The 288,358-nt window shown below is 37.9% G+C and overlaps 1 protein-coding gene across 1 annotated transcript; it reads left to right on the forward strand.

Annotated features, from left to right (window-relative positions):
* Positions 1-62,902: 62,902 nt before the first annotated feature.
* PRR16 (proline rich 16) lies at positions 62,903-228,350 on the forward strand. The gene is given in 4 exon segments (XM_005234957.4): positions 62,903-63,361; positions 171,166-171,378; positions 171,380-172,059; positions 226,481-228,350. Coding segments are annotated over 3 exon segments (921 nt in total). The 5' UTR covers positions 62,903-63,199; the 3' UTR covers positions 171,926-172,059; positions 226,481-228,350.
* Positions 228,351-288,358: the final 60,008 nt, after the last annotated feature.

Below are 288,358 nucleotides of genomic sequence, written 5' to 3' on the forward strand. Positions count from 1 at the left end.
ATGGAAAGAGTCTGCACGACTGCAGCCTACACCTAATGGTATGAGTTGTGTCTTGATATATGATTATAGTTTTACAGTCCTCCTCAGGGATAGCGTGCATGTCTGCTTGACGATATAAATTCTGGCCTCTCTTTAGCTGCCTCAGTAGGATAAGGAGAAATGAAAAAGCAGAAATGAACACAAAAGCAAAGAGTAAATTCAACACTACTTCAAATCTTTAAGTCAGGATTGGCTTTTTCCAAAGGAGATACTCCATTTTAACCATGTCGTTTAAACTCAATAGGGGTTTTGTTTTGTTTTGGTTTTGTTTTGTTTTGTTTTGTTTTGTTTTTTTTGTTTTGTTTTGTTTGTTTTGGTTTGGTTTGTTTTGGTTTGTTTTGGTTTGGTTTGGTTTGGTTTGGTTTGGTTTGGTTTTGGTTTGGTTTGGTTTGGTTTGGTTTGGTTTGGTTTGGTTTGGTTTGGTTTGGTTTGGTTTGGTTTGGTTTGGTTTGGTTTGGTTTGGTTTGGTTTGGTTTGGTTTGGTTTGTGTAACTCAGGAGCAATTCATTTAATGAAAAAAAAAAAAAAAAGCTGGATACAATAATATGTGTGCTTCCGTAGTGGCCCAGGAGTAAACACATGACTTCCAGAAGTTTAGTGTTGTAAAATCATTTTGTGCCATCGTTGTGGTAACTGATTTTTTTCTTTCTTTAGAATCCCCTCCTATTTTAGGGATTGAAAACTTAAACTCTTTGGTGCAAACTTAATCTTAGCATATACACTTCAAGCCTGGAAAAATTGGCTCTTTTCATTTTTTCCCCCAAATTAGGAAAAGCAATACTTATACATTCAGAAACAAAGATTTTCATAGCATAAGTGTTTATTTTCTTTCTTTTCCTTGAAATATATAGGTGAGGTTATATGACACTATTACTTCCATTTTGTTCCTTAGCTGCACGAACCAAGTCACTTATCATTTTTAAAACTATAAACCACATTTGCTGAAATCAATGAAATTACTTGCTGGCAAAACTTCATGCCAGCACAAAGAAAAAAGGTCTCCCAGAAAATGTGCATGTTCCTCTGTTTCAGTTAGCTCATGATGGCCCTATCCAAGTCACATTGTTAAATAAGGCATTAAGAATTATTTGCCTAGCTTTATTTGTCTCTGTCTTTTTCTTGATATCACACCTGTGGTCACGCAGCAAACCCATGTAAAATTTAAACAATGATGTGTCCTGTTTCTGTGCAGAGCCCTATTACAAGGCAACAAGACTGAAGACACCTGCTTTTCTCAAGGAGAAACATAACTATGTATTTGGTGTTTTTTTTTCACAGCCTGTAATGTAGTCTGTTGATTTCCTAGATTTCTTAGAAAGTTTCTGAGATGAGCAAACATGAAGTTTTCAGAAACTGCCTCAGGATATATCATCAGCATACAAGGATGTATTTTTTTTTTTTTTTTAGAGAACTTGCTTGGTTAATTAATTTCATCCAGCAACTCTCTTTCCTCCTTCTGACTCTAGGACTATAATATAGAGATAAGACAAAGTAAAAACAGTAGGTTCAAACATCAGAACAGATTATAACCCAGACATTGTATCTGTATCTCATGTCTACTATAATTATGCATTCCACTCCCATAAGAGAACTCTGGCAAGAAAACAGCTGACAACATGCAAAAGCAGTCCTTATGGGATGGGTTTTTTTAAGTTGTGAACTCTTATAGGACCATCCCTATCGCAAGTCAGACTATTTGAAGAGGTCGTTTTTAGTTTACAGCTGATTACAGCTTCTAAATTGCCATATCAACGATATGGTAATGTAGAGCAGTCTTGGTGAACAGGACAAATCTCGCTCATATAATTATTCCTTAGTGGAGTTTTTTCTAAGAGATAATCCTTACACTAAAATATTGCTTAACTCTGTGCCTTTTTTTCCCCTATACTACTACACAAGACAATCTTACACAATGGTTTTTTTCTGTATTTAAAATTCTTATTTTTTTACTGCATAAATGAAAATCGTATACCTTATAAAATCTGCTAATCACACATTCTAATGGTAATGCTGAGGATGGGTGATACTTGAGTGTATTTGATGTTTCGTGTTACATAATCAAGAGTTCAATGTTGGTCATTAGACTGTGTTAGCACAACAAACAATTCAAACAAAATGAAATTATGTTTATGTATTATATATTATATATATATTATTAATTATATTTATTTAAAATTTGTTCTATTCTTCTCTGATAGAAGTCAAACAACTTCTGCTTTCTGGTCTTGATCTTGGCAATTTTCAAAAATAAACATACGAGTTCCAGATGTTCACTAAAACTACAGAAAATGACCGTCAATTCTGTTTGTACCATTGCTGTGTGAGAGCTCTTTTTCTCCTTGGAGACCTCTCCTTTTCCAAGGATTTACAGCATGGTCATAAAATGTTGTTTCAAGCTACATTTTGCCATATAAATGTCATCTCAGGAACACAATGTTTTTCGCAAAATATAGGACTCTTTGGATTATGTTGCTATCCGTTTAAAAGCTTAACTTTAGGGTAAATCTTTACTACTTTTTCTTTCCTGAAACAGAAGATAATTTTTCGGAAATACCTAAGTGACTTGTGCCTTTCAAGCAGCAACTTCTTTTCATTTAAATATTTAGACAGTCTTAAAAGTGGCAACTTCAAAATTCTTTTTCTACTTGAAATCAACAGTTACAGAGTATCTAGACTGCTGACCATACACAAACAGCAGCAGCTAGTACAATTAACTCGCAAACAGACAACTTCAGCTAATCTCCACAGGTAGGAATTTTTGCATTTTACTTCAGCCATGGAAACGTGTAAGTCTTTCAGGCTAGTTGCCTATATCACTGTAAAGTTAACAGAGCCGAAGAAAGGATGGAGAAAGAGGAGAAGAGCAAAAGGGGGAGGGAGGGAGGGAAAGAAATCATTCTATCCTAACAGAAACAGAGTGGATATCATGAATTTCCTGGTGAAGGTGTCTTTATCTTCACACTGGCTACAGAAGCAGTCTATTATTTTAATTGTTTGGAACATACGTGTCTTCCACGTTTCTCGTGTCTGGTGGAACAGTGCCTTCTCAACCACAAAATGAGAAATCACATTTTTTGGGAATAAAATCAATGTGAATGTGAAATATCTCAGCTACATTTTCTAAGTGGTAGAAATGAACATTATTAAAAATAGGTGGGGGCTGACTGAAATGATTTTCACAAATCATAATTTATCAATAGGCTTCCGCCCCTCCCCCTCCACTCCTGCCCCCCACTCTTATTCTTTTCTAATCACAGAACAGAAAATATTTTTTCCAGAAGATCTAGTTTCTAGTTAGAAACACATTTCATCCAGGAAATGCAGGCATTCACAATCCATTTAGTTCCCATTTGCACAGCATTAGCAGTCAGAAGGAAGAATTTTCCTTCAAGCCCCAGAGGCTCAGACTAAGAATCCTTTAATCTGAAAATAACTGTCTCTGGTCATATAAGCATTCCTGGGCTATAGGCACCATGGGCTGGCTACTTTGGGAGTTCCTCATGATAAAAAATAAATGGAGGCTCTAAATTGGTCATATGAGTTTGGCTGATCATGCAGCATTTGAAATACATCTTATGCTTCTGGCAAGTAACTATTCACCCTGCAGACACATTTTTAAAATATATCTGATTCTCTTCCGTTAGGTAATGAGGTCAAACCTCTGCCTGTTTCCACATCCCTACGTTTAAGCAGCTCGCAGCTTGCACTTGTATTATTAAACCTCTTAAATATCAAAAGAAAATTCTATTTCTTCTTCTCCTCTGTAATTTCAGAGGAAATAAATTTTTGTGTCCAAACACAGAGTTCACTTTAAAAATGCACAGCAAAACGTGTAGATCCTCCCTCTTAACTCTTTCAAAAATAGGTACCTACTAATAATGCCTGCATATAATTTAAGGTGTACAAAACATGGCTTGACATGCAAAGCCCTTGTGAATGAACATTCACCTACTGAGGAATTTCCACTTTTAGGCTACACAGCTGAATGGTCTGTCTTTGAACACAAATGGGTTTCCTTTGTAGCTCAATTGGGAAAACTATTGCAATGAATGAGTTAAAAGAGTCCTCTTTTTCAGTTTACACCACTTTTTAAGATAACATTTTTCATTTCCTTTTACAAAATATTTTCTGTTAGCTATTTTAGCAGATGCAATAATTTCAGAGAGCTGTTGTTACATCAGCTTGTTATCACTATAATAGCAGTGGCCCCATTTTAGCTTTATTGCACAGAAGCTGATCAAGATGAGTCATCTCATTTACAATTAGTGCCCTTATGGTCAAGCATGTGAATGACAGTCTAATTCTACATGACACCATAATGTCACAGCTAGAAGATAGACCCTGTAGCTGGGACTTCCTAGTGAAAGGAAGTAGTGACACTGAAGTTCTCCCTCCTTCCTGTGCCTGTGCACAAGGTTAAGTGTAGCGTTGAGGTATTTTGTGATACTGCACATTGCACAGTTACAATATATAAATGAAATTGCCTAACTCACCCTATGTAAAGAAGAGATTATTAGGGTAGAAATAATTTATACTAGGCACATTCAATCTCCTGTAAACATTAATAAAGAGGAATAAAGGAACCTTGCTTTTAGGTGACAGTGACTGGAGGCAGCAGCTCCTTCTTGGTTGGTGCGTGTAACTGGGAGAGTGGTGCTACCTACTTCCATTGGTACTTGCCAGAGCCATGATGAACCAAAGAAGTCATAGAATAAGATTAGAAGAATAAGTATTACAAAAAAAAGGTCACTCAGCTGTTCAGTTTAACTGGCCAAACTGCCATTTTCTGTCACTTTTAACAATTTTGCTTAATGTTTTAAAATGCATTCTCCAGTTTTGAAACACTAAAAAATAGCAGTTTTTCTACAGAGAACTCTTTATTTTCCATTATTTTTGATAAGTTTGAGTTTTCTGTCATGCATTCCTAAATCTTTTTTAATGACCTTTGTTGGTATTTTGGGGGTTTGGCGGATTTTGTTGTTTTGTTTTGGCTTGGTTTTTTTTTTTTTCTCCTACTTTGCTGTTTTGGATGTCAATATAAGCTATGTTGGGCTAGGATAAAATTCAGGATACCTTTGTATACTCATCATATATCAAACATAACCATTTGAAAGAAAAATCTTCTGATTCAGGTACATATTTCTGGCTTCATTTATTGCGTAATTGATACTGGGTCCTCATGCTTCTTGAGATTTGTATTCAGAATAAGTGGGAAACCAGTCCAATGGGATATGCTAAACTTAGACAGTACTCTACAATTCTATGTTGTATCACCTAATTTTTTTTTAACACCTTCCCACACACAAGGTTCTGAGGCTCCGAGTGACTTGCCTAAACTCTCATTATTGTATAGTATTCTAGGATAGAGACTTGAATTTTCAGTTGTAACTTCCTCCTCTGTTAATTAATGTTCCTAGGCTTTTCTAGTTTCATGAGTTTTAAGGAATAACAGAATAATTGTCATGAACAATGAAATATTAGACTAAAGAAAGAGATGGCATAAGAATAACCACAAGGCTCACAGGCAGAAAACCAGTTAAAAATTGCCACTATATCCCTGTAGCAGCCCCTAAGTGCATAGGTGTTTCGTATAAAATGAAATATTTCTGAAAGGAACAGCTAAGAGACCAGTCTCTTAGAAGGCGGGAGAAGTGGATTCAATGGTCTTTAGTAGACAGAAGATCTGCTTTGAACTTTGGTCTTTCTTTTCAATCTTAGGTGGTTATCTTAACCATGATTCTATCGAAAAAATGTGGGGGAAACACTCTAGGTTTATAGATGGGTGATATATAAAGAGTACACTGCATTAATGAACTGAAGAAAAATACTGAACACTGAACACTTCATCAACATTATTTGATCTTGGGTACCTAACTGATATCAACATGCACAGGTCTCTGAGAAAGCCCCCAAGCTGACATGCAGGTGCTTGGGTAACTTTACCAGCAGAATTTAGATATTTAGGATCTTAAGGTATCGGAAAGGAAACAAAAGTAGCAGTATTGTGGATTTGCCTACAGACTTTTCAAAACCTGCTGTTTGTACTCCATGATAGGGAAGAAAAAAAAAAAGTCTTTTCTGAGCAAACTTCATCTGGAAAATAATCAATATCATATGATATTAACTTGCTCATTCTTTCAGAGCATTTCACACTAGTGTGAAAGGATCTATTGCCAAGAGGCATAAAACTGGTTTTTGTTACCCAGACAACCATTGTAAAGGAAAATTAAGTTAGTCTTCCAGTCACTGTTAAACTGTCTGAAAAGATTAAAAGTGATTTGTCAAACACATATCTCTGACATATCTATTAAAGGAGATTTTAAAATATGATAATTGCCTGTAATATCTCATATTCTGCATAGAAATACCTGTCTTTTTACTTTATTTTTCATACCAACAACAATAACAAAATATCCTACTACTGCTGCAATGTGTTTTACTGGATGTTTTCTGGATCTCCCCCATAAAGGGCATATGCTAAAACAAGATAACATGCAAGGCAAACATTGATTCTATATGAAAATCCCATTATTTTTAGCCAATGCATAGGCAAATACAACTCCAAATTTGTTATTCAAGTTCATTTGGCAAATCCTTTAGATTGTAAGTGTGTCATGGTAGACAGGACTTTTCATTATAGGAGTGATTTAGCTAAGAATCTGTCTCAATGGGTTTTTTTTCCTCTTTTGGTCACAAACATGCACCTGAGAATGCCATGTGTCCAGCTTAAAAAAACCCAACAAACAAACAAATATAACCAAAATAGCACCAATCATTCCAGAGAGATGAGTAGTTTCTTCCTGTCTCTTCTTACTTTTAATGTTCCTTCTCATATGTTCCCACAATAACCCTGACAGTGATATTCCAGAAAATCCACATGCCCTGAGAGTGCAATTGCAGAATAAAAGACTAGAAAGAGTGGACTTAGAAATTAAATAGGTCCAATGGGATTCTCTTCTTTATAATCTGTGAATTCTTGATTGAAAACCTGTTAGTTTGTGAAAACTCCTGAAGTTACTAATGAATAGCCCTGGCAGCCCAGCTTTTATAGCTCTTGGTTTTGCTGTATTTAATACTTCTAGTTGTAAGAGGAAGGTTGTGTAAAGTTGATAAGAGGAATTTTAAAATAAGTCTTATTTTTAGACCTTGAGTCTTTTTCTTTTTGAAACCAGATTGGAACACAGAGGAAACAAAACATATTTAGCAGGTTCTGACCAACACAAACTCCTGCTGCTGTCGCTGTAGGTGACACTGATTTAACATTCAGTGACTGTTCTACACATACCAATCAAAACTCTTCCAGATAAGGCTTTATTCTTCCACTTTTTACTTCATTTCAGTCCTTATATATTGAAACTATGTCCATGAAACTGTTACAGACTGTCATTGCTGGCCTACCATTCTCTTTAAAGTGAAAGTGTTACCTTCTGTTTTTCTGCTTGAGTAAAAATGGATAAAAACTTGGAAAAGTTTTATAACTTAACTGGTTGCAATGGAACATCAATTTTCTAGAACTTCCAGAGTATTTCTGTTGGACTTGATGATCTTAAAGGTCTTTTCCAATCTAAATGATTCTACATTTCTATGGTTAGAACTACTTGATAAGTTTGTGGAGGAACTATATTAGATATATCATGCTATAAAGTGGTATGCTTATTTCTGGGCAGCTAGATCTTTAGACTGTGAACCCAGTAACCCACAGGCTGCAGTTTTACCAGTACTATGCTATTTTATACAGTCAATATTATAAGCAGTCAAACTGACTGAGCACAAACAAGAAAGAGAGACAGTTCCAGGAGTTCAGGGGCCAAAAACATGAGACCCTAGCCAGGGAGATAAATATATATTCTTTTTTTTTTTTCCTCCCTTATATAGAAACCAATGGCAAGTAGCAATTTGTTTTTTATAAACCAGTTTTAATATATGGTAACAATAGCAACTTCTGCTTAATGTTGGATTAAGAACAACTTAGTAGGTAACTAGTTACATGCTCCAAGATTCGTAGATTAATATAATAATTTGGTTTGGAAGGGACCTTAAAGACCATCTGGTTCCAAACTTCTGCCATGGGCACGGACACCTTCCACTAGACCAGGTTGCTCAAAGCCCCATCCAACCTGGCCTTGAACACTTCCAGGGATGGGCCATCCACAAATTCTCTAGGCAACCTGCTCGAGCGTCTCACCATCCTCATAGTGAAGAATTTATTCCCAATACCCAATCTAAATCTACCTTCTTTCGGTTTAAAGCCATTACCTCTTGTCTGATCACTACATGCCTTTGTAAAAAGCTTTCTTTAGGCTGCCTTTAGGTACTGGAAGGCTGCAATAAGGTCTCCCCAAAGCCTTCTCTTCTCCAGGCTGAACCCCAGCTCTCTCAGCCTGTCTTCATAGGAGAGGTGTTCCAGTGCTCTGATCATCTTCATGGCCCACCTGTGGACTTGCTTCAACAGGTCCATGTCCTTCTGACGTTGGGGGCCCCAGACCTGAATGCAGTGCTCCAGGTGAGGTCTCATGAGAGTGGAATAGAGAGGGAGAATCACCTCACTCAACCTGCTAGTCAATCTTCTTTCAGTGTAGCCTAGGATTTAGCTTTCTGGTGTACAAGTGCACATTGCTGGATCATGTTGAGCTTCTCATGCACCAACACCCCCATGTCTTTCTCCTCAGGGCTGCTCTCAATCCATTCTCCACTCAGCCTGTATTTGTGCTTGGGATAGCTCTGACCCGCACGCAGGACCTTGCATTTGGCCTTGTTGAACTTCATGAGGTTCGCATGGGCCCACCTCTCAAGCCTGTCACAGTCCTTTGGATGGTATCCCAGAAGCTGGAAGTTCCCAAGGTTGTAAGCCGACAAAGACAAAGTAAGTCTCCCTTTCATTAGTAATCTTTCTTTTCTCCTTGATATCTTTTCTGGATGTGGAAGAGTGTAATTGAAATCAGCTCAGAGCCAATTTTTAAATACCGTTTCTTAGACACATCTGTACAATGTGAACATTGAAGTGAAATTCTGTGAGTTGACTGAGAGTCAAAACCACCCCCCTGTGCTAGCCTAGTGCACAGTGACAGCTGTGTGGCGATGAAGTCTGGTATCTAATAGCAATGGCTAGCAATTTGTGCTGGTCTTTCTTTTCAGGGCACTCGTTGCAGGATCTAGCACAAAATCTGGAAATTAATCTGGAGCACTGAGTAGTAGCACGTCACTATTTTACATCAGCCCAAATAGTACAGGGCTTAGATCTCCTCTGAAGAATAGATGATGACATCAATTCCTATTACAATCCAAAGGTCTATGTGTGTTGCCCAATTGTCTTGTCTTTTCTGCACTTTTATTTGTATGTAATGAATTGCATAGTAGAAGCTTTGGACAGAACTGCAATACCTAAATATTCCTGTCTTTAATCTTTTCTGGTTCATTTCTTTTACTTTGTGTGTTTAATTCTATTCTTGAATCCATAAAGGTAAACAAGTGTCACTGAACCTGTCATGGTAATATAGACTACAAAACTGGAGAGGCATTTGTTAAAAATCTCCCACTTTGGTAGCATATAGCTTTCCTTTCATGTGTCAAATATTGGTGTTATTTTCCCAGAAATATCTTGATGTCAATGCTTATGCTACTGTGAGTAAAGGATTTGAAAATTTTTTACCCTAGAGGGCCTGCCTTATTAGCTTTCACATGCAGCCAAGAATTTGTTGCATCTCCATAGTAACAATCTTGCATACATAGTTGTTAATAAGACCAAGATGTATAGGTGGGTTGGCAGAATTTATAAAGAGTAATGAAAAATAATAGTCAAATTTTAAAGATAAATGCTTTTTTTTTTTTTTTTTTTTTTTTTTAATGGCTGCAACAGATGGGGGAGGGAAATTGTGGCAGTTCAGTTAAGGGTGGGAAGGATAGGATAACTTTACTTGTATCAAGGAGCAACAGTTACAGAAATCAATCAAAGAAACAAACTTAGCAAATGTAGGATTGCTGGACTGGAGAAAGCCTCCTCAGCTGCTAAACTCTTCCAAAGGTTGCAAATGCTTCAGACAAACAAGCACTGGGAGAAAAGCTGGGGGAAGTAGGGAAGAGCAAAGGACTTTTATAACCCCTTTATTTTCAATGAGGTTCCTTATGCAAAGTCTAAAAACCAAATGGGTTTGCAAAAAATACTTATAAACATTGAAAACACATTTCCATAGTGTGGATTCATTTTTCACAAACCTTACATTAGAAGTAATTGCTCGATTTCCATAGTTTAGGAATAAAATTTGCCTAGAGTAAAAATGTCACCACAATTTGGCAAAGTCATAAATAAGTGCCAGGTTCTGGGCCATCTAAACATAAGGTAGGAGTAAGAGTCAACACTTACACATCCTGTATAAGGGGGCAAAGAAATATGCCTTTCTTTACAGGATTGTTTAGGAAATATAAAAATTTTAGCTTTACATTCCCCCCCCAACCCCCCCGAGCCCCCCACCCTCCACCCTCCATCTCTTTTCAACTGAAGCACAGAATTGTCTCTTGAGGTGGACTACAAGAGACCTGGCAAACATTATTTAGCCACTCAGAAGTGAAAAGGAGGTAGGACTTCTTGCCAGTGCTAGCAAAAGTGCAAGTAAAGAATAGATTTGTAACCATGCAGTTGTTCCAACATGATTAATTCTGGGTCAGCTTTAAGCTTTCTAGAATCATCAGTTCACTGCACCATAAAATAAGGCACTTACAAGACCGGTTCCTAATGTACTATCAGTTTAACAGACCATAATATAAGAACAACTTCCTCTCCAAAAATAATACTTTGTAATTACTAAGATAACATTGAATATGGCTGGAAATTAATTTTACCACCATTAAGAGGATATTCCCATGGAGGTTTTTTTAATTAATTTACTATTCTTTCTGCTGATCCCTGAGTCTGTGTTGTCAATTAGGACATACATTATAAAGGCACAAACCAGTTAGGATTAAACTTTGGCAACATTCAATGAAAAAAGAATGCTGCTTTGCATGCATAACCTGACCAAAAATGGTAATAAAAATAATGCCACTTTGCATCATTTTTATTCCTTTACATTAATCAAAAGAAACCCACAATCATATAGCCTACAAAACTATAGGAAGGATCAAAATTGTTTGGAGATTTTGAAATTGGTTGGTGTTTTTGTAGTTATTGTACAAGACTACTCTGTAGGTACAATGTTTTTCTGTTTCTGTTAAAAAAGCAATTAAGAATTGAGGGGGATTGTTTGGTCTTGTTTCTTCTTTTTTTTGATACTTCATTAAATATACTATGACAGAATCACAACAGCAAAGTTAATCCTGAAATTAGTATCCAAATGGCAATTTTTCTCCTTGTTAAAAAATGCAAAAGACTCTGAATGATGAGATGCCTACTTGCTAATGGACAAGACAGAAGTAACTCATGGGAGCTTCTTTTATGAGATAGTGAGTGAGATGCTTTAGCATGTTACAATACCTCATTGTTAGTGATTACTAAGAAATATCTATCATTTCATGCCATATGAATCATAATAAACTTGGTTGCAACAGAAAAAAAGTCTGCCATACCCTACTGTTTCCTCTTTTTTTCAGTTATCTGGGAGTAAATAATCAAATTGCATGCTTTGGAATGTGGGTTACTGAGTGTACAAGTGTTAGCAACATAAGATTGTGGATTTGGGCATGTACCAATATCTCATCGTTTATTGTACTAGTACATTGTACTAGTTTCAGAATTCAGTTTTTATTACAAAATTGAGAACCTCTTTAATGAAACCGTTAAGAAAAATTATGCTGAATACAGTTTATGTGCCTTTTAACCATTTTATATTTTCAAGGATAGCTTATTTTCTTCTGCTGAACTTCTGGAAACAGGACTAGTTCCAAGCATTATTGATGTGGCTTGTCACAATCTTGAATCTTTGCCACAATAGTGAAAGGATATAAAATCCTGGCCCTCAGTTTGCTTTCACATTATTTGAACACCACTTTCCACTTCTGCTTTCAGTGGTATGTCAGGCCAATCAGTCCCAGTGTGGAATTAAACATTTCTGAATGAGGATACCTTTTCACACATACCCTTGCATGTGCCTTTTCTGATATATCAGTGATCCATCTGACTTTTGTCAGATATAATGCATTTGCAATTCTGCCACCCTCAATGTTAGGTTGTTTGTTAGAAAATAATCTGCAAAGACAACAAAGCATCACAAATTTCTCCCAGCCTGAAGGCTAATAGCTCATGCTGAATGATATGGGAAGATTCTGACTGCTTAATTCTAAAGCAGTAAGGAGAAGTAGGCTGAGGAAGAACTTTTATTTAGCTTGTTATTGCAAACTCTGCCATTCAAGGTTTTCTCAGGATAATCAATACATACCCACACGTATTTTTTTAATTATGTATATTTAATTTTTTCATTTCATTATAAACATGCACACAGTACATTCACCCCACCTTTTGTTTTTGTAGTAAGGCACAAAAAAGAATTTAGTAGCTATAATAACCAAACAATCAGTCTATTGAAAAGATATTTTTAGTCATGTAAAAAATCAAATTATTCACATGTACAGTATCATTCAGCTAACTTAATAATAACTTTAAGATAAAACAGTCGCTGAAAATTATAATGAAATACGACTGTATGTCTGAATATTGTTTTTTGATCTGCTGCCTTTACATTTGTACAATGATCAGTTATTTTATTATATATTTAGAAACTTTCTTTCTAAAAAAAGATAATAAAGTTTTCTAACATGAGAACCTCAGAAGTGTTCTTTGTCACCTCCAAAGCTTTTCATTTTCTTCCTTTGCATGTTAGACAAGCTCAAGTACATCCCTGATGAATCTGTCTGGTCAGTTGCTCTGGCTTTTAGTATCAATTTGTATGGTTGCTTAAAGAAGCAGCTTGAAATGTTTTTATACTGTTTACAAGAATACAAATAAAATGACTACAAAATTATAAACAGATCTTTGGAGCTTAAGAAGAGGTTAATATTGCATAAACTCCTGTGATCTAATAGAGGACAGGAACACTTAGAACCTTTTTAAAGCTATAATGCTGACATTTCTGTAACCCTCTGCATTTAGGACAATAAAGACCTTGCTTTCCATTCAGTAGGTGGCATATCTGCCACTATCTTTACGGTGTTTACATATACCTTACTCATCAGACTAAACCAATTGATATAACTGCCAGGCATACTTTATAACAAATCAGTGTAGAGAATTATTATGTGACCAAACTTGTCCTTCCGTTTTTGTTGTTGTTGGTGGTGGTTTTTTTTGTTTTGTTTGGTTGGGTTTTTTTGGGGGGTGTGTGTGGAGGGGAGGGGGAGGGGAGAACTAAAAAAGAACATTCTAATATTTTTTACTATCTAGTATGAATATGAAGTGATTTGACAAGGCCTGGTGGTCACTTAGATACGATACAAGTAGAGGAATACTTCTGTCACACGGTACATGTTTTTCTTACACAGTCATGATGCTACTGTTGAGAAGGATTTACAAGTGACATGAACAGGAAATATGCATACAAATATAATAGATATAATACAGACATAAGCTACAGATACATAAAAAATTTGCAGCACATATGCATAATTCTGTGTATATACAGTTTTTCTATTCTGCCATATTTTGAATGACACACCTCTGGTATTACCAAGCCTGCTCTCTCTGACTTTTTGGAATCTTTGAGGACTGTCAGATCTTACAGATTTCAAAAAAGCCTGGACCATGTTCTGTTCCTAGTTAGAACTTGCGCAAATCTGCTGAAGTCAATTTGCGAGGCAAACATTTTGACTTTTTGACCTTTTCCATATGAGTGTCACCTGATCTTTCTATTTTTCCTACTTACTCTGATTTGTAGTAATAGAAGGCTGCTTCAGTTTTGAATTTTCAAGGAATGAAATGATTTTCTATTAAACTTTTTCCCCTGCTTAGATGGTGTTTAAAACCCCAAAACAAAACATCATCTTTTTTTCCCTCTTTTTTTTAATCTTTGTGGATAACGTGCTGTCTTTGAGTTCTGCAAGAGAAAGTCTTAAGTTGAATTAGCTGTCATGTCATTAAGAAGAAAAAAAAAAAAAGTAGTTTACTGCGTTACAATAAATAAAGAGCTGAATTCTGTGTGGTAGGTGTACGCAGTATTCTGTGGGTAAATAACCACAGTAAGTATACTAAAACTGACAATTTTATTCAGGCTCTTATTAGTGTAGCTGACAATAGAATTTAGCCCACAGCAGCAAAGGAAAAGTTACGAATAGTATTTGTGTATGACTCTTCATTTTGGCTTTGAATAACTACTATTTTATTGCTATGCTTTATACCCATAAGAGGCTTTTAGAAAAGAAAGCTACATACATTGAACAGACATTTTCACAGTAGGCATATTCTGTAACTATTTATGTAAATGCAGAATAAAGTTAGATAGCTGTCTCTTGAATTGGCCCCAAGGGTTTGGTTTTTTTCATCAGAACCCTGATCATTTGCAAACAGTTCATAGCAGCTGCATTAGGAATAAAGTAAAAAATACAGCTGACTGTGGTTTGTAAAGGGTGCACACAAGAAAGCACTTGGCTTTACAATTTCATTCAGTTTAGGATTTGATTCCACATCAGTGACCATTAGCTGGGCACACAGTTCCATTTAAATTGAGCAATGATGTAAAGTAAATTATAACAGTGCCTCATATCTATTCTGGTACCAAGTTATGATAGCCTGACCTGTGAACAAAAGGAAGACAGTAATATAAGACCTTCCATTTTGATTCATACCAAAAATTTGCCTAGCCAAGAATTCTGTCTTTGACAGTCACTTATGCCTTAGGATAGAATATAAAAACTGGGAATATTTAGTGTGATATTTCCCCTATCACATGCTTTTAGTATCCAGCAGTCTCAGGACTTCCTGAGCCATTCATACATTCATCTCATCAAGGTGAGACTCTTCAGAAATTCCTCCCTGGAAATCTATATGTTCCTTCTACTGTCTTAACTATTAGCCAGACTGTTCCATTTCTCTTCTATCCTCTCTTTTTTTGTAGAATGTATCTTTCTGGCTGTCCCTTTGATGGCTGTAATTATGCGGCTACTGGCAGCGCTTCTTCTGGAGACATAATCTTGTCTATGTTTATTTTTGAGTTAGAGTGGATAGTAGCATGCAGCCAGCAAGATGCATCCTCAGAGGCGAACACTGTGGAGAGCAGAAAAGATTGTTTCCTCTATATTGTGAAGGTAAATCACAGCCCCTGATGTAAGATGCAACATAAATTCATAGCTTTTACTTGCTGGAACAAGATCCAAACAAGGATTCAAAGGATCTGTGTTTCAAGGTGTCAGGTTTAACTAATGACCCAAGAATGTTACAGCTAGCCATCAATTCCAAACACCTTAGACAGTGTTTTGCACTTTCTTTCCATGTTGGGAAATCAAACAGTATAGCTTTTCCAAACAAACATTGCAGTGAGTGGGAGGTTGGGTCAAAGGAAAGCAAGGTCAAGCTGTAGCCTCCTCCAATCCTAACTTACTTTGTCATTGACAAATTTAGTCAAGTGATTCTTTCTTCATGAGATAGAAAATTCTAGCTCTTAGAAAGAGCAAATCAGTCCAAGGTATGTGGAAGGAGAAAAAAACCAACAAATAGTTTCCCAGAAAAAAGTGATGGGATACAAGTGATCCTTTGCAGTAGTCAAAAGCCACAGCGAGAAGCTGATTTATTCTGAATCTATGTAGTCAGAATCAAAAGAATCTTGTTCAGATATCCTTATGTACATGTACCCACTGTTCATGAAAATTATTTTTTCTGCTGTGTGGGAAAGAAGACACCCTTGGCACTGCCTGTCCGGTTCCTCACACAATGAATTGGTAGTCTGCAGGGTTATGTAAAACACTGACATGACCGATGAATTCTTCATGTTCACTAGCTGATTCTCTGTACTGAATCAATATAGTCCAGTTATGATTTTAGCATTGGACCACACTCTTGAAAATCTTCTGTGTACCTTGCATTGTAAGTCTTCATGGCCATTTGAAAAAAACAGAACTGCCAACCAATCTATTTCATTCTTTCCTTTCCTCCTTATTTAATATTCTTTTTCTCCGTTTTTGCAGTATCTTCAAATAATTTGTTTCCAGTGGTGTTCAAGACTGTTTCTGTCAAATATTTTAACATTCCTGATTGGTACATCAGAATCTAGATGACAAGAATGTAGGTGACTAAAAACTGAAGCTCACAGAAATTACATTATCTTCTCACTAAACTAACTACATTAAGTCACCAAAAGCTGTGTTTAAAACAGTAGAGAAGCCTGTATGATACTACCTCTCTATCCATCAAAGCAACAGGGTCAAATTTATGAATGACAAATTGAAAATTCTTCATCACTCAGGACCAGACCCTGTCACACAACTTCACAAGATGAATAGATGAAGTAGTGGGAATGTCCTTGGTGTAAGGGAGTGCTGGGGCTCTAACATTAGACCAGTGTCTCTTATGTAATACTATTTCATACTAAATTTTCATTGCTGGTAAATTTAATATATCTGTGTAAACCAATCTTTTTTATTTTATGGAACACAAAAAATGAGAACTGTTCAAGTGTGGTTTTCCTAAGCCAATACACAAAGAGAAACGATGCAAATCGGTAGACGATTGTTGCATGTGACTACATAACTACACAGTGCTCCAAACCTTGTTTGATTGCAAGCAAAGTAATAAAAGAGCTTCTATGCATTTAATTGAACATGAGACCATGATATTTACTGTCCAGAACCACATTAATGTAATGTCCTGGACACATTAAGTACCCACCAAATTTGGTACTTTAAAAATTCAGGCTTCATCCTTACGAATATTTCTAAGTATTCCCTCAAGAGAAGAATAGAAGGGGTCTGATTTGGAAACTAAAATTTATTTGGTCATCATCTGGTAGCTGGTTCCACGTAGCAGAGGGTGGTGGTGAAACTGATTTTATATATATATATATATATACACACTAGAAAAAATTAAAGACTCCATTGCAATTTCTTTACAGGTACAGGATTGTGTTCCAGTCCACTGGCAAACCCACCAAGTCTTGGGAAAAGATTGGCATTCTTGATGCTTGACTTTTGTTCAGTTAGTTCATTTGTCCTGCAAACCTGCTATTCTTGCAGCTTATATTACACTCTCCTATTTCAATGTGCTCCTTCTCTTTTAGAACTGTGATTTCTCTTGAGGAAAAAACAGTGTTGATATGTTTTAAGTTTTATGTAAAAGTATTAAAAAATTATATTCTTGATGCTTCTTGGCCATAAGCACAGCAGTATTATCACAATAAACATGCTAATTATTAAGACCTGTGCACTAAAATGGAAAACAGATTATAACTCAAACCAATTTGCATTAGTTAACATCTAATAATTGTGCTATTTATTTAGATTTTGGCTGTTTTCTCTTGCTCCTTCATATACAAATCTATGCAGCAATTATGCCAGTTCCTCTCCGACCAGTGCAATAATCTGCTTGTTGACATGGTAGTTCTGCATGGGTTCTGAAACCTGTTACCTTCAACTGCAACACTGGAGGATCTTAGATGTGCATGAAAAGTTATATAACAAGGCAATAGTATCGATATAGTTCTTTTTACCCTAAAATCTCCTTGGTGAAACGGTAAAGAAATAATACAAGCCAAGCAGATTCTGTCAGAATTCAGTTAGAAAACAGAAGACAAAAATAAGTGCTAGCTAAATTGCTGTTCATTATTTTGGTCACTCCAAGCTTTATCCAGAGCAGTTAATGTATATTTTAAAATGGAATGGCCCACTGAAGACAAACGCCTTCTGTAATTAAGGCCAGAACTGGAACAGGAATATAACGTGTGTAGAAACAATAAATTTAGCAAGGTAGCAAAACTTTCAGCCCTTTAATGTTGATAAGTATCCTAGTAAATTCATGAACGACACCTGTTTTCAGCTATTTGGAAGGAACACTTTGCACCGCTGTACATCAAGGTGGGCTTAACATTTCAGCTCTGAGAGTTATTCTAGTTTTTGAGTGTCAGGACTTTAAGTTAGTTCTTATTAGGGGTTCTGCAACAATGTAATTACCTTTCTCTTTATTTTGTCTTCTTTGTTTGAAATGGTCTCTAATGCTACAGCAAAATAAAGCAAAGACAGAGTATGAATTAGATCTTTTCTGGAGACACAAAACTCTCTAGCAGGGATGTATGTTGGGACAAACACGTAGCAGAACTTTGTGAGAATGAGGTATACTAACATGCTGACCTCCTCATGCAATAGAAATTGCATTATTAGAGTCCTTGTGAAATGCAGTCTTAGCTAGTTATCCATTACTAAAATCTTCATATTTCCTCCCTTTATTGCAGTTGTTACTGCACAACTTAGGAAAGTGGTTTCATTTTTTAATTAGGGCACTGGCCCTAATTACCAGCAAAATAGTCTGAGTGAAATGCTCTGTTTTTATACTACAACTGATGCTGTTGTACTTGTGGAGGAAGAATTAGTGCTGCTGTGTGTCAGCTGGCAGGTTCCTGTTATTTTTGCTTAGACTGGTGGTACAATCATTCAGAGATTATAATAAATCTCGGTGTAAACCCAGCTGATGAACCTGGCAGATCAAGCAGATCCTCAGAAAACATCCCCTGTCAAATGACTCATTGAAGGATGTGTAGCTCTGTGTAATGTGGCAGCAGAATTTACAGCAGAATTTCCCTCTGATGCTTCCTGTAAATCAATGTTCTTGGCAAGGAGATGGACTTGGCTTCAATATAGTTCAATATGGAGGAGACGAGCAGTGCTGAATTTACCACAGTCCATTGGAGATCAACATGGGCAAAGCTGGGCATATTTTTGAAAAAGTGGTGAGCTACACAGCTTTGTAATTCAAGGCAATGCATTGCCAATGGCCACTGCACACTCTTTTTAAGTGGTCGGTACAGATGTTCTCTTTCCACCTACTCTTTGTATTTGTATTTCTTCGAGGGTCTCCCACAAAAGGGTGTTTTATGGTTTTCTTGTTTTCTTGCAAATTTCAACAGAAGTTGTAATTCTTATCCTAAAGATACTGAAGTTATTAGTAAATGTTACACTGCCTTTTACCTGAGACTCCATAAAAGTAATTTCATATTTGTTAGGAATCAACACAGATCCCAGGTAAATCTATTTTTATAACAAAGCAGCTTTCATTCTATCTTGTAATGACATCCTGATTGTATGTCTTCCAGTCATCTACCTATTCAAGGTTCTGAAACAAAGATTTAAGTTTAGAACTAAGCACTTTCTTCCCCTTTAAAATGGACAGAAAATATTTCTCTGAATGCATGTTGCTTCTGTTGTCAGCCAGGAATCATCACTGAGACTAATTAAGAAAATACAATTGTATGAAACCAACTGATAAGCGGGTAACATTTACAATTCTGTCTTATGACTAATTCTTCTAGTAAATTTTAAACACAATTAAAATTAAATTTTACAGTGTGTGTTGAAAATTATTGCCCCACATAAATCTTGAATTATAGTCAGAAAAAATTAGAATATGCTTTCTTTATATGTGGAGATTAATGTAAATCTTACCAATCATAGCTACATTTAGTAAGTCCTGAGTGACAGCAAACTATGCTTCATGATTTTCTACCTCTTATTTGGAACAATTAACACAGCATTAAATTCTAATGGCTGACTTGGAAAAATTACTGACAGTTGAATAGATATGTATTTTTACAGTAATATTCTACTGAAAGGGGAGGAGAAAATAAATACACTTCATATAAGTGTACCTTTAAGTTCATGATTATGTAGAGTTATTAAATACTAAAAGTGGTAGGAGTCTGTGCTTTGCTGCTGAAGGTTTGGAGTCAAACCAAGACAACGGATGTAGGCAAAGATTGACACTTACACAATCTCTTCTTCATTATGTATTTGTATAGTAAATATAACCTCTTATAACTATTCATGGTATTAAATATAAAAAAGTCAAAACTATGTGTACTATCTAGCGTCACTTTTTCTCCCACTGTAATTTTTTCTTTCTTCTGCACATATATATCATGAAACTGTCATTAGTTACATCACTGCATAGTCTTATTTTCCTAAGGGACTTCTACACCATTCACAGTACAACCTTGATGTGTAACGGCAAAATGAAAGTTGCACCAGCATTTTTGCATTAGGAAATAATGTACTTGCTTTGATTTATTTTAATTATTTGACTTTGCAGCCTAAATTATTTTTTTTACATAATTATGTTAATGTAGTTGAAGTCAGAGTTTTGTAATAGTAGTTTAGTATTTATTTCTTTGATATGCTCAGCGTGGAATTTAAATAAACTGGAATCCCCATTTTTTCATTAAATTTTCAGAGAGTTACACACCTGATGATATGAATGTTATTCTCCATTGGAAAAGGTGTTTCAAGAAGTCTTCAGTGAGTTCTTGAAAGTCAAGAAAGTTCTTGAACCATCTTTAGATGTTGCCATGTATGTCTTTGGGAATAAAAATGTAATATTTCTACAATTAATAAGCAAATGAAGAGTTGTTTAAACACCCAGATAGTTAATTAAAATAACAGATTGCACAATTGAGGGGGGAAAATTAAAGATAGCGTGAATTAAGTTTCAGAATTTCTGTGAATGAATCCACTGGTAGGTTTTTTACATACAACATGAATGATAGAATAAAACTTTTATAATGGTATCCAGTCCAAAAATAGTTTACATTCCACATCCTTCACATTTTCTTGCCAATCAATCAGTTTAAACTTATTTTTGATGTCAATGTTTATTTCTTCTAGAACACAGGAAGAAGTCTGTGTATATATCACAAATTCACATAGGGTGACAAAATTTTTGAGGCTGGAAGAGACCTATTGAGATCATCTTGTCTAACCCACCTGCTCAAACAGACTCAGCCACAGCTCAGGGTCATGTCCAGACAGATTTTGAATATCTCCACAGATGGAGTCTCTGTAAGCTCCCTAGTTAACCTGTTCAGTGTTCAACTACCCTCACAGTAAAAAAAGTTTTTTCTTACTTTTGAAAAGAATTTCTTGTATTTCAGTTTGTGCCTACTGCTTCTTGTCCTGTCACTGGGCACCACTAAGAAGAGTCTGTCTTCATCTTTACTTCTCTGCACCAGCTACCTATACACACTGGTAAGATCTCCCTGAGCCTTCTCTTCTCCATGCTGAACATCCCAGCTCTCTCTGCCTCTAAGACATCTGTCCTTGCTTGAAGCCCTTAATTATCTTCATGATCCTTTGTTGGTCTTGCTCCAGAATGTCCATGTATGTCACTTTGTTGAACTTTGTCAGACAACCGCTTGCTCATATTTCCAACTTGTCAGGTTCCCTCTGAATGGCAGCACAACCACAAAGTGTGTCAATGACTCTTCACAGCTTTATATCACCTGCAGACTTGCTGAGGGTGCATACTGTCCCACAATCAAGATCGTTAATGAACATGTTAAACACTGTTGGCCCCAGTAGGAACCCCTGGCCTATACTACCCTTCTCATTTAGGAACCTTGGATTCCCAAAGGTTGGTCTTACCAGGAGAGATCAAGGCAAAGAAAGTATCAAGGACCTCTTCCACATCCTTTGTCACCAAGATGATGTAAAATTGCTGTTTCGCCACAGCTGATCAGCTAATTTTTTTAACAGTAGCACCTCTGGAAAATTTTGGAGGTGAAAAAACACATAGGAGGAAAGAAAATTATCAGTTAAAAGAATTATCAAATAAATCTATTGGAATCAAATGGAGATTCGCCCCCCCCCCCCCTTACCCCCCCCCCCCCTTAGTACAACTGTGTAATGATTACAATTTTAAATGAAGTTCCCTATGGATTTCCACTCTAAACACTTTCCTAAATATTGCCTTCTGTTATTTGATCTTTGCCTGTCACTGATTTTTAGAAGTGTAAGAAAGTACATTTAGAGTATTACTGAGAGTAAGTGGGGGAAAACAATAAGACCTTTGCAATATAAAAAACTGACCTATTTTTGAACACTTCTCTGAAAAAGCTGAGTCTTGCAAGTGGAAATCTGACACAAGAATGGCACTTTTTACAAGAAAAAGTCTTATGGTGGAAGTAATTGGTTTGGTTTGGATGAGTTACGACTATTTAAATCACATATTGAATTGTGAATCGCTCTCTCCACAGGCTGATTGCACCAGCAGAAAGTGCTGCAGCATCCACCCATGTATGTATTATATATGGGTTAAGTTTGCCTGTTTTAGCAGTATCAGAAAGGAAAATATCTGCAAAACTGGTTCATGTTTTGGCTGGGAAACAGCAAGAGCAGGGGCTGATGCCTGAGAGGGCAGGGAGCTGAGGACCTGTGTGAGGCCAGCAGGGCAGACCTGGAGGTGGTGGTCAGATCCAACCAGGAGTCCAGATCACAATGCAGCACAACAGCACGATGGTCATGAAGCAGGCATAGGTCAAGCTGGGGAGTCAGTTTATAGCAGCAAGGCTAGGACAAGATTCAGTGATGGCTGGGCAGGGCCATGGTGACTGGGTTGGATGGGATGTCAGCTTGCAGGTGGGGAGTCCCCAGGCCCAGTGAGGGGAACCAGGATCAGACACAGCTTCTGATGGCCAAGCAGGGACATGGAGGCAGGGAGGCCAAGACTGTGCCAGGACAGGGTGCTGATGCCTGTGGGTTGGTACTGGCTCAGCAGGGCCCATGGCTGGGTAGGACAAGGCTGTGCAGGGCTGGAGACTGGCCCAGCTGTGGCAGCACTGAGGCATGGACCAAGAGGACTGGGACCGGGTGCAGAGAGGAGGTTCTGGGCCACAGGCAGGGACAAGTGATGCCACTGGGAAGCCGGCAGGGCTGGTAAAGTCTGTTTGTGCTCTCCGGGCCTTGACAGTTTTTCCATATTTTGGATGATTGTAAGACTTCTGATATGCAATATTGCCCAGCATCTTCATTAATGATGCACCCTAAGCAAGTTCACAGACAATAAGAAATTGGGATGACAGATCTGATGGTCATTCTGCTGTTCAGAGGAACCTCAGCAGGCTGGAGAAGGCATCAGACAGGAGTCTAAAGAAGTTCAACAAAACCCTGTCCCCAGGGAGGAATAGTCCTGAGGACCAGAAACAGGTTTTTACTGAGCTTAGGCATTCCTACTGCTAGGCAGTGGCTAAGTGAAACTTCAGTAGACAGCTACATTTTGGGTAAAGTCCTAAAGTGCACCTCTGAGGCTCCAAGCAATCTCTAAACATTGGTTCTGCACCAAATAATTTTAATCTTCAGCCAGAAAAGGTTACTTCCCCACAGGAACTGTGTAATGAAACATCTTGTTAGTCAAAGCCTGCCTAGGTGCCTTGTCAAGTTTTATTACTGATTGGAATCACAGAGTCAATTCAATCAGTTCCACAGCAGCAAAATTATTATGGAATGCATATTTTAAAAGATGTTTAGGTGCCCAGAGATGTAACAAGCCTCCAAGTACCTTCAAAAGCGTAGGCTTTGTCTTACTAACAATACTTTCTGGATCAACTAGTGCTTACGTGATACATAGGACAATGTGAGTGGCATCCCAGTTGCCATGTGTGACATCTAATTGTAATAGCTTGTTTGCTGTAAAGAACAGAATTTATTATATGACATGAAGAATATGTCCATAAATTTAGAGTTTATTAACCATTCTCAGGGTATCGCTGTAATTTATATTTTTAATGGAAACCCAGTTTCAGTAACTCCCGTGAAGTATATTCTTTTCAAATTGGCAAAGAAGCAAAATTTGAACCATGAGGTATATTTTGCTTGATTTATGTTTGTAAATAGTTGAGATTCATTCTTGGCATAAAAAATAATCAGCAAGAGCCTACATTTTCATCTGAATTATTCTGATCGTTTTCCTTTCAAAAGAGTGTTATTTTTCTTCTTTAAGCTACCAATGCATTATGCATTTTACAAACCTGGAAGATTCAAAAGTGATGGTGTAATAAGTAACATATGAATATTCCCAGAAGTTTATCATAAAATTACCAGATATTTATACTAAATAGAGCCAGTGAATGTATGCGGCCTATTGTCACTGAATGTTGCTTAGGTAATTTCTAGAACTACAGCAAAAATTTAGTGTAACTAGCATCAAAGCACATGTGAACTGCTGGAAGTATGACATACTGCATTGTGTCAAAGCCAGCAGATGGTAAGTGATGGGAAGAGGACAACTATAATTTACGACTTGGCTTCATACTTTGGGAAAGTGAGGCTATGATGTAACAAGTAGTAAGGACAGTGTGTATAAAAGTGAAATTTTAAAGAGATGGTAGCAACATCCAAGCAGATCCAAAATATAGTCACATAAATGAGATAAACATCTGGTGCAATCCACACAGCACCACACATACTAAACTATTCTTTATGCCCAAACCCAGAAGCCAAGTGGATACATGTTATCTGTTTAAACCTGGGACTTGGTTTCCAGTGAGACAAATGTTTTGCACCACTTTATTCAAATGTGCTGTAACCTATTGAAGAGAATCTCCTAAAAAATTCTAGAGGACTCCTAAAGCATACAGATTAGTGACAGGTTACTAGCTTTCCTCTCCGTAACCATACTCCCACTCCGACTCTTCCCTGTTGAACTGAACTGAAGCAGTGCTGCTGGATTCACAAATTGGTCCAGATGGCATTTGTTTTAAAATTCAGAAAGCTGTAAATCTTTCCTCCTTTCACTCATGCATTTCTACAGACCTCTAAAGCACTGCCAAGCCCTCACATGCACAATACCAGAAGCAGGGACAGTGTTCTATGTGATTTAATGCTCTGTGTAATTTAGAAGATTTAAACATATAAAAATTTTTTTTAAGCATTTTAAACTATATCACTTCATACAACAATGTATTAGTTCCTTTCATGTCTTCTTTTTATATGTACAATGTTTTTAAGGAAATAAAGTACTTTACTTAAGGAAATAAAATACTTTACTTAAATAAAGTATACTTTATTTAAAGCCTTTAGCAGTTTAGGTTGAGTGCAACCCCTAATATCCGCTTAAGAATTTTTAGCATAAACTTACAGATATCAAGAGTGAAAGTTTTGTTTTCTACATAATTTTAAAATCAAATTATAGGTTTTAAGTGTAGATAAGCATGTAAAAAAGTACAATATTAGTAAAGTTTATGGCCTAATTTATGGTCTTGGCCATCATTATTTCCAAATCACTGGAAAAGAAGATTGTGCTGATCTATGATCAACAGTAAGGTAAGGAGGAATAAATGGGAAATTCCTTAAACTAGTGTTGAAAATGTGTCCTGCTGGAAAAACAAAGAAGCCAAACTAAACCAGATAGAAATATATTGCAAAAGGATGAGTAAAAAAGGGTAAGTACAAAACCTAACAGAAAACAACCCATATCTGAGTTTCTTCATTGGTTAGGATTCAAAATCTTTCAGGAATGATTACTTCTATTTCTGTTTACTAAGTGAACTGTGTAATAAAGTAATCAGAAATTACATGGCAGTCTATTTCTAAGTAGTGTTGATGATCACATTTTTATGTGATAAGAGCTGTGGAATGACTTTGTAACAGAAGGTGAGCCTAACAAAGGCCTGTTCTGCTAGTGTCATTTTGAAGACTCCCACCATAAACAAAAACACTAGAAATCAAGCCAAGAGGAAAAAGAGAGAGTTCATAAAAGATGAGTCAGGTTATGCTAATGTTGGTGTTAATCAGAGATGCTAAAGGATTCGGTATGGGTATTTTTGATACCATGTCAGAAAGAAAAGGCATTGAAGTTGTGTAGAAAGTCCAGCTAGCACTACAAAAATCTGTCAGATTGTTCATTTCAGTGATACAATGTTTGCATATGTTTAATTTGATAAGAGTGTTCTCTCTAAGGAAACTGTTTAAAGATGAATATATTATCAATGTGCCCCTCTGGGTATGATTCAGCTAGCCAGTGGCAGTGGGAGATGCTCTTTAATAAGACCCCCAGGCCATTTTCTGTCATCTATAGTACTCACACCTGCCAATGTCTACAGCTGTTGCATTATGAATGTTGGAAGGTTCCTACCTGCCTATGTCTTATGAACTTAATTTCCACGAGCTTGCCTAATGACTACTTGAATCAGGTGATACTTCCTCTACAACTTTATTTAGGAATAAACTCCAGAAGTTAGATACTGTTTAAAAAACTACTTTCCTTCAACTGTTTAAACTAATTTGCTTCTAGTTTCAATGACTGAATATCAGTTATTGTAGAATTCAGTGAATGTTACTCACCTTACCTGCTTCCATAATTTTGTAAACCTTGATCATATTCCACATCCTACTTCTTCCTAAATGAAAAATTCCAATATTTTCAGTCTCAACTCACAAGGCAGTTTTTCCATTCTGCTGACCATTTTAGTTTTCTCTCTGTACATTTTGAATTGTCCTATGTCCTCCTTGAGATGCAGAAATCAGAATTGCACAGAGTACTTATGATGTTGGTGCAGCAAGGTCTTCTACAGGACAAAATGATGTGCTCTGCCTTGTTCTCCTTTTCTCCTTACCCTTCCTAGCGATGCACAATACCTTCGGTGTAGCTTTTTTGTTTGTTTGTTTGTTTGGGTTTTTTTGTCTGCTGCTGAACATGGAGCCAAATATTTAAGAGATGTGTCAACATATAAGTCCATGGCAATGATTGTCCTTGTACATTTAATTCAGGTAGGTTATTAAGAATCCATTGTCAAGGGAATACCACACATGATTGGGAACTGTCAGGTTTCTAGGTTTAGAATCAGTCAGTGACTTTTACCTGGAGTATTGGATAGGATTACATAACAATTATATCCTGACTTTTTCTCTTACATTGTACCAGTTTTTGATATCACTGACTTTGAAACTAATGGGATTTTTTTCCTTCTGATTACACTGCTCTCAAAATATTCCAAGATTATAATAGTCTGCAAAAAAAGTTACGTAGTACAATTGTACAGGTAAAATAGACATTATGTCCTTATTTTTTCCACTTAATTCATTCATTTCACCTGTGATAGTGTCATACCAAATGTTTTTACAACTCTAAGTGCTCAGACACAGTAGCATATTTTTAGTGGTAGCTATGATATATGATACTTACAAGCTTGAAGTCTTCTGAAAAGGAACCTCATTGCTTATATTAACAGTTTTGTACAAATAATATACAACAATAGCCCATTTACCTTACTTCTTTCTCATTTTCATCTACCAGCTAATTTAAAACTCTTGCTGATATCTTTGTCAAGTTTCCTACCTCCACTTTAGAACTTTTAAGTTTAGCTCTGGGTTTTTTTGAGTTCTCTTGACTTGATTTTTACTAAGACTCTTTCTCTTTGACATGTATCAAAATTACTGTTAATCTTCATCCAAAATCATCTGTGTTCTTCCTTGTAAAATCTTGTCCTTAATTGGCTTACAGTATCGTGTCATCTACTGATTCATCTCCAGTCTGTATAGCTGTTCCTTGCACCTGTGCAGCATCAAAAGGCAATTCAATGGTTCTTCATGCAATTCCTGTAATTTTTCTCTGTAAATTTGATCTAATCTATAAGCCTGAAGTTAGTGAATATCTCTATGACAACAACTTGCAGATCAGCTTCTCTTCTCCTCTCCCATTTTACCTAATCTAAAAACTCTATTTGTCTCTTTCACTTTTTCTATTTCTTGATTGGCATTGACAGTACTACCATCCGCCTTATCACTCAAATCTGTAATGCGGTTGTGACATTCCTGTTTAATTTCTAAATTTTCAAATCTGGTATGTGCTTAAAATCCTGATGCTTTTGTAAGTATAATAACTTAATATGTGGGTGTTATGGTATTTCTTTCCCAAGTAGCCATATGGCTAAAACTCTCCTCCAGACTTTTATCATACTATGTTTCAGTTTCTGCAGTGCCCTTTGCTGTGGCTTTGCTTATATGAGTCAGAATTCTGCTACAAGAAGTAATTCCTTAGCTTTTTATTTTCACCTTGTAATCTATGCCTAATTCACTAGCGTTATCTGCTTTTTGCAATTTTTGAGCCCCAGAATCTGTAATTCCCATTTTCCCTTTCCATTTTCATCCGCTGTCACTTTCATGGACTCTTGCTTCCACTTGGCTTACAGCATCCCTTCCTATCATTCCTCTTTCAAGCATACTTCTGCTTTCTCCCATGTTCAAATGCACCCTTTTGAAACATACTTAATGCAAAAAAAACATTCAGTTGACCCCTTCTAACATTGTGCTTTGTTGTGATAGTCATAAAATTGCCAAACAGTTGAAAAATCTACAGCACTACCCCAATATAAAAAGTATTTGCAACAACAGTATCCTTTAAAATAATTCTATGAGGATTGGTTTTGTAAGAATGAGCATTTCCCTCTGTAAATAAATAAATTAATTTTCTTTTTTTTTTTCTAATAATTACCTGTTATGAGGGGGAAAAGATATTCTTTCTCTTTAGCTGGTTGTTATTTATGTAAATGAACACCTCCTGATTCACTATGCACATTAATTCCCACTTCAAATTAACAGGTTACGCTGACACAGACGAGGGAAAAATGAGTTCAGGAACACCTGAATATTCATGAGTTAAAAGCACAACACTTGTAATATGGCACCTTGTTTCGCTTTCCCCCCATTATTCATTTCTAAGAATGTTACATTACTGATACTTCTGTCTTCACTTTGAAGCATTTGCAAGTGGAAGAATGTATTTCACTACACCATTCTGACACTATGATGACAAAGAATCAAACTGTATTTGTAGAGCAGTGCAGTTAAAAATATGTGCGTGGCAAGTCAAAAACAAGAACTCTAAAAAGAAATCTGTGCAGCCTGGAGGCAAGTGTCTGAAAACATGATGGTACAAAATAAAATAGCCTTACTCTATATGCTAGTTCCCAGTCATTTGTACCTCAGCCTACAGCAAGACCCCAGAAAAAGTCACATATTTTCTTCCAGTGTTTCAGGGAAATGTTTGTGTTTCATTATGGTATTCCTCAGGGGTCATTATTGGGACTGGCACTATTTAACACCTTTGTTGGCAGCATGGACACTGGGATTGAAATCACCCTCAGCATCTTGCTGTCAACACCAAGCTGTGTGGTCAGTTGACATGCTGGAGGAAGGGGTACTATCCAGAGGGACCGTGACAGGCTTGAGAGCTGGGCCCATGCGAACCTCATGAAGTTCAACAAGGCCAAATGCAAAGTCCTGCGTGTGGGTCGGAGCAATCCCAAGCACAAATACAGGCTGGGTGGAGAATGGATTGAGAGCAGCCCTGAGGAGAAAGACATGGGGGTGTTGGTGCATGAGAAGCTCAACATGATCCAGCAATGTGCACTTGTACACCGGAAAGCTAAATCCTAGGCTACACTGAAAGAAGATTGACTAGCAGGTTGAGTGAGGTGATTCTCCCTCTCTATTCCACTCTCATGAGACCTCACCTGGAGCACTGCATTCAGGTCTGGGGCCCCCAACGTCAGAAGGACATGGACCTGTTGAAGCAAGTCCACAGGTGGGCCATGAAGATGATCAGAGCACTGGAACACCTCTCCTATGAAGACAGGCTGAGAGAGCTGGGGTTCAGCCTGGAGAAGAGAAGGCTTTGGGGAGACCTTATTGCAGCCTTCCAGTACCTAAAGGCAGCCTAAAGAAAGCTTTTTACAAAGGCATGTAGTGATCAGACAAGAGGTAATGGCTTTAAACTGAAAGAAGGTAGATTTAGATTGGGTATTGGGAATAAATTCTTCACTATGAGGATGGTGAGACGCTCGAGCAGGTTGCCTAGAGAATTTGTGGGTGGCCCATCCCTGGAAGTGTTCAAGGCCAGGTTGGATGGGGCTTTGAGCAACCTGGTCTAGTGGAAGGTGTCCGTGCCCATGGCAGAAGTTTGGAACCAGATGGTCTTTAAGGTCCCTTCCAAACCAAACCATTCTATAATTTCTCTGTACAAACATGTGCAGTGTGGGGGTAAGGAGGGTTATAGTCTTAACTTCATCTGAGAATTTTTAAGAATGGGCCTAATTAGTTTTTCCAGATGTATGTAAAACTGCCATATGAAGTCTTTGCTTATTCATTTTACTTTTATTGTTGACAGTATGGTTTATCTTTTCATTTATCTAGGTAACAAAGAATTTTGGGTTTGTGTTCAATTTTTACTCTGCAGGGCTGCCTGCCTGCTTGCCACTAGAAGAGCATGTGTTCTCTGGAAAATGGGATAGGAACATTCCTATCTAGACATTGATTTCTGATCTGCTGAACCATTATGTCACTTGGAGAGAATATGGAATCCTTGCAGAGTACCAGAAAGCTGGTCAGAAACCTTCCCTTTTCCCTGAAAATTCACATACACAATCCTATACAGGCCATGAGTTTGTTATCATCAATAACCACAGTACTTAGGTTTGTATATATTGTCTTGAAATCGAGCAATTCATTCAAGATTTTTTTTTTTTAATGGGACTTGTTACCCTTTGCATTACAGCACTTCAAACTTGACCCAGTTTATGGGGATTTGAAGTTAGCTTTTTCTGGTTTTGTTTAGCTATGAGCATTTTTTTCTGGCACACAAGCAATTTGAAAGTTTTATACATTTCAGACTTCTGACTATCCCAGAAGCTAACCAATTAACTAAAGAGTAAAATTTCATAAAGCAGCTTAAAGATGCAATCTTTGAGAATATTTTCAAAGATTGGAAAAGTATTCCCACTCCTATATTTACTTTCTGGAAGATACTGTAACAACAAGGAATCTAGAAATCTGAAGTCTGCATTAGATAAAACTTTGCTAAACAGTTTTGAATTAAGATTTGATTTAGAGTCTTGACAAGCTAACAGGAAAAGTAACAACCTACTCTGTCTTATGCAACTACCCTACCAATTGCTAAGTTTTGCCCTAATGCAAATTTGTTCTGAAATGGAAGTTGTGAAATCCTATGTGTAACCTTCACTTTTCTAGTCACTGGCATTTGATCATAACTAGCTATGGTAATTCAACAATGTCCATCACTGAAAATTTAACCCCTGGTTGGTTTTACTTCATCTTGGAATAAAACCCACTGGATGAATCCTCAGGTGGACCTACTCTAACTTTAGTGCCTAAGTGATACTTATAAGACTTATCTTAATCTGGGATTTATTTACTTAGGTCTGATATAACAGGTGTACAGAGTTTGGAGTTGCAGGAGATTATATAAGCATTCTTATCTATCCTTTTTGAAGCAAACAGAAGAGGAAAGAGGGGAAATATCCTAATGAGGTCACATCTCTTCTGATAGTAGTTCGCACTCTTAAATTATTTCCACAGTTTTCTAAGCTCCAAATCTACTTCTCAAGAGCTTTGAGAACACAAATTAATTACTAGAGCAAACAGTTTTCTGAGTGATTATTCTAAGAGTAATGCACAGTTCCCTTACAGCTACTCAAACCTGGCCTTTGATGTGCATAATACTGCTGCTCATGGGGTTTATTTTCTATCTTCTTTCTCTTCCAGATTCCTAGCATGGGACAAGACTGACGCCATGGCTGTTGTGAGTTGTACTAAAGATTGTGTGGTTTTCCTTCTAAACTGCCTGGTGAGTGCTCTGACTATTTAATGAGCAGGGTGATCCAGCACACTGAGTAGACAACAGAGAACAACAGGCTTCATTAACAGTTAAATCTTTTAAGGAAACTTTTCCAGTTCACTGATCTGATTCCATATGAAGGCAATCTTATGTTCTTTGAAGAAAATTAAATTTATAAATAATTCTTCATGCACACAGAAACATCTCTTTCCTAATCTGGATGTTTTATTAATATTTTTATTCTGTTCTTCTCTGTTAACTGCCTCATTTACATAAAACTTCTGAAAAAAAAATGAAAGCTGATTCTTTGGTTTTCACTTGTGTTCATGAGGGAAAAAGATATATGTAGCTTTTTACATACAAATTTACATCTTCTTCTTTGTTTTCATCCAGATATCGAGATTATATTAATGACAGCATGGTAATCTACCCCAGGGTGAAATCTTGATAATGCAAAATGGAAGTGATATTTGAGTAAAATGGGAGGATTGTGGCATTTTTGGATCTTTTTTTGATATTTGTTTGTTGTAGTTAATCTCATCTAAACCCTGCTGTTGATAACACACACATCTACATGCCCCTCTTAGTTTTGGCCCCCAACAGGAGGCCTAGGCACAGTATCACTGTCATTGAGCAGAGAGCAGAGGACTTTCAGCTAGTCTGAAAGTCTGCAAACAGCAGATGTTCATGCATCAGACCTGGAGAATTTTGTTTCTGTTCATAATGACATGTTTTATTGCTGTAATTTTGGAGGATAGAAATCTGGCCGACTATGTGGATCAGTTGGAGAGAACTAAAGCACATTTTTGCAAATTAAGGATTATGGTCATTTCTGACAGCTCCCTTAATGAAAAATTAGTTGTTTAGAACCAAGTGGATTGCTGAGCTCTTCAATCCTGACAAGTTTAATGAGACAGGGCAATGAGTTTTGATCAAGAGGAAACTGCCCCTATCTGAAAACTTTTCTTCATCCCCTCAGCTTTTTTTGCTGTTTGGGAGAGTCACTCCCTGAGGAATATTATTTTACAAGCCTTTTAGTCAATGACTGAGAGATTTATTTTTCAAACAGATGACATTTTTTCCCCTGAATATATGCCAAAGCTGTCTGAAAGAGGATGTTTCAGAGGTGTTCCAACTAGGTGTTGACAGCTAGGTATGAAAATGTTTGTCAGTTTGTTGTTATTCCACAATAGTGTGCTAATTTGTACATCAGGAGTAGGGTCCACATGTTACAGTGTCACAGATGTCACTGATACTAATGTTAATCTGATGCTATGAGGTGATGAATCTATGACATCTGTACTATTCTCAAAACACATGCAGATACTTTTATTTGTAGAGAGAGTATATAATCCCGTGAATTTCTTCCACGATTATTTTTTCCCTGAAGATTTAGGACCCTATCGTTACGTGATAAGTGTCACTCTCCAACTCCGCTTCATTGGCTTGTCTCTTTCCATGTAAGGATACTTGCTGACCTGCTTCTTCCCCCCACCCCCCCCACCCCCCACCCCCACCCCGCCTTTTTTCTTTTTACTAAAGAGAGGTGGAACTTCCTTTTATTTTTAAATTAGTGCCTTGCCCTACAATAGAGTCTACTTAATTTTCACAACTAGCATCTTTGTTTCATTATTTATCGCAATAGAAGAAAGTACTGAAGGCACTGAAAGGCTGGAGAAGCACCAATTTATTGCTGGAGTTCCAATTAATCCTCGATTTTAATCTGAAACATTTCATTCAGAAAAAGGGATTAAGTTTTGCTTCTGGAACTGAATTTATCCAAATACCAGTCCATGACATTCACAAAAAACATCATGCATAGTAATGTGTTTAAGTTGTTGTCTGAATACATGTAAGTGGTTCTGGCTTATCAGGTAAAATGTAATACACATTTATTTGGTTTTTTGTAACACTATTGCTCCAAACCAAGCAAAACCATTGAAATTATTGCAGTTGTTGTTTCAAATAAAGGAAACCAAATATACATAGTAAACTTTCTACCACTGTGCATCTGAACAGGAGTATCTACTTGTTAAAGATGGACTTTTATTAATACAATAATTCAGGCTTTATCATACGAATGCATCCACCTGGCACAGAACTATAGTATATTTATCATATACATGAATTTATTTTTCCATCGGAGCTGCTTCTTTCAGAATGTCATCTCAGAATATCTCACAGATGTAATCTCACAGTAGCTGATTTTTATTTCCTAGTATTAGTGATGTGTTTACACATGGAGGGTGTACTCAGAGTTTCTTGGTTTTCTGGTTTTGAGTTTGGGAAAGTGGCCATGGAAGTGTCTATACATACTTGCTGCTCTTTCCCACTTTCTTAACGAATGCTATGGAATAATTCTGCCTATGCTTACCTTTTAGAAACATCAGGAAATCTAGCTTTTTGTAGGATTACTACAAGAAACATTGAAGTTTACATCAGTTACAGTGTTACAGTGATGATGCCTGCTCCACAGGACTACTAAAAGTATTTGCTGATGTTGTCCAGCAATAAACTGAGCTGGAAGATTTAAATTTCCCAAACCCTCTCTGTAAGGCAATAATGACAAAGCAATATGGGGGCAGTGGTCTCTCTTTGGCCTCTGAACTGAACTGAACTAACTGAAACAAAATAGGAAGCAGGGTGCTCTGTGATAATCATATCTTATCTAAATAATTTACTTGAGCTTTAAAATATCCCAAAAATGATGACTCAAATTTTAATTAAAAATTAAACCTATTATTTTGTTTACAACAACCCCTAAGTTGTACTTAGTCAGCAACTAAGTACAACATGGCCACTTACGTGCCTCCAGTGGGATGGGGACAAGAACTGGAATTGGAAAAGGTAAAACTCTGGGGTTGAGATAAGAACAGTTTAATAATTGAAATATTGTAATAAAACAATAATAAATAATAATTATAATAATAATGACAATAAGAATAAGAGTAATGAAAAGGAGAGAGAGGGTGGAATAAAACTCAAGGAAGAATAAAACCAAGCAATGCACAATACAATTGCTCACCACTGTCTGATCAATGTCCAGCCTGTTCCTGAGCAGTGATTAGTGGTTCTGGCCAACTTCCCCCAGTTTATATGCTGAGCATGATGTCATATGGTATGGAACATCCGTTTGGCTAGTTTCTTGTGCACCTGCTTACTGGCAGAGCATGGCAAACTGAAAAATCCTTGATTTAGATAAGCATTACTGAGCAGAACTAAAATATCAGTGTGTTATCAACATTATTCTCATACTAAATCCAAAACACAGAACTGTACCAGCTACTGAGAAGAAAACGAACTCTATTGCAGTCAAAACCAGGACATATTTATATTAAATAAATGTCAAAAATTAGTAACATGAACTATAGCATCCAAAAAATCCCTGAATCCCCCTACAAATTAAGGTCAAACAACTGCTTTCACAGCACACATCCATACAAAGAACAGGGAAGTGAGAAAAACGTAACAGTAATAAGAATTCTTGCACAGGTGTTCATTTTAAATAAGATACAGAATGTGTGACAAATATACCGAATTCATCAGGAAACTAAACCTATTTTTCTTTTGATCCTTACAATATAACATCTTCCACATTTGGGCGTTTAAGCCTCAGAACCTGAAATGGGTAAAATATGTGTCAAAAAAGTTTTACTAAGCTAAAAGCTAAGAAAATGTTCTGACTACATGTATCATAGGATCATAGAATCATAGAACCATTTAGGTTGGAAAGGAACATCAACTCCGACTGGTAACCCAGCACTGCCAATTCCACCATTAAAACAGGTCCCCAGGCACTGCACTGCATCTATGCATTTTTTAAACACCTCCAGGGATGGTGATTCCACCACCTCCCTGGGCAGCCTGTTCCAATGCTTGACCACCCTTTCAGTGAAGAAATTTTTCCTAACATCCAATCTAAACCTCCCCTGGTGCAACTCAAGGCTGTTTCCTCTTGTCCTGTCACTTTTTAACTGAGAGACAAGACTGACCCCCACCTACCTACAGCTTCTTGTCATGCAGCTGTAGGGAGCGATAAGGTCCCCCCTGAGTCTCCTTTTCTCTGGGAGAAACACCCCCAGTCGCCTAAGCCGCTCCTCATCAGCCCTGTGCCCCAGCCCCTTCCCCAGCCCCGCTGCCCGTCTCTGGACACGCTGCAGCCCCTCAATGTCCCTCTTGCAGAGAGGGGCCCAGACCTGAACACAGGGTTCGAGGGGCGGCCTCAGCAGTGCCCAGTGCAGGGGGACGGTCACTGCCCTGGTCCTGCTGGCCACACTGCTGGGGACACAGGCCAGGGTGCTGCTGGCCGCCTGGGCCCCCTGGGCACACTGCTGGCTCCTGCCCAGCCGGCCGTCACCCAGCACCCCCAGGCCCTTTCCCACCAGGCCCTTTCCAGCCGCTCTGCCCCAGCCTGTAGCGCTGCGTGGGGCTGGTGTGACCCAAGGGCAGGACCCGGCACTGAGCCCTGCTGAACCTCACACAACTGGCCTGGGCCCATCGCTCCAGCCTGCCCAGGTCCCTCTGCAGAGCCTCCTGCCCTCAGGTGGGTCAACACTGCAAACCAAGTTCATGTCATCTGCGCACTCACTGAGGGTGCACTCGATCCCCTGACCCAGCTATGAGGAGCTAGTGAGAATATTCTGGTAATTACCTGCCCCAGAGAGTAAGAGACCACCACTAACTCCACAGCTGGAACTTGCAGAAAGCATATATTACCCACACAGCCTTGGCAGGTTGCCATCATGAAGAAGCCCCTTAAATATTTTCCTCTTTTCATTTATTTAAGTAATGTTTAACTATACATACACACAGACACAGACAGATTTCAGAGGAAGAAAGACAGTGCAAACAAAAAATACATTTTAAGAATTGTAATAGTGATATTGAATTTATTAAATTTTTTACAGTTGAGGACAATTGAAAAGTGTTTATTATGGTAATAATTTCACTATTACCAATAGAAATAAGTATGTTATTCAGGGTTTTTTGTTTAGATACATTTTTCAGTTTCTTGAATGATACCAGGTTTGGATTCTTCTGATCCCAATAAATAATCTAAAATAATTTATTGAATTTGAGTTCTATGAGCATGTATTAGATGTCACGGCCAGAATGTTCATGACAGATACACATAAGATAATATAGATTCATAACATTGAAGATATACTAGTGGAAATTGAAAAAAAAAGAAATTAATTAAAAAAAAGATGTATTTCATGCCAAGAATACTAACCATTAAATCTTTTAATGTCTGTGAAGTCACCACCAAAACACTGGAAAATACAGAAATACTTTTGTAGAAGTTATAATAGAAATTCATTCTTTCAGACTTAAACAGGAAATGTACAAACAGAGGCCAATGTGATTAAAGGATATAAAAAGTCAGTATAAGCAATAAGCAGAAGGCTTTTAAGTAACACAAACAATCTGGAAAGGGAGAACACTGAGAGCCATAAAAAAGTTAAAAGACAGAAGACCAAAAGGAAGCAGTGAGTGCAGAATTACAGGGGATATTTCAACCATCTATAAAGATTTCTTTGAATTAAGTATATTTTCAGTGAGCAGAAGGAAAGTAAAACAGGCAGGAAAATAATAATAAAAAAAAAAGATTACAAGGAAATTAGGTATGAAAATTCAGCAGAAGAGACAAAGAAATGGCAGATTTCTTAATGTAAATTTTTTCACAGATGAAAGGATAAAGCAATAAGATTATTTTAAATTAGGATTGTTCGATCAGTACAGTTAGTGTATTGGGTAATGGGGATGCCAAAGAAAGCATTTTACAGCATTAAAACTTAAGCTATAGAATTTTTATTATGGAAAAAAAAAAAAATCTTCTCAAATCTCTCAATTAGATATTAGTGGATTTCTCTTTGGTCAGTGCTTGTGGTATCTAAAACACTGCCTGCCTCTAAAGATTGCACCAGAGAAGACAGTAGAAAATTCCTGGCAAACTCTCACACTTGAGGAGCAGTAGGAACCATTCTCAGTACAGAGCAAGACATTTTGCTGATCCTGTAAAATCAGGGAATGGAAATATATATTTCTGGTTCCCATTCATTGGGCAATTATTTGTTAAATACTTGCATATATACAAAGAGCTTGACTAAAGCAGAATATCACAAAAATCCACTTTTCATCATGTGATCTGGCAATACTGGACTTACTAAACATGCTGTGACACACATGAGGACTTCTGGCAACGCTAAAGCTGCAGACAGCTTGTGCTGTGTGACTTCTTCTTCCTTTCAGATTAAGTAATCTGTTAAAAACAATTTGCATAATTTAATTTTGTGCCTACAGATTGTAGTCCAGAAATATTATACACTCAAGCAGTTAATGAGGCTTTCTTAGGGAGATCACTCCAGTTCTGAATACTTTGCTATTCAGACATTGTGCCCCTTACCAGTTTGTGTTTTCCAGATTTTATCTCCCCATGTTTTCAGTTTTCAAGTTTCTCCAGTATGACCATCCCAGTATATTCTGAATATGCTCTGGACTGAAATGATTGTTTATTCTTAAGTGGTTCACTGTCAAATCCCAGAAGCCGATTTTTTTGTTTGCTTCTTTGTTTTTAACAACTTCTATGACCAATGATACTGATGTACGTATCTTTCACATGCACCTTTCAGACCTACACATGTGAGAGATTTTACAATGTACTTCAGAAAAACTCAGTGGAGTCTAGACATTTTTAGGGAAACCAGACAGGAGTATGTTTACCTACCAATTGCCATTGCAGCTGACCAAATTTTGGATTACAAAAGCATGAAACTGGTTATCATGTTATCGATTTGTTAATAAGTTAAGATTGATTGACTTTATTTGATTGATTAATTGATTTTGTAAAGTCATTTTATAAAATTGAAAAATAGAAGGATAAGAAATATTTTTATTGAAACTTATAGTTGCACAGTAGAAGTTGTTATGAGATCTTCTGTACGTCTTGTACCAAGGCTAGAAGAAGGGCCTGGAACTATTGTTAAAACGTAGGTAATAACTCTAGGGTTGAAAGGTTCGTTTGTATTTAACCAGTCTTCTGTATGCAGAGGTGTATTGAAATGTCAGAATATGAGATTAATGGGAACTGGGGAGAGGCGACTGGAACAGTTTGTAGGTGCCTGCCAAGAAACCGTGAACTTTAGTAAAAGGTAATTCTGGCAGGGGGAGATCGCGACCACCGACTCATATACCACCTACCCAAATCGTACCCCAGACCCATTTCTAGACCTTTCTAAGCTTTACTGCGCAGAATCGGATATAGGAGGAGAGTATGTAAATGATTTACGGGAAATATCATGATTATGCATGAATACTTAATGAATATGTATGAATAAGTTCTATATATGGTGTCTGATTTTGAGACCTGGTGTGCGTTGATCGTGAGAGGACTCGCTCACGCACCCGGCCATTAATAAAGAAGTGTCTGCTTATCTACATCACATTGGTGTCGATAAATTCTTCATTCCGAGATTTCGGTAACAATCATGTCATGTGTAATTCTATGCAGAGCACCAAGCTTTTAGATTTCAAAGTTTTCCTACTATGACAAACTGTTGCTTCATATCTGGACATTCCCTTTGGTTAGATTTACAGGGAGAACTATATCTCCTTTCTTTCCCTGTAAACATCCTCCAGGAAGGCAAATAAAAGCTTTAATATGCAAGAATCGCAATCCCTTCAAATCTATCAGACTTTTTCCAAACAAATAAACTTAGAGGTGTATCTTGTCTAAGTCTACTAAACTGTGAGATATGTTACATTACTGCTAGAAGAGATATTCACCCTAAGACTTCCATCTCCTGATTTATAAAAGACAATTAATTCCATATAGTTTCATGGACCAAATATTATTTTACTTAAAAGATTTATTTTTTTTTTTTGGAACTATTAAATAAGTACAATATTTTTTTTTTTGCAACATGGATCTTGTGATAAAATGAAAAAAAATCTAGTCAGTAAAGTAATCTGATTGATAAGAAATCTGTATCTTCCTAAAATCCTCAAACACATCACTTTAAGTGGTAATCATTTCATATGCAGAGCAGAAGAATTATATTTAACTGCTAGAAAAATATTTTTTGCTTCTCACAGGGCGATTTGAAAGACTTTTGTACTAGGAGTAGAAGGCGCAGATAATTCCCAAAGTACTTCAAAATGTTTTTTCCTCTGTGGTATTCTTGTGCTTGATCCCAAGGCTTAGCCAAGGTTGGTTTACATACATTCTGAAAAGCATAGCAATGAGGTTGTGACCTGTCATGAAAGGGGCTTCATGTTCAGTGAACACCCTAGAAACACAGGCTCCCAGAAGGGAGCTGAAGCTCACAGGGCAGAGGCCAGCAGGGCAGGGACCAGCAGAGCCAGTCTGTGCCCTGGATCAGAATTCTGTGTTGTGTACTCTTCTCCCTTGCAGCCTGGAAGGGGCATTAATAACATGTGGTGAGCACAGTGGGTTATGAGCATTCACATGGCCTAATGTGCAGATGCTGTAAATGTCTGATTTATTTTTTGTGTGTGTGTGTGTGTGTGTAGCGTTCACAGAACTGGAGGCTCACTCCAAATCTGACTTGAAATGTTTAAAAGGAAAGATTAGCTGTCGCGACGGAGGGAAGACACAGTCACTCAATATGAGTGATCAGCAGACTTCGTTTATTGTCTCTTACAGTCACCTTTTATGCCTTCTTATAATTAGCTCATACATATTACAAAAGTTAAGCTCATTATTGGTTAGTTGCCTAAATACCAAGCCCGCCCCTAGTTTCTCTTCTGTAGTTTTCTGTTCCCACCTGCAACATTCTTTTCCCACCAAAATCTTCCTGTTATTGTGTAACAAGGACAGCCAAAGACAGTTTATTTTGCTTTACTTCAGATAAGCTGAGAGCGATGTGCATTTTTGTCCAGCCAGCTGGTCTATGTGACCCTTTTCAGCTAGTCAGTTATCCACAATTAGCTTTCTGGCCCCGAGTCTGGCTCCAGTGCAGTGGCCTTTACTACACACTAGCGCAAAGCAGGTGCCTGGAGCATACACTTGCAACATATTGACTTCTGCAAGGTTAAACATGATGTGTGAAGGGATGGAGCTAAACTTGTTAGATTACAGCTGTTTAGATGCCTGCTTGATGTAGCAGTAGACAGTAAAGTGGATTTCCCGGGATGTGGATTCCTGTGACTTCTGCCAGGGATTACATGAAACCAGTTGCATTGAATATTACATGCTAAAGTGAGTAAAACACAACAATTCTATTGAAAACTGATGTATTTATAAGTATGGCTGGCTTTTAAAGTCTCTGATTCCCTGGTTTCTTGTGTTGAGATCTGTTGGGCCTGGGATGAATACCCACTGTGCTATTGTAAACACAACATTTGCACTGAAATATTCAAATTAAGGCAAAATACATTCAGAATAATTTAGAAATAGGGATCCTGAGCAATCTGTCCTTGTGCTGAAAGACTTCCCTCTTGTGTCTTGGAGTGCAAGAACTTTGGTAATGTCACTACATGTTTTCACCCATAGCACAGTGTGTTCCCAGTCTTGACTCATATCTTTGAGGCTGAAGTGGAACAATTTGTTACTAAGAGCTGAAATATTACGTCTTTGCTTTTCCTTGAATATCTTCACTGCCATGTAAAGACAAATTGCATGTGTGACCTGAGGGAAACTACCACAAAGACTTTCATCATCTCTTTCTCTTTATCAGCCTTCTCTAATAGATGGTCTGACTATCCCTAAAATCATGTATTTTAAGGTAAGTCAGGGGACTTTTCTGCCTCAGATGGTCAATTACTAACCTTTTGGCAGCAGTTTCATATAACATTAGGAAAAGTCACATATCCAATATGTGATCCAGTGTTGTTCCTGGCAAAAACATTATTTTCAACTAATCCAGCATTATCCACTAGAAAAAAAAAATAATCACAGGAGATCTTCTGATGTTTTCTGGAAGACAGTGCCAGGTGCTTTCTCTAATAAGAGCATTGCAGTTTGCATAAAACCTTCATCAGTCTATCAGTTGGGATAACATCTTTACCCTATAACTGTTTGTTAGTTTTATTCAATCCATCAAAGAAACATTTGTATGCTACATGGTGCTGCTTGCAATAACTCAATCATATAACTGAAATATATCATCAAAGTGATGAAAACAGGTGCTGGATCTGATTCATAACCCTGATAAATCTTTTTTTAAACATTGCAGTGCTGCAATATTTCATATTTCCATAGCACTTGCCATGCTGTGTGCTGCAAAGGCTAAAATTTCCCATCCAGGAAGGCAGAAACACAAGCTAAATGAAGAATCAGAGATTAAGTTTTCTCTAAAGCAGTTTCCTTTTAATTTGAAGAAGACCGGTTACTTTTTTGCATATGTATTTCAAAAAAAGTCACTGGATGATAGCCTAATTACAATTTTTATCACTTTTATACGTAAACTTTCACTAGTCTTGGTGACAGTGGAATCTGGATCATTATGTGTTGAAAGGTACAATTTCCTGTAAAATATTGCTTGATTTGAGAAAGTTTGGAAAGCAGCTTTGGGTTGGGGTTTTTTTGTATTCTTACATAATAAAACAAAATCTTGTTTAGTTTTACAGCTTTTTTCTGCTTTCTGTTAATATGTGGAAAGTTGTCAATCATCTCCAGAAGCTTAGAAATAAAATTCTGAATTTTACTCTGCTCCAGATTTACCTCTTTCCAGTGTCTCCAGAAAAATGTACCCATTTTACTCCGGGTAACTGCAGCTGTCTGTCCAAAATAACCTTCTTCTCTATCTTCTCTCTCTACTTTTTTTATTGTTCTATCTGGAAAGAAAATAGTTAACAAAAACTATATACAAGCAAGTAGTGTACTACCATGTCTACTATAAGGTTTTAATTCCTCTGCAGAATATTTATTTTATTTAATTTGGTGCATGTCTATTATTTGACTAAGATGCTAAATTTTTTAGCTCCCCACAAGGTGATTATAATGAACTGAGCTTCTTCTGTCCCAATGCTCAGTCAGAAGTGACTTGTGGTTTATCATCCATTTCAGCAACACGTGCCTAAGCACTCTCTTAGATAAGCAGAGCTTTCTGGCTAGAAGCCAATAGTATATTCAAGTATTCTACAACAAAGAAAGAAAAAAAAAATAAAAAAAGAAGAGAATTCAGAGCCCACTTTGAAAAATATGAAAGCCCAGTCCTCTCTCTGCAATTTCAACAATTTAATGCATTTTTTTTTTGCAGAAAAGCCCCACCTAAACACTCTACACAAATGTCCCCCACTGACATTTTCCATTTAAAATGGAATTTAAATCTGCATTAAGACACATTTCCTATTACGTTTCAATGTATATTTCAACAAGTCTAATAGCATGTAATAAAAGGTTGTCTGACTACTGGGTCAACATAATTGCATGATAACTTTAAAGTATTTTGTATTTGAGGTGGATAGAATCTACCACAGCTCTAAGCATTTCCATGTGACATTTCTGTCAAAACTAGAAAGAAATATTTCTGTTTACTGATGTTAGTTTATTATTCACCTAGGCAGACATCTGGAGTGTTAGTACCACATCACGTTTCCACCTCTTTTCAACCCTAAATCTCAAAGACAGATATTACACAAGGTGAAAGGACCAACATCCTTCAGATCAGTGAAACCTCCTCTCTAATGGACCTAGCATTTAATGCACTGCTGAAGTTTACCTAGCTTATATGCAAAGACAGCATGCTAATATGCTGTCTCTTAGGTCAGCATCAAGTACAAAGTATCAGACTTGGAAAGATTAAAATTTTCCCAGCCTAGTCAATATGTGCATATGATTCTGGGGCAATAGAACAACCAGTTTATTCTTGAACTGTACAAACAATCCTTATTACTGCAATTATTCACTAATTCTACCAGACTACTTGTTAAGTAATCATTAGTGTCCTGCCAAAGATTCACAAGCTTGAAACACATATGCAGCTGAGTATAAATACTTCCTCAGAAAAGTTCATCTTTCTAATCAGCCCCACTACTTGGAACACTTGCAGCAACATGAGTAGCTGTATTAAGAAAAATAATGATGGCAGAAAGATTATACAGCCTGCTGACATGTAAATAACCTTATTTTTCTTCCTCATTCTATAAATTCCCTACTACTCAGGCTCAAGAATAAATGACCACTGATTTCCATTTGACATCATCTCTTCCCTAACAGACTGCTGCTGTTTACCTTTTTCACACCCAGTAATTGAAGCAGAGTGTGTTTTTCTACTCCAAAGCAGAAACAGAGAAACAAATACTTCATTTGGAGTCACATAGATTCCTTAAAGACAAAATAATGGGCATTCTTTTGAAAGCACAGCTGCTTCTGAGAATGTGACAAATCAAACTTTATCCTGAAAATTGGTAGTGGTGGGTGGTTTTGGTGGGGTCTTTTTTTTTTACATTGTAAGAATATTTCTCCTGAGCCTTTTCCTTTCAGATTAAATTTAATCTTGCCAGTGCTCTCCATTGCTTAAGTTCTAATATAATTCCTTCTCTCCAGAGGCTATAAAAATCAAAGTAACCTTCCAGCTTCAGAAAGATTTTTTTAATGGAATTTAAAGGGCAGAAGAAAGGAAGGAACAATATGACAGCCTCTCCTCAGCACAGAAGTGTTCGATTTTAAAGACTGTGCTGATGGGAAAAAAGCAATACTACAGATTTGATAACTGTAATATTTGTTTGAGCAAAGACATATGTAACTAAGACAGAGGCAAGAGCCTCTATTTCACTCCATCTGTGATTAAAACTCACTGCTGATTTGAGGACTCTGCAAAAACCCTTCACTTTTTTTTTTTTTTTTTGTCAGTATCTATGGCACAAAGGATCATAAAAGCTTCAGTTTCTAATAAAAAAGGAGGGGAGGAAGACTGGTTTTGTTATTGATATTTTGATATTCCTAATTATTTTTTTTCTGTTTTATTTCAAGTGTGAGGTCTCTTACGAATGACTGATACCTATGGCTCCAGATTGTAGACTTTAGTGTAATGTTTTGTATTCTCATAGACTTTACTGTATTATTTTGTATTCTCAGGCTCAGGAAAAAAATCAAAGTATGGATTACAATAAGCATTTGTATTATATGTTTTTGAATGTGCAAAACCTGAAGTTCGGGGCCAAAATTAAGCTATATAAATTCCCAGAGCATTAAATTTTCCACCATCCAGGCATAGAAGAAGCAACTTCTATTTGAATGGTAATTTGTTGTCAAATTCTAGCCAGTCCCAAGAAAGCTTTCACTCTTTTTTTTTTTTTTTTTTTTTTTTTTCCATTTACAGGGAGAGGAGGGAAATTGTTTCTGGTAAGGAAGCATGGAGAATTTTATTCTTAGTAATAAGCAAGTCTTTGCTTTCTCCCAGCTCTCACTCTGCCTACCTGACTAATTGGTGTGACACTGAAAAGGTCTTAAGACAAACGGGTTGTGAACCTACTTCAAAGATACTAAAATGGAAAGGGAAAAGGGAACAGAATCTGCTTTTGATTTCTGGTACTAAAGGAAGAGTTCAAGAAAACAACAAAGAAATTAATGGCTTTGTATTCTCTTGAGTTAGTGGGTATTTTTTATAACGAAACTTCTGATGGGAAGAAATTTCGATTTTTCATTCATCTCCAGCATTCAAATACTTACTGAGATTCTAAAAGATACCTGCATCTCTAACTTTTATTTCCTGCAATGTTAATTAGTTTTCTTAATGTATATGAACAACTCTTGAGACATTAATTTGTTTTTTAAATATCTAAATAACTTTCAAAACTGGTCCAGTAATACATATTACTGTGTATTATTAAAATGCTTCGAGGTACATCCATTATTTGGATGCCTGTTCATCAATGTAATTAAACTTTCATATTATGCTCATATTATTAGATATCTGAAGAACACAAAGCACTGTGAAAACAAACACAAAATTTTGCATGTGATGCCACGGATGTGACAGTGTGTTTGAAGGGATCCATCCTGACAGAAGCCATTAATAATGGTCTGGGAAAGTTGGAGCTGCAACTGCTGAAAAATTAGCTAGGGAAAGGTATCCCCTCAGTCTGTGCAAAAGCAAGGAAAATATAAATGTATTTTTCTTGTTCCTAAGTTGAGTCAAATAAAATTAATATTCTATAGTTACTTTAAAAGAGGAGGGAGAGCTATAATGGAAGATGTAAATCTAAATGGGTCTATACCAAGAAGCAGAGCTCTGTGGTATGGCCTTATTAATGCTGACAATATGGAAAGTAACCTGAAACAGGAACACATGAGATGGAGCATTTGTATAAAGATTAGTGAGTGAGCTTGTGGGTTAAGAAAATTAAGTTTGGCAAGCTCTTAAATTCTTTGCTAGGTGAGTTGCTGGCTAGTGAGGAACCTGAGTGCAGAGAGCCTGTAGGTCAGAGCCTGGATTCAGAGCTGAAAGGAGAAACCTGCCTGGGGACATCACCAGAAGTTGAGTAAATTACTTTCATTTGAATTCTGAATTTTCATTTGAATTGCTGAGTGTCACTGCTGATGGTTGTTATGCCATGCTGTTTCCACCAACCTTCCTTCCATAATGTGTTGGAAGGACTTCTGAGGAACACTGTTGTAGCTAAAGTGCTGAGTGGAAAATCTCATGATGGAAGAGCCAAGGCAGTGGATGCATGTTTTCCCTTTGTTCTCTGTGGTGCCACTCTGAGATATGTAGCATAGCTTAAACTATATTTAGTAATTACAGTTTACTGAGGATGAAATACATTGCAGAAAACAAATTTGCAGTTCTCCCCTTAAGAAAACACGTATGTGTGTTCACACAGAGGGACGTGTTACTGGAGTTGAGGATTTTTTTTTTCCTGGAATTGTTAAACTCTTCAGGAATTTTAAAACACTTGCTGTCTTCTTTCCACTCCCAGTCCTTTCACTCCCTCTCTGACTTCTGTGGTTGCAACAATGCCTTTATGCTAGTTTCCAGTAAGTATGACAAACCATTCTAATTAAGTCATTTAAAACAACAGTTTTATTGCAAACATATGTGAAACCAAATGTGTTCTTAAATTAATTTTCCACTGCTCTTTTGTGCAAATTAGATGGCTTCAATCATTGTAAATGTGATTTCCAAAAGCTGGAGTTGTTGGAACCCACTGTTTTGTGACAAGAGAATGCATTCCTTGTTTATTGAAATATATGTGCTGGTAATATGTGTTTACAAGGAGTATATTCAGTTTGTTGAAGTTTAATTCAACTGACATAAATATTTTACATAATACTGCTTAAAATATTTTAACCTAAGGAAGTAGATAATCTGTGACTTTCAAATGTAAAAGACCTTGCCTTGTTAACTCAAGAATTTAAAAGATTTATTCAACTGGCATTTTTAGCATGACACAGCTATGTAAGTGTTACTGTAAAGACCTAGTAATGCTTTCAGCATTATTTTTTTAACATGTTTTAAATGTAACTGTTCAAATTTGAGATAATCTGTTTATGTCTGCTTAGTAAATATTTCTCTAAGTACAATGTTTGGTGATATAGCTGTCTGGAATCAAGATTCTAGACATAAAAAGCCAGCTTTTATCTAAACAAAAGCTTGTTTAAATATGAAATGGAAGCTCAGGAGTAGGTCTGCAAGAATGGTTTAAACTCAGCATGGCAAAAATTAACAGAAGGCTCCTAGCTTTGGTGTAGAAACTGCTGGTTTGGGTTCAGTGTTCAAACTCCCTATTCAATATTTAGGGACAGATAAGCATTTGTGAGGCTGGTCCTCAATAATTTATGCGCTTAATTGGAAGGTATTTAGTCTTAATCTCTACTTCTCTCTATGAATTCAGTTATTTGCTCCAACCACACTTCTTTCAAATAGGAATTCAAAATGTACTCTTTTGGAAGAAAGGCATACATGCAAGATGCTTACCCCACTGTCATTCACCTAGAGATATGAGAAGCCTCTTTCATTAGAACTGTCTCTCTGCCTGAGGATACTTAAACCCAGTCTGCCCTTCTGGGGCAGGCGTTACAAGCCAGGTCTTTCAATTTCTTGTGTGAATGACTGTTGTGCTGGCTTTTAAAAGAGTTTACAACAGTTATGTTCTCAAATGCCCAGCTGAAATAGGTCTAATTTTCTATGGTATAAACAATGGAGGCAGAAAACCTTCTCTAAAATCAGTAATGAACAGCGGACAGTGACAGGAAAGAGGGAGCACCTTATTTGCTATGTATTCTCACTTTAAAGTGATCCACAGCCCTAGCACTTGCAGCTCCATAAATGGCAGTGTTTGCTTTCCCAAAGCTACTCTATTATAGCCCATAACAAAGCCCTCTTCCCTCCGCTCCTCAGCACTCATATTACAGCCTGCTGCATCCTCTCCTCATTCAAGACCCAAAGTGCCGAAGTACCCTGACACATCTCCATCGGAAGCCCCCAGGGTTTACTTGCAACTTTCCAGCTGCTGTTTGCTGAAACACAGAATGAGGATCCAGTACTTGCTTTCAGATCCTCTCATGTAGGTTGCAAGCATGCTCCCTGGCTGCTGGCACTAATTGCCACTTTACCCTTGGCCACTGAGGTCAACTAGGTCAGCTTTTTAACCTGCAACATCATGTCCTTACTCGCTGTCACCACAACAACAAAATTCTACTTCCTTTTCCTGACAAAAGTAATTAAAAAACCCTAAACCATACACCAGCTTTACCTGTTAAAAATTTGTCAGGGGGCAGACAACAAGGACATGTCTAAAAAGAAAAATCTACCAAGTTAAGAAGAACTATAATATTCTTGTACTTGATGAAAATCATAATGTCTTTAGAAAGGTTGAGATACACTAATAATTCAAGTGTATCTTCACTTCTGTCTTTTTGTAATACACATTACTCAATGCAAATATACTATATGTAACACATTGGCAAAATAATTGTTAACTTACCTCTGAACTCAGTTTTCTTAGGTTTTGTGTCTTTAAATCCTGGGTATGGATTAAATATAGTTGTTAAAATCATTTGTGTGTAACTTAACACTTACACACAGTAAAAGAAAAGATATGTTAAGTCCTGGCTGGCTAAGAATAGTATTTCTAAGATTAGAAATGAGTGGTGGCAGCTTCTTTGCAAATAAATACTTTGATCATCACATATGTGTGACTCTCAGTTCTGGATTTTCTCTCTAGATAACAAATATAATTATTCTAAGTGTTCAAACAGTTTTAACATAAAAGACTGAAAGCACAGTATGATTTCCACAAGTTTCAAAGATCAGTGGTATGCAGGGTCCACCTGCACAAAAGTATATACAATTTGTTGTGCCATTCCTGTGTGGGCAAGGAGTAACTGCAGCTGGAAGAACTCTTTTGGCAGCAGCAGGTCACCTCTAGCTGCTTTCTTTCCTGGAGACTATGGGTCTATCCCTCCACCCATTGATGCAACTCACACCTTGTGCCTGTTGTGCTTTGCCAGAGCTATGTTGGGATGCTCAAAACATGAACCAAACTAGGTACCATAACACTGATAGTTGTCTTACAGAAGAATAGGCCAACAAAGTTAAAAGGATGGTACAACCTTTACAGTCCTGACAAAAAGAGAGCAAGGGACATACGATTATTTAATACTTGCTATTAATTGTTGTTTGTAACAGAGCAGTAGTATGTGAACATCAATACTAGAGTGCAGGTACAATCTAACTGACATTATTACAATCATTAATAGCACACAAAAACAGTGTGGGAAAGGATTCATGAAACCTACAACAAGATGGCAGATAAGAACGAGGTACCAGAAGCAGAACATTTTCTCTGATTTGTGGCCTGTCTATAGCTCACATCTATGAAAAGAAGAGACTAAGAATGAGTAGCCTTAGTTCTTCTGTCTATACCAGACTATTACTGAGGATCTTTGCCATGTGCATGGATTTACCAAAGGAAGTAAATGCTTGTATCAGGTTGATTGAGAAGTGTGGAATATATTTCATGTGCAGTGCATCATTGATTGTTTATGTGCAGTACACTTGACCTATATCCTCAGGGCATAAGGTTTAATGTCTATTTGGCCCACAAATTTATCCATGAGAGATTCTGTGGCTTGAAATGGAAGAAGGCTTGTGAACCACTGCCACTGACATCCTTGATTAAGGAATACTTCACAAAGATACAGATTCAGGTCTTCTCATACATCAATATCATATCAGAAATCTCCACGTATGTCCAACAGTGGAGTGTCTATTTAATTTTAACATTAGGAAGTCAGACAAATGTGCAACAATAGCTGCTCTTTGAAAGCCTTTTGCTAATCTAACAGTAGATCTGAAACTTGACCTGTGCATGACAGCCAACAGCTTGTATCACCTTAATGAGGTTTCACCTCTATGGAATTTAAGGCAACTTTGCTCCATCAAGACAAATTCCTGATCTCTTCTCATTTGAGTACCCTTTAATATGGGTAGTGAGCAGTGCACAGGTCAGAAAACTGTTCTGGTAATGGTTGTTTGTCCTCAGCTTCTGCCTTTCTCTGTTGTGACAGAATAGGACAGTGTTGCTAGACATATGTCTAACTCCTAAGACAAATTTGAAGAAATACAAGTTTGAGTGTTTTGAATCAACTCCAAGGTATATGACCTGTGGAAGGGAGACCAGAAGCCACTGTGATTTGCAGGGAGCCACTTCCATGCTTCACAGAGAAAAAACACATAACCATGCTGCCAGAAGAACAGCTTAGGGGTAACCAAAAGGAAATAGTAAGGACAGGGCTATATCCCATAAGAATAACCAACAGGAACTCCCACCTGCTGAAGAACCACTTAAGAAGGTATGCCATTGTTTCTGTCTTTCCAAAAGCAATGCAGACTATTAGGATTTAAAACATTGTTAGACATGGGGAACTGTTGCACATTTTGGCTATGAATGATCAGAGAATTCACTCAAGATGTTGAAGACCATAAAATCTTCCTGACTAAATTAAAATGTACAACTCTTGCCTCATATGGAAATATCCTATGGTATCAGAGAAGAAAAGTGTGACACTGAGCAGAAAAAAAATCAGGATTCTTGATGCCCTAAGGAGGAGATGATAATATGTTTTGACAGCCTGAGGAGCATGGCAATGACCTGCTCCTCATTGTCAAAGGACTGCTCTGTATATTATTCAATATTTAATATAATATATTCATAGATTGCCAATAATTTTGATTTAAAGTATATGCTTTGATTCAATACAGCTGTTGAAGACTATAGCTTAGTCACTGTGGTTGTATAAATACAATCTTTAGTGTACACTAAAATTTATACCTGTGATCAATCAAATTTTTTCTTGGTATGTTACCTCAGATCAACCAAAGATAGTGTACACCAAAAGTCTCAAAAAATGACAATATGGACACACACAACCTCAAGGTTTATTATTCTTCTCAAGGATTGAAAATTCAATCTGAGTGAGAAGCAAGTCAAATGCAACAAAAACAGCCAAATAAAATAATTTTTGGAGATAGTAGTACTGTCATAAGAAGTGAAAAAAAAAAGTCTGTGTCTGACGCTAGAAAACCTTATACATTTAGTGAAGTAAACCTTTTCAGGTCTTGACTGTGGCAGGAGTACATTGCATGCCAGCTGGAATAAAACACGATTACTTTGGAAATCTTCCAAAGAAGTACATGCCAGGATACTTAAAGTTCCAAGTACCCCATCTTGCCACACAGCTGAGCCAACACTTTTCCCCCTCAATCACTGTTTTGTATCTAAAAGGAACAGAAGTGAGTCTGGTCTTAGGCAAAAGTGAATGAGTGATGTCTATTTGTTTATGTCCTCATATGGTTCCTATCACTTAGTATTAAGAGTGTTAACCAAATATTTAAAAATACTGATTGCACTGACAGACTTTCTTCTCACTTTAGGGACTATTCCTCCCAACTTTCGAACCTATTAGAGTGTGGCAATAGTGTCTGCAATGTTTGAAAAATGACAAAAATACAGACTATCTGTTTAGTCTCATAAGCTCCTTTTCTTATTATAAAGTTTTAAGAATGAAACATTTTTTTGAAAGATGTTTCCTTCTTGCATTAATTTAAAACCAGCCAGGTTTTTAAAAGACAAATTCTCCAGCTGCTGGATTCTTCCCACTGATAGGGTATGTGAGTTGGGTTAGACCATCATTACAGTACTGATGTGTTGTTGCAAAACAGATTTTGAGCTTTTGCATAGGTTGCAAATTTTAAATCCAATGTTTCAGAAATTTAAGCCACCAAAGCTAAGGGAAAAGAGATCAACAAGTATGTAAATATTAACTTCTACCCATTTCCACACTCAGACCTTTTGGCAGGTGCCAGCTTGATGCGAATCTGTTGTATCTCCAAGGTCTGTACCTGAAAAATCTAGGAATCAAAGTATCTATTCTTAAGGATGCTCAGAAGCCTCACTCCAGAAGGTGAAATTGGTATCATTAGGTGCCTACTTCCTGCTCAGGCTCTGCCTTCAAGTACAGTGCACCTCCTGGGGCCAGGGTAGATGTAGCAACAGAAGACTATGTCCCTTCTTTTCTCTGGTGGCCTAAGACAGCCTTAGGCCTCAGTGAGAGCTAAAGCTGATCCTCTTTGTCTCTGAATTCAGTACATGGCTTCTGTGCGACAAGACCTATTCTCAAGCCCAGAGGACAATTTTCAATAGATTGGGGGACTGAGGATTTTTTGAGCTGTCTTGAAACTTTAGAAATACAGTTTCTAGTTTGTAAACATCAGTTAAACAGGTAGTCAGAGCTGGTGTGAGTTTGATCTATAAATCAGAATTTCTTGCTAGGAGTGCAAAATATGGGCTCTAGTCCCTCCTCTGGTGCCTAATTGCTACAGGAACAGGGAGTAGTCCAATAGTTAAAACACAGTTATGATAGTAAGTATTTTAACAAGTACTAAGTAAAAGCAACAGAAATATAAGAACTCAAAACTCTGATTCTTATGGCTTATCATGCATTTCTTTTGTAAGATAAAATGTAAACAGAAACTAAATTACTGAACCCTCTATTGCCTGATTTGGCAGTGCTGCAGAAAAACAGAGCTCGGTCACCTTACTTCAAATGATACATAAGAGAGCCATGGCAGCTAATTCTGTAGACCCTTTTGGCACCATGATTTGAGATTCCTGCCTTTGTATCTATATGTGTATGAAGTCCTGCCAAAGGTAATGCCAAATCAGAGATAACTTTTCATATTTACCTCTGATTACTGTAAAGTTTATACTCCTCTTCCACTCCTTAGCTTGGTGAGTGCAAAGACTTAGAATCAGTTACATGCAAAAACCATTTCAGCTATAATAAACTGCTGCGCTACAACAACAGTAATCAGAAAGTCTACCAGCTTCAGAAGGCATCACATGAAAGCTGAGGTTTGATAAAAATTTCAGCACTTAAGAATAAATGATCATTGGAAAGCATCCTGGAAATAGGAAAGCATTTCCCCCCACTTCTTCAATAAACATCCACAGTAATTATATACTTCGTGTTGCAGAAAACAGAAGTGAATGTCAAAAATCTTAAATGGAGCAAAAGTTACAAGCTTCTGTTCCTCTCTCTACTGATTGAAAATATGTGACTGAATTAACTCCCTTACACAACCTGCACAACAGTAAAAGGACTTCTGTCTTGACTTGGGTCTGCTCTGTGAGAACAGAGGAGTATCTATGTATGCCCCTTCTATAAATCTGGAGAAAGAGCATTTCATCTGATGGACCTTGAGACCTCAGGTCACACTTCGGCTCCTAAACAGACAGGATTGAGCATATAAACCAAACCTTTTTAAAGGAATCTCTCTTTTGTACTTAGATTACTTGCTTTGTGCAGTAGCAAATGATTAAGATACCACTAAATGTTTGGAACCCAAATCACAAGTGCAAGTAATCAGTCCAGCAGTTTCTGTAGAACTTGGATTTACATGTGAATTTAAGAGAAGGCAGAATCACATGGAAATTTAGGAATGGGATTATAGATTCCAGTGTCTGTCAAAGCAAGAAAACAACTATCTTGAACTTCACAGTAAAAGATATGGTCTCAGCAGCAGGATAAGTAAGGCAGGCCAACTAGCTATAAACTGGCTCAACCGTTGGCTTGATTAGCCATTTTATCAGATTACACAGGTTTAGGATTGTATTTGCTTTCAGTGCCTCTGGTTTAACCAACTTCCAAAGCAGAAGGTCAGTGCCACAAAATATTTATGGAAACTTTAATCAACACTCCAAACAATTTGCAAAATTAAGTGGTTTGAAGAGGTTTCTAGAATCCTCTGTAGCTCTTCCTTTGTTGTTTGTTTGTTTGATTGATTGATTGTTTTTTAATTCAAATACTGACAAGGTTGTTGAAGCCTCAAATTTACAAAGGTAAATTATACTAAACGGGGCTTATTGGGTTTGTCAGGCGCAGTACTGATGCATTATTTTTCAAGTGCAGAAAAAAGAATGGAAATTATCAGAGACACAAATGAACATGATTAAGCCTTCTGATCTTTACTATTTTATCTCTAGGTGAAATCTGAGTTGCTGTAAGAAACTTCAAAATGGCGTTAATGATACAAATAAGGTACCTTCAAACGTTAAGTGCCTGAGCAATAGCAAGAGCCAAAGAAAATTCGGATTGTTCTTCCTTTACTAATATTTAGATATTAGATGAGCCTAGGTTTGCTGTTCCTATGCAAACTAATGTATATTTTAATGCAAGGGACAAAACTCGGGATTTTCCCCACCTTTCAGACTGTAAAAGATATGTGGGAATTTCTTTTCTTTTACTGTGCTAATGTGTTTTAAAGTTCTTTTCATAGTAGTGTTATTCTATGTAAGATCTTCTAAAGCAAGAATATTCAACTCTAATTACATTTAGCATTTTTCAATGCTAAAAAGAATATCAATATAGGAGATTTATAAGGCAATTTACTAAATAGGGTACTTTGCACCTGTACCAAATGTCATTTAGTTATATTATTGGCTAGATAGAAATATTAAGCAATATAGTACTAAACTGACTTGAGTATGAATTGAGACCTCAGGAACAGAAGCATATGTGTATTGGGTAAGAAATAAGGTCCTTTTAGCCCAGTAACCTGCGCCTGGTATTGAATTACTGCAGAACCAAATGACAGTAGCATAAAAACAGAGCATATCCCAGCAAAACTAAAATAGATTCTTCTTGTGAGCTGACTTTCTTAGACAGAAATTATATCTTTCTGCTAAAAGAACACATTGGACATGCTGAGCAGGTGTCACAATAATTTTACAGATGTTTAGATCAAACTGTCTCACTTTTTAAAGGAAGCTTGTAGTCTGTAGGTCAGGCCTTCAGGTAATATAAGTCAAGCATATTAGCTATAAGTTTAATTTTGGCAGCTTTTCTGAAAGTTGGGGTTTTTTTCTGAAAAAAAAAAACCAAACAAAAACCCCACCAAAACCTTTTCTGAAAAAACTGGTCTTGTTTTCTCTCTACATGTTACCTACTAATCAAGTGTTTAATGGCTTGGCTTGTCAAACAACCAGCCTGTATTTGAATGGAAATATTCAGTCTGGTCTGGATTACCTTCCTATCCCAAGCTTTTGCAACATTACATCCTGTTCAAGAAAAAAATATAAATCATAAAACTAAGGTAAAATGGCCTTTTTCTGTCACCTGAGTGCTACTAATTTTTCCTTATGCTTGCTAGAAGGATCAGAAAGTATTCTACTGTTTTGAAAGAAAGATATTCAAGGTCATGAAAAAGTTAAAGCTCTATCACTGTGTTGGTTTTGTACTTTTCAGCTGGGATTACAGTCCAGAGTGCATAGGCTCTAGAGCTCCTTTTTCTCAACCAGTAGCTAAAAATGGACCGGTAGTAATTATCAAGGAAGCAAATGGCATGCACTTGATTCTGAAGATTTTGATAAGTAATAGTTCTTACCTAAGGAGATGGGGAGTTGTGAGTCTTCCCAGCACAGCTGCAGAGAATTGCACATTCTCCAGAACAAATACAAAGCTGAGGTAAGCAAGAACAGCCACTTTGTTTGAGTGACTGGTGGATGAGACATTCAGATGGCCACTGAAAATATTACTTCCTTGAAAATAGCTGACATTACTTATCAAAGAAGCATTCAACAAAATGTACATGCCAGTATGTATTACTGTGCAATTGACATTTTAAAGAGAACTCACAGGTCCTGAGAGACTGCTAGAAACAATGAGATTGATTCCAGGTACATTGATTGTCTAAATCTGCAAATAAATTTGTTTAATAGAAAATACTGTTTAAAATTAAAAAAGAATAGTGGAAATGAATTAATGTACAAATTTATAAAAGATGACATTAATAATCTGTTAACACTGAATAAAGGAAAGATCACATAATCTTAATTGTAATTGTAATTATCTGCATTTAGGAGTGGAATATGGGAACATTTTCCTATAGTTTGGAAGATGCTGGCTGGTGCCCCTGGGTGCTTGGGTCTGTAACATTATGGGCCCAGTTCAGCGAGGCGTGGACATAACCAGCATGTTCTCATGCCACCACTTGGAGAACAGACAGTACCTCAAGGGACTACTTGGCACTCACACAGTCCAGTCATATGTTCAGCAGTGAGTAATGGATCTTTCCTATTTATGTTTCTGGCTTCTTACTCTTAGTTTGTATCACGGCTTTTAACATAATTTGAATCTGGGGAGTAGGGGAGAAAGTGGCAGAGATTCATTGTCTGTCGATAGATAATTCATCAGGCTAAAACCAAAGCCTTGAACGTGTGAACGTTCACCTTTGCTTTAAAGTGTATGACACAGAAAAAATCATTTTTTAATTGCTGTAGCTGGAGTGGGCTTTGAGATAGAGGCTGAAAAAATCCACTGTAGGCCTGTAGTTGAAAGAACTGCATTTTTTACCTTTGCATTCTTGCTACTGTACTCTAGTAATTTTCCATGTCTGGGTTACTCATTTAATCTGGCATTTCTTTTGCTCGGATTGTTCTGATTGAGGTGTTTTAGGAAAGAATCCAGACAGTGCTTGTGTGCTCCAGATGTTTGCAATAATGTACTACTGAAGTAAATGCCAGCGGTAAAGGGATATTCCTCCACAGGAAATACTTTGCAACTGACACCAAGCAACAGCTCCTTAGGGGAAAAAAGGCACCAATTTGTTAGCTGACAGTTAACCAACAAACAAAAACCCAATCTTGGTAGATTTAGATTAAGCATATAACTTCCAGTAACTGAGTTTGAAAAATAAGCATAAGAAATGACTAATATAAACTACTGCTTCAGGATTACTGCAGAAACATATTCAGCCACTGTTCTCCTTTCAGTCTTACCACCTGTCTGCATTTCAATTTTGAAATGAAAAAAAAAGAAACTTCTACTTTAGTAGAAACTACTTCTACTAAAAAAAAGAAACTTTCTGACCAATTATATAGAATGTATTCAAGAGAAAAAAATGTATTCATTATTCCTATACTTTAAAACCATTTTGATGGGTATTTGCAGGAGAGATGCAGTAAGCATACTATAATCATGTTCATTCCTTCCCTGACCCATTTCCTATTTATTGTCTGTCATATGTAATATTCTGATTGCACATGTCTCAATTACTTGTATTGACAGCCATTTTTGTTAATTCTTTCCACCAAGAGTGGACATTGAACTGAATATTTACTGTGAGAGCAAATGCATTTCTGCATCTTTCAAGGATGTGTATGCATATAGTTGCTTTCTTATTCTCCCACATTAAAATAAGAGGGGTTTTTGCTTTGTTTTGGTTTGGTTTTTTTGGCTTGCCTATCTAGCAGGTCATTGCCAACACAAAGCATTGCACAGAGAATTATTTACAAAATGTTAGAAGCCATTGCATAATATGAATGGACAAAGTTCACATAGCTTGGACAAAGTTCCTAATATCACATCATCTTTAGGTAGTTGTATTCTGATTGAATTTGGTTTTATTATCCTCTTACTGAATCCATAGCCTGTACTATGTTGAATTTTACACTGAAACCAGAGTATTTGTTGAATTAAAACAAGTCACAGAAAAAACTGGTACTCTTATTTTTTAGTAAGATGCTCCATTTCTTTATCTAGGTACTGAGGAACTAGTTTGCAGAAAATAAATCACTTAAATTCTTTCTCTTGTGTACTTTACAGAGCTTTTGACATTTTTGGAGAAATACCACTAGTTAAAATTTGACAGAAAAAAGTCCACTGCAATTTAGTGCCTAGGGAATATCCCAGATGGAGGATGGTTCATTTGCTATGGTTGTTTTACAGCTCACCAATGAAGCCTGCTGGAATACAAGTGGTTCAAAGAGGACTTGGTTTCAGCAAGTTTATCTTCCAGATAGGTAGTATTTCTTATTTCCATGTGAAGCAGTAATAAATCTTGGGAGCTGGCATTCTAATACAGAGACATTATACAGATTTTTCTTTGAACTGTGTTAACTACTGTGACATTCCATTCTGAGCAGACTGATGGAATTGAACGTGAGTTATACATGGGAGTAATTTTATTCTTATTTAATAGAGAAATTATTGCAGATATTTTTAAAGTGAGGCCAAAATAACTGAGTAATTTTTTTACACACTGTCACTCAACAAAGGATTTGCCAGATAAGAAAGGTAACTTTTATTGCCACCCTGATTACACACATCACAAACAACATGCAATGAAAATAGACTTGGATTCCATAAAACTCTGCTCTACTTTTACTTTTAAAGGAGGGAGGATAATGTACTCTAAGCTGTCTGTTCAGTTTCTTAAAATCTTAGCTCCACACTTACAGTTGTGCTTTACAAATAATCAGCCCTGTACCATCTTTACCAATATGTAAATCCTTACAAGAAATATGTGTGGATTGTGCACTTGACTGAAAGCATGATATGACTAGTTTTATCCTATACATATATTTCTGGTTTTAAATAAATATCAAGAAGAAAAATGTTGGAGAAGTAAGACAAGAACTTGTTGCAAAGGGTGATTTTGCCATAATCTTGACATCTGTTATGTTTGCTAGTTACTGTTTGGAAATGAGCCAACTTAATTCAGAAGTGTGTTGTTTAATTTGTGACATCCTGAGTTTCTTTTCAAGGGAATAACTTGCTGTTTTTAAAGAAATGAAATAACATAATGACATTTAATTATACCACAGTTCAGAAAGTGCTTTTAATGTTTTCCTTTAACTGAAGAGTCTTTCAGCCTCTATACAAATGAATTACAACTCTATAGTTTGGAGCACAAATAGCCAGTGTGACTTCCTCAGCCTAATTGTTAAAGAATTGTTTAATAACTAAGAAAAGAACACCATATTCATTAAATATAGGAGCATTTAGGAAAGAGATTAGACCACTGTTCTTTTAGGACAGAGAAGAGAAGAGAAAAGAAATTGTGGATGGCCCATCCCTGGAAGCGTTCAAGGCCAGGCTGGATGGGGCTTTGAGCAACCTGGTCTTGTGGAAGATGTCCCTGCCCATGGCAGGGGATTGGAACTAGATGATCTTTAAGGTCCCTTCCAACCCAAGTCATTCTATGATTCTATGAGATGTTTCTATGATAAAACCTGTGTTTAACAATTGTCTGGAATGTAAATTAGTGGCATTGTACTGTAGCTTAACCCATTGTTTTAACTTAACTCATGATTAATTCTGAAGATTTTAATGAATACTTTAATTAGCACGTGTCTTATATGCAAGTCTACAGCAATTTAATCAAGCTTTCTTCCCCAGTTTTATTTGGGATGACAAAGACAGGTTTACTGTTTCAGTGCTTCCCTGCCTTGTATGTGGATTATTTCCTTCAGGGACAAATTCAAAAGAGCGATAGAAAATATATTAAGGTTTTGTTTTATCATTCCCAAAATTAGCTCAGCTAGGTATCTTTTTGCTTTGTAAATTCTTCAATGTTGCTTGGAAAGTTTGAAGATATTTAGAATAAATCCAAACATTCCAGTTAAAAATGTTTTATTTGACCTAAGAAGACTTTGTTAAACCTTTATCTTTGATAAAATATCACAATTCCCAAACAAAATACTTTCAACAGTCAATAGGAAATTAATTTTTAATTAATCTATCTGAAATACCAATGACTTGGGGAAAGTGGTATGTACCTATATGTACAAAGTATGCACAAAGTTCTACATATACAATTTATAAAGTGCTCACTTGTTTTCTATGCTCATACAAGAATAATCATGAAAGTATTATGGTACTATATCAGCCCCTCTCAAGTAGGTAAGCATCTGGGGCTTTTTTTTGTATTATTTTTGGTTCTTTTTTAATAAGAGAGCAGTAATTAAATTTAAAAGTGATTACATTTCTTTATTTCTGTTATGACTGATCTGGCTGATTCTCATGAAAAATTATTACTGTGATTCTTGTATATTTTACAATTACTCATGATTTCCTGAACAGTTTCCAACTCTTTGTGCCTCCACATATAAAATAAATAGCATAAATAAAACAGCATGATAAAATCGCTGCTTTGTGTGTGTGTTCAGTTCATGCTATTTGTAACACTGGGGTGAGATATAGGATATTTTTTTGCAGAAGGAAAAGTGCCATCTACTGAATCACAAAACCAAAATTTTGCAGCATCTTGAGAGGTTTTCCTGAGAGATGATGTGCTTTCCAATTACTGATCAGGCCAAGCCTTACTCAACTTGTGAGCTTTAATGAGATCACTGCTGGCAATTGTATGGTTGAGTGCCACAATTACTTCACTGAGGATTCATTTAATGTGTGTTTTGGTTTTGTTTGGGTGCTTTTTTTTTTCTGGATTAAAAAAGTGTTAGTGGATGATCAGTGAGATGCACTTTGAAGATCTTAAGCTGTTACTTTCGAAGTAACTTTCTCCTCCAAGATTTCGGGGGGGGGGGGGGGGGGGGGTGGTGGTGTAGGGGGCGGGCTTTTTGTGCATGCTCTGCATCATCTGAATGGCCTACAGAGGTCAGACTTCCAGTAAGGAGTTACTCTTTTCCCTGATTAGCCACTTCAGGTTTGGTGAAGGTGTGGACAGAAAGACTTCAAAAAGAATAAACTGATAACACACTGATAAATAACGTTTACTTGCAGTGAGAGAAGCAGAAGAAATAGAACTAGTAGATAACTTTTCTATGGGACGCTATCTATTAGTTAACTGAGACATGGCTTGGCAAGGTATACCACTTTTTTTAATAGCATAAAACTGCTTTGAAGACCAACAGGACAATGAACTTCACTCAGGACTTTGAAGAGCTGTCATTTTTTTTTCAAGTATAAGCATCAGATACTAGGATGAATACAAAAGATCAGTGCTAAATTATATATATATATAAAATATAATCCTGCACAGCTCTTTCAAGAATGTCACTACAAAAATAGAGGGATTATTGAAGTGGACATTATTTATACCTTCAAAAGTTTGGGAAATCTCCAAACATGGTCACAGGGTTGAGGAAAATGGATAACCAAAGGATTACGGGTAAAGTCTTGTCATGACTTAAAACTAATTGATGAGACAGAACAGGGATTAATATTGTCATCTTAAGGTAAAAATATTAGTAGTGAGAGGTGCCAAGGCTTTATACAGAGACAATAAAAAAGTAAGCAGTTGTGTAGGAAAAATACGTCTAATTATGAATGCTCACATAGGCTAGACAAAATTTAGAGTGTCTATAGCAAATTTGATAGTAATTTTGTGACAATGTTGATGATTTCTACAGAAATGTAGTAGAAACTGTCCCTTACCTAAGGAGTCATGTTATGTACAGGTATGTACAGTATACTATTATACAGTAAACTTCTGTCAGAAAACACAGTTTTTTCACTCATTATGAACTAGATATGTGCTGGTTTCTGCATGGATAATTTCACTGATAACTTCTTATAAATGTGGGGTTTTGTTTTTGTTTTTGTTTTTGGTTTTTTTGTATTCATACAATGCCTTTGAGGAATAGTATTTGAACATATTAATTGAAACTTAAAAACTTGTGGGTTGCTTTCTTCCTAATTTAGTGTTGACTGCAGTGTGGAAATTCAGACTATTACTTAGCTAGATTCAGAAATCATATGATGTTGTTGCTCATACAGAAACAGTTAAGTAAAAATAACCAGCAGGAATGCTTTTAAAAGTCAGTGTTGGAACAGCTTTTGCTTTGGTAACCTGAAAAAAATCTACCATGAGACTTGAGGAAAGCCAAGAGGAAAGACATGGGCTCTTCTTGAACATGGCCTCCTTGAAGTTGTTTAAAAGGTCTGTGAAATAATTGAAGGAAAAAATATTACAATATATGCTCACTAACAAATGATTTCAGCCAAACACTTTATAGCACTCATATGTAGAAAGGTAGTTACACCAAACCCATGCCAGTAAAAAGTGGTCTCAGCCCCTGTCTGTGTGTACCCCAGTCCCACAGCCTTCCCAGAGATGCACTGTTTGTCACCAACTGAGATTGTTACCATGCGCAGACACATGGCTCTGGGCAAGGTTTCTGCTTTTCCCCTCCTGCTTTAGCTAGGTTAAAACATCTCAGGCTGCCAAAACTCTGGGCAGCATTTGCAGCATCAAAGTTGCAGCTCTACAGGGTGATCCTCGAAGTGGGGCTTGGCTGCGTGCCCTCTCTTTGCTGTTCATGCCCAGTGGGGTGACAGAAATACCTAGACCAATTCCTTTTACCTGAACGTGCCACCTTTTTGCAGTGAGACAGAACACCACCAGAGGTGAGTGGTACCTAGCAATCTCTTTGGCCTCACAGATCGATCTCTGAGTAATTCTAGGGGAAGTCTGTGTTGAAAAGCAGTGCTGGCCTCTACCTCAAAGAGCCGGGTACCAGATTCATAGAAGCTACTCTGGCTAACATGCGTTGTCTGATGAGATGCACAGCAGTTACTTCCCAGCCAGAACAGGGTCGGTCTACCGATCCCCCGTGTTTGCTCAGTACACGGTGGCGGGCAGGCACGCAAGTGTCTTTTACCGGCTCGGTGGCATTCACAAGGCACCATCCTTCCCACAGCAGCAAAGTCCCCAGGGAGCGTGGTGCACCCCAGCGCGGCCAGAACTGTTACTTTGCAGCGCAGAGGTGTGTGTGTCACCTCCCAGTTACGACCTTTCCACCAGAAACGGGCACTGCTGTTGTCTCCTTCGACAGGGATTTTGCCATGAGCCTGCCACGGAAAAGTGCCCCCTTTCCTGGGGGCTGTTCTGGCGACTAAATATTTCCTCCGGCGGAGCTGGTTTCACCAGCCCCCGTGCCCGGGGACCAGGGCGGGGGCCCCGGGATGCTGCAGCGCCGCTCCCTCGCCCCCGCGGGCCCCCGGCCAGGCACCGGGGGCACAGCGACTCTTCCGGAGCAGTCGCCCTGCCTCCCCCGCCCCCCGGGGCGCGCGGGCGGGGGCGATGCAGCGGGCGGCGGGTGCTCCTCCCCCGGCCCCTCTGCCTGGCTGGAGCCGGAGCCGGAGCCGGAGCCGGAGCGGGCGGGGCGAGGCGCAGGCGCGGCGCACGGCGGGCTGCAGCCGGGCCCCCGCGCCGCTCCCGGGAGCCGATGGCAGCTGCACAGCGCGGCCGCCCGGCGGAGCGCGGCGCGGCTCGGCGCCCCCGGCGCGGGATGCGCGGGCGGGCAGGAGGCGGCGGCGGCAGCGGCTGCGGCAGCTAGGGGAGCCGGAGGGACGGGGTCGGGCGGCCGGCGGCCGCCGCGCTAACCTGACCTACGTGCCCCCCTGGCCGCGCCGGGCTGCCCCGAAGGATGTCCGCCCAGTCCAAGGGGACCGCATCCTCCTCCTCGTCGCCGTCCGAGGGGCCGCCGGCAGCCTCCAAAGCCAAGGTGAAGGAGCAGATCAAGATCATCGTGGAAGATCTGGAATTAGTCCTGGGGGACCTGAAAGACGTGGCCAAGGAACTTAAGGAGGTGAGAAGCAGAGGGCTGCGCGGGCGGACCCCCGGTCTGCCCCGTGGGGGGCGAGCACCTCTCGCCCGTAGGTCGGGGGGCCCTGCGCACCCGGGGCTCCGCTGCCGTCCCCGGGCTCTTTTCACCACTTCTTCACCGCGGGTCGAGCAACTGGTGTCCAGGCCGGGCGCGGGGCGGCCCCCAGCCGTGCCCCGGGGCGGGCAGCTGTGCCCCTCTGCGGCCGCCCGGCGATCCGGAACGCGACGGGGCAGCGCGGCTGGAGACCCGTGTCCCGGGTGCGGTGCGCCCCCTTGGCTGGCCGTGCGCCCCTCGGCTGCGAGGCAGTTTTTCCCGGGGACTTCCCGGCTCGGCGCACCCCGCGGAGTGTTTTTTGTGTTTGTTTTTTGTTCCCCGGGAGGCCGGGCTGCCTCTCCTGCGGGGTCCCCGCTGGGCCAGGAGGGTGTGTGGGGGAGCTGCGGGACCCGCAGCCCAGCCCGATACGGGGCTGCGCCGGGCCGGCGTCCCGGCGGTGGGAGAGGCGTCAGGAGCGGCTCCGCTCCCCGCTCCAGCGGGTTTAAGTTTTCGGCCGCACGGTGCAGCCCCGTATTCCCCGCCGGGCAGCAGCCTGCCTCGGATCTCCCGGCCGCTGAGGGCTGGGGAATCCCGGAATCCCGGAGCCCCCGGTCCCTGCCCGGCTCGACCGTACCGGCGCGGCGAAGTCCGCGTCTGCCTCTGCAGGCTGCTTCAGCGGGAGCGGAGCGCCCTGTTTATCTTGCCTATCTGGCAGGATTGCCTTTGCAATCTTCCTTTTGCCGGTGGCGAGTGTCATCTCCCCTAGGTTAATCTGCAGGCAGAGTGCGATTACCGCGGGCGTGTTCATAAACGGGGAAATGCTGTAGCTGAAGGAAGAGAATTTGGCTGTCCTTTTGGAGATTTCCACGTTATCTTGATTTTGCTGCACAACTGGTCGACAGATGGTTGGATTATGCACCGAAATTCAAGTCCAGAATATCTGTGCTTTGCTCTATAATCCTGCATTTGACATTTATGACACACTGGGGTTTTTTTTTTGCCGTCAAATACTAGTTTTCTTTTTAAACAACATTGTCAACAAGTTTAACGCAACAGACTTTTGCCAACTGAGGCAGGCTGAAATTCACCCAGTGCTTCCTGTAATGTTGAAAGATGTATAAACGCACGGTTCACTAATCACAGCTGTTAAGATCTCTTTCTCAACCACAGTTCCAGATTTCTCCTTTTTTAAAAATATATCTATAGTTTTTCTTTTCCTTAACGTGCTGCTGTCTGTGGTTTGTAATTTTTTGAGGTGTTTTGAAGTGGAAATAAACATTGTTTGTAGGGCACATATTTCAATGTTTTAGAGACTGAGAGCAAAGTGGCTTCTGTTGCTGCAGAAGCACATTTTCAGGACCTGGAGAGAATGTACTGTGATCTGTCCCATGAATGTAAATCATTTTCTGCACATAATAAGTCCTAGCTTTCCTCTAGTGAGCAAACAAGATCACTGTAGGTGGAGGTCATATGTCATCATTTGCTGTGCATGTTTTATCTAAGCAAACTTGTCTGTTCTGGTTGACTGCATCTGTGAAAGAGAGCTGGATATACCTCTGCTTGATGGGGAAATGGCTTGTGTGGAACTCCTTTTCCCGAGCAGAGGGAAATGTAAAAAGGAGGTTTTAGAGGAAGAACGTCTGTTCTGAGAAAAAGTATTTTTATAAAAAGGATAGTTAAATCTTGTTTGTAACCACACGTGAGCTTTTGAGTAATGCTTTTCTGTATAGATTTCTTACAAAGGTGGTAGCTGTGATACTCTGACAAACAAGGGTTGCATATCTTGCTTTCTTGCAGTATTATTATTATGTGGTAAATACACTTTGTATGACATTTATTTTGAAGAGTCCACAGAAGTTTGCCATCTGAGTGCCTTCAGTTGTCTGCCTTTTGTAGAATGGACTAAATCTGTACAAGAGCTATTGATGCGTCTACAACATGTACCTTTTTTATGTGAAAGTGGATTGATGATATTATAAGCTAATAAGCAGTCTCTTTCATAGGTTGTTTGTAGATGTTAGAAAACATTGATGGATCTTTCATTAAAGCAGACCAAGGAAGTTGGTCTGTAGTGTGTCTGTGCTTCCTTCGTGCTTCCTTAACTGTAGGACCAGCCAAAGTGATGTACTAGAGAATTTAAGTTCCCACTTTCCATTTTCACTACAAATTCCATTCTGGAAATGTTTTGGCTACCCTTTTTTTTCCACTGGGCAATTGCTGGCTGCAGTCCAACTGTTGTGCTTGCTACAGCCTTCCTTTTCTGACATACATTCCTTTTTTATTCCTTTTTATTGATTAGGAATATAGTATTCTGAAAAAAATCTTTTTTTCGTTCTTTTTATTACTCTTATGTGAAAAAAGACTTAAATTGTGCTACAGTGGTAGGGTGTGAGGGCTTTTTTGTGTGCAGGTACAATAATATTTAGTTCTGATATTGAAAATACAGCATTTGTAGAACACTTTTCTATTTATGTCTACCTTTTTGTCCCTTAAATATAAACTATTTAATTATTTATTAGATTATACTTAATGTAACACTTTAGGTATTGGGATAGACTGGATGGCCTCTCCTAGTGTCTTACAGTCTTCTTTTGTAAGTTTTTATATTCAAAGTACTTTCAAATTGAAAGGTAATTTCATTGCTTCAAAAGTGAACTGTTCCATGTATGGCTGTACAAGACTTGTACGTTTTACTACATTTAGCTTGTTGTAGTTTACTTGCATTAATGTATTTGCATCTGCCCTTTGTTCCAAAGCTTTTTGTAATTGATGCTTTAACATTTTTTGTATTTAAAGGCGGGGGGAAGGGAGGAGTGGCGTGAGGATGGGGCGGTAAATCCAGATGCAGAAACCATGAAGCTTACCAATTTTCTGTAAAAACACATGACTAAATCATGTGGATTACAAGTATGTGTTAGGAGTTACTGTCTCAGAAGTGGAACATCAGTCCCTTTTTTTGTCCCTTTTTTATTGCTCTGTTCTACTTAGGCGAAGTTAACCACACAAGACTAAGGATGGAGGAAGGGAGTGACTGGGAGACATATTAGGATGGAGTGGTGCTAAGCTCAGAGTCTGAGATGATGTATGGCTAGTCTTCTCTAGGGTACAGTTAATTTAGGAGAGACTTGGCTGCTTTTGTCACCATGCTAAAAAGTAAACACCAGGTGGATGTGTAGCAACAGTGGGATGTGGTTTTGTGCTGGAAGAAATTAAAGGATTTAAAGTGGATTGAGTGGGTATTATTTGATGAATATTCCAAAGAAAAATCAAAGGGATGCCAGAGGATTGAGTAACACTGACTATTCCTTTAGTCCAGGCTATTTCAGAATGCAGTTGGTGAAGCTTAAACTTGGTTCTCCTCCAGAGGGTTGGATAAAAGACCTTTTTCTCTGGAGTCTGTCTAGAAAGATAGTTATTATGAAGTTTTTCTTGGCAGATGATACTTATCTGTCTGGTACCCAAATAATGAGGTGATGAACACTGCTGGAAGCTAGAATATGAGTGCTGAATAAACTATTCTGAATATAAAATACATGATGTAGCTGTAATTCTCTGATGACTTCAGAAGGGATTGTAGGGGGTGTGCATGCACACCTGTGGACAGCAGGGCACAGAGATCTGTATCATCTTAATAATGATACTATAATTTTTAAGACTTTCCTGCTTTCACATTTTATGATAATGTTGCACATTTCTGTAGCCTTGCACTTGTTTACGTTAAAGAAATACTTGACTAAATCATTTGATAAATACTTTTTGTCATAATAAAAATTCCTCATGCAGAACAAATTCCTGGAAGTTATGTGTGAAACATTTGCATAGCTTTTAATTGGCTAAATACGCTTCAACAATTTATCAAAAGGAAGCAGCTGTGTAGCTATTGCCAATGTTTAGAATAATCCAAAATGGAGGTGCAGGAGAAACAGAAGCCCTCATAAGCATTGCACATGCATCAGTAAATTTCCAGTCTTCCTGACTCTACCTCCTCTGCTTTAAATCCTCCAAAAATGTCTTGCTGACAGAATGAGTGAATAATCCTCCCTCATCTAACTGATGTGTTTATTTTCTGTAAAGATGTGATCTATAAAATTTGGGCATGACATGACTTAACAAATAATGTTTTCTAAGTGGTGATGGAAGAACTAGATGCCAACCCTCCTCCTCTCAAACACCATGACAGAGTTTGTTATGGGGTAGATGACCTGATTCCATAACCAGGCTGGTCATCATTCTTTTAAGTGGTCATGTATTCTGTGGTCTTCATTTCTGGATCAGACCGGAATATGCAGAAGCATATTACAATTTTAACACCGATGTTTTCCATTCTGTTTCTGTTTTTTGTGTTCAGCTAACAACGATCCAGATGGCAGGAAGGCACTTCAGGTTCTTGCCTGTTAATCCAGAAACTAGGAAGCTGCAGTTTTTATCCACCAAGAGGATTAGAGGAGCAACAATCGATCATGTATCAGTATCTCTGATGTGCAGGCAGCAGTACAAACATCAATACAAAAAGTGTTTTGAGTTCATATTGCTGCATGAAGGTGAGGGGGGGAGGTATTATAGCATAGATATAGAATATACTGAGTAGAAATCTAAAGGTAGGTAGAACAATAGCAAAACATTTCAATTTGTTCCTTCTTCTCTTGCTTATCCCCTCCTCTTCTCCTTTTGGGCTTTCTCCAGATACTAAGGTCTCACTGCTCCTTTTGCTAGATAGTGACAGTTGAAGGAAGAGGTGTTTGAGCATATATGTTCCTACTGTTGGAAATCCAGTAAATGCAGATGTCCTTACATATGGATTCTGGATGCTGGCTCTCTTAACAGTGTTCCTCTTACTGTCCTGCTTCTGTGGACGGATATACTCTCTGTATATGCAGGTCTGGTCAGTGAGATGCGGGAGGTACTGAAGCTTTTTTGTAATATTTATTGCTGTAGCTGGGGTTGTGGTCCAGTTCAGGCACCAGCACCAAGATGTTACGTGACTAATGGCATTGCCCATTTCAAAACTTGCTAATCTGTGCAGCAGCAAACTTGTTTTCTGATTTCTTATTGCACTCCTTAGTGAAAAATGCAATCCATCATGAACTGCACCTGGATGTTTATTGTAAGTGCAGAGTGTGATTCATTATGTAAGAGAAGCACTGCACAGCACCTTTATTGTGGTCTGCCCAGGGGTCTTAACAGGGCCATAAATAGTCATTGCATGTAACTGAATCATAATTTTCCTTTCCTTTTATTTCTTGTGGTCTATGAAGTGTTTATACATTTATACACAACAGAAAAGTGCGAATGTATTAAGATAAAATTCTTATGCCAGTAGCATCAATAAAGCTAATAGAGCTGAAAGGTACCTGTGAATCTTAAAAAAAATCCCCCTGTGTGAAGGTTGTCAGGAATATTTTAAATGCTGATATATGACAAGATAAGTTTGCTTCACATTTGATTTGTAACCAGAGCTATGAAGAGTTAGTAATTGTATTGTGTAACAGAATGAAAAGAATAACTAGTGTACCTATAGAGCATTGCTTGTTAATGTCAAGAGGCTTGACAGAGGGAAGCATACTGTCAATTTATGCTACCTATTTGGTTTTTATAAACACTCATGTCAGATTCTTCATTCCTTTTATGCAATACTCAGCTCCTGATAGTAATGTGTATTGTGCAACTGTGAGCTAAATAGAGCATATATAAATTCAGTTTTCAAATAAAAACAGTACCACAGTGAAAATACTTATCTTTGTGCTAAAATTTGAACTTCACACAATCTATGCACTACTGATGGTGATACAGAGAACAAAAGTAGTGAGGCATGAACTTCACTGTTGCATTCAGATTTTACCATGGACTTCAGTAGAAACAAAAGTAAACCTTAGGGTGGCAGAAGTTAGTTTTGGGTGGCAGCGTTTTTATTAAAGCTTCAGAATTCTGAGGAATTGGTTGCTGCCATGTATATGTATGAATGCATCATAGAAAAACAATGACTTGGTTGAGCACTGTCATTAAAATTTTGCAGATTTTTGCCAGTTTCCTCTGGAAATGAAATAATGCTTCTTTTCCCATTACTCACATTGGACAAAGTTCTGGAAAGTCTTCCCACTTCCAGTCAGAAACTTCCAGCCAAGTAACTACTCACAGTTGATTTGTACACAAATAATTAATACTCCTTTGGGGGGAAGTGCAGGAGAGGTGCAAATACTGTCCCTGAGTTAAAAGCACTTTCCCACAGTGCCTGTTTTACAACACCTTTGAGAAAAGCATCACCATCTTCTTCTACTTTTCGTTTCTTTTAGAGCTGCAAAATATTGGTGGCTTATAGTCTTCTCTGTGTATTATACCTGTTCTTTAAAAGGCAGATGAACTGAATGGTGAGTGACCTCACAGGTAGCTCATGTATGGCCTGCTTAGGTGTCCCTGTTGTTTTGCTTCAGTAGAGGTTTTTGCCTTGAGGCAGACAGGGTGAGGGAGTCTGTTTTGCATATGGACTGCTGTCCTTGCAACATAAGCTGTGACTGACAGTCAGCCATGCAGATTAACATTAGTTTAGTTACCTGTACATAGGTAGGGCTTTGTTTTATTCTGCTTTATTCTGCTAGTAGTTGTGCTTTCTGTTTTGGCTTGGTGTTTTTGTTGTTTTTTGTGGTTTGTTGTGTTTGGTTTTTTTAGTAGATGTGTAGACTAGTAGAGTAATGACTAGTGTGCCTTGTTTCCTTCAGATAAAGGTCTTGAAGTAGCATTTCACTCAAATCTCACTGTAGGGTGCATATTACCTGATTTACTGAATTTTCAGTGTGTTAGCCATGAATGTATGATAAGGGCAGCCTATACCTACCTCCTCCTCCAACAGCTCGTATCCAGCTCTGTACATCACTGACTCTGGTCATTCTTGCTGCAGTTACCTGCAGTGCTTCAGAATATCCTTTCTTATTGTCCTCGGAGGCAGAAGAAAAACAGCCTGCCTTTGCTGTGGAAGGGCTGAGAAAATCCTCCAGCAGATCTCTCACTACAGCTTCCCTGTGTCAGGTCGTGTGTGTGTGTGCTGCATGACTGGGCTGGGAGGGCTTGGTGGCTGAGCCACTGGTATTCTGGTTTGGTTTAAAATTACTATACTGCAGATGATGGGAGCAATTGTTTCCAAACAGGAGTAATACTATCGGTTTTGCCTTTGCAAAGATTATAGTATGTTCACATGTCTTTAAGGGTTAACGAACTCATCCATTGTTCCATGCGGTGTATGCCATATTGCATTATGAAGACTGAGAGCAATGATATTGAATCATTTCCAGATTTTGTTATAGATTATTCCTCAGTAATCTGAAAAATCCTGCAATTTTAAAACACCTTTTGGTTTTTTATCTTTATATCTTTGGGGATGTGTTAGTCTTTCAATGATGATGATATTATGGTCTTCTATTTATTGTGATCTGTTTACACTTCTTTCATGTGAACAGCTTCAAGGTGGAAGCAGAGTAAGACATCCTTACTTGCACTGTCATAATTTGTGTTTTAAGTAAGAGAAGATGGTTTAATACTTCTGAAAATAGTGGGAGAAGTTTTATTTTATTTAAAGTGAGTCCATCTGCATGGGTAACCAAAAAATAGGTTTGGGCTTTACATTCAACTGCAAAAATGAGGTAAGTGCTTAAAATATTCAAAATTTTGGTATCTAATAACATTTTGCACTTTACTGGAAATGGCAGTATGTTAAATCAGCCATCTTATGTGGCCCAAAAAGTACAGATTTTCAGAACAAACTGAAAACATTAACAAAAGAATGGTTTCGGCTTGCTTATCTGTTATAATTTATTGGTTTATATCATGTATTCTCTGTATAAAATAAATGGGAAAATATGAAAATTCAAGGTCAGTATGTTATTTCTTTACTGCAGTGTAACAAAAACCAAGTATAATTCTTTCTTTGCATGCTTTGTCATTGAAATTCTTTTTTTCTTGTGACGTGCCTTCTGCTTTTTCTTGCTGCTTTGTTAAAACCGGGCAAAAAGACCAATTTTTTTCATGGTAGTTTTCTGAATTCTTATAAGGACACATGCTGATGAGAGAGTAGTTGTCCAGGTAAATTAACTACTGAACGTTCAGTAGTTACTGGACAAATAATTGGAAAAAAATATATTTCTTTTTATATATAGAATCACAGACTGGTTGAGGTTGAAAAGGACCCGTGGAAATTGTCCAGTCCATTCAGGAGTCAACTAAAGCAGGTTGCTTAGGATGTTGTTCTTGAATATCTTGGAGGATGGTGACTCCACAGCCTTTTTGGACTACCTCTTCCAGTGCTGAATCACTCCTATGGTAAAAACATTTTATCTTGTGTGTAAGTAGAATTTCCTGTATTTCAGTTTGTGCATGTTGTCCTTTCCTTTAACACCACTGAGAAGAGTCTGGGTTCATCTTCTTACTCCTTCCAATGAAGTACTTATACACACTGGGATAAGATTCCTCTGAGCCTTCTCTTCTCTAGTCTAAACAATCCTAATTCTCTCAGTTGCTCCTTATATTACAGATGCTCCAATTCCTTAGTCATCCTCCCAACCTTTTGCTGGACTAGCTCCAGTATTTTCATACCTGTCTTTTACTGGGGAGCCCAGAACCGCACACGATACTCCAGACATGTCAAAACATCAGATACATGTTCTGTAACAGTGCCATGTTACAAACAGTAGCTTCCCTCAATAAATATTTCTTTATCTGAAAGTTTTAAATTACTTGAAAAACACATTCTTTACTTTTTCATGAAAGTTGCAGTAATAAATGGTTGTGGACTTCTCACTGCCTGCGATCTGAATCTGGATTTTTACTGACTTCCAGACAGAAGCATGAAAAATAGATTTGCAGTCTGACTCCCTATATGAATATAACAGATGCCAAGAAAACCAAGGGTTTGGAGCTGGTGTTTGTAAGTGAGTGCAGCCGCTGATGGGGCATGTATCTGACATTAGACAGTGATGATGGGAAGGGAGGGCTGCAGCTCCTTCTGCTTTTATGGGAATGCCACTTCTCTGTAATATCTCTCCATGAAACGACAATGTATCCTTTTCCCCACCTCCAAATGGCGTTGTCCAGGAAACCCCAATGTAATAAGTCAAATTAACTTGGTGAATTGTGGTTATTTCACCTCTCTGCTCCAACCACTGCAGAGCTGCAGCCCTTTTCTTCTTTTCCCTCCTAAACTGAAAGTTTCTGGTGCTTCTGCAACTTCATCTATCTCACTGTTAGTGGCTATCGAAACAAAATTTGAGTTGTTAAACATGAGAGTGCTTGTTTCTCCATTCTTGAATGTTGACTCAGGAAAGTCAACATCAAAGCTTTAAGATTGCTCTTAAGAATTTCATGTGACTCTGGCATTCATCTTAGTAACACAATTGTTCTCCTTATGCATCTTTTGCATGCTAATAGGAGAACCTCCTGTGTAGGATCTGGAAGCATTGTTATTATTTTTTTTTTCCCCAGCTCAATTTCTAATCTCGTATAGCAACTGAAAACGGTGCTCTTTGGATTTCAAAGTTATCTGGGTTGTTATTACAAGCAAAAGCTTTTCATTTAATGTCCATGATAGTTTAAGGTAACATTCTTTTCCAGCTTTCCAGTTCAGCATCCAAAATACTTAAAATTTACTCCATCTTTTCTCAAAACACTACAGTGCTGCTCTCTTAAGTAAATGATTTTCAGTTACCAGCTAGAGTGTACCTTATTTAGGTGTTTTTACTGATGATTGCAGAGACTGTTTGAATTGGCTAAGTTTGTGACAGCAGGTGGTCTCTGCTGGTGCTGCTGAGTTTTATCTGTGATAATTGGAGTGGTACAGTCTAGGCTTATTTGAGTTTCATTGCTTATAGGTTATTTTATGAGATGATTTTAAGGTTCAGTAAAGCTGTGGCACTTGGATAAAGAAGTATCCTGTGTATGCACACAGTGTCTGGTAGTTTGCATAATTTGTTGACTACGAAACTATACAAGCATACTGTGCAGGTGGTATGGTGAATCTATAAGGCTTACAGAAAATTGTTGTTTGACTAGACTGGGAGGTTTATGTTGAAGGAGGAGAATGAGGAGGTTGTGATTGTTAGTTTTTGTTGTTACATATTGACAATTGGTTTGCATGTGCTTGTTGTTTAGATGGTGGTTATTTGATTCTGTCAAAAACAATTCATAGAATTAGAATGGTTGGATTGTAAACAACACTTTAGTTAACTCTTTTCATCAGCTGTCTTAAATCTTAACAGCAGAGCCTTTGCTGATACAATGCAGTGTAACCATCAAGGTGTTTGTCTAAGTTGGGACTTTAAATTGACTTTATGAGTGTTGTGGAAGATATAATGTACTACAGTGATGTATGAGACAATATAGCTGCACAAAAAATCCCCAACCCCCAAGCCAATCTGTTGGTACAACAGTAATCTTTAAAGTAGGGATGGATGGATGGATGGATGGATGGATGGATGGATGGATGAATGGATGGATGAGTTGTACAACAAAAAGTCATAGTACTTCAGGTACTGAGGGTGCTGAACTAGAAAAAAATGTACTGCAGAGTAGTGAGAACTTTTTATTTAGTACAGACTTCACAGTTTCTGTTTCTTTCTTTAAATTATAGAAGCGGAAACAAGACAGAAAAAATGATGCATTGAAAAATATATGTGTTTCTCTTTGAGGAAGGTTTGAAGGATGTAATGAAACTGAAGACACTAATAGAATTGGACAGTGGCTTGACTTACTTCCCTCCCCCCCCCCCCCCCCCCCCCCCATTTCCGAGGTCGTATACACTGAATGAACTTAATTTGACTTTGATAGAGCTGTGCTGTCTTCTGTTAACAGGCCTGTTGACCTTACATAGTACCAGTCATTGTGGAGATTCGATGTGTGTATGTGTGAAGTTGGTGTCTGATTCATGTTCTTCCTTTCATGAGAAGTTTTGAACCTCAGTACTTGTATAGACAGTAATGTGTATAAATTGCAATGATTCAGTTCCAGTTCTTTTATCTAAGGCTTAAGTTCATTGCATACCAAAGACTTACAGTCTAAGATTGATTAAAGCTAGATATACATAGGAGTTTTACATTTAATGTTAGGTAACTGATGGAAATGTCTTTTAAAAATCTCTAAAAATGTCTTTTAAAACCTTAAAAATCATTAAAAGGACTTATAAAATATTCTGTTCACTAGTCAATCTTTTCAGACTATTTGTTGCAAGATTGTAACTACTACAGGCATCATGCTAGTAGAAAACCGGACTGAATCTTAATGAATGACTGCTGTATACTATTTGTAGAAGGTGAACACTTGTCTAGCATCATGAATCTCTCCTTCAAGTTTCTTACAAATAAATCAGCTCTATCAAAGTCAAAGTTTATTCAGTGTACACCACCTTAGAAACAGGGGCCACTTTTATAATACTTTCAACAGAGTATTAAATGTCAAGTTATTTTCTCTGCAATTTGGTAGTCTGCTGCAAACTTAGATCTGGCTTAGAATAGAAATTATTTCTAAGATGGAATGTTTAACAGATAATAGTCAACCAAGGGCATAAAATAAAATACTAAAAGAAAAAGTTAATAAATAACTCTCTAGATGAGTTCTTTTTCTGGTAAAAATGTGAACAACCTTGATTTGATACTTTGTGTTATGCGGTCAGGTGTAGTTAATAATAACCTATTATGAAACGAAGAAAAGATCTATATTTCTGTAGATATTGTGGTTCAGTTGGTAAATGTGAAGCATGCTTCTCTTTAGTTTTCATCAGTTCTGATAGTGACATCTCATTATATAGCATTAATGTCCTGCTATTATGTGACAGCTTTTCAAATTATTTTTCTTTCTCTTATAGCTATCATTTGAAAGAATGGCAAGGCTCAGAGGGAATTTGAACATTATTGACCCTTAATTTTCTAAAAATCAGGGTTTTTTTTTTACTAACTTTGTTTTTTACAGGCAGACTACTTTTCCCATGTTCATCAATTATTTCTTAGTTTATTGTATTAATCAAGAATGAGTCACTGTTGTTATCACTGCAAATTACAGATATGATATGTCTTCCTTTATGCATGGTTTCTTGTACATAATGAAACAAAGTCATCTGTTACATAAATACTAATATACTGCAATTAAATCTTGATGAAGTGGATTTTATGATAATTGAATGTCTATCTTGAACAGATTAAATTGTTTTCTTGCTTTTTGTACAGTAACTGTAGTCTTGCAACACTTCAGTATAATTTTTTATTGAAGAGCTTTGTGTTAGACTTTGGGAGCCTGTAATGGTAGAGGACAAGATGACAGCATATTGGTTTCTTTTAACATAGAGCAGTAGCAAGTATATGTGGCTTTAAGGTTTTTTTCCAATGAAGGAGATGTTCTTGGAGTCTTCATGTGCTTCATACTGTAGACTGCCGTGTAATACAGATGATACTTTTGTGAATGGAAACTGTTTAATCCGGGAAAAAAAACAAACAACAGGCAAAAAACCCCAAGTAGTGACAGTAAAATTTTGTTAAAATTTTGGTGATAGTACAGGTTAGGAGGAGTTTTTTTCCCTTAGCAGCACCCTTACCTTTGATTTCTGTCTGCTTCTGATTTTTGTGTAACGTTTACTGGAGATGCAAAATATATGTATGATAAACTAACTTACACAGAGCACTGTATTGTTGAGGCTAGATGACTTACAGAACTTGCCTGCTTTTACATAGACATCTGCTTTACGTAATTTTTTCAGTTCATGCATGCATGTCCTCTAGTGGAAGTGGTAATACACAAGGCAGACTCCTTTTTTTTTTAGGAGGCACATTCTGTTTCTAGCTCTATAGAAAGAGTTTTCTCTGAAGGGATGATTTTCTTAGAGACATCAAAGCGGAACAAATTACCTTAGTGTTTTCTGAACCACATCTGAGGGATAATGCAACTGTAAAAGCTCTGTATAGACTCACAAGCAGAAGTGTTTGCAGGATGAGATAGTAGTGTGGTCCTCTGCGTCATTGCAGCGTGTACGTTATCAGGGAAGAAATCTTGAAAGTGAACAATCTGCTTTCCTAAGTGAGAAGGAAAACATGTTGCATTAAATTTAGCAAGAATTCAACAATTTCCTTTTTAGAAAGGTTTTGTGTCCCTCTCTAAGGAATACATTCTGGATTAATGTTAACACTGTTACCATCTTGATTTGCAGACTGCTCTTGGGGCCTCTGCTGCTCATCCTTGCCTTGTACAAATGTACAAATTCGGTAATTTTCACTACAGGTGTAAAGAAGGTCATAACTATAAAAAGTAGGAATAAGAATTATTTGTGTGTGTGTTGTTTTTTTTTTTAATTCTTGGTAAAACCTCAAGATGTCACAGGTGCTGGAACTGTTGATACAGAATGTAGAATTTGGAGAAAATACAGGAAAAAGAAAGGAAGAAAAAAAAGGGATGCTGATGGTGAAGGAAGGCAGATGGTAGAACAAAAAAGCTTTGACTGACACTTTTTCTAGTTGGAAAGGGATGATGAAATTGGAATAAAAGGCGTTCCAGCCATAAACTCAGCTTGTGATATTATCTAAAATGTCATGACTTTCTGTGTGGTGGTCTGTGTTTCATTTAAGAATAGGTGACTGGAGAAAGCAAACTATATCTCTGAACCCAGGACTTTTCTATTGGAGGCAGATCACAGGTTTTTTTCTGAGTTTATCTATCTCCATTTGTTCTGTGGGGTGTTTTTTTTTTGTTTTGCTTTGTTTTGTTTTTTGGTTTTTTTGGTACCGTTCCCATTGGAATATTTTCTAACAACTGATGTTACAACTTGAAATCTTTTTAATTTGTTTTTTAATTTTTTTTTTTTAAACCAAGATTTATTTGCTAGTGTTGCCCCTTGGCAGAGGTAGCTTTTGAAAATTTCTTCCTTTATCTGTACTTGAATGTTTGTGCATTAATAAAGAAAGTCTTACTCCTTTTATTAATTTGATAGACTCTTTCTCCTTTTGATGAAACAGAGAGCTTGTCTGTCTCTACTTTTATTGAGTTGATCTTCATAGAAATGTGTATAGTACTGTAGGTTAACTTTAACCAGAGCTTTGCACAGTGTTCCTCAGCTTTACTTGAACTATCTGTTTTGCTACATCCCGAAGTTGCATTTCCATTTTGGTGGCAGATTGGCAGCTGACAGCCATGTCATGATCACCTTGTACACAGAAGGTCTTTTCCACACAGGTTTGTGAATTTTAGTGAACTTCAGTCTGTAGCACAAAGCTAGTTAGTTTGTCCTCATGGTTATGGTATCAGATATTGCCCAATGGGAATTTTATTCCACTTCTAAGTGTCTGTGAGATTTACTTCATCCCCTGTGTATTGTCTCCTAGCTTTGCTGGATCAGCAGACTTCCTCAGAGCATTTACAGCATTTGTGACAGGGTAATTAATAAAAATATTGTATGCTTTCAGCCAGCGTCTCGTTAAGGAGTTTCATGGCTGTTTCCTCCTGACCAAAATCTACTGATTTTTGCATTTCTAGAAAACCAGTTAACTAAACTAATCAGCAGTCTACATGGATCTGGCTGTTCAAACAGTATGTATTTAAGTTGTGGAATACATTGTCACTATACATTATGGAAAATGTGCTTTTTCATGACTTGAAGATTCCAGTGGCCAAAATTAATAAGAGGGAGCTCTCTAAATACATAGAAAAGCCTAGAAGCCAGCTGAATGTATAGAATGAAGCACCTGTCTCAGGAAAACACTGAGCTTCAGGTGGCTGCAGACTGGGAGAGTGCTTAAGGAGACTACTCATTGTGCTCTTGAGCATCTGTTTTTGAACACTGTTGGGAGACAAGATGATAGGCTAAATAGCGGTTGATCTCATCCAGTATGGCTGCTTTTACATAGTTTTATTATCATAGTTTAGACAATTTTATTTACTATCTTTTTTTCTTTCTCACAGGCATTTTCAAAGGTAAGGGGTTTCATTTTAGGTTTATCAGGCTGTAGCTGCCATCCTTCCATTTAAATATGAATACTTTTTCTTCATCACCTGGTATCTCATTTGACTGTCAAGGTTAAAAATTCTTGCTACTGGCCCTAGAGATAACTGTGTCAGCATTTTCAGAGCAGCACAGCTGAGCTCATCCCATGCTGCTCACCTTGGCGCATGGAGTTTCTGGGCTTTCATTTCTGTCTCTGATGTTTGGAGTTTGATTTCCATTGTCCATCTTGCACTTGAATAGTCATAACTGATATTCAGTGTAGGAATAAAAGTAGAGTAGTGCAACCAGCACTCCTGAAAGTTAATACAAGTCAAAATTTGAGGGCCACCTGTCTTTATACTGGCAACCATATTCCTTACTTTTCTTCAGCGTATCTGAAGAATCTTTCACTAGCTAATATCAGTTGCAAAGTCTTAATTTGGGTTGTTAATTACCTCTTTAACAATATATTCTTCTTTACTCTGCAGTCTTTATTTTCCTGAAGTCTCAGTGGACTGTTATTTCTGTGTGTTCTTTGGGGTAGTTTCTCACCAAATCAGTTCTGAAAGTGAATGGCCATGATACTTCTGATTGGTTTCATACTTTTGCTTCAATAAATTGCAATCCTTCTTTGTATCCGGATTCATGACCTTCTCAGTTAACCTTGCTAATCAGTTCCTTGTATTCTGTCAACACCTATTTTGAAATTCAAGACCTGTTTCTGTTTTGTTGTTGTCGTTTTTTTAAACTGTTAAGCCACTGTAATTATAGGCAGGTCTGTCTCTATTATTGCTCTTTCTACAGGGTCTGAAAAGTCTGCAATGACATAATATCTTACTGAAGCAGTGACTAGCTGAGAAGGATGTGCGTGGTTTCATCTTCAGGAATACTTGTGCATTACCATTAGTGTGTTACTGGACATACTTGAGTCTGGAGGAGATGGGAAGTGCAAATGTCAGTTAATGAGTAGTTTACTGGACAATGAATTAGATTCTGCAGGTTTAGTTGGTCTGATAGGTTGAGAGGCTAATAGTTACCAAACATTTTTATGAAACAAAAGGTTACACACCTATAGCCTTATTAAATTATTGTTACAATAATAGAAATGACGGAACTTGAGACTGCAAAGAGATTATCTGAAAAAGGCAAGACACAAAATGAAAGAAACTGATGTTGCTCTTCAGAGTCAGAGTAATGGCAGTGCAGTTTGGCAAGGAAATCCAAAATGTCAGGAACACAACTTCAGGAGGTATTTCCACCAAAATTTATCCTTGCTATTCTTGTTTTTATTCTACCTCCTGTGAAAGCTTTCTTTTAGTCACCTTAAATTGCAGCTCTTATGTTCATGAAGAAATATGCCACAGAATTGAAGAGTGGTCAAGGTTGGAAGGACCTCTCAAGATCATTTAGTTCAACCCCCTACTAAAGCATGTCCACCTAGAGCAGGTCGCACAGAATCCTGTCCTCGTGGGTTTTTAAAGTCTTCAGAGATGGAGACTCCACAGCATCTCTGGGCAGCCTGTTCCAGTGCTCTGTCACCCTCAAGGTCAAGAAGTTCTTTCTCATATTAAGGTTCAGGTGGAACTTCCCCTGCTGCAGTTTGTGCCCGTTGCCCCTTGCCCTGTCACTGGGCACCACTGAAAAGAGCCTGGCCCCATCCTCTTGACACTTGCTCTTGAGATATTTGTATTTGATAAGGTCCCCTTCTCAGTCTTCTCCAGGCAAAACAGGCCTGGCTCTCTCAGCCTTTCCCCAGAAGGGAGATGCTCCAGTCCCCTCATCATCTTTGTAACCCTCTGCTGGGCCCTCTCCAGTAGTTCCCTGTCTCTCTCGAACTGGGGAGCCTGGAACTGGACTCGGCACTACGGGTTCGTCCTCAGCAGGCCGGAGTAGAGGGGGGGGATCATCTCACTTGACCTGCTGGCAATGGTGCTCCTAATGCCTCCCGGGATCCCATTGGCTTCTTGGCCACCAGGGCAACTTGCTGCCCACCAGGACTCCAGGTCCTTCTCTGCAGAGCTGCCTTCCAGCAGGTCACCCCCAGCCTGTGCTGGTGCCTGGGGCTGTCCCTCCCCAGGTGCAGGACCCTACACTTGCCCTTATGGAACTTCATCAGGTTCCTCTCCACCCAGCTCTCCAGCCTCTCTCGCTGAATGGCAGCGCAGCCTCTGGTGCATCAGCTGCTCCTCCCAGTTTTGTGTCATCAGCAGCTTGCTGAGTAGACACTCTGTCCCCTCATCCAGGTCATTGATGAATGATTTGAACAGGACTGGACCCAGCACTGACCCCTGGGGAACACTGTGAGCTACAGGCCCCCAGCTATCTAATCCAGGGGTCCTCAAACTACGGCCCGTGGGCTGGATACGGTCCCCCAGGGTCCTCAGTCCAGCCCCCAGTATTTACAGACCCCCCCGCTGGGGGTTGGGTGGGAAACCAAGCAGCCGCAGATGACTGCCTGCCACTGCATTGGCGCCGGCCCCCTGGTTAAACAGTTTGAGGACCCCTGGTCTAAGCTCTGCCATTCAGCCAGTTCTCAATCCACCGTCCTGTCCACTCATTCAGCCCACACTGCCTGAGCTCACCTATGAGGGTGTTATGGGAGACACTGTGAGAAGCCTTGCTGAGGTCAAGGCAGACAACATCCACTGCTCTCCCTTTGTCTACCCAGCCAGCCGTTCCATCACAGAAGGCTGTACGTTGGTCAGGTGTGATTTACTCTTGGTGAATCCATATTGTCTGTTCCTGATAACCTTATTTTCTTCCCCATGATTTGAAATGACCTCCAGGTGGGTGGGAGGTGGGAGGTGAGGCTGACTGGGCTGTAGTGTCCTGGGTCCTCCTTCTTGCCCTTTTTGAAGGCAACCTCAGGCACCTCTTCTGTCCTCCATGACCTTTCAAAGATGATGGAGTGGCTTGGAATAACACCTGCCAGTTCCCTCAGCACTTGGGGGTGCATCCCATCAAGGCCCATGGATCTGTGGGTGTCTAGTTTGCTTAGATGATTTCTAACGCTGCCCTCCTTGACCAAGTGAAATTCCTCCTTTCTCCAGACCTCCTCTCTGGCCTGCAGAGTCTGGAAAACTGGATGTCTGGCCTTGGCAGTAAACACTGAAGCAAAAAGGCCATTCAGTAACTCCACCTTCTCTGTGTCCTTCATCACCAGGGCACCCAGCTCATTCAGCAGTGGCCCCACTTTTTCCCTAGTCATCCTTTTCCTGGTGATGTACTTGAAGAAGCCCTTCTTGTTGTCCTTGACCTCCCTTGTGAGATCTAATTTTAAATAGATGCCTTCCTCGTCATGTCCCTGCATGTACTGACAATGTTCCTATATTCCTCCCAAGTGGCCTGTCTCTTTTTCCATATTCTGCTAACTTCCTTCTGTTTGAGTTTTGCCAGCAGCTCCTTGCTCATCCATGCAGGCCTCCTGCCCCCTTTGCTTGATTTCTTGCTCATAGGGACACACCAATGTTGAGCTTGGAGGAAGTGATGCTTGGATATTAGCCAGCTCTCATGGAACCCCCTACCCTCCAGAGCAGCAGAACCTTGGAAGATCCTTGAAGTTAGGTCTCCTGAAGTCCAGGCTTGCAATACTACTTACTGTCCTGCTTCCTCCACACAGGTTCCTGTTCACTGTGACTTTTCCACAGTGATAGTCTCCTGTTGTTATTTACAGATTTATGCATGGTTTTATTTCTTTGGAGATTTTTGTTGTTAATATTTTGTTCTTGGGATTTTAGAACATCATAGTGTTTTTGTGTTGTGCTTGATTAAGAAAGCAAACATTGGAGTTCTGCTTTCTCTCTGCTTGTTTTCTCAGACTGTGAGTATTTTCCAAAAGCATATTTCAAAATAGTTTTTCCTCTTCTTTTACTATGTCTTACAGGAAATTAAGGCTATTTACATCCCTTAAATTCTGCTCTTGTTCTAAGACAAAGTGATGCTTCTGTTTAACTACCGTTAGGTGTTCTGGCCTGGCTTGTCTTGTGCCAACCCTTTAATTCTCTCAGCAAGGAGGTGAACTTTCTCCATGTTCCTGTCTTCCTTGAGTGTTAGGTTCCATGTTGGTACCATGGCCAAAGGGTAACACCCTGTTGGAACTAGAGTGTCCTTTCTAGTAGATTTTTTTCCCCCTCCCCTGTCTCCAGTCAGTAGACTTCTGGTAAGGTTTTTCAGGCTCTGGGAAATGTTACATTGAGATAGCAATTTAAGTGATGTTCTTCTGTGAGGGGGTGACATTAAGCATTTGTCTTTGCATGTTGTTATAAAGCTGCTTTTATCAGTGAAGTTAAATAATGTCTGAAGGACTCATTTGCTACAGCATGCTGTATATTAGTGTCAAAGGAGCGCTGTCCAAAATGGCACATTTTCAAGGGCATAAAATACCATTCTGAAGAGTTTACTTAGTTTTGGTTTTTTTTTTATTTTTGCTTTGTTTTGCTTTGCAGACAAACACAATGTTACAGACATTGTAATACATTACTATCTTGCCAGGTGCTTCCCATTATAAAATACCATCTTCAGTTGTTTGTAACTTTTGAAACCAAACAGTTCAGACAGAAATTCTCAGTGCTGAGTTCTACATCATGTGGGTATTATTAGTTAAAAAACCTTTATTTTAGTCTGAGTGGTTGATCTACTTAGAGCAGTAAGCATGGGAAAACTTCATTGTTCTGATGCTTGTCATCTTCATGCTTGAAAGCTTTTTTCCCCCTTCCTTTCTGTACTCTAGCCAAAGAACCTAGCCTTTGCTAGAGTATAGGGTTTTTTTACCATGGAAGCCTGTATGACATGACCAGGGGATGTAAATGCTTCCTCTGAGCTGCTATAACAAGTCTGAGTCCAGGACTCCAATTTGTAATTAAGGAGGGATTTTATTTTAATTTTTTCCCTCCTACCCTGAGTAAACCATGCCTCTCTGCTGAGCTAACTTGGAAGAGAGATGCATACCTGAAATGAAAGGAGGTTGAACAGCAGCTTGAGGGTAAACTGGGGTGAGGATGCTGCTGTACACATAAACTGCATGTACAGTGTACCTTTGCATAAGGACAGGTTGGCAGAGGGGGATGGGAAAATGACTCTAAATGAAAGACTGATACGATGATAAGGCTGTGACCAGAGATGCGTGTGTTTGAGGGCTCTGGGAAGAAGATGCTAAGTTTAAGAGTTTTGAGCAGAATCTGCAAACGGAGGCCCCTTTTCTTCAGAGTGCTGAGTGAACAGGCTTCCAGGATCTTCGCCTCTCTTCCACCTTCATCAGCATATGTGTGAAACCGTCTAGTAAAAGGTCCATCGCTCTCTCAGATCCTTCATGTCATGGCTTTCAGTTACCTTGTTTCTTCACATACCAATGGTCTTACAATGATCTACATGACTCAGCTATCAGTATAGTGCCGGATGATGGCACTATATAGGGATGATCTTTCCCTCTAGTTTGGTTTGTTTTTAAATTACACAATGCAACATAAACTTAGGGTGTGTATTTACAAAAATATTTCTTTACTGGTTTTGATGAAGTTTTCAGTTGCATTCCTATAGCTGTTTTATGTGAGACTGCCTTGCTTGGAGTGTTTTGTGGTGGTTCATGCTTGCTATGTAGTTAGCTGTGTGATACTATGTTACAATTATTCGATGTGGTAGCCTGTGGCTTATACATAGCATGATGTTCAGAGCTTTTCTGAATGGAGAATTTCCTATTGGGTTTTTCTGTGATCAACATCACTGTGGTCCTGGAAAGTCTCATAAATGTTTAATGAATTTACTTTCGTATTATTTTGTAATACATTTAGGAGGGTATTATCTCCAGTTCACAGATACAAGACTGGAGGGTGCCACATGCAAAACAGTAGAAACCTCGGTTTTCAGTTTATTAAGAACTTCATAGCTCCACTGACTTCAGCTCTAATAGGTTTATCTTTGGCAAATCAGATATGAGTATTTTTGGTTGGAAAATAAGGAATACACATTTGCAAGGTAGGTACGATTTTGATGGCAGTGATTTCCTACAGATCAGCAATGTGTGGCAGAGGCAGGGATAGAATCAGGGTATTTCTAAAACTCACTTATTATATTAGCTACTGGACTAAAACTCACTTATTATATTAGCTACTGGACTCCCCCCCCCCTTTTTTTTTTTTTACTCCTTTTTTATTTTTTTAAAGTCTTTCTTGCTTTTGTACCTTCTAGTACAGTATTCCAGGGCTCTTTCACCAAATGAAATTGGTCTAGTCTCAGGCCAGCTTGGCCTTTTCTATTCAGTCAGGTGGGACTTACGTTGAAAGTACTGTGCAATCCGAGTTTGGGCCATGAAGTATATATGCTAGGAACTCCAGCTAAAATTGTACGGGCAGTTTTGACCCAGTGACCCTAATTTTTACCTTAATTTTTAAGCTTTAGACTTTGGTAGAAAGTACACTAAAGGGATGCAAAATTTGCGTTAATTTAAGTGGTTCAGAAAAAATTAATAATGTATAATGAAACCAACATATAAAACCAAATCCATGACTGAAATGAGGCCACTAAAAATGGTAAGTTCTGACATAGTTTATGCAAAATGAATCAACAGCTAGCTGAAATTAACTAACTGAATCATGGAGTGGTGTAATAGTGTGTCTGTCTGTTAATTGTTTTCAGTGGAAGTGCTATCAAAACCTATATGAATCAAAGGAGAAAATACCACCAAAAAAGGTGACTGTTTCAAGAGATTTCAGCCTTGTATTTTCATTATTCTGTGTTCTCAGAATCTGTTTTGCAGAGCGATCTTGTAGTGCTCATGCAATGCGTACTGATCACAAAGGTGTCAGGTATAAGCAGCTCGCTATTTAAAAGGTATTTCAAAGGTATTTCAGGATCTGTGGAGTCTAATCAGTCTATGGAAATATTTTTACTTACGGTTGATTAAAGTAACTGTAAACATTAATTTTAAATGATCTGAATTGCATAATGTTATTAAGTCAACATTTTGTGCTATTGATGTGGGATTCAATTTTGTTTCCCGTAGTCTAAATTTATATAAATCTCCTGATTTAAATTTCAGTCCTGTTTTATCTCACTGCTCAAAATTAATCTACATTATTTTGATTAAAAAATAGGCTCTTGGATGTGCACTTATTTTACCATGTTAGCCTGATCAATAATCACCTTTAAAGGTACTATAACACAGAGAATCTTTTATTCCCTAATTATGGATGATCTTGGTCACTTTCAGAAGAAAGTTTAAAAAGAGAAAGAAAGTGGAATTTGTTTGCTCTTCATTATAATATGTACTGTGAAAACAGGCTGGTTACATTTTTTCACTGGAATTTTAATTAAGCAAAGCCATCAAGGAACTAGGGTAGATGCTTTTTAAAATCGTAAATTGGAATCCATAAAAAAGTAAGCATATTGCAAAAAGGAAATTCTTCCTGTAGGTGAACTATGTAGTGCACTCTACTGTGTTTCCACGGCACATTTAACTTTCTTGTAGTGTACTTTTTATGTAGTAAAAGGACACTGAAAATGTAGATACGAATCTTTTACAATGCACACTCTTTTTATGTCTGATGTTCCCTTGTTTCTTTCACTGGATATTGTCAGCATTTTATTTCTTATTGTAAAGGCAATACAGCTTCCGGCATAATAAACCATTAGGGAAGATGTTTAGCTACTACTCCAAAAGGTTTTTAATTCCTGAATTGTGTTGCAGCATAAACCCAAAGTCAGCAATGTGAATTTCATTTCACATGTGTTGAAAGGGTCATTACAACTTGGAGAGACAGGAATGGGGAATTTTTTTGATTTCTTTTTTTTTTTATATTTAGAGGTGACAATTCACTGGGTTACATGTAGCCATATTTATGCCTAAGTAAGCAGTTGAAACTGAAAAAAAGGTTGATACTGGTCTTGTGTTAATTTTCATGTAGCTTGTGTGTTTTTAGGTTAGGGCTTTTAAGCAAAACAGTTTAGCACAATTTTGATTTGAGTGTACTGCTGTTTGTTCTTTACGCAGGCCCATGCACAGTCTCTTATCTCACCTGTTTGTTTTTTTACATGGTTTCTTTCAGAACTTCTAGTCATCCCTCTAGATGAGGGTTGCATCATTGTCAAAGGTCTGGCATGTTCATGGCCCATTTGTCAACTTTCTTGCTAAACTGTTGCTGTCCTTCCATTTAATGTGCATCTGTTCAGATGCTAGAAAGACCATCTTTGCTGTTTCAATAGCTGAATGAGAATTAGTTTTACATTTGGTGGGATTTGGGAATTGTTGCAGCAAACATCCAAAACAAGCCCTGGTCCAGGCTTTAAACTTGGGCTGCAGTACAATCTATTTAAAAAACATTTTAACATCTGAAATTGATTTTATATATGAAATGAAACCCTGAAGTTAATTATTTTTCCTTGGTTGACCTAGTTGTAGGTTTTATTACAAGTATAGTGTACCTGGAAATACCTCCTGACAAAGGTTTTTTAAAATGAAATGCTGTGTAACATTATAGCCTAAACTCAGCTCAACATCTGTGCACTTGGTTTGACTGTATTTCCTGACCTCACCAGGGTGCTGTAAAAATAACTGCACTGAAGATTGTAAAATGCCTATATATTATGGTAATAGGGGCCATGTAAGTACTTAAGATAGATGGATAGACAGATAGCATTAGTGCATTAGAGGGTTCCTTGAGAACACTAACCAGATTAAGTGCCAGTGTTCTCCTATGTAGCAGTGTTAATTGCCAATTCTTGGCAGTTGCACAGGCACTAATTACTTTTTAATAGAACCAATGGAAGAAAATTTTCCACTAAGCTTTTATGGATAATTATTGCAATTTTTTTCCTTCCAGGAGCTCGAAAGTTTGCTCTTAGAGCATCCATCAGACCTGTCTTCCAGATAAGTGGTAGCATTACAGCACGTGCAAGATTATATTCTATAGCTTTATGCCATCCCTGTCTGCTTTTTAAATGATACCATTTAGAGCCTACTCCCTCACTGAACAAAGAGTTTATACAAATAACACATTAACACATTGCTTTGTCTCATTCAAATGCATTGTGTTTCTACACAGTGCATTAGCAGCCACATCTGTAGGGACTGTCCACTCTACTTGGAGCTTTTGAAATCAGGCCTCACGAGCGTGCTGAATAAAGATGCAGGAGTGTTAGGATTCAATGTACTAAAGTTGCCAATGACCATTTCTAAAGGTTTCCAGGATTTACTCTTTCTATGGCTCATCCTTTAATTATGGATTAATGTTGTGCTCAAAACAAAAAGAAATTGCTGTAGCAACAATCTCAGAAAGACAAGATCCATGTAAAATGATGAGCGTTAAATCTTGTTAAAAGATGAGTGTGTCATTGCAGTTGGACTGAAATGGTATTGGCATCATCATGGCACTCTTTTTTCAAGGGTTTGTTACAGTTTATTGGGATTTTAATGTAACACTCATTTTTCATAATACTTCATAAACCAATATGCCATGTCTTCTCTGTGGTAATGAGCTTACTGATCACTGATGGTTTTGGCTGCAGACCCCATTGTGGCTTCAGTATTCCCCACTGGCTACAAGGTAAAATCCCAAGTCTTCAGCTGTAGGAGATTCCTTGAAGGACAAGACGTACAGATTTAAAAGGGAATGAGGGTTTGTGTTTTTCAGATTCTAGTGGTTTGTCAGAAGGTCCTTAAGACAATAGGTATCTGTGAAAACAAGTGTTTTTGTGGGCTATGGGCAGATAGGGACAGTGTGCCCCAAACCATCCCCTCTGTGGGGATTGGTGCAGAGTTCACTCAGGTGTGTGTGTGCCCTACATGCACTCTTGTCCTGCATTTGTCTCTAAACTACCCCTCTGACAAGCCTGGTTCTGTTTGAAAGATTACCAAAATTTGGACAAAACATTTCTGTATTTTTTTTTCTTGAAGTCTTTACTGGAATAATTATCTAGCCAATAAAAAAAAAGAAAAAAAAAAAGAAAAAAGAAAAAAAGAAAAAAAAGAGGAGAGCAAATCTTTACATTTTAAGTATTATTCATAAGGATTTTGTTCTTAATGTTGTGTTGTATGTAATAATTTCAGCCTACACACCTAAAATCGTAAATTACATTATCACATGAAATGGTTACAGAGTAAGAAACCAATGTTTTAATTTAAAAAATAATGTAAACATTAGCAATTTCTAAACCTGCTTGAAGCAATGTTTGCTTAGAGACACATTAAAGTATCTTTTTAGTGTTTGTTTATATATAAGGATAATGTGTTCATAATGTAGTGTGTACTCATTCTCTTCTCTAGAGCCATTCAGTTGATTTGCACTAATTGCTCCCCATTGCTTCTCTCTACCTTTCTTTATGCTTGTAATTAAAAAAAAAATAAAAATTACTCCTCCCCCTCCCAAGCCCACCTTTCCCTTCAAAGCCATTTCTTTCCATTGTCCATATGACTTTGTGATGGAATAGTCAGTATCACAAACCTCACTTACAATACTTCATATGGCATTCATTCACACATTTCAAGGAGTTTAAAACTACAGACCCTTATGGTTTTAATCATGATGAAGAATCTTGTTGTTCTTCTGAAACTTAAATACATAAAACTCCAGGTTACAAGGTTTGTTGCACTTCCTTAAGTCTTTTCCAGAATGGTATTATAATCAGCTTGTATTGAAGTATTCTATTCATTTTAGAAGTTAGAAATTTATACAGGCACAGACAAATGAACAGATGAGAAGGAGCAGAAGCAGCACTGGGAAAAGAGGCTTCCAGGGAAAGGACAATACTCTTTAAGGGTTGGAATATATGGAGTATGGCAGAAATATAATTTGTGTGAAGTTACCTTCTGCACTGGTTGTAACTAAGTTGACTGGTTCCCTTATCTCCTAATGGTAGGAACTACTATAGATGGTTCAAACACATGATGTGAATAGGCTGTGCAAGACTGTTGGGAAGATGATTAAATCTAAAAAGTGCAGTTTTCCAAGACTGGGTAAACATGAAACATGGAGCAGGAAACAACCAACACCTATCAAAACAGGTAGATGCAAGAAATCCAAGTAACACTGAGGACAAGGAATGACACTACTTGTATCACTCTACATCTTAAGTTAATCCCGAACTCCCATTAACGTCTGGCTGTTGGGCTAAATGACTAGCACAGGGAGCAATAATAGGATTGTCCTCAGCATCTGTCTTTTCTTGTTTACTTATAATTCATTAACAACATATTTCAGAATGCTGATACATGTAGAAGTTCATTCATAAGAACAAAATCCTGACTCTCTGATCGTTGTCTGCAGTTGGATGTAGTCCAAGGCACTCCTTTCAGTTCCAGGCTCTCAATTCATGGATATCTTTAAATGTTCAAGACATCCTGCCGTACGTTATCAGATCTGGTGATGCCACTGTTCTGCCACTTTTTCTGCAGTGTGTATGGGGAGCAGGAGTACACCAGCAAATTTGCTATATACTCTTTATTTAAGACTTCAGTTGTTGATTTGCCATCAGTACACCAAGGATTTTGTGATGGGTGTTTGGAAAGTAGGATTCTCTTCTACCGGATACGGAGAAGGGTCTTAGTTCTTACGATAGCCCTCACTGTTTCTGAAATGAGTTTGTCATTCATTTGAAGCTGAGTTCAAAGGCAGTTCGTTCTTAATTCAAATAAAAATATGAAACAGCTTGTGGTTCTTAGTGGGAATAACTTCTTACAGTGGTAAAATGCGGCAGTTTGCCACGCATGGAATGTTAAGCTTATCAGTCAAATCAAGGTAAGGACAGTGGATATGTTTTAGTAATTGACAGTTTCCTAAGCCTATGTCTGTAAATTTTAGGAAAGGCTAAACAGGTGGTGGTCGGTTTAAAGAAAGTGTAATGGTGGTGGTAGAATTGGCTGGGTTTCTGCTGATAGAGAGACTACATTGTCCTTTTCTTTATTAGTGTAAATTTTTTAGGTATAAGTATGCTTTGATTTTTTAAAATTGTAATTATAAGTTATTTAGGGAGAAAATAATTAAAAATGTGAAATTATATTACAGTGAGAAGTCATCTTTGATGGTTCAAAGACTGTATTTCTCGGTTTGATTTTGATTATCACCAGAAGCTTTGTGAAGAGGTGTTTACTTGTGAACTGTTCTTTAAAAGACCGTTAATTAGATTTAATCTTCCTAATTTTGTCTCTGAATAAGTGGGTCTCTAGTGACCATTTAACTGCCTGGATCATTTAGGTTGTATTCTTACTCTTTTTTTGCTTCTTGCCTGAGATAAGAGAATTGCAATGGCTTTAGAGGTTTCTAATTTTTGTAATGCCAGTTCAGTTTTAAAGGAATACTAAAATTTCTTGGGTCCCTGCTTTACAAAATACTTTCCCTTTGAAAACACAATAATTTGTTCTGTAAGCCTTAAAATGCTAAGAATGCTATTCAAACATTTTTATGTGGGACTTCTTTCAGATTTAATTGTTATGATGACAGCAAACCTACTTGGCAGCAAAAGAAAACAAGCTTTGGTGGTTTGACCTTGGGTGGCTGCCAGACCTCCACCCAGCTGCTCACCCCTTGGTGAGGACAGGGAGAAATAAAAATAAATAGATTGAAAATAAGATGAAAAATGTTGTAAGTGGAGGTGAAGATGGGGACATCACTCAGTAATTACTGTCATGGGCAAAATGGACTTACTTGGGAAAAGGAATTTATTTCCAATTAGAAACGGAGTAGGATGGTAGAGAAACAAAGGCAAAAACTAAACCACCTGCCTTTCACCTCTTCCTTCTTCCTAAGCTCAGCTTCCCTCCTGACTGTTACACCTTCTCCCCTCAAGCGGTGCAGGGGGATTGGGAATGGGGGTTGTAGTCAATTCCTAATACTTCATCTCTGCTGCTCCTTTGTCCTCACATTCTTCCCGTGCTCCAGCAGGGTCTCTCCCATGGGCTGCGGTTCTTCAAGAACTGCTCCAGCTTGGGTCCTCACCATGGAAAGCAGTCTTTAACAAACAGACTGCTTCATCATGGGTCCCCCATGTGTCACAGGTCCTGCCAGAAAAACCTGCTCCTGCATGAGTTCCTCTCCGTAGGCTGCAGCTCCTGCCAGGAGCCTGCTCTGGTGTTGGCTCACCATGGGCTGCGGCTTCCTTCTGGTCACATCCACCTGCTCCAGTGTGAGGTCCTCCACATGCTGCAGGGTGGATGTCTGCTGTGGTGTGGTCCTCCATGGGCTGTTAGGGGTACAATGTGCATCACCATGGTCTTCGCTAGAGGCTGCAGGGGAATCTCTGCTCCAGTACCTGGGGCACCTCCTCCCTCTCCTTCACTGACATTGGTGTCTGCACGGCTGTTTCTTTCACATTCCTGTCTCCAAGCTGCTGTTGTGCAGTGTTTTTTACCCTTGAGTAGGTTCTCATAGAGATGGCACCATCTTGGCTGCTATACTCACCTGTGCCCTTCGTCGGGTCTGTTGGAGCTGGCTGGAGCGGCTCTGTCTGGCACAGGGCAGCCCTGGCCTCCCCTGGCAGTGGCCACCCTGCATCTCATCTGGCAGTACCTGGGCACCTGCACTCAACACAGAAGTCTTGTTCCGGAAAGTAAATGGAGTGTGCAACAGAAATGGAGTGCACCTTTGATTAATAGGGGAGGCTGTTCATTTTTATAGTAAACCCAGATGTGGAAGGCAAGATATGGTGCAAAGTCCTTGTCATAGCTCAGGAAACTTATAATTCTGTTCTAGATTTTTAAGGTCCACTGACCACTTTGGAATACGTAAAGCTGTATTTTTTCTTTATTTTTTTTTTTGTGTGTGTGTGTGTGTATGTCTAAGGATACCCTCTTTATGAAATAAAATTGGAATCATGCCTTGTCAATGAGATGCTTATTTGTTTGCATTACGGTAGTGTATTTTGGACCTAATTCAAAGCACTAGGGAGGCTGTAGGATCTTTCCTTTGCTTTTGGTTTGTAATGGAAAGCCTGCTAGGTGAGTAGCTGATTAGCCTAAGTGTGATGAGTGATCAGCCTGCTAGGCTGATACCTGACAGGTTCCTTTTTGGTGTGATACAATTTTTTTTTCCCTGCCTCCTTCAACTGTATTAGTGTTACAGCAAACTTGATCATTTTTCCATAGTTTCGTCCTTGAAATTTAATATAAATGCTTAAAATGTCATTAGTGCTTTTTTTTTTTTTAAAAAAAAAAAAAATGACAGTGAATTAGACATCAAGTCCAAAAGGGCATTTGGTCTTAGGTTGCCATAGGTAAGGTGTAGGTTTGAGTGAATGCTTCGTTGCAGCTACAGAGGGACGTTTCAGGTTTCCTTACAGAAGCCATCTGCAGTTCTGACACTCAGAATGCTGAATTGTCAGTGCATTGTTTTGGCATGTACCCTCGGAACTGAGAGACTTTGTTAGGCCATGAAGGTTATTCTGACTTTCCTGAAATGTAATTTGGTCTCCAGAGATGAAAGATTGTGGTTATTAGTACAAAACTACTATTTTAACAGGTCTGATAGTAACAAGCTGTTAAAGTGAATATCCTGAACAGTATCATATTTAAAGTCTTTACAAGGAAAGAGCTGACATCTTGCAATAAAAAAATGAGAACCAATATTAAATCAGTCATGTCACACTTGTTTCAGAGAAAGTGATTTTTAAATTATTTTTGTGACCCAAAGTGATAAATGACTGATTTTAAAGGCCCTTAACATCAGTGTTGCAAGGGACAGGTATCTGGGGTGGCAGAGGTGGATACGACCTACATCTAAGGCAAAGTAAAAAAAGCACTATGCAGAAGTAGACCAGAAATGACAATTACAAACCCTTAAGTGTGACCCCTTGAGTCCCTTACAAAGTATTTTATGTTGAACAAGTACATTGCTTTTCTATTCATTGAATGCGTTTGTCTTGTGAGCAGGTGGATGTTACAGTATGTCCCTGGGGGAAGCACAGATGTTGTGAAGTGCTGCAGGGACTGGGAGGGGTAAGGAGAATAAAGTGAAATTTACTTGACCTTTTTAAGTTCAATTTTTGAAATGTTTTAGTTCTGGAAGAAAAAGCAAAACTGAAAGAAGCAGCTGAGAATGTCTGTACACAGCTGTCTAATTTTGCTTTGGGGACAACCATAGCCTGTCACCAGGCTTCCTAGGTTTTGTGCAAGTGTTTACATGGCTGCTTAGAATAAAATGCCTTGGGCTGGCAAGTGGGATAGACTCAGTAATAGTGGTGAAGTGAGAGAAATCCACAGGTTGCTTCCACAGGTACTTTGTTATTCAAAATGACTTACATAATTTGGTTACTTATCAGGACTATATTGTACCAGATACTGTAGAAGAATTTCCCCAGTGATTAGCAGTGTAAAGACAAGACAAAAATCAATGAGTAGATATTAACTGGAAGCACAGGAAAACAGTATTAATCGATACGATTAGTTCAGCTGTGGCTTCTCACGTATTTTGTAGGAGGAGATAGAAGGAAGGTAATGCTTTTCTGCAGAAATATCCACCCTGTCTCTGTGGGATATCATTGCTATCAAAGCTCATAAATTCTCATTTGAAAATCTAATGCTGTGGGTCCATCATGGATGCTCTGCTACTGCCGTTCCTGCAGCAAAGCTGAGTGAAAGCGTACAGTGGAGGACGGGGAAGGGAAGACAAAAGAGGTAATGCTTGAAAAGGTGTTCCAGTAGAGAGGAACTTCTTTCAAAAAGACTTGTTAGGTTAGTCATGTTTGCAACAGCAATCTGGATATTTCTGGATGAGGCAAATTTATCTTTCTCAAGGCCTGGGGAAAAGGATATTGCAGTAATCTGTACAGTTGCTGGTGACTACCCTGTCCATCAGCAGTCACTGATATTTTTCATAAAACTTATACCACCAGAGCATAACAATATTTTTTTGCCTGTAATGATTATGAAAACCACTCAGCAGAGTGTATGAGTAAGGGTGCCCAGCACAATACACAGGTATTATAGATCACAGAATAACTACCTTCTTGTACAGCTGCCCTTTCTCTATCAGTAATCACTCTGTCTTGAGGAGTGGAAGCCTATATTTGTCAGTGGCAGTAGAACCTGTCTCTGAGAACAAGTGATTGTGACACAGCAAGAACTGGATGCTAGAAGTGGTATTGATGGCTCGACTGCTCCCAATTAATTACAGCCTTCTCTGGTGAAGCTAGAAATCCTAGTGGACAGATGACAACACTGCCTCTTCCTTCTTTCCCCACTATTTACCCACTGCAAGATGATAGACTACAGAAACTTGTTATGAGTAGTTTCTCATCTCTCAGAGCCAGCCCTGCTCTGTTTTTGCAAGCAATGCCATCCTCAAACATGCCAGCTCCCTTTCAGAATTGCTGCATTGTCAGATTCCCCCAGTTTACAAACTCCCACTGCAGCACCATGTTTTGAGATTCCTCTTTGTGTGGTTTTCTTAAAATCTACAAACCCCAAACCCAGTGTCAAATACTGGCATTTGGAGCACCCCTTTCATGGTGGGTGAATGCCAAGGATTTCAAGACTTCTAGCTGTTGTCATTGCAGTAGTGCATTTGCTGCAAAGAACTAAAGGGTGTAAAGAGTTGGGAGTAAATATATTAAAATGCAGTGCTGGAAAAATCTATTTTTTAAGCTCTCATCATGAATTTTGGGGGCCTGATTTCTTGGTTGGTTTGGTGGTGGTTTTTTTCAGTTCCTTATTCAGAGGTAAGGATATCCCATATGTTAGGGCAACTAGCACATTTTTGCACTAGTTTTATCAGTTACTCTTCTAGTGTAGTGCCACACTCCAGGTTTTATGACCATTAATCTCAGAAGCCCTCTGGCCTTGCCAATAAATAATTCCAGCTGGCTGTGAAGAGTTTTTCTGGAGGAAGAAGAACTGAACAGCTTCTCTCAGGATTGTTTTAAGAGTTTCAAAGCAGTGCCATTTTGATGAACTGGTCAGAGTGGACCCTATCAGTGGGACAGTAGGAGATGTCAAGTGTCATGGGAATGAGTGTTGCATCACCTAAAGTTTCTGGAGGTGCAGGCCCCCTTAATTCTCCTGATTTCTTCCTTTCCAGGTCTGTATCTGGTTGTATGCAGTATCTGGTTCAGGAGTACTCTTTATTTTACTAATCCTAATTTTATAAAACTCTTCTAGCATATTGTTGCTGTCTTGCCTGTGGGAAGGCTTTTATTGTTTGATCGTAGCTCTGCAAGTTCAAAAGTATGTTAATTGCATGTTCATTGCAAATTGTGTGTTAATTGCACTTGAGTTTTTTTGAGGAGACATTTACTAGCGAAGCTCTGAAAGCTCTACTTTGTGGCTGCAGTGGGATATTACTTTGAGTCAGCTATCAGGAGAGATAAAGTATGTGATGTACAGAACTGTACATCTTCTGGATTCACTTCTGTGTATGCACAGATCTGTGGCTCAAATCTATTGCTTTTGCCTTTTCCAGATTGATTTTGAGGCATCTCCTCTTTATCTGAAGATTAAAAAAAACAAACCAAACCAAACCAAACCAAAAAAATACCAGAATGAAATTTCTTTCTTGGACAAGTATCAGAAATGAGCAAAAATGCTCAGCTCCAGTGAATAACAAGAATGAATGTACGGATAAAACTGGCAATTAATTCTGTACCTTTGTATCTTTTTTATTTTTTCTCTAGATCATGCAGGCATGATTTTTTCCTATGAAATGTCTTTTAAATTCTTTACTTCTGTATGGCTTTAAGGGGAAAAGTGTTTTTCAGCATTTCAGTGTATTTGCTGCATGAGTGATGCAGCCTGATACGACTTACCACAACATGACTTGCCATCAGAAAAAGGCTGAGAAAACAAAAGTGAGTTCCTGAAGCTAATGCTGAGAAAACCAGCATTAAAGGGCAGAGCACAAAAAATACATGCTTTTAAGAACAGCTGCTTCCTTCTCCTCTTATTCCCTTTCCACTTAAAAAATAAAAGCTGCCTAACAGAAACTTGGCAAGTAGCAAACTTTGAAATAAGGTCCTGGATTTGGAGGTTGTTTTTTAGTGAGCAGGCAAAGGGGAAAAGAAAAAAAAAATGATATGGCTTTGGCTCTTTTTTTTGGGGGTGTTAATCTGTTAATAGGGCAGGAGGGCTAATAATTAGCAAAATAACTGTAAAGGTTTCAGATTTTAAGTGCTGTTGTAGTCTTAGAGGTCACTTACGGTAATCTGAATGTTGGAGGCATTAATTTGCAATAGTCTAGCCTTTAAAGAGTGTGTTATCAGCATTCAATTTTTTTTTTTTTTACAATTAATTTTTTAAGTTTGTGTCCCTAAGGCTGTTCTTCTCCAAATAATAAACTTTGTAGAAGTAAAAAATAAAGCACAAATGAATATGTTGTATAGAGTCAAATAGAGGTATTTGGTGATTTTATACATATTTAAGCATGTAAATACACTAAGGAGCATAATTAGTTTACCAAGGTTGTACTGCTAAGCACTTGTAACAAGTATGACTTGTAGCAAGATGAGAAGACGGTAGTAAAAGGATTGCTATCTGGTGTCTGTAATGAATTGAATTCTGTATTTGATTTGGTAAGAGTGACTTTATCTAAATGCTAATTATAATGGAAACAAATTTGGAGAATTTTTGAAGTTATTTCAAGGCCTCAAAGTGTTTAAGAACAGAAACTTTAATTCTGGGGCTTGCACCTCCAGAAACTTTAGGTGATCCAACACTTGTTCCTGTGAAACTTGACATCTCCTATTGTCCCACTGATAGGGTCCACTCTGACCAGTTCATCAAAATGGCACTGCTTTGGAATTCTTAAAATAACAGTCAGAACCTATAACATCTGTTTTCCTGTTTCAAAGTGTAGCTTGTGCCCTAGTCCTCAGTGTTCAATAACATTTTTGCTGGCTTTCTGCTTTTAACATGACAAACCAAAGTGGGAACTGAGGTAGGATCCTAGTACAAGGGACCACTAGTGGTAGACAGATGCGTAACAGCACAAAATCAGAGTTAGCGAGTACTATATTATTTTAGTAAGCTACTTTCACTTCAGGATGGAAGAGAGTATGAGGACAGATATAATGAGTCTCCAAGTCTACCAGCATGAAAAAAGCAAACTGCTGGAAAGGAGAGCTAAAGAGATGTAGTGTGAATTCAGTAACCAGCACTGTTATACGTCTGCCATATGATCTTATTTTATGGATCACACCGTGTGAATATATAAAATTTGTCTTCATTATAAGAGGCAACGGTCACAAGGGACAAATGAGCAGGAATTTTTGTACAGATGACTTTTAGAGGACCCTTCCAGCCCCTGCCATTTTGTCATTCTGTATTTGCATTAACATTGGTTGTCGTTGGATCCTGAGAGAAGTGAGTATTTGAAATTAAATTTTGTTGGGTTTTTTGTATTTTTAAAAATTAACAGGCTTGAACTTTACTAGCATGAATTTAAAAAGAAAAAAACCCATATTTTATTGTGTATCACTTACCAGCAATTTCTAATTACATGTTTTAATGTAAAGTGTATAATTGTATAGTACTTCTTAGTTGCCATTCAATTTCAGAGGAAGAAAAGCAGGAAACTTAAGACGTAGCTTACCAAAAAAGCCTATATTAGAAATACTTTTCAGTTCAATTTCCTTTCTGTGCTGGAGTTCAAATGTGTTATTTACTAGTTAGGGGAATTAAAATAAATTAGCTTAATATTATTTTATAATGCTTTCTTAAATAATTCAGAGTGAGTTAATATCCTAAAAGGTATATGACACATTTGGAAAAATTAATAGTCACCTCTTTCAATACATGTAATTCTTGTTCTGTAAGCATATCTTTTGCTAGTGATAGCTGCCAGCTGCCTACCATTTTTTAAGGTGCTCTATGATATTATTGGCTAGTAATTGCCTTGAAGCTTTAAATAGATTCAGTTATTAAGGAAAGGTCTCAGACTAATATTGCAGACAGGTTCTTTGACTTACTTACAGCAAGTGCTGAACTTCAGCTCTAGAAATCTTACTGAACTGTACAAATAAAACAGGATGCATTCAGGCTAATGTTTAGTCAGTCTTCTGTAAATGACATGGAAAATGTACCTAACTCAAATTTAGGTATAAGGTGTCATTGTGAAGGACTTTTGAACGGGCAAGATGAAAAAAATTGCATACTGATGTCATGTGGGTGAATTTTTTCATGGCTTATTAGAAGCCTGGAGAGGAGTCTCCCAGTGTGGATTTATCAGAGCATGCTAAAAAAAAATCCCACTGATCTATTTGTATTTCCTGTTTTACAGTAGGGTTTCTTTATTTTTTATATATTATTATTTATTTTATTTTTCAACGGGAAGATATGGTTTATTTTGGCTGCATTGCTGCTTGTTTGGTAGTTGGCAGCTTAGAAAGTTCATGCAGTTAGTTACTCTTCACCCTTATGAATGTGTTCCTTTCTGATCTGTCTGTGACTTCTCAGCGTGGTTGTAGGCCAACCTAAATTGGTTCTGTGAAATAAGCATCAGCAACATGTCAAGTCAGTGACTCCTGAAAAAAAATACCTTTAAGAACCCTATTGAAAAACATAAACCTATACGAATGCGTCACTTAGAAATATTTATTTTTCAAGTATTTTGAAGTGTGATTGTACTTTTTAAGATTGTATTTTGGCTCTGTGCAGTGTATATGTGTGAAAAATAGCTTTTTTCCCCAAAAAGAGGTTTCATCTAGCTTGAGGCAAGGATAGAAAAAGAAAGGAGAAATGGAAGAACATGACTAAAATGCAAACACAGCTTTGAAAACACCTTTAGTGATTTTAGTGGTCCAAGTGTTTTTGCAGAGGTAAGCATCCTTTTACTTGTCTAGAGTTAATACATGTTATCACATGTGGCATCTGTTGCTTCCTCAATTACCCTTCCATCTTCTTTGCAAGTGCAGAAGAAACATTTGTTCAGGAAATAATTTTCAACTTGATGGAGTGGTTTGACAATTTTTTAATATTGTAATAAGTAGTGTTTCAAGGCGCAGTTTAGGCACCATCTGCAAGTATATAATTTATTTTCAGACAATGTAGTTAAACACTCAAAGAAGCTACCTATCTTATGTGTTTACACTGCCATCTTTGGCTTATTACTTATTTTCTTATCGCTTGTTTTCTCCATCCTTGTTTTCTCTCACATCTGCTTATTAGTTGGGCAGTTTGGGAAATGCAAGATTTCTTGAGAATGCCTAAATCAATTTATTGAATGCAATTTTTAACATAATGGACAATGCTGAGTAACATTATTCATTACTGCATGGGATTGGTGAATCCACCTTTGGTACATTGAGGTCATTGAGTCCTATCAGTTGCAAGTCCCTGTAACAATATTACGGGAACCTATTAGTGATCACTGAATTTCCTTGTTCTGTTAAAATGTCATTCTTTTTTTTTTTTTTTTCTGTGCTAAATTTCATATAGATACATTAAAAAGTGGAAGTGTGTAAAACGCTCTATTTCTGCATTTCTCAAAAAAAAAGCTCCATTACCTTGATAGTTAAAAGCATTTATCTGGAGGCAGAGATCCTCATGCAGATGTCTTTATCACTCCAGGAGCAAGATTTCCAAATCACAGTATATAAGGTGATTAATTAGGCCTAAAGAAACAGGATATCATTTGAGAGGAGGAGAAAAAGGAATCCATTTGGAATACTTTGTGTAATCCCCAAAGACAAAGCTGCTGTCTGGGTTCCAGAGATCATTGAATATGAGTCCTGGCTATGTTTTCCTCCTCTCCTTGTAGGACTTGCTGAGGTAGGCAGCTATACAACGTGTTTCACTTGCATCCCATGTGAGCAGTAGTCCAGGCATTACGAAATATGCACGTAAGTAGGTTCTGCTTAGCCTTCAGTTTGCTCCCTGCGCTAGCCAAAGTATGTTGTTTGAGAGAGTTTACCCAAGATTGCTGCTCTTCAGAGAGCTGCTGGCTTGCTTGGGAGTCCTGACAGCTGCTTCCTGCTAGCTCTAATGTAGAGTTTCGAACGAGGGAGTAGTGTGTTGTGTTATCATTCACAGAGTGCTTTCTTGGAGTGTTTTTTTTTGGTTCTTTCAGCAAACAAAAAGTGGCAATGACAAAGATTCCAGGTGATATCACTGATTCTTTAATTCGTATGCTATAGGGTATGTGTGAGCAGGGCGGTGGTGAAGGCAAATGTGCTTACATATGTGTTTTTCTTTGAGAAATATGACTAAAGGCAGGTTAGCAGATATGAACTGAAGGACATCTGTCTGTGCTACCCACGTGTGCCGTACTATTTAATCTCTGCAGAGTATTGTGGCTGTTCAGTGCTTGGTTTAGAAGGCTGGAGAGGAAAAGGATATCAGTCATAATTAAAAAGGATTTATTTTCTGAACATTGTTTTTATTTCTTCATGTCCTTCCCTTGACCTTGTATTGGGGATGCTGAATACCTTCAGTTTCCTATTAAGTAAAAGGGAGGCATCTTCCAGATGTACAGCATTTATCAAAGCTGCCTATGTGTGATTTGCCTTCTCTTTTTTTTTTTTTTTTTTTTAATCATATATGATGGTGGTAGTCTCCGAGATAGAAATGTTAATAGTAATTTTGGAGAATAAATTATTTGCTTAGATTAACAGGCATTTTAGAGCTATTGTCCTGGCCTATTTGACCAAAGGTATTGAGAAAGGAAAAGTGTTTTAATGTCTAAATGCCTGGAAACTGGTTTTGGTTTTGGGTATTTTTTTTAAGGTTTGGGAAATTTGAGGTGGCTTTCAATGAACTGCCTTTATGTCATCATAATTCTAAATATATTTTACCAAAACTTGCTTGTTCTTTAAAAAGAAAAAGAAAAATTGAACAAAAGAAACTGGCTCATCTAAAAAACTAGGAACGTAGATAAAGTAACCTTTAACTCCCTCTGTTTTCTTCTTTGACCATGAAAAATAAAGACTAATTGACCTTTAAACTTTTAAATCACAGGGCTTCACTGAATACCTAACCTGTTCAAGAGTGGGTCAACACAATCTAAAATTCACAAATATTTATAAGTCTTCACAAGTGTTCTGAAGTCTATAGACTGTGAGCGAGTCCTTCTTCTTTTTGTAGAACTCATGCTATTGGGAAGAACTGAGGGGCTCCATTTGTCCCAAAGACTTCTCTGTGGGCCTGGGTGATGGGAACAGCTTAACGTAGGAACTACGTCCCTGCTTGCCTGTTGGGTGCATGTTGAAGCTGAAACAAGAAGCATCTCAACAGAGGGGCTTAGTGAATGGAAAATGCATTTTTAATACCTTACTATGCTGGGTTGATCGTAGCTAGCCATTAGGTGCCCATGTAATGCCCTGTCTGTCACCACCAAGCAGCTCTGTAACTCACCCTTTTCAACAGGACCGGGGGAAAAAGTGCAATGAAAGGTTCGTGGATCGAGGTAAGGACAGGGAGATCACTCTGCATTTACCATCATGGGCAAAGCAGGGGGCTGGGGAATGGGACTTGTGGTCAGTTCATAACACGTTGCTACTTCTTCCTCCTGACACTCTTCTTCTGCTCCAGCGTGGTGTTCCTCCATGGGATACAGTCCTTCACAAACTTCCAGTGTTGGGTCCTTCCCATGGGCTGCAGTTCTTCAAGAACTGCTCCAGTGTGGGCCTTTTCCATGGGGTAGAGTCCTTCAAGAGTGGACCGCTCCAGTATGGATGCCCATGTCACTGGTCCTTCCAGAAAACCTGCTCATCTGTTGGCTCTCCACAGGGTCACAGCTTCCTTCAGGTCACATTCACCTGCTCTGCTGTGGACCTCCAGGGACTGCAAGGGGATAAGCTGTTTCACCGCAGTCTTGAACTGCAGTAGAATCCCTGCTCTGGTGCCTGGTGCACCTTCTCCCCTTCCTTCACCAGCCCTGGTGCCCCCAGAGTTGTTTCTCTCACATTTTCATGCTGTTCCCTCCCAGCTGCTGTTGCACTATGTTTTTTACACCTTCTTAAATATGTTATCACAGAGGCACTACCAACATTGCTGATGGACTCAGCTTTGGCCAGTGGCAGGTCTGTCTTGAAGCCAGCTGGAACTGGTTGTGTCTGACTTGGGGGCAACTTGTTGATGTCTTCTCACAGAAGTCATCCCTGCAGCCACCCTGTTACCAAAACCTTGCCATGTAAACCCAATACACTGACCAAATGCATCACAGAAGTATCAAAGCTTCCTTTTCGGTAGCAAGTCAGTTGTTTGGAGCATCTTTTACACTGTGCCTCAGTAGGGTAATAGACATTTTGGTTCATGGTATGAGGGAAAAATTCTACTTTGCAAACTACTGTTATACGTGCCAATTAGACATTAAAATTTTCCTTTGCTATTCTTTGTGTCTTATTCAAAAGGTTTATTCTAAGAGACTTGTTTTATTAAAAAAACCCACCCATGTTTTCAATTTTCTGTCTTGCAAATTAAATTAAATGGGGTGAAATTTGGTAGATTTTAATCCTTTGGCAAGGAGGGCATTAGGGCTCTCAAACCTGGGAGCTTATTAAGTCATTATTTGTAACAGTTTTAACACTGGGTAATTAAGATTTTGGTGGAGAAAAAGCTCTTCTGCAGACTAGTAAACTGTCAGCATGTATGTTAATGGCAGTTTGAAGCTGTGACAACCCATGTGAATTCTAATACAGAAAAGGCTGTTTGAGAGGTTGATGCATTGCCTTCCACAGCTTGTTTACGGAGAGGATCTGCTGGATGCTAGTACATCATTGTCTGGGTATGCGCAAGAATGGTCTGTGCGCTCTTGCAAGTAAAGCAGCCGTCTTGTCATTTAGCAGAACGAATGAGATTTTTGGTGACTAACACCTTTTCCCCTTGTCATACAAACTCACTCATATGGATAGTTCCAGCCATTTTCAGGTTTCAGTTAGATCTAGCAACAGTAAGGAAGCTAGATACATAGCTCACCTGAGCTGCATTAAACAATGACAAGTTAGTGAAAGGATAGGTGGGAACGGTTATAGTGAATTTTTAAGAGAGGGGCAAGGAGTAAAATGTGCTTGGAGAAAAGAGGAAACTTTTGCTGTTTTATAGCACTGCACATTCTAGAGGATCCCAGAGTATTTAATGGAAAGTTTTTTGTGGATAACCCTTGGATCTGTCTGTGGTGATGGCATCATTCACACTGCGCCACACATTGTAAGCAATGCAGTATTTCCCTTTCCATTTTTCTCTATTTCAAGATGGTAAATCAGAAGGGAGGAGGTCATTATTCAAAGTGCAGGTTATTAAAGGATATTTTTAGTAAGTGACAGGACTTTCTTTGGATTTTTTTTTTTTTGTAACATGCATATCCTTATTAGAAGGTAACCATAAGTAGCGTACACTGTTGAAGCTTGCTCACTTCATGCTCTGCTTTGCTTCTTCAGCCAGCTTTTCCCTCTCCTGGCTCTAAAATGGATATAGACTTCATAATTGCACTTTTGCACTTTCTTCTTTTTTTTTTTTATTTTATTATTAGGAGATAAGATCTTTAAATAATTAAAGTACTATTTCTTTCTTCTGGAAAGACAGTGTGGTTTCGTTTAGTGGTTTGGTAATATAAATGGCCAAACCAAAATGCCATTTGCAAAATATTTTATTTTTTTCTGTTCAGGGTTTGTTTGACACCCCTAATACAGATCCAACTTTGCAGATAGACCACCTATCTTATTCAGCAGATATATTTGTGAATTAATTTCATTACTATCTCTTACTTTTTATGTCGTTTCGCATATTACTTTCTTTAGAAAAATCTGTAGACAAAACCATGTTGTTGGAGTATTTGTGTGAAAAGATGAAGTGTCAAGCCTTTTTAGTGAAGTATTCAGTCCCATTTGTTTTTTATAAGGCAAGACAGTGGGAGGCCTGGCAAACAAGCATAACTTAATTTGCTTTCAAAGATGTGAATGCCTCTTGAAGTGAAAAGATCCACTCTGTTGCAAATCTAAAATTAGATTACATATAATATATTCGAAGCTGACAAAATAAAACTGCTCCATGATGAGTGTCATTTTGTTGATACAAAACTTGTTTTAAAATGCTTTTTATGTGGGCTTTCTTGTTTAAGTTTGAGCTGGGGTTGGATACCTCAGACCTCAGAGTCCTGTTCTCTGATGGATTTGTATATCTTTTTATCTTAAAATAAAAGGAAAAGGAAGTGAGAAGTGACTGGAAAACTTGATGCACATTTCAGTATGTGCGAATTGCTGGATTCTTGACATGGCTTCCACAGCCTTAACTCATGAAGATATTCAAAGCCAGCAATGAATGAAAGAAATGATGGAGAGAGAGCAGAGCTTCCTGCCTAAAACAGGCTCTTCTGCAATGAGTCTGTTCCATGTCAAACCACATGGAAATTTTTTACTGATGCTTTATTTTTGCCTTGTCTTTGTTTAAGACCAGTGCATGATGTGGCACTGGAGACTCGGAAGAGCCGAGTCTCTTAGCATGTTAGCTGTGATGCAGGTGCCACAGGAACAAAGTAAAACCAAGTCCAGCTGAAGCAGGTGCTGTTTACGTAGTGCTGCACCACTGGGCGCCTTGCGTTAGTTGCCTTGCTTCGGAGCCTTCGGGGAATCTGCCAGACAAGGTGTAGCAGCTTCCTGGGCTGGATCTCTTTGACACCGCTGATTTAAGCAAAATGCTGCAGCCTTTTTTAACGGGTAACTGTATCTTGCATTCTCTGTATGGCACTAAAGCATAGTTTACTGAGGCTGAAAGCACTCAACCCACTGCCTTAGGTAGGAGTGGATAAAATGATGCATGTAGTGGGAGTGCACCCTAATTCAGGCATGGCTGTATGATGCTTGCTTGAAGCTTACTCTTGATGGCATAAGAAAATGAAATACAAACGTGCTGTGTGGGCGATTTCACACCTACCTGTACAATCTTTTTAGACATCATTTCCACAATATATTTCCTTCCTATTGATTCATCTCCCTGAGAGTTCGTTTGCTGTTTCATAAAGATCCACATTAGTAGCACTATCCACAATAGTGAGCAGTATTCCACTTAGCAGTGGTGGGAGACAAGGGCATTAAACATGAACAAGTTTAGTATTTTGCAACTTCCTTGCTTATTCTTTGTCTTCAGCAGATACTGGTTGTGCTAATGACCTTCTTGTTTGTAATCTCATTTCCTTTAACTCTTACGTCATTTATCTTAGTTTTAATCTGTATTTGACAACTTGTATTTTCCCAGATGATTTGCTTTATACCTTTTTGGTATGCTGAGGCAGATTTCTGAATGGATTACCCATGCCACAGCTTGAGCATGAGATTGATTTAGGGACAGAAAGTGGGTCATGTCAGGCTAGCCTGAAAAATATACCTAGGACTTAGATGACCTGCTTTACCTGGTATTTTGTTACAATTTTGATTTACTAGAAGAATTCTTAGAATAGATACTATACTACTGAATTTCACCTTTTCTGTAAATGATACCTTTGCCAAGACAACTATCAATTTCGATGAATATTATTAATATATTACACACACACGCACACGCACACGCACACACACCCCCCCACACACCCCCACACACACACCCACACACACACCCGCACCCACACCCACACCCCCCTCCCCCACACACCCACACCCCCCCCCCCAACCCCCCCACCCCCCACACACACCCCCCCACACACCCACCCACCCACACACACCCCCCCCACCCCCACCCCCACCCCCACCCTATTTGTTAAGGAAGTGAATCAGGTATCTTTTCACATGTTCGAGTGATTCTCTTACTTTAATGGCTTGTATTCAATATGTATGTTAAAAGGTAGACTTTCAGCAGAAAAAAGTTCTTGTCCACTTGCAAATGTATGTATTTGTATCTGTGACAGCAGTGGTAACACACATGGTAGCACAGCAGTTACATGACCTAGCGCAGCAGATAAGATTTACAGCATCAGTTTGCAGAGCAGACATTCCTCATTTACGAGTAACAGAGTTCTTGTATTCTGTCATTAATTACTTTTCCATATTTACTCTAAATACAACAATGTATGGATTGCACTTACTACCAAAAATTAATAGACCTAGCCTCAGTGAACAGAATTGCCCATGTAATGTGTATGGAATATATAGTTTGTATACTTTACAATATATAGTTTACTCCATATATATAGGCATGGTATTGACTTATAAATCAACTAGTACAGATTTACAAGACTTTGTCTCAGAGATGTTATACAAACAAAACAATTCAATAAATACTTGCCCTGTGTTATTCATTGATAAATTTTATATTTATATAAAATCATCTACATAACATTTTTACATCATGTTACATAATGGTATGTGTGCACACACACATAAGGCACCAAGTTCTGCCTGAAGTAGTTGTATTGCCATAGCTTTTTAATTTTCTTGGTTTTGTCAGAAAGAAACTTGTTCAAATAATTTCTTAGTAATTATACTGAGACATAAACCTAAGTTGACTGTGCACTATCTAAGCACCTAAAACCCACAGCAGGGAAGGGAGGCACCTTATGGACTGCATACACAGGGTGTGAGATTCAAAATACTAGCATGAAGTAATTATAATAGAAAAAAGTTTCTGATACAGAAGTGTATTAGAATGCATTGCATGATTGTAAACCTTTGGCTTCTCAGAGTTGAATCAGTCAGGGAATTTCTGTCTTCCAGGCTCATGCAGATGTCTCTGAAGAGTGAATAAAATGCTTGCTCTGTCACTTGGTTTGTCCTTCTTTAAAAAAAAAAAACAAACCCAAACAGTTAACAAGAATGACGGAATTTTTAAAATACTGATTTCAGTTTAGGTGAGAGGCAGGAGGCTGCTGTCAACCTTCTGTGCTTAAACTGAATATAAAAGAAGGTATTTGAAACTCAAATGTTTTGAGAATTAAAAACAAACCAGTGCTAGTTCCCTTATTATTCTGCTCCACAAAGTGTACTATAAGTTCTATTTACATTTGATAATAGGGAGTTGTGACCTTTAGAAAACCTGAGTTCAAGAAGGATGAAAGCTGCTATTAAAAGTGGAAGGCTTGCTGCAAATACAGGAAGAAAGACATATACTTTGAAAACATTTTTATATAAAAACCCCAACATTTTACACTGTTTATATGATAATTAATTAATATCATGCCAGGGGTAATCATGATTCAAATGACTTCTAGGTTTCCTTTCTAACTGCTGCATTCTGTTCTTTTTAATACTTGATGACTTTTATCTAGCTAAGAGTCTTTCTGAAGGTATTTTTGGTGCAATACTTGATGAAAATAGATCAGTCTTTTTTGCAGAATTCTCTTTAGATTTGTATATTTTTTTCCTTTTCCACACCTCTGCAAAGGCTTTCTATAAATTATCTCAAGACCAAGCCAATATCCCTGTAAGACTTTTTTATTTTTTTATTTTAATTTTTAAGTGTAATCTGAAGTGTGTGTAAGTAGAGCTGATTTGAGGTGAGCAATGGTATACAGTTAGGTCTTTCTTGACATTAGCACATAGTTGTATTGTAAAATGGAATGCCGTGCAGAGATTTCTGAGGCCGTGGAAACTAATTAGTTGTAAACCTCAGCTGAGTACCACGGGAGAAATCTTCAGCCTAGACAAATCTCGTAATGTAATCATAATATGCATCTGAATTTTATTTTATTTTTTAAATTTAAGATGATGGGGTCATGCTTTCAGAGGTGGCGTGCTATTTTGTGAGCTGGAATGGTAGTTCAGTGCCTCAGTGGTAAGTTTTTATGAAATGGGTAAAATTAAAACAGCCTGGGCATCACAGGGAAATACATTATTTGTAAGGGAAGTCATTGTGTTTCTCCCACTGCTCAAGGCATGAAAAGATGTCAAGGAAGCATTGCCCTCTTGCCAGCAACGAAATAGGAATCACAGATACAGGACAACTGCATTGGGGAAGAAGCTTGGCAGGTGCCTGGTGCAAGGATCTGCTCACACAAGGCTCAGCCATAGGGTCAGACCAAGCTGCTCAGGGTTTTGTCCTGTTGGGGCCTGAGACCCCTCAAGGATGCACAAGCCTTGGGCAGCCTGTGCTAACACTTACCTGTCATCGCAGGGAAAGCTTTTCTTGCGGCCAGTCCTAGCCTGTCATGTCCCAGTTCCTGCCAGTTGTCTATGTGGCTTTTATTGTAAATGGAGAACATAGCCTGCAACCATAAGGAAAAATCCAGTGTTTATATTGCCAAAGCCAGGCTATTATTAACTGGACCTAATGCATTAAGTGTATTCGGCAAAGGTGTTTCTTTCTGCATTGACATCCACTTCTGTGCATGCATCATTCTGTGTGATGATACTGATGATATAATTGCAATACTTACAGGGTCACTGTTTCCTGCAGTGAAAACATCACAGCTTGATCTGAGCATTAAGTACATCTAGCAACAGGAGCTGATAATGCAAGTAGAGTTCTTAGATGTGTTGAGGAGGTTTTCAAGTAAAGAATGTGAGAGTGATGTGTTAGAAATTACTCATTTGGAACAGTGTCCAATTTTAGGCTGCTTTTCAAAAGGAAAAAAATAACAGACTTAATGGGATCAGGTAAGAGATTAGAATGGCTATGGCATGGTGAGATTTACTGCATGTGAAAGTGGAGATTACAAATAAATGAAAAAAATCAGGATTTGGGTAAAGCATTCAAATGGTAAATGGTTATGACAATGAATGGCTCCTTTTTCTTCTGTTGTATGAAGAACTGTAATTATTATGGAATAGAATGATTTACATGCACTCCCAGTCTGTAGCAGCCTGTGCTGCAGCGGGTCACTGAGAAGTGGTTTACAGATGGGTATTTTATTTTCAGTATTAACCTGTGTGACTAGTTGCTGAAATTTAAAACAGCTACGTTTGTCAGTTTCTGATTCATGCCATAAACTGAAGACTGTGGGGTACTCAGAAAAGTTGAGGTGCTCTGAAGACAGGATTTTCCTCACCTGTTTGCCTGAAGCTCTTCAAAACCTGTGTCTGAGAGCACAGTATCAGGTAAAATAGTACGATCAAGCATGGCAAGCTCAATGCACTGTAGGGGGGTAGCGTTATAAACGTGAAACCTTTCTGGTATGGTGTAACAGCAGTGAAAACACAAATGTAGGTTTTACCTGTTATACCAGTGTTGAGCTAACCATGTCATGTTGGCTGCTAGCTAGACTTGTCAGGGAATCCACTTCCGAGCTCTTACATGTTTTGAGAACCTGTGAAGTCTGTGAAGCAGGTCCCTGCTGCAGCCTCTGGCTGTGCCCAGGTGCCTTTGCCTCTCACCTGCAGACCCACCTGGCTGTCTCTGGTGAGGTGACAGGATAACCTGTGGGCAGGGGGCTCAAGAGGTGCTGGGTGCAGGGCACTGCTCTTGCAGCAGGGATTGGCCGTGGGGGCCAGACCAGGCTGCTCAGAGAGGGAGGATCATGCACAGCCCCTGGGCAGCCTGTGACACTGCTCACCTGCCCTCCCAGGAAAGGTTTCTTTACTGCTGGTCCCAGCCTCACCTGTCCCTCGCTCTCCTGCCATGCCACACGGAGAAGAGCCCAGCTTCCTGACAGACCCTCGTAGCCTCTGGGGGCTGCTGTTATGTGGCCCTGGAGCTGCCACTTCTCCAGGCTGAACCAGCCCTGCTGCTCCAGCATCTCGTCATACAGCGAGTGCTCCAGCTGCAGCCATGCTGGTGGCTCTTTACTGAGCTTACTGTGGTTTATTGATGTTTTCCTCATGGTAGGAGGCCCCAGCTGGACACAGTATCTCTGTGGTGTGATGAGTGCTGAGTAGAGGTGGGGAAATCCCATTTTTGGATTTACTGGCCATCCTTCTGTTAATACATCCCAAGATGTCGTTGGCCTTTGCTGTCCACTGGTTCAATCTTCATATGCAAGCCATTGATGAAGAATAATCTTTCCTAGATATGTACTGAAGATTTACAATTCAACTGCTAAAAGCACTGTTTTTAAGCTGTAGGTGTTGTACATCATTTACCAGTGCAGCATTATCTCTACCTGCTAAGAAAAATTATCATAGTGAATAATTACAAATCCTAAATACAGCCCCTTTATTCAAGAGCATTGTTTCTGTAAGAGTCTCTGAAGTCTGTTGGAGTTTTGGGATGGTGGCACTAGAAAGGTTCCCCTCAGCTTGAGTTATTGAAAGTATCAACAGATAATAAAGAACTGGGTTTTGGAAGTCTTGCAACTTTCCAGCCAATTACCTGGGCAGCAGCCACAGCGTCTGAGGTAACCTTTTTGTTTACCTGTTCTGACTCCGGACAGACCAGTGGTTTTCTACCAGGAGCTACCCTCTCATTTAGAGTAAACTATCAACCAGTAGTAGTGAACTAGTTGTTCTCTAGTAGTGAAAGGGACACCTTTGTTGAGGTCTTAGATGTTGAGCTGCATATCACCTTTCTTATCATAAGAGTATTTATAGCTTATGTGCCTTTATATGAAATAAAATACATTTTCCCTGATGCTATGAAGATATGAATGGAGTAGTCATTGAATTTGGCTTCTTACAGAATTTGCTAACTAGTCAAACAGCTAGACTTAAAAAACAAACAAACAAAAGCACCAAAAAGCCCCCAAACCTGAGACATCTGTGGTTGTTAAAGACTGGGGACATTTTTGGGCTGACATCAAGCATCTCAGCTTTAGTTCTCATTCTAGAAAATGTCAGATAAATAGCGTGGAAATCAGTTATTTATGCAACTCCTCTTTAGTTTTTCCCTTTTGTGATTATTCAAGCAGCTCTGCTTTCTGTAGCCAGGTTTTTCGTTTATTTGATTGTTTTTCTAAAACAGAAACTTCTGATTTCTGCTTTGGGTGCCCTGATTTACAGCTAGTTAATCAGAAAGGTGCAGTAACAGTGTCAGAGAGCTTACTGAAAAAAAAACACACCACCAGAGTAGAGGAAACATGGATTTACTGTAGTAGAGATCTGACAGGGAGCCAGATCTATTGATGGGCCAGAATCACTTCTTTTTTAACTCTCTGTCTAGTGCCAAGAGTCACTGAATAAAATATCTCAGTGAACTATGAAACCCATAAAAGCCAGTTAAGAAGTTACTATTTCGGTGCTTCAAAAGCTAGCAATAAAAATGCTAAGATAGCCTTTGCCATCTTTGTTGTTCATTTGAATCTGTGAGACATTTTGTTTGTTGTAGTGTTTCTTCTGAATATTGAGATCTTTCCTCTGAATATTAAGTACTAATATGCTTACATTTCTGTGGTATTTATTCAATGGAAGCTGACTACCTTTTCTCTAGATCTAGGAGGATAATAATACTCATTACTTACATTAGATTTTTCTACATTCAGCGTTTTGTAGAGTCATTAATTTAAATAAATAACAGAACCCTTAGTGCAGTTGGATTCAAACGACGAATTAAATGCAGGATTTAAAAATAAAACCTTGGAATGTAACGTTATCGTATTGGCAAATTTAAATGCTTTCATTTTTCTTCTGTTGAATAGATGCTTGACATCCATGACAGATTCACTACTTTTGATTCAGTTTCCAGAGGTAAAATTGAAATTTTGAATAATTTAGCATGCAGAGGATATTTCTAAATTTAGGTTGCCAGAACCACCATCCAAATTACCTTTTGTTGTTTCTTTTATTGACACTAAGATCAAAGTGGTGCGGCATCCTGAATTTTACTGTAATTCACGTTAAAGACAAATGTGTATTTTAATATAATTTTATATGTAACACAGTTTCCTATCTCATCTTCTGTTAGCACTTCTAGATATTGTAAAAGATGTGACATTATTTAAATGCAGATTGGTGTGTCTGGTCTGCTCATCATTTGTTCAAAGTCAATACACAACTGAGTTACACGTTTATGAGCCATTTTCCATCTTCCATTTTCATATTCAATTCCATTTCACTATTTCCATATTTTTTAACTTAATTATGAAGTCTGAAACAGGAAGTGAAGTGCTGCTTGTTGTTTTTGGTTTTGTTTTTTTTTTTTTTCATGTAGTAAAAGATACCTAAATTCTGTGCTGTAAACTGAAGAAGGCTACTCTTCAGTAATTTTCAGGTAATTTTCATGATTGTGACTACTTTAAATAGAAACAAACAAGCATATTGTGTCTTAAAATCATTTATTATACATATTTATAGCAGTTGTTCATCTGGATCATTTATACTCAATTTGGAGGGGAATGTATAAAGTGTGTTCATATCACATTGCAGTATTATCATTTATGAAAATGTTTCATTGACAAAATAGAACATAATGGGTATTTTGGAGCTCTGATGCTTTTCCTGTGGTGGTAATCCTGATTGAAGCAACGTAAGCAGGAATCAACACAAGCTGGTGTAGACCATTATGCCAGTAATTCATGGTTAAGGGTCCCTAAGGTCTTACGCACATTGGTATGAAGGAACTTGGTAGTTGAACCATCATGTTAGTGATCTGCAGATAGATTTTATTTTCTCAGTTTCTGCTAAGCATATGTTTTGTGTTCATGGGGAAAAAAATTTACAGGATGATTGAAAAACTATTGTCTGTAAGCAAAGTCTCTGTAAGTAATTGTGAAAACCAAACCCTCAGATAAATAATGTTAGATATTTTGCAACCAGTAAATAAATGCATATGATCTATTATGAAATGCATTTTAATTTTGCAATAAATAAATCTTTTATAACAAAAGTTAAAATCTCTTGTAACAAAAGCTAACAAAAATAATTGACAAACACTTTATTAAGATTATCTCAAACTGTTGCTGTACCCAATCACAACAAAAGGAGGGGAGGGCTGTGTGAAAGTTTAGCTTAATTTATGTTAGTATTTGTAATCCTTGTAACTTTAGAGTAGCTAGGTGTTGAAGGCAGTGTGTAAACCATAATGTAAACCACAGCATTTACTCCTGTAATTAGCAGATAGCACTTTTAAGTTAGATAATGTGTTGAGAGCTACGTAACTGATTATAGGTGCTGTTTGGAAAAAAATTCCAAGTCCTGCCATTTGTGCTTATCATCTCTTGCAGATAGGAAATTCAAACGATATTTAAATACTGATTGCACTAAGTGATATGGTAGGAGATAGTTGCTGAGTTATTTGAAAATGTCAGGCTTGCATTAGCATACATGGCTTTTTTAAGGCAATGTTGTGACAGTTTCAATTTTAAGACTTTAGTTCCTTGGACAGTTTTAAGGAAAAAACCTCAAACAAACAAACAAAATCCTTGGGAAAAAAAAGTATCAGATGGATTGATTGAATCTCTGTTTATGGGCTTACTTTGATGAAGTACTTCGAGCAAAGTTTTTTTATTATAAAAGAAACTTCATGATGGGAATTTGAAGAGCATCTGTCACAGACAGCAAAGCCTGAGAAGTATTTTGCTATAGTAGACACAAAGGTTTAGAGAAGATCTAGTGGGAGGTTTTGACTAAACCTCTGCAATATATATTCACTAGTTATGAGAAGGTAGGAAGCTGTTTGATATAAATGATGAGTTGGAGGTAGGAATTTCAGTGTTTTATATGCCACCATCTGAAGCCATAAAGGCAAAAGCTGTAGTCTGAATGTTTTATGGGTATCTAATGATACTGAGGTTGACTTTGTAGTAGCTGGACTTCTCCACATATTCAGAGTCTGAAAAGTCTGTGAGTTTTCAGCTTAGACGTTGTCTGTACCTGGTTGAGCATGAGTTTTACTGTGGATCAGCATCTAGATCAGCATCTGGATCAACATGTACATGTATGTCTAAACAGTGTGATTCAGGAATAATTCTGGGTTTTGGGGTCACAGTGAACGTGCTGGCTGTGTTTCAGTTCCCTTGCAGAGTGGGAACAGGGTGCGCACTGCTCCTGGAGCTGTTACCCTTGGGAAGGGCACCTACAGGCATGGGACAGCCAGTTTGGCTGTGGAGTATGTGTGTGGGGAATGAAAAAGAATCAGCATCTTCCAGTTCCTTTATGACTATCTGAACTGGCAGAAATTGTCACACTTCGAGATATTTCTCATGAAAATCTGAGTGCCGTTAAGATGATTTTTGATGCTGAACACAGTAATAAATTAATAACTTAAATTGCTACTTACCTCATCCCTCTACTGGTAAGAAAGTACTTAACAGTTTACTGATTTCCACGGCAACTTCTATTGTATGAAATATATGCCTGTATTTTGATGTTGGAAAAATAAAGTGACTGATCTAGTGTCAGTCAGTGAAGTCATTAGGTTGTTGTTTTTTGGTGACCTAGGCAAGATGAGTCTGTTACAAAGACAAGATTTAGCTAGGTTTCTCATGTCTCTGTTCTGCTCTTTAAGTGTCTCCTTCCCATGAAATAGACAAACTCCTCTGAACGGTACAAAATCTGCTTGGAATGGAAGATGGGCTCGTTGATTTTTTTTTTTTCCCCTACGTGGGGCTCCCAGAAATAGGTAACAGTGCTGGGTATTTGAGTGCAAGAGCTGAGAAATACATCTGTAGAAGCCAGGAATTCAAATACCCTGTTCAACATCGAGTGTAGTGAAGTCATAAAAAAGTTACTGTGTCCACATAATATACAAGGGCCTGAGAAAGAAGATTTAAAAGTTTACAGTAATTTAACTCAACCCCTTCTTCCGTGATGAAGAACTTCTATCATTTCACCATGGAGAATTTGTTTTTGGATAGGAGAGCTGACCCATTGCCCAGGAGAAAGATGTAAAGCAACATAAATTGCTTTGAGAACCTTTTCAGCTTCCACATGCTTAGCTGATAGAGCCCTAGTATGAACAGATGCTCTTAACAGATGTCATACTTTTCAGAAACAAGTTGTTGATTTAAGGGTTTCTTGACTGGCAAATATCACTGGCAGAAGATGTAGAGCGTGTAATGCAATCCTCTGTTAGCTGATTGTTGTTTATACCAGCTAGACTGTGCTTTCAGATGGGTCATTGCCAGCAAATAGGTAATGGACATAATTAAGAGGAGGTCATCAAAAATGAAATGTAGGAACACGGAGCACTGACTAATTTGTTTCCTGATTTTAAGAGTCTTGACGTATGTAGGATATAAAACATCTCCAAAACAAAACCAAAATTGGACCCAGGGTATGGGCTCTGAAATTCATAGCTGCAGCCAGGTGCAGAGGTACTGCACTTCTTCCAAAAGCTTGGCATTCTCAGTGTGCAACCTAAGTGGTCATAGATCCTAGTCTTAGCCTGCAGGTGCGGATCTTAGTAGTGAATTCCCTTCTCCTCTTAGGTGCCTCAGTGTTATTTGTGATGCAGAGGCAACAGGTAAGATGACCTGTTCTTTCCTGTGTAACAGCAGTGCATGGCTTTACAGATACAAAGCACTGCTGGCAAGAAGGAAACATGGTTTGTGGGAGGTAGGTTTTATGTAACTGATTTTCCTAAACTTGAGTCTGCAGAACTGGATCGAAGGCCTATAAGCAGCTCTTCATCTTAATGAAACTTCAGAAGAGAGCGAAACTCATGAGGTAGCGTTGCCACTGAAGTTGGGGAAGTTAGGGTATAACTCCTTTTGACCAAACTGAAACCAATCTGAAGCATATTCAGTGTAAAATATGGGGTTTTTTTGGTGGTGTGTTCCCCCCCCCCCCCCCCCCCCTCTTCTAAAATGAGAAACCAGATGTTTGTGCTCCATAGATTGCAAACTTGAAGAACCCACATTATAAGACATTTGTATCTGTCCTGGTGACTCAGTTGGAGATCATGCACAGTGCAGACCACGGGGGTATCAGGCAGTCCTGCTCTATCTTAACCAGTGGGGAAGGCTGCTGTTTTCCATTCTCTCAGCTGGGGAACAAGAAGCTGGAAAATGGACTGTCAGCACATGAGAGTTAACATCGTAATGGGCTTTTGTTTAATACAGAGATTGTTTAATACAGGGAATTTGCTGTGGTGGGGTAGGGTCTCAGGCTGTTGTTTCACTCTGCAAACTTGCTGATAACAACCATCAGTTCATCTGCTCTAGCAGATGTGGCCAAAGGACAGACAAGACCTTTCCGGCTTCAGGGAGGGCTGGCTAGAAGTCGGTGTAAGGGATACATAAGACCATAATACTTGAAAGGAAAAACCCCTATTGAGAGGCATCTAAAGGGAGGAGAGGTGATGAATTTTATTTTGTATTTACTGAGGAAAAACATAGCAGCAGAGTGAACCTATCAGTCAGCTTTACTGAAGAAAGGGCAATTTTCTTTTGAGAGATGCCTAACTTTGTTGATTGCATTTAGGACTAATTATATAGATGTTCTAAAGCAAACAAACAAAACCCCTTGATTTGTTTTTGCAATCTTGAATTCCTCAGAAAATGTGTAAAATTTTTACTTTAAAATGCTTAATGCATGAACTGCTGTGCTTTGAAGAGGACTGAATAGAGATTTATTTTTTTTTTTTAGAATAAATGAGTACTCTGCACTTGTCAGTGAACAAACTGCAATGAACATTTAAAGAAATGTCACCATGTTGTACCTTTGCACCTTTAACTGTTTTCAATGAGTTTAATATAGATTTTTTTAATTGCTGCTTTCTCAAGGGAATTCTATTTTTTAGCACAAGTACATAGGGCATTAAAGTATAACCAGTCAATTTATTTAATTCTGCCAGTCTATTACTTCTGTGCCTAAGAGCCTGCAAATCAACGGATCTGCAAATCAACGGATCCTTTTTTTAAGAAATATTGTGGAATGAAAGAATAACTTTACACATTTTCTGGTTGAAAATAATTTGGAATTTGTGAATTGGTACACTAATGTCACAAGCAGGCCATGTGCTTTAAAAACTAATTCATTTGGGGGACAACTGGTAGGAATTCAGCTGCAGTAACAAGGCATTCTTGGCTAATAACTGAGGTTGTTTCTTCATGTTATTGTTCTACAGGTATAGATGCATCTAAGTGGAAGATTAAGTGTTTTTCAAAAACAAAATAGTACATGTTTTTTTACTAATGAATTATGAATGTTGAACTGAAGTTAGCAATCTGAATGTCTAGTCTGATTCTTCAGCTAGTAGAGACTCAGATATATCTTCTGATCTTAACTGAAAAGATACGGTAATTTGGTCTGTTTCAGATCATTTCAGATCTGTTTCAGATCATTCCTATGAAAAATTCATATTGAAATTATAATAAATCACAAGACATTTATAAGATGGTGGTCAGATTTTTCTATGCAACCTAACTAGAAATTGAGTAAGGATTTGGTGTTACGTTAAAACTTTAATATGAAATTGGAAAAGTGTATGTGGGAGAAAACTGACAATGTGTGCAATTTCTTATTCTTCCTTCAGGTATAAAATGCAGTTTTCTGTTAAAAATGGGATCTGCCTTTTCCATGTAGCAGAACAAGGCATTCTATATAACAGCGTTGCAATTATCTTACAAAATTATGGGATCCCCTCACTCATTCACAGTCTCTTCCCCACACTGGAGTGAAATGGGGATAAAACCAGTACATGAGTTGCTGACCAGATCCAATCCAATCCTGCCTCCCTAGCAGAGAATCAAATGATCTGCAGCTTCATCAGGTAATCATAGGCAGCAGGTGTGCTTTTGAGAAGAACTGTGGCAAAATACAGCTCTATGGACAGGCACCAGAACAGGACACCAACAAAGGGCAGTCAGAAATAACCATGGTGTGGAGGGCATGATACTAGTGTAAATCATAAACTGGATCAGCAAGTTAGAAATATGCTGGTTTTTACATTTTTGCTAGGATATCCTATTTAGTCTTGATTTTATCCTTAGAGATGTCACTTCTTCTAGCAAACAGCCACTATCTATAGGTAAATCAAGTCTTTTCTGGAAATTCAGGTCATCTGCTTCATATATGGAATTTTAACTTTATGACACGTGAAACAAAAGCATTTCCATAATTTGTTTAACACTATTCATAAAGGTCAATCATGTTTTTCCTACCTCTTTTCTCTGAGACACCCTTTCTCTTTGAAACTTTAGTTTTCTTTATAGTGCAAGGCCATTGAAATGGCTATTTCTTTTTGCATTTGCTGAGAAGACTAAATGTAATATAAAAACCCATATTTAAACACCCCCACCCTCCAATCCCAGAAGCCAAGCTAGCAACTTTCACAAAGTTAATGAAAGGGGGAAATTTCTAACCTTTATCAATTGCTGGAGTGTAATAATGGGCACAACTTGTGGAATAAGTGATCTTATCCATGTTTCACAGCTTTTTTCAAATACTGTGGCTTTTTTTGTATCCCTTCTTGCCAGCTTCCTGACTGTGTGTTTGGGTACAGAGTACTTAAGAATATAAATTGTGAAGAATAAATATTAAAGGGGAAGGAAAATGGCAGTCTCAAGGCATTTACTGGTGCTTCATTAAAGCTCTTAGTTCTAAGAGTGGAACATCTAGGAAAAAATGCGTATAGTGCATGCATGCATCTGAGGTGTGGCTTTAGCTGGAGCAATACAGATGTCCAGGCTGGTTATCTATACCAACAGATGTAGTTAGTTTTCCTGCTAGACTGGTTAAAGGAGACTGAGGGAAGAAAGCTGGGGAAAAAACGCTTCTTGCTCAAGCTGGGAGAGGCGGGGTTTGGCTCTTTATTTTTAGCACAGTAGGGAAAACTGCTGTCTGTCACTGCCTCACTTCAACCTGATAGAGCAAATTGTCCCTGATCAGTAAACCCTTAAACAGATATGGTCATCATTATGGTCTATATTGAGTAAGGTTTAAAGGAGAGGAATTAAAAATGTTTCATACCTTGCTCAAAGTAACACTGATAGTCAAGATAAGACGAATTCTATTACAGTAAAGCTTACAGGGAAAGCATTATTTAGAATCCAGGCTTCTGTATTTGTAGATAGAAGGTACTTAATATTTAGGAGATGGAAGATGTTTAATATTTGTTTCTACTTTTGAAAAGAAGTAATTTGATATTCTCAATTTGACGTAAGATAAAGGGAGAGAGTAATTTATGTGCACTAATCTGTATTTCTGTATGCATGATGTCACAATTCAGTTTTCTTTGGTGCTTCTGATTAACCTTGTTCTCTTCAAAGAACATTGGTGTTATCTGTCATTTGTTGATGGTGGAAGGGAACAAGTGGCTTTACAGATCATGGTTTGAAAAGGCAGCTCAGTTCATTTTGGCAATTAATTTGATACTGGCCATAAACTGCTCAATTTTCCTTTAGCAAATTGACTGATCTCTTTTCTATTTGGAACTCTGCCTATCTAAACACATTCCACTGCTTGTGATTTTTAAAAGAAAAATTACATTTTCTTTTTACATTTTGCTCTCTGTCAAGATGTTCTGCCGATGCATGTGAGCATTCATCTTCATAGTTCTGGTATAGCTGGAACTTCAATGAGTAAGGATGTAGCCGCTAAAGATGTCACAGATGTAGAGACCTGCATGTACCATGGATGCTGTATGAGGTCTGGAACAATTTATTTGTGGTCATCACACTGTTGCTGAAGTGTAAGCCTTGATCTCAGCTTTTATCATATTGTCTGAAGAAGCAGGGCTTGTACGTGTGCAAGGAGCCTCAGGATCTCTGTGCTGTGCAGTGCTACATGACGTAGTTAGAAGCTACTGCAACATGGAAGAAACCGACCTGAGTGCTTAAGCTCCTTGTGTAACAATACAGGGGATTTAGGTACATTTAAGCAGAGATCACAACAATCAACAGGCAAGAGGAGGCAGCTGAGCTGTCAGGAGAAAATGATTTGACACTGTGCATGTTTTCATCTTGCCTCTGATCACAGGTTGGATGTCCAATTCCTTCCTAGTGTGAGTGCTTCCTTTCATAAACAGCAGAGCCATCACTTTGGTATAGAAAATGACAGGAAGTGTATGGGAGGTGGTATCTAAAAATAACAGCGATAATTGCTTTCTGCTGGTGGGAGGTTTTATTTTTGGAATGCAATGAAAGGAGGAAAGATTGGAAAGGCTGCAGCCAAGGGAAACCGCATCAGGCTTTAGCCACCATTTGGTGCTACCTCTCAATTAATGCAGATATTTTCAATGCTGACTGCTTATGTGCATACCTGACGTAAAATTTCTTAGCAGTTAGCTGACCAGCCTCTCTGACAAAGCATTTGTGCCATTCTTTGCTGAATCACGGCTCTCCCTTGGCCATTGAGGTAGGAGCCAGATAGTGCTGGTTGGTAGGGAAGCAGCTTGCTGTCACGTGTTGAGCAACATTAGTGCAAAAACCCCAGACAGTACTGGGGAATCACAGTAGGTTTATTGGAAATGTTGGAGGTGGAGAGTAGATGAGAAACGTGTAGAAGAGGAGATAGGTGTCCCATTTTAGCCTTCAGGGTTACAGGACAAATGGTTGAGATTAATCTGCACTACTCCAGTGCTAGGAATAGAAAAGATTACAGCTATCTACCTGTCTGTTTACCTAGCCTATTGCATCTTCTATGTATTACTGCCTGAAAGAATAAAAGTGGAGAGAGCTTGAGAATTTTGTCTCAGGTGGTGATAATGTGATGATAGTATGTAAAACTCGCATGAGCCGCATGTCTGTTGATGTTTGAGGATCGTTAAAGAAGCATTCTTTTTTGTATTTTTGAAGATAAGTATCTGTTAGTGTACTTATTTTTCTTAGTCCTTATTCGTTATGTCTTTCAGGTATTGAAAGTTTGCATATTTATCAATTCCAAGATGTACTTACCAAAACTAAATGTGCTCAAGCTTGAGAGATGCACTTCTTACATTTGGAGTACACATACTTACCTAGAAAATGTTAAAAGTACATAGCACAAGTAGTAACATGCCGAATTGTGGGCTTTCTCATTTTTTTAAAGAAAAAGAACTTTGTGCTACCCTAAACTGATTTTCTCACATCCATTCTTCCCAAATAATTCAATAATTCAGCTTTCCAATCCTGAAATCAAAAGGGAAATTAAGAGGTGATCCTTTCCCCTTTCTGTGCGTTAAGGTTGGATCACAAAATCATGTCTTTTATGAGTATCTCAAACGATGTACATTACACAAAATTCCCAGTTGATCTGGTCTGGTGTTCTGTTGCCCTTACTGTTACAAAGGTTTTCTTAATGGAATCCTCTTTACTGCATTTTAAGCTGATTATTTTTTCTCTACAGCTGTGATGTGTTCTGTCCAGTTTTGTTTGCCGGACAGATCCCTTTTTCTGTTTTTCAGTGTACTGCACTGGGAGTATGCAGGGCTGGTAGGAAAGAGTTGTAGAAAAATAAAAATAAAAGTCCACAGCAGAAAAGCATAGGGAAGATGGTAAGACAGAAATTACACATTTACTGGGTTTAGTGTCTGATCATTCAGCATAAAAGATTGGTAGTTTGGAGAGTCTAGATTAATAGTGATTGGAAAGCATTATCTGGTGCTGTAGTGAAACAGCCTAATGATTTTTGTTAGATTTATTGTGTACAGGCATCTGTATCTGAGAATTTGTGCAGATTTGTTCCCCTCTTCGCAATTTTAATGGAGGTAACAAAGAATTGCAGATTAAAGACTAGATTGGTCACTCCATTGGTAAGGATTGAAGTACATTGACAGTGAAATTTCTAGGGCACATCATCTGTCAAACTGGCATTGGGCAGAAATACAGTATTGTTTCTGGATATGTCAGTCATGCACCTTTCAGAGGTAATGAAATGCAAGAGACTCTTGTCTGAATTTGGTCCTATTCTGACACTCACCCCACTTCAGAAATTTCACTGCTGCGGCAGAAATTCCATATTTCTTTTCTAAGATGGAATGCCAAATTTTTCCTTCATTGTTGCTGTGTTAGACTACAGTTAGCTGTAGATGTTCCTAAATCTTTTCACATATGTAGTACACAGACAGCTATGCCAGAAGGATGTGTCTCCAGTAGATTCTTCATTTTGACCCCTCTCAATCTGTGCTGATTTTTAAAAACAGTTTTCTTTAGCAGATTTATATAGCAAAATGATGGGAGCTGACTGCAGTCTATGAAATGATCAAGTCTCTTTTTATTGTTAAATTTCCATGTGTTTTTCCTATCTTGTTAATTAAAAAAGGTCACAAATCACAAAAAGACACAGATGAAGAATAATGCTCCATATTAAACACATTATTTGCCACAGCATGTAGTTATTGATTGCATGGGAGTTACAAAAGAATAATCAAATAGAAATTTTTAAAAAAGTTTAAGTAAACATTAATTTAGTTTTTAGTTTGATAGCTGTCCTGTGTTCTGGGAATAATTCTTGTTCTTTCTAACAATCTCAGACGTTACATGGATTTTATTTTTAAGGATTTTCCTGTCTTTGGAAGCATAATATTCTGCTGATGTTATTGTAGAGGCTGTATATATAGACATGCAAGGAAGCTGTGTTCTGTTAGTGAGATGCCGACATGAGAATGTGCTTTTCCATCCATTCACTTATTATATGCAAACAAAATTATAGCTGATGGATGCAAATGCCCAAGTAAAATTAGTTTCTTATCTACAAAAGCTCGGATTGTCTCCTTTCCTTTTCTGGATTTGGGACAGGGACACAGAGAAGCAGCAGCACATACAGCATTATGCCCTGCTTCCCACGTGATTAGTAAGCACAGCATCAGCATCAGGAACAGAAAGCTGAGTTTCAGGTGTGGCCCCTGAAACACTTTTATTTCTGGAAGAAGGAACCCACAACACAGACCTGCTGCTACTATATATTAATAAATTCTGGGATCAGACCCCTTGCTTCTCTGTGTGTACAGGAGTGTTGGACAAAGCACAATGATTGCCTTCCATGTGAGGCTACTCGGTGACGGAAATTCTTCCACGAGGTCTGCTAAACTGTTGTCTGAGCAGTGTAGTAAGATTCAGGCGGTGGATTTTGACACTGTGGGAGTATACGTGCTACACAGCAGCTCATGGCACTCCCATGCTTGAGGGGAGGCTCCTGGCCCCTTATTTTTCAAATTAAAGCAGTCAGCCAAATGAAAAATAGGTATTATTTTACTGTTTCAGTCCATGGAGCACATTTCCTTCTTTTCATTGTGAACCCTTTCAGCTGTTTTGCTGTGATCCTGTACATCCTGTGACCATCTAAGTAGTCTCTTTCTGTCAGTCTGCCCTGCTTCACATCTGGTGCTCCATCTCTTACAGTCTCTGAATTTAGCCAAATGTCTCCTGGATTGTTTTGAAATTATTTTTTTTCCCAGCAAATCTTCTAAAGCCCTCTGCATATAGACAATGTAATCTGTGCTTAACCAGGTCAGATAAGATAAAACGTTAATATTTCTCTTGGCTTGAAATTTGCAACAGGATTCAAGTGTCTGTGAGGTGTTTTCAGGAAACAAGAACTCAGGATTAATACAGAAATTGTCTTAACTCTTTAATCTGTCTGCCAGGGTAGGGTAATCTAAACAAAAGACAGAATATCACTGTATCCTAGGGAACTGGCTTAGTTAGTGTGACTTATTATGTATCAGAAATAGTGAATATACAGCAGAGAAAAATCTTTCCCTCATATAGCATGGCTATATGTAAACATTATTTGTATAATTTAATGCTGTAGTATCTTTAAGCATTGATGAAAGCTTGTTGCACCTAAAAGTTGGTTAGGTTTTGAGGCAACTGAGTTTACTGTTTCTGTAAATATCTGGAGATTGCCAGAGGCATGTTCATATCATATTGTGGAAATAGAAATTTTTAAAAAAATCTACATAATTTTCATATATAAATCGAGACCATATTCCTGCATAGGTTTTGTAGTAGCTCTGCACTACGTTCAGTCCTGGTTTTGATCCAGTGACACCTTCTGTGAAATATAAATATTTATATTTTTGCTAAATCTCCTCTCTGCTTCACTGTATTATAATTGCTGAAGGCAATTTTTTCTGTGGGAGATGGGGGTGGTGGTGGGGTTCTTGTGGGGGTTGCCCTGTGAAGGTGGGGCTTTATTATTTCAGAGCTGTTGACAAGTAGCTTTTTACAGGCATTTGTAACCTAGCTAGCATTAGAAGTCAGGAAAAAAAAATTAAGAAGTTGAATCCATTGAGTTTCTGTAGCTTTGATGAAGTCTTCAGCATTGTTAGTGGAGACATTTTTTGTTGTAAGCTCTTTTTGATTTGTTGGGGGTTTTGCAGAGGTTTGGTTTTTTCTTGTTTATGGGTTGTTTTTATAAAAAACCTGCTTTGATATGATTTACTGTGGGTCCAAGATCTTTTCTTCTGTTTTAGCTGGTTCTTCCCCATCTTGTATTTGTACAGCTGATTATATTCTTATCTAGGAGTAGCACGGAGTTGGCTTGCATCCTATCTATTTCAGATCATGTCTCGAGCTTGTGATTGAATTCTAATCCACTCCTACAAAATAACGAAATTGCCAGTGTTTTCAGATTTAAAGAGGATACTCTCTCTAAGTTACTAGCAAAAATGCTGGATGGCAGAAGACCTAATCCACATAGCTGAGCAGTCTCATTTGGTCAGTGTTCCCAGTTTGGCAATGACCTGTTGGCAGGTGCTATGTTAGTACTGTGTTCTGGTGTGTTTTTCTGGGGGTGTCATGGGATCACTGTACAAGATGCTTTGGAGTCTGCAAATATGTGTAGACAAGCCTCCCTTTGGCAGCATGCTTTGGGAGCAGTGGCAGGGTGCAAGGATCATTTTCCCAGGTCTGCCTGGTATTCAGGCTGATCCTGCATTTTGGCTTGTGGGGCAGCAGGGGTGAGTGGGAAGGATTTTGTAAGGCACTGGGACTGTGGCAGTATTTCTGACATGGAGAAGCCTTCACGTCTTACACCCCTTACTTTGGGCTCCAGCCTTTGAAATGGGAGGTCTGCATTGAAGACATCCTAGAAAAAAAGAGAGAAGAGCATAGGCCTAATTCAGGGGCTTACAGGGTCAGTATCAAATGGGTATTCATGACCTTGATGCGTTGGAAATCATGGAAAAAATCATGGACAAGTTCTGTACCACTAGGTGTATTTGCAACACACGGGGTAGTGGTTAACAGAAAGTTTATTTCTGTGCTCCTTTATTAGTCTAGTCCCAAATAGACATACGGGGGGGAGCGAAGTAGTAGAACTTTGCTGTATCTGTTGCAGACTGTATTTGCCTAACTAGCTTAAAAGGATGACATGTGAGGAAAAAGCCACAAGTTACTGCATCTGCGTTGCCCATCCATTATACCTGCTACCCTGTCACAGAAGCAAATTAGATTTGTGTTGACATGGTTTGCTCTTGACAATCCAGAGCTGGCTATTACTCATCTCCTTGTTGTTTTGTCTGTTTACAAGTAGTTGGTTTGACTGTTTCTTCCTGTAGTTAGGAATTGAGGGGTTTTCAGTAATTCCTTGCATTGTGGTTCTGTACATTCTTAAATGTAGATGTTGTTTTTGTCCCTTTCTATTAATCTTGGATCACCAGTTTTCAACACACTTATTAAAGGGCTATGTCATTGGTGCAGGCAATTTCTTAAACGTTCTAGAGTGATTTTTCAGGAGACTCAGGTAACTAAAAAACCTGTAGTTTAGCTAAGTAAGACTCCAGACTCCCTAGCTAGTCTAAATTGGATTCTTACTCCTTGTTTTGTTTTTGTTTTTGTTTTTGTTTTTGGCTTTGTTTTTGTTTTTGGTTTTGGGTTTTGGGTTTTTTTGGGTTTTTTTTTTTGTTGGTTTTTTTTTTGTTTTTGTTTTTAATTAAATTTATTAAGAGTGAAGTATGTTAGCCTTCTCAGAGTGGCTTTTTTTTTTTTTTTTGTGGCTATTGACCGATAGATAATGTATTTCCTTGGTCTTCTGTATGTTAGTATTCTCCAGGAATTATTTTGTTATTCTATTTACTGTATCCTACATGGCAGTTGTGGATTTCTTTAATTATTATTTTTTGTTTGACCTGTGTGATTTTATACTCACACCTCTATTGCTATAGCTTTCATACTTATCCATAATTATTTGGTCTATTGCTCACATTTTAACAGGGGGGGTTTGAGTTTCAGATGAGTAAGGAAATCATGTTCTAGTCCACTTGATTTCCCTTTATAAATGTTTTCCCTACATTTGGGCAGATTGTGTTTGTAACTTACATATTGTTTAAGAAATTAAAAATATTTTTCCTTAATTTGTCCTTCCCATGGGGTCTTGCTTATCAGTTCTTTGATTTTATAAATGGTTTACTTGCTAGAGATTATTATCTTTATGCTTAACTGATGCCCCCCCAAAAAACCCAACCAAAAGCCCAACTAAACCCAACCAAAACCAAAACCAAAGCAATCACCAAAACCCAAAGAACCAAACTCCCCCACTCCCCCACCCCAAAAAAATGGTGCACACACACCCCCCCCCACCCAAACCCAAGCAAAGCATCTGAAAGACCTGTGGAGCCCATTCAGTCTAAGCCCCTGCTCTAAACAGATGTAGTTTCAAAGTTCAGTCAAGTTCCTCTGATGAGGTTATTTATTTTCCTAAGAACAACATGTTCCCTGTTGTGTTAGCTGCCGTTTAGGTTTTGGCCAGCTCCTCCCTTTTCAAAGTTGAATGTAGCAAAGCAATTCTAGCTTTTTTCAGTCTTTTGTCTCAAAAAATTCAAGGAAGATGCTGGATATGCACTGTGCACTGCCATATTCTTTTTGAAGAGATGTCATTAAGTGATTAAAACCAAGTTGTGCCATCCAGACAGTTCTATCTGTAGCTCAAGAAAAGCCTTTTCTGTGATGGCTCTGCACTTGCTGGGCTGAGTCCAAGTCACTGCTGGACATTCACTCTTTTTCTTCTCTTCTGACCAGGGATTTTTGTAGTGTAAGATGATGCCTGCCTGTTTGTTTCCTGCTTTTCCTTCTTGAACATGCTCTTTCCTTCTGTATCAGCTTACACATGTGCTAATTACCTGATCTGTTGCTGTCATGCTACCTAAATTACCCATTTAATTTCCAAATTTTTTAAACATGCTGAAGTTTCTAGCATGGTATAGAACACTGCCCTGACCATACTGTAAGCTTCAATCAACTCAGCAGATCAAACACACTTGCCTGCATTGATCTGGGATTCACATACGCCTGCTAGGAAATGCAGTTCTTCACTCTTCCATGTTCCTCAGCTTCCTATTTACTGCCACTTGTCTGCTACTTGCAGCATGTTTCATTTGCAGCCCTACAGAAGGGGAGCAAAACAAAATACAGCAAATGCAGTAGACAGCTGTATGTCACTATATTATTTATGTCTAGTCAAGAAAGATTAAGTTATAATTCATGAGAGGCAAGACACCAGGGTCAGACTTTTCTCAGCAGAAATAAATTGTGCATTACATATTGTGGTCCACCATTTTTGGCAGTAACTACTACTTACCAAGCCAGCTGTTAGGTTCTTTACTTTGTCACTTCAGTTCATGCTGAGAGTTTTTTGAAGGTGAAACTGTTTCTGTTTTGTGTCAAGGATGGAAAAACCCCACTAAACCATAACAAAACATTACAAGCCAGGCATGGAATACCTCAGAGTCCTTATGCCCATAGACAAGTCATGAATCTAGCTGCATAATTACATGTATATTCAGCAGCACAAGTCTGATATTTCATGACTAATTGGCCTTTTAAAGTAAGAATCCAGTTGGTGGTTAAAATACTTGGTTTGTATGTGACTGTTTTACTCTCAGATTGGAAATACAGGCATAGAAGTAGACGATAGATTTTCCAGATGGAAAAGAGTTTTCGGCACAACCAGTATGCTTGTATCCAGATTGATAGGTAATGCTTCAGAAGTATTTCAACACAAAGTGGAAGCTGACACCAGCACTTTTAGCAACTTGATGTCGATGATCGTACCTGAGTAAGAGCTGTCTGATAACCTCTGCTATAGCAGTTTGCATTTTTAGCCTGTGGACTGCTAGGGTCACACAAACCCCCCCCCCCCCCCCGTGATGAAGCTGCAGAGTTTCCAGGCTCTCAGCCAGGCAGTTAAGAGATCTGGCTCCAGTTTTTCAGCTTCATGCCTTTACGCTGTCTCATGTTTGAGCTGTTGAACTAAAATGGCTTGGTAGTATTACAAGAATATGTAAATTAGTTTTCAAGAAACTAGAAGAAAATGCAGTCTTTCTGAGGTGGACTGAAAACATCTTCACAATTTTAATTTCAGGAAAAGGGAAAACTGTAAATTTAATTCAGCTCTGAAACCAAGCACTACTACTGGCAAAAAATCTTGCAGATTAATTGATGTATACTGTTTATTGTATAAAACAATAAGCATGCCTGCCTTCCTGCAAAAAGAACCCAACAAATAAGTAGATTTAGCTAGGTAGACAGTTCAATTTGGAACATTGTTTTCATCCTCCTACTTTAAATTCTCCAGACTTCCTTTAGAGACATTTGTCTGATTCTTAAGTTTTACTTATCTACAGTGCAGTCAACTTGTCGTGTATTAAATAAAAAATATTTTTGGTTTTTTTTCCTCCAAAATCATAGTTGTCTATATAAAGGTGAAATGTGAAAGTCAGAATAATTTCAGATTAATGATTTTCTAAAGTCCAGCTAACTGACAGGCTGTGGCTATACTGATTGCTTTCAAATCTCAGTTCTTTCACTCTAGGTTCTGTTGTGTTATCTTAAAAAAAGTAGTCATAATTGAAAGAAGGCAGGAGGGGTAATAATGCTTAATGTAAATTTAATTAAGAAGTTTTGGAAGACTGAATGAATCACATGTGCATTTGAAGCAAATTGCACTGCTTTCACTAGTAAAGAAAGCAAGAAACTTACCTCTTCAGTCTAAAAAACCAAATCCCTTAAGTAGCTTCTCCTTAGAAAGTGATACATGCTTTCTGTGGCCCTCTAGTCATTCATGTATGTACTGTCTTTAAAATGGAGGATGTTTGTGTGCATCTGCAGCATGGACACTCTTCTGAGTGGAGCCAAGGCAGTCTTTTTTCAAGTGGTATTTCCAGTATAACTGTTAGAATTCTTATTTGGAAAATATTACGTCCTCAAGTGATTTTTGAATTATGATTAAGCTGCTTGTTGCACGTGAAATAACTTTTTTTTACAAGAGTGTCTGTGTCTGTATAAAGTATCGTAAAACATTATTGTTTATTGCTAATAGGTTTAGATGCTTATCCAAGGTACAGTACTCACACTTTTTCCAGCTGACACAGGAAACTAATGTGTTGGCCCACGTGAGAAGCACATGTGTTAAGCAAATGATAGTGTGGAAGGAAATGCACTAAGATGTCTGTATGTGGGAAAATCCATCTTTTTGCTCTCTGCATGTGGCCAAGCTTCCAGGATAGTGAAGTATTACAGATTCCTGCTTTTTTGGTGACCTTACTCTCCAGATAAAGCTGAAGCTCAGTGCTGGGGCCAGGCAATAGTTTGTGTCGTGTGAGATCTCGGAGTGTTAAGAGGAAGGTTAGGAGAGCTTGCAAATCCCCAAGTATGGGAGGTGCAGCAGGGAACTGGATAGTCTGGTAGCATGTGAGGCTAACGTATCTCCAGCATCTGGTGACTGCACTGATGATACAGAGGAAAGAAATTTTAGCTGGAAATGATAGTTTGAATAACTTGAAGGTATACACCAATCTCGTATTGATTTCTGATGCAATCTGCAAGCAGTGTGAAAACACACAGTGGGAAAAGACTTCATTCTCTCCCCTAGCTTGTATCTGCAGCCTCACCAGTTTCACAGGACAGCAGAACTGCATGGTATCACCAAAAATAAACCAAAACAAACCAAAAAAGTCATGCGAAAATAGGCTGACAAGTTGCTTCCTTATGGTTTAAAGTGCAACATCATCTACATTCCCCTGGTTTTATTCTAGTAAGTGTTTAAAAAAGGTTCTTGGCTTGCACTAGCTTTAGTTTGTGCTCTGCAAGCAGCGTCGCCATACCAGTGCAGAGAGCAGTGCAGATACAAAACCCACCCGAGTTTTTTGTAACCAATTTATTAACCATAGAGATGGTTCACAAAGGCTAAGCTGCGTGTTACCTTGGAGACCTTGCTAGCAACTTTACTTTAAGCTGCATTGGGTACATCCCTGTGAGCTGCAGTTGCAGCGGTAACTGCAAAGGAATACCCGGAAGGAGAGGTGATGATATTTTTTATTTTCCTTAATCTTATGTGCAGTTTTGTCTACCTCCTTAATGAGCAGTGATAAAATTGTTTAGCTTCAGTTATCCCTGGTGCTGGGTAGGAGCACATTTTGTAACAATGTTTGTGTCCCCATAAATTCTGGAATTTAACATGAACAAGTTGTTTTGCTCTCGGTGACAAGCTGCTGCCTCACCTCTGTGTCTGTATTGTAACATGCTTTCCTGCGCATACTTGGACTCTTGCAGCTGTGCTGATGAGGAATAATGCTTATTGCACCGTGTTTTAGCCCTTGACCAGTTTCATATGCCTGGATTTCAAGACTGGCATTGGTCACACTGGCTCATGTTCACAGACATTATTCTTAGCTGCAGGAGCCTGCCCAAGAACCTCTCTGATTTATAGCCTGAGATGTGCATAGGGAAGAAAGTGACCTATTTTGACTCTCCAGAGGATACTTCTAACCTTTTCACTAGGACTGTTCTTCGCTTCTTAAAGAGAAAGTTGGCTTAGGCTGCCTGTAGTGCTATACTGAAGGTAAGTTTGATTGCCTTGTACATAGGTAGGTATTATCTGCAAACTCCTGACGGCCTTTTAGAGGTGCTTGAAATGCACATATGGAAACCAGTGTTCAAAAGGTGCAACTGCTGCCAGATTTGTATGGTGAGGGAGAGAGACCCTACTTCAACTTCTATTGTTTTTCTGTGTTTCCAGATGGTTTTGGACCCATCAGTTGCTGGGGTATGTATCCTCAGACAATGCCTTGGTAATATTATTTCCATTATCTAGTCTATTGATGGAACTGAATTGGTGGTTGTTCCTGGGAGTGCTCATTTTGTGTGTCTGTATAGACTTTGACTGAGTAGTAGCCATTCTGGGTGAGTCCCTTGTTTGTCAGTGATTCTTACTGTGCTGTATACAGTAATAAAAGGACAAGCCTTGTTACCTTTTTTGGCAAGGATCTGCTCTGATGTATTTTAGATGTGTTTAGAATAGGAAAATAACCCATTCCCGGTATGCCAGATGATGCTTTTTTGCATAATCTTTTCCTTTCTGAAGGCTCACACTTATGTTTAGATTGTAACTGCAGGGTAGTTCGTAGCTGGCAAAGGGCCTCTTCCTTAGCTGTGCAGCTGTCAGATGATTAGTGAAAACCTTTTACAAAATATAGCCTTAAACTTGGCATTGACAAGCTAGCATTTAGTTTTGTGATTGGCAGCCTCAAAAATACTTTTCAGCCAGCCCCTCTTTTCTTCCCTGCACAATACAATTTGGGGAGAGTTTGAGCAAGATTGGCTAAGAGCAATAATGCGTCTGCTCTAGCTTTTGCAACTGTGAACCTGAATTGTGGTTAAATTTTATGGGTTAACTTACCAGTCCAGCTGCCAGTTTTATTTAAAGTCTAACAAATTTACATCTTTCAGAAACAGTGTGAAGTTCTTCCCCAGTTTAAAGATTTTGGAAACAGATATAAAGATAATGTCTTCACACAAATTCTTAAAAAATGGTTGTCTTTGCAGTTAGTCCATTCAGAATCAACAAAACTGAGTCTGCAGTGCAGTAGGAGAAACAAGCTTTGATGTCGGTAACAGGCCAGCACAGTCAACATACGTTCTTCTTGTTACACACTGTTAAAATTCTTACGGACACCTTTCCTCTTGTCTGTCCCTTTCCTTGGTGTTGTGCTCAACTTCTATCACCACAGGGTGGGTGGTCCCAAAGGTGGTTGGGTTCAGTTTTGCTTGGTTGGTGATGGTATAAACAAGCTGTTAGCACACTTGTCATGTGCCAGGACAGGTATGGTGTTGATAGTGCACATTTCTTCCTCCTTTTTGCCAAGGGAAGCATGATGTTGGTATCTTCTTCCTCCTGGAGTCTGCAGGATGCTTCCCCCACACTTTATGCCACACTCATTTTCACTGGTCTGTAACTTCACTTTACATCAGAATGTGATGTATGTGTTGGGTTTTCTGTTTGTTGGTTAGTTGTTCTTTGTTCCCTTTGCTCTCCCTAAGAGAAATGCTTTTTCCGTTTCCCAGGTTTTCAGTGCCTTCTACTGATGTTGAGGGAGTTGCATATAGCTGTAGGATCTCCACTGTCATCCTCTACCCACTCTTATCATATAGTGCCCATACTCCTCTGTACTTCATCCTGTACCTCCACTTTTGAGGCTGCAGTTGTCATACAGCGCTTTTGTTTTGTGCATGACACCATTATGACATGGTCATACGTATTTAATTCTATGCAATCTCACTGCTTGTTAGATACTACTAGGTATATAAAAATTATGGTTTACCACAAGATTATGCTTAGATAATTAAAAGTAAAACAAAATAGACAGTAGGCATCTAGGTTTTTACAGCTCGTCCAGCTAAAACAAGCCAAGATAGACAAAGCCTGACAAGTCCTGAGGCCTTTCAGGGTCTCTGAAATCTGTTACTAGCAATAGTGGTACTGTAGTCACAAGGCTACAGAGTGACAATACAAAGCATATGCAATGCATATTTCATATGATGAGTAATTTGTTGTATAACAGTCTTAAAGAATTCTTAGCAGTCAGGAGATCTTTTAAATTAGCTTGAAAGCCAACTGTGAAGGAATTGAAAAACATGATGGAGGCAGGGTAATAAGGGAAGGATTCCAAGTTTGCAACCCAACTTCAAAGGCATTAGACACAGGAGATATGCATCATCAAAGTTACGTTTTTATTACACAGGAAGCAACTCCCCACCCACCCCATTTGATATAAAAGAAGTAGATCTAAAAAGCCTTATTAATACTGGCTCAAAAGCAGGGCATCAAGACAAAAGCAAACAAAAAATAGAAAACTGAACACAGAGACTAGAAGTGCTTGAAGGCAGGACAGCTGGGCATGGCGAGTACATCACTAGCTTTCAGACCAGCTTTAGGACAAGATTCAGAAAAAGCTACTGGTTTTGCAGGCAAAATCATAGATCTTGTCTGTGTCCACCTTAGATGTGAGAATGTTGGGCAACTTAATGCTATAAAAACATAGGTGAAGATTGCACTTACACAGTATTTTATCATGCTGTTTCCATTCTTATAATAGAAGCTTAACATCAGAACGTAATGGAATGTCTTTGGTTTTACTCTTTAGTTTGGCTGAAACTGTAATTGAGTCAGGGAGTGATCATTATCTCTGCTGTTCTGTAGAGAAAATGGATCCAAAGCAGAAGCGTTTCCTGCTGTGTTGAAAAGTTTAATGTGATCTGTTTCTAGGATTTTGAGAAGAGTTATGTCATGCAGATGGCACATCAAGTGTCATACCCATATTAGCCCTATGGCTTCTAATCCTAAGCAGCCCTATCTTTTTAATACCCTAGAGGAATTAAAAGTATTGATGGTGGATTTATATGTATGTTTTCATTCATGATGACTTTAAGCATCTTAATCTTTTTTTTTTTTTCCTTTTTTTTGGGTAACTTTCTGCTGCAGTCTTTTCACAAGTGTTTTAAACCAAAATTAATTTACTAGGTCTTTAGTGGAAGTAATCCTAAGTGTGTCTTGTGTAATTGCAGGCTTAATTTGTCTTCATGTACTGAAATATGTAGATGCTGTTACAACTCTGTGGGGAAGGAGAAACAAAGGCCTTGGGAAGAAGACACTGGAGGTGGCATATGAATGAGCAGGGAATTCCTGTAGAGTAGCTGTGAAAACTTGTACCCTTCTTATGCTAAGGTAATTTGGTATAAAATGGCAAAAACACCTCTGTTGTATGGATCTCTGAACTGCAGAGTAGATAATGGTATCAAAGGAACAAAAGCAGTGCTTCACAGAATATTGTTCCCTGTTTTTGTATACATGTGCACTCTTGAAATTGTAATTTTTTCAAGCCGTAGATTCCGTTTGTTTTCTTGATGCTCATTACAAGCTCTCAGGTTGTTGTGTTGTGGATTTTTCTACCTACCCTTCGTAGCTAGGGCTTCTACATCTGATGATACTTTAATCTTTTTTCACCATCCACAACATACAGAAGTTCTGAAGTGTTTATCCTCCCACTGTATCTCTAGCCCGGTGTTTGATTCCCTCCTTTTTTTCATTGAGAAGACCAGAGTTTTCCTTTCTCAAAATAATACAGTCATTTACAGATAGTGTCCTAGAGCAGATAAGGCATATTGTTGAAACTGTCATTCTCTGAAAGCTTTCCAGTGAAACCGTGCTTTCAGTAAAATAAGGCACGTCTGCACTGGGAGTAGCTTTGTTATTATAGGCAACTTTGTGTTCAGTAGTACATTAAACCTGTATTTACAGTATAACAGTGGATCAACTAACCGATACTGTGGGAAAAAGGTTATCACCATGGGGTGGGGAATGAAGGGAGAGTGAGCCGTGTTCCTTCTTTACCTACAGAAAAGAATCAGCAAACCAGACTACTCTGAAGGAGTCACATTTTAGCCCAAGTGTAAATGGAGCAGATGTACTTATAGAAGATAGTTGGTACCACTTAAAAATAAAACTCACAGCTGTTGTGTCTGAAAAAGTCTGACCCAGAACCCCGATGCATCTGTATTCTTTAGGTTAGTTGATGTCCTGTGAGTTGACTTATAGCTTGTCTCCCCAGACAAGTTAGACAATTACACAACACAACTATGAAATTTTCTGTCCAAATATATGGATTCTTCTATGGGGGCACAGGGTCTTGACTATGGGTTTGAAGAATCTAATATAGAAAACAAATTACATTAATGAAATGAAGTAATACTGTTCTCCATAGGTGCTCTGATGCTGGAGGGAAGCCTAAAGTCTCTTGACACCTTTCTGTACCAATGGGATGAATTGTGAAAGTCTTGCAGGTGATCCATCATGAGTTTCTACAGTCTGAGATCCTTTGTTCTGACTTCTCAGTGCTTTTGAGACACCAGTGTTAAGAGTTTTGCTGTTTTGACTAATGGGTTGCTTCAGTAAAAATGAGGAACAGAGTCAGAACACAACATATTTATTTTAAAAGGGTTTATTTTATTTACAAACTCTTTAAAAATACTAATATGAGGACAATGTTGGAGAACATTAACAAAAAGCTGAAAATACTGAAGTTAACATCTTCTGCATGATTAGATAAATAATGATTAGGTTTCTGAAATGGCTATAAATTTGCAGTTTATTTCAAGGAAAGCAGACAGTAATAGCATGTAATGGTTCCTTGTCTAAGTTCAGATAATAAAAAGCCTTGCTAGTCTTGCAGTAAGCCCAAATACTGCCTCTGAAGTTAAAAGACTGGTAGCTCTTAGCATTCTTCAGGAGTTACTGTGTTTTCTCTTACCATTTTTCTGTCATTGTTAATTATCCAAAATTTAAGATAAATCTGGCAGAACTTGGTTATAAAGCTTTGGAAAGCAGTTATTAATAAATATTACCTATTTAAATGCTGTGAGATCTGAAAATACGTGTAACTTTTCCTAAAGATCTTTAAACTTAATTTAAAGTGAAGTACCGTTATGTACAGACTGTTCTGAATATAGGGTTAACTGTGAGAATTCTCCAAGTTAGGAATTGCTGGGTTAGAAGTTTAAGAGAATTCAGCAGGAATATCAGATCCCTCAGTACTACTGAAATAAATTTTAAGTCTATCCTGCAGGTTTTATATGTTCATGACATAATTTTTTTTTTTTTTCTTGAGTGTCTCAGTATCAGTAAATTGGGAATGACAGAAAATGATAAATCAGAAGTGCAAAAAGATGAAGATGACAAGGCATTCACAAACTTTTTGCTCCAAAGTCAGCATCTTCCAGGGGAGGCTATCAAAGGCTAAAGTCAAGTAATATTCTAGTTGCCATAAAAAGCCAAAGAGTTTTGGAAGGCTAATGGCCTTGAAAACCCTGCATTTCACAATTTGGCTTATATTGACTGAAAACTGAAGCTTTTCAGGACAGAAGATACTGAGTCAGAGCCACATTGATGTGGGAGAACCTGACCTTTCATGAGAGGCTTTGACTGAAAAAAAAAGGGTAACATAAGGGGAAAAGTATGTCTCAGTTGAAAACTCAGAATTTTGTATCTTACCCCATTCACAGTGATTTTAATACTGCAGTATTTGCTTGAGTTTTATATGTAAAAATCCTTATTTTGAACACAGAAATTTTTGTTGCTGACTTGCTGCATTCTGCTTCTTAGTGAAATTATCCAATTCTGTGCTGCACACCAACATCCTGTGAAGCTGTATTAATAGAATCCAAAAACCATATGCTGTGTTTCAAACTATCTTTTTTTCTGGGAATATAAATGATTAGAGACCTTATAAAATGTGTCTGACAATCAGAAAGAAAGAAAAAATTCAAACTAACTCATGGGGCAAATTGAAGCTGATCTATTCAAAACTATGTATTACTTGAACCAGAACACTTTCTATTTTTTTACTTTTTTTTAGTCTATTTAATATGTTGAAGTGAAAGGCTTGCAGGTAGTCAAACGAGAAGCAGAAGGATCCCTTTTATTTTTGTTTTCAATCACCACAAAGCTCAAAAATGGAGGAGCTGTCAATGACCCGCATGCACTCATATTTGAAATGTAAAGAAGATTCTTTTCCACTGACTTTTTTTTGCTATGTCAACAGTGCTCATTATTTAAGATGGTAACTGGTAAACACAAAATGTTTAAAACTTTTCAACACTTGCTGCACCTAGCAAGCTTTGGTTTCTTGAAATAAAAGATTTGTTTCTGTCCTCAAGAACTTTTTTTTTAAGTGCAAAGATGGTGTTTGCTGTTGTTTGAAGTGCTTTGTTTATGATAGTACAAAAAACGTACTTTGAAATTCAAATAAATATCAGCTTCTCAGACAAAGGAATTTTACTGTAAATTGTATAACATGAACCAATGTATCAGCTCAATACATTATTTATGTGAATGGTTAATAGTTTTGTTTCTGAAACTCTCCAAAAAGTACAGAACCCAGAAGATCATACTACTGTAAAACCAAACAAAACCCAAGAAACACTTCTGAAAAGTGAAACATAAGCAAATAATATTACTAAAAAAATCATGAAAAGAGTACCAGTGTACTGGCATGTCATTGCTGTATAGGAATTTCTCTGTGTGAAATCCTTTCATGGCTCTGCTGCCCTTCAATCACTGCATTGGGTTGTTGTATCTATGCAGAGAAAATTCTTTGGTCTTGAGGTTATTTATTGTATAGATGAACCTCACTGTGTGTCTTTGCAAGTTGCAGTATTTCTTAAAACATCACCTAAACTCCACCTGTTGTTACAGTGTTGTGATGTGCTCAAAAGTACCGAGCACATGGCAGTTAGGGGACTGTTGGTTAGTTATACAGCATTTGAATCATATATCCCAAGTGCTGGCCAAGCACATTACAAACAACATCTAGTAAAACCATGAAAGCTGCTGAGCATTTGAAAAGCTTTTTTGTCTCATAATACGTCTAAAGGCCTTCTGTTCCGTCAGCAGCGTGCTTGGAGGTCACTGCTCCTGAAAGCAATTGGAAGCCGTAGGAATTCTGCTCACACAGTCATGTTTGTTGTACCTGAGGGAGGCTAAAGCTGACTGCCTCTGTACATCACATTGGTTCTCCTGCACTTGGTATTTATTGTTGTTCTTTTTTTTCTGTGACAGATGTTATTTTGATAAATTCAGTTCGGCAGGCAAGCTTGAGGAAGAGTCCTTGTAGTTATCGGTCCTTTATATACATGATTTCCACTCCCCATCAAAGTCAACCACTGGCATCATTCCCAGTCTCCTCTCTCACTCTTGTCAAATTACTCCTGGTAATATACATCCATTGTAACTGGTTTTTAGATGTAATGCTGAATTCCAATCATAGCCAGCTATCTGAAGGGAAGCTGATTTTTCAGGGGTATCAGACAATACTGCTGATGCCAGACGCGGTTCGTAGTGCTGCAGTTGTGTGTCTGAGCACGGCTGTGCTTCCCGTGTCGAGGTTTGGTGCCCCAGTATGAGAAATACATTAATAAACTGAACAGAGCCCAGAAGACGTTCTGGGTGGTTGCATGGGTTGTGAGGAAGGGCTGAGGGATCCATGGTCCTTGGTCCTGCAGAGGAGAAGGCTAAGGGTGGGTAGGGGCTGCCCAGTGAGTGTCTTCCACTACCTGATGGGAGGTTTTGAAGGAAGTGGAGACAAACTCTTCTCGGACATATGTAACAGAAGGATCAGGGGCCACAGGCAAACTGCAAGAAGAGGCCTTCTGAACAAGTGTTAGGAAAAGAAATTTTATGGCAAAGATGGTGAAACACTGGAGTAGGGGCCCAGGGAGCTGAGGGTTCTTAGAGATTTTTAAGAACTCATTTACTAGAGTGAAAAAATACCCAAGGAATGTGGTAATGAACGTCAAACAAGTAGTAACTTGAATTTAAAAAGTAGTTTAGTTGGAGTGTATTTTTAATTGATCCTTGGTGAGAATCTTTAGCAAAGGTAGTTGGGCCACTTACAGTACAATTTTGCAGTACCTGTAGTAGTATACTTAGGACTAAACCTGCTTAGAGGTTCTGTGATTCATAGGCCCATTTAAATCTTAGAGTGTAGTCTTGATGAGGCTTTTTAAGTCAACCTGCAGAATCTGTGTGTTCTTTATCCTCTCTCTTAAAAAATAAAAGTTAACAATTATTTTTTATACTGGTCTACCAACTCTGAAACAGAACAAATGTTTTCTTCCGGTTGTTCATTTTGAGTTAGGGTTATTAAGACAGTATTTCAAAAAAGCATATCGTAGGAATCCAGTTGAATGCTTTCTGGTAAGGGCAAAATTAGACCATACTCAAAGGAAGAAATTATGGCTGAAAGATGTTTTTATATTACCGTGCTATTAAAGATATTGGTCATGTGTTAAAAAATTGTAGATACATTCCAGGCATGCTGGAGTTCCTATGCTGTGGAAATAAAATGGTAACGAATTACATTTCAACGCTGATAGGATGTGATGATTTTGAGGAACAGTAGTACAAGCACACAGTTGAAGAAGATGCTTTAATAGTCTTAAAATGTGAGTCTACAGTTATACGCCAGACTCCCATAGATTTTTTCTCTTTAATGCAGAACACATACATGGACTTTCAATCCACAGGGCTAAGACATAATTTATGACCTTCGTATTAATGCTTAATTATACTTAGAGGCTACATTACATTTCTGTGTCAGACCACAGAAGACGGATAAGTAAAATTAAAAAAAGAGACATCAAGTCTCATCTCCAGTTGCTGTGTACAGTGTCTTGTCATTAAGCTAAATGAAATAGCATTGATGTTCAGAGAAGGTTTGGGGTTGTTTGGTTTTTGGGTGTTTTTTTTTGGTTGGTTTTGTTTTTTTTTTTTTTATGTTGGATTTTTTTTTAACTTCATTCATCAGGTGGAAAGGAATGCTGGAGTCAGATTTGTGTCTGTGACACAGGACAGAATTTATACCCCTTCTGGCATTTCTGTACCCCACTATGGGATGATTGTCTCTTGGGTTCTGCATAGTGGACTTAAATGAAAGGTGGTGGGTTTTTTTTTGGTAATGAAGATGATTCTAGCAATTTTTTAAAAATAAAAAGGAAGCAAATTAAGGACCAATAAGTTTAGGTCCAATAAGTGTATAGTCCAGTATCAAAAAGTTTCTAGGCAATGTAAGCCTGGGGGAAAAAAAAAAAAGAAAAAAAAAAAAAAAAAAAAAAAGGTCCATCAGAATTAGTTTTGTCAGTTTTGGTTGGTTAAAGAATGGTTAGATTTAAAATTAACTTTAGATGCTGCATATTTCAGCACTCTAAAGGTGCCTTTCAGATTAACCTCAAACACCTTTTGAATCAGAGGGTGTGATATGTAGTGGAAGGAGGTAGGTTCTTGTTACAGTGGTCTGGCAATGAGTGCATTTTTATCCAAAATTGTAATCCAATTTTTATCCAAATTTGATGTATTCTAAATTTATATAAAACAGTTGTGCTGGGTAAGGCTACATCAAGCTCAAGTACCTGCCTCCAATGGCAACCAACAATAAATGTCTGGAAAAATGACATATGCATAAAATTAGGTGAGATTCACCCACCTTTGTTATGAAATTAAATATCTTTCAGATATTGTCTATTTGTACAAAATGCTCTCAGTGTTTCCCTCTCAATTGTTCGGAGAGGAAGCCACTACTGTAATGTCATATTAGGCTGATTTGTTTCTGTAGCGAGATTCGGCCAGCCATGCCTTAAGCTTGCCAGCCTTTCTGCTGGTAAATCCCTCTCTTTTCACTATTGTGTAAGTGAAACCTAGGCTTATCCCCTGCTATCTTTACTGAGCTCTCGTCTTGTGAGTATTAGAGCCGGTTAGGATCATGTGTGAAATGGCACACTGGATCTAGGTCACTTCCACTCTGCTGCAGTGTATGTAAAGGAAGGATGTACATACAATGCCATGGGACAAGTTACTCCTAGCAGCATTGCCGCTCAGTACCTTCAATCGAAACTTACATGGGAAGCATTGCATTTACCAGCATTGCTTCTCAAACATTTACAGTTGATAATAATGTTAAAACTTGATTGAGAAGAATAAAGCATTTACCAGAAATATTTTTAATAGTCTTCTGTTCTTGCAGCTGAAACATATTATAATTTGCCAAGTTACTGTTCAACCACGTAGCATCTTCTGCCATGTTGATGTGAACCCTTTGCAGTAACAGTTAAGCAAAACAAAATGAAAACCCACAGGAAGACCCACTGTCTTTTACTGGGAGCCCCGCCCTGGGCTGTAAGCTCCAGATGTATCTCACCAGTGTTGAGCAGAGGGGAAGGATCACCTCCCGGGGGCTGCTGAATTTCTTTGCTGTAAGTTCACACTACTTGCTCATGGGCATGGTCAGCTTGGTGTCCACCAAGACCCCCAAGTCCTTCTCTGCAAAGCTACTTTCCAGCTGCATAGCTGGAAGCATGAGCTTCCAGCCTGCTTCCTCATTGCACTCGTGCCTGCATAGTCTTGGACTTTGCCTCCTTCTCCTTTGGTACCTCCAGTGGTTTAGGCCTGGAAAGCCACAGGGGCTTGGAGGAGATACAGCTCATCTCCTCTCACCTCAGATGCTTTCCAGGCTGCTGAATTCCTCTGTGGCACAGATGGCCCACCAGCACACATCTCCTGCAGGCACTCTGAAGATAAAACTATCCTCTTGTGTTCACCTCCTAGGAGGCTGGGACTAATACTGGTATTTCATACTAGTTTGAAGAAAGGTAAAGGGTATGTTTAAAACCCTGTGCCTGAAATTTCAAGTGTTCTCCCAGCCTTTTACATTTGCTTTTTGACAGCACGTTCAACCTTGTGTTTTGCCATAAGCAGTAGTTAATGCATCTTCACAAAAATTTATTTCTTTGTGATTTTGGGACTTCTTCATTTGTCAGTTGATGAACTTGGTTAGATGCATTGGTTCTTAATTTTCTGTCTTTGACTGAAATGTCACAGATTTCAAAAAAAGCTGCTAAATTTTACTAATTTTCTGTGCAAGTAGAAGCACTGTTGGTCACGATGTTGGCTACTACGCAGGCCAAGAAGGTTTTCTTATTTAAAGGCTCCCTTTTCAGAAGGGTAACTAAGTTACAGGTTGCTGGGTGAGAGGAAATGTCAGTTATGCCACTGCAGTACAGAAGCCCAGTAGCTATGAGCAGAGAGGAGATCTACTATGGCTTGAAAATAAGCTTCCCAGTTCATGTAAAATTAAACATCAGCAAATAGTAAATAACCTGAATTTATATTACAGCCTGTTTTCTTGTGGTGTCTGGCTGAAATTAAGTTCTGCTCTTCTAAATCCGTTTGTTAGGGTAGCCTGCAGCTATGAGGAGAAATTAAAGTTTTTTAATGTTATTTGATGAGAAGTTCATGCTTTAATTCCAGAAACTGGAATAGCTGACCTCTCTGTAGAGGTCATATAATACATAATGCCAAATAATAAATCATATCAAGGATGATAATTGCTATCAGCTCCCATTTATAAATATATGTGCTCACTAACATCACTAGAAATTTTTAAATTAGAAGTGCCTTTTCAGTAAAGAGATTCATGGGGCATTTTATTTCCATGCATGAGAAATTAATTGGGTAATTTTACAATGGCATATAAAGATTGCTGATTCTAATGTAAGCTAAGAATTCTTGGCTTTTTTAGTTCAAAAGTTTTGGTGTTTAATATGCACAAAATTCCAACTTCAAAATACCTATTTTTGCACTCATGTTTAGTCTGATAGTCCTTTATGTGGATATCCACGTCTCTCAATGCACAGGCAGCTTCTTCGAAGAGGCTTCCACCCCTGAGAGGCTGTTTAGCCTACTTTCCAATCAGTATTATTTTGGAAACCTGAGTTCAAGTACATTATTTTCAAAAGATTAAAAAAAATGTATATATCTTGCCTTCTTATGCAACATAAGAAAAACAATGCTTCGGGCAAACTAAGACAATGGGGAAGAACCAGCTCTTTCTTGAGAGGTTTCAGCCAGGCGGATATCGCATTATTATCTTACAATCAACATCATGTAAATAAGGAGTAAGAAGATGCTCATAAATTCAGTCAGTCCACCTAAGCAAAGGTTGTACTGTTTGAAGTTACCTGTTCTATTTGTACTTCTGTGCACTTCATATGATTGAACATGTCACGTTTTTCCTACTATAGACCACAATGGTCAAAATGCCAGTCTCCAAGTGTATTAAATGTTGTGTTTCTTGTCATCAAGCTATTGCAGTATTTGCTTTCAGGCATAGTTTGGTTATCAGTGTTACTCATTGTACGTTTCTCAAACGTGAAGGAAAGTAAATGTTAAAAAAACATCAGAATGCAGGTTTTCTGCAGAACATATGAAACATGAAAGTTTCTCCCTCCATTTGAGAGGCAGAGAGACTTCATAGTTAAAACCTGAATGTTTTGTATTTGATTGCCTTGCAATCTGAATCTTCTTTAGGGATAATTCCTGTACATTAGGGCCAAGGCACCCTGTTCTTCCTTTCATGGAAAAGTTTCCCAGAAGATCGTATTACTCAATTTAAAATGAAGACGAATACTTTTTTCCTTAAAATCTAGTTTGTGAAGTGTTCACTAATTCAGAACAAGTTAGGGAAGTAAAGGCATAAGACACAATTGTAAAAAGAATCTTTGGGCTTAGCAGATGTGAACTTAGGGTAGTAGGAAATGGCAGTCAAGAGCACAATTTTATTTTTTTTTTCTCTTGCCAAAGGTGCATAGATAAAGTTTCAAGAGGACTACTTTTCTTCTGCTCTGCTGCATAAAGGTGAAGTAGAGGTAGTACAGAAATTGTGTTTATAGAACTGCAGTTCTGTGGAAAAGGTAGCTTGAAACTCACCAGCTGTAAGGTGAAGTCTAGGAAATTATTGCCCTTTCAGCAAAAGTGTAGAAGACACCTTGGAGAGAAATTAAAAGTACTTGATGCTTACAGTGTCTTTATCTCTTCATGTCACCAACTTGTGTTTCATCAAGTTTTATAAAATAGCAGTTTTCCAGCAGTGTTTCAAAAGTCTTACCACATCTTCCCAGGCCACATTATGATCTCTGTCAACTGTTTCTTAGTCCTTGTACCCTCAACTTGTAGACCCCCAGCATTTAAAAATGTCCACAATGAAAAATATAGAGGAGTAAACTGGGGTGGATACTCCCTTGATCTTCCCTAGGCACCTCATCCTTACTATTCAGCTTTGCTATTTTTACTTTTTTCATTTAGATGTGTTAGGAAATAGGCAATTAGAGCATTGACATCCTTTCTGTCACAAAATCTAACAAGGAAAGAGTTATGATAAAAGGTTACTCTTCTCTAAAGCTGTTCTGTAAGTTCCAGTGTGGCAGGTGCAGTGTTAAATCCTGTGAATCCAGTGTAGTTCTAAAGTTTGAGGTGGTAGAAGACGCTGTTGACTTGTCAGCCTTCTCTTACACATATCAAACTGGCTCTGATTTGTAGTTACTATTGGTTAAATGGGAAACCACATGGATTTCCCCAAATATCTTATGCAATATATATGCAAGAATGTCTTTTCAGTAACACTTCTGGAGCTTGATATGTGTGGTTTTTGCATGTGAATTAAAATCCCAAGATATTTACTTGGGGTTATACATACTGTATTTCAGCGTATATTTTTAGATATATGAAATGCATAATGAGAAAGGGTGAACATTCAAAAGTGATTTTATATGATGCCTTCCTGTGTTTTCTTTTTAAAATCATCCCTAGTATAATATGGCCTGTCAGTCTAAGTATTTTTTTTTTCTCATTTCAACTGTTACTGTCCTGACATTTATTTCAAGGAAAGCTAAAATTTTCAGGCCTCTTCCTTATTGCTTTATGTGATGAACTCCATCCAAAATGCTGTTATTAAAGGAATAGTGCCAGTTGATCATTTCTTGGATTGAACTTGCAAGGGAACTGGCACACTGCTTGTGCCCACACTTGTAAACACAATTGTTGTTAATGCACTTGCAAGTATTGGTTTAGGTTCTTTATTGAAGAAGAAAAAATAATTTTGTATTGCTTTGAAAGGAACAGGTAAATAGCTGATCCCTTAAGGTTAGTATGATGGGGTGGGTTTGCCTAGTGATGAAGTATCTGCAGAGATGAGAATTTTCAGTGGTAAAGGGTTCCATGTTTCCATCGCCTAGGACTAGAGGACAACATTACATGAGGTAACATCTGGATTGTTGTTATCTAAAGTCTGTTTGAATTTCAGGCAAAGTGCGTACTATGCAGAAATAAAGGGTCTCAAATTGACTGATTTGCCTTCACTCAACCAAAACATTTTCTTTTTAGATATTCCCCTTACTTAAGTAAGAGCTGAGTGCAATGAGCGAAGTGCCTTGGATTTGGATTTCCAGTGTTCAGTTGTTCTGAGGCCTGGTTTTGTCTTTGAAGTCTTCCTTGAGAGACATTAAAAATTAGAAGCTTGAAAGGAAAGTGCTTAGGGATTTAAGTAAATTAGTAAATACCTTCTGAAAGCAGCATGTACAGAAGTGTGTATATCTTTAGTTTTTGCATTCAGTATTTAACAACTCGCTTGATATTTAAGTAAAACACTTTCACGGTTTTATTATTTCCATTTCCTCCTTTCTGTTAAACAAAAAAACCCAAACAAACAAGAAAACTAGTATGTTCTTTCCTAGGAAGTCACCTCTTTTGAGGGCAGGCAATCAAGTGTATGAAAAATAAAAGCATATGTTCATCTCTCTGTGTTAACCCAGAATAATTGTATTCCCTTAAGATGTGACTTAATTTACATGAGTGAGTGTTACAATAAATAAAGTTTCTGTAGTATAGGTACTGTTCTTGCATCTGAATGGTGGGGTTTTTTTGGTATTTATATAATAAGATGTTTTTCTGAATGTGCTGGTATTTCAGATACAATGGCACATAACTTCATCACGATGAGCTACTTGTATCTCACATCTGAACAGCAGCAGAATATCAGTTGGTAGTTTTTAATTTCACATAAATGTATTTGTTTCTTCAATTTAAAATCTAAAAAGTATAGCCAAACATGTTCTCTTTATCCTGATGGACATCTGTGTCTAAGCTGTGTATGCTCAAGGACAGTTGCTGATAGGGGCTGCTGGACACATCAGTTAGATCAGTTTACTTTTGATGCGGTTTACTTTTTCTTTCTGTGGAAAATGCCAAAAGGATTAATCGGGTGAAGATACTTTTCTGCAATTCATCCTACTTATCTGCAGCTATGTTCCCTCTCATGTTTCATTATCCCCCTTATTTTGTTACATTTTTAAAATATTTATTTTTATATATTTTTAATATATTATTTTTATGTATATTCACATCAGAGTGACTCTCCCACTCTTAGATCAAGCTTTGGCTTACATGTCCTTAATTTTATGTCCTTAATTACTGGAAATACCCAGCTTTATTCAGTAACTCATCATTCTTCTTTTTTAGGGGAAGAGGGCAGGGGATGCTGCATGGTTGGAAGCAAACAGGGAAACCTAAGTTTCCTTAAATCATAATACTGTATGTGTCTTTTTTTTTTTTTTTTTTTTTCTTTTCCCTAAAAACCATTTACTGTAGGAGAACATGTAGTCTGTTGAAAACATTCAAGTTCTAGTTCAACTTTCTTCATGGACTTTCTGAACTGAAGAAGAGTGTAGGAAATAGAAAAGGATGACTGATTTCAGCTAAGACAAGAATTCCCGGTATACTGTGTATTGAAAGTGCATCTTGATGGTTTCATTTAATACTCCTTACGTTTGTTCTGCATTATTTCTGAATGGCTGAAAAGCCATTTCATTGCCTTTGTTGCACTTCTATCTACCTTTTATAATTCCACTGTGTCATCTTTGGGGTGAAGAGCACATCAGTCCAAATACAGCACATTTGGGATTTGTTCACTGGCCTACTGCTGCCAGTAATCAAACACTTGTTGTGGCTAAACTTTACCTTGTTTGCTCACTTGCTTTGGGGATTTGCTTATCCTGTGCTGGGAGCCTCCCTGCTGGATTTCTAACATCTCCTTTTCAGTGATAGAGGGGGGAGAAGAAAGGAGAGGGGGAAAGGGATAAAAGTGCATTTCAGCTTCGTGCAGTCATGCTGAAGCATTCAGGGAGTTTAAAGTTTTCTGTAATGTACAGTTAGAGTTATTTGGAAAATAGCTACTGGGACAGTGAGCTTATTAATCTCAAACAAAAAATGGTGTGTGTGAGTGTGTATTCCTCAGATTCTGTTTTTTAAACATTGCTGGGGAAAAAAATAGAAGCAGCATGATGCCTTTTATCATATAACAACTGTTGAAGTTTTAGTGATCTTTCTCTTTACCTGTTCTGGGAAGATTCCAGGCATTGTTAGATGTTCCTAGGAATAATTAAATGAATAAACAAACAAAAAGTAAACAAAAACCCCAAGAAAAAGGAGAAAAAAAAAATAAGAGGAGTTATAAGGGAAGATTCCACTCACACCAAGTTTGTGCAAGGGAGACCTGCCACACCATGCTAAGCAGTTTTGTATGGATGTCTGTCTTGGTGTAAACCTTAGCCATTTTCTAACAAATTGGTCTTGCAGCCTGTCGTACTAGCTGGGAAGTTGTAATACGGAACACCAAGAGTAAATAAGAGATCAGTCTGAGTTGTCTTTTTAATGGTGGGCAGTAATCTGTCATTGATTCTGAGCAACAAACAAATCTTACTCTGGGTTTTCAAAATGATTGTTTATAGGAAAATGTGTGTACTGATATTCTCAGTATTTCTAGAGATGAACTCATTGGATTTTCTTTTCATAAATTTTCATGAGTAAATAGGTCATTTATAGTCTCAAGTATTTATGAATGAATAAGATGCCTGTTTGTGAATTCAGTGTGCTGATCTAAATATGGAATTGCAGTAATTTATGCTATTACCATAAAAATAGTCATGTAATAATCAAAACTGAACTCTGACCTCAGCCTATGGAGATCAGGCTTATTAAGTCATTTGTGATGTTCCTGCATAAAATTTTACTGCATAAGATCTTGGTAATGCTTTGTCAAGCTTATTTTTTAAATGCCCCAATCTGCTATGCTTTTTACAAGCATTCCCCTCAGCTGACCTTACTGCATACACTTTTAATGTTTTCTGTATGATGAGATGCAGATAGAGAAATGCAGAAAACTTTCTGATTTTATTAGTTCTTCTTCAGATCAGGGGACTTCCATTCCTGTTTTCCCCGTTTCCTCGGCTGGGACTGTTCACGTTCCTCTGTTCTCTTCACAGTACCCGATTCCTCCCACCGCACTCACTTTCTGTCTGTTAAGATTTGTAAGGCAAAATGGGATTTTTGTTTTCTGGTGATCATTTTTTTATGGTGGTGTCTGCCTTGGCATATGCTTGGGAAACCTCTGCAGATGATACCGGTGGTGTGTGTGAACGCCTGGGTGTCCTCCGCGGAGCAGCTGCTGCTCCAGCCACTGCAGTATCCTCCTCACCAAGTTGTTCTCTCCAAATCTGCTGATGCTGTCCTTGGGCTTGGTCCAGCTGCCACAGTCCCTACAGATGAGATCTGGGAATCAGCCCTGGGGTGCCTTATAATAAGGGGATTCTTAGATCTGTTTGGTCCTTTAATAATTTAAACGGTTTTTGGAAGCTATTAATTTATAAAAATAATTTAGGCAATCTCAAATGATTTAATATATTGCCTCACTGAGCACATTATATGTGTACTGTACACTGAAAAGTGTGCATCTTCAAAAGAGGATTTTTTATTTTATTTTTCATTAATGAAGTGAAATAATTTCTGGGACATCATATGTTCCCCACCACTACCACCAACTAAATTTTTGTTTGTGTGTCATTCTTTGTTATAGTTATGTGTTTTTCTTCGGCATAGTTATATGCATTTTATACTTCCATGGATTATTGTTTTGGAAGTACTTGCATGAAATTTACTTGGTGTGTTTATGTATGTCTGTGTGAATGTTTGTAATAAAAGGTGTATAAAATATAAATATATATAAAACATAAACTGAAAAATAAGCCTGTTTTAAGACAAAGTGCATTTGTCAAGCACAAGAGAAACAGGGTACAGGTTAATGTTTTTGAGATGAGGCACTGCATTCAGTAAGGATGAAATACTCTAAATGTCTTGTTCTCACTTAGGCTGAATTGGAAATCAGTTAAAATTAAGAAGTTTTGCCAAGAAATAACCCCAGTCATATTTTCCAATATAATACTAGGCCATAATTTCTAGAAGCACAATATTCTGTTGATCATTTTTCTTTGTTTCTCTAAGAAAAACACCTAGCCAAACACATTGACAAAAGAAATATTTTCTCTGGTGTATGAACTTGCATAATTCTGTGACTTCTCTATGGGCAGTTACTCACTCCTTGAAGGTGAATAAAAATGATCCAAGTGATGTGTTATATAAAACCTTTCAAATTGCCCAGCCAACTTTCTAGAGCCCTCTTTTCTACCTACAGAAAATATCCCTAAAATATATTTACTAGCTTGCTTTCTGTAACATAGTATCACTTCCAACACACCATGTTCTCATTAAACTTGGAATAAACTTTAAAAACAGCTATGCATCAGTGGGAAGAATTAAAACCATGAAGAGGCATTCTGTGGGTTTTATTTTTTGTGAAGTTCATGTAGTCAGTCAAAAAATTAACATCTTATCAGAAATAGTATTTAGTGCAAATATATCAGATAAACAGAAATCAGAATCAGTATTGAATTTGAACCCAGTAAACCAAAATAATGGAAATACATCTACTCTTCAGGAAAGTAAAAAAAAATATATTTTCTACTTTAAACACAATAAATTGTAATTCTTCAGGGTCTTTGATGGCTATTCATTAAACCTATATACCTGTATTTTGATGCAATGTAATTTTTAGGGCATTCAGAAAATGAGAAAGACAAATTAGAAGACATTATTTTTCAACACTGACTGTATTTTTAGAGTTTTTCTTACCCTTAAATAGACAGTTCTGTTATTCAAGGCAAATTCTTTTGTACAGGTTAACATTCAATAGTTAGCAAACATTCAGTAGTAACTGAAAACCATGTTCACAGAATCCTCTCTCAGAACAAATCTTGGGGTCAAGCTGTGGGCTTGTAAGGGACAAAGTAACTTCTTATTTACTGTTCTGTCCCCAAAACTCATAGACCACTGATGTAAGAGAACCTGCAGTGCTGTTCCCCAGTAAGGTACCAGTTGGTAAGGGGTATCAGTTCCACCTCCTGGGTATCTCAGGAGAACTGATGGAAAATGCGGGAAGGTGGCTAGAGCTAGGGCTTCCAGGGTCAGAGGCAAAAGTCTGCAAGCATTAAACTACTCTTGGTGATCCATCATGAACCCTGGAGACAGGAGGTTTTGCCTACTTACATTTCAGTTCATGTGAATAATTTTTGTTATCTGAAGTGGCTCCAAAGCTGTGGTAACATTTTCTGCCTTTTTATGCCCGGTATCTTGATGGCAGCAGAGACTTTTCTAACACAGCGCAAGCCAACAGCGGGAGGCTCTTCTGCAGGCATGGCTGCGCATCCTGTGCGTCAGAGACCGGAATGCAACAAGAGCTCTGTTTCACTGGCACAGTGCTGCTTGATCCATGGCTTTGCTGGCAGAAGAGGTCAGGGAGGGGGAGGCTTGTTATTGACCTCTAGCTAATGTGGTTAGGCCAGCAAAACTTTGTATCATGCAGGTGGTCTGAAACGTGATGCATAGCTTTCCACGGCTGGCTGCAGAGTGGGCAGCACAGGGAGGGTGCTCAGGCACCGCTGTTGCACAGGTTGTGGTGCCACCGGACAGATGTAAGTAGCCCTGCTACAGGAGCAGTAAATAAGGTAAAGGTGGAGGTTTTGGTCTGTGAGGGCTGCACAGTATGTTTCACAGCCGCTTTACATTCAGGTGGTGAACAGTTTTTTGCATTTCTAATGGTAATGGATTCCTGAAATCCTCAGGAGAGTTTTTGTTAAGGTATGTTTAAAGATTAACGTGTCTTGTAGAAGTTTTGCTCTTCGAAGTCTTCCTTCTACCATCTTGTTGGTAATGTAGTGGCAAAAGTGAGAAAGAGATTATATGGATATATTGTTAACTGGCTGATTTTTATAGTATCATGATTTTCATATGGCTGTAATCACTGTATACAGGTTTTCTCCCTTCTACGTTCTGCGTATTTCAGTGTACCCTAGGTATCAGACATCCAGGAGACGCCGGTATGTTACACTCTTTCATGCAAAGATGCATTCTTGCATATTCTTCTTACTATCTATTAGAAAGCAAGAATATTATCTCTCATTTAGTGATACACTCACTACTTTGAAGGTCATCACTTGTGAAGCTTTGAAGCATGGAGCAATATTAGGACAGTCAGCATATTTCTTCTTAGAGCTGGTTATATTGCACATGCATGGTACTATTGAATATGAAAATTTTGTTGGCTAGTTCAGGATTATCAGTGAGGTTGCTGTGGTACCTCACAGTGTTGCAATCTGGAATACTGATGTCTTGGCAAATGTAGCAATTAGCAAATCTCTGTGTTCAGATTTTAGGAACATGAGCGGAGTAGCTTGTGCCGTTGACTGGAACAGGAGTTTAATAGAAAAAGAATTACTTTTGTTTTATTACTGCATATTAATGAAGTGAATATTATTCAGTTTAGCTATAGCTGCATTAAAAGTTGACCACTGTAAATGTCAGTTATGCTTTGAACTAACATGGCTTTACTTCTGCCTTGGCTCAAATGTTAAATATTTTGTACTGGCCCCATGACTGCAGGCAAGTTGTTTGGGAAAAGATAATAGTGAAAGATCTGAAGTGCAAATAAGTGTCTGAAATGTCAGATACTGAGATTGTGAAAACTATGTTTAATTCTGTTTACATGTTTAAACAAAACAAGGTGGAGGATTAAAAATAGCGTGATAGAAGTGGACAGTGTAATGGACAGTTGCAATATCTGAAAATAATAGATTTCCAAAGATTTGGCAAGGCAATGGAGTCAACAGAAAACAGAATTTAATTTGATTTTCATTGGATGTTGCTTCTTTGATCAAAAAAAAATCATAGCTCATGGATTGAAGACAGCTATGTCTTCCCCTTTCTTAACGAAAAGACATTTCTCCCCTGACTTCTGAGATCACAAGAATTAATTTTCACCTCCTTTTCTGGTAGAGTGAACAAAATGAAAAGTTGGAGCAGAGTCTGGTTTTAGCAAAGAATTTGGATGAGCCAGTCTTGCTTTTTTTCCATTCTTTTTCAAAATTTTTATTCTATTGAAAGAAGGAAGTAGATGTATAAAGGAGTCGATCTGGGCAGAAGATTGGAAAGAAGTGAAATCTAAAATCCTTTTTCTTTTCTTTTCTTTTTTTTTTTTCCCCTTACTTAGTAAAGATCTTTTGTGTTTGAAAGCTGGAGCACTTTGTTCCAGGCATCAGATGGTCTTACAAAGATATTACGGCTTGCTTCTTTTTGCCAGTAAACACATTAATCTGAGAGTGAGATGCACCTGGATGTCTAAGCTGAGGGTTTTTTTAAATTAAACTCTAATGTCAACCTTTCAGTAAACTCTCCTGGTTTATTAGGAATAATTGCAGCCTGACTTAAATATGTATTCTTCAGAATATTAATTTTCCCACCCTGGATTTATTTATTTATATGTTCATGAATTCTCTTACCTAAACTCTGCCCTTAGAGAGAAAGAATAAAAGTAACCCTACTGGTGTTAGTAGCAATGGAAAGAACTGTATCTTTTTTTTTTTTTTTTGCAATTATGATTCACCCTTTACTACTGCTCAGTGAGAAAAAATACATATTTTTACGCTCTGCATTTTGCTTTTCCACTCCATGAGTAAAAACTGTCAGCATGAATGAACATGTCGTATATCTTCATGATATCTTGGCTCATGGATTCCCCTTGTTCTTGCCTTCTTTATGTCATCATGATGTTTTCTTTATTTTCTTTCTCCTTTTAGAGAACAGTGCGACCATTTTAGATTATACTTACCAGTTGGGAGGAACCTGTTTTTATCTATGGAATCAGAATCAGTCAGTGAATAGAAACACAGTAATTAAAAAGGGAACAAAGTCCTTATTTCATTATCTGTAATGTGGGTGTTCTTTTTTACAGAAATCATACTACAGCTGCAGTGCTTAAAAGATTCAATCTCTTAGCTGTCAGAACTCTGTTTTGCCTATTAACTCCATTTATCCAAAATAATTCTAGAAAGCCTGTATACTGCAACTAGATAGTCTGAACATACCTAACAACTCTGTCTTATGCTCACTGCCTATTTGATGCTACTGTGCCTACCTAGATCTGCAGGCTGTCCTTTTTCAGTCGTGCATACATTAGTGTCATGTTATTAGATGTCCCTGAAGCAGTGAGTCTATCAGTAGGACACTCTCCCATCTTGCCCCCCCCGCGCCCCCCCCCCCCCCCCCCCCCCCCCCCCAATCCCTTCCATCTCAAAGATACAGGGGTTTTTTTTTTCCTCTTTTCATAGTGAAGCTGGTCTACTTGAAAGTCTAAGTGAAAAATCTGACAGCTAATGCTGCTTGGTGCCCAGATTTCAGTTGCTTTTTTATATTCAGTTTTAATACAAACAGAAAATGTTTTTCTCATTTTGGACATAGGACTCCATCATTTTTCTTTTATGGTGCATTAAACTATCGTGATTCTGGGACATATATTTTTATATGTCAGAGATGGTAGAAATTTTGAATTCTTTAAATACCTGTCCATAAGGCTGTACATACAATGCAAGCTTATGAATAACCTGTGACATTTTTGTGCTTCATTTGCTTTATTACCTTTTGGCTGTGACTGTATATATGGATGAAACATACATGTGCTTTGTTATAATAATAGACGTAATATCCATTTTGAAATGAGTGCATGTCAGTGCAGCATATAATTGTTTTTGCTAGTCACTGAGACATCATACTGGTGTTTATTTTTATTTTAATTTTGAAAAAAATGCTCACTACAAGGTCTGGTAGTCATTTGTATGAAAAAGTAGTATTTTCTATAGCAACTTAAAAACAGTTAAGTTAGAACTGCATCATGTGTGTGTAACCAATGCTGTGTAACCAATGAGTACATTGGTCTTAGTGCATCTTGGAACTTCATGTGAGAAGTTGAATGATGTCTGAGAAGAGCTGTGCGTACTCAGATGGGTGAGGTTGCCTTGGTTAAAACGCAAGTAAAAGCTTACTTGATGGAGAATTTGTGGACAGTCTTTTGTCAAGAGATATTTATGGTTTTATTACTCCTAGTTAATTAACAGTTATGGATCCCAGAGAGCATTCACTGTTTTCTGAGACTTAGAAACAAGCAGGGCCAGAGAATTAGAGTGTATAGTTTAGGTAACCTTGGAAATGGACAATGAAGTGGGTGTAGAGACATGATAGCTTCATCAGGTCTGAGTGATTTTGACACAGTGTATATCCATTTATTAACTTGCAGTATAACTTGATTGTACTGCATGGAAACTTGGAGCACCAAGCCAGCTGGTATTGAAGCAGAAGTAGCCTGGGAGTTCAACAGAAAATATAAAAAGTGTGGTGGTGGGGACTCCTGCAGTCTGATACTTTGGTGTCCTTTTTCCTCAAAGTGTCGTGATTTTCAAATGGGTAATCCTATGAAAGCTGAAACCTTAAAATTCCTCTGAAACTTGATCAGAAAGTTTTATCTTTGAATACCAAAGATAACATGGCTCAGCTGCTAAGACAGGTCACTGCTGCTTTGCAGTTACTTCATGTACTATATCCATCTTTGTAACAGGTTTTATAGGCTCTGTTCCTTTGTGAACTTCAACCCTTAACTCAGGGGTATTTAATCTTATGTTTAATGAGTATGTTTACTTTGGAATTCTTTTTTTTTTTTCTTTTTTTTTTTTCCCAAAAAAAGAGGTGATATTGCTTTCTCTTTGAAATGTAGGTTGTGGGACAAGCGTTTTAAGTCACTTCTTGAGGAATTAGGCAGATATGAGTAGTATTTGAATGGGAGAAAGATCTAAGACCCCAAGTAGTGCAATGAGTGTAATGAACAGTGTTTGTGAGAACATGGCTTAGTGGTCAGGGATGGTTTCATGCTTTCAGAATTGCCGTGGGGATGTTTAGTGTTATATAGCCTAATATGTCATATACTTAGACCTTGATCTTGAGAATATGTAATTTCTGCAACTGCTTGCAGTAGCTGATATGTAAAATAGAATTTCCATAGTATATAGTTAGATGAAGTGAGTTTTGAGTTTGGTTCCCAGCCCAATAAATGGTCTAGTGTATACATTACAAGGAAATGCAAGGAAATTAAAGGCATATTTGAATTTTCGAACATCTACACCTGAAACTCAACTACAAGTATTTTATTTATCCTGCTGGAGGGAGAATCTATTAGCTGACAAAATGAGCAGACAAGATTAGCCAACAAAGTTCTGCTTGGAAATAGTGTTGAAGAATGGTAGTAACAAGTAGAGCATACTTTGCGGTGAGGGTGGTGCACAAGAGAAGTGTAACTCTTGTTCCAGTGTACAGTGTAAATGTATGAGAGATTAGGAGTAAGGACAAAAATGGTAGAGCTAGAGCTTGAAGTTAGCAGAGTTAGAAATTAGAAACCACGGGGCACACATCTATTTCCTGTGATTTCTTTTAAGATAATCTGTAGATTATGTATTATTTGAATAGGTAACAAGTACATTCAGTGCTATTGTGATTTTATTTTTCTGTCACAAACAAAAAGAGATTAAATATATGTTATGAATTATTTCTTCTGCTGCGGTACCTGGGACTAGGTAGGAGCATGTTCAATGCCTTGAATGTGTTGGCTGTTTGCAATATCATTATGTTGTTTTTGCACTTCTTGTTTTGGAGGAGGGGGAAATTTTTGACCTTAAAAATACTTACGAAGGTAGAAACAAGAGCAAAACCAAAACTACCTGTTATAATCATGGGGAGGGGAATCATCAGCAGATACATTTTTTTTTAATGGTTTTATCAATGCAAATAGGCCACTATCATAACTGTTAGGCTGAAAGTGAAATTCAGCCCTTGTATATCACTAACATAGTAAACAGAACATACAAAATACAATGTTCACCAGGTTAACTAGAGATATTATAAACATTTGATAGCAGGTATAAAATATACGTATAATATTGCATATATACATTAGCAATAGTTATGTAAACATATAAAAGAAGAGAAAAGAGTTGGGGAAAACTTAAATCACTTAATGTTTGTGACATTCTGCAGAGCTGCTTTTGTCCTAACTGTTCTGATGTTAAGAAAAAGTACAAATAACTGTGATCCTTTTTTTTATGTTCAAATGGTGTTTTTTTCTCTCCTGACATTTTCTCTAGCACTTTCTGTCAAGAAGGTAGTTGGGGTGTGTCACAATCATGGTGCACAGAAATAAACTATGAAATCAGATAGAGATATTAAATAATAAATATTTAGTACATAGTACTGATTCTATACCAATAAAGTATTAACTAGTAGTAATTTAAATGTACAAAATTATAGCCTCTAAAAGATAAATTAAATTTAAATGTTACTTAATGTTAAGTTTTCCTTACCCCTGAATTATCATGGTTAATATATTGCATCTAGGCCAAAAGAAACATCTGAACTTTTACCAGGCTACCTAGCTATGGATAGGAAGTTCTCTCTTTTTGAGCTACCTAATGCATCAGATCTTACCCTTTTAGCTTAAATAAACATAATTGTTTTGAGTAAAACTAATAGGGTCTTTTATGTGTTTTAAAAAAATAAATGCAAGTCTGTAGGATTTTCAATAGTTTGAATTTAAAAATTTTGAATAATTGTCAGTACTTTTTCTTCAGGAATTTCAGGAATGCTTTATTTTTCAAGTACAGATGATATTTTTCACAGAGTCTGCAGTAATTTATTGTAGTGGATGTATATACTCTTTACCTTTAGTACATAGGCCTGTTGCATGGGTCTGAACCACAAGTGTCTGCATTTGCAGCTTATATTTACTTTGCTAAAAGGGTAAATCTTGGCTTTAGGATTCTATGTCTCAGTATTAAAACATGTATTATAGCTATAAAGCTTACTTTTATAGTTTTCTTTTCACTAAGCCCTGAAAACAAAATGATTATTTGTTGGGTGCTGATTAAGTTGTGTACAGCAATAGCAGATGAGAGTTACGGTAAAATGTCAGTGCATATTCCAAAGGTCTGTTGTACATTAGGTCTTTTCTTTTCACCAGCCATGTTCTATTATAATAGTAGGACTACATTTTTATTTGAAATAAAGCAAACCAAGATGACCTCCACAGCAGCAGAAACAGCACTTGATCTGTCTTGCTAGTGCTTTTTTGTACATCCTGCCAGCAGGACTGGAAATTTTTCACTCTTTACATCTAAAGACCACTTCAGCATAATAGGTACAAAACATTTCATTCCTGCTGCCATAAGTACTGCAATTATCAGAAAGGGATTGGGAATTTGAAGGACTGGATGTGAGAACTCTTCAAAGTGGATTATTAATGTGGGTGGCAATCAAAGAAATTATTTAGTACTTGAAGGATTGCATAATTAACCTGAGCAGAAGTTGTGCCACTTACCTATCATATATTTAAGGGGGGGGGGGGGGGGGAGAAGCCGGGGAGGCAGGGGGGGGAGGGCACAGGGGAGTATTCATATCTTATAAATTCCAGAAGGCAATGTGGAATGAATGTCCAGCAGCATAGAAACCCGCTTTTTTTCTCATCTGTCCATGAGATTTGGATCAGATTTTCCTCCTAATCTCATAGTCACTGTAGAAATAGTTATTAATATACATAATTTTAAAATAAATATTCCATAGCTTTTTTATCAATGTGCTAACTCAACTGAAAATGCTTTGTAGGGAAGCCAAAAACCAGAACAAAGCTTCAAAGGCTAAGTATTATCAATTTGTTTCAAGGAGTGAATCATTTTTGCTTTATGTTTGGTTGGAAATTTGCAGTAGCTGTGCTGATTGTTGTCTACATTTCGCTACCCTGCATGAGCGAGGCAGTGGTTTGCTCCCTCACCCCGCAAACCACTTTGTTTTGCAAATGCATTTAGAAATGGTTTTCTACTCTTCTGCATCAAGGTAGTCGCTACTGCAGTTTCCTGCTGTAATTCAACTGTTCATTTACTGAGGGAAACAGGCCTCTTGAATGTCAACTTCAGCTTCTTCATTAATCCTTCTAATAAGTCATGCCTCTCTCTTGCATTAAATATAGCAAAAGTGATGACACCCAAGGGAAACCTGTGCCACAGATGCAGAGGCATCTGAACTGAATACACAGGAGAGGGACTGGACGACCGGCAGTAAAAGTACGGTGTCATGGCACTGAGTGCAAAACTGTGTACCATGCAAGATGGACAAATAGTAGTCGTAGTAGTACTGAGGGTGTAAGTGCATTACAGGTGTAACAGGCCCACTTCTTTGCAGCCTGTGCAAAAGCAAAGAACTTGCAGTTTTCTTACATATAACCTACCTGATGTGTAACCAGAAATAGAATTGGAACAGAAGGTAACAGTGCCAAAATCATGAGCTAATAGTCTTGTAAGGACAAAAATGCATTAGACATTGCTTGAAAAAACATGCATGGTATTGTGTTCTGGCATACTCTGAAACAATTGCATCTTTCAAAAATACTGGAAATATCTGAGCTACAGATTTCCTGACTTTTTTTTGTTGGTTCAAATAATAGTACAAATACTGGGTTTGAAAACAGTAGACTTCCTAAATCTTAAAGACATCTTAACAATGTTAGATAAGCATTTTTAAGGCTTGGCAAATAGAGTGTGTATCTCATTGCAAACATTAGCTGTAAACTCTGCTCCTTCACCTTTGCTCCCCATGCATCCTTAATTTATGGTATTTGTTAAATTGTTGGGGCTGGAGGGCAAATAGAAAGCTTTTTCTGAGCTCTGAAGTAAGTGATTTTGATTAAATTTGGCTTTAACTATAAAATAAAAAATCTATGTAAACATGTAACATTAGATTGTTTACTTTGACTTTTTTTAAACAGGTGTCTTGGCACTGTTCATATTATGCTAATGGGAATACCGAAATTATTGCTAAATCATTTAACTCTATTATTTATTTTAAAAAATCCTTAGGTATGGTTTGCTCTTAATTCACTGTTTGAAATACATGTAAAACTGTGCTAATGACTTGAAGGCATCAGATTCAGATAACTGCCTCTGGGAACAAAAGTTTTGACCAGATTATATTGTTATTACCTTTCTTTAGATAATTAGCATATTGAATCAAAAGTGTGGTTTAGGCCCAAGCCATGGAAAGCTGAGACCTAATAAAGTTTTTTAGCATTTTGACATGTAAATGTCAATCTGAAAAAAATGTTATCCGTAAATATTAAGATAAACTGTTCTGTGACTTTTAATTAAATTCCTTAAGTGTGTTGTGTTGCAGTGTAAGCAGAAGTCATTTAACTTGGAGCAACTAATAATTAAAAGGCAGCTAAGCATTTCAAAGCTACATGGTTCATAGCAATTACGTTCTCTAGTATCAGGGCTTGGCAGATTCATTACTATTATTTATTAGTGGTGTAAGATCACATGGACTATCTCCTGTTATGTATTCTGCTCAGTACATCCAGGTGGAAAAAGTCGAACTGAATTCCAAGAAGCCTTTAGTAGGGTCAGTATTACAACATCTTCGTTGTTCTCTCATTCTTGGAACAATGTCTACAGCACACTTACTTCCAAATGTTGCCAGCAGCTCACCAGGAGAGCAAGAGAGAGAAGGCAGCTTACTCATTTTAAGACCTCTCAGCTGAAAGAGTTATACATTTCATAGTATTTTTTTTAGTAATGATCATGGTTATCGATATACATTGTTTTTATCTAGGCAGATAGTTCAACCTCTTGCATAAACAGAAGCTTTTTCTTTCAAGGGAACCATATAAACAGAAAGACTATTGTAGGTGTATCTAAAGAAAAACAGCCTACTGCTTTAGTATTTTTCACTATAAAAAGCAGACCCTACTGTCACTTCATCTAAAATTTGCTTTGAACTTTGTATTTGTTCAAACTTTTAATTGGAATGAAACTTAATGGTTTGTGCAATTTTGGGTCAAGTTTTGAAGCAAAAGGACTGGTTAGAAATGTGTCCACTAAGCTAAATCCTTCAATTCCGTTCAGCTCTGTTGAAACTATTTTAATGAGTGTCCAACAGGCTTGGAATTAGTACTTCCAGATTAATCTAAATTCTTTGCACATTTCATTTGGGCTTAAATGTGGCTTGGAGCTGTAATAGAAATGGTGCTGAAATATTAAAATATGGAGACCATTTAGACTGAGAGTAGTATTTCACTAATAAAACCCTTTCAATTAAAAAAATCCACCAGCGCAACATGTGGTCTCCAAGAAGATATATTGGCTGTTCTTGGGGAATGACTTTGTGGTTTTAGAACAAAAGAATGTTAAACTTTTATTTCTGGAGTCTCTTTTAGACTGTCAGAAGAGGAAGGATGCTGATTAATACTCTGCCTTTAAAAAAATGTTTATTTATTTAGTGCTTAAGACTGGACTTAATACCTTAATATGAAATATTTGCAATAGATTTGTTTACCATGTTGTCACAAAATAATTTTGGGTGCGCTAAATATTTTAAATTCTTTTTCAGAGCTGTAATGTTCCAAAGGCTTCCCCCACCCCCCCAATAGCTGTTATTAATGTCGCTGAACAGCCTACCTGGGAAAGTATTTATGTGGTTAGTAGGACATTTTTTTCTAATCCTGCAGAGGAGCTTTCGCTCTCCATTACAGTTAATGGCATATGGGTAAAAGCATTAATAGTTCGTGGATGCGTATACTTCAAGGAATTTATACATGCGGTTCACATTAACAGTTAAGAGCTTAGACAAATATTTAGCATTTATTTAAATAAATATGATGTGTGATTAGGCAAATTGCTGCAATGTGAACCAATATTTATAGCAAAAGTTGTTATGTAGGGACTAAAATCTCTTTAACATTTTACGGTACTGCATTTTCAGCTGTTTTACAACGTTTATTCAGAAAACAATAGAAATAACGAGAATGCACAGGCTAACTATTCCTTTGGTTTTGTCAACAGGCAGCCATTTGCAATTTTGTTACCTGTTTTCAGAGAGAAAAACAGTAGTAAACTGTAGGTTCTAAAATGTTGATTTAGAAAGATGCATTTGATTCAGAAGACACAGCAAAGTCTTACAGCTCTGGTATTCTCTGGCCTCTTTATATTAAACAAAAGAGGTCCACTGTCAGGGAGTATTATTGAAACTTGTACACAAGGGTTCCACATTAATTCTCCTGAGTTTTTTACAGGGAAGCCTTTTACTAGTATTTACATGGGCATTTAATTATTGAATGCTGATTAACAATTTGTGCTTTAAAGTTCCAGATCTGTGCCAATACATATTTACCATTTCCAGCTTCATCTTTTCCAATGTTTTTTTTTCTTTTCTTGTCTAATAACATAAAAATGCATTTCCAAAAATGTTATGCATAATTCCACAAATTTAGGAGGAAATGTGCAAAGGCCAAATAATGAAGTAGTTGTAAACTGTCATTGTACTTACATTAGGCATTGTCAGAGATAGGATGAAGAGTAGATTTCACTGTCCCCAAAAGGAAAATGAGCATGGTTCTATTACTTTCATGAGTTTAAATAGTCACACAGGCAGTATCTACACTGCCAAACTTAAACTTGAAGAGTAAAAAAAAATAAAAAATAAAATAAAAAAATAGTATAATTGAAATCAGTGTAACAATAGAGGGAAAATTGCTGATTTCCTGTTAATTTGCCTACAAAATTAAACTTTCTTTATATTTTATTACGTAGTCCTAATTTGTTTCTCCAGTGCTTAAAAGCTCTTTTTTCTAGTTGTACGTCTTTTGTTCATGTTCAGGACAAGCAGAATTTGCTGCTCCTGAAGCTGTTCTTGAACAACTCTCAGTTAACACTGCTGCCCAGAGATATGCATCATACTTGTTATTTCAAGTATGTGGGTTGATTTGCTATGTTTACACAGTTTTGGTGACTACATTATTATGGTCAAGAAAGGGGAGCAAAAGGAAGACGTGACTGATAACTGAAGGTGAGACTTCTTTTTCAGTCTTGAATCTGAGTTGCAGTTTGTCTTCCAGCCTGGGTAATGAGCTACCTGTGAAACAGTTGCACTCCCTTACCATCTCTCTGTGTCTGTAGATGAGACATAAAACCATATTTAATTACCTTTTCCTTTGTGAAATTAATTACTTTCCTATATTGAAAAATATGAGATGATATGAGTATTTCACTGGAAGTGTGAAATTCTTTTACCTTTCATAAGGAATGCTGACTTAGTTAATATTTTAGAACAGCTATTTTATTTTTTTTGCAAATACTTTTGCAAATTGCTTTTCTAGAAAGGGATTTTTTTGGTTATTTTTTATTATTTATTTTCTCAGGGTCTCTCTTTGTTTATCATAATTTTATCAAGGCTCTTCTGTGTGTGACAGGAACTATAATTGTACTGTTCTTCATGTTATGAACACCAGCCACATACCTGCCTTCATCTCTATCTCTCTCTGATCTTTCAAGCAGCATCCTTGCAGGCTTCATCCAAAAGGCTATGCAGGAGGAATTACCATAGCTGTGTTCAGTTCTGAAAGGGGAACTGAGAGAGCAGCTTACTGCATTTCTATTATTTTTTTTTATTCCACAATGGAAAAGATGCCTTCTGTTTTGTTTTGTTTTGTTTTATGGAATATGGACTTCCTAGTTTGCTTTCTCTGAAATGCTAAGTCAGAATGATAATACTGAGGTTTCATGGCCTTGTTACATTCCCAAGAGTCCAGCATATTTATAAATTTCCATTTATATGACTATGTCCAGCCTAACTTGGTGTTCAGTCTGCTTCCAAATGTCAAGAGTACAGTCTAGTAAAGCCTATCATTGAAACCAGTGAATTTCTGAATTCATTTATGTACAGGGGATAGGACTGAATCAAGGACTGTATAATGTAGTCCAAAAAGTACTAATTTGCTGAAGTAAGTAATGTATTCTTTAGCAAAAACTTTCTGATGGCAACGACTGCATGTGGGTTTTTTTTCTGTTATTTATCAAGTTGGGAAGCATGTAAGTTTGGTTAGGATGGTGTTGATCTTTTGGATACTTTAACACTGACAGATCTCACAGTGACCTTGCCCTTTGCTGGTGCTGCAGGGTGGGTGACTGAGCTGTCGGAGATGCTGCTGTTAAGAGTTGTGTCCTGAAAGCTGAACTTTGAATCTGCCTGAAAGTGTGTGTTACCTCAGATATTTGATTCATCTCTAGTTCTATGCTAGAATATCTTAGCATAAACAGACATGCTTATTTATTAATACAGCTTCAGGTACGAAGATGCTGCTGGAAATACTGTAAAACTTTTATTGTTATTATTAGTGGTGGCAGAAGGACTGCTGTGTGTAGCCAGCTATTTTGAGTCTTTTTTTTCCTTGTGTGAGGTCATTACTCTTCATTCTAAAGACATTCATCATGTATTTGATTAAAAAAAAAAATGCACAAAAAAGCACGAGGCTGAGAAGGCTTGCATAGCTGTCGTTTTCCAGGACAGCTACAGCTTAGGTATTACACAAGTCCATGAAGGACTTTGCCTATAAAAGCTTCTGTGTTTTTTCTTAAACAGAAAGAGGAGTGGGTGGTATATGCGTATAATGAAAGTGGGAAACGGCAGGATATTTCAGATGCTATAAGTTTATATGAGTTCAAGCAGAAACAGGCATGTTCATGGTAGGTAAGTATCTCAAGATCTACTTAATGCAAATTATGTTAAGATGTCCTTGAGTCAGGAATTGTTTGAGACTGAGATGAGATGACTTTTCTGTTCTTACGTTCTTGACTGGGCATCTGCTTTTTGTAGTTTTTCACAATATTGTAATATGTAGACCACTTATCTCCCCTAGTACAGCTCTTCTTTTGTCTTCTTTTTGCGATTTTTTGGCTTACACAACTTCATAAACCTGCTTCTTGTCTAAATTTGGTTCCATTTCTCCTTGACCTGGAAGCTATATTCACTGAGGATGGGGAGCAGTGTAGGGAAGTTAGCAGTAGCAATTGCAAAAGGTACCACCATGGGTGACTGGAGCTGTAATATAAGCATCTAAGAACAGAGTCTTATTGTGATGTTATGCAGCTTCAACTGTAGAAGGAAATACTGGTGCTCTCTCACTCTGAATAAGGATATGCCTTTCATTTGTTAGCTCTGTGGTGGTTCAGGATTTCTGGGCAAAGACTTGATGGGGAAAAAGCTTCACTTGTGTCCTTAGTTAGATTGAATGCTCATTTTTGTCAACAAGACTAGTAGCTCTACAGGAAATAATGAGCTAAGATGACAAGAAGGTAAATAGTTTGACAGCTTGTCTTAAAGGTTCCTTTAGTAATTATTGCAAGTGAACAATTTCTTGTAGGATTAGAGATGCAATCATAAGATATTAGAGCTACAGACCTAGCATGTTTGACATTTCCTTACTTACAGACGAGTAGCCTCTTTGTGATGGCACTGATTGCTGTTTTGTTGTCAATAACATCATTCTTCTGGCTTGTTACATAGTTAATTTTTGTGCGTACGATGCAAAATATATCCCTGTCAAACTGCAAGTTTTCAGAATTGCTTCAAAAATAATGAAACTAAGACATTTTGACTACACTTATTTGTAATTAAATAATACCATGTAATTTTGTTTCTTTACACAGTATTTCTTTTAGTTCAAAGTAAGAAAGCAAATACCTGTGCTAGTGTCATGACTTGACTTGATTTTGCTTGATTTAAAATCAAGATCAGTGTCTGTCTGTAACTATTCATTTTCTAGAAAACTTCCAGCAAGCCGTTAAATCAAATCTCATAGCTGCACACTGCTGTGGTATATTACTAAACAGTAATACCACAGCTAAGTACCATTTCAGTTTTGCTTATGCAGCTTTGTTGATCAGTATTGGCCTGTACAGCAGTAAGTAATTTTTTAAAAAAATCTTACTCGTAAATCCATGTGAAAATTTGAAGAACATACAAACCAGTGAAAATGGCTGGACATCTTAGGAAAAAATTATTATTTGGAATTTTGTGAACTTGGAATTTTATGAATCTTTAAGAGTATATTGCTTTTATTTCTGAAAAGCGATTTGCTTGTTTATTCAAGAGTTGGAAGAAAGTACGACAGTTGTCTGTGGTGGATTGAGTGTAGCTAGTGGTTTAGATATTCACTGAACATCAGTACTTTACTGTCTTGCTTCCTGCTGCCTTTAAACAGGAGGAGAAACAAACCTGGTGAAACGGTTATTGTAAGGAGATAAAACTCTCAATAGATTACATGTGTTTGTGGGTATGTACCACATAGTCACACAAAAAGAAGCACTGTTAAAAGTGTTTGTGACTATTTGTAGATACTCTTTTCAGAGAAGTTTAGGGATACGTTAAGAAGTATAAGAAACTGGTACTTTCTGTGTCATGTTTTAGTCTTTATTATTCCCACATTAGATTCTTATAATGAGATCTTGACATCCAGGAAGAAATACAGAGTTTTGAGTATTAGTCTAATCACATTAGGATATTCACCTGTAGAAGTGCATTAGCAGAGGGGGTAAAAGCCAGACAAATGTTGTAAAGTATAACCCAAACCAATGGAAAAACTAGGCTAGCATAGGCTGGTTTTGATAACGACGACACATTTTCTTGGATGAGATTCTCAGTCACTTTAAACAAGGAAGGACTGCAGTTTGACCTCAGTGGAAAACCAGTACTTTATGCTAGCTCTGTATTTGTAAGTAATTTAATGTAAGAGTTTGATAATGTTGAGGCATAGGGGTAACTGCACAGTATCTTTGCATTGCAAGTTGTTTGAAACATCAATGTCTTCCTTTGGTTTTCCTTCCCCACCCCCCCACCCCCCCCCACCCCCCCCTTTATACTGGGTGTGGGTAATATCTATATCCTTTTGTCCTCCTTATTTTGATAGTACTGATTCATTCTCCATATGCCGATGGTTGCAGCACAGAATTTCTGAGTCTAAATTCACGTTGGTAAGGTTTTTTTTCAGTAGTACATAACCTGATCTTACCCCTGACAAGGAGCTTTACCCTTTCTCTAAGAGTTTCATAAGCTGTGCACTCCAGAGAGAGAGTAAAGTTGTCTCCAAATAGTAATCTTAACTCTCAATGTCCTTATGATTTTATCTTACAAATGTCACACAATTCATATTAATGTTTAGTCGTAGTGAGATGGGAATAAGATCTCATGTAATGTTACTATAGATCCTACATATTGTATAAATCTAAAAGTTATGTGTATAAGCTTCTGTAGGCAGTCTTTCTCACAAATGTTCCTAGAACTTTAGCCATTATCTCAAATATTTGTTCAGCTCCTTGTGAGATATGCTCTTACATGGCTGCCTTTTTTTCCCTAGTTTTCTTTACACTGTTCTTTTGCTCTCAGGAGTCATGTTTACAATATTCATCCATTCATACACTTTGTTTTCTTCAACTTGTATGCTGTATTGCTCGAGTGTATCCAGAGTGCAACCACTGCTTTATTTTTCACTCCCATTCTAAAATCCAGTGATCTTGCCTCATTGCCTACTCTTAGGAACTAGTACCGAACTACTACCTGGCAAGTTGTCAGCTTGAGGTAGTCCTTGGTTACTTCATGTTTGTTTTTCTTCTCCTGATGGCAGTATGTCAGCTCCTTTACAGGTACTGTATTTCATTTGTGTCCTCTCTGGAGTCTGGAGTTCTCACATTCACATGTCTTCTTTGATGAGTTACTAACATTTATTTTTTTTTTGTGTTGTTTTGTCATTTGTACTTCTTTGGTGGATACTATTAATAGCATTTATTTAGCAGAATATTAACAATGAAATTATCCAACAAAATTAAGCACAAATTTCAGGATTAACTACAGATCTATCATTTTCTCTTTGCTTCATTTTATTTTCATTCTTTATTTTTCTGTGTCTAATTCAAACCTGAATGCTCTTGAAGCAGAGAGAAATGTGTTATTTTGCCTGTCTGTAAAACATCTCAAGCATCCATGACATTCTCTGAAGATCTGGTTTTACTGGTATGAGGAAAGTACCCCTGATGACTTCTAACCATCTTTTCAATTATATATTTATACACTCTTCTAAAATTGAAATTATTAGTTTGAATATCTTGAGAAAACCTTTTGGAATTTGTATTTTTTAGAATAAAAATTAAATGTGTTTTAAAAGTTAGTGCATTGACAAGCAAGAACTGAACAGCAGTAGTACTCATTTGCTTTAGCAAAGATCTGTGATCTTCCTACATTGATACAACACTAATTTTTCCATTGAAGCTGTTCTTGTAGTTGGGTACTCAACAAGGAGGCAGCTTACGAGGTGAGTTAGTCAGCCCCTGTGAGATAAGTGATTTAGAAGCACTGGTGCACTTGAGTGCTTGACTGTTTCCTAACTGAGATGGTAGTAATTAATATTTTTTACTCAAATCTAGGTTTGATTGTCTACATAAAAATTTAAAAGAACAAGAAAAGACAAAATAATTGTGAGTCATAACTCTTAATTCTACTTTTGTTGATTTTATTGGGTTTTGGTGTGTTGGGTTTTTTTTTGTAAACTGCTGTTAGCTAATTTTGGTTTTTAAACTGTTTTCAGTGTAGGTAGAAATGAGGTTTAAATTATGTCATTTGATGGCTAGTTCTAAATGGTGATTGTAAATTCTTATGTACATGTTCTAGAGATGCTGTTCACCTGTCTTGTTTGAGCATTACTGGAAAGAGGCTTGCGTGTCTGCATAATAAATTAAAAGGACAAGAAAATAGAAAATAATTTGCAATCAGTAAACTGGATGTGAGGGATAAATGTAATATCTACATTAAACCTTGCTTTATCCAGAGAATTGGTTTTTCTCCTCATTGTGTGGTAAAGATACCCAGTTGTAAAATAAATAAATAAATAAATGTCTAACCAAAAAAACCCACCATCTAAAAGCTCCACGCATACTTCTAAGGATAAAGTGATGCTATAAGCAGAGATTTGCCTTGTCAAACGGTGTAGATTTCAGGATAAAATATTTTGGTCTGAACATGTGTTAACAGACTGACTAATTTCTTGGGATCATCTAGAGAATCCCACTCCATCCCCGCAGGGCACCTAATATTGTCCAATAACAACCCAGAAAGGGGGCAGGAATAAGCTGACATCCTAGTTCATTCAGGAGTGTCACACCGGATCCGATAGAGCTTGAAGCCTCAGCATATTGCTGGGGGGGAGAAGTGGGCATCTCTGCAGAGCTCAAATCTGATTAATGGCTAAAGAGCTCCTCAGGCTATAAAAGGATATCTCCCCCATGCTTGTACATGTGAATCAAGTCCTGTTTTATACCAGGACTGAAAAATGGGCAGATACTGTACAACTAGAGCAGCTTTTTGTCTTTCTTACTTCCATAGGAAGTGTGTTGTGAAATGGAGGCTATTGTTTTCAACCTGCTTTTTTTCTTCTTTTTTTTTTTTTTTTTTTAAACTCAGGTTCACTGTGTTAATCATTGGTTCTCTGTTACTTTTTCATCTAATTTGATTTTTTTCTTCTGGGACAAAAAAGAGCAAAAGAAGATAACAGTAAACGGAATCACAACTTGAGGTGGGAATGAATCCAGACAGTTAAATTGTGTTGTTATGTCACACCCATTTTGTGCTGGTTTTATATTTTACAAATGGATAAGTGACAAAAAAATTCTGATGTGTACTACACATTTGCCCAGAGGGCAAGAGATAGTAGTCATTTAAATTCGAGGACAGTTCATAACAGACTTTCCAGTTACTCTTGAGAAAATTTTTGCACTGTCAGAACAGTTTGAATGGATGCAAATATTCTCACCACAAGGGTCTGCCATTTTATGACATGTGTGCTGCATAATTACAGCTATATCCTCATAGCACCAGTGGAATACCACCTCTAATGTATCCATCTCAAAATAAGGTTTTGTTTCTCTTGAATTATATTGTATGAAATAGCTTTACTTTGTAAGTGTGGAACAGGGATGATCTTTGTTGCATACGAGGCCTAAAGCAAAGCCACCATTTGTGACTGGTTCTGCAGGAAGAAAAAAATACACAAAATTATTAGAATTTTGACTGCCTTAAAAAAGCATTAAAATGCATTTTTGTTACTTTGTTTTCGTTTTTATTGGGAATTTGATATTGGAAATTGTGAGTGACTTTTATTAAGGTAAGGAAAATTTATTATGTTGTTTGCGTAATCTCCATGAGATTTATCCAATAGCCAGTTGTGCAATAACTGTGTCGGTGGTGTGTGACTTTCTTTTTCCTCGTATGTGCCATGTTAGTTTCTAAGGTTCTGTATCCTTCGATAAGGGCTATCACGGTAGGAGACAGAAGAATACAAATACTATGTTTTGTTGGAATAAGACAGTTGCAAAAGAAACCAATTTTTGTTCTTGGCTTTTTAATACAGCTTTTATTAAACAATGTGAAGCAACTAAATATTATAATTTAGTATTATCTGATACTGTAGTATAGGCCAATGTACTGTCACCTGTACAAGCTATGCAGTGCTCCTGTGTTGAACATCCTTACGGATATGTTTTTCCTTTCTCTCTTGCATGCAGCTGTTTAATGGCTTTTTTTGTTCCTTTTCTTGCCAAGGAGATTCTTTGGCTTATGTTGCATCAATCCATTCTGTAATTGTTACAGTTTATTAAAAGACTACATACTGGATTTTAGGAGAGAATTCAGTAGTGTATTTAGCCTGAAATGCAACATGGTATTGGACTTTGAATAGTGAATAAACGAGTGGTTGTTTTGGTCTTTGAGAGAAAAAGTAATGTAAATTTTTTTCAAAGGTGTTTGAAAGCTCTCTTTCTGAATCATTGCTATCTGCATGTCTGCAGCTTTTAGGAGGAAGGCACTGAACTGAATGGGTGCATATGTATCGTTATGAGTTTTATATTACACAACTCTTAGCTATAGTATGAGCAGTGAAAGTTAAAGTGCTCATACATTCTGTGGTGCTTTGCTTTCATTATTCACTGTTTACCACTGGGCGTGTGAGCGAGTTACTAGAGTGACTGAATAAAGAGTCGCTGCCTTCAGTAATTACTTTTTTCATAGTTAACATGTGGTTTACACTCCTCTAAAACAGGTGTACTTTGAAATCAGTATAATTTGGACCAAATTATTGAAAGCAGGAACTAGAAATTAAAGCCTTAAAAGGGTAAGAGGGATTGACTCAGTGGTGCAACTGGGGGCATCTAGTTTCATTTCAGATACACGCAGATGCCCCCTCCAGCTCTCCTTCCAGAATGTCACAGATCTCCTCTAAGGACCCAAGCAATGGCACAAGCTCTTTATTCATGCACCAAAGTTTGCTAGTACACTTCAGCCACTAATTACTTTATGTATCTCTTGTGAGGATGTAAAAAAAGATCAATTTTTAATGTGTGCTTACGTCCTGTGATGTGTGTTGTAGTTACTATAGGTTATAATTACAGTTGTTCAGCAAAATGCAGTTTTCAGGAAGGACTTTTAATTGCTCTGTGACAAACTTTCACTACCCACAAAAGACATCATCAGTTGCCTGTCCTATAAAAAATTGGGTAGAAGAAGGGAGTCTGGAAGGCTAGAAGAGATCAAACGTAGAATCTACAGACAGAAGTATGAGAGGTAGAGGAAATCTTAGAATGGAGTGCATAAGTTAATAAGTGCTTGTAACTTTGGAGACAAAGCTACTTCTCTTTTCTTGCAGCAAATGCTATTTCAGGATTGCTTCAGAGGATTTCAGATCTTAAGGAAAATATTCATAAAGGGAGATAATGCAGTCTAATACAAGAGGGAAGTTGCTGCTTTCTACCTTATTTATATTAAAAAAAATGTCAGGAAAGAATGTACCAAGCTTATGATTGTAGATGTATAATGTCACCTGTACAGACATGCACACTTAAATCTAGACTGTGTGAAAGGTCAGAGCTGAAAGAAACTCTATGGAAAGGTTTAGATTCAGAAGCTTTCATGTAGAAGCTAAAGTTAAATAGTTCAGTCTCCTCCTGCGCTGGAAGGCAAAGCATAATATTGGAGGATTAGAGTGCACTCACAATGATACTGCCAAGTAAATCCTAGAGGGAAGGAAACGGAATTTCATTCCAGAGTGTTTCCAGTTAGGTTTCTTTTGTATTCAGGTGATAAGCTGGTGAACAAGCCAACTCTCCTTCTTCTCCTTCTCCTTCTTCTCCTTCTTCTCCTTCTTCTCCTTCTTCTCCTTCTTCTCCTTCTTCTCCTTCTTCTCCTTCTTCTCCTTCTTCTTCTTCTTCTTCTTCTTCCTCTTCTTCTTCTTCCTCTTCTTCTTCTTCTTCCTCTTCTTTCTCTTCATTTTCTTCTTCATCTTCTTTTTGTTATTGTTAATGTTGTTATTATTATCATCATCATCATGTTGGCAAGAAAAAACAGATAATGGTCAAAAATGTGTGGATGCTTCAGTTCTGGGAAGGACAAAACTGATAGTGAAGAGTTCTTTTGTTTTTCTGTGCCTTCACTGAGACAAGCTTTTCTCACCATTTTCACTCTGGCTGTTGCGCAGGTGGTTGACCAGATTGACACACTGACATCTGACCTGCAGCTGGAGGATGAGATGACAGACAGTTCCAAAACGGACACGCTGAACAGCAGCTCCAGCAGTGCAACAGCTTCCAGCTTGGAGAAAGTCAAAGTGCGGGGCAGCGCACCGCTCATCAAGCCACCCGCACACCCCTCGGCTATCCTCACTGTGTTGCGGAAGCCAAATCCGCCCCCGCCCCCCCCCGCGACTGACACCTGTCAAGTGTGACGAGCCTCTGAGGCTGCCTCCTTCAGCCAACCCTGTCAAGACTAATGGTACCCTGCTGCGAAACGGGGGCTTGCCAGTGGGGCCCAACCGCACCCCAAATGGAGATATATGCTGTATACCAAACAGTAATTTGGAGAAAGTTGCGATGCAGCCTCTGATGCACAGACCTGAGAAAGAGCGGGGTCCTCAGCCAGGAGCCAGGGAACGGGTACGATTTAGTGAAAAAGTGCAGTACCACGGCTATTGTCCTGACTGTGATGTTCGGTATAACATTAAAAACAGGGAGGTGCACTTGCACAGTGAGCCTTCCCGCGCTGTGGGAAAGCTGTCGCATCAGTGCCCTCCTCTGCCGCCTCCACCACCTCCACTGCCTCCGTTTCCTCTGGAAAATGGAGGATTGGGGATAAGTACTAGTAATAGCTTTCCTCCTCCAAGACCTGCGACTGTGCCTCCACAAACAGCACCAAAACCCCAGAAGACCATCTTGAGGAAGTCAACCACTACAACAGTGTGATGTATGCCACTTGAAACAACTCTGTTTTTTCCTATATATAAAAATAAATAGGTAATGAGCACTTTCTACTTGAGCAATAAAAAGACCCAATGCATTACTCCCTGTGTCCAGTGAAGTGGCATAAAAATCACATGGTAAGTACAAAGAGGAATGCTTGTTGATCTTACTTGTACTCACCAAAAAATGTCATTATGGCAAAGAATGCTGAAAAAATGTTCATGCTTTAGTTCATAGGTTGCAGACATCTATTGCACTTTAGTATCTTTAGCATAGTTTAAAAGACAATGAAAAGAAAAGTTCAGTCTGAAAATACTGAGTGGTGATTTGTGGTAGATGTCGGTCTATCTGATATAAGGGAATAACTGTTGCTCCCAGGTTTTGGGAAACTTCCTATTCCTAGCAGGTACCTTTCAAAATGTCATTTGACAAAGCAAAGTGGAGGACCGGATAACAGCTTTTGACTGAATTCCAGCAAATGCATTTTTCTCTGTCTGACTGCTTGAGCAAAGGCATTGTGTGTGGAGTGGTGCAATAGGAGGTAATCATCAGACTTTCAGGCAGCTTGATCTTTGGTGGTGAAGTAAATAAAAAAAAATGAAAGGTATGTTGACATGTCTTTGGAAAACTGAATTATCCTGCATTTTGGTTCTTACTTGCTCAAAGTGCCACAGCCAAGGTGAAGTAACAGTTTTCAGATGAGCAGGGATAGACCCATTCAGTTTGCCCCCTATTTCCACTGCTCCGTTTGCAAAATGGTAGTAATATTTTATCTCACATCTGATGGCAGTAGATTAAACCAATAAAGTGCAGTCCAGCGTTTTTCATAAAGCCTTTGTCTGGTGCAAATCTCTTTTAGAAGGCAAAGAAAATTTTGCCTAAGGCCTTCAGGGACATCCACTTAATTCATGTAAAGAGCTTTGAAGTTGAATAGCTCTGTACAATTACGAAGCATTAACATGCAAAACAAGATATTGTACATGTTATCACATTTTGATGGTGAACCCAATTAATATTCTTACTAGTTGAAACAAAGTCCTCAGTGGTTTTAATTATTTCATGAAAGAACATTCTTTTATTCTCACAAAGAGAATTGTTGGGACCTAGAGGTAAAAAACATCATATCAGGGAAGAAAATCTGACAATAAATCTGTTATTTACAAAAGTTGTGCCAAATTAATCTCAAATGGCCCAACAGCAGATGCTGTATAAAAGCAGTATGCTTTTGAGCTGAAATGTGAAACACACTCCATGGCAAGAGACAAACTAGACGAAACAGATTCTTAATTTAAATTTCCATTTACATGCAATAATAGCTATTAAACTGAAAATGAATCTTCAAGTTGTTTCCCTGTATATACACTATGGTACATTTTTAGTATTTAATTTAGTGAAATAATAAGAATAATCATAACAAAAATTCTAACAGATAGCTGCCCTTTGAAAAACTGTGCAGTAAACAAAGATTGTGGTTTTTGCAAATACACATACAGGGTCTAAGGCTTTGTGTTGTATTCCCTGCATAAAAGTGACAAAACAAGAAAGTAGTTCTAAATGTTTCATCATGTTTTACTGATGTGCTTTTCATGATGCACTTTACATTTTGTATTGTTTGAGTATACTTAACCTCATGTTATCAGTTGCCAAGTGAAGTCCTAGCACTTGCAGCAGGAGGCAGTAACTCATTCGGCATGCATACATGATCTTTGCTGCTGGAATGGAGTTTCTGTCAGGTGGATTCTGCTCAGACCTGGGACTCCACAGCACCTCCCTTGCTTACACATTGAGATTAACATTTTAAGTCACTGGGACAATGTGTGGACATATCCACACTGCATATCTACATTTTTTTCTTTTGAAAAGAAAACTTTTGCTGTCTCTTTGACTTTATTGCTGCTGCGGAGATCATATACCAACTGTTATAAGCTAGTTTATTTTTTTCCTTATTAAAAAAGCTACTGCATACAAGAAAATATGGGATAATGCAAATCAAACTGCATATTTTATAGGAAATATTTGTGTTTAATCTTAAATTAAAGGAAATTACACAAAATAATTTTAGGGGAGAGGGTCTTCTGTACATGTCTTACTTCACTTGGCTCAATTTTTCCAATATAAACTCATCTCTGAGAGCAGAGCACAGTATTTCTCCTCTGGATTCGGTCTCTGGGCTTGCTGGTGTCTCATGAACATGTTAGTACCTCCAAAGTAGATGCTGTACTCTGTGGCTGTGTATTGATATACATGTGAATTTCAGTTTCATTGCAGTGTTAAGTTTACAGTTCTCAGCTCTGGAAAGTTCTAAGTGGCATCTGATTTTCAGCATTTCATGTTCAGTTTTGGTATCCAACATCTTCCGTCTCACACTTTGTCTTCTCTTTCAGAGACACACTCTTGTCTCTTTCCCCATGCCTCCTGATCACCCTTTCACAAACTGCTGCCCTTCTTTGTGCATTTTCATGGGTGAAAAGGTGCTGTGGTATAAAAACAAAAGATGCAGCTTTTCAAATGCAATGCTGCTTTTGGCCAGAAAGCCAGTTGCCAAATGTGAAGGAACTGCATTGTTCTTCTGCAAAGTTTGCTAACTCAGGCTTTCTTTAATGCACCAAAGTGTTCCAGGGTCTCTGTTAAATCATACTATGAACAGTGAATCAATTCTCCTGTTTTAATGAGAATGTCTCTGGCCTGTGTCCGATTAGAAGGTATTTTTATAACCTTGTTATAAAAATAATTCACATTATTAGCATGACAAGAATAAAACTCAATTTAAAACAGGGAAATCTGCAATGCATGGGAAACAATTAACTTTAAGCTTTGGAGCACTGTCTGGAAAATTCTAATAAAAATGGCATAAGAAAGACTGCAATACTGTATTCAGCCAGCAGTGTTTTTTACATTTATATTAGGAATGCAGCCTCAGTGAAGCTTTTCTGAACGCCTATAACACAGCACGTTTCACACCTTACTGAGGAAAACATAATCAACTAACCAGAACAGGACAGGAGTTGTCTGCCTTTGAAATATAAGTGTAGTATATTTCTGATTGTATTTAGTCTTTTGCAAAGATGTTAATACCTGAAAAACTGGAAGGCCAGTAACAGTACTCAGAGCTTTAACTCAACATTTGCCATCATTTCAGTTTTAATTCCCCAGAGGTATTTTAAAGTCTGAATTGTCCAGATCTAGACTTCTCAAATGTAGAAGGAGAAGGTGGTTTCTTTCAATTTAATGAAGGGCACAAGCTTAGGAATTGGATGCTTTGTAGGAAATGAACACAAGGAGAGTAACATCCCGTAAGAGTCCTTTTTAAGGACATAAGGTAAGAAACTTCAAAAAGATAATGGGTCTTTTTATCACCTAGTAAAAGTCATCCTTCTGTCTTGTCTTCTGGAGTTGTCACACCTTTCATCACATCATCCATTGTTCATAGGAACAGGAAGATTCCAAATCTTCATCCTCCTTTTTTATTATTAATTCAATATTTTACTTAAAATGTTATGTGAAGTAAGTGCAGTAGATTACAACTCTTGTTAACTTCCTTCATATAAGCTGATTACTGGTTTTGAAGTAAACAGAGTGCAATATGAATTCTCTAATTACCAGAGAGGGTTGTGTATGCTCTCTGGACCTGCTGAGATCTCTTTACTTCCATGTTCTAATTATGGCTTTCCTTTCAGTGATACCACAAACAGTAATTTTACATGTGGAGATAACATCATGCTATGGTTGCTACATCACTTGACTGATTTACTCTTAAAGTAGGCATGAGTATTGGGTGCATATTTTTACAGAGGCAGCGTTTCTCATTCATGGTTTGTGTATATTCTGTGAGCCATGCTTTTTCAGGGGTATGCATGTGTGCGGTGTGTGTGTGTGTAGAAGCAAAATACCTTATCTGCTGTTCAAACTAGTAACAATAATGAAAGCGTCATGCTTAAAGCTGCAGTAAGGTATGTAAGTGAGGTATGTGCAAAGGCATGCAGTAGATCAAATGTCTATGGTAAACCATTGTAAGCACAATATTTAGAATGCTTAATCTGAAAAATACTTGGCATCTATTGAATAACCACTTTGTATTTTGCAGGGCGATATGTGATATATAGCATGCAACAGCTACACTCTGCAGCCTAGCGTTTCTGAATCTGTTAGCACAGACCATGCAGTTCATAATGGAAGCAGCAGCAGCAGCACTGGTGTTACTGGCTCAGCATGCTGCAGCACAGTGCATACAAACTGCAGTTCAGCCTCATCTTTGTTTGCTGATGGCTTTTAAATGAAAAAAACTAGCAAGGGTTTTCTCTAACTGTCCTGTTTTGTGGTGGAGAAGAGCCCAAGAGCCCAAGTCTCTTCATCAGTCATAATTTTGCCAAGTTACCTGTAGTAGAACATCTTGGTGTAACTCTGGGGAGCACATGCAAGTGCTCCCCAGAGCACTTTCATTTCTGATCTTAAACAATTTGACATCTGACTACCTCAAGTTGTTCAAAGACCTCTCCTGCTAGCTCGCACTGGAACTGCTGAGATAAGTGGACTTGACTGGGTATCCTGCTGCAAGAGAGCAGCCCGTGCTTTGGTCAGCCTGTGCAAGTGTGCTACTTTTCTCTGTTTTTTCATGTTTGTTCATGCATGGCAAAGTTCCCATGTTGCTACGTTGTTGGAGGCTTTTGTTAAGAAACTGCATCATGCACTGTACCCATCAGCTGGGCTGGTGCATTTCAGTGGTGCAGGCAGGTGGGGCCACAGCTGTATTTAGTTTACCCAGTCTTTGTGATGCTGAATCTCTGGAAATGTTGAGGGAGAGTTTTCTTATTGATAATATAATCGGTCTCCTGTCAGGTTATAAAAATAAGTTGAGAACCTCTTCTACAAGTATGGCCAAGAGGAACTAGAACCTTCTGTATCTTGCAGGACTGTTTTAGTTATTGCAGGACTATGTGTCTTTTATGGTATGAAAATGTGGTTTAGAGATAGATGAGAAAAAACTTGGGTCTGATCCAGTAAAAGAAGTAGAATGTAAATTGCACCCAACAGCAGCGCTTCAGACAGTGAGTAAGACCAGGACCATTCTGCTGCCTTGCTTGGGGAAGATAAAGAGCAGAGCTCCAGAAGTTGCTGTAGCTTCTCCTCAAGAGAAGAGGTTTTTTCATCATCCTGAAATATTTGATGTATATACTAAGACTCTTTAAGGATCTGAGCAGTCTGCCTCACTGTTGGTTGTAAACTAGGAATAATAATAATTTATAATAATAATAAATTATATTTTTATAAGAGCTTTCTGATCTCAGATCTGTCCCTTCATGTTGTTTGCCTGATCTTTTGACTGACTTGTTTTGCAATCTTGCATGCAATAATGTGGCAAAAAATGTACATAAGAAGGGAAAGGTAAAAGGTAAATTATGGGGGGTGGGGGGAAAGGAGCTTTAAACAAATATGTTGTGTATTCAGTGACTACTTCAATCTCAGAGTTTCTTTTTCTTTTAAGTAGCATTATTACCATTATTTTAAACTTAATGTTGAATCACTTTAAGATAAGAGGGCAAGAAAAAAGCCTGTCAGTGGCAGAATTTTTCACAGAAGTTTTTATTTCCTTCCCAGTTCAATGTTGACTTTGCTAAGTAAAAGTTTTTAATTCATGCTGGTCTCCTTCCTGGATAAATTAGTATGTGAAAACCAGAAGACGATGATAATATCGTTTTGTAAGAATCTCTAATCCCTACATAATGCTTTAATTTTCATTTTTTTGCCTATACAGTGATGATTGTGTACTGGAGCTACAAATTATGTTATCTTCTGTCACCAAGGAGTCACTAACATACTTTAATTTTGACGGATGACTGTTTCACAATTGCAGTTTCACAATTTCAACATGATTATGTTTCAACTTTATAATGTTAATTTTGGTCTTCAGACCCATGTGAGACAAAACATTGTGTTTAGCAGTCATTAAGATGAACTACAGTCAACACCAGTGGAAGCTGACTTTTTGAACCAAAGCCAGTGTACTGTCCTCACACCCACTGCAAAAGGATTGATTGCAGAATCTTTGTGGTGCTACATAAAAAGCTGTTTGTTTGTATGTTCCAGTTTCTTCCTTGTTTATAAAAAAGATTCCACAGTGACATCTGCTTTTGTAAATGTTAGATTTGCAAATATTTTGTATTAAGAAATACTAATTCATTGAAGATAATAGAAAACAAAAGAGAAACCTCACTGATTCACATAAGATCATGTATGTACGCTTATGAGAAAACTATAGCAGTAATTTATCAACAGTGTATAACAAAAAATATAGGAAGAAAGGCACTTATGCTACTACATAGTAATTGTTACAGATGAAAAGGCACTTCATTTGCATTGGACAGCAATACATCTGTCTGTACTGATGAAATGTATGAAGGAAATGGGCTGGAGACAACTTCTAAGTTTGTCCATATCTGTGTGGATCAGCTTCGTCAGACTGTGTGGTTAAACCAGTCCAGCTGAATCAGTACCAAAAAATGAACAGATAAGTGATTTTTGTTTTGCTTGCTTTCCTTTTATTTTGGTTACAAGACAGTATGGGCCTTTCTGTATCTGTAACAGAGGGTTATGGGTTTTTATTTGTTTAAAGCATGGGGCATGCATATGCTTTTCAAATGAGTGTAGCACAGTGGGAGTAGTGGGCATAGCACAAGCAGAATCAGAAATAATAAAGCCAGACCATTCTGTCCATGCAGGAAACAGCAAAATAGACCTGTATTTGAAAACTGCCTCCATTTACTCCAGAAGTTTTAAAGTACAGAGGTTTTGAAGAGTGTTCATAAATATGTCTGCTGATACCTTAACTTCTACTACATTACCTAGACAGAAAAGTATTTGTAATGCTTCTCTCTTTTTAGCTCACTGACTACATAAAGAAATAAAAGTAACTTTTGCTATTCAGGATATAACTGAAAAATAAGGGTGATAGCCTCATTGAAAGTAGGTTCCTGTGCTAGAAGTGAAGGTAGAGAAATAATATAGAAAGCTAAGTGGTGTTCAACAGAACTTTTGTAAGTAGCGGTAGAGGGGATTTCTTTTACTAGCTGTATTAATGTAGACTGGATGGATGGATGAGCGAATGTATGAATGTAGGACCTGTTAATGGATGCATAGAAAACATGAGATTTAATAATATATAGTAAATAAGGAAAAGTGTGGTTAAGTGCTTTAAATCCTGTCCTGTGGGACAGAAAAAAGGGAGATTCTAGTGATTTAGTAAGACTTCAGTATCTCTGGGAATTGTCCTTTAGATACAGGACGAAAGAATGTCTGACGCATAGCTGCGCTGTGCAGGAGGAGTGCTGGGAGGCAATGACAAACATCTTCCTGGAGGGACTGTGTTCCTAGCACTGCAGCATATCTAGACCTGATGCTAAATCAGTTATGAGGGACATTGTATCTCAGTATGCCTTGCATAGCAAGATACGTCTGCAGGTCAGTATAGTAAGAAGGCGGTGCCTCAGTGCACTACAGAAAACACAAACCACACAATTTGCTCAGCCTAGGGTTTAATTCTACCAGAATTATTTAGTATTTGAGTAGTTTGAAAGTCTGGCTTTTTGTACCCTTCATTATCTTCTTCCCTATCCTCGCTTTCTTTCTCCACAAATGCACAATAGCAGAAGGGTGGGATAAAGTTTGCTTCTAAGTGTTTAGCTTTATTTAATGTGGATCAATATTAACAAATGTTATTACATGTGACAATGAAAACACTTACAAAGGATGTTCAGATACTTTCAGTTCACTTTTGACTGGAAACATGCCAGTCATCAACAGTCAGTGCTAGGAACGGAACAGGAGAGAAAAAAAATTACCTTTCCTGGCTTAGCATGCATTGACTCATACTGGACAGCCAGTTTGATGCCCCATGCTATCACTGAGTTTATTTTTAAGCAGGTGATTGTAACTAAGGTCTCTGTGGTTGTCTTAAACTGAAGGTGTTGTATTTCACAGATTGAAGGGCTGTGTCTGTCACAGATGAAAATATTCACAGCATTATTATCAGTGCTTTTCATCCTAAATATTCAGAATAAAGATTCTGACACCATCCTTCATGCTTCAATATTGGAGCAGAGAAGAGAGTAGGCATTTTTCATCATCTCTTTGAGCAACATCAAAAGCATCACAAACCTATGTAGTTTCTTGTCAGAACTGGCCTGGCCTTCTAGACTCTGATTTTAGCCTGAAGACTAAAAAGGCTGAGGTTCCCTGAGGCTCTCAACTTCCCACCAAAGTATTGGTAGCTCGGGAGGTCTGGTTTTATATATCATAAATATATCAAAAGACTGAAACACTTCTTTCATCAAATAAATTTAATTGTATATTCATTGCCATGATTTTAAATAACTCTTTATTGTTCTGAAGTGAAATAAAACTTCCATCAAAATGCTGTAATTCTCTACCAATACAAATACTCCTAGCTTATGTGCAGTCAGGTCTCTCAGGCAGCATATGGCATGGACAAGAATGACAGCTGCAAATGTAAGAACTGTCCTGTGTGTTTCCTAAGTGGAGTGTAGGATTGCTTGCTGCTCTCATATCACCCTTTATTTCCTCAATGGATGTTAACAGGTCGTTGTGTACAAATCTGGAATTGCAATTTTCTTTCTGTGTTGGAAATCAAACCCTTATTTTTTTCATCTGTTTCCAAAGAGCTATAATATTCAATGTGTGGTTCATGCCAAGCAGTAACATTTAGGAAAGCAAGTTTTGCATACTCTAAATGTCCAAATACATGATAAACAAACATCTCTTAAAATATATTCGTGGATAGGGCTTAAATGTGCTTAGTTCTTCCCTTGAATGGAAACTAGGAATCAGGTATTTAAAATATCCTAATTTTGCTATTTTAAAATGCAAGGAAAAAATACAGAGTTTCTTTCATTCAGCAAGGTTTCCACTTGTCCAGATTTTAACCTCTAAGTGTGTAAGACTCCTGATAGAAATGGGTAATGACATCTCTGCCTCCAGAGAATTTACTAGTCTAGATTCAGGAAATATCTGACGCCATCAAGCTAATTTTATACTAGCTGACTTAGGAACAAGAAAGTATTAAAACTGGATGAACTGTATAGAGTTAGGTCCTCTGATAAAGTACATTTTTAATTTAGAGGGACCTAACAAAATAGAAAGATACTGGAGAGATAAATTAGACTTCTCACATTTAGTTATGTATACAATGATTTTAAATCTCAGTTTTCATTGAAACGGAGGCAAAAACAAGTGGTTTGGAGGACAAACAGATTACTGAATGCTGCTGAATAGGTGCCAAAAGTGGGAAGAGAAAGTAAAAGCAACATAAAAACACTTTACTGACTGGCCAAAATACACAGTTTATTTTAGCTTCAGAACGGTAAAGTGTTAAAAATACAAAAAGTTTGTGTTTTACTGCAAGATACATGGTAGAGGTTAACATACGTACTCAATCAACTTTGTGCAACAGAACTAGACAGAGGAGCTGAAAGTGGATAGTATGTCTTGACTTCCCCGTGTTTTTCCATTGCGATAAGTATTATGTATTTGACTGTTGCTCTGTAATCGTTTATAGTTGATGTGCTTCTGCCAGGCAGCTTTGCAGCTGTATAGCCGTGGTCTGGTGCAGACATGCAGTCCTGGTGACATACCGGTAGAATTAGTCTGTGTTTCTGGGTGTCCATGTTCAGGTTGCCATTGCCAGGTGCACCAGGCAATGCCTGTTCTTCCCCAGTGGAAGTGGAAGGCCTGGGAAAAGCATCCCAGGCACTGCTGAATCCCATCTATCTGCTGTTTTTATGTCTCAGCTTGGACACAACCAAGCTTCTCATAGAAGGAACAAGACTTCTTAGGAGTCCATTATTAACCCTGGTCTTACTGTAGGCCTACTTCATAGTACATTCTGTCATTCCAGTCACAGGCAGTGTTATTGGAAGAAACAGACAGACTCAGTCAATTAGTATGTGGCTCCATGGCTGGTGTCACTGCCAGAATTTTGGGGTTTTTGATAATGGGATAGTCTACACAGTACCAGGCCTACTGGCGTTGGATGGGATTCATCTTTCTCAAAGGGGGAAGAGGCTCTTTGCTCCCGAGCTATCAGGGCTGATTGACAGAGCTTTAAACTAGAGTTGAAGGGGGAGTTGAAGGGATAATATCAGGCTCACCCATGACAAGCCATGGGATGGCATGCCAAGATTAGATGGACTGGATGCTAGTGAGGGCCCTCAGGCTGTTGGTCTGTGGCTTGCTGGGTACACTGGAGCACACTTAAAGCGTTACAGTGATGAGCCAAGGGCTTGTGAGGTAATAGATGCCAGCAGGGAACACTGGTAAAATACCTTGAAGGAACTAAGGTGTGTTCCTCTAGAAAGGTGACATGGTCCAGCTAAAGTGCCTTTACACCAATGCACACAGCATTGGCACCAAACAGGAGGATCTGAAAGCCTCTGCTGCTAGAAAGCTATGACTGGAGTGTGGCTGTCTGTATCTACAAACTGTTCAGAAGGGACAGGCAAGGAAGGAAGGATGAAGGGGTTGCCACCTATGTCAAGAACTGGATAGATTGTGAAGAGCTGTCTCTGAAGAACAGCCATGAGCAGGTTGAAAGAATTAGAGACTGAGGCAACAAATGGAACCTTGTGGCTGGTGTTTGCTACAGGCCGCCCAGTCAAGGGGAGCCTATTGGTGAAGTCATCTTACTCCAGCTGCAGGAAGCATCGCACTCACAGGCATTCATCCTGATGGTGGATTTCAACCACCCCAACATCTGCTGGAAAAGTAGCATGGAAGCTGTAGGTAATCCACCAGACTCCTGAAGTGCATCAAGAATATACTTAAGCCAGGTAGTAGACAGCCCTGACAGAGGGGATGCATTACTGAACCTGTTGGTCACCACTGCAAGTGAGCTAATAGGTGATGTCAAGACTGGAGGCAGCCTGGGCTGCAGCGATCATGTGGTCATGGAGCTCACAATCCTGAGGGATATGGGTAAAGTCAGGACCCTGAATTTAAGGAAAGTAAACTTTTAGTTGTTCAAGGAGTTAGTTGATGGGACCCCCGGGAAACTGCCCACAGGGACAAGGCAGCAGAACAGAGATGGCAGATTTTTAATGTCTCTTTCTGTAGAGCGTAACATCTCTTGATCCCCAGTGTAAGAAATCCGGACAGAAACAAGAGACTGGCATGGCTGAGTCAAGATGTGCTAGTCAAACGAAAGGGCAAGAAGAAAATGTACAGGCAGTGGAAGCAGGGACAGGTATGCTGAGAAGAGTATAGGGACAATGTCTGGTTGTGTAGGGATGGGTTCAGGAAGGCCAAGGTGGAGCTGCAGCTGAAATTGGCCAGGGATGCAAAAAATAATAAGGGCTTCTATAGGCAGGTCAGCCAAAAAGGTAAGGTCAGAGAAAGTGTACCTCCCCTGATGAACATGGCTGGCAAAATTGTAACAACAGACAAGAAAGCTGAGGTACTCAACAACATTTTTGCATCAGGCTTCACTCAGTCTTTCTTCCCACACCTTTTGGGTGGATGGACCTCAGGGCAAGGATTGGAGAAACAAAGTCCCTCCCACTGTAGGAGAAAATCAGGTTCGAGACCACCTAAGGAACCTGAACATACCTAAATACATGGGACCCGATTAGATGCATCCCAGAGTCCTGAGGGAATCAGTTGATGTAGTTGCCAAGCCACTGTTTATAATATTTAAAAAGTTATTGCAGTCAGATGACGTCCCTGGGCCTGGAAAAAGGAAAGCATTGCATCTATTTTTAAAATAAAACTAGAAAGGAAAAATCCTGGGAACCACTGACCTGTCAGCCTCACCTCTGTGCCAGGGAAGACTGTAAAACATATCCTCCAAGAAGTTATGCTAAGACACATGAAGGACAGACATGATTTGAGACAGCCAGGATAGCTTCAGGAAGGGCAAGCCTTGCCTGACCAACCTAGTGGCCTTCTAAAGTGGAGTGACTAAATCAGTGGACAAGGGAAGAGCTACAGATGTCATCTATCTGGACTTCCGTAAGGCCTTTGACACAGTCCCCAACATTTTTTTCTCTAATATGGATTTGATGGATGGACTATTCAGTGGATAAAGGAATTGGCTGGATGGTCACATCCAGAGAGTAGTAGTCAACAGCTTGATGTTCAGCTGGAGATAATTGACAAGTGGTGTCCCTCAGGGGTCTGTGCTGGGACCAGTGTTGCTTGATATCTTCATCAATGACAGATGGTGGGATCAAGAGCACTCCCAGCAAGTTTTGCAGATGACACCGAGCTGAGCAGTGGAGTTGACATGCCTGAGGGATGGGATGCCATCCAGAGGGACCTGAACAAGCTCAAGAAGTGGGCCAATATGAACGTCATGAGGTCCATCAAAGCACAAGCTGGGGGGGGTGAAAGGATTTAGAGCAGCTTTGTGGAGAAGGACATGGGGGTGCTGGTGGATGAAAAGCAGGGCATGAGCTGACAATGTGTGTTTGCAGCCCAGAAAGCCAACTGTATCCTGGGCTGCATCAAAAGAAGTGTGGCCAGCAGGTTGAGGGAGGTGTTTCTGCCCCTCTACGCTATGCTGGCAAGATCCCACCTGGAGTACTGCAGCCAGCTCTGGAGTCCTCAGGACAGGAAAGGTGTGGAACTGTTGGATCAGGTCCAGAGGAGGGCCACAAAAATGGTCAGAAGGATGGGACTGCTCTCCTATGTCAAAAGGCAGAGAGAGTTGTGGTTCAGCCTGGAGAAGAGCAGGCTCTTGGGAGCCCTTACTGCAGCCTTTCAATACTTAAAGGGGGCTTATAAGGAGGATGGGGACAGACTTTTTAGTGGGGCCTGTAGCAAATAAAGGAGCGTAAATTCAGACTAGATATAAGGAAGAGATTTTTTTACAATGAGGGTGGTGAAATAATGGAACAGATTTCCCAGAGAGGTGATAGATGCTCCATCCCTAGAAACATTTATGTTTAGGTTGGATGGAGCTTTGAGCAACTTAATCTAGTTGAAGATGTCCCTGCTTATAGCAGGAGGGCTGGACTAGCTGGCTTTTAATGGTCCCTTCTAACCCAAACTATTCTATGATTCTACAGTCTGTCCCCTTGGCCTATGCATGTCCCTAGGGATGGAATGTATAATTCTAACAGTTCAGAAAGCAGGGGTTTGGTTAGATGCCGCTGGAAGTATTTAGTAGCATCAGCATTCTTACTTGATATGTGGTGACAGGAGAGGCAGTTAAACTGTGATTAAGAACTCTGAAAGAAACAGTAGAGTGTAGGGAGGATCAGGCAGAGGCCTGAAGAAACGAGCTTCTGTGGGCATAGTATAAATGTTGCCCTGGCTCCTGTCCCTGAACAGGTGGGAATAGTTCCTTTTCAGGGTTTTTTAGAGGATCACCCAAAGATATGCTGGTACCATCTTACATGAGTCGTGGTACACCCACAATGATGTCTTTGTATAGTGGTAATATGGTAGCTGGTAGTTTAATTGTTGGGTTAGGTCAACAAATACTTCTTCCACTAAGTGAATATCTCCAATCTTTTACTGTCTTTACTAGTTTAGAGCACATCTTTCTAGGATAAATTTGTGAATGAATTACAGCCATCAGAATACCACAGGTAATAGATTAAAATAAATGTAAGAATGTGTCACGGTTTAACCCCAGCTGGCAACTAAGTAACATGCAGCCACATGCTGACTCCCACCCATGCCCCCAGTGGATGAGGAGAAGAACTGGAAAAAATGTAAAATCCATGGGTTGAAATAAGAACAATTTAATAATTGAAATAAAATATAATAACAACTGTAATGAAGAGAGAAGGAGAGAGCAGAATAAAACCCAGGGGGGAAAAAGTACATAAAATAAGTTATGCACAATACAATTGCTCACCACCCACTGACTGATGCCCAGTCAGTCCCTGAGCAGTGATGGGCGGCCCCTTCAGCCAGCTCTCCCCTATTTATATACTAAGCATTACATTGTATGGTATGGAGTAGCCCTTTGGTTAGTTTGCATCAGCTGTTTTGGCTCTGCTCCCTCCCAGCTTCTTGTGCACCTGCTCACTGGCAGAACATGAGAAACTTGAAAAGTCCTTGATTTAGAGTAAACACTACTTAGCAACATCTAAAACGTCAGTATGTTGTCAACATTATTCTCATACTAAATCCAGAACACCACATGGTACTAGCTAATGAGGAGAAAATTAACTCTAGCCCAGCTGAAACCAGGACAGAATGTTTTAGCTGTCATGTTAAAAAACCTGTACACTTTGGAGCAAAAATATGTGTTACTAGGAAAATGGGAAAAGGTTCTTCACTGAGAGGGTGGTCAGTCACTGGAAGAGGATCCCCAGGGAAGTTCATGGATTGTCTGGATGATGCTTTTCGTCATACAATTTAGTTTTAGGTAGTCCTGTGAGGAGCAGGGAGTTGGACTTTATTCTTAAGGGTCACTTCCAACTTGAGAAATTCTGTGATTCTATGAAAAAGTATGGTGAGTGGCTATTACAGCAGGCAGTTACTAAACATTTTGCAAATCACAAATTTTCTGTGTAACGCTATCTCTCCAATTCAAAGAAAGTATTTAGCACAGAGGTCTTCTGCTTGAGAGTGAAAGAGGATTCACTCTATAGATAATTGGATTTTGGCGTAAAGTACAGCAACACCTGAGTTAATGTTGCTCGCTTTAGCGGCTCTCTGCTGAAGCAGACCAGCCTTGATGAGCAAGTTGAACAGCAAAAGCAGTGTATTGGGTTTGTGTGGAAAGGTTTTGGTAGCAGGGGACTACAGGGGTGGCTTCTGTGAGAAGCTCTAGAATCTTCCCGTGTCAGATAGAGCCAATGGCAGCTGGCTCCACAGGTGGACCTGCTGCTTGCCACGGCTGAGCCCATCCATGCCACTGGCACCTCTGTGATAATTTATTTAAGAAGGTGGAAAAAAAGCCAAACCTGTATGATTGCAGCAGGACAAGAGGAGTGAGGAAGTGTGAGTGGAACAGCCCTGCAGCCCCGCAGGCCAGCGCCGCAGGAGGGGCAGGGGGGGCTCCAGGGGCCGCAGCAGAGATTCCCCCCAGCCTGTGGTGAAGCCCATTCAAGGCAGGCTGTGCCCCTCAGCCCAGGGAGGCCCACAGCTGTGCGCCCATGGGCAGCCCGTGCTGGAGCAGGCTCCTGGCAGGACCTGTGGCCCCATGGAGAGAGGAGCCCAGGCTGGAGCAGGCTTTTTGGCAGAACTAGTGACCCTCTGTGGGAGACACATGCTGGAACACTCTGTTCCTAAAGGACTGCAGCCCTTGGAAGGGAACAACACTGGAGCAGTGTGTGAAAAACCGTAGCCTGCAGGAAGGACTCACACTGGAGAAGTACGTGGAGAGCTGTCTCTTGTGGGTGGGACCCCACACTGGAGCTACGGAAGAGTGTGAGGAGTCCTCCCCCTGAGGAGGAAGCAGCAGCAGAGACAATGTGCGATGAACTGACCATAACTGCTGTTTCCTGTCCCCCTGTGCTGCAGGTGGGGAGGAAGCAGAGGCAATCAGGAGTGAATTCGAGCCCAGGGAAGAAGGGAGAGATAGGGTCAAAGGTGTTTTAAGATGTAGTTTCTATTTCTCATTGTTCTACTCTGATTTGATTGGCAGTGAATTAGTTGCATCATCAAGTCTGTTTTGCCCATGATGGTAATTGTTAAGCGATCTCTCCCTGTCCTTTTCTTGACCCACAAGCCTTCTGTTATAGTTCACAGTTGAGGAGGGGAGTGACAGAGCAGCTTTGGTGGGCACCTGGCATCCAGCCAGGATCAACTCACCACAACCTGTGTCTTAAGAGTGCTAAGATATAGTTAGGCTGTTACTGAAAAATGTCCTTTCTTTATACTCAATCTATCAAGAAAGATAATGCAAATTAAAAATTCAGGAAAAACAATGTTTAGCAGAAGTTATCTCACACTTTTAAATCCTGCAAGAGTTGCTTTACCTTAACAAGCTTATTTGTTACTGACACAGGGGACCCCTTAATATAGTATAAACACAAGGTACAGTTGCATAAGTTAACAAAATCAGGCTAGAAATAAACTAAAAAAATTCTTCACGGTGAGGTGGGTGTGTAGCTACTGGAGGAACTTCCTTGGAAAAGTAGTCAGTAATCCACATTATGAAGTCTTTATATTAAAATTGGGTGTGTCTTCAAAAAGAGAACACTAAGTCTGAGCAAATCACTTGGAAGATCTAGAGTGGTAAGCAGTAGGGCAAAGTAATTTGCCCTAACACTGCCTGTTAGCCATTAAAGTAACTGATACACCTTTCATCAAAGGACAGATGAAAAATACAAGTTTCCGATGTTTCTGGCAGGTGCAGTTTTGTACTTGACAAAGAAGAGAGATGAAAAAAAGGAGCCAAGCATGCCAAAAGCAATGGAAAATTAAAATGTCAAACTTTGTTTTTTATAAACAGGCACAACTCAATACAAATTGTGTAGAGTGTTAATGAATTGCTTCTACATGTACGGTGACTTGAAATGAAGGGCTTATATGCCTTTTATGGATATATATGAAAGTGCCTCTCTAGCTTTTAGAATTATGGTTTCAAAACAAACCATTTTTCTGTATCTGTATGTAAAATCTACAGCAGAATGGCAGTGACAAATCCTTTGGCAGCTGGACTGTGCAGGAATCAGCCTCAGAATTGGTCTCTGGATGCAGCCATCGACAAATGCTCTTCCGGCTCCAGTGCTGATGTGACTTTGTACACTTAATCCTGCACTTTTTTGAAAATCATTCTAACCTGCCTTTGCTACTCACTCTTGTATCATTCCTACAATTGCAGACAGTTTTGCAGTGAAATAGTAAACCAGATGGGTGACCCAAGCTGTCTGAAAAAATGTTTATCCTTCAAATTTGTGAGTCAGTCCCTGAGACAGTATGAAAGAAGAGACAGTGCGGGTTTTTGTTTCTTTTTTGTGACACCTAATGCTTGCCTGTCTTTGCTTTTCAGCACTTAGTTTATGACCACATGAAGCTAAGCAAAGACGTAATGAATCCTTTAAATAAAAACATCTAAGCCTGTGTGCTTCTATTTGATTTTACCATTAAACTGATTTTACCATTAGACTTGTATCTAAAATGCATGTAGGGATACGGGACAAATGTTTTTGTATATATACATATGGTGATGTATTTCGAATAGGTGGTTTGGCTTCACCAGTAGAGAGGAGAAAATATAACCAAAATAGGAATTTGAGTTGTGTTTTGATGTGATTTCAGTAATCCTTCCAGTAAAATATGTCTTTTCAAAATAATTAAGGTGAGTTAGCATGCTACTGCTAAGAAATTTATAGCATATTTAAGCAGTAAGTTGTCATAATACCAGTAAAGTAATGAATACATAAGGAAGAGCTTCTCACGGATGCTTATTTTCTAAAACATAATCCCTGCAGATATGCATAAAATACAAATGGATTTTTAGCAACAGAAATAACACCTCTTATATTTACATTAATAAGTTAATACTTAAGCTTTTTTCTGCTAGGGGCTTGCTAGGGCATTTTTTTTTTCTTTTTGTGCTATGAAATAGAAGGAGGATGTTGTGTATTTTTGATTTGTGTGATCTTTCTTTTTGGGTTCTTTTCATCTAAACCAACTGGGGGGGGGGGGGGGGGGGCAGGGGCCAGGGCAGACGGGGTTGGGGGAGGCAGGTGTGGAGGGCAGAGGGAAGGAGGGGAAGAGAGAGGGAAAAAATATCCGTGATATTTTTGGTTTCTTTATGATGTATAAAACAGCATGTTAAGTCATTTTTAAATATATCAGTAATTATCACATTATTTCCTCCTGAAAAACTCTTGACAATAGAAATAATAGTGAAAAACTGAGCTACAAAAAAATGAAAGTAGCAATCAACAGAAAAATAAATTCACTGAAATTTTGATAAATATAGATAATAATTACAGAACAGGTTGGGCAAAAGTCTTAGCTGATAAAGATTCAGTGCTCTCATGTTTTTTGGCAAAAAAAATCATGATTCACAAAAAAATCTGTGAGACTCCTCCAACAGCTTTGTGGAATGGTTTGTGTTTTTGCCTGCGTTGAGGCAGTAACTGATACCAATAGTTACAAGTCTGTGGCAAAGCTTGTGTAGGCCAATAAGCCAAATTTGATTACATGTTTATTTTCATAATTCATAATGTTCATAATAAATCCATTTTAATTATATATTTATTAATAATTTTTGCAACCTGAGTCATAATATTTTACTGACAAATTGAAGTACATCAGTCTGTGACAGATTTCTTTAAAAATGTTCAGTAAGCACTCCTCCTGAATGGTAAATGAAATTATACAGCTATGATGGTTCATAATTTGTAATTTATATACTTGAAACCTATATCAACAACTGAATATGATCCTGAATTTAGAGGACTGATGATTTTAATTTTTTTTTTTTTTTTTTTTCCTGTTTTGACCCGGGTTTTAAATACATGAGTAGTATTTCAATAGTATGTCTAACTTGCAGACTTGTCATTATACACTACTTGGAGACTAGCTGTGCTATTGGAAAACTATTTGAACTTGTGTTTTTCCAAGACTTGGAAAGCAATCATAAATACTGAAACAATCTTTTTCTTATAATATTACAAAGCATTGTTCTAATTAGAAAAAATCTTTTATTACTGTATGATGAGTAAAATGTTATGTGTGTGCATGAAAAGGATATTGTGTCTTAGTGTCAGGAAGAGATTAGAAGCTCATGTTAGAAGAGTAAGAATTCAGTGCCTTCACCTGAAGGCCTTTACTTAACATTAACTTCATACTGTTATGGATCTTAAAATGCATGTGTTTACGTATTGGTTTGTTGTCATTTAGGTTTGAATTTGTCACAGTGGTTTACAGGCCAGTTATGCCAGTGCTCAGTGCAAAAGTACAGAAAATGAAAGACTTTTCCAAGTAGTTTATAATTAGGTATAATATGAGGTCAATTATGATCACATTCACACTTGAGAGTAAGTCTACTAAAACTGCTGTTCGCTAGAGCCTGAATTGCGTGGCTGAGGCAGAAGAAGCATTAAACAAGGGAAAAATTGACATAGAACAGTAAATACAGTAAGCAAAACATAAGATAACCTTAAGGCTCAACATGTAAATTTTGTAGTATTAATTCATTTTACATGCTTTGTTCATTTTCTGCCTCTTCTTTTTCACGATACTGAGCTCCAGCTCTACAAAGACATGCTGTTCAGTCACTTCTTTTAAGGCCAGTGGAACGAGAAATAAGGTTGTAAATAAATTACAACTGACTCATTGATTTCTAGAAAGAAGACTGCCAACACAACAAGCTTCAGTGGTGGTCTTATAGTCTGAATTCACAGGCTGAGGCAGGAAAACTATTAGAAAAGCATTTGTATATGCTAGTATCTCTTTTAACCAGTTTGTTTTGCTATCACTCATTAACCATACATGTAGGAGATTAATTATTTCTTTCTCAGATACGCGATGAAACTTCTAAGTCATGTTCAATTGAATACTTCATGAGCTTTCAGCGAATGTGTTTTGTATAGTGTGTTTTCAAGGAAGATTTGATCTATGTGTGGAAGCTTTAAATGTCTGAAATACAAAGCAAAGAGCTTTATCATAGTGCCATAAGAATCTAGGACACAAGATAAAAACAAAGTACTGCGAGTAGGAAGGTATTGCACTGGTTTTCTGTTTAATAGGAAATTGCCTTGTTGATAAACCAACCATGTGGCACTCTATATTTCCAGTCTATATTGACTGCAAAAACTATGAACTGTAGATATGATCTGATGCCTTTACTTGTAATTGGTCTTATCCCTTGTCTAACAAACCTGTGGGTTTGGGTGTGGAAGAAGATGGTCTCCCAGCTGTGTTGATAAGACCATGCATGGTCAACTGTGACCTACACATCCTGTATTTTCATTGCATAGGAATCGGTGCATGGGAACTGGAGGCAGAGGAGGGCCACTGCTGCACTCTTTGCTTTTGCTGGGTAGTGATTTGGCATAGTTGGTACACAGACTTGGTCTAGGAAAATTGGGTTGCTCCTTGGGTCCCAAATTTAGATAGGTGGAATAACCACATGTGGCAAGCTTTTGGCGGGGGGCAGGGGCAGGGGGAAGGTGAGCGGCACTGCAGGGGTGGCTTCTGTGCAAAGATGCCAGCAGCTGCCCCCATGTTGGACAGAAACATTTTGAGCTGCCCCCAAGGCTAATCCACTGCTAGCCAAAGCTAAGCCTGTCACTGATGTTGGTAACACCTCTGTGATAATATATTGTTCTTCTTTCCTGTTATCTTACTCTAGTTTGGATTGGCAATAAGTTAGTTTCCCAAAGCTGAGTCTGTTTTGCCAATGGCAGTAACTGCTGGGTGATCTCCCTGTCCTTATCTTGACCCGCTAACTTTTCGTCATATTTTCTGCCCGCTTTCCTGTTGAGGAGGAGGAGTCATAGAGCAGCTTGTTGGGCACCTGATGTCCAGCCAGGGTCAGCCCACCACACCACAGTGGATCCTATGCCTAGCTCTCACTATTTTTGCACTACGTACTGTTTTTTCACAACCACTGAATCTAAGGTGAAAGAGGCTTTCTGAGTCTTTTTGAAGAAATAGAAGCTGAATGTTAGTTAATAAAAAACTGATACAAAATAGACATGAGTGAAACCTCATATGTACTCATAATGCTCAAAATGTAAACTATGTCGTATTATGGCAGTTTAGATATCACGCTGAATATTTTTGTTAGACCACTTCTGACTTTTTTTAAGTCCTGTATGCTTCCATCAGGAATTAGGGAGAAATTATTAAAATCAAACTGTAATACAGACAGCCATTCTCTGGTTATCAGAGAAACAGTTTATACTGCGTGTTTTCAAAGGCTAATACATGAGCAAAATCAAAGCATTTTCTTCATGTTTTAATTTAACATAGTTATGCTTTTCAATTTATTTTTTGTTAAAAGGGCTAAGTACAAGGAATGCGGAGCACAGGAAATAGTTTTTCAGGAAACTTCCTCTATATGCATGGCTTGATTATGAAATTATAACCTGTATAATCTTGAATTTTTGGTGCAATAACAAAGGCCTTTCAAAACTAGAGCTGCCTCTTCCCTTTCCAAATAAGGCATCTGAGGTCACATTTGCTTTAAAATTTTTCAGCATAGGGCTGGCTGACCATCACGGGTGATAGATAAGGTAAGCAAGCAGTCTGGGACTTTTTATCTCTGCAAAGGAACTTCACAAATTGTGCTGAATATAAGCAAATGAAACACATGAATTTTGGTTGCAGCCAAGTGTAGTTGCTGTTTGATGGAGGAGGTACCACAGTACAAACCAAGTTCATAAACAGTACTTTATTGTTGCTGTATGGTTCTGGGTGGAGAGATTAATAGCGAATATAGTCTTCCTCATAGCTGCTTTCTTATTTTTTTTTTCTCTCTGGTTTTTGGGGGGGTTTTTTGGTTGGTTTGGGGTGGGTTTTTTTGGTTTTGTTTTGGTTTGTTTGTTTGTGTTTTTTTTTTTTTTCTGAGACTGCTAGTAAATGGCAGCGTAAGTCCTAGAGAATTCCTTCCTGGGCAAATTGGATCCACCTAAAAGCAAGCAGCAGTTTGCTGCAAAAGGATGATGATGAGGAGTGCAGGGGAGGGGGATGGTGAGAAGCATGTGTTCCTTGCACTGTTTCCCAAGGAGGAACTGAAAAAGAGAGAAATGCAGCTATTGGGTGAACAGAGAAGCTCCTCTGCCACAGGCACATGGGATTTGGTCGTTCACTTTACTACTTAGTTTCTTGGTTTGGATCCAATTTACTGCTGTAACTTGTTTATTACTTACCATCTGTTTCGTGTGATGAACAACAGTGAAAAGTTTCTTTGGCCTCTTTTCTTTGGAGAACTTTTTGGCCATTTCTCATTATTTATTCATGCCTTTCTAAACCCAAAAGCTTAAAGTGGCTTAAGTTATCAAAAAATAAGAATTTTTGCCTACTCACTTTTCATCATTTTTGCTTACTGTCAGAGAGTTTTTTGGCCACCCACCCGAACGGTACAGGTGCCATATTCATTTTACATTAGAAGCTTTTTCAACATGTTCAGTAGCAAGTATTCTGGCATAGTGTTGAAATTTTAAATGTGTTTTCTTTCTGCCAACATAATAGGTATGCCTGTGTTTATATGCAAGGGAATATTTAAATGTAACTAACAAAATATTAGGAAAAATTAGGAAAAAATGCTGCTTTGATCAAGATTTCAAAATAAGAGCTTTCTGTCCTGGCACATTATTTTAGAATGCTGCTTTAATAATTTATTTATAAAAGCCAAAGCTCCAACTTGAATGGAAGAGCTTGCTACTGCTTCAAACATGAAAATTTAAACACATTGATAGGCATTTCTGTGTGCACATATCTGTACATAACAGTGTTGCAGTGACAACTGCAAGCTTAGGCTGGTATTTCTTGCCCCTATTAAGACTTAACATTTTATTGAGCAGTTAAGATTTAAGTCTCTTCAATACCTGTCAGAGCTTATTAAACATCAGTTGTCCAGACCTGGGGCATTGCTGGGGGCTACATTTGTTGAGGGGCTGCTGTTGGCAAAAAGTACTTCACAGAACAGCAGGAAGCTGTCTTCTAGTCCCCACTCCAAAAGTCCAAACCCTAATTTATTGCACAGAAACGGTGTGGAAGAAAGAGGCATTATGCTGGCCAAATGACCATTGTCAGAGCCATGCCATGGCATTTCAGGCTGAAAAGTCGAGAGGTTTGGGGAGAATAAATAGGCAAGATTAAGAAGCAATGGAAGGAAGGACCACAGTGAAATGGGAAGTAGAGGTGAAGAAGAAAGGGTGAAAGAAGGATGCAAGAACAGCAAGCCCACCAATAAAATACTCTGACTGCTCCACCAGTGTCTAACATCCCAGCTTAGGTTAGTTTTACAGTTAATATCTAAGTGGTTTCACAAAATATATTTCCTGAAGGCCAGTTGGCATGAGATGACAAAGTATTTAACATTTGTTGTTTTTCTATTCAATGCGTAAGAAATGGGCAGGGAACATTGCTTTAGTTCCACATCTTCATGTGTATGTTACATCTTTTTTTATTATGCGTGTAATGCCTGGACAGCCTTGTGGCTGGACAGGAAGTTTTTCTTTTGAACTTTTCTGACTAACATAACCACAGGAAACCTAGAGAATTGCTGGGATTTCAGATAAAAGAGGTTCAGCATGAAATAGGCAGCATTTTGTAAAAGCCATAGAGGTGGTCCTGGGAGTAAGTGGAAATTGTGGAAGTACAGATGCATCTTACAGAACATGACAGTTAAGAGGGAATTGCATTGAAATGTCATTTTAAATAGCTTAGACAGAAATTAACCCTCTGAACAGACAAGACTAAAACCACCCCTAGAGCCAGTGGCTACATTAGTCACATCAGGGGTGAATTGGGCCCACTGTACTGATGATAGGATATGGAGCTTGAAAAGGGCATGAAAAAAGATGAATTGGAAACAGATGTCAGAAAGAATTTTTAGAATCATGCATCTATGAAGTAGCTACTGGGCAAAGCAGTTGGTGAAAAACACAAGGGGACAAGAACAGAGGGGGAGAAAGAGACAGGGGGAGACAGAGATTGACATCTCTCAGTAGCCGTTTCAGATAAAATCCAGCTGTGCAGGTGAAGTCTGTTGTTCCTAACAATTATTTTTTTTCACTGCCACATCGAGGTGTAAATTGGCAATACTGAAAATGGTTTATACTTTTTTCTTAAAATCTTTGTTTCTGTATCAGTCAAATTATAGAATCATAGAACCATAGAAGTGGTTTGGGTTGGAGGGGACCTTTAAGGGTCAGCTAGTCTAACCCCCCTGCTATAAACAAGAGACATCTTCAAATAGATCAGGTTGATCAAAGCCCCATCCAACCTGAACCTGAATGTTTCTAGGGATGGAGCATCTATCACCTCTCTGGGAAACCTGTTCCAGTGTTTCACCACCCTCATTGTGAAAAATTTCATCCTTATATCTAGTCTGAATCTACCCTCCTGTACTTTAAAGCCATTACCCCTTGTCCTGTTGCTAAAGACCCTACAAAACGTCTGTTCTCATCTTTCTTATAAGTCCCTTTTAAGTATTGAAAGGCTGCAGTAAGGGCTCCCAAGAGCCTGCTCTTCTCCAGGCTGAACCACAACTCTCTCTGCCTTTTGACATAGGAGAGCAGTCCCATCCTTCTGACCATTTTTGTGGCCCTCCTCTGGACCTGATCCAACAATTCCACACCTTTCCTGTCCTGAGGACTCCAGAGCTGGCTGCAGTACTCCAGGTGGGATCTTGCCAGCATAGCGTAGAGGGGCAGAAACACCTCCCTCAACCTGCTGGCCACACTTTTGATGCAGCCCAGATACAGTTGGCTTTCTGGGCTGCAAACACACATTGTCAGCTCATGCCCTGCTTTTCATCCACCAGTACTCCCATGTCCTTCTCCAAAGGGTGTCTCTCAATCCCTTCATCCCCAGCCTTTAGCCATACCAAGGGTTGCCCCAAGCCAGGTGCAGGACCTTTCATTTGGCCTTGTTGAACCTCGTGAAGTTCACATGGGCCCACTTCACAGTGATTTCTTACGACATGTACTGGGTTATTAAGATTGTGGAAGTTGTTTCACAGGCACTTTTCATAGCTGCAGCATGACAAAGAGTGTGGCCACAGAACTTCAGGGAAGGTCACTGCTTACACAGCGTACTAAGTGAAAGTAAGCCTGTGATGCTGGGAAAGTTGTTACAGGATTACTTCAAAGTGGGACTAACCAATGATGTACAGTAAATAATGTATCGAATACCAATATTTGCTGACGCAGTTCATCAGATGGCCCTCAGATGAATGGCGCAAATAGGAGTCCAGCTTGTGCGTCCTTAGTATGTGCAAAAAGGCTGGACTTGGTAGTATGGAATGTCCCACAGGGATTTTCAAAGTGTGAAAAACCACAGGGGAAGGGAGCTGCTTCGGGCCGTCCTCATCTCCTTTTGTGGGAGACATTAGCCATGAAATATGTGCCTTCCTGAGCCCGTGCATCTGTAAAATACATGCATGTGTGTATGCGTAAGACATGTTGTATTGCTTAGGGAATTACATATGTGGAAATAGTGGGGTTTGGCCTACATATGAATACATGTAAAGTATATGTACATATACGTACTTCAAAAGACAAATGATGGGGCTTTGAGTTAGAAGCCATGCACCATGTGTTCAGATACTGCAGTGATACATAGCAGTTTCTGAAGAACGGATAAATTTTATACCAGTATTTCCAGACACCTCCTAAAACCAATTAAGTAACCTTAGATCAGTTCAAATGCCATCGTATTTTGAGGGTCTAATAGTAGGATGTAGAGACTTATTTGTCCAGTTACTTCTCTTTTTCACATCGGTTTGGGTGCTTTCTTTCATGCTAGCCTTCAGATAAAGTATACCTCCTGTAACTGATATTCCTCCATTTCTAGCAATGTTTTCCCTTTTTGCATGGAGAACAGTATATGGAATGCCATTGTTTCAAATAACTCTTGATTATTTGCCACCAAATACAAATCACAAACTGGCCACCAAATAGAAATTTTGTTTGATTGTTTGTTTGTTTTGATGAATTTATTATCTATCTTTCAATTTTGGGCCATTCTGGGTAAATCATTACTATTTCATGATGACCCAGGTTATCCAAAACGGGACTGAGACATTCATACGTATTTGAGGCTATGTGCCCAGCTGCCTATGGTGAGAGCGTGTGAAATGTTTTTTCCTAGATAATGTTTCTGATTGGATGGAAAACAATGTTTAGTGTATCCAAATCTTTCGGCGTTTAAACCATTTGTAATAATCTAATAAAAAGATAAGCGCTCACAAAAATGTCAGGTATTTTCTATACCGACAGAAGCTTCATGATGAGATATTGATTCAAGTGACAATGACTACTTACATAAAAATATCATATGGTTCTGAGGTTCATACGTAGTGACAGATCTATCTGCCTATAGGTTAGGAGCACAAATCCATAGTAAGTTGAAAGTTGAACAATTTCATGGTACTTCAAGTAACTCTTTGGTAGTAGGAGAACATTATATAAACTAAGCAGGAGCTACTTCCCTGCTTTAGCTGGTTAGACTTACACCATTTGAAACCAAAAATATAATTTTGTTAAACTAATATTTCTGTTTTACATTAGACAAGGAAAATTGCATTTCGATCATTAAAACAACACAAATGACAGCATTCAGTGAAATGCCATGTATGATTTGAATTTTTCAAAGTAATGAATATGCTGGGAGTAAAATCCTACTGCTTTTTCTACTTTCAGAGGAAATAAAGCCAAAAATGCCAGGTATTAAATGTGTGTGCATCAACTGTGTCCCTTCCCAAGTCAATATCCTATCTCTGATGATACTGTAGAAAACGGGTCCCACTCACCTCAGGGAGGTGGTCCTCACTTGGTCCTCTTCACCTATGAAACTTCTAAAGGGCCTGATGACTTTGAATAGTTCATTTTCAGTTGCTATTTCATCCCTTTATGGTTTGACTGTTTAAAAAATTGTATCAATTTATCTCATCTTTGAAATCAGGACGTTTAAAAAGGAGGAGCATTTTCTACATAAAATCCTTTATGGTATATTTTGACTGGATATATCAAATTTCATCCAATATAGAACCCTCCTGTTACCATTGTTTCGTTCAAAGATAACAGAAATATCATTCTGGCTTTTCAGAAAGGGAAACTTTTATTCTGGAATTTTATTCTTGGGTTACCATTCATTGGTTTATTTGGTTTCCCCCAAATTAACTCTTAAAAGAAAGGAATGTGAAGTGTTAATGCTTCCCTTGGTGCTTTGTATTTATGGTTGCAAAGTGCAAATACTCATTGGGAGTGACAGATTCTACATTTTAAATGTAGTTGAAACCTGGTGATAAAGCAGTTGAAAATATTACAGCGATAATATTATTATTTGGCTTGCGGGGGCGGTGGTGTTGTTGGGGATCTTTTTGTTGGTTTTAATCTAATTGATTGAAGGGAATTTGTTTTGTTTTGAGCTTTTTTGCTGAAAATTATTACATAATGTATAAAAGCAGTGGGCCAAGTTGGTGGCTGATAAATGAATCCATAGTTTCATATGTTTTTTTCCTAAAATATTGCATGTTTCAGTTAAATGTCCAGGAAAGTGGAATTGCAATTGACCCAGTAAGAATCATACTAAAAATATAGTTTGATTCTATAATAATTGCAACTTCAAATCCATGTGCTAGTCTGCACCAGAATAATATTTCATATTCACTCTGCTCTGCGGTTAAGTGTTGTTCAAGGTTTGAAGCCACAGATAGCTGCGCCCTGCTATTTTGTAACCACACCCTTCACTTCACAAGTGAACAGAGAGCTTAATGACTGTCTTTCGTTGTAAAATTCCTTTCCACTGCAGTTAGCACTAAATTTCAGCCTGTTGCCTTTATATGTTAAGTAGTTCATAGCTGTAGTTCCTCTTGTAGGCAACCTCTTGATTATAAACCTGTTGCCAAATTCAGCACTGGCAGAACCATGCAAATTTCACCAGTATAAGCATAAGCATTTGTACAAACAGTGGGTTTGGTCCATTATACCTATACTCAAGTTTCCCACAATTTAAGTTCCCTAGCAATCTTATAATACAATGGGAAAGTCTCTTTGAGCTCTTGAAGATCAATTGCTGCAATTTTCTTCAGGGTCAGTTGTTCATCTGGACTGGTTTAAAAGGACATTGCATTTAAATATTTTTTTATGCCTGCTTTTTCTGAAATTTTGAAGGCTTAACATAAAACTGTTTCCTCTGCCATCTCTAAGAACAACAATGAATCCTATCTGAAATGCTGCTGTTAAGCAAAATGTCACATTCAATCAGGCAAAATAATGTAAAATTACATTTCTAGAGTTGAGATGAACGCGAATGACATTAGTTAGATGTACACACACAAAAATAAAAAAAAATATTACTTTAAAAAAGAATCTAGATAGTAGTGTCTTTAAAAAAGTTAATTCACAGGATAACCTAAATAAACTGTTTATTCTGCTCTTTTTGTGACAGAAATCTTAGCCCTGTGCACAGTTATAGAAACATTGCTTCCTAAGAATTTTTATTATATTCAATTATCTTTTGAAAGTGAAGGCATTCATGTTACTGGCTCTGTCTTATGTAGTAACTAGGAAAGGGGGTTAAATTGTGTAGTTGAGGAATGGGATGACAAAGGTTTTAAATTACTTAACTGATTAATTACTTATTGAAACTAGCTAAATTCAAATGCTACATATTTCAAAATATTTGAAAATACACATTTGAAATCTGCATAATAAAATTTCAACTCCTTTGTCCACTTAAACAGAAAGACTTCCTAAACAGAGATGTCAGTGTAAGTCAGCTTTTCCTGTTTAAAGAAAACTCTTCAAGCCTGCAGTGTAATTTCTAAGTTTGAAACATGGGGATTTACAAGCATCTTGTAGGATCACAGAAGGGTGTTGCACATCTCTGTTTCACCGCAGAGTCTGGGAAGTGGAGGAGAGCTCCTCCTAGGGTCTGGCCTCTGACAGCAGTTGCATAAGGTGCCCTGTTGCTCTTTCCTGACAAAGTATGTCTGGCAAGTCTGTAAGAGGCTCTTCTCCAGAATTAAGCCAGACTTTTCAGGTGTGAGTATACAGAGATTCGTAGTGATCATGTACATAGGCTTATGCCACAGACATTTCTAAATTAATGCCAAGGAAAAATTAATAAAATGTAGTCTCTGTTCCAGCCCACCTGCAAAGGTTAAGACACTTTTTATAAATTCATAAACTTTATTATACTGCTTTATCAAAATACTCTTCTGAAGTAGATTTGCAGTGATTCACATAGGTGGTTCTGTACCATAATTATTTTTGTTCGATATGCAGTTCTCCAGGGTTGAGAGCAATGTATTGCTGATCTAAGCCTCATGCAGATTTGTGAATTAACAAAGCTTGTACTATTTTGCATTGCAACAGTTCCCTTCCATCGGTAGGATTTATTCTTCATAATCATAGTTTCTCTGTGTATTTTACTGTGGTTTTGGTTTGGTTTTTTTTAATATTTTCTTACCATATAAAAAGCAACGGTAAAGGAGATACCATATAACAGATATCGCTTTGTAATGCAGACTGGTAGATATTTCTTCGGTATTTTATTTTATGAAATTCCTGTATCCTCTGAAAAATTTCAGGGATACGGATGTATTTTGAAAAATACACTGAAGTGTCTTCTCAGAACACTGATCAGTTTAGAAAGGCATATAGCAATAATGGAAGATATGTATACATTTCAGAGATATAAATCCACTTGATACCTTTATTTCGCAAAGACAGCCTGAAAGTAGACTTGATACCATATCTAGAATCCATTGTGTGTCAAATGCTTGCTTTTAAGACCCAGGAATAATTTTTCATTTCACAGATTTGTGTATTTATCTTTTTACAATTTATTAACATCTCCAAAGGAATCTTGCTATAAACAATTTTTCTTCTTCTATTCTGATGTGAATTCTGCAAAGATCTGTTTCTACTGCAAATCAGATTTAATTTGCTAGAAAATAATATTGTAAAGAAAACATTTGCATCATGTTAGATGTTTATTCTTGTAAAGATTACTGCTCCTTGAGTTTACCCACCACCTTGCAAACCCAAATTATGTTGAAATTTATAATTTGAGGAGAGAGAAAATTTAAGTAAAGGGGAAAGGACAGCAAAATATCATAGTGACCTGTGAGTCGAGAAACCATGGAATGTGGGTGGAAAACAGGCATGATTAAAAGGAAAGACTAAAATTTTGTATTTCACCTATATGTACTTGCAGGTACAGCATAAGTTCAGTCAAGAGTCATGCAAACATTTTAGCATAGACAATGAAGGAACCAAATATGCAGGCTACTTAGTATCATAGAGATTTTGTTTTGGAGAGTTGAAGAGTAGAATTTTTTTTAAAAGCAGAAGATAAGCATGTCATAAGAGCCTTTAGCATTTTTTCATAGCAATAAATTAAGAATTCTGTTGTGAATAATAATAATACTCAATTCTGAAAAGACGTCCTCTTATTACATATCTTTGAGCAGCAAATGACACTGATATCATATTACTCTAGAAAACTATTTTTTTACAAGAAAACAGGAAGTTCACATACAGAAGAACTTAACTGCTTGGTGGATTCTAGGCATGTGTGCTGTGGAGACCTTCAAAGAAACAGTAAATGTAGAAATCCTATAATGCTATGTTTAAAATCCCTTTCCAGAAGACAGTGGACATACAGAGTCTTAGTTTCAGATTCCTTTTTAGAGTAATTATTTTATAACTACTAACTTAATGATATCCAAGTATCATGAAATCATAGAATCATAGAATGGTGTGGGTTGGAAGGGACCATAAAGATCATCTGGTTCCACCCCCCCTGCCATGGGCAGCGACACCTTCCACTAGACCAGGTTGCTCAAAAGCCTCATCCAACCTCAGCTTGAACACCTCTAAAATTTGAGGTACTCAAAACCAGAGGTATGTATGGATATTTCTTATGCTGAGAGCAGGTAAGCACTGAAGGCAGATGCTCAGAGTACCGTGTTGTATCCATCCTTGGAAATGTTCAGATTTCTTTGGGAGAAGGCGCAGAGCAATCTGGCCTAACTGTAAGGTCTGCTCTGCTTTGGAATGGACTCCAGCTATTCCTTCCAGCTTCCGTTTTTTCTCTGATTTTGTTATCTCAACGAACTGTTTGGAGGTAACTAAAGTGATCTGAAGAAACTGGCTTAGAAATTTGCTGCCTATTTCAGCATTCATCAACATGTGGAGTTTCACTAATGGACAGATAAAATAAAAATGTGTAGATTAATCATTAAACTCTCTCCAGAAGATGTGTATGAGATTCTTAATATGTATTTTCTAAACCATGTATTCAGCCTGGTTTTGCTCAGAGATTAATGTACCGTGAAAGATAGATATTGATGCATGTATATGCCATAGGCCATTTCAGAATTAGCAGTCTGGAGAAAGTTATATCAGAATTCTTTCAGGTACGCAGTGGTTCTGGATGGTTTGGTCTTAAATTTCTTGAACTGGTTGAAAAGTGACAAGAACATGAAGTGTATTTTTCTGTGAGTCTGAATTTCCTTCATAAATTTGCAGACTGTTTCAGTCTTTCCATGTTAACACTGAGCATTGTCTGAAGTCATGTTTAGCACCATTCTTTTTCCTGCTTTAAGGATATCTGCTCTGAGTAGATGAGTGTGTCCCTTGAGGCTGTTCACTGAATGCTTTCCACAGTTGATTCAGTCTTACCACCGCCAAATACATACTTAATTTTCTTGCTTGGTGAATTGAAATGAAAACACCACTTTGCTCTATCATTTCTACTATATGTCACTGTATGTCTGTAGTTGGAGCAGAGTATAACCACCCAAATTTTCATTTGTTTTACTTAATGACTCTACCAGCAGTATTATACTTTAACATTCATTTGCTTCCTTGAGTTAACACATAGTAATGTCTTTGAGCATAATCATGCCTTTCTTTCCATTCCTTAACACAGAAGCATACAAACGTGCCTTCTGTTGCTCCAGTATTCATTGATATTGCCAGTGTACTGTCTGTAGATGCTCAGGATCATTGAATTACTTTAGTAGCATGCTGAGTTAGTGACTCAGTGTGATTTTTGAGAGATGGGTACTATGTAGAAAGTAACTTGTTCAAAAAAAAAAAAAGAAAAAGATTTTTTTCTGGGTTATATAAAAGTTGCATAAAGTATAATTCTGTCATATTACTGTATAAGGTTTGAGCCAAATATCATGTGTCTATCTACCCGCCCCCATGCAAAAAAAAACAAAACAAAACAAACAAAAACACCAGAAGCCCCCACATAAACACAAACTAACCAAAACCAAACCCACCTTTGACTTGCCTATATTGGAAACTTGTGGAACACACAAGGTTAGATGTCAGTTAGTCACTTCTGAGTCCACTTGTTTCAATAGCAACTCAATGTTTTTCAGAACTGTTGGACCCTTAGAATTACTTTGCAAATATACCACTGCATTCCAGTAGCGCCAGCAGGCATTGTTATCTTGACTATCACTGGCAATAAAACAACCCAATAATGCAGCATGTTCTTTTTACAGGTCAAAATTACTGTAATTTCTGAAGTAACAGCAGGTCTTGCAGGATAATTTTTCATGCAAGTATTCATTTACTTTACATTCTCATTTGCCTGAGAGAGAGAAAATCACAAGTGCATAAGATAATCCCAAAACCAGCTCATAAAATGTTCAGGCTAGATGAAAGGTTGTGAATTGGAGTGATTAAATTACTATAGACAGCAGCTCAGGCTCTTTACACGTACAGATGAACACAAATAGGTGGAAATGATGTGATATCTCAGCACTCAATTGTATCCCAAGTCTCTTACTGCAGTAACTTGATTGAATTGTAAAACCATACAATTGCATAGGTGGGAAAAGACCTTTATGATCATGGAGTCCAACTGCTAACCCAGCACTGCCAAGTCCAGCACTAAAGCATGTCCCTGAGCACAGCATCTATATGTCTTTCAAACACCTCCAAGGATGGTGATTGCACCATCTCCCTGGGCAGCCTGGTCCAATGCTTGGCAGCCCTTTCAGTGAAGAAATTTTTCCTAATATCCAGCCTATACCTACCTCCCCTGGTGTAACTTGAGGCCATTTCCTCTTACCCTGTTGCTAGTTGTCTGGGAGAAGAGACCTACTCCCAGGTTACATGAGACCTAGTTTCTGATTGCTTCCTTAATCTAGATTCTTTTTTCAGGGGTTCAGTCAGCTGAAAAACTTATCCAGAGAAACACCTGCAGAAAAGATTGTCTGGCATTTTCTATTGCTCCCATCCATAGGCATATGTTTCTTTTATCTATCTGTCTATCTATCTACCTATCTATCTATCTATCTATCTATCTATCTATCTATCTATCTATCTATCTAGTTATTTTTTAGTGGTCAGTAGAACCTGGAAGAGTATCTAACAAGGAGGTGTTACTTGCTGTCTTATATCGCTACATACCAGAAAGTCAAGCATTTACAAGAAATACTAATCTTCCTTGTGTTTTGCGGTGCTCAAAAAATTACCAGTCAAAGAGTCAAGAAGAATACAAACTTAGGAGGCAAAGATATGGATGATTTGGGCATGACTCTGTTATGAGACTGCTGTTTTGCCCTGTTTAGTTTCATGGGGTAAATTGCAGTGACTGTGTTAGGACATCTTACGTGTCTGTGTGACAGCTGGTGTAACTGTTCTCTTTGCCCTTTTTTTTCTTTTTGGTTTTTTTTTGGGGGGGGGGAGGAAAACCCTTCTCCTGGGAGAAGGGCAAATGATGCTGCAGAGCAAGATGTTTGGGCATGTTGGGTGGAAATTTTGGAACGGGCAGAGAACATTTAGCACTGTTGCACTGGCAGACTCCAAGGAAGATATTTACAAAAAAGTGGGGTTTTGAAGATTATTGACTTGTAAGAAGCCACCAAAAAAATGCTGAATATAGAGCAAGCCTGATAGGACAGCCTGGCCAAAGAGAGATTTGTTCAAAACCATTTTTATTTCTTTCCAGTCTCACACAACAGATCAGAATTATCTTTTCCAAATGTTACCTTATTCCAGGGGACCTACGGCAACCTAACATTAAAAATTGAAAGACCTTTTGGTGTCTGAAGCATATTCACTTTAAGGAAGGTGCTGGCAGACCCACCTGAAAACTGCATCCCATTTCAAGTCTTGAGAGCATTTTTGCTTATAATTTCTCTGCTTAGCACCCTAGGGTAGCTGTCAAAATCCTTTTGGGTGGAACAGTGTTAGGGTATAAATGAGGATGGAGCAGGTCTTGTTTTAGTATAAAATGGGTTTCTTTGTATATAATTCTGTTTCGTCAGAATCATCCCATCACCTGTAGTGACTCAGTAACTGCAGTCATGCTCTCTCTTGCTCAATGATTCATTATTTTCTGCAGAAGTTGCATAGTTTCAGCAAAAGCAATGGGAGAAATCCCATACTAAGAGTAATTTGTAATTAGGAATCATGATTGTCTCCTAAATATAAATCTGGGATTAAAATTCAGTCATAGGAGGGAAATGAACATTGTTTTTTTCACTACTAGAGGGATATTTAAATATTTTAAATCTGGTTTAATTTCTTCCTTCCCTCTTCTCTCCCTTCCCTGTCTTCTCTGTTTGCCTTCTTAGGATGTGTTTCAAAAGGAAAAAATGGCAACTACTCCATTTTGAGCGGACCTGGTCTGGTCAGGTTTTACTAGGAAAATCTATGTTCCCTATGTTAAGGGAAAATAAGTCCAGGAATGCTTGTTTTTGAATCCCAGTCAACCATGACAACAATGGCTTAGCCCTACAAAGTACTTTTGCACATCTACAAAACCCTAAATATGTAAGTTCAGAAGCTGCAGCTTTTATTAAGTAAAAGCATCTCTGGGATTCAGTAGTAACTAAACATGGGCGTTTCAAGATGGTAAGTTTGAATTTTGTACTTTGTTGTCTTCTGGGCTTCTGTGCCATGAGGTTTAACTTGTGGCATGTTAGATAGGACTACATGAACCTCAAACAACACTTCTAAGGTAAACTGGTGGTTTTGTATCCCATCACTACCTGAAATCCTAATAACCTTTGGAAAACTTCAGATATTTCTAGGAACAAAACTCAAATTAAATGTTTCCTTTTTCTTTTTCCGTTCTTCACTTTGACAGAGCAATGTTCCTTTCTGCTCAGTTTTACTGGAAATGATTGATTTTTCTTGAATATTTGGCATAGTCTAGGTGAAATTACTTTGCATGGAACGTGTTGCAGAGATTATACTTTAGTGGTCTGATATCTTTATACCTGCCTGTAAAAGCAAAACTGAAGTAATGATGTGACATTTTATTTTTATATATTATCTTGTGTCTTGGGAATTTTTGAGAACATGTAAACAGTTTGCTTTCTTTACAGGTATTCAGCAATAAAGATTCTTGTTCTGGATATTAACTTCAGATTCCCTGAAAATTTTTTTGATTGGCTTACACCTGCATTTATATATGTAAATCAGTATAAATTCTGTCCTAAAGACTTATGCAAATCAAAATACAATTTGGTCCAACCAGACTTTTTCTCTGTCTGTCTTCTTACATGTTTCAGTTTCCCAACAATTACACAAGTTACAAATTCCCCCACCTCAGCAAAACAGCTTTGCTGTATGCTTTTGAATGTGCAGAGATTTCACTTTGCTGTGAAAAAAAGCATTCTTTTTTGTACCTTGGTAGTAATATTACATACAATTCTGGTATCATGCATATGATTTAATGGTAATAGCTCTATTCTGGTCACCTTATTGCATCTTTTTCCTGTCCTAGCTTACTGGATCAGAAGGCTGGGTTTTGGGAAATGTGGTACTCACATAAGCATCACTACTTTCAATTGCTGTCATATCCAAACGATAGCTTCATTTTCTTTACAAATCCTATCTGCTCTCAGAGGGTCTACCGGCAAAGGCTCAAGTGCTGCCTATGTGGCACCACCACAAGGAGGTGGGGTAAATGAGCGCTGCTGGGACCAGTCCTGCAGCTCATCCCTGCTTAAAGTCTAAAAGGTACCCAAAATTTCTCACCACAAGGTATGTTGACAAGATAACTGAGAATTTTGCCTTGAAATACTTAGAAATACCTGTGAAAATATTGTGCAACATTTGTATGGCTGCTGCATGCACCTCTGTGGGTCCCGGAAGCCTCTGAGGCTGTATGCTGGGTTCCTGAGCAAGAGGCTGATCTTGCAGTTTCCTTCAGAATAAGGTGTAAGAAAGATGACATTTTTGCCTTTCTGAGATTTGGGGAATTAGTGGAAAAACACATGACTGTTAGTGTGTAAATGATATAGTGGTTTTCTCATTACAGGATCACTGTTAAGGATGGGAATAGCACATAGGCTTTTCTTCCCTTGGGAGTTAGCCAGGTCAGGTAGGAAACAGTATAAGCAGTAGTTTGGGGTGTTAATGAGGGGGAATTTAAGGACAAGTCTGGTCACAGGAGTGAATTAATTCTATAGCAGAGGTGAACTTCAAAACCACCCATTTCTCAGTTCTTATGGATAAGGCTGTGAGAGAAAAAACTTCCAGAATTTTAATTACTAAGAAAATAGTTTAAAATAAAATATTTCTTTTCAGCTGAGGGTTAGTTACCTGTGAAACACTACCTCTCCTCCATGTGTCTCTAATGCAGAGAAACATGTGGTTCGTAGCCCAGAACATCTTTAAAGCAGAGGCATGGTGTAATGTGTAATGTGGCATCAGCTGTATAAAATGTAGGTATCTGGGGTAAGTGCAAACCAATTTCAGCCCTGTGACGATGATCATAATTGTATAATTAAAAAAAAAATCTGTAAAGAAATTGCCTATTATGAAACTGTGAATGATTGAATGTCAAATACAAGAAAAAATTTTTGCTGTTGGTATGCTAATGGTCACAAATAATAAGATTTACAGAAGACTACAGACATGTTAGTATTTCTGTGTATTCTTTCTGATAGTATAAACCTTGTGTGATCCACAAATTCTTATCTTCAGATGTTGCTGGCACTTCAACCAGTTGAAATTTATCTTTTACAGAAATCTCGTCAGTAAAGTAAGAAGCATAGTGTCTACAAAGAAATACAATAACTGGAAAGTTTCAAGGTGACTAGTGGCTCTTTTGATATTCAATCCAAGTAGAAGGTTTAAGCAAATACAGTCATTTTAGTATTTGTTATGAAAAGTCTTCATTATCTTCATATTATCTTTCAAAGGCATAAATATCATTGTTAGTTGTGCAAGTTGTGCATTCAACAGGTTTTATTGGAATGAAGTAGTAGGTAAAGATGAAGTAGATAAAGTAGATTAAGAAAAGCCTCTTGAAACCTCTTGAAAGTACTGTGCAACTTGTTTACCATTAAATCTTAGTAGGTTAGTTGAGGCTATAGAAGGTACGTTTAAAACACTGAAATTTGATGTAACATAGGCCTTCCTTAACTAAACCCTGGGTTAAATTTCAGAGCATCTATTTCAATCCTTTGCAGTTACTTGCATGTAGGTATTATACAAATAGATTCTTAAATATGTTATTTAAAAATTTCTGGCCCTCCTTTTAATTTGTGCAATGGGTACAAAATGTGATGGCTTTCTGAGTTTGAAATACACCATAAAGTGGTTAATGACTTTTAGTCATTAAGATCTCATCTTATTTTCTGTGCTCAACTTTTCCTTGCTATAACCTTCTTAGAATGAATGGGTAACTCTTCCATTCATTGGGATTTGAGTATCACTGTTTTATGTATTTTCTGTAATAATTAACGCTATGCCATCTGACACCAAGGCAGAATTGTGTTATTACAGCCAATGAATGTTGCACTTCAGAAAAGAAACAGATTTCTATGCAGGTCCCAGAATTCAAGAAAAGGAAGAAACCCAAACCACTGAAATTATATTTCCAAATATTATTACAAGTGTGAAATATATATAAATTCCATAATCTACAGGAATGTTACTTGTAAATATTAGTATTTTTGTTTTAGTTACTTAAATTTCAGCAGGGCTTGCATTTTGTAAAAGAAGAGAACAGAATATTCCACTAATTTTCTTCCATGATTCTGTTATTGCTTTGAGATAGAATTGAGCCATGAAGTTCATTCTATTGTAATGATTGTGCTATAGGAAACTAGTGTTTTCAGCATCTGTAGTAGATCTTACATGCTTGAATAAAACAAGTTTCTGAGTGCAAATCAGCTGCTGACCCAACACAGGGTCATTATTGACTACAAAATTCCTCAGGAGCTATAGGAGGAAGCTATTGGAGAGTCTAAATGGGATTTTCAAATATCCTTGAGAGTCTATTAGCAAGAGGAGGGATATGACAGAAACAGAGAAAGTGAATTATTGGCTGTGTAACTGGTGAACATTTTGATTTTGTAAATCATTAGTAAGTAGATCTGTAGGAAGAAGGTATGTGTATGTGATAGTTAGGGAGCATGCTCTTCCTTCTGAAACTTTGTTGGAACAGTTAATGGGCACTGAACAGTGTAAGAGCATAGGACTGAGCAGGCATGTAGAAAAACAATTAGTATGATTAAGAAATTGAAGGGAGGACAGTTGAGTGAATATTAGAAGTGCTAGAAACCCAGATAACTAGCAAAATAAAAAGGAAAATTTCCATTTGCTGGAATAAATTTAGTATATTTTTAGCATTGCATAAATTTCCAGTTTGTACAACTGCATAGTATGTTCTGAGGTTATCACCTCCCTCATGTGTGACAAGGTTCACAGTTATTATATATCAATAGTCATAAATACCTAGGTTTAGAGTAAGTAATTCCAATGTTAGGATCATAAATGCTTATGGAAGTATTAAAATTCAGGGATATGAAGAGAATAGAGGTGAAAAAAATCTTGTAGGCCTATCTGTGCATGGATGTTTTATAACAGTGTCTGAATCACTTTCTTTAGGAAAAGATCAGAAATATATGAGTGCCTTTTGGTCCCTTGAAGTAGTCATGGAACAGCAGCAGAAAAGATCAACAGGTTGGCAGTGTTTTAAGAGTATCAATATACATTCCCATGGAGAGAAAATCTGAATTTTTCACAAAGCAAAATAGGAAGCATCGTGTGGCAACAATGTATTTCCCCTCCATTAAATAATGCCTTGATGAAAGTATTTTGGTAATCAGAATCAGAAAATCAAAAATCAGAAGAAACAAAATGACAAGTTGCTACTCATTGTCATATGCTGGGGATTTTTCAGATGATCATTCTCCCGAGTAAAAGCATCTACTATAGTTGAAATGCTCCACCCTGGCTGTGCGTCTGCATGCCCTCACAGGAGCTGAGACTCATTGGTCAGGGGGGATACAGGATGCTGCTGAGGCAGGAGTGCCATACCCTAGCCAGCCGCGGTGTGTGTACCCAGCAGTGGTGGGTGTAGGCACACACTCTTGTGTGTCTAATAAGAAAGTCATCACTGTCTCTGCCATGGGGTTATGTGCACAACTTAGATGTATTTTGGGGGTTTGCTGATGTAGATATCCTGCTTGTGGTCCAGGCTATACTGCCAGCCAAGCTGCAGGGCTTATGTAGGTGGGTAGTGTCCACCTAGAGTGAGGCACAACCATAAGTAATAGAGTGGAACAAACAAAAGACAGGTGCAGTGGCCTTTCACGCAGTTGCTGTATTACAGTCCGTGTGAAAGGTGCAAGTGAACCTGAAATACACCACATGGAGCATAACTAATTCAGCGATAAGAAAGATTATTTTATATGATTAATACATATTTTACTTTTGTATCTTCCATCAAACCCCATCAATTTAACACTACTAAAATATCACAGAAGAAATGAAATGAAAATTCTATTCTAAGACCATTAAATCAAGTGATGATTATTTCAGTTGATTTTTGTTTGGAAATAGTTTTTATAATTAACTAGGTATTTTTGTAAGTACTGAAGGGTAGCCAATATTTGTATGAATGTGTGATTTCTGAATATAAGCTAGATTTCAAGTTTACTAAAAATCTGTCACCTTAGGGGACTTCTAAATATATAATTGCTGAAAAATTAAATGAGAAATTTAAATACTGTTAATCATCATTAGTGTACTGATCCAACATTAGGAATTACATTCAACTTAATACGGGTAACATACTTGGATATTCCTTCTAATATCCACATTGGATATTCCTTCTAATTTCATCTCAGTTAATGGGCCATTATTTCAAAATCCTATTAAACAAAGTTTCCTTATCTGTTTAATCTTGGAATTTTCTGAAGGAGAACTTTGTGGTATTGTCTTGGTCAAGATCAAAATCATATTGATCCTCCTCCAGAAGCTTTTATGTCACTTTTTTTCTGATTGCCTATTTTTTAGAGGGGAAAAAAAAAACCAAGACACCATCATCCCGCTTAATTTTTGTATTGCTACTATTTGACAGCTGCAATAAAATAAAATTATTACTAATCGGTTCTACACATAGATTTATTGATTTTCTATCTGAGCAGCAGAAGACTTGTATTTCAATTAAAACCACTAAAACACAAACCGCAGTTTAGTTATTTCTGATGCATTCTTATCAGTTAATAAAGTGTTCAGCTAACTCTTAATCGGTTTGCACTTTCTTAAACTTTACTGTTTATTGGAGCTATTCATTGGGTAAAGGAAGGAGGATGATATATTGCAATAATTATTCACCTCTTATCTCAACTGTATAAGATCCTTGCATACGAAGTAATTACCTTTTAAACTACTGTACAGTTTGACTTCAGCCCACAGGCAAGATAGGTTTGCTTTTTGAGTTGCTATCCGTAGCTCTAATGCTGTATTTCTATTACCATTAGAAACATGAGAAATGTAGCTAACCCAGTACTGGTCTTAAGAGTCCAAGTCATCAAAAAGAAAAGGAAAGGTGGCAATTTTACTTTTCCACTATCATCACCATCTGAGGTGGCCACTAGGCTGCATGATTTCAAGCAACAGGGCCCAAAGGTTTAATTTGTATTCATCCTGTTTGTCATTCTGGAAGGAAAGCCAGTGTATTTTGACTCACACTGAAAGTAAAGTGTGTACTGTGTATTTGTGTGGCCAAAATGAAAAACTGAAACCTGCCATTCCTTTTAGCATTTAGATTTTCTAGCTAACACAAATCCAGTTGTTTTTCATTCACTTATAAATAAAGCGTGGGACAGATGTGGTAGATTTACAAATTGCTGGAGAAGGAGACGGTGTTTGTAGACTGCGCTTCTCTTGCCCTCTGTTGCTAGAGATAAGAAAAATCCAAATTAAGCTGCTTCTTCTGCCTGAGGCGTTTTGAACTTGAAGCTTCCCTGTGTTGAAGAGTGCTCTGTGTTTCTGTACAGAGCAGCATGGCTTCAGCTGCTCATGGCTGTACCTGTAGCTCCTTTGAGATTTTGGTAGAGGAAGGTGCTGCAAGAGAGGAGTCAGTGGGTGCTGCGAAGTGAGTGAGTGCTGGCAAGGTGGTTGTGTTTTGGAAAAGCAATAAGCATACAATGAGAGGACAGAGTATCCTTTTTTCATCTACTGCATCATATGCCTGAAGGACGGATTGAACTCTCCTGCAGCCTCCACAAACACATACTCTCTTCTGTTTGTCCAGCAGTTATGGATGCACGGCCAAGGGCACCCCCTATTTTGGGCATCACATCTAAAGCCTCCCCATCACCCACAGTTCCCCATCAGGGCTCCTCAGGCTCTGAGCTGCTGCTTCTGCAAGCGTGGCACCAGCCAGGTCACACTTTTTGCCAGCTTTCCCCCCTTTCCCAACATATGCAAATACCAAAGTGGCAAGCAAAAACCTCACTGAATTCTGTCCTCTTGTCCTTCCTTCTCAAGTCCCACACTAGAAACTGACTTTTCCCAACCCACAAACAGGAGGTGAAGTCTTTTGTCTCTTCTTAACTCCCTCCCTTTTATCTCCCCATCCCTTTAAGAAAAGCTTTATTCTCTTAATGACTCAGTTGCCTGATACTCATTGCAGCAACAAAGGCAGCTGAGTGTCTTCTCACCTGGTCTCTGCTGAAACATGATTAGACATTACCTGAAACAGTCTAGAATTTGGTTCTTAAAGTAAAATAAGATTGCACTTACACTGAGATTTTTGATAGAGGATTGCAGGAAGGTGCAGCTAGCAATTTACTGTTCGGCACATACTCCGTGTTGGTGGGAGGAGTGGTAAGGCTTCACTCATAATGGAGGCTGGTGGTGTGGAAAAAGGCTTTTCAGAATTGAGCTGTCAGCTTGTCATTTGTCCATTATTGTCATGGTACATGAAGGTTTTGTTCCATCATCAATGAGTTTTCAGCTGATTGCTGACTTGCAGTTGTGATTAGTGCAGTGAGTTATATACCCACATGGTAACAGCTTGTTACATTTCTTCCTGTTTTTCCTATTAGAAAATCGCTATGACATAGGTAAAACAGTTTACAAAGGTAAATTTAATATCTTTACTTTCAGTGATGCTTACAGGTTGATGCCTTTATTCTTTTGTCTAAGTGTATTTTGAAAGTTAAGTACTTCTTTCTAAGCAGTAAGCATGTACTTCTAATCATTGGTATGGTTGATTCACTTTATTATCCCAGGACATGTTTGTGGCTATGAAATATAAGTATTGGAAATAAAGGCAAGCTGTTACAGTTTTCTTCACTGAGAAGTTTTTGCACTGCTCTTGATTAGAAGCTTTTTTAGGCATTAAGAGTTAGGAGGCTTTTAGATAACATGAAAAAGGATAAGTGATATTAAGCATTAATACATTTTTCAATTAACTGTAGAAGAAAGTTTCATCAGACCAAAGTTCCAGCTTCACTTGTAGGGTTCACAAGTGAAATACAAAGGCATTTTATTTTTCATTGTTATTTTAGTCAGCAAAGAATTTCCAATGAGTACTTCACCTCTCCATTGTGCTCTCCAAAGCTCAATTCTTTGCACAAAAAAAACCCCAAACAAACCCAAACCAAAAACAAACAAACAAACAAAAAAACCCCAACAATACCAAACCCCACCAAAACAAAAGGGGGGGCATTATGACTGGAGCAGAGTTGATTTTCAACTGCTTGCAAGGGTATTATCCAAATTAGGGATTGAGCAGGCTTTCCTTCCCTCTTTTTGCTTCTCGGTGTACTGCTTTGTCACACAATGCTTAACACAAGGTACATGCGGTCTTTACCAGGCTATGCTCACCAATGTCTAAAATTGTGTCTGATCTCTACAAAAAATTTCAAGAAAGTTGATCAAAAAATGAATTTTACGTTTTCAGTACTTAAATTTACTTACATTTTATGGTATTGCATTTTTTGTGTTCTTATATCTGTGTTACTGCACCATCAGGGCAACTGAGTAAATTCCTTTATCTACCTTTGTTGTAGTGACCATATTGCTGCTTTTCACCAAATACATTTTAATTTGTTCCATTGTCATATTTGATACAGAAGTGTCATATGTGTTCAGCAATTCTCCTTTTCCTAAAAGTAGCTCCACCTTAAGTAAGTTGGTCTTTTGAACTGCTGATACTGGTCAGTGCCTTAGATAGGCGTTATTGCCTGTCTAAACCAACAGCAGTCCTTCTTTTGGACATTTTAGTTTTAAAAGGAAAGAAGGAACACAGGAAAAGAATATAATTTTGAGAAATCAAAAATTATCTACTTGTGTGGGCTGTTTATTTATTTATTAATCTTTCTCATAAATAGGTTGCAGTATATTGTCCTCCAGATTCCTTCAGACTCTGACAGATAGCCCACAGAGCTTCTTGGACCTCATGTCTTTTTCAGTTTTATTTCTTGTATTTCTACTCACTCTTACACCGTCCATTCCATGGAATCATGGCATCATAAAGTTGTTTAGGTTGGAAAAGACCAAGGAAAGAGGGACACTGGAGAAGTCACTGGGGACACATGGATACCCATCAGAGTATCTGCAGAAGCATCAAAACAGTGATGATTTCCCATGACTTGAAGAGAGGAAATCACTTTCCCATGCAAGGTCAATGCAGCAAACATAGCTTTCTGTTAGGCATGGGGATGATGTGGAAGAGAGCATGTACTTGGTTTCAAACACCTGAAACTGAAAATGAAGATACTATAGGGTAGGAGTTAAAGAACAATGGTGTATAGAATAGAGTAAATTCAGAAAATCTGAAATTTATGGATATAACTTTAACTGTAACCATAGACTTTATAAGATTTGGGCATATTTGTTCAAGATTAAGTATTTTCTTCTAACAGTTTTGACTAATTCAGCAAAACCAAGCTGTTTCTGGATGCATTGTTTACAGAAAACAAAGTCAAGTGTCTTTGACGTATATCATGACAGATAGAAAGTCCATCCTACTTGAAAAAGAATTAACAGTGATTTTGGCCTTCTGTCCCATGCAGAGGTGGAAATGCTTGAAGAGATGTTTCAAATATGCAGAGGACCATCTGTGACTTATGTGAAGAGCAGCAAACTCTCTTAGTTTGAACTGTGGCTTGGAAAACAACATCGGAGAGGAACTTGGCCAACTCAGCAGGCACACAGTAGATTCAGCACCTCAAACATAATTCCAGTCCACAGGTCCAGAGGATGTGCCGCTGTTCTGATTGGAATCAGGATTTTGCATCAGGCTTTCTTATATATCTGACTAATGGATTTAGATAAATAGATTCTGTGTTTTTATTCTTGTTTTCAGTTTCAAGGCAGACTGTCAAAATGACTAACCTCTTTGGTGAACAGCTCACAAAATTGCTGGCCCAATACTTTGTGGTATTTTATTGGCCAGACAAACACTATATTTGAGGACTGTGCAAAGCACTGGATTGCACATTTTGCTAGTAACCTTTTCCTGAATAGCATTAACAGGAGACTTCTAATTGGTTGTATTTTAATTCTGAGCTGCTTTTGTTGGCCTGAATATCTTTTTTGTTAAACAAATCACTCCAAAGCCAGATGAGCATGGATGCTTGTGTTGAAGCAGGGATGGCCAGTGATTTTCAGTCAGCAAGCTACTCCACATTGACAAAGGTTTGGAGTTTTGCAAATGTTAGTACTGGGAAAAAAACAAATATACCAACCAAAAAAAACCCCCAAAACAAAAAAAAAACAACGACGGATTTTGTGTTCATGGTGAGCCAAGCTTTTCAGCATATTTTATGGACATTATGAAAGGGCTAAGGTAGAGATGTTTTATGGCTTTGAATTTTTCTTATAAAAAGGAAAGAGGCCTGAAACTGGGATAAATTGTTGCCTGTGTAATCATCCCGTCTTCCTGCTGGAGCTGACCACATGCTGCTCCCTGTGCACTTGAAGTAGTTCTTTACTACATTTTTCACATGTGTAGATTTTGATAGGGATGCCTGTGCTAACAGAGAGGTAAGGTTATCCATAAAGGCTAAGTTGAGGTAAGATTTGTTGCTGAGCTTGTGTTTGACTGTCCCATCCAGCTGTATATAACATTATACTTTGTTAGAGCTGGAAGGAGAAAAACATGATGTCTAAATTTGTCAAAAAATAATCTCATTCAGGTCTAGACTTCTTAGCATTCAGCTTAAAATGGTTACACAGGCTACAGAAGTAAAGTGACCCATGGCAGATCTGTAAGATGAGAAGCTGAAATGTTGATCTTTGTTTTCTTTGCCTTTTTCCAGAGATATCTCAAAATAATATGTTTGTTTCAAATACAGTGTTATGTCACACCAAGATAGCAGAATTCTGGAAGCTCATTTTTAGAATTACTGAAAATAAATTAAAAGGCATCATTCTGAATGCCTATGGAAAAGATCAATAGTAATATTTCTGCCTTTTAAACATCAGTTGCGTGTGGCTTATGTTTGGAGCGGCAGATAAGTTTCAGTAGCGCATAAGTAGGTTTTGAGAGAGGATGCACAGGAACATCTCTTGTTCTATGCAGAGGTATTTGAAGCTGTTGAAACAGAAGCTGACGTCATTTAAAATGAAAGTTTGCATTGAACCATTTTATATTTGCAAGAGTTTTAGCTTTTTGTATCCATTTTTATAATCTAGAATGCAAGTACATTCTGGTAATGTACTACTTCACAAATCAGGGCTCTTTACCAAGGTTTACATTAATAACATTTGAACATTCCCAGAAAAAAATACATTGTGCTTTTCATAAGGAGATTCTTTCATACGTCTTAAATGTAAATGCCATGTCAGGTTGTTCTCTTTCATGCATATTGTTGCTGAAAGTACAAGGCATATGAAGATGCTAGGTAATTTACTGATGCTTAGCTATAGGGATTTTTTTTCACCTTCCTTTCTAAGAATATATTCAGTTACATTTTTAGAATACTTTTTGCTGTTTCCATTCAATTTCTTCCTGATACCATGATTTCATTAGAGCTCAGGAAAGTAGCTAGTTAAGTCTTGGTAAATGAATGTGTAGAAGTTCCAGTATTTTTCTTTCGCAGTGCATGAAGTCTGAAGCAGTAGATGCAGCCCTTTCTATTGTGCGTTGTTATGGAAAAGGACTGCAGCTGGTGATGAGGAAGTCTTCCAGTGGGCTGCTGAAGTGTGGAGACTTGTAGTAAACACTCTTCCATTGCTGCATGGCCTCAGGGCCCCTCTTGCACTTGTAGGCTTCTGCCCAGGATTCAGCTGTGAGCTACTCAATCATTTGTAGCAGCTAAAAATTCCTAGCTACGCAGACAGAACCTCCTGGTGTCCAGAAGCATCACAGAACACCCTCTTCTTTTGTAAAGAAACAAATTGAATTTGAGTATGTTGACTAATCAGAATAGTGGTGAATCATTCCAAGCCTTTAGTCACGTTGGCATGTTTATAGAGAACAGGAAAATGTAGCTTCAGTAATCTCTACTGGCAGGGAGATTGATTTTGTTTCTTGTGTGGCAAAATATTTGTGCCAAATGATAAAGGAAGAAGTAAATCCTGTAAAGCATTTGTTAACAATCAGCATGTTGTCAGCTAGAATCATAAATTATTTCATCCCTCAACAGGCAAACTGCAGAAAGGCTGCACCAAAGTATTTACAGATATTTTCTCATGTCCTTTACGTCCTTTTGGCTTTGCAAAGTAGGCCTAATCCTACAAGGCTGCTGGCTTGCTTGAGTAATTTTAAATAGATGAAAGACCAGTAAATGTCAAAAAACAAACAAACAAACAAACAAAACCATAGTTACATTGTCTCCTACGTGGCTTCTTTCACTCATACACTGTTGTTTTGGGGTTTTTTTAATAAGCAAGTGGAGGGCTTCCAGCTCACTTATCATCCATCTTTCCTAGCTCCAGGCAGAAAGAAAAGGTTACACCTGTCAACTGGAAGATATACTCTGGGGAGAATGATTTTCAAACCATTCACATGTCGCTTTAAGACATGTAATTATACAAAACCCTCTAAAAATTGAAGCATAAACATTTCTATAATAATAGTGGATGCAAGTCCTTTAAAGCATTTAACTGTTCTGTGTGAACTTTTCACTTGTCCTGAGACTAATGTCCCTTTCAATGACTCCTGAAAGGTTTTTTCCTATGGCATGTAGATTATGCCATATGCTGAAAGAAATTATTTTTATTCAGTGAGTGTAGGTTCACAGGGATTTGTATTATCATCCTGTTTTCTGTTACATAGCTTCAGGAATAGACTGATTTAAAAGTAAACCACAGGAAATCTGAATTTTTACAGAAAAAACACTGACACATATGGAGTATGGGGTGGTGGTGTGTTTTCTAACCTATCAGGCCTTCCATCTCTTTTACTTGCTGCCAAGAACTAGAGCGTAAGAAGGCACTAATAACAAGGTTCTTAGATTAAGCAGTGAGTAATAGGTATGGCATTCACAGGGAACTTGCCAGCACTAGGTACTGGATGCAACATTCTTTGGCAACTCATTGCAAATGCAAAGCTGCTTCATTGTTAGTATTTTTGTGTCATTATTTGCTTGCTATAGCATTTCCTGTGTTAAGCTAGATAGATAAACTTTATAACCAACTCCCCAGGTGTGTTACTAGCTATTTTTTCACTAATTATTAGAAACAGAAAATTATTTCTGTTAGGGACTTGGCTGTCTTGCATCTTTCTTTTCCTAATCTTTGCTCTACCTCCATTTGACATCTGTGTGCATTCAAGCTAATTAATGAAGTTTGCTTTGACTCAGCAAGAAAATGAGGGCAAAAATAAAGGCAGAAAGACTAAAAGAATATCAGATACTATCTAGTTTTTATATTTAAAAACCTACTTTCAAACCCTAAAAATGCAGTGAGAATGAATAGGTGAGTTCCCTGGACCATATAGTTTTCTGGATCACTGTAGAAGATCCAGAAGATCTTTGCATATCTCAGATACAGACCCTCAACATGGGGAAGCAGCAGTATGCCTCAGGTTTAGCTAGCCATGCATTCCTACCCCTCTGATAATCAGCTAAAGGATACTGCAAGGAGCAAGATTTTGCTTGCCACTAGCAATGTGTGGTTTGTTTGTTTCTGTTTGTTTCAAGAGTATAGAGAGCCCTCAACAAGCACCAAAACTCTTGGTTTAGTGTTTGTTATTGTAGGTTCAGTGTTTCAGGGTATTCACATTCTGAAAAGATGTAGCAGAAATCTGTTGAGAGTGAAAGCGACAGAATTAAATAAAATGCTGTAAACTTGTGACATGTCGATTAAAAGTATAACATGGATTGGAAAGGAAATCTGCAGCCAAAGCAGAAAGTGGACAGAGATTTCCTTCTATATAGTTAAATGTCTCATATGCAAGGCTAGCTGTATAGTTTAGTTATTGTCCACTGAACACTTGGTATAAAATATTTCTGTAATCTGTCATAAAGTAATACGCAAATACTTTCTGTATCGAAAGACCTTATAGCTAAACAATTCATATCCACTGTTCAGGAACAATCACCAGAGTGGCTGTCAGTACATAAAATTCATTTCCATAGTATCACTAGCATATCTCTTCTAAGGATATAAGTAACTAAGCTGAAGTGTGACTACTACTTCTGTGTAGACAGATCCAGTTTTCACACTCGATGCTCAGCTATGGCTGTTGGTGCAACTGCAGTGGCCCCTTGTAACAGTGGCTTTGAATGTGATTTTGCAAATGGCTAACTGGCTGCAGCTTTGTGGGTATCGTCCAAGATCTGTCCTGTAGCTAATCCAGCTCAGTAGAAGAAAGAGGGAATGAATAGATATATGTACACTATATGTATACACATACATAAGAGATATAAGTAATGCATATTTACATATATATATATTCTATTACAGCCATTGATAAGCAGTCTTTTAAATATACTTGGCCTAGCTTTTTAAGCAACTCTATCAGAAGCCTCACTGTAAATGAAAATTAGGAAGACACATGCCATATTCCTTTGGAATGAAAGATAGCTTGAATTTTATATCATACTCTAGCACACAAAAAAAAGCACATTTCCTCTTCTTGATCATTTATTGTTTTTTCTGTGCATGTTAGTCAAATACAAGAAAAATGTCATCCAAAGCTAGTTTTTTTGAAAACATGGCTTTTCTTGGAGCTAGTAAACACGTACCCCAGAGAGAAAATGAAGAAAAAACAACCTGCCAGAAATACTTCGTCAGTACTTTTCTCATGAAAGATGTATCAAAACATATCCAAAAACTAATGAAAAAAGAAATGGGCTTCCTAGGAATGTATTTACACTTGGCATAATCAATTCTATCTTAAGACATACTTTAAGACATCCAAAACAGTTTTCCAACATCTAAGGGATGGGTGGACAAAAAGGGAAGTAAAAAGAAAGTCATGTCAAGAAAAAAGAACCTGATAAAAAGTCTTCTTAAGGTTCAAAATGGTGAACAGAATTGTATTGTCTCAGCCAAAAATATGCCTGATGAATTTTAAAAACGCTCATTTATATATCCTTTCTGTACATGGCAAGGAAGATCTTGCTTCTCTAGTTAAATTTATGTATACTTATCTTAGCAGACAAGGTGCCTTTGACTAGTGAACAAGGCTGCCAGATTTTCCTGGGATACATCACCAGAATTTTTTCCAGTGCCATTCTTTCCCCTTCTATCATGTTTTAGTCGGAGTTTTGACATTTTTGGTTTTCACTGTGGCAACCCCTAATGTAGCCTATTGACTTCCATGGTGTCGGAACTTGGTAACTTTGCTTGCCTAGATTTCAGCTGTGTTGGAAACTAGTGGTATCAACAAAAAAGACTTTTTTTCATATTGTCTATCCAACATATTGCTTCTCTCAAATCTGAACTGTTTGGGACATTACTGAGACAAGCACCACAGCCATTTTGCGAGCAGTTCATATGTAACAAACAGAAAATTTTAGAAGTTTCATATATTGACATGCATGATGCTGCTGACATTCATTGCACAGGTTTCTGTTACCATTAATTTTTCATTATAAAAAATTTGTCCTAGAGTAGCTCTCAGAGCCATATTCTGATGGGCTTCATTTTGTTGTGCGAACACACGAAGACAGTGAACTTCTACAAATACATTATTTAAGCAGTATGAGATCAGTTGGAAAAGTATATTTAATAAATGCTGCCATAATACACTCTCTTGACATAATTTTCGTATTTCTATTTGGGATTATCTTTATGGAACTAGATATAGAACTTGTTTTTGTGAAGTCTCTAGAGATACCAAAGCTCGAACAACATGGGACTTGATAATGAAAATTAGGGAAGTGTTGTTAGGAGAGGTTAGCAAGGTAAGAGTAATACTATAGAAGCCAATGCCTGTTGTCACCATATTTGAAGATGTATAAATTTAGACACTCTGATTTTCCTGCTATTTACAATCTTTTTCAAAGCTTTGCAAGAAAAAGAAAAACTTCCAATAAGCAACTGGGAATTCTTGTTTGCTCATTGGCAAAAGAAATAATTACAGACTGAAACACTAGGATTAAACAATCACACATAAGTAAGTAAAAGTAAAAAAGTAAATAAAAATAAGAAAAAATAGGAAGAATTACAAAGAATGGTGGTGCATTTGTTAACATTCTGTATTATTTATATTTGGTTGTTTTAGTTTTAACAGAGAAAGATGTCTCAACATTGCTGTGTCACAGGACACAAAAATGCTAACATTGGCTTATGTAGTTAAAATGATGGAGAAATAAAATGCTTGGTAAGAACATTGGGGTTTGCATTCAGTGTAATTCCTTCAATCAAACAACACATAAAATTTTATCTGAAATATTCTGGCTCTGAATGAAGTTGGCATCTTCAAAAATCTGTTATTTAAATTTATACCAAAAAAACCCCAAAAACAAACCCACAAAACACTACCAAAAAACCCAAAACAAACCCAAAGGTCATGATGGGGATTTCTTGGACAATAGAAACAAGCAAAAATAACCTCTAAGAAGCATTTCCTTCCCTTTTAGTAATTTTGTCTGTTGAAGGAACTAGCATAGTAATACATCTCATCTGAAAGGATTAAAAAAACCTAAGGTAATAAAGGTAAAATAGTCTCTATCTGAATCTAATATTTCTGTATCTTTCAGGTCTGAGTAACTTAAACAGATGTCATTACTATTTAGACGATACCTGGAAAATCTGTGCACTATGTTTATAAGGATTTATTACTATGTGATTTTTTTTTTTTTTTGTAGGGACATTTGTTACACTCTTAAATACATGAGTACAACTAATAGCTTGGCATGTGCTCTGACTGCAAGTGTATTTAATACAGGTAATATATGTCCAAATTATGCTGTTTGTGCTAAAATAGCCCAAATAATGGGGATTTTAATTAGACTAGTCTTTCAGGTGCTTTTATCAAACTCTTAAAATGATGTGGAAATTATATAGCTTAGTATTAATTAGGTAAATCTCTCTCAATTTAATGTGAAGTGCATTTCCTAGTTGTTGTCTCCTTTTTCTTGATAAAAGGCAGTAGACCCAGCATAGATAGTTACATTTAAAGCATCCTTTTCTGTGGTCATTGGCAGTCACCACTACACTCATCAGTTCAAAGTTGATAAACATCTTCTGTATAATGCGCTTGATGTCCTTCTATCATGCCACTACAGAATCAAACTGCATTTTTTCTTTAAATACTATAAGTGGAACCTGAGTATCTCTGTATCTAAGTGTCTTTAAATCAAAATTTATTGCTTATTCAGCCTGCGTAAATGTCCTCTTCTGTCATTTCCCTGTTTTGTACCAAACCTGTAAATCACTATTCAGTTTATGCTAGGCTGCACATGCATAGCCATCCCATAGGCCTGGGGTGAAACAGTGGTTCCCTTTGGTAGCCTTTCCCTTAATAATTTCCAGCCACAGTGTTCTGCATAACAGTCTGTGCAATGACACTGGGGTCGTGGCCATGATGAGGAGAAGGGTTGCATGGTAGATTTAACTGGACTCACTTGCAGTTCTTAAGAGAGCTGTGACAAATGGAAGGAAACAGTCTGTGGTTTCCCTGTAGGTATTTTTCAGGTAATACTGACAGAGAACATTCATTTTTTTATTATAGAGGCATAGTTATCTGATTTTGAATGGGGAAACAAAAGCATTGGTTTCTCTGCGTCTGTGCTTTTTGGAACTAAATACTGATGCTGTAGAAGGAAGAGAATGATGCAAAGATGCTGCTGCAGTAATGACAGGGAGGAGAAGGGATGTGAATGAACAAGATGGTCTCCTGTAAATTGTCTGAACTTTAGCTCCCTAGTAAAGTCAGCTTTTTTTCACTCTGAGGATATTGACAAGGTATGGTGTAATGAAGGGATTTTATAGTGATGAATTAATTGTACTGATCTGAAGGTAAAGCTTCTCTGTCAAAGTAGTAAAAACTAGGGAAATAGGAACTAGGCAGTTCAGGATAGGGATCTGTAATTAGTAGATACAGGGGTTTTTTCAATGACTGGCCTGTTTTCCCTCAGTGCCTCACTTCATGTGTACAGTAATGATTTGTAATTATAAATATATATTTTTTAAAATGGTAAGAGGAACTGCTGCTTCTGTTTTTAATGCAGGCATTGCCACCTTTTGAATTTTTCACTGAGCAAGCTTAACCATAATCTTCTAATTTGAACAAATTATTAATGTGAGAGATGTGTCACATTTTTCACAATGGTGCAGTTTGTGCTTTTTAGTTGAGATATCATAAAGAAACAAAAGTGGGCTTTTCATTGGTGGAATGTTGATGAAATGAAGGTGGATGTCATGTGATTGCATAACTGGGAATGAATCAAACTGTGTGGGCTGACAACCGAATTAGAGATGCTAAAAGAATCCAGCTATACCTGATATACCACTTACTGGTTTTGTGAGCATAATATTGAATATGTTTATGAATTGCAACCCAGAGGAAAAGAAAAAAGTTACATTACTTTTCATGCCTACAGCTGCTTAGTATTTTATTGTACTGTATTCAGAATAAGTTTGAAGAACAACTGTTTCCTGACAAAGTACAAATATTACTTGTATTATTTCCTATCATTTTTAGTATAATTATTATTATTATTGTTGTTGTTATTATTATTATTATTGCTTAATTGTTTGTTGTTGTTATTGCAGTTATTATTTGTTATTATTTGGTGTTATTATTGCTATTATTGTTATTATTACATATATATTTGTTCTACTGTATTCATCTTGTTTCATAAGCATAAAGCTGACTTCAAGGGCAATACTGTCTTTTTTTGGTGATTTTTATGAGGTCTTGACGTACATGAATCACTAGCCCAAATGTAATTGAAGCCAGAAAGTGTGACAGCTGAAAAAGGCCTGTTTGTTTCTATTGTTACGAATACCGTCCTCAGTTAAAAAATAAGTTGGTAACAGATGTTTACAATTTTCATCTTTCTTATTAATAATGTGAGCCAAACCCTAAATAGTTGACTAGGAAAAAAACTTCCTTCCAGGCCAATTTTATCATAAATTTATTATACCGTCTTTGCTAGACTTTTGTGCCACTGTTATAATCCTGAATGTTAATTAAATTTCCCTTAATAATAGAAATTTTGTTTTACTTGTGGGGAAAAAAAATACAAAGGGTTTACAGCAAACTAACTTCGGATTCTTTTTTTCCCCTGCTAAAGTGAAGTTCTGTCTTACCTCTTGACAATCTCTATCAAATTGAAGTAGTCCAGTCAATATGAAATAAGAGGAAATGTGAGTGAAAGGCTAGATTCATAAAACTGATGGCAAGGGAGTAATTTTATTCCTTCTTGCAGTATGTAACTCTGGGTGTAAGTCACCAACATTGAAAAAGGAAATTCTCATTCTTTTCCTCAGAAGGTGTTAATTTAATTATTTGAACCAGGTTAGTGCCCTAGCTACCAACAGGTCAGTATCTCAAGGTCTCTCTTTTTGATGCTGCTTTATCTTGTCTAATAAATAAAGTTAGGAAATTTAGTGAATCAGTGAACCTTAGCACTAGATTGGAGCATTACTTTCTTTCCTGATTATAGGGCTGTTTTATTGTTTTGTATAAATTAAAGCAGTTTCACAAAGGGGAATGTGAAAGACCCAAATCAGAATTTTATATAGTATTTTGGTGATGAGGAAACTTGCGCATCAGATGAGAAAATTCTGCTGAAATCACTTTCTATTTATTTTGAGAACAGAGATTAGAATACAGATTCTCAAGTTAGATTAGACTTGAATTCTTAGACAGTTTTTTCAAATGCGTAATATACAGCTTTTTATTAAGATCTCCTTTCATTTCATGCCCTAAGGCATATTGTTAAACTGAATTGTTATGTTAGGTAATTAAAGGTAATCTTCGTAGAAAAAATAATTAAAAAAAAAATATTTTAAAATTCGTGATTACAAGATCCCCATATACTCCAAGACCTAGGATAGTGGCAATCAGTTTCTGAGGTGGTGTAATATAATGTGATTCCAAAGACACCGTTGAAGTGAAACCCATTTACCCCAGCAGAAAGCCAAGACACTTAGTAATAATAAAATACAGCTGTAAAGGGTCAAGTTTCAAAACACCGTAACTCTTCAAACTCTTGCTTACATGAAAAATCATTCAAAATTTTGTTTACTATTATCGTTGTCCACTTAAAAGTAACGTTTTCATAACTTTGTCCTTGTCTTCTTTTCTTTTTAACAGCAACTTCAGGCTTGAAGGAATATCTATATCTGGAGGCACGTCAGTTAAATTCTTGCATATCAGATTCGTCATTGTGACTTCTTGCAGGCCAGATCTGAGAAGTAACCAGGAGCCTGACCCTCAGTGGAGAATGGAAAAACCCTTCAAGTCAGAGCACAATCACAAGTGTAATCTGCATTGAAACAACTTTCTCAGATCTGACAGCTACACGCTGAGTCCTCGCAAAAGCCACAGCCTTAAATTCCATTTAGTGGGAAATAAGAATAAGAAGGACTAAATGTCTTGCCCCATTGCAGAAACTGCTGTCTCCAAGCCTGACACTTGAGTTCTGTGCTGACCAACCAGAGTAACAAACAATGAGTTTTTCATGGGTCCAGCCAGCATCCAAAAATATTTCAATATGTAGCCAAAAGGAGAAATGAAGCACTTATGTGATAGCAGAAAATGAATGGATTTACTGTAACAGAGGAATGTTACTGTTTGTGGGGAAAGAAGACCTCTCATCTCTTGTACATATTCAAAGCCATACAGGAACAGGGCATCGGTGATGTTAAATTGCTTAAAAGGATGCTGTCTCTTGTCCTCCACCCAACTTTGAAGAAATTCAGCTGTTAGAGATTGCATCTCAATGCACTTCTAGTATTTGCACTGTCGCTTCCATTCAGGGTAATGATGTGCGCCACCATTTGCACACAGATGGCCCCAGGAGATTTTTGACCACAACAAGCTATATTTTACTGGGGCTCCAAAAGGAATTAAAAAGTTAGAACTGAAGAAAAACATTTGCGCTTTCTTTCACTATGGGGATCTCTTCACAGAAAGGACTATGGTCTTTTCTAAGGTTTAAATAAATACATACATATACATACATATACATATATGTATATATATGAAAAAGCATCAACATGATAAGGTGTGTTTAAAAAGGGGATATAATCTTTTTTAATAGCATCCATTTTTTAACATATTAGCAGCCAAGAAGTTTAGTCTATTGAATTATACATCAAAAAATGTTCCTATTGAACATTTATGTTATAGTCCCAGTTACCGTTGAAGAAGTCATTTGTAATATGTATTTGACATACAATTTTTCTAGCCATTTGTCTATACTTCATGGAGATATCTAACAAAAAATCAGCATTTTCAGTTTATTTTTCTAAATAAATGTGTTGTTTATAATTTGCAGTCACTCATTTTGGCTGGTTTTCATTATCTCTGAAAAAGATTTAAAGACAGAACCAAAACACAGGAACTGTTTGTTCGTGTTAAGCTGTAATGATTTGCTGACCAAAAGCTTTAATATAAATACTGTAATTTGTAAAATCATGAAGTATATTTATACAGGCAAATATGTATGGAAAACAAGAGGAGGTATTTTAACTCTTAATTTCAGAACATAGTTTATTTTAATATCCACACGAAGAAGTCTAAATATATAATGGAACAGATTTTTTATTACCAGTGAGTTTTAGCAAGTGAGGATTTAGATGTTTAAGAGTGAAAGGAATGTAGTCTAAAAATGGTGGTTTCCCAAATTATCCAGAGACCTTTTTTCAGCTGTCTCATTTTACTCAAAAACTAGTTTAGTTTTTTGGGGTTGGGGGTTGGGTTTTTTTTGGTGTGTGTATGTCTATTATGGAATTTTGTTTGTTGTTTTGTTTTGTTTTAGCATACTGAAAGGGCCATGAAGTTGATACTATTTGATCACAAACAATTTGAGAAGATAGAGAATAAGAAGTTCCTTAGAACAATCTACAGTTTAGTTAAGAACAGTTGTTATCCATCTGCTGCAGTGTTTTGTTATCGAGTTATTGAACATTTCAATGCTAGAGCTGTTTTGAATAAAAATATATTTTTTCCTTTTTTCTTAGTCCATTAGCCTGTGTGTAATTCTAAAAGTAAAGCATGTGATTCCCAGTTCACTTAAAACATTCATCTTAAATCCAGTCCCATGTATCTGATTTAGCTGAGTATTTTTTCTTGATTTTCATTGCTTTATGGAATCTATTAAGTGCTCACTAACAGAAGAATGATATTTCAACAACAAAAAATGGAAAATCCAAGCCTTTTTTTAATCTGTAGGTTAACTTTGTAAAGGGCAGATACCTTAAAACGTGTTGCTCTGCTCTAATGTACTAACTGGTCTATGCGTGTGTGTTTGTGTGTGTGTGCACACATGCACACCTTTACCTGCTGATGAATGAAATGCCAGCTCTGCTGAAGTAAGTGCCACAAGTCCTGTTACTGCAAAAGATGCTCATGTTACTGTATTTTTTGGAGAAAGACCTGAGCTCTGTCTTTGCTTGTGACTCTGAAGCCATGAATAGCATTTACAGTTTGTCAGGAAATTACAAAATTAAATAACTAAGTGAATGTTAAATTCTCTCATTTGGCAAACCTTGGGATCATCTTCTGGTTTGACTCTTTCTAAAAAAAGTAAGTGATCAATTTCCATTGGTGGATTAATGAAAGCTTTGTATTTGTTAAAGAATGATGGCTGTGGTTTTGTTCCCACACATTTTAGCTTATGGTTGGCTTACAGTCTTTTAACTGTGATTTCATTTTGCTGTCATTAGAATAACATATTTGGACACACAACTTGCATGGGCTTGGTTTTGCTCCCTCTTTGGATAACCTGTATTTTAATATTAGAGAGCTTACTCTTTGAGATTAGCATTCAGAGTTGTTTGAAGGAACAACATTATCAAAACAATAAGAAAGTTTCAGTGATCGTTTGAGCACTTCCATTATTATCTAATAATAATATTTGGAAAAGCTCTTATTTTTGTGAACAGAATGCATTCATCTATATTTGAAAATTGCCCAATAAAAATCTGGTGAAATAATTTGTTACTACTTGCAAATACTTTTCTGCTATGCTGAGTTCCAGATCAACTTATGTGTGAAATTTTTCTTGTACAAAAAACACCTGAAACAAAGCACAATTTTCTTCAGAAAAATACAGTGGAAATGAAAAATAATGATCTGCTCCCAGGAGTGGTTTTACACAATGTGTAATGTAAAAATAATAAACAGATACTAGGCCTAATTTAAATGACAAATGTAGTTGGAAGAGGACACTGCAAATCATGGTTCTCATCAATCACATGCTGTTGTTTACAGCTCTGTATTAGCTGGGGTTTCATGCTGGAAAGTAAATTTCAGTGCATGTGCACACACATATATCATGTCTTATTCTACTGCCAGTGACAGTGGGGTAAATCTAAATTTCTTGGGTTTTGTAGATTTAAATAATTAAATCCTTAGGTAAGTATTCAATATTGTGATATAAATTGAGCTGATGTCTGTACACTATGCAGATATTCCTCTGACATAACACTTCAACACAGATTATAAAGCTACTGGAATCTGAGAACTTTTTGGCGAATAATTAGCACTGAAATATGTTTTCATAAAGTTTAAAACCAGAGGAGACAATTAGATTATCTCATTAAACAACAAAAATTTTGTGAGTTTTTTCATGTCTTATGCTAAATATCTTGACAAGGTCAGCAGAACTTTTTAAACTAAGATGACATAGTGGTGACTGATGGGTCCTATTGTAGATCTGTGGATGTTGCATATATAAGAAATACCCCCACAAGTGGTTCTAGAATAGTGCAGTGTTTCATTATCTGGCACCTGAAAAGCAATCTGAAGCAAGCAATACGCTTGAAATGATGAAGTGTGCAAAACAAAAAGGTGGCAGTTCTGGATGTGTCTACAAGACGTACTTTCAGCACTTAATTTTTTTTAAAGACAAGGACCACCATCATTCATGAGAAGAACACAGATATATGAAATAGCTATTTTGCAAAAGATTGCAAAAATCTACTCATCACCAGGATGTGATAGAATTGTCCCTCTCCTGATAATCACCCCAAGTGTAACATGGCATGAATATCCCCAAGTGACAGATCCTTTTTATGTGCTTGGTCTGTAGCAAGGCTCTCCAATGATGTAAATAAAGTCCACAAGATGTCTTCAAGATAACCATGTTTTGGTGTGGAAGGGTGTTGCCTGGGGAGAGATGGGAGGATGGCAACCATGGCCCTACCCTGGGGCTCCTGCTGAAGATGGGAGGCTGTTACTCAGGCATTGGGCAGAACCAGAGCCCATAAGGAGACAGGTGTACAGGAATGTGCCTGCCAACTGTGAGGTAGCATGTATCATCCAGTATCAGAGCCATCTGCTAGCCAGCAGTGAGGGGTCATCAGGGGACATGGACCCTCCAGGTGTCTGTGAGTGAGGGAAAGGAGACAGGAGCTTCTAGGGCAAAAAATTAAAGCATGTAAAGGATGTTGGGAAAGAAACTGTAGGCTTAACATGATCTAAATCCCAGGAAGACCCTGGAAACTATGAGCCTGTCAGCCTCACCTCTGTGCCTGGGAAGACCATGAAACAGATCCTCCTAGAAGCTATACTAAGGCACATGAAGGACAGAAAGGTGATTTGAGACAGCCAGCATACCTTAGCAAGGGCACGTCTTGCCTGGCCAACCTAGTGGCCTTCTGTGGTGGAGTGACTAAATCAGTGGACCTGTGGCTATTGTCTGTCTGGACTTTTGTAAGACCTTTGATATGGTGTCCCTCCCAAAGTCTTTTCCTCTAAATTGGAGAGGTATAGATTAGATGGATAGACTATTCAGTGGGTAAGGAATTGGCTGGATGGTCACATCCAGAGAGTAGTAGTCAACAGCCTGACATTCAGCTGGAGGTAGTTGACAAGTGGTGTCCCTCAGAGGTCTGTGCTGGGACCAGTGCTGCTTGATATCTTCATCAATGATGTAGAGAGTGGGACTGAGTGCACCCCCAGCAAGTTTGCAGAAGACACCAAGCTGAGTGGTGAAGTTGACACACCTGAGGGACAGAGTGCCATCCAGAGGGACCTGAACAATCTCAAGAGATTTGTCAAGGCCACATGTAGGGTCCTGCACAAGGTATTGCTACAGGCTGGGGGAGTGAAAGGATTTAGAGTAGCCCTGTGGAGAAGGACTTGGACATACTGGTGGATGAAAAGCAGGACATGAACCTGTATCCTGGGCTGCATCAAAAGAACTGTGGTCAGTGGTCAAGGGAAGTGATTCTGCCCCTTTACCCCACCTGGAGTACTACATCCAGCTCTGGAGTCCTCAGGACAGGAAAGGTGTGGAACTGTTGGATCAGGTCCAGAGGAGGGCCACAAAAATGGTCAGAAGGATGGGACTGCTCTCCTATGTCAAAAGGCAGAGAGAGTTGTGGTTCAGCCTGGAGAAGAGCAGGCTCTTGGGAGCCCTTACTGCAGCCTTTCAATACTTAAAGGGGGCTTATAAGGAGGATGGGGACAGACTTTTTAGTGGGGCCTGTAGCAACAGGACAAGGGGTAATGGCTTTAAAGTACAGGAGGGTAGATTCAGACTAGATATAAGGATGAAATTTTTCACAATGAGGGTGGTGAAACGCTGGAACGGGTTTCCCAGAGAGGTGATAGATGCTCCATCCCTAGAAACATTTATGTTCAGGTTGTATGGGGCTTTGATCAACCTGATCTATTTGCAGATGTCTCTGTTTATAGTGGGGGGTGGACTCGCTGACCCTTAAAGGTCCATTCCAACAGAAACTATTCTATGATTCTATGATAAATGATGGGGTAGCCGTGAGGGAAAGGTCAGTTTATGTTGACTGATTTTAAGTACTGTTACCCGATCGTGGGTTTAAGACTGATTTAATCAACAAGCGTTCACAGTGGATGTTCAACAGCATTGGTACAGCAGACTATGATTTCTGCAGTGACCTTCCCTGGTTAATGGATCAGATGAAATGGAATATTTTCACATATAACTGCAAAAACAGCATAAAAAGAGGGTTAATTCTTAAGAGGAACCAAGGAGATCTTGTGAATACAGGAGACTGTAAAGAAGGGTTGACACAAATTGAGATCACAACGGTCTGGCTAAAGAGTGAGGAAAAGGTAATGGGTGGAGTTGAGCGTGTGGTTTGAGATGATACACTTACTGGGGGAAAACTGGGATGGAGTTGGAAAGACAAAAGTGAGTTTTACAGAGAAAGTTAGATTGAACAGAGTGACACATACATCACGGTATGTTTCCTTAGAGGGCTGATGAGACTAAATTACTGATTTTCAGATGGGATAGTTGAAGATCCGATGAGAAAAGAAGCAAAAGCCAGGTGCATATGGTTCAAAATATTTCAGCTTAATATCTCTCCAGATTTCAATGCACTTCCAGGGCTGCAGAAGCCAAGAAATCTCCCCACAGTTGTGCTCAACTTCAGAAGGGGCAATTATAAACAAGGACCCCTGTAAGGAAGAATCTGGAAGGAATCACTAGGAGAGTTAAGTCATGGCAGATGGCACAGAAGCTATTTAAGATATTGTACTGAAGGCAGAGAGAAAATACATGCTGCTTACCCAGAAAGACTAGAGAAAGAGGAAAAGAGAACCCACATGGCTAAGAGGCAGTGTACCAGAGGCTGCTGAGGGCAGGGAGACATCCTTCAGACAGTTGAACGTTTTTAAAGAGAATGTAAGGACTGTAAATTTCTTAAGACTAAATAAAAATTAAAAAAAAAAAAAGAAATCCCCTGTGACAAATCAGATTTCAAGCTAAATAAAGAGATTTGTCAACCCAAATAGTTTCAAGAAATGTAAGAGTTAAATTCTATTTTGAGAATAGGAGCAGCAGGAAGTCTGGCAGAGAGTCTGTAGTGCCAAAAGATAATCAAGGAAAACAGAAGCACTTTGAAGTTATAGGTACACAAATTGCTTAACATTTTAATTCTGCTTTTGCTGTAAAAGGGGTTTGGTAGATTCTCATACATGAGTTTTTCTCTGTGAGGGAACTCCTCTGAAATCATACTTTATTAGTATGAGGTGGTACAAAACCAAATGAAGAAAATACCAAGATCAGATGGCATACGCCTAAGATTTTTAAAGGCACTCAGGGGTGAAATAGTCGAAATGGGAACTGTGGTGTGAAATTGTTTAAAACTATTTTGATAGCTTTTGAGATGTGAGATTGCAAATATGTTTCCAATTTTAAAGTGAATTTGAGGGAGGTTGAAAGAGGAGTATAGACCATTAAGTCAGTACTGGTCAGCTCAGTTGAAACTACCGTAATACTTTTTTAAAAAGAAACTAGAAGGTATTTAACAGCATGAATGTCACCAAACACTGCAGGAAACAGTGCAGCTGGCTAAGAGGAAACACAGAAGAAACAGTGTGGCTGGCTAGCCAGGAAATTCCTGCGTTCAGAAAAAAAATGTTAAAATATAGGAGAAAAGAGTGGCTTTTTTCTGGTCGGTTTCACAATAGAAAGAGGTCACAAGTGAAGTTCCATGGGACATATACTGGGATCCATGCTTCTCACAATATATGTGAACATATGAATATCCTGGAAAAGTAGTCAATAGTTATATGGTATATTTGCTGATCTTACTAAGTTATTAAAGGTATTAAATGTGATTTGCCTGAATGACCAGTTATTAAAATGGCAGATGAAATTCAGTGAAGATAAATGGAAACTGATCTATATGAAAAACAATTTTTATTTCATGTTTCACTTGCCTTGATATTTAGCTGTTAAATATTTCTATAAAAATCCCAGTCCTGTGCTTATGAGGTCACAAAAATGCAAGTATGCAGTTAACAGTTACTTGGAAAGCAATAGAGAAAGTAAGTTAATATCATTTTATCGGTTCATAGATGTGTGGTAGGCTATGATATTTAACTTTTCAAATACCGTGACCAGTTCTGATGCCCATCTGTAAAATAAATAAATAAATAAATAAATAAATAAATAAATAAAGGATGTAATTAAACTGGAAAAGCTTGAAACAATGAATGACAAAAGTAAACAAGTGGCAGGATTAGATTCTGTCTGAGGAGTGGCAGCAGGCAGTGATTCTGCTCAAAAGAGAGGTGTGAAAGGGAAATACAATAGAGACTGTTAATGATTGGCATTACGTGTGCAGTAGTATGGAAAATCAAAGCTAGCTGTTTCCAAGCTCAAAACCTACAAAAAAGCAATGTGGGGAAAATGTGTGGAATTCTTTCACTTAATACATTGCATATGCTGAAAGTTTATGGGACTCAACAGAGACTGTGAGAAGCAAAGCAAAAATAGTTATTGAGGGCTACTACATGAAATGATCTCATTTTTGGCTCAACCATGACCCATCGGTGTCATGAAGATGGATTTCTACATGCACATTTTTTTATTATTGTATGCCATTTACATAAGCTGAAACCCTTTGTTAGGAAATTCTGGTTTTGTGATGTTTACTCTGTATTTTAAAAACACACTGGTATTAGTCCAAACAAACTGACAAAACTATCAAGCATTAATATGGAAAGCACAACAAAAAAAGAAGTCTTAAGACAGGTAAGGGAGGTATTCTGAATGTTATGTCATGATTAAACATTCACCTATGTATTGGTTCATTAACCTGTTGCATTGATACTGGTACTGAGGTTTAAATAGGCAATATGTAGTAATTAAGAAGAATGATGGCAAGCAGAGACATGTGCTTTAGAAAATAAAATGTTCCCTAATTAACATAACTTACAATCTATTGATTATCACAAATTATGTTTCTTTAAAGTAAGTGTGTGTGTGTTATTTCCTTAATTTTATCAGTCAAATAAATATACTGTACTGATAAATGCAGTTGCATTATAAGCTGTGAATGGAAACCATCTGAATTATCAGAATGAGGAACTTACAGTGAGACCCACCTTGACTGGACAAACTCCCTTTGAATTGCCTGCATTTGAATAACTAGAGAGTTTTTATATGCTTACACCAAACTGACAGCAGTTGGGCATATGGCAGATCTCTATTATTTATAGTGAAAACTTTCTTTAGACACTTTATTTTGTTAGTTATTCACAAATAAAATGAAACTTACCAGAAGAATGGAATTTAAAACTTTTGCAACTAGTTTTGAATGGCTAAACCTGGTAAGATTTTAAAATCAACCAAATTCTATATGTAATGTGGGATGTAGCAGGATTTATTTGATTTGGCCTAGTAGTTGTTTCCATTTATTGAGATTTTGCAATAATTAATAGGCTGTGCAAAAATAGTTATAAGATTTTTTATAGAGAGAAGAATACTGACTATTCTTGTGCATATCATACAAGAATCTTGAGTAGGTATTGCTGAAATAAGACAATACATTTTGTTCTAAAACTGCTTTTCATTTTTCTATTCTTAGAAAAAATGCTTGCTTCTTTTCCAGTTCTTCTGTAAGGCTATCTGCTTTCATATTGCTAACAGAGGCCTCTGGTTTGTTCATTCCACTGTTTTCAAACTACAGTTGTCATCTGTGACATTATAAAAATAACTTGATTCATCTGTTGGGAATTTTTTGACTGTTGATCATACGCCTTGTTCTTTTCTTTGAGAAGCATATATTACCGATTGGTCTTGCGTTAACAGACTTAGTTTAATGTAGCTTGGACTGATTTTATCTTATGGAAAAATAAATACTCTGTATTTCTGTGGAAAACCTAACTTAAGGCACTGTCTTTGCTGTAGACTATTTAAACAGACTTTTCTAAGAAAAAGTTAATTTAGAATATCTTGGGAATGGATGAGAAGTGTTTCCATATGCCTGGTTATGGCTTTGTTCCATTTGAACTAACAATATGATGTTTTGAATGGAATGAATTGAACTGAATGAAATCAACACTATATAACTAATCTGTTTCTAGTTTGCAAAATTTTTACTTTCTTGACAGTATACAGGATCTCAGCTCACTTTGAAACAAGATTCTAATGAAGATTTAAAATTTTTGCATCTTTTTTTATTGTAAGCAGAAAGGAGAGTAAACACAGAATGATAAAATGTAGAGCAGTAAAAGGGAGATCTTCATAAAAAGTAAAAATAAAAGAAAAAAAGTAGGAAAATTCTGTTTGTTTTGGAAAGATGCAGTCACAGATGAACTGAAGATGCTTTATAAGACCCATAGCTAAAAGAACTAAATCATGACATCGAGAAAAGTAGCAGGAAATGTTGCACAGAGTATTAGGCTCCCAGTATTTGAGGCCTGCAAACTGTGCGTTAATAAATGGTAAAATATAAAACATATATCACTCTGCATTCATACTCTAAAACTGCTCTATTTAGGGTAGCTATGTCCACACAGAATCCATGGACTGATAAAAATGCTGATTAGAAGGGATTTCTGGATAATCTTTCCCAGCTTCCCTTTGGAGGTGATCAACAAAAGCTTTGTCTTCATAACCTCTCTGATGGTGTCCACACTTTCTATGGATATCCTGGTGTAGTCCTGCACTGTGAAGAAATTTTACCACATGTACCACCTGATCTGCCCAGCTCGCACTTCAAGGCCACTGTTCTTAGTTTTAATTCCTTTTATATGGTCTGCTATTGCTGCAAAGAGTTTAGCTTTGCTATTTTTGCAACTGTACTTCAAGTATGGCCGTTAGCTTTAACTTTGCCAGACTAAAAACAACTCCACTCACTCAGCCTCTCCATGCCAGTCACGTGCTTTAGGCCCATTGTAGTCCTTTGCTGAGCATTCTGCAAAATTCGTCTTGCTCAGAGCAAAAGCATGTTGTTGGTGTCATAGTCAACTATCACCCTCAAGCCCTTTCAGCCTGGCTGCGCCTCAGCTAGTCAACCGCCATCAGCCATAGCTATTCCACCAAGATGCAGAGCTTGGCCCTTCTGCCTGTTATACTTTCCGAGGCTTCTTTCAGCATAATCCATAAATTTCCAAAGATCCTGCTGGCTTGAATTTTCACCATTCATTATGTCAGTCACTCCTCTCAACAAAACATCCACGAATTTGTCAGGTTTGCATTCTGTGTCATCATCCAGGTCCCTGAAGAACGAACATTAGAAGTGATCCCATGTGTCATCATGGAAGTCATTAAGGCTGGTGCAGCATGACTTGACATTGGTAAATCTGTGTGTATTGATCCTGGTCAGTGCCTTGTCCTCCATGTGTTTGGAATTGAATTCCAAATGAATGCCATCTGTGATCTTTCCAGTATCTAAGGTGAGGCTGCCTGGTTATAGAGTTCTCCTGATCTCCCTTTCTTCTTAAGGTGAATGTAATATTTGCCTTTTTCTGTTATTAAGGACCTTTCTTGATTACTGTGGGTTTAATAGATGATAGTAGCCTTATGCTCACCTCAGCCAGGTCCTTCAACACCTTCAGGTGAATTTGATCTAGTGTACTTAAGTCCAGCTTCTTTAAGTTGTCCCTAACTTGTTGATCTCCTATCTGCCTCTTTCTAAAACCAGGCTGATACATGCAGAAGTTAAAAAGTAGACTTTGCTTGCAAAGACTGAGGTGAAGCCAGCATTAAATAATTCAGGTTTTTCCATGTCTTCTGTCAGTAAATTGTCTCTCCCATTCAGTAGCACTTATTTTTACTGAACGTCCTTCTGATATTAGCATACTAGTAAGAACCCTTCTTGATACCTTTTATGTCCCTAAAATTTTAGTCCTAATCAGGGTTTGGTCTTCATGATTTTTATCCTTAAGGAGGAATAATGCTTTTATAGTCTTCCTTTATTTCTTGTCCTTGCTTTCACTTCCTGCATGATTTCTTCTGGCATTTCTTTAAGATGTTCTCTGCCTAGCTGTTCTGGCCTTTGGTTTAAATTCCCGTGTTTTCTGCATAAAGGGATGGTTTGCTCCTGAGCTACAACTGTTTTCTTTAAAAGTCAGCTGGCTGTTCTGGGTGCCCCTTTGAGGAGATTCCAAGGGGCTTAAGCCAGCAGTATTCTACAGTCCACAGTTTACCTTTTCAGCCTTTCTCCAAATCTCAGTCTGTTTTCTCCCAGTCACTGCAACACTAACTGCCATCTGTGATCACAGTCACAGCCATTTCTTCCTCACTAAGCAGCAGATTAAATAGAGTAATTCCTTGGCTGTCCTTTCTAGCATTTGCATTAGGAAATCGTAAACAGTGCCCTCTAGACACTTCTCAAGTGACTTTAAAAATTATGTTGCCTGTTCAGCAGATGTCCAGGTGGTCAAAATCATCCATATGGACCAGTGGTTGTGCTCAGGGGATTCCTGTTGATTGTCTGTAGGCAGCCTCAGAGATGTCATTTTAGGTGGGCTGTAACAGAGCTCCATCACAACATCATCAGGGTTGCGCCCTCTTTGACCTAGACCTGGAGAATGTCTACAGACACCTCCTTGGTTTCACACCAGGTCTCTACTCATTCAAGGATCTCCTTTACAAAATGCACACCTCCTCTGCTTCTTCTTTACTGCCTGCGTTCCCTCAGCAGTCTTTAACCATGTACTTTGTGAAGACAACCAGTTCAGTTTACTATAAGCAGCAGCTCTGTGAAACTGAAGATAACAAGAAGTAATTGCCAAATGGCATGAAGACTTGTTCAATCTGGTTATCAGGAGAAAGCTCAGGACAGAAAAGCATTGGAATATGTCTCACAGTCTTCATCTTCAGAAGTCTTGAAGCATATAGTAATCTGACAGGAAAGATTTATGCACAGCTGTTCAAGCACAGAGGCAGGAGAGTGACCTAAATGATCTTTTTTATAAATGGGATATGAGGCTGGGAATGTAAATATTACTAACTTAGTAAGCAACTGGGAGCAAGTAACAAGTAAAGGGGAGAGAACCCAAAAGTAAATGTGAAAGTTATACTATTGATGTACTTGTCAGGTTTTAAGAGAGCCATGTTGTGCTCATTACTGCACATGTATTACCAAAGAGGCTACCTGACACAGAGGGATGACTCAAGCAGAAAATCTTTGGTTGTCAGATTTTATAAAATATATAAAAGTTGTAATCAGAACACTGTAGAAAAGCTTAAAAGAATGTGAAATTTGCAAACATTGAGCATTGCCTGTTTTGCTGAATGAACATTTGAGACCAAAAAAGTCTGTCATACAGGCAAGCACAGAACCCCTTTGAACACATTATCTGAATGTGCTTCTAATTCATTTGTGCTCAGCCCCTATGCATATGAGAGTAGATGGTCATCTGTGTGGACAAAATCATTATGAAGGGCGGAAGAAAATGAAATTGCTTGAGACTCAGTTACGACTTCCAGTTAAACTAGGTATATAGCAGAGTGAAAATACGTATGTCCTGCCACAGGTATAAAGAGAATTTGTTCTCACTTTCATTCTGCTTTTTGTTGACAGCATAATGCAAAAGAATTTACTTAAATGAAAATGAGACCACTTCTCCTCACCACTATTTTTTTGTTTTAGTCAACAGCACATGCTGTAATTAATGTCTGTTTGGCAACTTACTTGTAGGGTAATTCCCTACAATTTAAAGATTCCCTAAAATTAAAGAAGAACCAGGACCATTGCTTCCTGGAAGGTTTTCAGTGAGGTGAGTGGGGAAAGGGCTAAGAACAAATAATATTTCTTTCTCATTAATTGAGATATATGAGAATTAGAAGTACATTCTGGATAAACCTCCTTCCACTGGCATGAAGCACAAACAGGTGGGAAGCTGATTTAGATTAGACATTTAACCTTAAGTTAACTGAAGCTACATAAGATGAATCCTTCTTTATTCAGGGAGATCACTGAAATAAGTTTTGACCAATATTCATGGTCACATCTAAAAATAGTTCAGTAATGTATGGCTATATTCACTGGGCATAAACAGTAAAGGTGATTTAGGAAAAACTAGATTTTACCAGGACTTCTGTAAGACATAGTGGAAAAAATAATTTATTGTAATTGTCCCATCATACTTGCTGTGATCAGAAACCACACTGATGCTAAAAGGAAGTTTACTTTAACCAGATAAACAGAAGATAGTAACTTTATGCTTCTTGTATCCATTAGATTCCAACAAATACTGCTAGCTTATCATCTCTGCTTTTCTGCACTAATATTTAATAGGTCTTCTTACTAGAACTTACCCTAGCAACTAGTATATTTTTCTTCTAGGGGGACCGTACTGACAAAGCAGAGACACATAGATGTATTTATTCAGAACATGTAATTTATGAATATTTCTAAGCAAAAGGATGTCTTAAAATTTTTCAGAGCCCCATTAGTATGAAATGGGCATTGGTATAATGCTTGAGGGATAATATTTTAATTTTGATTGAAACAGGAAATGCAATTTAATGATGTCTCTAAGGACAGAAAGATTGGGGCTCCAGGCAGAAACAAAAAGAACATAGGCAGTTTCAAATGCATGAACTGCAGAGGTAATACATTCTGTTCTTGTGCCCTCTGGGCTCATGTCTTTGATAAAAGTGTACTTATTACATAGATATAGAAGGATAAAGACTATAGTCATCACCTGCTGGTCTCCTGCTGTGTCTTCATGTACAGCTTTGTCTTCATAGAAACATTTTTTTTTACCGGAGGGATGTGTGGGATGGTGGTGGTGGTGTCATTACTATTACTATTACTATTACTATTACTATTATTATTATTATTATTATTATTATTATTATTATTATTGATTATTTTTAGATTATTTTTAGATTATTATATTAATATTGTTTTTGTTGTAATTGTCATTTTAACTATTAGGGATTTAAATATAATGCTTTTTTAAACTACTATTTATTCTGATATCTGGAATCTCCTTTAATGTTCTGGTACAAATATATTGAAAGTGTTTTATTTTGCTGAAATCTTAGGTTCTCAGGTACAAAGATCACTTACATCAGCTAATGTGAGTGGCCAGTTTTATTCACATGAAGTCTTGTCTGTTATTTTTGCTTTGGTATAAATCAGAGCTCAGATTTTTTTTTATTAGTAGTATTTTTAAAATTTTTTTTTGCATTTATCCATTTTTCATTTTATTTTCTCTTTTAAACCAAAATAAGTTTTACTTGCTCAACCATTTTGAATCATCTACTTCCCTATTAAAAGCTGGCCACCAAGATAATATCATGCCAGTTTTTGTTACACTGCTATTTAATCTTTTTATATAAATGTATATTTAAACGAACATATTTTGTGCTGGAGTAGATGTTGCAAAAAAGTACAACTGTGATGTTTGAAATTTTTAGATAACATATTGTTTGGAGCCACAAAGATTGCAGACACAGAACTTGCATGTTTAGATACTTTTGGGTTTAGTTTTGGTTGAAGCAGTTTTGATGTTTATCTTCATTGTCATCTTGCCAAGGGCAATTCATTTTGTTTAATATCTTGCTGAAGAATGGAATGACAACAAGTATTGGAATCAAGTATTAGACATGGTACACACCGCAGAAAGGAGTATTCCTCAGGCAACATTAATGAATCAATAATATTGTAGAGTGCAAAATTTAGGGTGACTTTCCTTTAGAATATATAAGAAATTTTTTTTTGTCCATTTCCGATATCCAATCTAGGAATGCTGCTAAGGTTGTTTATTAAGTCTTCATGAGACTGCAGTTCCAGAAATAAATACTTCTCAGCGAGTGCTTGTATATAAATCATGATCAGCTGAAGACAGAATATGTTCAATATCAGTTAGAGTTGAGAGTCTTATTATAACTGTGAAGCACTGAATCCCTTGGTAATTAGTCCTTGGAATCCATAATAGTTATTTCTTTGGTAAGAATGCTTTTTGGAGGAATGGGGTTAGTGAGCTAATGACATATGCAAATCACTCAGACATTTTTTAGCACTGCACAAGCACTGTTAAATTATTGTAAGTGCCAAATGAAATGAACATATGATATTTATTTTTTGAACAGATAAAGAAAATTTCACTTCCAGTGTAAATGAAAAAATGCTAGGTCTTATGTAGGTACTGAAACATCCTTTAAAGCCAGCACAGAGACTGACAAGTTATTTGCTTGACAGGCCTTTAATCAAGTTATTTTTCCCCGGATCAGTGTTCTGCTGCTTGGAAGTCTGTGCTATTATCTACTAGTGAATAGCTATGTTACCAGGCCCCTAAATTACTGGATGCCTTAGGATCCAATGGAAAGAATAGTGTCTGCTGAGTTTAGAGTTCCTTAGAAGATCACACACCTCTGCCTTTTTTTTCCACCACAGACTTTCACAACCCTAGTTTCTAAACTGTGGGCAGAGGTCTCCCCTGAGCCTTCAATAAGCCCAGGAGAATAATGGCAGCTGACTCTCAAAGTAACAGCACATTCTCTTAGATCCTTCATTAAAACTACCATTGATTTGCGTCTTCCCAAAATAAAAGTTACTTTGGATCTTCTGAGAAGTAGCTGCAAAGCATCTGGTTTACTGCAAGTGCACTAGTTTTCATATTACTCTTTGTAAGGAATGATCCTCTGGAGTACCTGCCTCATACAATATTGGTATCACTACAGGAATGTCACTACTACTCATTTCATCTCCTGCAGAGACAATATGGGTGATTCTGGCCAGATATTCAAAGAATGTTCTGATTATGTTAAAAATATAAAAGAAGAAAGAACAAAAAAAATAATAGAAAACCAGAGAGACTCTATATGGACAAATATTGTTCTTTTAACAATTAAACATGACTAACATAATTCCTGAAGCATCTGGACTAAAACCAGAAACTGAATGTGTTTCCAAGCATCATAGTTTCATGCATTTTAAAGGTAAAGAATCGGTCCAGAAAGTGTAACTTTCTGATATCTGGCAATTACAAATACAGAAAGGACATGTCTTAAAAAGGACTTTCAGTAACTTTTCAGAGGCTAACAGAAATTCAAATCCACAATGAGATCTATTATTCCATATACAAAAGATTCCTGTGCCTCTAAATCCGTATCCAGTTTGTCCAGAACATGTTTTCCTATGTCTCACATACCAGAACTCAAGAACTTCAGAGAAACCCATAAATCATTTGGGACAAACAAAGCTTTAGGCAAAGGCAAATTATTTAACAACATTTCAGAATGATAAATATGAGGACATTATTGAAAATTACACATATAGTAACTAGGGTCTTCCATCGACATAGAAATAAACCTCTCTGGTGGAGTCTGAGGAATAATGTGTATCTTTATGGATGAATACAGGATATAGAAGGTGGCTGCTTCAAAATGAATTGACAGAAGCCAGAATACACAATGAGGTGTAATCTAATAGAAATACTCTACTCTGGAGAACGCCTTGTATAAGTGTGACAGTATATGAAGTCTAGGTACATATGGAGTTTTGATTGCTGCTATTTCCACTCCAAGGTCTCTCCCAATGGTTATGTACATTCTTACTACTCTTATATGTCTTTTCAGGCTGATTCCTTCTTCACATCTAAAGTCTCTAATTCCTTCCTTACTGTTTAATTCAGCTGACAGTTACCTGCCATTTAACATGTTCATTTAAGATGTATTCAATTCACATGCACACTATGCTAACATTCTTCTCTTAATAATTAAGGTGGTGTTATCCAGATTATTTGCCAAGGGTGGGCCCTGCAAGTACAACATACGGGTGGATGGAGTCTCTTGTCAGTGCCCAAACATTTTCCTGAAAACAGAGACACTTTCCTGAAGACGCCTTTCTTGTAAGGACTGGAGAGGTCCCAGAAGACTGGAGGTCAGCCAATGTGATGCCCATCTGCAGGAAGGGTTGGAAAGAGGATCCAGAGAAACTACAAGCCTGTCAGTCTGGCCTTGGTGCCAGGGAAGGTTCTAGAGCAGATCATCTTGAGTGCCATCATGCTGCACATGCAGGAAAACTAGCAGATAAGGCCCAGCCAGCAGGGGTTTATGAAGGGCAGGTCCTGCTTATTTAACCTGCTGTCCTTCTGTGACAAGGTGACCTGCTCACTGCATGAGGGAAAGGCTGTGGATGTTGTCTATGTGGACCTTTGTAAAGCCTTTGACACCATCTCCCACAGCATTCTCCTGGAGAAACGGGCTGCTCAGGGCCTGGGCAGATGTGCTTTATGCTTGATAAAAGGTTGGCTGGGTGGCTGAGCCCAAAGAGTAGTAGTAAAAGGGGTTACATCCAGCTGGCTGCCAGCCACAAGTGATGGTCCCAGTTCAGTGCTGGGGCGAGTTCTGTTTATTATCCTTATTGATGATCTAGACAAGGGGATCAAGTGCACCCTCAGTGAGTGCGTAGATGATATGAACTTGGGCAGGAGTGTTGACATGCCTGAGGGCAGGAGGCTCTGCAGAGGGACCTGGGCAGGCTGGATGGATGGGCCCAGGCCAGTTGTGTGAGGTTCAGCAGGGCTCAGTGCCGGGTCCTGCCCTTGGGTCACACCAGCCCCACGCAGCGCTACAGGCTGGGGCAGAGCGTCTGGAAAGGGCCTGGTGGGAAAGGGCCTGGGGGTGCTGGGTGACGGCCGGCTGGGCAGGAGCCAGCAGTGTGCCCAGGGGGCCCAGGCGGCCAGCAGCACCCTGGCCTGTGTCCCCAGCAGTGTGGCCAGCAGGACCAGGGCAGTGACCGTCCCCCTGCACTGGGCACTGCTGAGGCCGCCCCTCGAACCCTGTGTTCAGGTCTGGGCCCCTCACTGCAAGGGGGACATTGAGGGGCTGGAGCGTGTCCAGAGACGGGCAGCGGGGCTGGGGAAGGGGCTGGGGCACAGGTCTGATGAGGAGCGGCTGAGGGGACTGGGGGTGTTTAGCCTGGACAGGAGGAGGCCGAGGGGAGACCTTATCGCTCTCTGTAACTCCCTGTCAGGAGGCTGTAGGCAAGTGGGGGTTGGTCTGTTCTCCCAGGTAACAAGCAACTAGAAAAAGAGGGAATGGCCTCAACTTGCTCCAGGGGACGTTTAGATTGAATACTCAGAAAATATTTCTTCACTGAAAGATTGTTGAAGCATTGGAACAGGCTGCCCAGGGAGGTGGTGGAATCACCATCCCTGGAGGTATTTAAAAAATGCACAGGTTAACTGCTTAATGCGATGGTTGAGTGATGAACTTGGCAGTCCTGGATTAACAGTTGGGCCTGATGATATCAAAGGTCTTTTCCAACCTAAATGATTCTATGATTCTATGATTCTAACTAAAGAGATAGTATTTCTTGCAAAGAATATACGCAACTTCTATGGCTATGTCCAGGATGTAGAAAACTTTGTTTCAACATTTTTCCTTGCCTTCTGAGAAAACTGACCAGGCAGCAGGGATTTTTTTTATTATTATTTTATTAATTTTTTATTATTTCTTAGGAGGTGGAACATCTTTGAGACAGCTCACTTTGTACAAAACAAATCTTTTTGAAAGAAGAAGAGACCAACTGAGAGTAATTTCCTGCCCAGCAACACCTGCTCCAGGAGGCAGAATTTTATATTAAACAGTTCTTTGGGTGTCTCTAGTGCGTTAAATTTTGGTTACATTTTTTAAATCGTCCTTATTTATGTCGCAGTAGTTCACTGTCCTGAAGAAAGGTCTGCTTATAAAACATATGTGTATCATACAAACCTGCAATGAGCTGGGTATTATAAGCACCTGGCAGTAGAATAACCTGACTGTCCAGAATATGGGAGTCTCAAAGAATACATGCAAATAACTCTTACGTCTCTGCTTCCCTTGGTCCAACTTCCCTTATTGAAATAAGTACTCTAAGGGGTAATTACAAAGGCTCAGTGCTATCATTAAGCAGTCACAGAATAAAGTATGACTTTTATTGTGGTTTGGAGTAACCTTGGTGAATGCATCATTTTGCTAACAGCCTTCATTTAGGGCAGATCTAAAAGAAAAAAATAAGTCTAAAATGAAGCCAAATATGAATTTTTTCATGGCTTCAAATACTCTGTATACAAAGGCTTTGACTCAATGCATGGAGGTGCTTATATAAATGGAAGAGCAATAACAGCATCCAGGAACAGAACAGGAAGATGACCTTAGGCAGCACTAATATATGGCCAAGTGGGAAAAGCAATTAAATTAATAAATTTAATTTAGAATGCTAATGAAGAGGTAAAATGGCAAGGCAAGCCTGTCTGCACAAACAGAACTTTTCTTGAATGTCAGTTCTACCAGAATAAAACCCTGAGGATATCATCATATTTATTTCTTTTTGAAAAGCTCTTTGAGACCCCAGTATTTGTTTACAGGCTTAGGTTCTTTTTCTAACTTAATAATTATTGCTTAGTTTAATTTGGCATTGAGTCTTAATATATACATCTGATTTCACAATGTATATACCATATAGGAACTAGACTGCTGGTTTCAGCTCAGTAGGACTAAATATATACTGAAGGCAAATACATTGAATTTTATTTAAGAAGGTGGTTGTGCCATTATTGTTTGGAAATAAATCAGTACTAATTTCTTTCTCATATTCAGCTTTCCTACAATGACAGGTGAATGCCAGATTTTATTATTATTGTGTTTATTATCTCTGTATTTTTACATGCCAAATGAGAGAAAGGAGTATCAGAAGAAGAGCAAACAGCATCACAGATTTTGTAAGACACTTGCCTAACCTGCAAAAAATCCCAACAACAGCATTTTAAACCATCCTGCAACACAGAAGATGGCTATTCAGGAAGTACTGATTCCATCTGTCTTAATTATAGAAATTTAAGTAAGATAAATTCTGCATCTTGAGTACCTATATATAAAAAGAGGATAAGGAAATACTGGGTCAAAGAAAAACTCTTCTGGCTTTAGCTCAGTTGTATTTATATCATTGAATGTTCCTTTACTTTATTCTTTAAAAAGTGCTCAATATTTTGTCACAGCTGTAAAAGTCATTTGACTTTGACTGTCCCAAAGGTGCACAAAAGCCTTCCAGCAATGTAGCACCACTAAGTAGCGTGTCACTCTGTATGCATCATCTTCAAGAAACCATATAAATTTGCATTCACAGGTAACAGTTTAAACATGACAGAACCCTCTGCTCTAATTTCTTGAATATCAGGCTTTTGATGTAAACAGAACAAATTCTCACACTTCCAGAGCTTGTTGTCAGACTACTGTCAAAATAACCTCATGCTACATGAAAATATTTGGAGACTAATTTTGTCAAGACTAATTTCATTAAGTCATATTAGAATGCGGATTAAAATACCAAAATCCTTCTCTGGTGTAGGTTTTGACAAGTGTAAAGTACGTAATTGTTGCTGTCAGTTATTTTGCGAATTCACTTTATTGTAAGAACCCAGAATTTTTGCATATTTACAAATTACCCACCAAGAAAATAATTCTTTTCCTCCATTCTTTTTTATTCTATTTAATCATTCCTTGTAAGGAAAAGCCTTCTATTTTTCCAGGTCCTGTTGGGTAAAAGATGTCTCCAACGTAATAAAATTTGAGCCATGGGTTATTGCTGAACTTTATCTAGTGAAAAGCTTTTAATCAGGAATGAATTTTGCTCAGCTTATCAAGATAACAGCTTCATGCTAGCTGCAGTTACACATGTACTATACCTACCACATATGAGTCAAGCTGGGAATTTAATTTGCAGCCTATGTAGAAACGACTTCTTGCCTGTCTGTTCACTTGAATGAATGTTGGCTAACTTGTGAATCTGGTTTTGTCTCTGGAAGACTTTCAAAGTCACCCTCTGATTTTGCCTTTTTAAAAACTAATGTATCCTGGCAGTAATGCACATCTAGAAATCCATGCCTAGGTTGAATGTAAGAGTTTGCACCTCTGGATCAGTGACATTTCCACAGTCGTTGGGAGATTTGGAAGCAGAACTCACTCCACTATAGCTCCAAATAATGCACCATCCTGATGGCTGAAGAAATGCATATTCTATTTTGACAGATTATTACAAGTGCCTTCAACAGTGCTCAACAGCATAAATCCCAGATAGGTGTTTTTCTTGCTGGCTACACAAAGCAAAAGGACTGTAATCAAAATGGACTCATTGACCTGAATGTCAGTGATATTTTGATGTCAGTGGATACCAAAACATACTGCACCTATACTGAACAGAGTCGGTATGAAAAGACTACTACAGAGAAGAATCTGTACTACCTGTAAGCCACAGGCAGCTGTTAACAAAGAGCTCTAAAAGGTTCATGCATCTCTTGTCTCAGTCAAATGCGTGCCTTGCAGATTGTTTAAAGAATGGCTTTATGTTTTTCTTTTTTTTTTTTGATTAAGTGTTTTTAAGCAGCCTGACAGTGCTGTTAATATTGAAATTATATTGCGTGCAGTTACAATGTATTTCTTAAATGCACTACTCCACCAACCTAGGACATCATCATCTTTCTGTTAAAAAGTGTGTATTTCATGTTTAAAACCCATTATGTTCATAAGTAAATCTTTTGGTGTAATAACAATGGTTATCTTTTCTTTGGCTTTGAGCCCTTAATTTCTCTAACAGATTATTAATAGAACTGAAAAATCATATACCTCTACAGAGGAAAAAAAAAAAAGAAAGCGTAAAGTACTGGTGGCTTTGCAGTAAGTGTACAATGGAACTATAATAAAATTTGTCATCTCAGACTGCAGCCAAGATACTTTGTACTATCACTGTAATAAGGAAAGAGGCAGAGGCAGTTGGTATGGTGTGAGAGCATAAAAATCACCCTGTGTTTTCAGCCAGTGTACTGTTTTTGAAATACCATCTCAAAGAAGTGATCCATAGGGTATTTTCTGGTGTTTTGTGCAATGTTATCTCATTATAAGATGCTGGCATGCTTCCTGGATTTCAGCTGCTGAACTGCATTTTAAGATAGCTTAAGCAATGTAGAATAATTGTTTAATATCCCTTTTCATGTTAAAAATTGCTTAGCTGCTTTAAAGATGCAAATAGGAAAAGGAGTGTCCATCAAGTAGTCTCCCTTTTGGGATCTGAACTGTCAAAAGAAGGTTTTACTGTTCACCACTACCATATTTATAGTACATGAACTTTTTCTTTCTTATTGAAAAACAAATATTCAGCACATCCATTTTGGTGTGTCTTTATGAAATGGTATATTCCACCAAAATTAAAGTATTTAAAAGGCTTCTTTTCTCCTTCAGTACAGAAACTTCAGAAGAAGTTATTGGCAAAATGCTTAAAGAAATAAATCAACTGGTTTGCTATGTAGTAGCCATCAGACTTGCTAAAGGGATGAATGATTCATCCCGATACATGCTATTCCTGTCATGTTACAAGAATGCTTTGGGAAGAGTTCTTATTGACTTCTAATTCTGTAGTTGTTAAAGTAGAGATTTCCCCAGATATAACATCAACTGTTATTCTTGGGAGCAAGGAACTTCTGCAGCTCAGTTACCTCTGCTAGCTTACTTTGAATGTCAATATGCAGCAGCTTAGCTGCTTTTCAGACTTTTATGACTGCAGCTTTTCAGACTTTTCACCACTGAGCACTAAGCACAGTATATTTTAAGCCCAAACAGTTTGGTTTCTTTGGATTCTGTGTGGTCACTATGTCTCCTGGAGCAATGCACATGCCAAAGTTCTAGTATCTGTAGAATGCCGTTATTCCTTACGGCAAGAAGTCAGAACACTGCACCTAAATTCAGTTTTGCCCAGTGTTCTGGTGCTTTGAGGACAAAGCTCAGTACAACTTCATGTACTTATAAGAAGACTAATCCAAATTGTTGGAAGTTAGCTGTTTTAGTTCTTTCTGTTAAAATAGTGAATGGACCTCATAATGATACCACGGGTTTTTTAAAAAAACATTAAGAGCTAGAAGGAAAATTTGGTTTTCCTTTGTGTTTATTAGTAAATGTATTTCAGTGAAGGATATTGCTTTTGAGACTGTTCTATGTGTTAACACAACCTAAAACATATCATTCTGGAATTTAATGTTTAGCAGGAATGAATTTAAAGCAATGCCTTTGTGTCTGTTTTGATTAAAATCAAGCACATTGCCTGTAAATCAGTAAAATTATTTTCATCATATTGAGACCTCTGAACAGCTGTCTTATTGTACTAGATCATATGTTATAGGCCAGGAGGGGAGAGGATGTGGCATAGAGGAGGAGAGGGTAAAGGAAAGAGAAGCTTGGTTTTCAGACGTCACAGGGAATCAGGTAGCTGGTCCTGACTTTAATCAAAGGCCCTTCATGCCCATTATTTTTATGCTTCTCAACAAACCCAAGCAGAACAGGCATTAGTTCAGATTATTTTACTTAATGTTTGATCTTTTTAATCCAGATGTGTTTATTGCAGGTTTTGGGTTGTATTCAATGTAGCAGCCAGCCACGACAGCTTAGATAAAATCCAAACCATCTGTTAAATCTCTGCGTAAAAAGCCATAGATTAAAAAGCAACTAGCAGTAATTCAGAAAAATACAGGTCTGGCTGGACCTCTAAATGACATGCTAATCTGTGTAGGTTTAAGTGAGTATAGTTTTAGGCTTTTTCATTATTATTGAAACCTTGAGAGAAAATCACACATATTGTTCATGTTCTTCATCTATTGTTTAAAGTCTGTCTCCAGTGATTCAGCTTTCCCATACAGATTCTATGATTCCACAGGTTATTTTATTTTAGTTGAATCTCATGCTCTTCATTTGGTTTCCTGCCTAGTTCTCTGAGGAAACAAGGCCTGTGAAATTGTGTTATGTGCCTCCGTATGTCACTTTTTAAACTCTGGGAAACCATCAGCCAAATCTGAAATAAGGCAACAGGCTTGATGGTGTGAAGTTTCCAAGGCCTGTAGAGAGGGAAATGTGACATCTGCTTTGTTGCCCAGAGGTATGGCTCAGCTCAGTCCTGGGATGCAACTGAAACACAGTGTGTGCTGCAGCCACCTTGCTAGGCAGGTAGTGAAGGAGGTGGTGGTAAGAAGAGAAAGGACAGTAATCCTTTGGGAACTACTCATTGCTGGTTTCTTTACCTAGGAATCAACCTGTTTCCTAGCATCTCAAATTGTGAAGATTGCAGTGTGGCTATGGTTCAAACAATGTATCCCAAAAGAAATTAAGCTGGCAGAATACCAGTAAGGTATTGTCAATACAAATTAACCTATGCCACATTTCCTAATTAATTACAGGATCCAGACTTTTTGTTCACCGAAGTCACTAGGTTCAACATTAATAGAGAAAACAAAGAAAATCCTGGCACACAAATCAAACTCTTTTGTCCCTTAAGCAAACAAAACAATTGCCAAAATTATGTGATGCTATTGTACGCTTTTTTAGACTTTCATATCAAAATACTGCAGTGCTCAGATGGAAAAGAAGGCAGACTTGACTATTCAGTGAGAACGTCCTTACCAGCCTATTTCATTACCTATTTCTATTATTTTTAACCAAATTGCATAAAATCAGTTCACATAAAAATAGTAATAAATTGTATTTAAGTTTCGTAGTCTGTATTGTATGTAAATATAATAAGAAAAAGCCAAGGTAGATAGGAAATGGGAAGAGGGATGAGGACTGGAAGTTATTTATATGGTAATTTTCCTTTATCTGAAGTATATTTTAATGTAATGAGCATTTGTAAATGGTGATTTGAGACCAGTACAGAGATATTGAATTATACAAAGGATCATGCCCCAAATTATCCTAAATTATGCTTGGACTAGCACTGAGAACCACCAAGATAAACTGATGGAATTTTGCGTAACTTAGGGCACAATTTAATCTATTTTTCCCTAGCAGGACTATTCATTATAAACACAACTTTCCATAAATCATGTTGAACTTGCAGGCTACATTTATCTGATTGAAACATAGATACATAATCCCTAACAGAATGGGCTATATTCTCTGAATTACAAGTGAGTTAGAGTCGTGTAGCAAACCAAAATACACCACATTCTGCAAGAGCTTTTCGCGTGATAAGTAACATCAATGTATGAGGCATAAGAAAAGCATTCTGACCAAACAAACAGGGTCATATAGCCCCTACATTTCAAGTAGCAACCAATGCAAGATTCAGGGTTGCAAAGAACAGAGTTAGCTCCAAGGGAGGAGAGGAAAAGGAAGATGATGAATGCCGTCTTGTCACATCTTTATGTTGTATTAACTATTCAAAGGCATTTAATAGTCATATTGCAATACCAATGAATTGAGGAACCCTTCACCATCTCAGAGTCTTTGCAGCTCTAGGAAAATGTGCCAGATACCGGAAATGTTTCCCAGGTATTGATGTCAGAGTGTCACTAGATGTATCAAATTAGATCCCAGCGGTGTTCTAGAGGAAATTTGTGCCTAAGTTAATTTGCTGCCAAAACTAAATTTAACCAAAAATCTTTTGATCAATGTTATGAGCTAACTCAGCATCTGAAAGTAATGCTTTGTATCTTTTAGTGGTCTGTGAGAAGATAAGATGGCGCGGTATGAAATAGAAGGCCAGAAGAAAACATTACATCGCCAAGTGTTGCTTGCAGTAGTATGGGTAGTACAATGTAAATACAGAAGTGCATTTCTCCGCAGTGTTTAACGGAGAGTTTTGTCTCTCAAAATGCAGCTGAGCTTCAGCTTACTAAGAATTGCCTACCCTGAACAGCCACAACTGGCATGTCATTATGCACCATTACCTGCCAGGAATGCTGCTGCCTTAGGAGGCCAACATCATTGTTTTTCAAATGACTGATACATTCTGTTAGGTGGGTAGTTCATGTCCTTCTGCCGTGACTGACATCTGCATCAGCTTCCTTCAGTGAGAAAGGTGGAAAAATTGAAAAAATGCCTCTGGTGAGGGCTCTTTATCATAAATGTGGATTAATTTGATCAGTGGGAAGGCATGATAATGACAATGGTAAATTTGTGTGACGACAGACAAGGGAATACCAGTTTTATTTTAGTGAACATGATGCCTGCTTCTGTATGCATATTCAGTTTGGTGGGTTGTTTGCTGCTCAGCTACTCCTTCATTAAAGGCAATACACAGGCAAGTCATGGAAAAAAAAAAAAAAGAGGTTATGTTTAACTAAGCAGAAACAGTCCTCTAAACTAGAATATGGGAAGAAGATTTATGAAGTCTAGACAAACTGGCAACATAATGTCAGTGAGTGCTTGTGGGGGGTATGGACTTCACCTGTACTAACCATAGCCTGGAACGTACACGGCAACATAAAGCAGAAGCACCAAGCTGTCAGGTGTAATCTAGGTTGACTTTAGACATGATGCAGAGATGTTACAGTTCTGGAACCCTGTTGAGACTTGGGGATTGTTAGTTCAGATGTAATTCTTGAGTTAATGTGCATTTGCTGAATCTAGATCTGATCTGACATGGCATTGGTTTGATCTGTGTGGATATGCTAGTTTGGGATTCTGCAAGATCAAGTACTGATTCTGCAGCAAGTGGTCCATCATGTGGCTTGCAAAATAGTCATGGGCATAAATACCAATGCATGTTTGCATAAAGAATGAAATAAACCAACAAGCATAGGTAAAATAGCTTGTGTATAAAACTCACTTGTTTAAAATCTTTTCTTGGAGGACTGTGCACCTTTTGGCAGATACTCACGCTTTTTGTTTTTAAAAGTCATTCATGTGCCTCCACTTCCCAACGGTCACTCACAGCATTTTCAGGGAAAACTTTTGAAAATGCCACTTCTGTGGGGACTGCAATGTGTTACAGCTAAAAGCTGAGTAAAAATAATCCAGATACATGAATGAGAACAGTCTTGGAGGAGGGTCATGGATTGCTTTCTTAAGGAGAAACTGAAACGTAGATCTGTCACTTCAAAGGTGTATACTTGGGAGTCTGGAAGGAACAATCTCAGATGGGTCATCCTACCTTTTCAGCAGAGAGATTCCTGGGACTGATTGTTTTTTGGATTATTAGGAGGTGATATCACTAACACATGGCAGTTTTACTTACTGATACCATTACAAGCAGAGTAAGGTAAAAAACTGGGACCAGGGAAGAGGGTAAAAAATGAACCAGGGAAGAGGAACAACATTTCAAAATATACAGCTAAATTTTTCAATAGATACATCTGAAATTTTCATGTCAATTTTTTATTGATTTCTTATTAACATTTGTCAGTTTTGAGCAGAATTCTTCATTTTGTGGAGTATTCACAGGTCTTGAACAAACCATGCAGCTCTTAAGAAATTATCAAGTTTATGAACTCTGACAGAAATTAGCAAAGAAATGCAAAGCTTTTTCTACTTAGAAAGCTTTGGAAAAAAGTTTAGCTTCAGAATTCACAAGCTTTTGCTTTCAATGAACTGTTTAAAAATGTCTGCCTTCTACAAAAGCCTGTAAGGCATTTTTACCATTTCAGTAGAGGTTGTTTCATAATCTTAACTAATCAAATTGGGAATATAATTCCTTTAAATTCTATTTCAGTACTTAAAAATAGACAAGAAGGAAACTCAGATATATATGAAGAACTGTCGTCTTCAAATGGAAGAACTATTTTCACATGACAACCATTTAATGCAAAATTACAGTGAACAAAAATGGTTATAAATAGAAAAAATATTTGTTTATCCTTGTTCTGTGATATATTTACAATCCCAAGTTAACTGGGAACATGAAAACAATGCTTTAAACCATTCATCAAATTAAGTAAATTACAAAGTATTTTAAATAAGTCCTGGAAAATTATCTAAAATAATCTTTTCAGCTCTACCTTTCACCTTGTTCCACATGAGTTATATCCATCATTTCCACTTTTCCAGCAATGGGGGTTTTGCCTTTGTCCCTGTAGCAGCTTGACCTCTGGTCATAGCAGCCAGCAGAACCCCACTGACCTCTCTGACCCAGATCTGTGCTCCACTGAGTCAAAGACACTGTTGGATTTGATTGAATTTTTAGTCAAAGTAAACCCAAGCTGTGTGACTTACTTTCGAAAGGCTAGTCTGAGAATGCCTTAAGTAAAGCTAGTCCAGAATGAACTCTGAGGTTTGAAAAGGCTGATAGTAGAAGATGCCTCTTCAGAGACCACTGCATGTATCTGGCTATCACATAGGTTTTGGTTTCAGGTGTGAACCTGTTATTAAAATATTCTGAACCAGTTTGCCTAGCTTCTAGTAAGTACTATATTAATGTTAAAAGAAGTGGTGCTATTTACAAGGTCTTTAATATTGGTGTATTTTTATTTGCAGCAATCTTTGGTAACATAAACAAGTGGCTATGTTCCACTTAAAGGACAAAAATGCTCACAGAACACTGTATAGTAGCTACTTCTATATTTTCCTGTCACAGATTGTCTTCAGAAGACTGTTTTACTACTACCAGAAAAAAAACCCTGCAAAATACAAAATTCTGCAATTTTTAAAATTCAAGCATAAGTATGTTTGTGCAAATCCTGCCCTTCCTTGGTCAAGGCATGTCAGGAGTAGACTGGCTCTTCTATTGAGAGGTTTTCAGAGCAAATCCCTGAGGGTATATTTTTGTAAGATGACTTGTGCTAAATTAGCAGCTTTTCTCAAATGAAAGATGTGTGACCTGTTTCCTTCTCTCCTACCTGCCCACCTTACTTTACCCTCTCTGTGGAACTAACCTGATCACATAGTAATCTGATTCCTGTCCCCAAAAGAGCAGGGAAGTAACTTGGCAAGCAAGAAAGAAAATGAAACATTCTCTGTTGGGCTGGTTATTTTAGCTCACTGTGTGATTAGAAGAGTAGCAGAGGCAGTCTCCTCCCATGACCCCCCACAACTCACTTGCGACCCCACCAGCTTTCTTCTGGTGAAGACTAGCTGTGTTCTCATATTTATCATTGCACATATCATCAGTTCTAGCCCTTTACTTTTATCAGCACTGAATTAGTTTCCCCTTCTTTCCCAGCTGGTATTGTGACACATAATTCTTCTCTCACACACTTTGCTCTTTATTTATTTAACATACTCCCGTCTCAGCAAATCCTTGTCAGCGCTTTCCCTATGTTTGGTTTCCAACAGTTTTATATCTCAGTATTATTTAAAATGTTAATATTTAGTCTGAAGAGATGGTAAAGTGTGTCTAAGCATATATTATGAATAAATCCATTGAAGGTTTACACAATTTCTGGTTACAACACAGGCTTAGATTAATATTAAATAAATCAAAGGCTGATTCATTTTCAGAACAGTTAAACGCTGAACTGACAGAAAAGCTTGTGTTAGAAGTTTTGCAAAGCATTTTAAAATATAAAATAAAAACATAATACAACTTGCTGTTATGATGTAAAGTGGACTTTCATTAAAAAAAAAAAAACCAACACAAAACAACAAAACAACCACCAACAAAAACCCAACAGCTCAGTAGTGGATTACAATGTTTTCCAAAGACTCCAGCTTTGGTTTCATCATTGAACTAGCCAATACTCACCCAATACTCTCCAGCAAATAACGTTTAATTTCTTTTAAAACTCTAAGCACATTTTTTTGCTTTTGATACAGGAATTAAGCATCTTTTAAAGTCGGGCTTCAGTTGTTAGTGCCAAACAGGGGTAAACAGGGATTGTCAACCACATGGTGAGTGATGCTGTAGACAGCACAAGCCAGCAAGCAGCAATCAGACAACACTATCTGGGCCCCAGTGCATCCTCAGGACACAGGTCAGCCTGAGTACCACAACCTGCAGTCCACCATCCCATCCCCACAGGGCCCCGTTGGCCCTGGTGGTGGTGGCACACAGCTGTGCTGTGTTATGATGGGGAGAAAAAGGCCTTCCTCGGTGCTGAGAGTGAGGGGTTACCTTTCTGGGGGTCCGTAATCTACAACTGTTTGCTAGCCAGCTGTTTGGAATCCCTTTGTGTTGCCTGAGTCACAAGTACAGCCAGATTTGTCTTTCTTCATGTCTTACTTTCCGTGGGCTGTGACTAGCTAGACACTGGCATGGTGTTTCGGAGAGCTGACTTCAGTGGATGATACTGGCAGATTTCATAGCTGCTGGCATTTTTGGTATGTAAACTTTCTCAGAAGGCTGCTTCTTTCTTCACTTTTCGTAGTGAGAGGGGAATTACAATCCAGCAGTGTAACTGATTAGAAAATAGCATGTAGGAAACCACATGCCTATGTGAACTTTTATTCCCTTATTCATAAGTATGTGATACTACAGAGTAACCAAAGGTGTGAAATCTACTGGACTTCATTTGTTTAAAATACCACACGTGAAAGAAAATCACATATATTTTTAGGAACAACATTTCTATTTATTTTAAGAAACACATTATATCTTCAGATTCATATCTTCAAGAAATACAGGAGTGGCAAAACTGATTGGTTTTGCAACCTGGGACCACAAGCTGAAGTTATTATTGCAGAAATATCTCCATTTTAACACCTTGGGAAATACATGTGGTTTTACTTAGCAACTTAAATATGCAACACTTCTTAACAGAGTTGCACAGATGTGTTGTGCTTGTGGATGAAAAAGCAGAGGTAGAAAAAAAATGTCTTCTTGGCATTAAAAATATTGAAGGCAGCTGTGTATTCAGCTTTTCTGGAAACAAATCTAAGTTTTATCACACATAGAAAATGGAGAGCTACTCTAGTAGAAAACTGCACTGTGCCAAACTAAAAGCAATTCTTTGGGTAGGTGGATAGACTGAACAATTTTCTTGGATTTTGTGAACAACTAAGTTTTCAGGTCATCAGTCAAACCAAGCCCAACAATAATTCTAAAATGCATTTCTGATTGACTTAGATTTGTTCAATTATATTCATTTCAGATCAAGCAAAACATTTACATATAATCAGAATTTTTAAAAAGCTCAATTGCAAAGATTATTACGGTGTATGTTACAGGTTATATACATATACTGAAGAAGCTAAAGTTGAAACTGAACTTGCAATTTTTGTTTTCACATATTTTAATTCTTGAACATTATCTTAGTAGTATTATTTATCCTGGCTGTTTTTTGTGTGCAAGCTTCTTTCTGACTGTTCATCCTTGAACTACGTTTCAGTTCATTCCCAAGCTATCTGGTTCTATTCATGTTGATGCTTTCTTGGTTTCATGCTGAGAGATTAGTGTCTTAAATAGCTTTTAAGTGAGCTTTTCTCATACCTATTGCTTTCCACTCCTTTCTATTTGGCATGTACCAAACCATTCAGATTCTCACATTAATATGACAGGTTAAACAGTGACGACTTATTAAAGAGAACTATATGGAATATCAGTTTGGGCTTTAAGTTACATTATGCTCCTTTGATTTCATGTTTCTACAAACATTTATCTAATATTTTGTCTAAACACTTCCTTCAGAGAATCCTTTTCCATGTTCCTCTTATTAACCATCAGTTGTAATGTTCCAGAATAAAAGAATGTGATGTATAAAAAGCTCTAACAGCCTGGGACGGTATTCTAGTATAGCAAGATAATGGATAAAACTTACTAAGTAGATTCTGTGTAAAAATTCAGTATTAGAGGACTGACTCTGATGGCCTAGAAAGCTGTCTTCCCTTTTACATCCTAACACTTTTCTGACCTTCTGCCTGTGGTTTCTCTTTCTGCTAATTTCTTCCAGGTTGGTTGATTGGTGGGTTTTCCTTTGTTTGAGTTGGTGTTTGTTTTTTTGTTGTTATTGTGGGGTTTTTTTGTTCTGTTTTGTTTTGGTTTTTTGTTTTGTTTTGGTATTTTTATTCCCCATTATATTTATGTCTGCTCAGTTTAAAATCATCTACAGATTTGATTGAAACAGTTTTCTGTATCAAGGTTTATTTAACAACTTAATTAATGAACTGCAAGGGGATTAAGCTGTTTCAATCAAATCCGTGACACTCAGCACTGTGGCTTTAGTCTTCATCCTTGTTTATAATTTTTTCTGGCCACCATCAATGTTGTAAAGGACTAAATATTGTGTAGTCAGAACAATGGAGTAGAAAACACAGCTTATTTCTCTCATGAGTGAATAAATTATATGATAATTAATTAAATAAATAAAATTACTTGTTTGATGGATCAACTCCCAGAAAAGAGTATGCCAAAAGCACACCATGGGGGAAAAAAACACCTAAACCAAAAGAAGCCAATGTTAATTCTAAAAAAAATATCTCTTGTCCCTCATATGACACCACTATAACCCCTGAAACTTCTTTTTTGTTGTTATTCTAGGGTCAATATCACTGTAAATCATCACGGTATCTAAGAAAACTTAACATTAATCTCAGCACTGTCATATATGTCTGTAGACCTTTCAGCACTGTTAACCATATTACTCATGACAATTTACTGGGAGAGTGTCTGACATGTTTTTTGATAGTCATTCAGAAAATCTATTACAATATAATTGCAATGTCAACCAATCAATCTAAAAAGGTCGTCCCGAAATGAACAAGCCACCTTAAACAGCTCATCTAGTCTAGCATTCTGTGACATGGTGATAAGAATATGATATTGCCTTTTAACTTCTAAAAAGTTACTAAGGTAAGTAAAATTTTCATAAGCTGAACCTGAGAAAACAGAATGATTTTCACATACTCATGTTCATGTGACTACCTGGGACAGTTTTATCCAGGTAAATGAAAAGGGTAATTCCCATAATGATTTCATCTTTGCTCACACTGAACTCTCTGCTAGCATGGGAGACTGCTTTGTGCAAAGTAAGAGCACGAAGTCACAAAATATTAATTCAAAGGTATTCAATGAAGACACTTAAATAAAATAATATTTATGATGATAGGCCTTACACAGAGGTGTTATTCTGCTGCATCTCAAGAAAATTAGTGGTTTGCGTCATATCTCTTATTCTTTAGGTATACTAAAATACTCTGAGAGCAATGGATTACAGTGTGCATGTCTGTAAATTAACTTAAATTTAAGAAGATTTCTTTGGCATTAAATAATAGCCATCTGAAAGAAATCAGACCATAGGAGTATTTTCTGAGTTTGTTGAGACGCGCAATCTCTTCAAATCCTGTCTGAACAGCAGGTAGAGGTAGATGAAACTTGGTATAATACGTTGTTCGAAGCTCTGCACACCTAACAGTACAGCAAGCTCCTTTTATTTCCACCCATTTCTGCTACAGAATTATCAGCAAATTAAAGAAAAAAAAAAAAAATCCTGGAGTGCAATTAAACTAAGCTGAAAAACTAACTTTAATATTTGGCCATACTATTTTCTTTGCTGGTAAGTCTTCTCCCAAACATTTATCTGAAGACAATTAGCACTGAAAACTGCTAGTTTTGAAGAAAAGAAAAAAAAATAAGAAAAAGCTTTTATAGTTCTAGAGAATATAGAGCAGGAATTGAGTCACTGAATTACCTAGTGGTAATGATTCATGTTATGAAGGGAAAGATGAGCCTAGGCCTCTTTTTCTGTCTGTTATTTCCTTTCCTCTCTCTCACTCTCACACACATATACGTAAGTCTTGGGTATGGCATACGAGGACTCCTCTGCACATCTGGTGTGCACTCCTTGCAAGGGCATGTGCTCACTTTGTCTATTCCATTACCTTATTATCTGTGAACAGCTGAACTGTATTAAATTCACACTTTGATGGCCTCTTCATAACCCTATATGGCAGAAGGGGATTTAATTTTAGGTCTGTATGTTCCCAAAACAATGGGAAAAAAAAAGGGGGGGTGGGGGGGGGGTGGGGGGGGGGGAAGTATTGTAAGTATTAAGGCCCATATTCTCCAATCTTCAACATGACTGATTTTCACTGAAATATTTAAATCACAGTGTATTGTAAGACTTCAAAAAATCGGGATCAAACCAACACATCTGCAAAACCGTTATACTGTAATATTCCACTTTGCTTATGCTGTAATGCGTACTTACAGTGAGGATTTCACACTGACATAACAGTGCCTAGGAGATGGTGCACTAAAAATTCCCTATTATTTTGGGTTTTTTTCTTTTTTTTTTCTTGCATTACTTCAGAGCCTGATGTACAGACATACGTTTTCAAGTAGCTTATCTTGACAATTTGCGCATGTATAGGATCTTCTAACACAATCAGGGACATTGCATACTCTAGAGATGGTACATAGTTTTTGCTTTATGCTAGCCACTTGTAATTCCAGAATTATAACAATGCTTGACTTTTCTTTTTTCCTTTTTTCCTTTTTCCCCTCTTTTGCTTTTTTCTTTTTTCCTTTTCTCTCCTCCCCTCCCCTCCCCTCCCCTCCCCTCCCCTCCCCTCCCCTCCCAAGTTTGTGTCCTCCTCAGTTTGTGGACACTAAACTGAGGCTAGTTTAATTATAAAGGTAATATCTAAAGCTCAGTTTGCCACTGCATATATGTCTTTTGATATTTTTTCCCTATACTTGACAGCTACGCTATACGTTCATCCTGCAGAGTCTAAAAGTCCCTTCTCAAAGAAGTTGTGTTACACAAGGAAGAATCTTGGGAACATCCATTCATGGCACTAATAAATCTTCAAAAGTATCAGCAGTATAATTGAAAATTCCATAAACTTAAACCTTGGCCTTTTTGTTACTCTGTAAAACTTTTGTTCTTGTGAAGTGGTTAGAAATATGTAAAAGCTTTAAATGGATCCCCTTTCCTCTTTATAGTGAGTTGGGAAAGTCAGTTGTTGTCCTACAGTAGGTAATTCTGGAAGTTTACTAGGAAGACTGTACTTCAAAGGGAAGGAAAAGAAGCTCTGAAGAAACCTTAATAGTTGTACAGAAATTTCTTATGCACATATACCATCCCTTATTGTGAACTTGCAAAACTGCTTTGGGTGTGACATTCTTCTTTCCAAAAATAACTCAAGCAATTGTATTATTTTATATGTTGGTCATCGGTATGAGGCATAAATTGAGTCTAGTTAAAAGTCAGACAGCCTGCATTCTGCTCTTTAGTCTTCTTGTTCATTCATACAAGTCAGAAACTCATAGAAATAAATTGGCAAAGACTTGTCTTCAAACATACCACAGCTGCATGTATTTTTACACATTCTGTTTTAGGGAGATAGGAAGGAAAGGAACTGCTTGTATTTTCAGGGACAGTTAAAAAGCAGGGCTTCCTAAGAGACAATCTAGTGTATTCCAGTCCATTTATTGTGATTTAGCTTTTTGTAAAAGGTAAAAGAACATAATATTTTCAATAGATTTAACACATTAATTCAGAATCTTTGCTTAATCTCCTAAAATATGTCATAACCTTTTCTGGATATTCATCTTTTTGATAAGGTAAAAAAGGGCCATTCTTCAGACTGCAGAAAAGGCAGAAGAAAACCCCCTTGTTTCAGTGTGAGACTCTATAGCACATTATAACAATAATGAGAAAAAGTTTTTGAACTGATCAGTTCTGCACAGTACTATTTATCTAGCAAAATAAAAATTAACACATTACAGTTCACTCACCAGACCAGAGACAGTAAAATACAGAACACTGGGTTTCATTAGGTTCGTAGCAGACATAGAAACTCCAACGTTAATATAAGTAAAAGTAAAAAACAAGAAATGAAAATAGCTTCATAGGGTGCAGTTTGTGTTGCTTAATTCATAGATAGGAAAACTTCAGTAAATAAGTGCAATGGAGAATATGTATGAACCTTCCTCTTATTACTATGTGATTTCACTAGGGGTAAGGTTCCTTGCAGGGTAAGGTTGCAATTATAATGAATCCAGTACATGTAAATGTGGAAAGGCTTGAGCAGAGAAGGGAAAAAGGCATGGGTCTCAGAGTTAAGTCACAGAGCTGTGCAGACATCTCAGCTGCTGAGTCAGCAAAGAGCCCTGGTGATATCTGTGTTCTGATTAATCTTGCCGTGTTTATCCTCTTGGAGAAAACAGGTCGAATGCTCCCATCATAAGAAGCTTAACAGAAAAACATATTAAGTGAACCACATAGGGGAAATCAAGACTCCCAACGCCAATCGGATCAAATGAATTAGTGTTTTCAAAATGAAGTAAAGAGAAGTGGGCCACTGCTGTTTGCATTTCAGTAGAACACCTATTCCATTCTACAATCCCAGAGGCTGAATAAAAGCTATTTATTCAGAGAGGCCCTGAGGCTGACTCTAGTCTTTTACACTTGCAGAGCTACATGGAAAAGGCCAACAGTTCCTTAGAGGCAAGTTTCAAAGAAATTCAGGATTTATGCACACAAACCTTATTATTTAAAGTGCAATGTACCCTGAAAGTCATTGCATAGGAATAGCACAGAGTAAGAGGACTTCATATTTATTAATTTCAAAGCATACTGTATGTTGAATATCAGCTGTGTCTAAGTATTCAAAATATCTTCCTATGACCGGTTATCTAAGACGCCATCTTTCCTGCTTTCCTTGGTAAGAAATGTGCATCTGGAACTAATTAAAAATTATACTGACTAAAAGTATCCTGAGAAAATACAAGAAGCAGGCTCTTCCTATATTTCATTGACATGGTTGAATAAAAAGACTGAAAGTTAGCAACACCTTTTTCTCCTCCTCAAAATAAAAAGCAGGTATGAACCTGAATATTTATCAAGAACAAATTAATGCAAATTTATTTCAAGATAGTCTTTTGATAGCTCTCTAATTTGATTTGGTTTTGTTTGGTGTTTTTTTAATTGTTGTTGTTATTGTTTGTTTTTATTTTTATTTTCTCTCTTTTGTGTACGGTGCTATGCTCAATAGGCTGATCAACAGTCCCTGGACTCTTAACATCCTAGGGAGTTCACCCAGAGCAAAATGAGGGCAAAGATTTGTTTATGGTACTGAACTCATCGAAATGCCTCAGAACCTGTAGATACCAAACTTGGGGTAGCTGGACTTCTGTTATCAAACTGCACTGGGTGTTCAAGATGCCTGTTAAGGACCTGACTGTGTATTTGTGGAGGAGATAGGTAAACAAACAAGTTTCACAGCTGGGTGTTAAGTACTGATTATGCTTTAGAAACCTCATGCCTGCAGCTTTTTGAGAGGAGATATCTAAAAAGCAGAAGTGACATAATTTGATTTTATTATGCTCCAGGCACACATAAAACCACACTGATATGTTAGATCTGTTGACTGGAAATTTGCACCAACTGATGTAGATCTTCTTGTTCAGAACATTTGTTTGTAGAGAGAAACAAAGATTGTTTTTTATCAAAGACATACCAAACAAATTGTGAGACACAAATACTCATGTATCAAGGTATATTTGGGATTCAAAGAAAATGAAAAGGAAGCAAGGAGGGCAGTTAGAACAGGGGTGTAGCTGTTAACTTATTCTGACTCCCTTGAAAAAACTGATGAGGCTAGGTTAATTTTCACCACCATTAGAATGTAATACATTCTTTCATGAGATTTACACTAATAAACACTATAATGTCTTGTCTGCCTGGGGACATTGTTTCCTTCATCTTATTCTGCTTTGAGTTTGTGTTATGTGAAAAGGAATTATAAAGAGCGATTCTGAAGTTTAAAAGCTCACAAAGCTTTTGTGTGGAAATGCAGCTGCCCCATGCAATCTGACAACTTTGGTCAACTTGCAACAATTGCAAGCATACAAGTGAAAAAATAAATGTGAATTGGCAAATACAGAAATGGCTGATGGAAGGGACAGAAGTTCCCAGGCAAATTACCACAACACACAGAAAATGATGGAGGCATTCTACAAAAGGTGACAAAATCCATATTAAACAAGGTTTCATTGCATTTTGACATGGCTGATGCAAAGCAGCAAGGGCAACAATGGCTGCCGATTTTTATTTCATTATTTTTCTCAAAGAATCCTTAGAAGCATAATCCTCAAATCTCATAAAAACAATTAAAAATCCTGTATTTGATTGCCTGCCTTTACTTATTCAATTATTTACTTATGTATTTCCCAGTAGCATTATTCTTTACAAAGTTAACAATCTGGCTGTAGTAGTGTCGTGGCATAAACCCAGCTGGCAAACTCATGGGTTGCGATAAAGACAGTTTAATCAGTAAAACAAATTACACATGCAAGCAAAGCAAACCAAGTAATTCATTCACCTCTTCCCATGGGCAAGCAAGTGTTCAGCCATCCTCAGGAAAGCAGGGCTCCACCATGCACGATGGTTACTTGAGAAGACAGCAAACAGCACCACTCCAGCTACACCCACCCCACCCCCCCACCCCCCACCCCCCGCCTCCCTCCTCTTCCCCCAGATTTATATGCTGAGCATGATGTCCTATAATATGGAATATCCCTTTGGTCAGTTGGGGTCAGCTGTCCCAATTGTGTCCTTTCCTAACTTCTTGTGCATCCCCAGCTCACTTGCTGGGGGGGTGAAATGAGAGGCAGAAAAGGCCTTGGCTCTGTGCAAGCGCTGCTCAGCATTAGCTAAAACATTCCTAAATTATCAACCCTGTTTCTAACATAAAACATACATAGCCTCATACCAGCTACTGTGAAGTGAATTTTCTGTGAAGAAAATTTACTGTCGCAGCCAAAACCAGCACAGCCAGGTGTTTTATTTACTTAAATTTGGCAGGGGTAACGTTTAGCTCACTAGTTTTATGTGAAACAAATACCTCTTTCACTCTCTTGCTGCTAGTGTACTGTGCCACACTGATCAAAGACTAGTTAGTAGTGAAAAAAATTAATCATCTGTTCTTCTGACGTATGGTAGATACTGATGTCTATAACACAACGAAAAGTAAATAAAACTTGATTAAAAACCCAATGAAGTTGATTCAGACATTCTCATGTAATACAATGAACACTGCCTGATGCTTTACAACTTCTGAATAACCTTTGTTTGTGTGGATTCTGTGTACCAATGGAAAAAAAAATTGGTAAGGAGGAGTTATTGAACTACCTTTGTCTGAGTATGAACCCTGCATAAGCACAAATGCAGCAAAAAATCAGGTATGATTATTCAGAACTCCACAACCACTATGTAAGTGGCAATGAGTGTATGATGAAATTTGCCTGGAATATATCTCATGTATTTTTCTAGGTTAAAATATATTATATATCTTCATAAAGATCTCAAAGTAATTCTGAAACTAAGCAATGTGAAAAAGCTATTCATTCAAGTAATTAAAAGAATTCCACTTGTAGTACAAATATGGTTATATGTCATAAATGCATAAGAACATAGTACATATAATATTTTATATTAGCAATGTAAATAAAACCATAAAATTATGATCAGAGGTAGTCTGAGGTGGCAAATTGCTGTTTTTCTTTCTTCTTATACAAAATATACCTATGGAAAGTAAAAACTATTATTATTTAGTGAAACTATCTATTATTAAGCCCCACCAACCACCACACTTCTTTACTCCTAACTAGAGTAGCACAGTTCAGTAATTTTTGCTTTGTAATCTTTTTGAAACTGAATTTGTTTATAATTGCTTTGAAGTGGCTTCATGCAGAAGATATTTGAGAATTTTACCCTATCCTATTTTACAAGTTTGTATTATCCTTATAAACCCCCACATCACTACCACTCTGATAAACACAGTATTTTTTAGATCAGGAAGGAATTCTCCATGTTATAGATTTCAATATACGTGGTTATCAAATTACAAGGAAGAAGCAGTATCCATTTCTGCTATTCTGACTATAGATGAAAATTCCTTTACCAATTCATGAAGTGCATAAAGAAGCAGGAAATTATTTCCTTGTTCCTGCAATCATCTAGCAGAAAACCAGAAAGCACGTTAGTGTGACATGAACAAAAACAGTCAGAAAGTTGAGAGAGAGAGAAAATGGGAGCTTGTGAATATGCAGATGAAAGGAGAGGGAAAATATGAAAGCAATAGCAGAACAAAAGTCAAACAATGTAAAGTTCAAAGACAATTATTCCTGTTAGGTTTCAAATTCCACATGGGCTCATATGACTGGACAGTAAGGAGAAGGTCAGTAATGCAGCAAAATAAATTTTATAAAAGTTAAATAATAGCCATGTTATTAGTAAGAATACTGAAACCTCCCTTATAATGTATTACATTTTATTAAAACAACTGATATGTCTCCAATCAATTCTGAGTTCTTTCTCTTTCCAGAAACAGCTGTAGCTGTCAAGGGAGAAGACATGGGTCACAAAATACGTCATACATCAAGATATGATACATAAGCACATAACTTACGGTTTATGCAACAATTAGCTTTCTTTTTACATGAATTTACTTATATTTTCCTTAGTAGCTGATAGAGATAATAAAGATAAATAGGATTTCCATTTTTCTTTTATACATAAGCAATCAAAAATTTTTACTTAGTTGTAGTAGGTGACAAAAAAAGGTGGAATTCAGTCAAGATTTCAGATACCATCCTTGCATTTGAAGAGTCTGAGCTAATTATTATATTATGGCCCCAAATCTTACCAAATATTTCCTATTTCTAATCAAAACTTGAAGACCAGAATTACACACACCAACAAAAGAAAAATAATGTGGATGGTGATGTATTGCTTGGAACTTTGCTCTCACCTTGGAATTGATGTTTGCACTGACCTTATGCTTAACGTGATAATTTGTTCACAGAAAACAGGGAGACTTGCTATGTCCATGTCAAGCCCACTATCACATTTAAAATTAGACCCAACCCTGAAGCAGGCCTACTGATTAGGAGATCAGTGTTCAGTGAAGTCTGGAACCCCATTTTTTAATTTCTTGAAACAATGGAGACATTTTGACTTACACTGGTTGCACTTCACTTCTAATCAACATGTTTAAACATTGCAGTTATTAAATGCTTTGCTAGAATTCCTTTCATTTGATCATATCTGTGTCCCTCCTTTGGACCCTCTCCAGTCTGCCCATGTCTTTTTTGAACTGTGGGGACCAGAACTGGACACAGTACTCCAGGTGCAGCCTGACAAGTGCTGAGTGGGATAATCACATTTCTATCTCTGCTAGTAATGCTCCTGCAGATGCAACCCAAGATCTGATCTGTCTTTGCTGCACAAGAGCTGCAACGCACTGCTGACTCATGTTAACCTTGTTGTCCACCAGGACCTTTAACACAAGGCTGCTCCCAGGCCACACGGATCACAATGAATAATGAAACCCCCACTAGTTTGTGTTGTAATCTGTCAGTTATTAAGGGCTTCTTTCATAGAATCCTAGAATCCTTTAGGTTGGAAAAGAACTTTAAAATCATCGAGCCCAACCATTCACTTAACACTACCAAGTCCCTAACTGCCACAGCTACACATCTTTTAAATACCTCCAAGGATGACGACACAATTGCTTCCCTGAGTAGACTGTTCCAGTGCTCAACAACCCTTTCAGTGAAAACTTTTTTTCCTAAAACCCAGACTAACCTCTATCTGGCACAACCTGAGGCTATTTCCTCTTGTCCTGTCCCTAGTTATCTGGGAGAAGCGACCGACACCTATAAGGCCTCCCCTGAGCCTCCTTTTCTCCAGACTAAACAACCCCAGTTCCCTCAGATGTTCCTTATAGGACTTATTCTCTAGACCCTTCATCAGTTTTGCTGCTCTTCAGACACGCTCCAGCACCTCAATGTCTGTCTTGTATTGAGAGGCCTAAACCTGAACACAGGATTTGAAGTTCAGTCTCACCAGTGGCCAGTGCAGGGCAAAATCAAAATGAGAACATAATGCTGATTTGGTATTTTTTTTTTCTTCAGAAGTAGGAAGGTGGGTTTTTTTCTTCAGAGTTAGGAAGGAGGAAAACAATACTCAAGATGTGCCTATGTAGTAGCATAATTTTTTCCATTGTAATTTTTTGCAGAAACAATCTTTATATTCTGTTTTCCTTTATAGTTTTTCATGAGAAAAATCTTAAGATGGAAAGATGTATCATTTAGTTGAATGAGCTCTTCTAAGCTGCATGCTCATTATGACATGCAGAGAAAACCAGCTGTTGTCTTAGTTCATATTCCATTAAACTTACTTCCATTGTGTCCTGTAACATTTCTGGAATAACACCATGTGTAAAAATTTTGGTGGTTTTTTTTGGGGGGGTTTTTTGGTTGTTTTTTTTTACTTCTTGACAGAAGCATACCCTTTTGGCTGCTTTGGGTCCTTAGAAAAACGTTGGATTCCTCTGCAGTGTAAACTATCCTCTGCAAGCCTGGAGAATTTTGGGTTATTCTAAGTACTCTACTTTTAATTCAGAGGTATGAGAAAGCTTGAGGGAGAGCGTGAGATGTAATTGCATTTTACCTTAACTGATACAGTAATGACAAGTGTGGACAATTTCAGCTAAAAGACAGCTTATATAAATACATTGCCATTTCTAGAACCTCTGTTTCCTGCTTTTCATAATCTGATTTGTTTCCTGAAATGTTTTTGCAGTTGATTTTTTTTCTAGTTTAACTTTGTGAATCTTCATCTGATATTTCAGACATTTCTCTGAAATATTTGTATAGCCTGTGTAATTAATCTCATAACCATGATAAACAGTTTTTGTAACACCTGATTTAGTTGTGAGTGTTCTCTTCATGGTGGAGACCTCATCCTGGCAATCTCTTTACTTCCCTTAACTCATGTTCTAGCTTCAAACAATGTTTTCTCAAGTTCCTGTTCAGAATGACACACTAATCCTGTGTCTGTGTCATTTTCAGTCGAAGGTTTTAAGGCCTTTAGAAACCACTCCGAGCACAGCATGATTCTACTCTTGATTTATAAATGCTGCAAAGTTTGGTTAATTTTCAGTATCTTCAGCAGGAATGGTGTTCTGGAAGAAATTGGAAATAGTTTTTTTAGAAAAAAAATTATTTGCTCGTAAAGCATTGTAGGCAAACATCTATTAATATGTTAAAAAAGTAAAAAGATGGGTTTCTATTTTGCTGATCACTCCAAACTATTTCTTTCGTGATCAGCAAATAAAAACTTAGGAGACATGTAGATTTAAAAATCCTGCTGTTCCTCACCTTTTGCTTATTAGGATGAGACAGAATTATATTATTCGGTGAAAACTTCTTTTCGAACCCAAGTGTTCAATTGACTGTGGACTGTGAACAAATAACATAACAATTACATATTTCATCTTCTCATATGAACTGATAGAAAATCTTCAATGTTCAATAATGCTGTAGGAAAAGTTTTGTGTTGTCTCTGCTTCTTCCTTTTGTCTTCATTTGCTAATTAGAGCTTTATAAAATCTGGAGTTTTGTTTTTTTTTTAAATTAAGCTTTATCTTTAATAGTTGTACATAATATTCTCTACTGTTTGTGTGTGTCAAGTTTTCATTCCATGACAGCTCTCCACATGGTAAAAATAATTTTTTAGTCGTGTTACGAAGATTTGATCTTTTTCCGGTCTCTAGAATGATATACTGAAAAGCAATGACTTGCCTACTTTGTACAGCAGAGCTTCAGAATAAATTGTTGGTCAAAGATTTCTTTTCAAAATCTTGTTACCCATTGAGTGGCTCAAGTATTAAATTGAATATAGGAGTCAGTATTTGTACTCAAGGGCATTTTTTCTCAGTTGCTATGATTTCAGTGTTTTTAATTCAAATAGCAAAAATCCTTAAAGTTTTTATAAGTGATCATGAGAAATCAGTCTCTGTGGCCTAGAAATTCTTTTTATTATGAATAAATTCTATACAGGCTTAAATTTGATGTGAGAAATGCTTAAAGGTGTTTTTTCCTTGATCATTTTTAGGCAGGCAAGTGTTTGTTAAATATTTTTTAACTGTGAAGGAACTTTCCTCTGTTTTAATGGACACAAAATTTTGCAGTTTTGTCAGTAAGAAAGTATTCTGGTTTTTTTTTTTCCCCAGTTCCACTAGTTTTTCAACCTCAGGTGGCTTCTTCATAACTGCCTTCTATAAAATCGCTGTTATGCCTTACAGCACTCTCAGGATGACTTTCAGTAATTTTGCTGCTTAAAAATGGAAAATGTCTGAAACTACCATTTAAGACAAAGAATTTTCATAACACTTCTCTTCATTTTTGTCAAGATTTTGTTCTAATATTTTTTTATGAGTGTGATGCAGTTATCATGGGTCAGAACTCTACAATGTAAAAGGAGTTGCATCATTCTGGTGAAGTTAGAGGATTGTAGAAAAATCCTTGTTAGTTAATAAGGAGATTATAGTTTTTATTATTACAAACAACTAAAGTCAATAATGAAGTTCAAGGTATGACAAATTCCCTGAAATTAAATGCATTTTTATTTTTCTTTATATTTCTATACTCCAAAAAACAACCACAACATGATTGTCTTAGGTTCTTCCTGTAACTTCAAAAGTTTTCTCCAGCTGTCAGGCTGACCTTATAAAAAGAAGACTTAAAATTAAGAGACAGGTTTTATTAATTCTATTTGACAATATTGCAAAGGTACAATAAGAAATGATAACTACTAGAATAATCAATACAGAACGCAGTCTGTGGCAAGTTCATTAGTCTTTGGTAACATGTTAAGAGACTGGGATCTTCATGCTTGTTGTTTGTTCTATTGCAGGTGAATCTCAAATGCTTCCTGCAAATCATCTTGCTTTCCCTTATACACTGTCTGATTCAGTATCTTCTGTTAATCTCACCATAATCTGCTTTAAAAAATCAGACTTCTATTTAGAAAAATAACTTTGAACACAATTAAGACAATGGCAAGCAACCAAAGCAGGAATCATTGCAGCACACCTGGAGGCTGTGCATTTGTCAGTCAGACCACAGGAGGATCACACTGTACGTTCCCTTGTAATTTTTCTTCAGACATGCAAAGGACAACAGCACAATAAGGAACAATCAGCAAGGCTTTACAAAGACCACATTGGACCAGCCCAGTCTTCTGTGACTGGTTATGTAGGTGGAGGACAATAGATGTAACATAATTTCAGCCAGAGTTTTGACGCTATTTTACACAACATTCTCATTTGAAAATGGAGGAATTAGAGGCTGGAGGAATGGACTGTTGGTAGGCTGAAATGTAGCTTGCCTACTAGCCTCAAAGGGTTATTATTGGCTCAGTAATTACTTAACTGGTTGGCAGGCAGCTGCAAGTGGGAGCACCCCAGAGGTCCATGATAGAGCCTGTATTGTTCAGTATCTGCAATGATGAGCTGGGTTGTGAGGCAGAAGACACTCCCAGAAAATTTATGGGCAGCATCATCTTAGACGTAAGTACAGTGCTGGACCAGGCAACCCAGAGAGTCTGTGGCATCTTCAATCATCTCTACAAAACTATGGCTTATTTGATTAGTTGTATATTACTCTCGTTTGGGTGGGATATTGGACTAGATAACATCCAAAAGTCCCAAGGAGCATTTTTATGACCCTGCAATTCTATTACCTATGGATACTACAAGGTGGAGGTTTCAGTATTATGAATCATCTAACTTCCTCTATTAATCTGTTGTTACAATAAATATGAAGTACAGTTTCAAAATCAGTGCTTTCAAACAGCAGTGTGCTGCTTGTGAAATACTGCAAAGCGCCTCTCATTTCTTCTTTGTGAAAAATAGTGAAGGAAAGAACCGGAAAAATGAGGTTGTGATTTTGTATCTTGTTATTATGAAGTAATTGTGGAGACCAGTGTTAAGTGGCATTCCTGAGGAGGTGATATTGGGATCAACGCTGTTCAGCATCTTTGTCAGCAACATGGACACTGGGACTGAGTGCACCCTCAGCAAGTCTGTGGATGACGTCAAGCTGTATGGTGTGGTTGACACGCTGGAGTAAGGGATGCCATCCAGAGGGACCTTGACATGCTTGAGTGGTGAGCCAGTGCAACCTCCTGGAGTTCAACAAAGCCAAGCGCAAGATCCTGCATGTGGATCGGAGCAATCCCAAGCACAAATACAGGCTGGGTGGAGAATGGATTCAGAGCAACCCTGAGGAGAAAGATGCTGGGGTGTTCATGGACAAGAAGCTCAATATTATCTGGCAATGTGTGCTTGCAGCACAGAAAGCCAACCATATCCTGGGCTGCATCAAAAGAAACATGGCCAGCAAGTCAAGGGAGGTGATTCTTCCTCTCTACACTGCTCCTGTGAGACCCCACCTGAGCACTGCATTCCACTCTGGGGCTCCCAACAAAAGGAGGACGTGGATGTATTGTAACAAGTCCAGAGGAGGGCCACAAAGGTCATCAGAGGGCTGGAGCACTTCCCCTGTGAAGACAAGCTGAAAGAGTTGGGGTTGTTCAGCCTGGAGAAGAGAAGGCTCCCGGGAGATCTTACTGCAACCATCCAGTACCTAAAGGGCACCTACAAGAAACCTCGAGAGGATGTTTTTATAAGGGCATGTAGTGATAGGAAAAGGGGTAATGGTTTTAAACTGAAAGAGGGCAGATGTTAGGAAGTTGGGAAGAAATTCTTCACTGTGAGGGTGGTGAGACACTGGAACAGGTTGCCCAGAGCAGCTGTGTGTGCCCCATCCCTGGAAGTGTTCAAGGCCAGGCTGGATGGGGCTTTGAACAAACAACTTGGTCTAGTGGAAGGTATCCCTGACCATGGTGGGGGGCGAGGGTGGTGGTGCATGGAAATAGACGATATTTGAAGGTTCCTTCCAACTCAGACTGTTCTATGATTCTATTAATCTAAGAACAGCAAAAAGATTTCATGCCATAAATCAACCTCATTAATCCTAACTCCTCAGCTCTATTGTATACTATTTTCTTTAGATTAAGGTTTATTTTTGGGCACTTCATCTATTATCTGTTTTTTTTAAAGTACAGATATAAAGACCTATTAGTCAAACTGAAGAACCCTTTCCCTTCCTTTACTCAATATAAACAGCATCAGCATGTCTGATAGGAGCAGAGTGCGGTAAGCGAGTAATGCAGGCTATAGGAGCAGAGTGCGGTAAGCGAGTAATGCAGGCTAAATCACTAGAGGGTTTCTTAGTCACATGGAATAACTTATCTCTGACATTACATTCAAATGAGGTTCAGTGCTTATAAAATGTGATACTGCTTATCATGAGCAATAATGAAGGATCTGATAGAGTTTGCAGAGGGTTTCCACTGGTTTTGTGGGGTTTTTTTTGTTTGGGTTTTTTTTTTTTTTTGCTTTGTTTTGTTTTGTTTTTTCCCCAGAAAGAAAGAAAAGTGTTAGACTATGTTGCCTAGAATCCACAGTACAAGTGAAAAGGCTAATTTTTCACCAACACTCTCTTCTCAACTATCTGATTAGTTTCTTTTACCTAACTGAAAATAATGATTTAGAGTGTTTTTTTCCAGGGAGTAATTTTCAAGAGCAGGATCGACTTGAAGTCTCAAGCAATGAAAACATTAAGGATATGGCTTTTTAACTCAGTATGTTATTCCAAGTAAAACAAAATTTACCAGTAAGCTCAAAACACCTGTCTCTTATTTTTCAGTTCACCTCTGCTACTTAATAAATAGCAGAAGGTTCTACCCTTTGCTCCAGCTGCAAAATGATGCTTTGCTTTGTCCCTTAAACATTTGCATTTATGGGGAAGAACAAAGGAAAGTCTAAAAAGAAAACCTTCAACAGCTTGAAGATTAAACAGATTTGCTATTCAAGTTACCAATAAAGCATATTGCAGCAAGGAAATGAGTATGCATTAAACGTAGGACATTCTCTGTCCTCATGAAAATACTGCCTGCTTCAGCAGTGGGTAATATAACTATTATTCATATCTCATGCACTTCTCAAAGAAGAAATAAATGGAAAAATATGACAATGGTTTCACAAAACTACGTAATTCTGCTTATTAAGGGGGAAAATTCTTCCATAGCTAATTAGTGGTAATCAGAATAAACAGGTGCAGGTGTCAACGTAGTCCTCATGTATTTCACCCTTATTCCACATTTACGTTTGGAAGCAAATGTAATATTCTATTACATTAAATTATTGTTTTATTAATTTTTGACAGAACAAGGTCACCAATATATTTTATATTTTTTCTATTCTTTTCTGCTTGTATCACTACCTCTGTATTAAAAGAAATCAGTTTACATTAAGGGGGCAAGTAGGCTATCTAGAATACATTAACTGAGGATTAGACAGTATTTCAATGGTTTAAAGGGGTGTGTGTGTGTGTGTGTGTGTAAATTGTCTGTTAACTGTGTCAAGTTTCTCTTGTCAAGAAACCTCATTTTTTACTTCTTAGTTCTATGGTATTATTATTGCTGTTGTCTTTGTTATTATTTAATCCGGGCAGTGACTGGATGGTGAAAGAAACATCATAGAGGAAATTGGGATTTCATGGTTTGAGTCTATTTTACAAGAACAATAGAGTAGTACTTCAAATTTTGAAGCAATGAATTAAGATGAAGGATCAGGAGTAACCATTTGATTGGCAGTTGATTTTGTCAGGCTTTAGACTTAAAGCCAAAAAGTAAGTAACAAAGCAAGAACTGACAGAGCTGAAGTGTTAGTTTCACCCCAGCAACACCATTGACTTTCAGTAGCCTCTTTCTCAAAAACCTTGTAACACTTCTAGCACCTATGCCAAATCCTCCTCAGCTGATCTCCTGCTTACTTCCTCCTGTGAAAAGCCATGGCTACAGACTACTTCAGCACTTACTTGTTGCATTTCTCTAGAAAAATCCATACCCCTGAATTATTGCATAATTTAAAATAATATAGGTTGTGGGGTTTTTGTTTGGTTTTGGGGTTCGTTTGTTTAGGGGTCATATGGGTTGGTTAGTTTGGGGTTTTTTTGCTTGATTTTGTTAGTTGTGGGGATTTATTTTTGTTTGTTTATTTTATTCTGTCTTCTTTGTGTGTGTGTGTGTAATTATTTTAATTTCAAAAAGCAGGAAAAGGCAGACCTGTGTAAGTTTTCTCAGTGCTATTCTTGTCATATTGGACTATAGTAAGAGTGGCACCCTCTTCCAACCAGTATTACAAGGTACTCCTGACTCAATTCCACTATTATGACTAAAAATATTACTACTGCTGCTACTGACTTGCTTGTATGAAAGTCACTAAGTCAAGAATAGTTCCTATCCCCCTCAACTAGTGTTTTAAACTGGCAAGACTTTGAACTGACAGACTAGGATCTACCTGAATCCTTTCCTTTTCCTCCATTATTAAAATATATATAAAGCATATTCTTTGGGGAAATAATTGTAGTTTCAGTGCTTTTATTCCTTTTAATGAAATATAGGTATTAATGCCAACAAGTAAATATGTGTAATATAATTGCAAACTGTTTCGTTGACTATTTCTTTTCTTTAGCCATGCTAATAAGGTAACTAAATGTCAATGGCCACTATGTAATCAGAAAAAATTGTCTAGAGAATCTGGCAATTTACAGTCACAAAACTAATCATGTGTTTGTCTCCTCACAGTGAGGACAATAAACTGTCTTGCACTATCTGAGAAATCCGCATTGGTCACAGTACACATCATTAGATACACACATTATGGGACATTTCAAAATGTTATTTGTAAGGGCATAGAAGAAGTCAAAAGTCTAGATGATTTTATAACAGCTATTTTTGTCAGCAAAAGGAAGAAGGCAGTAAATATGGGGAAAATTGATGGCACAGTTTGAGTCACACTGAGAAATGGGGTTTATAGAACACTGGAATTCATTATGCTATGAGAATTGGCATCCTCACAGGTGGAGGGAGGAAGGGACAATACTAGCATTAAAGAATGTGTTAAATCACCAACAAGTTTTATGCAGATGTGTGTATGTATGTGCGTCTAGAAGTGTAAAAAAAAATAAATGTATATATATATATATATACATAACTTAGCTTTACATGCTTAACACATTTAGGGTGTTGCAAACCTATCAAGCTGATGGTAGGAGAGTTTAACAGAAAAACTTGTTTTTTTGTTCCTGTCCAATGCCTGGAGTATGTTAGCAAGAGGCATTGGGTGTTTTCATCATTGAGAATAAATGTGGTATAACTGACAATTTTAAAAGTTGATTGAATCTCACTCAGGTATTAGAGTATCTGCTCCTATGTCCATTTGGATAGAATAAGGTGACTACAGACAGTAATAATGCAGTCATGTTAGAATCTTCTTAATTTTTACTGTGTTGATAATTTTAGCATCGAAGAATCCTGATGAGTGTGTTCAAGTGAGTGGCAGCAATGTCAAGTGCTTCATTTAAGGCATTTTGTCAGTTAGAATATTGATTGAATATTTCATTCCAGACCTGCTCTTTAGCATTTTAAGAAAACTTTGTTACAAGAAATTGCAGCTGAAAAAGAAACATGAAGCTTTCATGTAGACATTAGGAAATAATTAAAGAAGCTAAAAGTTTCTACATAATATCTAACAAGAAGTTACTGTATGCAGTAGCATCTTAACAGTTGTAACAATGCAGAAATATTATTTATTCACCAAACTGAAAGTTGCTTGTTGCTTAGGGATTAAAAATCATGATTCCTTTAAGTTCAAGATGGGCAAAGAATGAGTGGAACTACATATACACAAAGGAAAACACATATTTGATATTACATGAGAATTTATTCAAATAAAGAATTAATAAAATTACATGAAACCTTGAACAGGATTTGTCATCAGTGAAAGAAAAATAGAAAATTACAGATGAAAACTGGCAAATCTTCGATTTTTCATGTAGACAGGTAGCCCTGACTCAGCAAAGCATAAGAGGAAAGAACTATGTCCAGAACCTTATTCTGGTTCGCGAATAATTTTCCTGAAGTCAGAAAAAGTATATCTAACTACTTGGGGGGGAGGGGGGGGGGAGAAAGGCAAAAATATATAGTGATGTTGTAAAAAGTCATGTTGTTGAGAAATTTCGTCAGCTATTGTAAAGACATCAAAGAACAGCTGACTGTAGGTGCTGCTATAAAGGCTATTTTAAGTTATATTGTGGTAAAAAATTAATCATACCATATGTATGCCATAATAATGGCTTACACATGCTTTTATAAAGATGACAAAATTGAAAAGAATTATTTTTTAAATTATTCAATAACTATTCATGTCCTATATTTGGAGTTACTCATACTGCCATGAGGATTAAAAAGTAATTTGAACATTTCTATTAAATAAGAAGGATGTTAAGCATTTTCTACCAACAGAAAATCTCAATAAATGACCTCTGAAAGAGAGCTGACAAAGTCTGCAATTAACTTTCTCTAATCCTGGAACACTGAGGAAATCCATGAAGTTTAGGTGAAAATTCATGCTATGTTATAATTCAGAAGATGCAAGCTGACCAGGATAACTGCCAGCCAACTTTTATCCTAAAGACTAGTGTAATTGGCAAGGTTAAACAGTTGGTGCACTTGGGTAGGAAAAAAAAAAAAAAAAAAAAGTTGGAAATGTTCTTGGTGATCTTAAAGGTCTTTTCCAGCCTAAATGATTCTATGATTCTATGACTAGGTACATAGGAATAGAATTGAAAGGCACTGTTTTTCTACTTATTTATCATAATGACTGTGAAAATATAGATATAATAGCTGTTGAAAAAGACACTGGATTTAGAAAAAAAGTAGTGAAACAACTAAATGGGAAGAAATTAATCATTTCTAGATACTGTGTGCACATTTGTGTCTCCAGCATAGGAAAGACACTAATAACTGAAGTGATGGTCAGCGATGTTGTCAGGGCTGCAACACTTGTCATGTGATGAGAAGCTTTACAAGCAGATCAGCTTGTAGACCTCATCTGAAGAGATGTCAAGCCACAGGAGCCCTATATTTTAAAAGTGTATTGCGTCTGGATGGGGTGCAGTTAACTTTCCCCATAGCAGCTCTTGTAGTGCTCTGCTTTGTAGCAACAGTGGTGTTAGTAACACAATGTTTGGCAGCTGCTGAACAGTGCCTGCACGGCATCAGTTCTGTCTCTCCATTCCAGCAAAGGCCAGGAGGCTGGGCGTGGGCAAGCGATTGGGAGGGGTTGTAGCCAGGACAGCTGGCCGAACATGACCAAAGGGATATTCCATACTGTATGGTGTCAAGTTTATAAACAAAAGCTAAGAGAAAAGGAGGGAGGAAAACATTTAATTTTTTTTAAGGCAATTATCTTCTGAAGTGACCACTATACATACTGGGATCCTGCTTCCCAGGAATTGGCTGGACATCACCTGCTGATAGGAAGCAGAGAATAATCTTGTTGCTTTACTTCCATGCACAGCCTTTGCTTTCATTCATTAAGCTGCCCTTATCTTGACCCTCATGTTTTTTATCTCATTTTCTCCCCTCTGTTCTGCTGAGGAGGGGTAGTGAGAGAGCGGCTTGGTGGGCAGCTGGTAGCCTGCAAAGATCAACCCAACACGGTCCTTTTTTGGCACCCAATATGAGGCTTGAGATAATGACAGTTTACACTTGAGCATGCTATAGCTATAGTAGTTACTAACTGGCAGGCTTTTGTGCAGGTCACAGAGTTTATCTGCTGTACTGCTCAGCTCTTTATTTTGCTGGGCTCGTAAACATGCTAATACAAACAACGGCTATGCGCTTCGCCCTGGCATTGATGCCCTTGCTGTTCTGGGGTAGCTGTGTTGTGGAGAGGGTGAGAGGATACACCTCCCTCTTCTCATCTAGAATGGATGTAGGTCGGTTTGTAGTGCAGGCTCCCGAGATCCTTGTTCACTCTTATGTGAGCTGTACTACTAACACTATCAGCTTATCATCAGGTTTGGGGAACCTGGTGTCATCCTGGTGTAAAAGGAGACAACTCATGCCCTGAGGTGACCAGTCCCTGGGTGGCAGGTGTGTGGAAGTATTTGGGTAGGTGCCTAGGGCACTAATCACCTCACATAGCCTGGGATTTTATACCTAAACAGGCAAGTAACACAACTAAATTTATACACCTCCTGACAGAAGGGTGCCTTGCCTACCCCAATAAAAATGCAGCAGCTTCTAGCACTGTGGTTATCAGTGCTTAACTATCAGTGATTAACTATCAGAACAGTGTGGTTAAGACAAGGACCCAGACCAACTCTGAGGATGCCATGACTGAGATGGGGAATCCAAATTACATCCAAGAACATGACAGTTGAGACAGGGACCCAAACCCAAATACAGTAATCACCCCAGTAGTGAAAAAGAAGCAGTGGATGTGGAGATTGATGGGTCCATATAACCATTTAGTAAGGGAGGAGGAGGAGGAGGAGGAGGAGGAGGAGGAGGAGGAGGAGGAGGAGGAAGAATCTGATCAGGAAGCCAGTCATTCAGCAAAGAAAAGGGAGGCAGAAGTGAAAGAAATGACCCAAGAGGGGGAAACTACCCAATTCCTGACCCTGAAAGAACTTCAAGACACACAGATTACAGCTGTCAGCCAGGTGAGCATATTGCTGCCTGGCTGCTCTGGTGCTGGGATAGTGGGGCCAAGAGTCAGAAATTAGAATGTGAGGAAGCCCAACAGTTGGGATCCTTTCCCAGGGGCCAGAAAATTGACAATGAATTTAGTGAGGTAGCAATTTACAGTCTTTGGAGGCAGCTCCTGTCAAACATGAAGGCAAGATAACCCATTCAAGGAAGATCTTGTGAATTACCAAGGGAAGTGAACTATCACTGAGAAAGGCATCCAGTATCTGGGATAATTAGTGGTGCTAAAAGTCATCTATGGTGACCTAGAAAACAACAAGATCTCCAAAGATTTGGTTGGTAGCTGGTGTATTTGGGCCATGTAGAGGTAGATGGTCCAAAATGCACCATCATCAGCTTCCAAGCAGCTTGACAACAATGTGTTGCCCAGATTTTGATATGCCAGCTGTGGAGAAGGCATCTCCTGGCTCTGAATTTTGAAGAAAAACTCTCTTCCTCCTTGTTCCCTGGGACAGCACCTTGGCTGATGGGGGTGCCCCATGGAGTCCTGATGAGAGGGAAAGGGAGCCCCAGGCACACTCTGCATGAAACTTTCTGGTTCCTCCTGCATGATCAGGAGGAGGGCATTAGGAAGTGGGATGGTAAGCACACCTTTAAGCTGGAAGCCCATGTATGTATGCAAACTGAGGAGAAGACAAATGCTAAGAAGGCTGCCAGTTTAATTGTTGCTGAAGTGTAAAAGGGCAATCAGTGATCCCCCAGATGCAGAAGAAGAACCACTGAGATCACATCCCTTGGTTCTGGTGAAGGGACTGCTGGTCTGGCAGTGTAGACAGTGAATACCCTGAACAGGATAGAGGCTCTCTGACCAGGTGGAGAAAAGAGATGAAATACTAAACTGTGTGGGTTCCATGGGCTGGCATATCAGATCCACAGAAGTAAAAGGCTTTGTTAGACACTGGTGCACAGGGTACGCCAGTGCCATCAGGGTATAAAGGCATGGAACTCATCTGCATTTCTGGAGTGACAGGGGGATCCCAGAAGTTGTTTCTGTTGGAAGCTGATGTGAACTCAGAAGAAAAAAGGCCTATTGTGAGACCTAGAGGCCCCATGTGTCTTTGGCATAGACTACCTTGGGAGGGGGTACTTCAAGGACCCAAAACTGTATCAACAGGCTTTTGGCATAGCCACCATGAATACAGAGAAGATTAAACAACTACCTTGCCTGATCTCTTGGAGGATCCCTCCATGGTGGGCTTGCTGTGGGTTGGAGAACAGCAGGTGCCCATTACTACCATGGGTCACACCAACCAAGACTCTCTGGTTCCCATCTGTGACCTGATTCATCAACTGGAGAGCTAAGAAATGATTAGCAAGACTTATTCACCCTTTGCTAGTCCCATATGGCCAGTGCAAAAGTCTGATGGAGGATAAAGGTTTACAGTGGACTATTGGGGACTGAAGGATGTCTTGCCACAGCTGAGTGCTGCCGTACCAGACATGCCAGAGCTCCAATATGAAGACAGACAACTGGTATGCTGCAATTGATACTGGAAATGTGTTTTTCTCAATTCTGTTGGAAGCTGACTGCAGGCCACTCTTTGCTTTCACATGAAGGGGTGTCCAGTACACCTTGAACTGACTGGCCTGGGGGTGGATGCACAATCCTACCATTTGTCATGGAATAATCCAACCTACACTGGAAGTAGAAGAGTCCAAAGAGGTGGCAAAAAACCACCACCTGCATTAATCAGTTTATAAATCTTGTGCTGTCACTTTATAATTATCCTGGTTTCAGCTGGGATAGAGTTAATTCTTAGTAGCTGGTGCAGTGCTGTGCTTTGGATTTGGTGTGCGAACAATGTTGACAGCACATTGATGGTTTTAGTTGTTGCTGGGTGATGTTTATACTCAGTCAAGGACTTTTCAGTGTCTCAGGCCCTGCCAGTGAGAGGGCTGGGGGAGCATGGGGAACTGGGAGGGGACACAGCCAGGACAGGTGACCTGAACTAGCCAAAGAGGTATTCCACACCACAGGACATCATGCCGAGTATATAAATTGGAGGACATTTGGAGTCATGGCATTTGTTTTCCCAAGTAACTGTTACATGTGATGGAGCCCTGCTTTCCTGGAGATGGCGGAACACCTGCCTGACAATGGGAAATAGTGTATTAATTCCTTATTTTGCTGTGCTTGCCCACATGGCTTTTGCTTTCCTTATTAAACTGTCTTTATCTCAACCCACAAGTATTCTCACTTTTACCCTTCCAGTTCTCTTTCCCATCCACCAGCAGATGGGGTGAGTGTGGGGCTTAGTTTCTGGCTGGAGGACAGATGCACCTACAGAAATAACAGTGGCATGTGGAGAAGCAAATACATGAATCTGGGCAAGGTGGTTATGCTGCTTTCATAAACTAGGATAGTGCAATTGTGGTTTTTTTACACTTCTCCACAAAGTATGTATAGCCATAATGAATAATCCAACAACATGGGTTTCAGTTATGCCTGTTTCTTCCTTTATTCTCAGTAATGTTAGTTGTTATAAAAGTGTTGGCACATGTTGACACTGACTGATTATAGGAACTAAGCTATGGCAGATGCATGAATGAGTGCTGGGGGAGCAATTCTGTGTGTATAAACAATGTATCAAGTGAAGTCATGCAGTTTAAAGTAAGAATTAGACATAAAAGAACAGACTAAAAAATGGATGTGTAAAAGAAAATATCTCTTTACACTACTTTTCCTAGACCTAACTTTTGATCTTTTCTTGAAGCAGATGCTTCTAGCTACTGTAAAACAATTCTAAGTCTAGTAGGTAATGAACAAGTTTTATTTCAAACTGTGCTATTTTAAATTTCCAGTACTCATTTATGTCTGGAGCTTGAAGGGCCCAGGAGGGCATCCATTAGCTGTTCTTCACTGGGTAAACAGAAACCAGTGATTCCTTTTGCTGTACTGACCTGGGATGTTGAACAGAGGAGTACCCGGCCACCGTCATAAGGGTTTCTTCTTTATTGGAACATGAAACTGTTTCAGAGATATTTGTAGAATACAGGAGGAAATATTACAAAAGACCAATGTATACTAAGAATCAATTTAAATATACTGTTTTCTTGGTGTCAATGACATAGCCAAGCACCTATTTCTATATTCAGAAAATCCACAAAATTTTTTTGACTATTTCATGTGCCTGCCCACCAGCTGTTTGTCATGATTGTAAGGGTAGCATTGAGCTGAAGTGGAAGAAATAGTGCCTTGGTTGGTTTATTCAACATTTGGGTATTTATTTATTTATTTTTTTGACATTCACTCCAAATTTAAAATCGACCCATACACTTACAAATGTAACTATTAGTCAGTCTGTCATTATTGTATGACTAAAATAGCAAAGTTTGGCATGTTAACAGCTTTGGAAAGGATGAAATAGTGTTGTATGCATTATTTCTCTTGAAGCAGTGTTTTAGGACTTATTTGATAAGCATTTATTTATTCATTTCTTTTTCTTGGCTTTCTTTGCCGTTCAAGCGACTTTGGTGCATCAGAAGTGGTGGATTTTCAAGGCAACTGCTTCCTGAAAAAGCAATTCATGTATTACTGAGGGTGAGAGCTGACAGCCAGCTCAACATGTCAGCTAGGGCTGGTGAGATTTCGAATTAAATTTAGTAGGTTTGCTTGGAGAAGTTGGGTATCTTGGATAACTAAGGGAACAAAGAAGGGGCTTGGGACCTGGCCTAAAATTGTACCTAGAATTTCATTCACAAATTGTCACCACTCTAATGCCATATTTGTATGATTTTTTTTTCTTGTTTTAATAAAATAGGTAATTTATATCACATTCATAAACTTTGAAAGAGGCAAAGAAAGTCTACCTCAAACTAATTTGTCTCTGGGATTCTAGCTCATTAGCTTTGCAACTACTCCTTTAGAAAAGATGACCTGTAGTTATAATAATACTATCAATCTCAGCTTCTTGAAACAAGAGGGTGAAGCATTTCTTTCTGTGAACTGATTCCATTCAATGACTATGCTTTTCCTTTGGGAGTTCTTTTATTTAAGCATGCTATTGTTACAAACTGCTACGTTCCTGACAGGGAACAAGTGTGCAATTTAGACATGCAAACAATAACCAATAAAAAGCATTTACCAGCCATGCAATTTGAGAGTATAATGAATTAATGCATCCAGAACTTACAGGATAAAATAATTTTAAAAGTTTTATAGAAAAAAATGAGTGAGTAGTATATCATGAAATACTGGGCAGTATCTCCAGACACGCATAAACTTTTTATTCCTGGTAATGGCCAAGCTTGATTCATAGTAAAAGCTTTCACCAGAATTTCCAGAGAGAGGTTATTTAATTTAGTCTCTAATAAACAAAAAAATTACGATGTGAAAAAGTAGGAAAAAATAATTTAAAGTGCTCAAAGAGAACTTTCATTCACATTACAGTCTCAGTATTTAAGCTTATATTTTGCTATATTCAGACAGTTTATGAAAATGAGGGAGCAAGGCATAGACAGTCTGAAATCTGAAGTCATCTTCGTAACAGCTGGACCACAAAATAGCATGCGATTTTGAAATTCTTTTGATCTTATACATGCATTGTTTCCATGTTCCAGGAGATCAGAAAATCACATGTCAAAGAGTTGGTAGGTTGTATGCCTCTTCTATGCTCACTTTTTCTGTGTCAATGTGAACTCTTATTCATTGGTTGTAACTTTTTAGGGTGGACATGAAAATATCCAAATTATTCTTTTTTACCAAGCTTTCATACAGTTTTAATTAAAGAAAGAGGGGAACTTCAAAAGAAAGAATGAACAATGAGGAAGAAAAAAGAAAATATCCTGGTTTAATGTATATACATCTTCCACAATTTCAATTAAAAAATTAAGATGTCTTAAGTCGTAAAGTAATAAATGTCTAAAATAAAATTTATCTGACCTGAAAATATTTTTTTCATAATTAGACTCTTCAGGCAACAGATTCCTAAGAGAAGCTTCACTTTCTAAGATTTATTTTATACTGTTATTTACTGAGCTTATATATCTTAGTTCAATTGATAATAACAATATTACATATTTGTCTAGACTATTAAGAAATACCCAAATCCGCAAATTTTGGATACTCATGTTTGATCTTACATTATGAATCTCTGCTCATTTCTCATCAGAACAAATGCAGTGGCCCTTTTTCCCAAGTGAAAATAAATTGACTGTAGTTTTATACACAGTGGGGAACACTTAAAGTGGATTAACAGAATCATAGAAAGGTCTGAGTTGGAAGGGGCCTTCAAATATCATCTATTTCCACGCACCACCACCCTCGCCCCCCACCATGGTCAGGGATACCTTCCACTAGACCAAGTTGTTTGTTCAAAGCCCCATCCAGCCTGGCCTTGAACACTTCCAGGGATGGGGCACACACAGCTGCTCTGGGCAACCTGTTCCAGTGTCTCACCACCCTCACAGTGAAGAATTTCTTCCCAACTTCCTAACATCTGCCCTCTTTCAGTTTAAAACCATTACCCCTTTTCCTATCACTACATGCCCTTATAAAAAGTTCCTCTCGAGGTTTCTTGTAGGTGCCCTTTAGGTACTGGATGGTTGCAGTAAGATCTCCCGGGAGCCTTCTCTTCTCCAGGCTGAACAACCCCAACTCTTTCAGCTTGTCTTCACAGGGGAAGTGCTCCAGCGCTCTGATGGCCTTTGTGGCCCTCTTCTGGACTTGTTCCAACAGGTCCATTTCTTTTACTATTTCTGAAGAGTTTGAAATGTCAGTCCTGTTAAAGTTTTTGATACATTGCTTTCTAAAGCAATGTATCTTCAAACTGAATTGCAGGGCATGCGAAATGACTCTACCTCTTATAAACCAACCTAAAAAGTCTAGCTTTACTAGAGTAGACTCATATTGCTTCACAATGCTTGAAGCATTAATAAGGACTAATCTTTAAATAATTCTATATCTAAAAATATGGCAGAAAAAAGTTAAATATCCAAAGTGGGAACATTTAATGGTATTAATAAGGAAAGATGATCAAAATGGAAAATGAAACAGAAAACACTGTGAAAGACACAGGTATAAGAGATGTAGGGATTCATAATTATTGAAAGAGTACTTAACATTTAAGGTTTACAATTTACATTACACATTACATTAGATTACACATACATGTTTATTCTATCTTGAGCAGTGAGAAAAATCTATCTTTAAAATAAAAAGACGTTGGAAGGATCAGGCAAAAGACACCTCTTGTCTTTCTCACGCATCCTGAAATGAATCATTGTTCTGAAGACGTCTAGGTCAGCAGCTGAAGATATTATGTATGTCTTTTAGGTGACCAAAGAAGAGAAGCCACCTAGCAGACAAAAGTTTTATAATACAGGAAGAAAGACTCTTCTACCCTTGCACAAGAACTTTATGGCTTTCAGATGTTAGTATTAACATTAAAAAAACCTCCAAACACAAAACCCCAAACAAACACAAAACGAACAAAAATCTGAAGGTTTTGCAGCATGTTTGAAACTTGTGAGCCAGAAATGTAGTTGTACAGTGCTTGTAAATCTGTAATGGAGTATCAGAGTTGAATCCCAAAGCTAAGAAAGCAATATTTGGAGAATTCTGGGATGAGAGAGCACAAAGGCAAGGTATGTGGCTCTGGAACAGAAACTGGACACACTGGAAATGGGAGAAGAAAAGCAAGAGAATAATAAGGCAAGTTCATTTGCCCAACCACAAATCTACACAAATCTGCCAAGAAAATTAAATGGGCAAAAAATGAGAGTCCACAGAGAAGTCTGCTGAATTGTTTTAAAGATGTGGTATAAAACACTTCACTGTCACAGAAGAAAACACAAGCCAAAACCAAGTCCAATGTGTGGACAGATCTGCTATTTTGCAAAAATCAAGATTAAAGACTTTGTTTGTGGTTTGTTGTTTGTTTTTTTTTTTTTTAAAAAAAAAGTCAAGCCTGACTTCAAGTAGCTAAAGTAATTCTATGCTACTCACCTTAAAAGTTCCCTATAGCAAATACAGAGAAGTAGCCATTTTCAGCAATAGTTCATGTGATTTTACACTTCTGCCTTATGGTGAGACGAATATCGCCCTACAAGCTCTCTTCAGTTTACATTAGTGACAAGGGGTGTTTATAGGTAGCCTGAGGGAACTTGCTTAGATAAAGACATTGGTACTGTAAATAAGGTTTACAGATAGACTAATGTTCAGATAGATAAATGAATCCAACAGCTAGAGACTGAAATATCACATTGAAAATAATGTCTCTTACTACCCATAAATGGGATTCTGGTGCAAAGATGAATGAGATATCTGAAAACACAATGCAGTGTTTGCAGAGAAAAATCTAATTGTCTTTAATATACCCAGACAGAAAACCTAGCTTTCTGCTGGGCAATAATGAACTCCAATTCTCCAATTCTGGAATTCTGAAGGAAATAAAAGCCTCAGAAAAGGGAATATCTATTCTGGGGTTGAAAACAAATCAGATATAAGTCTAAGTTCTTATTGAGGAAAGTGGTCCTAGGGCCAGAGCCATACAAACTTAAAGAAAATATGCAGAGTAAATGAACCCAACTGAAAAGTAAATTCAACTGTAGGCGTAGAAAAGGAAAATCAAAACTGGTAATGACAGGTGGTAACAAAGGTGATTTGATTGCTACAAATATTAAATATCGTGACAGTGGCATGCTCCTAAATGCATTAATGCATTGACAATGCTACATTTAATATCACTTTCAGGAAGGCAGAGAAAGGTGTGCATAAATGACTTAAAACATTCTGCTCTGAGCTAGAAGCTATTAGCATCAGCTAATGCCAGTAACTTGACACACATGCCTTCCCTCATAAACATTTTTACTGCTGTTTCCTTAATTTATGTTTTGTTTCTTGAAAATGGACCCTAGATTTTAGGTTCTGTCCCAGAATCCTTCTGTGTCACAAAACACCACTCCATCATTTCATATAACAAATGAAAACTTCTAAGAATGTTCACCTGAAAGAGCATCCTAGAGAGATACATTCTTCCACATACACATCTTTTACCATTTGTGCTGAAGAGTCTTAAAGGAGCATGGTTAAAGTATTTATGGTGAAGAAAAAGGCAGTATTGAGTAAACTGGGAGGATTAAAAGTCTTTTGGATCTCAAGCTGCTATACTTGGGAAACCATTTGCCCTTTTATTTCTTTTTCCAACCAGTACATACACTTAACTCAGGTTAATCAAGTGAACTTCATTTGGT

The sequence above is a fragment of the Falco peregrinus genome, chromosome Z (assembly GCF_023634155.1).
Source record: "Falco peregrinus isolate bFalPer1 chromosome Z, bFalPer1.pri, whole genome shotgun sequence".
In the NCBI taxonomy this organism is placed as follows: Eukaryota; Metazoa; Chordata; class Aves; order Falconiformes; family Falconidae; genus Falco; species Falco peregrinus.